The 259,867-nt window shown below is 44.3% G+C and overlaps 5 protein-coding genes across 10 annotated transcripts; 3 read left to right on the top strand and 2 right to left on the bottom strand.

The window, feature by feature from the left end:
• Positions 1–32,519: 32,519 nt before the first annotated feature.
• FAM20A (FAM20A golgi associated secretory pathway pseudokinase) lies at positions 32,520–68,936 on the top strand. Its single transcript, XM_033138911.1, has 11 exons — positions 32,520–32,891; positions 50,076–50,257; positions 51,414–51,464; positions 53,022–53,100; positions 54,627–54,719; positions 58,555–58,670; positions 59,453–59,633; positions 60,389–60,498; positions 62,624–62,705; positions 64,287–64,346; positions 68,361–68,936. The coding sequence occupies exons 1-11, from the start codon at positions 32,545–32,547 to the stop codon at positions 68,620–68,622; spliced, it is 1,563 nt and encodes a 520-aa protein (XP_032994802.1). The 5' UTR covers positions 32,520–32,544; the 3' UTR covers positions 68,623–68,936.
• A 3,196-nt stretch (positions 68,937–72,132) lies between these two features.
• On the bottom strand, positions 72,133–93,860 carry PRKAR1A (protein kinase cAMP-dependent type I regulatory subunit alpha). Of its 3 annotated transcripts, none has more exons than XM_033138908.1 (12): positions 93,746–93,856; positions 91,481–91,554; positions 90,861–91,043; positions 85,757–85,930; positions 84,688–84,779; positions 83,649–83,710; positions 81,753–81,799; positions 79,939–80,097; positions 77,785–77,845; positions 77,361–77,482; positions 76,315–76,396; positions 72,133–74,618 (listed from the first exon to the last, which is right to left on the bottom strand). In XM_033138908.1, the coding sequence occupies exons 3-12, from the start codon at positions 91,032–91,034 to the stop codon at positions 74,446–74,448; spliced, it is 1,146 nt and encodes a 381-aa protein (XP_032994799.1). In that variant the 5' UTR covers positions 91,035–91,043; positions 91,481–91,554; positions 93,746–93,856; the 3' UTR covers positions 72,133–74,445. The 3 variants fall into 3 exon arrangements, with proteins under 3 accessions (XP_032994799.1, XP_032994800.1, XP_032994801.1); XM_033138909.1 differs by lacking the exon at positions 93,746–93,856 and adding an exon at positions 93,582–93,604; XM_033138910.1 differs by lacking the exons at positions 72,133–74,618; positions 76,315–76,396 and adding an exon at positions 76,850–76,950 and having other exon boundaries at positions 77,327–77,482; positions 93,746–93,860.
• Positions 93,861–102,788: 8,928 nt separating this feature from the next.
• On the top strand, positions 102,789–147,541 carry WIPI1 (WD repeat domain, phosphoinositide interacting 1). 3 transcript variants are annotated; one of them, XM_033138904.1, is made up of 13 exons: positions 102,789–102,893; positions 113,740–113,822; positions 116,664–116,833; positions 121,118–121,214; positions 132,814–132,911; positions 135,040–135,132; positions 136,539–136,609; positions 137,417–137,524; positions 139,376–139,540; positions 140,387–140,494; positions 141,869–141,990; positions 143,133–143,233; positions 147,177–147,541. In XM_033138904.1, exons 1-13 carry the CDS (start codon positions 102,826–102,828, stop codon positions 147,222–147,224), a joined length of 1,332 nt encoding a protein of 443 aa, XP_032994795.1. In that variant the 5' UTR covers positions 102,789–102,825; the 3' UTR covers positions 147,225–147,541. The 3 variants fall into 3 exon arrangements, with proteins under 3 accessions (XP_032994795.1, XP_032994798.1, XP_032994796.1); XM_033138907.1 differs by having other exon boundaries at positions 102,789–102,897; XM_033138905.1 differs by lacking the exon at positions 113,740–113,822 and having other exon boundaries at positions 102,794–102,893.
• Positions 143,451–221,476, bottom strand: ARSG (arylsulfatase G). Of its 2 annotated transcripts, XM_033138901.1 has the most exons (13): positions 221,153–221,476; positions 218,257–218,444; positions 216,610–216,657; positions 215,818–215,929; positions 213,790–213,927; positions 192,439–192,635; positions 191,408–191,488; positions 184,340–184,448; positions 168,117–168,237; positions 152,349–152,439; positions 149,137–149,469; positions 147,669–147,912; positions 143,451–144,063 (listed from the first exon to the last, which is right to left on the bottom strand). In XM_033138901.1, the coding sequence occupies exons 1-11, from the start codon at positions 221,380–221,382 to the stop codon at positions 149,171–149,173; spliced, it is 1,614 nt and encodes a 537-aa protein (XP_032994792.1). In that variant the 5' UTR covers positions 221,383–221,476; the 3' UTR covers positions 143,451–144,063; positions 147,669–147,912; positions 149,137–149,170. The 2 variants fall into 2 exon arrangements, with proteins under 2 accessions (XP_032994792.1, XP_032994793.1); XM_033138902.1 differs by lacking the exons at positions 143,451–144,063; positions 152,349–152,439 and having other exon boundaries at positions 147,888–147,912.
• Positions 221,477–236,887: 15,411 nt separating this feature from the next.
• On the top strand, positions 236,888–248,284 carry SLC16A6 (solute carrier family 16 member 6). Its single transcript, XM_033138903.1, has 6 exons — positions 236,888–237,254; positions 240,646–240,887; positions 242,293–242,436; positions 243,219–243,347; positions 244,854–245,681; positions 247,311–248,284. The coding sequence occupies exons 2-6, from the start codon at positions 240,653–240,655 to the stop codon at positions 247,547–247,549; spliced, it is 1,575 nt and encodes a 524-aa protein (XP_032994794.1). The 5' UTR covers positions 236,888–237,254; positions 240,646–240,652; the 3' UTR covers positions 247,550–248,284.
• Positions 248,285–259,867: the final 11,583 nt, after the last annotated feature.

Below are 259,867 nucleotides of genomic sequence, written 5' to 3'. Positions count from 1 at the left end.
TACTGGGCACATGAGGGATAAAGTTGGGCCTTTTTTCCAGCCAGAACTTACTGGAACTCAGTTCTTTCACCTTTCAGGTGGGCACCATTGCCATTATAAGAGAAAAACAGAGGAGTTCATGGAGAGTTCTGGCACATCTTTTTCTAGAAAAAGAGAACTGGATAAAGTGATATTTCAAGCAACCTGGTCCTGAGCTGTGTAGGGCCTTCTGTGTTAACAAATACCAAAATCTTGAACTTGGCCCAGTAGTAGATGGGCAGCCAGCAAGTCAAGAGTCTCAGAAGGATCGCCGGCTCTGTCCACCGGGAAAATCCTTCATAGTGTTCAGGAATCCATCAGAACCCATAAGCCTCCAGGGGTGAATCATCCTAATCAGTTCCCCCATCCCTGCAGTGGGAAATTGGTGCCATTAGCCCAAGCTTCACCAGGAAGTGGCTTGACTATGACAATGCGGTCACTGAACCCCCAACCCTTTTCCAGGCCATCAGCCTCACCACCAGGAGCAAAGAAACACAAATCAGTGGTATGTCTTGCACTGTGTGTCAGGCTAAAGATGGCCATTTGAGACAGCTCATGGAGGCCATGAAGTCCCATACCAGACCAGTGAGAACAGCCTCAGTATGGACATTCAAGTCCCACAGGACAATAATCCTAGGTTCTCCACACCAGAGGTTGCTTCCACCAGCTCAATCAGGGAAGCAGATGGGTGGGCAGTACACCAGCAGCACCCCCAATCTGTCTTTTTGGCCCAACACCCTCAAGCCCTCGAGGCCAGTCCACAAATGGAGAGGTCTCGCGATGAGCAAGATAGACGTAGCTGTATTTTGAAGGCTTCCTATTCTTCTGAGTTAGCTTAAGTGCGTCCTGGTTTTGTTATAGTGAGATTTGGCCCAGCCTGACCTATTTCCTCTAGTCTAGAGATCCCCAAGAGCCTAATTAGCCATTGGGCTTGCCTCCAGGGCTCTGCTGTCTGATTAGTTCTTGGGCAGGTTGGAAGTGGAGAAGACTAGGCTGCTTTGGATGCAGGTGAGATCTGGAATTGTGGTTTCAAGAGGCACTTTGTTAATTCTACAGTGGTTTGCTTAATTATACCTCCCAATAAAGCAAAATGTTGCCATCTCAGTTAAAAAAACACCAAAACCCTTCAGTTGAAGCGACATTAATAGTGACTTATAGAGAAAAATCACAGTCTTGTGAGCAATAATTGCCCTGTAATCTTCACCTCATTACTATGTCTGTAATAGCAGTAATCACCCCAGGTATGGTTTTGTATTCCTGCTTTTTCAGCAAAGGTGGAAATTATGTTGCAAATACTTGGGTGTGTGTTAAATTGGAATTATAGTCTGGGAGTAGATCTAAATATTAGGAGATAGTACCTGATGTTGCTTAAATAGTTTGATTCCTAAGAGTGCTGTAGTTATACCAGACAGCACAGCATCATTGTTTCAGGACTAGCTTGCACATCATGGGATGAACTTCAGCAACTAATGTCTGACAACTCTCCTGTTTTTTCAGTGCCAAGCAAATAGCAATAAGTCTCGTGCCATGGGGATGGGGGGGTCACTGCCTTTCACAATTGGTGGGTTTTGTTCAGTGTGGTTGGTACAGATCTGTTTTAGGATTAGCAGTGCGGTTACCCCTTTCTAAACAGCCCTGGGTTCCTGTCTCCTTCAGAGTTTATTGGATGCAACTTCGAGATTATCCAGGTTCTCCATTGCAGAACCATAGTTCTTTGGTTCCCAGTAGGAAAAGAATGACTATTAAAGTAGTTTACGCCTGTATGGTGGATACACACTAACAGCTGAACTGCACGGGTGTGTCCCTCAGAGGGTCTCCTTTTCCTCCCTTGTTGCACTGCTTTGAGTACCTGTCCACTGCCACAACCATCTAATGTTTCCTGTGGAATGCAGATCCAGATCCCTGGTGAAGAGGAACACACACTATGGTGGACATACCAATGGAAGATGAAATGGGAAAGCTCTCCTTTTTTTCCAGAAAGAGTCTTGTAAGAGACAGGATTTAGCAGGATATAATCTCTTGCAGCCATGTTGCATGCCATTACAAAATTAGCTTTACAAGGTAAAGTCAAGGTCTGCTTCGCTCCCAGGCTGCTCTGCCTTGCAATGTAATTAGTTATAGTCATCTTTAGAACACACACACCGCTAATGGCTACCTGCCACCATGATGAGAATACCGCGCTGTCACATACTGAGACTTTTCCAGACAAGCACAACTCATTTATTTGTACACTGAGACAGCACTTGGCACTGGTGATAAAAGCTGTGCTCTGATTTAAGCCTTTATAAGGGCAGGAGTTAAATGGAAATGTCTTCTGAATCAAACTGACATTAGCAATGTCTAAACATTCCCCCCAGAGATGTTGCTCTTGATGACACTGTTGCAGTGCAAAGCTATGGAAGGAGCTCAAGTCCCTAAGCCAAGGAATGGCTGTAAAAAGAACACATCAAGGAGAATTTGCTTCAAAGGGCAGCAATCTGTTTCACAAAGCAAAGAGCGTGGCAATGTGGGCTAAAAAATGTGCCATCCGTGGAAGAAAGGACAGTATTGGGTTTTCGTATTTTATTTTAGACATATTTTTCATTCAAACATTATAGATCACCATGACAGGAACGCCACATTTCTTCTTTGAGATGCTTGTCCGATGTGTAATAATATAGTAGAACTTACCCAACCTGTCCTCCTGAGATGAAAGTTACAAAGCAAAATGTGCAGGTACTGTACTCTTTTAAGCAATTTCTGCGAGGTGAGCTGGTTGTTCCCATCTTTCAGTATTTTAGTGCAGCCAAAATTGTGATTGATGAGTGAGTTTGGACACCAAACTATAGGAATCTCTGAGGTCCTGAAGAGCTGGCATTTCCCCTTTCCTTTTGTGTGCTTTTCTTTCTTGCTTCTGCCTCAGTTTCTAATCCTTGGGATCTCTGTAGCTTACCCTTCCCAACTATCTAACAACCAGAATTCATCTTTCCTGTGGTGGGTTCATACAGGTACTCCGTATAAGTTGCTATCTTCCAAAATGCTGGAAAGGGGCTTTTCTCCTGCTGTGCAAGAAGCTACAGTCAAAGCCAGGCATCCCCAAACTCGGCCCTCCAAGTGTTTTGGGACTACAATTCCCATGATCCCTAGCTAACAGGACCAGTGGTCAGGGATTATGGGAGTTGTAGTCCCAAAATATCTGGAGGGCCAAGTTTGCCTATGCCTGGTCAAAGCACTCATTAAGAATTCACTGTATAATTAACTTAAAGTACAATGGTAGACATGTATACTCAGAAGTAAGTCTATGTGTGTTTCATGTGGCTTACTCCCAGGCAAATGGGTACACAATTGCAAAATCAAATAATTTCAACACCCATCATTAATAAAATTAACATAACATTTTAGATCCTGTTACTTATCTCACTGGTTTTTCCATTGGGACAGAACTTTGGAAAGTGGGAGCAGATTTTGTTTTTTTAACTGAGCAATTAGGAAAAAATAGTTACTCTCTGCTTTTCCTTACAATTTTACCTACAAAAGTAAGATAGTAAATCTTTTAAAAAATATAATTTAACTATCTCCCCGCATTGAGGCTACAGGCCTAAGGTATGTCTTCTTAGAAATTAGTCCTCTGTGCACAATAACCTGAGGGTAAGCACAACTGAACACAGATGACACGTATACACCTAAAACATGTAATATTCTGGCCAGATTAAGACTGGTTGTACTAATTTGTGATGGGTGGGAGCAGAAGAAGGTGGCCCTATAGTACAAAGATGGATCATCCTGGTTAAAGGAAACAAAATTTGATGCCTATGATACAAGCACTAAATCCCATTTTGCAGCCATTTTATATCTCCTTTTGTATCTTTGCAACAGCCAGGTGAAGAAGGCCAGCCCATTCATGAGGCAGACTGAGGCAGATGCCTCAGGCTACAGAATCCAAGGGGCACCTCTGTGGGCACAGGCCCACCGCCACCACCAGGGAAATGAGGAGAAGCAGAAACGCTTTCTGGGTTCCAGCGAGATCTTGCAAGAACCCTACAAAATCATGGAGGAGGCCTCACTCCGGGTGATCTCATGTCACTCTCATGAGATATCTCGGGTCTCTCTCTAGATCTTACTGAAACCCAGAAGCTGCAGCCTGGTAAGCGAGGCTTCAGAATGGGTGGCAAGGTGACACAAAACAGGATTCAAGCATTGAAGTGGGACAGGCTGCCCCTGCAAGTGAGGTAGGTTAGGTTGAGACTTGGTAACTGGCCCAAGGCAAGAAGTATTTTGTGTTTTTATCTTGTATTTTTTGTGTTGTGAACCGGCCTGAGATCTGCAGATGGAGGGCACTATATAAATTTAATAAATACATAACTGAAAAAGCATGATGAGTCGGTGAATTTAAAATGTGAAACGTTAAACTGTCATTTCGTTATCACGGTTGGCCAAATGTTTTTAGTTTTTGTTTTGCTGATACTTATGTGTGCATTGTATTTTTAGTACAGTGGTGCCCCGCTAGACAAATGCCTCGCAAGACGAAAAACTCGCTAGACGAAAGGCATTCGCTAGCTGAAGGCTGCCCTGCAAGACGAAAATGTCAATGGGGCTGCCTCGCAAGACGGGGGGGGGGGGGAATTTTTGGCGCGAAAACCTCCGCGCTCCATTGCCGCTTCGCTAGACGAAAAATTCGCTCTACGAAGACACTCGTAGAACGAATTATTTTCGTCTAGCGGGGCACCACTGTAGTCCGCTAACCTTATGCCATAATAAATTTATTAGTCCTCAAAATGCTGCAGGACTTATTCTGTGGTATTTTATTTCATGCATTCCCTGGGGGGGCACCTTTTCTCCCCCCCCCATCACATTAATCCAGTTTTAACAATAGGTAAAGGTAAAGGGACCCCTGACCATCAGGTCCAGTCGTGTCCGACTCTGGGGTTGCGGCGCTCATCTCGCTCTATAGGCCGAGGGAGCCGGCGTTTGTCTGCAGACAGCTTCCGGGTCATGTGGCCAGCATGACAAAGCCGCTTCTGGCGAACCAGAGCAGCGCACGGAAACGCCATTTACCTTCCCGCTGGAGCGGTCCCTATTTATCTACTTGCACTTTGACGTGCTTTCAAACTGCTGGGTGGGCAGGAGCTGGGACCGAGCAACGGGAGCTCATCCCATGGCAGGGATTCGAAATGCCGACCTTCTGATCAGCAAGCCCTAAACTCTGTGGTTTAACCCACAGCGCCACCTGGGTCCCTATAGTTTTAACAATAGGGTTTATCAAATGTTCCTCTCCGCTAAGAGTCCTGTGGAATTACACCAAACTAGAATGCCAGAAAGAACGGTCCTCTGTGCAGTCATTGCAACAACTAGATGGAGAATTTGTCTGTGTGTGGCCTGCCTAAAAGAAAAGTAGGACATTTCAAATATAGTCCCATTGTGCCAATTCTTTTGAAACTGTACATTTGTACCGCAGTGTGGTTCCTGTTTCTTATTATTGTAAAATTGACATTCTTCCCTTTCTGAAGTATTTCCCCCATAGATGCATGCAAATGGTAATATTTCATTAGAATGGGTCATCAATCATCTAGCCTTGCTCTGTTTCTCCTAAAAATCACGTGAGCCGAGTTTGATTTCCTGGTAGCCCTTGTTTATGGGACTGTGTAGGTGACCCATTACAGCAAAGAAGAAGAAAAGGTGAGATATAAGCTTTCTCAAGAATCATGCCCAGAGCTATTGAAGGAGCACAGAAAGAATCCTCAAATCTGAATTCATGCTCTTTTGAATCCAGCAATGGTGATTTTTGCTCATAGATGCAGGCCTTGCCAAAAACTTTCATATTTTCAGAGATTAGTTTATTCCAGCAAAACTATTTCTTTCATCAACATTTGTTTCTCAACATAAGCCAAATGCCTCTCATATTTTTCCATTTTATGGAAACAATTCTTGGCGGGATATAAAGTGCATGTGTGTTGGTTTAACAACTAGTCACATTCAGAGAAAGGCATTTCTTTCACTTCTAGTTTTTTTTAAAAAAAAAAACTTAAATCTTCATCTATGTTTACATTTCATTTTCAGCAATGAGGACTAGTTTTTACCCCCAGCTGACACAGGTCAGTTTGAATGACAGCAGACTCGCAAACACAATCATTTGTGTATCTATGTAGGAGTAAGTCCCATTGACTTCTGTGGGGCCCATTCTAGCCTCAGTGGGTCGGACATGGTTGTGGGGATTGTTGCAACCGACGCCTCACGTGTAGCCTCACACGGGGCACCGGTTGTGGGGCAGCCTGCGGATGGGACGGCTGGTAATCCTGGAGCCCGCTCCCACCGCGCCGTGAAGAAAGGGATCCGCTGGCTGCAATCTGAGGGTTGAGTTTTGTGAGTCCGTGAAGATTCTGCCTCGTGAATGGTTGCAAGCGTCTGTCTGGTCCAAAAAGGTTCCGAAGAGGAAAATAAAGCTAAAAGGCGGCCAAAACTAAACGGCCAAATAAAAGACTTTAAAATAAAAGTGAAAATAAAACAACTGAGACTGCAGTCTGGTGGAGGAGCCTACCGCTGCCCTGTGTGATTGGTTTCGCTTTCTGTTTGCAACTGGGCTTGTCACGCAACGATGTTCTCGCGCTTACTCCTCGGCTTTCTCCACACCACAAACAGGGAGAGGCAGCTATTTATTGAGTGAATAACCAACGTCATAATCAATACATCAACCAATTACAATTCTGTTGCTGCCCTAAATTGGGCGGGAAGATGATTAACTGACCGTTGCCTAATTCAAAGTTTGGAGCCACTTTTTCCCCATGGAGGGATCCCAGCAGTGAATCGCCTGCCGGATCCTACTGCTACCTTTCCTTCCAAGGCGGAAGGACACAGTAAAATTAAGCACAAATAATCACAAATAAACATAAATAACCACAGGTGCGAGCGCACCTGCAAGGTATATTCCCACACATGAAGGCCAAATGGAAATGATTCTCTGGAATTTCATAAAGCCAATTTCAGCTCTGTAAAGTCAATTATTTCATGAAGATGGGAGAAAACTGACAAGGGACAATCTATTTGCACTACAGGGGGGTCACCGATCTTTCGGGGTCAATGGGTATATTTGAAATTTTAAAAAGTATCATGAGTACCAGTTACAAAATGGCTGCCATGGGGGTGCATGACACAAAATGGCTGCCACATTTGAAGAGCAGAGAGAGCCACAAAAAGGTGCAGGTATTTTCCCCCTACACTGTCCCGCCATCAATCCCGCATCAATGGGAAAATGACATCTACTTCTGCTCCAAGAAAGAAGCTCTTTTTTCTTTTCTTTTTTGCTATGTCTCAAAAAGACTAAATTCAGCAAGGAAGCAAAGCCCATGCCTAATAATGGCATGTATTTATTTATTTATTTATTTATTTATTTATTTATTTATTTATTATTTAAACCAGAGTAAGTGGCAGCAAAAAGCAATGCACTCTAGAAAATTATCTGACCTGATTTTTCATTAACTAATCTCCCCCTATATTTGAAGGACACCTTGGCTGTCATTCAGGCTTTGCATGCCAAAAAGAAAAAAAGCTGAATCAGCAGGAGATTCTGAACAGAAAAATTAGTTCATTCGTGTTTTCAAAAACAAATACAAAAAAACCCCAAAAACCTGACAAACAGACAATTTACACAGTTTGCAGTAACAGCGGTTGCTTGCCTGGGTGGCAATTAAACTGGCTTGTTCAATTGGCATTTTTAAAAGGCAGACGACAATGTTCTGTATGTTGCAAACAAGATTGAACTTCACTGGGAAGGCTCTCAGAGACAGACAAAGATGGCCCTTTTGTGTTTCGAGCTTCCGGTAAATGCCATCAAAGGGCCAGTCACCACAGTGGGTCTCGGCATTCAGACCACTCTTCGGGACAAGCCACGTGTTACCTATCGCAGGCTTTCTCCAGCAGAGTGCTTTGAAGATTATTATTCATTACTTTTGTGTCCTAGGAGCTGAGTGTAGCTTACATGGCGGCGTATGACAAATAACCCATTTTCTCCTCTCAAAAGCCGCGCATGAGGTAACTTGGGATAAGAGATGCCAGCAACCAAAGCACATGCAGTTTAAAAAAAAAATCATGCCTGTATACCAATCTGAATGAACCATCTCCTGGCAATGGGAGACCTGGAAGTGGATGGTTTGAGTCTCCATTGCTGCAAGGAGCTTGGTGGGTGAACCTCAGGCCTCTCCCTTGGCCTAATTTACCTCATGACGTTGAAAGGAAAAAATGGGAAAGAGGAGAACTACTTCACGGAATGATCCCAGATTATAGCATTAGGAGATAAGAGGGAGAAAAACTCTCTGTCCGCACACCATGTGGATTTTTTCTGCCCCCTAAACTAAAAAGCCCTAATTTGGTGGCCGTCGCCACATCTTGTGATAGTGCATGCCATGGTTTAACTATGTGCTGAGCCTTTGTGGAGCGAAGTGAAATATAACTATACTAAAAGGATGAGGGGGGTGGGAAGCATAACTGTTCACCAACAATATGTAACCACATGTTTATGCTGATGATGTCATCTGTGAAAGTGTGTCCTTTTGACATCCATCAGACTTCAGCAAAAAAATAACATGCCTTGCATTATAGATAGAGTAATTCATTGCCTCATGACTTAAATGTAGGATACCCTGATCTAGACATCTGGGGTGATCCGCAGCCCTCTTTTTAAATGCAGCTCAAATTACTATAATTTTCTACCTGTCTCCTGACATGCTCCTAAATACACTGGAATTTTTCCACAGTACTTTAATGAGTAGCTTAATCAGAGAGGTATAATTTACTAAGATTCAGTGGAGCTCTCTGCATACACATGAAAAACTTTTTTTAGTGTTGCATTTACAGTATTTCTCTTCATGTTTACCTGTTGGCCTGGGTTTTTTTTTTGTATAAAAAAGGGCTTCGTTCCCCACCCATCATAATGCAGCCCATTACATTTCAGTGTAGTTGTATCAGCTTGCCCTCTAAACCACCATTCCTCATAATACTTGGATATTTTTAGGGAATAAACATCATTTAAGTGTTTGGCATTCCAGACTTACCCCTGCATTCCCCAAAAAAGGTTTTGAACTCAAAGTGCACTTGCCATTAAGATCCAAATATCCAGAAAAAACAGCTCTCTTCCAAAAATCTCTTGTATTCATGGGTTATTATTTTTTCTCAGAAGATGGGAACTGAGCTGTGTATTTTGTATGCATACATGGCTCCTAGTGTACAGAACATTGCTGAAGATAAGCAATTTTGGGTCTGGTTGGTACATCGATGGTGGATTGGCCAGGGAGTTACCTATATACTGCCTTGGGTTTCATGATGGAGAAAATGAAATATTTAGTTTTGTGTGCTTTTTCTTTAAAAGTCAATTTTAGGTTTCCCTGGTGTGTGGGTGTGGCTGTTTTAAAGACCTAGACCGAGGAAAAGGACTTTAAAGCCTTTCGAGGAATTGTAGTTCTGTGAGAGGAATAGGGGTCTCCTAAAAAAAAAACTAAGCACCCTTCATGAACTACACTTTCCAGGATTCCTTGGGGGAAGTCATAGCTGTTTAAAGTTGCATGATACTACTTTAAAAGTACAGTCCGGATGGGGCCTATGTTTCTGTTGGTGCTAGTTTTTGTTTGCGTTTGCATATTTTTTTTAAGATCCAGACTCAATGAAATTTTCAGTGCTCCCTTGACGTCCACATACACAGATTATGGGGATCCAGGGCTCACAAACTCTAAAAATATGGATAGAAATCTGAATATAAACTCTTCAGCATCTATAGAGTTCAAATACTTTTGCAGAAAGATAGAACCTAGGGGTGCTATTTTCATGCATTTCAAGCCCTCGAGTAGCCACATCCTGTTTGTGTGGAAGAGAAAACAAAAGTTAAACTTTCAGTAACCTTGGTGTGTCGGGGTGGGGGAATAAGAGTTTAACGTTTGGAATAATAGTCATCCCTTAAATTCATCCATGGCAACGGACCACAGGCTTATTCAGTGTTTTGGGAAGGTGTCTGCTTTACCAGCAAACATGCACATATATACCAACTCTTTACAGCAGATTTTGGGGAGGAAGAGGAGGGGAGGTTCCATTGGACAGTGACATACAGTACTTGGATTAACAGATAGGGAAGAAATTTGACTTGGTTAGGATTTTAAAGCAAAACTACCTAATCTGTACTTTCCCAAACAATATGCGAACCGGAGTACAGCAATCCTTTGAAATTTGCTCTTCTCTGAATTTTGTGATACAGTTGTCCGGCCAAATAATGTGTACACAATGAGTATATTAGGGGGAAGTGTGTATAAAAAATGTATATTGATGAAAATAGCATATAAAATGCATTATATTAGGGGACGTAGCTTGCAAAGATGCAAATAACAGATAAATTTGCATACCAAAATGAGTCTATTAGGAGAAATCTGCACTAAAATACGAATGAATTTTCATGAGGACTTTTACAAAACAAAAATTGCAAACTGATGCAGGAATGTGGGGGACTGGAGAAATGAGAAACTGAGAGAGAGAGAGAAGCTGACATTGAGAGATTTGTCCATCCTTGGTGGGATTCAAGCCTGAGTCACGAAGAAACTTCCCAGCATCCTCACAGAAAATGTCCAAAAAGAATGGTCTCCTGTGAGCCATATCATGTCCCCAGAAAATGCTGAGGAAAAATAAAAGCCACATCCTTTGTGTGTTTTGTGGGACTAAGTGGTAGGTAGTGGGGGCTCAATATGCATGAGTCTGGATTTTGACCTCTCTCTAGCCTCAGGAGGAACAATATATATCATTGGGGCAACAGCATTGAAACCTCTGCCTAGCAAAAAATTTCTTCCTCCGTCTTCTACACTGAAGGCTACACAACTTTGCTTTATTCCTTCTGAGGATGCAAAATTTTTATGTTTGACGCATCAATGTTTTTAAGAGAACATTCCAAACCACTTCTTCTTTGTTTTTACAACCACTGATAATGATCACCACTAAACTGGTCTCCAGAGAGGAGAAACCTTTATGTCGTAACTTTGCAAGAAAGGCTGACACTGCTCACAGTATTTAACCTTGCTGGGGCATATTTGTTTAGCCTGTTGTACAGTTGCGCTGCCTGTGACCCTTCCAGACTTTGGTTGGCCATTAACAACATGTCTATTAACCCGCTCCATCCTGTGTTGCTTTGATAATTAAACTACATTTCCTTATGCCTCCCCACTGTGGAGTCGTAGCTCAAAAACTGGAGTACCATAGACATCTATCTCTGTGGTAGAAACCTAAGCTAGGAACATAGGAACCTGCCTAGAACCATTGGTCCACCTAGCTCAGCATGGTCCTCGGTGACTGGCAGTGGTTCTCCAGGGCTGCAGACAGGGTTCTCTCCCAGCCCAAGGACTGACCTACCACTGAGCTATGTCTCTTCCCCCAAATTAATCTGCTTCAGTCCAGCTAAGGTCTGTCTAAGCTGCCAGTTGCCTATGACCTGAAACAGGACCCAAATAGTGCCTCCCCTGTCTGAAAGGGCTCTCCAATGGCAAATGCATTCCCCTAAGGCAGTGGTGAGGCAGTGGGTTACAGGCTTAACTAGGCCCACCACCAGGCATCCCCATGCGAGGCTGTTTCAGCCAAGCCTAAGGCCAACAAAATATTGCAGTGACTCCATGAAGCAGGTCTTATCACCTTGCTGCATGGCAGGTCTAGTCTTGCTAACTGTTGCAGGAATTTATAGGCGCAAACAGATGTGTGTGTGTGGGATTTCTCAATAAGAAAGTTCTTGAATATGTTCATGATAGGAGGCGGAACTAGCCACTGTGTATTGAGAGAACATTTGCTGCAGTCTTTTATATAAGAACTAGTTTATAGAGGAGGCTGTAGCACAGGGGTAGGCAACCTAAGGCCCGTGGGCCAGATGCGGCCCAATCGCCTTCTCAATCCGGCCCGCGGACGGTCCGGGAATCAGCGTGTTTTTTCATGAGTAGAATGTGTCCTTTTATTAAAAATGCATCTCTGGGTTATTTATGATTCGTTCTTTTTTTTTCTCCAAAATATAGTCCGGCCCACCACATGGTCTGAGGGATGGTGGACTGGCCCACAGCTGAAAAAGGTTTCTGACCCCTGCTGTAGCACCTGACGTTGCAGGTGAAAGATGCCATTTGCAAATGCCACCTTCTCTGAAAGCAGATCAAGGTGGTGGTGGGGGTGTTCTACCTTTTGTGGGAATTAAACTCTAGTTCCCATTTAGCAGAGTATGCAGAAGACAACCCTGGGTCACTTGAGCCTTTAATTAGTCCTCTTTTCCCCCTCCTATAAAAACGACCCAAGACACCCTCTTTTAAGGTTTAAAGAACATACAACTTTTGCTAAGTGCACTTGCATTTGCAGATTAAATATAGAGTTATTCAGCTCTCACAATTAACCCTTTACATATGCATTTTTGCTCTATGTTGGTTTTCTATTTTATTTCCCATCAACAGCCAGCATCTGTTCAGCGGAATGTGTAGGCACACAAGTCACGTGGTCACACTCCTCCACTATGGTGAGACATGTTGTGTTTCTGTTTTAATTATAGGAGCTATTTCCAAACATGTGTCTATATGTGTAAATTAGCATATGTAAATCTGTGTTCCTTTTTGTACTGATACACTTCCTCATTTTTTCGTGCTGCATCTCTTGCCACCCTACAGTCCATTATACCTCCATATTCCCACTTGTCTCTCAGCCTAACTTATAGCAAATGGTCAGTGTGATTAAAGAACCGCACAACCCCCATGCACACCAGCCTAAATTCCATAGAGGATTTAAGGCTGATTTGTGGCTAAGGAAGCAAACACAGATTTTTAGTGATATCAAATGAATAACTAGGTTTCCTTTCTATATCTCATCCCATGGGAGTTTCAGTGCCATACCCGAAACTATCAAAAATGCACCTTTCTATTTTGGAGCTCAGAAGTTATCACTAACCACGATGAAAGTTTTTTCCATGTGTGGAAAATCCTTTCTATCCCAAGCGGAAACACCAATATGAAAAAGGGAGCAGAATATTTGCCCTGATTCAAAAAGTTTTGTAGGACTCATTCACAGCATTTTTTAAAATGGGATTTTAAATGCCTCCTTAAAATGTTAACATGGGTCCACATGAAGCTGTTCTGAACAGTTCTTGCATCAAAAGGCGGTGCTGTTAAGCTATGTCATGGGTCAAGGAGTGGGCCATAGGTGTCAGCTAGATTAAAGGACTCTGGAATTTAGTTGATGCTCAGCTGAGAAAGAGCACAGATCAGACAAGAAGCATCTTATCAATAAAAAGCAAAAGAAAGCAACCAATAGGAGACAAATCATCATTGGCAGCTTTTTGTGTATAGACAGGAATCATTTTGTTGGCTTCCTCTACACATAAATTCTGGATCTGACCTTGTAAACGCTACACAGTTGGAGTAACATGTTCCATTGAAACTGCCTCCTCCTCCCTTTTGTCTCTTCATGAGCTCAGCAATGGAAGCTTCACTCCCAGAGCTAATGGCAACCAAGGGCCCCACAATTTTCTTCTGGAGTGTAACTGGGAAAGACACCAAGTGGCTATAGTCCAGATTCTTATCTGAGGCCCCATAAGCTATTATTAAGGGGGCGGAAATAGACACATGACCAGATTCACACATTTAGCAGCACAGCTAGTTTGGGAATAGGCTGCTGATTGTATCCCCCATGCAGGGAGTACAGTACATACTTCCTAGTTCCAGAAACCTAGGCACTCAACAAAGGGTCTGAGGACTCCAGCAGTAACATTCTTTCCAGACTGGATAATCTCAGCATGCAAGTAATAATAAAAGAACTTGAGTTAGAATGCTCCCCGGGATTGGGTGTGTGTGTGTAAAAGAACTAAGTCTGGGCAATGTTTCGAGAGAGAAATCTCTGGAGAATGGGATGTCAGGCTAAATGTGTGGAAAGAGTCGAAGGGAAGGGGAAAGGACAGTTGGGTCTGTAGTGGGAATTTTCTCAATTGACATTTGGAAGAGGGAGAGGGATGACGGCGAATAGCTAGGTGGAAATGGGTTAGGGAGGTGACTAGTTCTGGTTGCGTTCATCCGAAACTTCAATTTGCTGTGAATTTGGTTTCAATACTCTGCTTTGCTGTTAATCCTGGGAAATTCTTAGTGAAACATATGCTTAAAGGGTTTGAACACTTACCCATGGTTTGGTCCCAACAAGACTGTGACAAAAAAAACAACCATGCACAGTGGGCGGGGGGAGGGGGGAAGCAGGCCAGAAAGAAAGCCAGGCTGGCAATTTCATTCTTACTTGGGTTATTCTTTGAGCTTGGTCCTAAAACTCTCAATCAGTTAGTCAACACAGAGCCAACAAAGGAAGGACTGTAGCTGAGAAGCAGAGCATGCTGGTTGTAATACATTGCTGGACTTCATCCATACTTCCAGACCACAGGCTACAGCAAAGCTGATGGCCCAGACCAGAGTAATTCAAGAGCAATTTTCTTTATACGTTTGGGTGAATCACCCACCTACCCATCACACCTGACCTATTTGCGCATAGTATATAATTCTGCTAGCAGTTCCAGGACTGTGTCAGATCTCTTCGTGGAACATAGATTTTTGTTTTCTCTTTGGTGTACCCCAGTGCAGTAAAACTGCGGGATGAATTGGATTCTCTGTTGAGCACAAGATATGGCTTAAACATCCAGTTCAGTGTTTAAAGTGCTACGCTGGACTAGAGTACGCCATACTTGATCTAGATGGCATGCTCTCTTTGGCTTAGCCTCATCAAAGAGAACTGGGATCTTTTCTCATGAAGAGCAACATCTTCAGCTTTTTAAAATTAATTCCGTCTTAAATGAGTCCAAAGCAAAAGCACTTTAGGGCATGCTGACAAAAATAGTTGCCCTGAAACAACCTCAGAGAAATCAGTGTTCTTCAGAACTGATCTGAAGCCGCAAAGAATTGAGAGTCTTCCAATGAAACTCTTTTTTAATTCAACGGCGCCTATACTCTCTCAATCAGCTGATGTTTATCTAGTATGCTCAAAAGCTCTTTCCATTCCGATGATTATCTCTGCTAGGCATTCTGCTTGTATCCACTGCCATACATACGTCTGCGCAGTGTTATCTACTCTGGGAGCGAGGATGGCACAACTGGAGACAGTTAGGAGTTGTGCCCATGAGCATTCTTCATGCAATGCACATTTCTTCAAATGCATAACACTACTTGGGCTCGTATTCTTCCCATATCCATTTTGAGACCCCTAAGTTGGCATTAGTCATGACCAGGCTGACCACATCAGGATTCAGAAGCTATGTCGCTTCCAGGAAATGTGATCACGATTCCTTTGCAATTTAATAGGTCAAAGCATATCTGATTAGGTAGGTAGATAATCCTGACTCCACTACTGCTTGTATGAAAGGGATGGGAGGCATCATAGCAATTGTTTCTGGAAGGAGGCGGGGGCCAGCTCCCACCTTACACTTCCCAGAACATGTTTTTTCTCTGGGTGGGGTGTGTGTGTTTGTGCATGTGTTGCAGTTCAGACCCACAAAGGAGATCAACCGAAGGCTCACGATGAGTAAGGAGCATTCACCACCTCCAGGACAGGCAGATCCTCTGTCACCCTTGCCTACTTCTGTAACAGAAGTTGAAATTGCATTGATATGAATGATGAATGGTATATAAATACAGCAAGTGTTGCTGTTGTTTTTTCCAAAATGCTATCCACATAAATTCTTTAATACACTGTGAAGTTTGCATATTCAAGAACCTAGTTGCAAACTTTCTCAAATCTGCCAGTATGGATTGACAAAATTTACTGTGTTCCCAGCACTGCCTTTACAACCCAAGATTTCATAAATATGCATGCCCATCAGATAATCTGTGTCTTTTATGATGAAGTTCTTCCATTTTGGGGTTTGCAAAAGTCCTAGATCATGTGACTCATTCTGAAATGACATTAAAAAAAAAAGCTGGGGTGGAAATTTGTATGAGAAACGATTTACCCATTGTTATTCTTCTTTCCGTAGGCAGTGTTTTGGTGGGCTATATTTAACCTGTATTGCAAAAGATTGGACTTGTGGAATTAAAGGCTGTTCTTGCTATTCCAAATACAGTTGTTGCAGTTATAGCACTTATTGGTCCTCCAGAGGCAGCCATTATAGTAGCCTGCATATCCCTGGGTAGGACAAACATTTACTGCAATTTCTCCAACTGGCTTTCTGTGGTTAAAAGGTTTACTGAAGCCTACTCTGGCCATCCCTTGGTTTACACAAAAGATGGTGTTAATGAAGAGAGGAGAGCAAACAACAGTAGAATTGGGCAAAGTGAGTTGCAGAAGCCCATCGCTTTTCAAAAAAAATGGGTCTATGGCACTTGGCACTATGGCAGATTGTTTCAATGAACCCCTTAAAGGTAAAGGGACCCCTGACCATTAGATCCAGTTGCGGACGATTCTGGGGTTGCGGCGCTCATTTCACTTTACTGGCCGAGGGAGCCGGCATACAGCTTCCGGGCCATGTGGCCAGCATGACTAAGCTGCTTCTGACGAACCAGAGCAGTGCATGGAAACGCCGTTTACCTTCCCGCCAGAGCAGTACCTATTTATATACTTGCACTTTGACGTGCTTTCGAACTGCTAGGTTGGCAGGAGCAGGGACTGACCAACAGGAGCTCACCCCGTTGTGGGGATTCAAACCGCCAACCTTCTGATCAGCAAGCCCTAGGCTCTGTGTTTTAACCCACAGTGCCACCCACGTCCCTAATGAACCCCTTAGGTTGCAAATAAAAACAGCTCTGGGTTGCAGCCAAGGTGGTAAGCACAGCTCACTTTTCACATACTTCTGGGACTTTTAACTTTACCGCCATTTCCCACTGCATGAAACTGCTGCTATGTTTATGGCTAGGGATGGGTGAGTATGCCAATTTTAGTTTCTTTCAGTATCTGGTTTTTCCAATCTTAAATTCTGTTCTCCACATTTCCACAGCAGCAAGCGATTAAAAAAGAAGAAAAGGTCTGCTTAATATACACATTTTTGCAATTTCCCCTAATATAATGCATTTCTTTATGTTAGTTTCAGAAATATATGCATTTATATCAACACTTTGTCCTAGTATGTGCATTTTTGTACATGTGAGTTGGCTGGAGAATGGCACTTGAAGAATGAAGGACAGCTTTGTTTTAGTTCATACCTTGTTTCAGAAAGTGCAAATTATGTTAAGTTCACCTTGAAATGTGAACCAGATCAAATTTCTCCACTACCCCTATAAATGTCATAATGTCCTTGGCTTGCCTGCTGTATCCGATGATTGGCAGGAGCTGTCAGCTTGGTGATGAGCCACCAGGTCTACAGGCTGGAGCATCTCCATGAACAGGGAAGAAGTCCAAGTACTAGTTGTCTTTCCTGTCTCTGCCTTCTGCTGATTCCTGGCTTTATCTCCTGGCTCAGGCCCTTGGCATGATTCCTGGTTCCAAGTTGACAGCTACCTCTGACTCACTGATTTTGTGCATCGGTGGAAGCACTCTTAAGTTGAGGATTGTATGGTCTGCCGAGTCCTCTGGAGCTGACCCTGAGAGAAGCCCAACCAAAGAATTGGGTGATGGCATTAGGGCACTTGATGCTATCCCATTAGTACAATCCCTCTGTGTGTCTAATTAGCGGGTTGGGCAGAGCTCTCCTAAACAGCAGCTATGTTGAGCAGAGCATTCATAAAACTGGTAGGGGCCTTGTCCTTGTGAGCAGCGGACGTTAGCTGCTCATAATCTCATGGATCTTGCCACTTTATTTCATTTCTTATGAATACAATAATTTATGTCACAGTCCCAATTTCCAGAAATTGAAGCCCAGACCAAGAGGACTGAAAGACACACCAAGTAAGTGTTGGGAGGACAGACACACCGTCAAAAATCACTTCTTCCCAGTTTAGTAGGCAGAACATCTGCCACTCAATGTGGCTATGGGGGAAGATGGAATTGTCATTATCAATGTCATCTGGTGGTCGCTGTTAATATTTTGCACGACCCAATGCAAGTCACAAAGTGGTTGTTGAACTGCATGGCATTGATTCAGAGAGATCGTATCCCCCCTAATGCCCCAAGGGGTAGTTGTACTTTTAAGAAGCACCCAGGGAGAACAGCTTATTTTGAAGCAAGCAGTAGGCAAACATGCAACTTGTGATCTGCTCTCATAGGGACAAATGAGTGGGAAAGTGACTAGCCTTTCCCTGCAATTAAATTTTCTCATAACCTAATCATGATCACGACTCGACTGGTAACTAATGGGCTGCTGTTTCTCTGAACTGGGCTGTGCCCACAACTGAGCATTGCCACAGAGAAACTCTTGGAATAATGCTTACTCTAAGCATCTGGTTTTCTGAATAAAAGAGACCCTGTTGGCATTGTCTTGAGGTCATGACAAACTGGCACTGCATCGGTAAACAGATACTTTGTCCCTACCTCACCCCTTCCCTCCTCCACATTTCCTGAATGGATCACCCAGGGGGGGTTGGTAGCAGAGTCAGGAGGGGAAGTCTTTGCATTCTTATTGCTAAGCAGATTCTGTCAAATACGTTTCCAAAATCTTTAGAAACTTAAGCTTTCTGTACTGAAAACAACCTATACCAGAATAAGGTGTCTTTTTTATCAGTAAGAACAGAAGTTAGGGGTTTGTTTGTTTTTTAAGTAATTCAGGATGTGTACTACTTTTATAGATCTCCTGAGGATTTCAGCTGTTTGTTCAGATGACATAAAACACAAGAGGAAATAAATGCAAAAGGTTTGCAGCAACGGATCCTGAAAATGCCTAAATCTGTTGTGAGAGAGAGGGAGGGAAGCTGAGGGCTGGACCAAACCAGCACTGGCAATGCTCAGAAAATAGGGCCTTCTATTAGCTTTATACAAATAATAATAATAATAATAATAATAATAATAATAATAATAATAATAATAATATTCTCCAGTTATCATCAGAGATATTTTTAAGATGTTTGCTGAAAAGCGAGGGTCACTCAGAGGACAAAATCAATACATAAAATGTTTGAACGCATTTTGAAAATCTGTTGTTTAAAATGTTAAAAGCAGTTGCAGGGATGCAGTGGAAAACTGATCAAGACTGCAACACCAATGGGAGAGGTTTTTTTTTTTTTTACACTTTCTCCTTTGCCACAGACTCAGTGAACATCTCCCCACCCAAAAAGCTTCTATTGAGCCCAGACAGGAAGCTTTTATTCATTTTAATTTTATTATATGTAAGTTATTTCATTGTTTATTGGCTTTAAATTGTATAATGTTGTAGTAAATAAATTCCCTATCCTCCCTGTTAGTGGATACTGATACCACTATTGTGGCTAAAGGTATCGATCTTGAAAACTTTCTTTCAGTTCTGGAATAGATGCATTCCACATTTTCTCTCTCTCTCTCTCTCTCTCTCTTTCCATCAAATTAACTTAAGCAATACCAGAAGTGCCAACTTGGCCCCATGGCCATGGGTGCTGGGGCCATGGGTGCCATGCAATGTGCATGGCCCTAGCACCAAAATTTGTGGGTGCCTGGCCCCTTCATGGGGAATTTTGTGGGTGCTCTGACACCCAGAGCCCCAGGGAGTTGGCACCTATGAGCAATGCTGGGTCCACTGCATAATAATATTCATTCTCTCCCCATAATGATACATCTAAAACAAAAGGTGTCCACCAAGCAGACTCTAGCTGTTCTGCAACAAGCTGTAAACTCTTTCTAATGAAGCTTAAACTTCAAAGGGAAACAAAACCTATCAGCACATCAAGATGGCTATTTATAAAGAAAATAGCAATCCCTGTCCCATTTCCAAGGGACCTGACTGACATGTACACACTGCAATCTGAATGCTACTGAATCAAGGAGATTCCTAGTGGTACCTGCTGAAAGACGCAGGAGCCTGCTGCCATAAGAATATCGATCATAGTAGTGTCTGTCAGTCATCCTTTACTATTGAAATTATTATTGACCCAGAAACTTGCTAATTCGCATCCACACACCCCTGTGTATTCCTAATTGTGGTGAAAGTGCTCCTCGGCTGTCAGCAGAGATTTGATAAGGCAACAGGACACTTGTTTTCATGGAACGCTTTGCTGCAATTTTAATGAAATGAGATCTGTTAGAATGGTTCAGTATAGCCTCTTCTGCACAACTGGCACCAAATGTGACCAAGAACATCCCAAATAAGACGGGACAGGTGTCAGATATGCAAAGCAAGACTGTGCCTTTATGAGCTGTGCAGAAAAGGGAATCCCAGCAGGCGCAGCCTTTCTTACCCCTGTGTGGCAAAACCCACTCACTGACATTGAGTTTAGGACCCTTGTTGATCTTTCAATCTAGTCACTCTATGTGGGGGTGAGCTTTTCCTTGCCACAGGAATATGGTGATTCCCAATCCCATACACCCTAGGCTACAATCAAGCTGAAAGCTGCTATCTTTCACCAGACAGCCAAGCAGATACTTGGACTGTCAAGTGAGAGACAGGGGAGGCTCGGCGCATGGGATTGGGCCATTAGTCTGCGATGCTTTGCTAACCACTGTTTTGCAAAAGTAACACCACAGTTTCCAGAAGCCTTAAATCCAGACTCTGACTCATGAGGCCATCACAGCATTCAAGCAATAAATCATCTAGTAATTATGCCAATAACTGTTCCTGTTTGGTACACTAAGCAAAACAAATCCTTTGTTACATTTTCTCAGCACTGTGGTGCAAAAATAACATGCGGTCTATTCTTGACGTCTATTCCTTTTCACATGCAATTCTTTCCATCTTCTCTGAATGCTACAACTGAGGATCATTTCTAGAGGACTTTCTACTTGCCCCCACAACAACCTTCTGAGAACGGGTCACTATCTTTTCTCATTTTACAGATGGCAAACAGAAGTGGAAAGAGAAAATGACTTCATCACGGTAACTCAAGATGACAAAAGTAGCACTTGATCCAAGTCCCATATCCACCTCTGCCACTCCAGCTCCTGGAGCTTCCTGGATCTAAATGTGGGGAGCTTTTAAGAAAAAGCAAGGGGATGGTGGAAGCAAAGAGGGCTTTCATTCATTGCCCTCCTGGCTGCTGATTTGTCCCTCCAAGAATATCTGCACTGACTTCCTCTCCCTTATTTCCTTCTTCGGCATCCTAGTAGCAGGAAAGCCCACAAGAGGGCACATACAGAACCCATCCTATATAGGTTTCCTGAGTAGTAAACAGAATTCAAGGGGGCTGACTCCCGCATCAAGCTGCATAGGATCGCAGCGTATGAATGCATCCACATGGTAGTTTTGGAAGGGGTCGAATATGTGTTTGGAGGTACATATCCAACACGCTGAGCAAGATCAGTGTGGCACAACCTATACAGGTCATGTAGTCTGTATTAAAAAATATATGATCCCTTTACTTGTAATATGCAAGAAGAGCTCAAAGTGGCTTGCATGTTTCCTAAGCAATCACCCATTTAAGCAGCTTACAAGGCCAGACTTTCCATAGGAAGCACCATGGACACATTTACACGCAAATATGTCTGTTGTTCAAAAGCCAATTCTTTTATTTTACCATTAAAGTGGTAAGTACAGTACATGAGAAGCTACTGTGCTCCAAGTTTTGTTGCATCTTCCTCTGCAGATTTAAATTGCTTTGGGAACCCATCAAAAATGTGTTCACACAGTTTGCAGGTGGCTCTGTGACATCCACGGTTGATCAAGAGTCCATTATGATTCGTTGGTGAGGACATCAAATGGCATGAAGCCAAGCAACTGTAATATCCCACACTTCTCAGCGCACCTTCCTATTACTTTCCTTACTGCAAAAAGTGGGGGGTTGGGGGTTGGGAAGTAAAATCAAACAAGAGCACCAAATCCACTATAATTCTGCAAGCTGAATTTGCCTGTTTTGTGATTCAATGCCACCCACGAAATAGCAACAGTCTGGCAGCGGCCGTGATTTCTCCGAGACCAAATTTCCAGTTTGGAATATTGCAAGCTAGAAGGCTCCATGCAAGGGGTGGGAGGGAATTATCCACAACACAATCAAGAGGAACGGGTGTCACATCTGTACTAAATCTGATTTCTTCCTGTTGCTAAGCACCTTGGTTATAGATGCAGTTGTTTTTTGCTTCTAACGTCACATCTGGAGCCTGAGCCAGAGGTTTTGTTTCCTGAATTCTAATTACATACTTTTTAAAGGTCACCCAGAAGGAAGGATGGCAGAGGAGTCTTAACATAACGCCAGGGATGAATTAGGGCACCGTGAAACCCGAAAGATTGTCTCTCCAGTCCCAGACCAAAGAGGGGAGTTCTTCAAGGGTGCAGATTTTCAGCCAGACTCTCCGAAGGCATGTTGGGAATACGAAGGGAGTGGTAGGAAATATTATGACAGTGAACCTTGGCTGCACATGCATCTGAATGAGAAAAGCGATGAAACGAGCAGCCAAAAACTCTGCATCCCAGACTCAGAAAGAACAGTTCAGTGATTTAAAATCATTCAGTTGCATCTCAGGAATGCCTGCGAAAATGTATTCTGTTTCACAGTCCAGTACAAAGCTACCAACATCCACTTCTCCCCAGGATGAGAAGCAAATGGCTATCAAAATATCAGGGTCACCAGTTCCATGGATCAGGGTACAAGTGGGATGGTCGCTGTTGCAAGGCTGTCATGCTGCGCTGCCATTGTCATAATTACACCATGCCGGTGTCAATCATTGGGTGCAAATCCTTCACCAATGCCTTGGCAACTTAAAAAATAAACAAACAAACAAATCCCAGGGTTACTATCTGAGTTTCTCACAGTGTCCTGGAACAACCCTACATCAAGGGATTGTGGGAAAATAAAATGGCAGCCACCCAATAATGTTCAAAGCTCTGCTGCTGGGTAAACCAGCTAGAGCTCACCAACAAGGGGGAGCAGGCTGCCACAAGGCACTTCAATATGAAGCTGCACGGGGTCTGATTCCTCAGCAGCAGGTTTTAAGCATCTCTCTGCCCAAACCAAAGCCACTTCAGCAGTTCAACACCAGAGGCACTTTCTCCTTCTGTACTCAACTCACAAGGAAACAGCAGTATGTTCTGTGATGTAGGAGATGTTCAGAGATGGAGCGGCTTGCATATTTTTCAGACCACAGATTCTAGCTTTCCCAGCAGTTATTCTCCCAACCATACAGCAGACTAACAATGGCTTGGCATGGAAACATGTCTGACAGGATTCCCTGAGAACACGTACTGCTTCCTGCATTTTTAGTGATATCCAAAGTTAGTCATTATCAATTCAACTAACTGGTCTTGCTACCAGAAGCCCATGCATTGCAACTATGCTGAGTTCTTGGGCCAGCACTCTGTGCTTTTCATTGACTACCTGTTGTCAGCTACACTACCTACCAAAATTCACCTTCTGCATCCTTGCCAGGCAAGCCCAGCTACTAGCTGGCCAATAATTAACTTCTTCTTCTTCTTCTTGAGCAAACTTTGAGGGTGGCTGGGGGGCTACAGAAAAAAGGAGGGGAAAGTTCTGCTGCACAAGTGGAAGATTGTTGCACTAGCAAAATGGCTGCATTGGAGACAACCCAGTCTAAATACAGTAATACATAATAAATATATATATAATTTCACTACAACACACACACACACAATTAGCAGTTCATTTTGCATACATCAAAATTTAAGTGAAAATAAAGGTAACCAAAATAAAATAATTTCACACCTAAACTTAGCTCCAAAGCTGACAACATAAGTGAACAACAGGTAGAGTGTTAATTCAGGCCTCTTTCTGAAACATGATGAGCTCTGGCTCCAATTCAGCCTTGGTTTTACTCTTACCCATGAAAGTGCCAGGCAGGTAAGTATTCAAGATCAGGCATCAACCTGGTGCCTAAAAGTACACACTTACCTGTACATACTTACCTGGGCCTGGGAGTAAACTCCACTGCACTCACTGGGGTTTTCTTCTGAATTAACATGTGTAGGATTGCCCCATTAGACAAAGAATGCATTCATCAGTAACTAATTGAAGCCAATCTCTGGTACACGGACAACTTTTTTAAAATGACCTGTGATATATACTGGCACCTCAATCCTAAAAGTTCTAATAGTCTTGTTACACAAGCATAGAATTATGTTTTGCATATCCCATCATAAACTCCCCCACACCACCCGCCGCCAATCTTGCAGGATTTAGGACTGGGTGAAAATTCGGTTTTTATATAGTGAATTATTCAACTGCCTGACAGTATACATCTGCATGTGTTCTTACCTAGTGCAGATTGTACAATATAATTTACATTCCTTTCTCGTTATTCACAGGCAAAACACATTGTTGGAATGTAATCTGCTCCCCATGTAGTCTGCAAAGTGTATATTGCGGAATAATCAAAGGGTTTTAGGCTTGTCTTTTTCTAAGCCCACTAAACATCCCTCCAGCACCTTCTGACATGATCACAGTGGATACCTTATGAGATGTATAATCTGATGCCATCTGTAGTGTTGGCATTTCCTCACTTTAGCCAGAGAAATGAATACTGATCGGCACATGGAATGGAGCTAGTATTTCACCTCAACAGGGAAAACCATACTGATGAAAATGTATTTGTATATTTAGCTAGACTTTTGACATATTAGACATTACAGGCATGCCTGCAGAGATTTCTGAGCAACAAAATAAATAAAAATAATATTGCAATTCTTGTTTTATTACATAACAAGGAACACAATTCAATGGGGCACTTTCCAGCACAAGCCCCATTAAAATGAACAAGATTGGCATAAGAGTACCATGTTCTTGTGCAGCTCGCATTCAGTTCAATGGAACGTGCCCAGGAGACATTCCTACTTGAGTGTGTCCAGTGCTCAGGACCAGCCCTACCATTAGGCAGAAGGAGGCGGGTGCCTCAGGTGGCAGATGCTGGAGGGCAGCAGCCGATCAACCATTCCCCCTGATTGCTTTAAACTAGCCTAACCAAACTAATCTTTAAAGCTGGTGATTTATGAATAATAAAAGACTGGATATTTCCCCATGGAGTTAAAAAAGAAGGCAGTACTGTGCAAAGAAAAGGCTGAAGAGTAGTCCTAACCACAGACTGGGAATCAGAGAAAATGACAATTTAATACAGAGCTAACCTCACCCTTTGGGTGGAGAGCTTTTTTTGTAAAGTCTCTCATTTGCTGACAATGAGATAATAAATGCCTTTGATCCTAATGCTGTGGTTTCCTGCTATCGACTCATTTTACTGGGCTTCTACGGTAGTCTCTCAGCTATCCTATGATAACTTGCTAAAACCTGCTGGCTAATCCTTATTTCTGAATAACACCTCTTTGTGCCTGAATCCTAGGCAACTGCAACCAGTTTTCCATTGCAAAAATGCATCTAAAGGATGATAACTGAAAATAGACCAGATCCTCTGGATGACATGCTTAGGACACCAAAAGGGTGAGGTCCAATTACGCATTTCAAATCTGGATTAATCAGTAAATTGAGGATAAAAGTTCCAGACTGTCTTTCTTCCTGTGGTTTAACCAGAATTATCCCAGTGAATGAAAGGGGATCAATCCAGACACTTTGAACATTCATTGAGGTCACCACTAAGCAGATGTGGGGACAGTAGCAACATTTCCAGCTTCTAGGTAAATGAAATGTAGTAGCCTCTCCAGCTTTACAGCTGAAGCCCCTGATCAGCAGCATCAAATGGTTGCAGGAGGTGGACAATGTTTGCATGCTCCCCACCACCACATGAAACAAAACTCCCTGCACATTCAAAATTGGAGAGAAGGCTAGAAATTTCTCCTTAACATGCTAGCAATCTTTCCTCAGGACATACTTACACAGGGGAGTATGCAAACAAGTCAATCCCAAGGCAGCTGTCCAAAGTCATACACTCCAGTATGGTGCCCACTATGCTAGGTATGAGCTCAGCTCTCAGAACTACCAAGATTCTTCTTATCATTGTGGATTTCAATTATTGGGCCAAATCCTCTGTTTGGTTAGAACGCCACAGAGGCAAAATACTAACAGTACCATGAGATTCAGAACATTTGAATGCCTACAAGCACATTGCATCCTTCTGCTGACTTTTTGAAGAGAAGAAGAGTTTGGATTTGATATCCCGCTCTATCACTACCCGAAGGAGTCTCAAAGCGGCTAACATTCTCCTTTCCCTTCCTCCCCCACAACAAACACTCTGTGAGGTGAGTGGGGCTGAGAGACTTCAAAGAAGTGTGACTGGCCCAAGGTCACCCAGCAGCTGCATGTGGAGGAGCGGAGACACGAACCCGGTTCCCCAGATTACGAGACTACCGCTCTTAACCACTACACCACGCTGGCTCTTGATTTTGTGGCTGCTTCATTCTCAGCCCAAGCCCTTAAATCAGACCCTTCCTTTTGCTTGCGGTACAAAATACTTTTTAACATTCTACACGGCGCTCTCCAATGGCTAAGCCAAATAAAAAAAGAGAGCTTTGCTTCATTTTATAGACCGATGCCATCGCCTCAGCCATTCTAAATGCAGAGCTCGTGTCCGTCAGTCTTCTTCCAGATTTGATTTGGTTTCAACAGAGGAGTGACGTCTGGTCATCAGCATTAGTAGCCAGAGCATTTGTAATCTGGATGAATGCTTCCCGCCACCTCGGCCTCTCTTAATTCCTACGTTAACTTTTAGATTACGAATGCCACGTACATATGAATACACAGTATGTCCTCTCCTAGGCTGTGTACACATTGGCAGGTTAAAATGTAGCTAGGTTGTTCTTTTTCTCAATTCAGATCAAAGCTAGTTTGGGAGAAAACATATTGAAATACAGTTATGGATTGTGACTAAAATCACATAAAGTATATATCCAAACCTATGTTGGGAGCAGTGGCGTCGCTAGCCTCTGCGCTGCTGGGGGCGGCGGCAGCGCAGAGGCACCCCCTGGGGGAGGGGCACGACGCGCGCCGTGACGTCATCATGACGTCACGACGCACGTGTATACAGAAAGGGGGGATTTCCCCCTTTCCGAGGCTTTTTTTCGGCGGGGGGGGGGTGGTGACCAGCGAGGAGGGGGGTGACAAGGGTGACCCCCACCTCGCTGGTCGGCCCCCCCCCCCCGCCGAAAAAAAGCGGCGGAAAGCGGAAAAAGAAGCAGAGCGGCACTTAAACGCGCCTGCTCTGCTTCCTTTCCAGGCTTTCCCCGCCCCCCCCCCGCGGTTTTTTTCGGCGGGGGGGTGGTGACCAGCGAGGAGGGGGTGACAAGGGTGACCCCCACCTCGCTGGTCGGGCCCCCCCCCGCCGAAAAAAGCGGCGGAAAGCGGAAAAAGAAGCAGAGCGGCGCTTAAACGCGCCTGCTCTGCTTCCTTTCCAGGCTTTCCCCGCCCCCCCCCCCCGCGGTTTTTTTCGGCGGGGGGTGGTGACCAGCGAGGAGGGGGTGACAAGCGTGACAACCCCCCTCGCTGGTCGCCCCCCCCCGCCGAAAAAAAGCGGCAGAAGCACCCCATCCGTGTGCTGCTGCTCCCGGGGTGACGGAGGGAGCGGCGGCGCGTGGGAGTGGCGGGAGGGGCCGCCGCTTGACACCCCCACCCGCCGCTGCTCACCCTGTCACTGGGGGCGTACCGCCCCCACCGCCCCTCCCCAGCGACGCCCCTGGTTGGGAGATAGTATACACAGCCCAGGTAAGCCTGTAAACATTATTTCTTTAAGTCTCAATAGTATATCATACTATCTAGAGATTATTTTATAGTGAGAAGAAATTACAGTGTGGGAAAGACTTTGATTCCAGATTTTTTTCCAACATCCCATTTTAATTTGAAATCCATTCTTTCTCCTCTTGCCTTAACTACATCATAGGTTAATTCCGCCAACTACCTTTGAGAAGTTTAACTACATTAACTAAAACCATTTTAATTTCGCCACGTCCTCATAAGAGGAATTGGAACGGCTTTCGTTATTACTCTGAAGCATAACTCCGGTTGAAAATGTAAACATTAAAACTTCTTGTTGCTGCTTTTAGATGGGTCAAACAAAACCGTTGACTTGGGGGTTAGGAATTTTCTTTTAGCCAAGTAAGCTGTGAAAATTCATGAAAGGAGCAGCTTCCTATACGTTTGGAAGGGTCCCAAGCAGACCCAGTGTTTTCAATAGGGCTGGTTCCCTAGTCAGTATGTTTATGATTGCAGCCAAAAGTTTAGGATTACTGTAAAATGCTGATCCCAGCATATCTCCAAAAGAAAGCCAAAGTAAGGCTGTAAACAACAATCTCCAGGCAGGCATTCCCACTCATCTGATACTGCTGCTCTTGGCTGAACTGCTAAAATATTCTGTTACAGCCAGGTTGCCTAGAAATGCCAGAAGCTGAACATGTTCCTGGCAACTAGCAGGAGAGGAGGGAAAGGGAGGGTCACGCCACACCTTCTGCTGGTAATTTCAAGCATGCCCAAATTCTAGTTTATGGCGGATTTGGTATGCCTATAGGTATTTGTTTATGCAGAATTTTCAGTATGATCATTAATAATCAGTTATTAATATAAGAGTAAGGTAAAGGTAAAGGGACCCCTGACCATCAGGTCCAGTCGTGTCCGACTCTGGGGTTGCGGTGCTCATCTCGCTCTATAGGCCGAGGGAGCCGGCGTTTGTCCGCAGACAGCTTCCGGGTCATGTGGCCAGCATGACTAAGCCGCTTCTGGTGAACCAGGGCAGCGCACAGAAATGCCGTTTACCTTCCCGCTGGAGCGGTCCCTATTTATCTACTTGCACTTTGACATGCTTTCGAACTGCTAGGTGGGCAGGAGCAGGGACCGAGCAACGGGAGCTCACCACGTGGCAGGGATTCGAACCGCCGACCTTCTGATCAGCAAGCCCTAGGCTCTGTGGTTTAACCCACAGCACCACCTGGGTCCCTTTATAAGAGTATAATATAAAAGTATTTCCTCCTAATGGATTAATGTAATTAATATTGTTAGCATTTTAAGCTATGGTAGCTGGCTACCAGCAAAAGTAATTTAACTCCATAGCCTGAACTACTTTTCATAAATTGGTTGTAATGAAACTCATCACTGTTTAATTCCCATTACAGTCTCACTGATGTCTGACATGCTCCCTCTTAAGCTCCAATTTTCGTTTTTCCAATGATGTACTGTTTCTCGATTGATTGTTTCGACGTTTCATTAATATATAATGCCTCAAGTGAAGAAATTGAAAGAATGGTAATCTGTTCCCACTGCGCTCTAAAGACATTTCACTGCAGTTTAGCTGGTCGTTTATTTATTTATTTAGAAGAAAACATTAATATCTAAGTTTTGAAAATCCAATGCATTTAGGGGGATCACCCCCAAATAACATCTCAATTAAAATCTCTTTGGGGTGGGCCCACAAAACTGCAGGAGGCACAGAACAGCTAACTGTGAATGTATAGTAATGTTCGAACTTTTTAAAATGCCCCCAAAGACTAGGATTATATTTAACATTCTCTAATTTACATATTTTTTAAAAGTCTGTAATGCATATTTTAATGGAATTTCGAAATATCTCTCTTCAAACTGCTTCCATCGATCATCTCCTCCCGAGACCCACTGTGACAAAAGTGACTGACAAGAATGACAATACATTGTGATAGAACGAACCGAGAAATCCACCTCTATGGCAATCTTTTTCTTCTTCTTTTTCTTCCCTCCTTCAAATGGTGCATCTGGAAATTCTTGGATGCTTGGAAACAAATATCAAAAATTATTTGCTTGATGAAATAAAGGCTCTGGCCAAATCATCTCAGCCTTACAGTGCTAACCCCCCCCCCCCCCACACACACACAATAAGCAAAGATTTAAACAAGAACGTAGGGTGTGTTAAGATTCAGTGGTTTTGTTGCAATTACTCATGGCCGATTAGTATTCGTGTTAATTTTTAGTTGATGTTTTCATTTTTTGTACGCAATTATTTCACTGTCATTTGTTATGTAATTCCACCCTGGAATCATATTTGATGGAGGGTGAACAATGGTAAAGAAGACAGTGGTGATGATTATGTTAAACTGAATATATTTCAGCTAGTCAGGGTATTTTTTTATTTTTTATTTTAAATGGCAGCCTTTCCAAGCCCTCTTTGAATCCTTTCTTCAGGGGCAAAGAACTGACAGGCGGTTGGTTTGTTTTTTCACTCACAAAAATATTTTTGCTTGCACTTTAAATGTAATCTCTCCATCGATCCTTTGTCTTCCTGTGTTCTGATCTAGCTCCTGAAATCTCTCCATTAAAAAACAAAAAACAAAAACCCCAGATAAAACAATAAAATTGAGAAAAATTTCACAACCATACTTTTAAAACAGGCAAAAGTTTTAAATAGTAAAGCAGAGTACAATTTTGCTCTACCAACCACTCAACTCTAGCTTACTTTACTCTGGGTTAGGAAAGGGGGGGGGAGCAAATAGGCTTTGCCCATTGTTAGTAACATGGTTATATATACCTGACGACGCCCACATGTAGCTTCTGTTTGGTTACCTAAGAAAATGGAAATAGCTCGGAGATGGGGAAGGGTGTGTGAAACAGTCCTCCTGAGGAATGAAGACAGGAAATGAATTTTAAAGTGGTTTGTGCAAGTGCTGCTTCTGCAGGACAAAAAAGAAAAATCCAGAATCTGGAGCCAGAATATAGGCAGATGCCTTGTGCCATAGTGGACAGGCCAGTACAGTCTCCTCTGGCTGGCAGGGTCTTAGGAAGAGAGTAAATGTTGGCATCGTGTACTACAATGTGGCACATTTGGATTTCTGAGTGAGTGGTGTGGGCGTCATCTCATCTTGCCACTTCTATCTTCCCCCCGCCCGTTTATTTTATTTAATAAAAGATGCATTCTTTGCAGAAGTGTCTAAGTGGCTAGTATCCCCCCCCCCTCCCCCAAGAGGCAGAAAGAAAAAGGGTGTGCGCACACTTCAAAGGGATTTGAGCGATGTATCATATCTAGAAGTGTTATCTTGAGCCTTCTTGAAAAGCACATAGAACACAGTGTCACTCATTCGACTTCCTCCTTCAGTTTTATGCGCTGTCCTCTTCACTGCCTCATGACCAGGAGGGCAGGGAGCGAGTGGGCTCAGAAGCAGGCTCAGAAGCCAGAGGAAGACCTCAAGGACACTGTTCTGCCCGTGGGCACCCTGTTGGTAGCCCTTGTGCTATTTGGAGAGAGAGAGAGAGAGAAAGTGGAGATGCCAGAGACTGGACCTGGAGGCTTCCCCATGTTCTCTACCATCTGGCCTCCCCAAATAAGTGCTTAAACTCACGAATATTTGTTTACATGCAAGAGGGAGTATGCAAGGAAACATGCTGGTGAAAATAATGGGTTCTTCAACCCTATTTTTGGTGTTGTTTTAGCCAGTTGCAAAGACTGTCAGTGGTTCGGGTTAAGAAGGTGCTTCTCTCTGGTGGTTCCATCTTAACCTTCCTGAAGCTGTGAAGCAACTCAGCTGATTGGTGGCCTTTATAACCCAGATTTCCTCCAGGAAATTCAAAGTGGCATACACGCTTCTCTCCTTTTCCATATTTTCCTCACAACAACCCTGTGAGGAAGGTGAGGCTGACAGTCAGCTTCAGGGCCAAGTGAGGATTTGAACCCCCCCAGGTCCTAGTTTGACACTCTATACCCACTAGGCTGCACTATTGTCACCTAAGTTATCGGTAAGAGAATGCGGCTGCCCATCCCATGCCAATGGAAAGGCTTACAAAGCCGCAGCCCACAGGCAGCAGCTGACCCAAACTTCTAAGAGTAAAGAAATCTTGTGTGCCACCATGAGGACTAGAAACTCGCTTGCCTTTTGAAAAGAGCTATTGGGCATCATCAAACGTGCCAGCGTGAGGAGGTGGGCGGGGAGGCAGGACTACACCTTCCGCCAACCGTCGACGACGCTAGATCATTTCTGGCCACCCCGCGGGAATGTCCTCGCTCGTGGCTTCCTTCTCCGAAGGTGGATAAGCCTCTCTCTCCGCCGAGGGGCTGGGCGCTGCTGCTGCTGCTTCAGGAGGCGAGAGCTTTCCTTCCCCCCGATGGATGCCGTGCACGCCGCCGCCACTTCTGCTCTGTGCCCAGAAACTGTCTCAGTCTTGCCCAGGACATTTCGGCGGCGCTTCGGGGCTGGCGAAGAATGCAGGGAGGCAGCAGCGCAAGGCTGCGTCCGGATGGGGATCTTCTGGTCTCTCCGGAGCAGCTACTGCCACTGAGCTAACCTCTCCCTGGCAGGAGGAGGAGGAGGAAGAAGAAGAAGAGGGGTAGGTCAGGTTAGTGGTGCCTACTCCCCTCCCTCTCCTTCCCCACCCCGAGCAGATCCATCCTCCCCGAGGCTGCGCTGCCTGCCTGCCTGGGCAGGGCAGATCCGGAGAGGCGCTTTGGCGAAGGGGCAGCCTCGCCGCTTTCCTGGAGAAGAGGGACCCTTGTTCTCTCCCCACCGCATCACCTGCTCCTGCAGCTGCCGCGGGGCAGAGGCCTGGCTCCGGATCCAGGATCTTAGCGTCCCCTGAGGCCACACACACACACACACACCCCTCGGGACTCGTCTCCAGGAAAGCCCCTCGGCCCACCCGGAGAGGCGCCAAGGGGGTGCAAACACCCACGTCCCCGTAGCGCAGCGATCCCCGAGCGAGCGCCGGGCTGGCCATGCCGGGGCTCCGGCGCGACCGGCTGCTCATCCTGCTGCTGCTCGGAGCGCTGCTGAGCGCCGATCTCTACTTCCACCTCTGGCCCCAAGTGCGCCGCCGCCTGGCCCGCGCCGGAGCGCACGGGCCGGGCTGCTTTTGCCCCGCCGAAGAAGCCGCCGCCGAGCCCCCCAGCGCCGAGACCTCGACGCGGCTGCCGAAGCAGCGCAGCACCCAGGCCGCCGGCTCCAAGCTGCGGAGGCTCTTCGCGCACCCGCTCTACAGCGCCCACGAGGGGCCGGCCGAGAAGCTGCTCAGCGGGCAGGAGGCGCTGCGCTACTACCGCCGCAAAGTGGCCCGCTGGAACAGGTGCGTAAGCCGGGCTGGACGGGGAGCAGACCTCTGGGGGGAGAGTGGGGCGGGGTGGGGGGATTCCCCGGGCAGGGAGACCCCGCCGCAGCTGCCGCTCCTCCCCCCGTTAGTATCGCCTCTCTTTTCCTACCAGTGCCCCAAACTCCTAAGCAGTGCGTGTTAATCTCGACCATAAGGACTAGAAACTTGCTCGTGTTGTTCAGAAGGGAAATGGAAAGGCCCTTCTTTCAGCCAGGGTGGGTGAGGGGAATGAGAGTTCATTACAATGCCAGTTCCGGAAGATTGGATTTTGTGGGTGTTTTGTAACTTGGTTCTACTATTTGAGAGTAAAATGTGCAACTTCTGGCTTCAAAGAAGTGGCCTGCTTGAGGGCAGGACAGAAATTCCAATGGGCAAGAGTTGCTGCTTCTCCACTCGCTCTGTGTCTTCTAAATCCCACTGAATTGGCATTTATTTAGGCATGCATTGGATCCAAGTTTGTATGTTTCCATCCTTCCGCTTTAGCCCTTCGCCTCTTTATTCTGAGTGAAATTGCTTTATTGGCCTGCATAGCCGAACCCTGCTTTTTTTAAAAAAAGAAAAGAAAAGTTTCAGGCATAAAGGTCCACTATGTCAGTCTTGAAGCCTGATAACCTTTTCAGCTGATCCTGCTTATCTCCAGGCTGTGTAAATGCTTCACCTGCTGATTTCTGCAGACGGTTGCAGGTCGGCCTTTTTTTCTCATCAGTTGCCAACCCTACCACCCCACTAAAAAAAAAGACAGGGGGGGGGGAATGCTAAGATTTGCTCTCCTGAATGCAACCTAGGCTGTGTTAAACACCATACATTTAGAGCGTATTTCCCACCACTGTCGCTTAAGAATCCTGGGAGCTGTAGTTTGTGAAGGGTGCCGAGAATGATTCGTTTGGTGGCAAACTACAGTTCCCAAGAGTTCTTGAGGGATATGCTTTAAATGTATGGTGTGTACACAGCCTAGAGCTCAATGCAGAGATGCCAGGGTTCCCTGACCTTACAGCTGGACATTCTTGTATCTCATATTCTTGGTGGGATGAGACTGTAACTTGCTACATAGGACCCTCATACCTAAGGGACCGCCCGGGTAGGACCTTAAGGTCCTCAAAATAATTTTTGGAGGTCCCGAGCCACAAGGATACTAGGTTGGCTTCAACTAGGGCCAGGGCCTTCTCAGTACTGGCCCCGACTTGGTGGAACAGTCTGTCACAAGAGACCAGGGCCCTGCAGGATTTGGCATCTTTCCGCAGGGCCTGCTAAGACGGAGCTTTTCCACCTAGCCTTTGGGTTGGTTTCAGTTTAACCCTGATGTTTCATTCTTTTGGTGTGGTTGGTGGGCTACTTGAGGCTGCAGTCTAGATTAAATTTTAAATCGTATTTTAATCTGTAATTTAATGACTTGTTTTATGTTTTTGCTGTGATTTTTTTGGTGTTAGCTGCCCTGAGCCTGGTTTAAAGGGCGGGGTAAAAATAAAAATTTATTATTATTATTATTATTATTATTATTATTATTATTACTTACTGGAGTAAGCCCCACTGAACAACAACTGTGACTTTCTGAGCAGATATGTGCAAGAGGATTGCACATTGTGATTCTTGCCCGTCAGTTGGGAGGTGTCCTATCCTTCTCCCTGGCTGCTGGAAGAAATAATACTGTATGTGGCACAGAGCATGTTCACCAAACAGTCAAGACCCCTCCGTAAGTTAAGCAAGGCTCAATTCCTGAGGTTAAGAGGTCGTTTGTCTGGGTTGCGATGAGGATCTTAGTCACTACTGGAGTAGATCAAAACCAATAGCTCAGGGCCAAGGCCCCCCCTTGCTGGAATATTTTGGGGTGATCAGAATTGCAAGAGGAGAAAGCTGCTTTTAAAACTGGATAGCACAGGATGTTCCATGATTCTAAGCAGAACATCTGTCCTCCGGCGTAGAGCAAGTTTGGTAACACGATCTTTTAAAATGTGACAATTTCTGTGCTCCTTTAACTCGTTGCAAGAGGTTATGACAGAGCCAACGCGTTTAGCAACTACTTACATTGGTAGGATTGACAGAAAACTTGTAGTAAAAAAAAATTGAATTATGGATTGACGAAGGATTTATAAAAATAGAGTTATGATAGAGATGCAGAGGGGGGGGGAGTTATATTGAGATCCGCAATTGGGAGGGGGGAGGGAAGTCAGAACGGATTATACGTTTATGTATTTAATTCATTTGTTTATGCAAAAGAGAAAATGCAAAAATAAAAGAGCCGACATGTGTTCATTAGCATGAAGTGTAGTTAAGAAATAAACACTAAAGGGAGAGGGAAATGGGGGTGCGTTCCTATCTGAGGGAACCTGGGTCTTTGCTCATTGCAAATAATATGCACCACCGCTCGGCTATGGCTCTTCCCATCAAATTAATTCATCGAACGCCGCAGCTGTAATATTTGGTAGCTCTTTTTTATATTTGATTACAGCTGATTGTCGAGGGTAAGGCACAGTTTGAAGTTTGTTTTCTGTGAATTCTCCCTTCCTCAAATATTTCATGCAGTACTTGACCAGCAGGTCACAGTTCGTAAACCAAATGTCAGAAACTAATTGGAGCCCGCTCCATCTAGTCCAGCGTCCTGTTCCCAAAGTGGTCAACCAGAGAAGCCTGTGGGGAAACCCGCAAGCCGGACCTGGACGCAACAGAACTCTCTCCTCCTGCATTTTAGCAACTGATTTTCAGAAGCATTGCCACCACCTCCGACGGTGGAGGCAGAGTTTAACCACCATGCATGCCTAGTAGCCGTTGATAGCCACCCCCTCCGGGAATTTGTCCAGTCCTCTTTTAAAGGCATCCAAGTTGATGGCCATCCCTGCGAATTCCATAATTTAACTGTGCACTGTGTACCGGTAGTTCCTTCCAGAGAGCCAGTGTGGTGTAGTGGTTAAGAGCGGTAGACTCGTAATCTGGTGAACCGGGTTCGCTTCCCTGCTCCTCCACATGCAGCTGCTGGGTGACCTTGGGCTAGTCACACTTCCCTGAAGTCTCTCAGCCCCACTCACCTCACAGAGTGTTTGTTGTGGGGGAGGAAGGGAAAGGAGAATGTTAGCCGCTTTGAGACTCCTTCGGGTAGTGGAAAGTGGGGTATCAAATTCAAACTCTTCTTCTTCTTCTTCTTCTTCTTCTTCTTCTTCTTCCTTTTACTTCCTTTAATCTTTCCACATTCAGCTTCATTAGATGCTCTTGAGTTCTAGTGTTATTGCAAGAGGGAGAAAAACTTTTCCCTATCCATTCTCTCTCCCACGAATTCTTCCCTTATCCCAGATTTCATGCAGTATTTGATCACGGTTCATAAACATCTCTTATTCACTGTTACTGAGAAGTAAGGCATGCCGATTGCTTTGGAATGTACGGCCAGGTAAAGTTGCTGAAAACTGCAGCCTTAGTCTTTTAAAATGCACACGGTACAAAAAATAATAATTGGGGAGTGCGCTGAGCAACCATGCCCTTACTAAACGCTGCGTTTGAGCTTTGTTTAGTCTTTAAACTTATAACAAGGCCACTTCTATCCTGCAGGAAAAAGTCGAGCTGAAAGCCTTGGCGCCGGAGCCAAAAATCTTTATCACAAACCTGCCACCGTGTCTATTTTGTGCTTAGTCCTTAATCGGTACAGCTTACGTGTCACCAGAAAAGCAAAACAAAGTAATAATGTAAGAACAAGAACTGGTCTGAGCTCGAAGGAGCATAATAAGAGTGTGTGACCTTGCTTTGGTTCAATGGGACAACTGTACTTCTCTTTGAACCACTGAGACGTGACTATAGAGATAAATAAGCCTGTCGCCTTAGATCAAAAGTAAGCATGATGCAAGCACAGGTGTTTGGTCTCTTGAAACTTTTGCAAATAACAGCAGTAGTGATGGTGGGAGCGGAATATGTTTTTTTTTCCTAACGGTGCAAATAGCAGCTTGGGTGTGTGAGAGAGATTTTAATGTGGAGAATGGGGGGCGAAGACAGTACTTGGGGTGGTATTCAACTAGGGTTTACTCAGAGTAGACCCATTGCAATGACTGAACCTGACTTAGTCACTGAGTGGGTCTTCCCTGAGTAAAACATAATTCAGGATTGCCCCAGCCAGTTAGCAACACTATCCTCAATGCATGCATGCACCTGTTTTTCTCTGTTTGTACTACTGCCCTGAAAATTCCCCAGCAGGAACCACTGCTGTCGTCTGTGCTCAGTCACTCCCGTGCTGGGATGCCGTCAGGAATGCTTCTTACCGCATGTGTGCAAGAGGTTTCTGCCCGCTCAGCTCCCATCCCCACCTGCCACCCATTTGCCTCTCCTACCAGCAGGCAGGCCAGCCCCCTGGCCTGCTTCTCCCCATCTGCCCCACTGGAAATGGCACTGAAAGCACAGGAGGCAAGTTGGGAAAAGAGGGCAGTGCCCAGCTGGGGGAGAAATAGCTGCTTAGGGTGGGAAAGAGGGAGGCACCAACTTGCAGAAAATACAGGGGTGTGTGGATCCCCTGAATATTTTATTGGGGTGGGCTGAGGGAACCAGGGCCCCACAAAGTTGGCGCCTATGGCACTGAAACTGCCTTGCCCACTCTGGTTGACGGCATTTGTTGGGAGATTGATGTTGAGGGGGGGTGGGGAGTATATCTTTGCTTTTTCTCCTTGATCTCTCAGCGGCTTTCAATACCGTTGCCCATGGTATCCTTCTAGAGAGTCTCAGGCAAGTGGGGGGATTGGAGGCACTCTACGACCATGAATCTGCTCCTACTTCTGGGGCCATTTCCGGAAAGTAGTTATGGGTGGCCACTGCTTAGCACCACGGGAGTTGTCCTGGGACGTCCTGCATCTTATCCCCTGTACTGTTTAACATCTTAGGGTGAAGGGGGCAGGTAATTAATATTTTATTACTATTATTATTCTAATTTGTTTATTTGGTTTTTTTCAGATTAAAGTTTTACAATCATGTATCCAACATACAGGGGCGCAGGTGGTGCTGTGGTCTAAACCACTGAGCCTAGGGCTTGCCGATCAGAAGGTCGGCGGTTCGAATCCCCACGACGGGGTGAGCTCCCGTTGTTCGGTCCCAGCTCCTGCCCACCTAGCAGTTCGAAAGCACGTCAAAGTGCAAGTAGATAAATAAGTACCGCTCCGGCGGGAAGGTAAACGGCGTTTCCGTCCGCTGCTCTGGTTCGCCAGAAGCGGCTTAGTCATGCTGGCCACATGACCCGGAAGCTGTATGCCGGCTCCCTTGGCCAGTAAAGCGAGATGAGCACCACAACCCCAGAGTCGTCCGCGACTGGACCTAACGGTCAGGGGTCCCTTTCACCTTTACCTTTATCCAACATACAACATATAAACAAGATTCCAAAGAATCTCCTGGACTTCTCTCCTCCCCTTTGAGGGTCCTATTGTTAATCATTTCCTCCTGTATCTTTTATGATAATCCAAACCTTTTACATCTCCATTATGTCCAAAATTCACCATAAAGCTACAAGCGTTATTCCAATCCTACGAACAATTTTAGCTGTTTACAATGGTTTTTAAGATAAATTATAAATGTTCCCCATTCCTTATTAAAATTTTGGTCTTCCTGGTTTCTGATTCTTCCGGTCATTTTAGCCATTTCAGCACAATCAATCAACTTAATCTGCCATTCTTTTCTGGTAGGGACTTTATCTTCTTTCCATCTCTAGGCCAATAACATCCGCACAGCCATGATCACATACATCAATAGTATTTTCTGCTCCCTTGGGATTTCGGCACCTAGAATTCCTAAAAGAAAGGCAGGCGCAGGTAATTAATAAATCAACGGTGATTAATTTACCTAGTTGTTGAATTGAAATTTTATTTAAAATTAATTAATTGATTTAATCATCATCATAACTAAGAGTTAGTTTTGTGCAGCAAGCTACTTTCTGTACCTATCCACATACCCCTCTCAGTTGGCGTTCAGCTCCTGGGCCTAATATTCCCTACCCCTGCTCTATGGAGACCTTGTGAAGTACACTGGCTGCCCTTTGCCTACTTTGTTGATGCCACCAGCAAGCAAAAAAAAAAAAAAAAAAAGCCTTAAAAGACCACTGCTACAAATACCTCTGGGCAGGTTTTCAAAAGCAAAGGAACAGGGGGGGTCCAATTGGAAAGGGTTTGGCCTAGCTGAAGCCTGGAGCAGCTTGGACAGGTTTTTGCGGGAGAAGCAAAGGGGAGATTGCAAGCTGGGAGAGGTGATGCAAAACTGAAGGGAGAGCATGGGAAAGAAACGAATGCAGGAGGAGAGAATGTCCCAGAGAACTCTCTTCCCCACCCCACACACACACAATTGGCCAATTAGGTTGGTGTCGTGGAAACTCCGCTGGCTGCCTGTGAGCAGGAATTGCTTGCCGTTGATGGATTGCTTGTCCCCGTGTCAGAAAGTTACTGACATCTTGTTCTTTCCAAGCGAACCAGTGTTAACTGGAGCATGGAGGAGCTCACACTGTTTTGCAACGAAGAAGAAAAAAGGGGGCAGCAGTCTTTAGCCTCTAAACTCATGGACACACGCCCATAATAGAAAAGCTGGTACACTGGAAGAGGTTTTTTAGTGCCAGGGGAAACACTCACAAAACAGCGTTGTGTTTTTAGGCTAATGGAAGTCTCTTGGCTGCTTAGGTCTGAATTAGACCCGGGATTATTTCCAGAATCTGGATTTCTTCACCAGGCGTTGAAGTGTGTTCATTTCTAGAGAGTGTCTGTTTTATACTTAGCTCGTATGTGGTCAAAAGCCAAACATCCTCCTTTGGCAATGGTTGGCCTCACTTCAGAGACATATTAAATGCAGTCTGTTTTAGGATTGCCACCTTCCTCCTTGCTTTTTCCCCAGCAGACGCTTGTGCCTTTAATATTTGTGTGACAGGCACATGTTCACTTAGGTGCAGACTTCCATGCACTTACATAGGCGTCTGCCTGTAGAATTTCTGCCTGTCACATAGCAGTTAAATGCACAGAGGTTTTTGCCCCTACATATATTGTTGGACTCCAGTTCTCTGGCTGATGGTCAGGGAGGATGTAAGTTACCGTCCAACAATACCTGGCAGACTAAAGGTTCCCTATCCCTCAACTAAATAAAGGAACCAGGGAGATGTCAAGAATTCCAAAACGGTGGGTGTGGAATTGGCTCCATATCTAACATACTGTTATAGATTTTGGGGGGGGGGGTTGTCCCCCCTAAACTCTAGTAATTAATAAATGGTAGGATTTTGATTATTTGGGAGATGAAGGGAGAATACAAGCTGCAGAGGAATTCCTGGGCTAGCCTATGCAAAAGGACCTGGCCAAGCTAGGGCCATTAAGAAACAATTCAGGGCCATTGAGAGCCATTGGCAATGCAAGAGAACAGTCGTTTCCCCCCTTGCCTGAGACTGGGGGTTTGGGAGGTTGTCTGGGTAACTGGGTGTGGGGTGACAGGAAAAGAGAGGTTTTGGCAGGGTGTTCTGCAGGGTCCATGTTGGGCAGGCTGGCTGAAGGCAGGCTGGGAGAGATGCCTTGGACTCCATGGCTGCATTGCTGTGGGGGACAAGCCCCTATTGAAAAGACCGTGTTGTAAGCTCTGGACTCCCACCATGAAGGTGTAAATAGGTAAATAAACTGTATTTCTTAATACTGCGATGGTCTCTGCTGTTTCTCAACCCTGGGTGAGTGTCTGGAATTCCCCAGGATCTTGCTATTGCTCAGCAGAGTGGAGGGTGACACCCAACTTTTGTAACGGTACAAATGTTCTGAGGTTCAAACTACTGTATTTTCAGTACTTACCATCGTCTTTGATTTGCAAGGCTTTGGTATCTTTTCAGTCTGCGTGCAGCAGAAGCGTAGTTGGGAAAAGGAGCCTTGGAAAAGCTGATGCAGCTTGTCAGGTGAGGCTGAGAGAAGTTGCGCTGGCTGAAATTCTCCCCGCTGGACCGTTATTAAAGAGAGAGAAGCCTTGCCCTTCTTCTCCCTTTGCAATCCGGCAGTTCCAAATACTGCAAATTCAATATTTTGTCCTAAAATGCAGAGCGGCTTTTCCTTGATGATGTGGAAGCAAATGGCAATGATCAAATTGCCGTAAAATAAATGAAACTAATAGCCTATACCAGCGGAAGTGTTTCCATTTTCATGTCATTCTGGAGTTTGCACATGGTTCATCAGGCAAGGTGCTGAAAGCACGGACAATGCTGCACTTAATCACAGTAAGAGCCAGTGAAATATTCGAGGACAGCTAAGTAGCAAGTGTTTAAGCAGCGTGAGGTTATGCTGGAGTGCCTGCAAATGGATATTGATTTAGAATTTGCAGAAGAACTAATGTAAGCCAAGATGTTATGCTATTAAATGGCTGTACCAAAGATAGCTGCAGAGGCTAGTAGGTCAGGCTAACAGGTCTTTGAATGTGCAAGGGTCAGAATTAATAGAGAGCTGTGTGTGAATTGTATATAGAATCATAGAACTGTAGAGCTGGAAGGGACCCTGAGGATCATCTAGTCCAACTCCCTGCAATGTAGGAATATGCAGTTGTCCCATATGGGTATCGAACCTGCAACCTTGGCGTTATCAGTACCATGCTCCAACCAACTGAGGCAAAAGGCTATGGCACTCGGTATTCCCAGGCGGTCTCCCATCCAAGTACTAACCAGACCTGACCCTGCTTAGCTTCCGAGATCAGACGAGATTGGGCACATTCAGGTAGTATGTGTCCTGAACCATCTGCGAATCATGGTCTTCTTGGGTTTTAAATGCATTTTATTTTTTTTACAGGTAGGATATGTACAGTGGTGAGCTTCCCATCAGCACAAGCATTGCAGATGGAGCAATCCCCTCTCTCCTCCCTCCCAACGCTGCCCAGGCACCCCAAGAGTCATTGGATGGGAAGTGCGCAGGGGGAAGCCCAGTTGAACAACTGGAATCTCTTGCACAGAGATTCTGCTAACGGGACTCATTCGTTGAATCCTTCCCTGTGTTTCTTAATCAGGTGCTTTGTAGCGAGTCAGACTATTTGTCCATAACCCAATATCATCTGCTAACTAGGGGCTCCGTCAAAAATCTTCCCAGTCACCTGCTCCCTTATTCCCTTTCCTCCTGCTGCATCTGCTTCTGCTGATGAAATATACTCGGAGTCAAGTGTGAATTTCATGCTCTTTATTCAGCTCATAGTAGTGAGGAATGCAGTTCCCCCAAAACGTTTGCTTTATATACACTATTTACACAATGGGCCCCACATGATTGGCTAATTCCAGGATACTCCTGTATGCCAATCGGGTTGCGGATTCACTTCCACCTGGAGCTGGATTGGGTGGCTCCTGCGGACCAATCAGACTGCTGCAATCTCAATCCTATTGTTCTGGGACCAGTCAGACTGCTGCATTTTGGATCCTATTCAACTCAGTACATAACAGCTGAGATAACCGAGATTCAGCCCAGGACCTTCTTGATGCAAAGTGTGAGCTCTGCCACTGGGTTTTGGCCTCTTCCCGAAGGTGAATAGGCCTTTGTTCTTCCCATTCCTCATGGTGGGCCTTGATGCCCTCTATCTGCTGTTACCCAAGCCCATGCATTATGATGCACTGAGCTCGTGGAGGTTGCTGCTAGGCAAAGTCGTATCTTCACAGGGTAACCGCTAGCATAAACAGAAGACCAAAACCAGCAGCATAACGAACAGCTAAGTCAGGGAGCCAGTTCTCAAGGCTTCAGGTGTGTAGAGTCAATATACACAGTGAGAGGTGCGGGAATTAATATCTAGCTTGGGTGTACCTCTGATTATTGCACAATCCAACTCCTACACATGTATACGCTGCCTAGAGTGTATTAATTAATGTATTTTAATATTTGTTGGAAGCCGCCCAGAGTGGCCGGGGAGACCCAGCCAGATGGGCAGGGTGCAAATAATAAATTATTATGCCCACAGACTGCATCCACACATTTTTTTGGGAAAGGCTGGTGGATTACTTGAGTAGGATGCGCTCCCACAATTGATGTATACACAGGGCCATCTTAAGCATATCCTGCGCCGTGGTGCCAAGCTCCCTCCGGTGCCGGCACCCTCCCCCCCTTTCCTAGAGTTGTCTACCCTTTTTTTTAGGAAGGACTGCTGTGCTGGCAGGGCTGGAGGAGACGGGCAGCGGCTGGAGGGCGGCTCCTCCGGCGGGGAAGAGGCGGAGGCTGGACACAGCGCCTCCCAGCTCAGCTGGTCACTTCGTGGCAGATGGAGGCTCCGGGCATGGCGCTGCTTTGGCGCGGCATGGTGGAGGCGGGCGAGGGCGACGGGCTGATGCCGGGAGTCTCCGCGTCCAGCCTCCACCTCTTCCCTGGCACCCTTCAGAACTTGGCTCCCTGCGCCACTAGCCTCTATGAGTAAGACACCCTTGTGTATACACTAGGCTTTAGGTGAACACCTGATCTGGTCTGTGCAGTGGTAATTGGGGCACATAGGAACCCAAGGCTTGTGACTCCTCCCCAAAAGTAGAAGCTCCGGGCTTGGCCATTGTGTGGTGAACTGTGGCAGACACCAGCGACACTACAAGAGATGCTTGTGTGTTAGGTGGTGCTAGAGTTGTCTGAATTCCAGACCTTTCTCTGACCGTAATGTTTTGCTGTTCCAATGTTCTTCAAAATGCACTGCTTGGCAATCAGAGTTTACAGTTTTGGAAGTTGGGCTGCATATGGGCCACGCGTGGAAATTCCAAAACGAAAGCAGAAGTTGCTAAACCAAGTGGCACAGAGGGTCCCTTCAGTGGGATTGGATCACATGTGATAGTATCCCCAAAAGAGAGAGAGAGAGAGAGAACACTTTTAACAAAGCTAGTTCTTAGACGTGCAATGAAACTTTGTTGTTGACATCTATCTGTCTCAAGAGAGAATGGAGTGTGTCTCCAGGGGTGAAGTGAAACCACTGCATTAGCAGCACCGAAGTGACCTCCCCAGGGCACAAAGCAGACCCACTGAAATCAATTAACATGGCTAAGTTGGTTGAATGCCACCTTTGGAGTGAGATCTGCCTAACGAGTTCTGTCAGCTCAAGCCCTGTGCAAGGGCTTTTGATTGCACAATGGGGCCCCTGCGTGTCCCCCGAAATGGACTCTGTGGAGTTGGAAGGACCCCTAAAACAGTGTACAGGAAGGTGGAGGAACGGGGCGAGGAGAATCGTTCTGTCTGACAAGTTGGAATCCTTGTGCAGACAGAAAGATGGGAAGCATTGAATTCCACCCACAGTGTCTCTCATTCCATCCATCATGGGAAACAGAACCTTGTGGGATTTATTGTGTGACCATTCTCCACCCCTTCTCCTCTCTGTTCCAGCTTATCGGTTCCTTTGCTACTTGCTTTTTATTTCGTTACTTTGCTTATTTACTGCCTGGATCGTTCCTGTGCTGTCTGGGCAAGCCGTTTGCCCTTGCGTGACTTAGCATTTCCTCTCATTCTTTTGGGGAGAGGGTATTGATTATTCTCCAGCCACTTTGGAACGCAATATATGGCACACATAAACACAGGGACCATTCTGAGCACCTTCTCAGACTGTGCTAACACTAAATTTGTCTCTCCCTTAGTGCCCAAATGCAAATGAAACGGAGGGGAGCGAGGCCATTTTCCCGAATGTAGAATTCTTTGTGTGCTAAATTCTCTTCGCTTAATGATTCAGTAGGGTGAATAAGATGGCACGCTAGGTCCTGTAAATCCACGAGACAGGTAGAAAGTCAAAAGATGAGCCAGAACTTGGGGTGTTGCCTAATGAAAGTCCCATAGCTCAGTGTGAGAATATCTGCTTCGCATGCTGATGGTTCCAGGTTCGATACCTGAAATCCCCAGGAATAACGGGGAAAGAATTCTGCAGAGCTGCTGCTGGTTCAGTGCAAGCAACAGCGAGTTAGATGCAGTCGCAGCCAGTTTGGTGGCAAAGAGGCACCCTCTTGACATCAGTCTCGCTGCAACTTACTTGGACAGGGATAAGACAGGGTGGAAGCAAGGTTGAGGTTCTCCTGTGAGAACAGGAAGCTGGACTAGGTGGGCCATTGGCCTAATCCAGCAGGTTCTTCTCATGTTCCTATGATACCAGGCCACACCAGTGGGTCAGAGGAGATTGTAGATGGCTCTCCAGTGTAGTGGCTCCCTGGGTATTGGTGAGCGTTGGGGACAAGTTGCTGAATGCCAGTGTAGTGGCGTAGCGTGGTTTGCAGGTGCCCGGGATCATGCAGGCGCCGGGGGGACAGGGTGTGGAGGGTAACGGAGCCCAGCTCACCAGCCCAGCCCTCGCCGCCAATTTCACCGGAGCGACCACCACCACCACCACTGGAGCCAAGTGGAGCCGCACTGCGCTGCTTGCCCACCCATACAGGGGGAAGTTTATCTGGGCCCTTGGCCTCACAATAGCGTTGCCATACGTCTGGGTTTTCCTGGACATATTCAGAACACTGCAGTCAGCAGCAGTGTCTGGGCAGAAATCGAGGAAATGTCTGGGAAAATCCAGACGTATGGAAATCCACGCCAGCAGTGCTGTTTTGGCCGATTTTGCATAAAAAAGCTTTAACTTTACTCAGCATAGACCCATTGAAATGAATGGACCTAAGCCATGTTCATTAATTTCTCGTGCATGGTATCTGCTGACTCCGAGGCAGCAGCCCTATATTCTACTGAACTCGGTGGGATTTTCTTTTGAGTAGACATGTATAGGACATTCTGGTAAAACCTAGAAAGGTATTGGCATGCTTATTTACCCAATACCGAGGTCCATTGCCAGCTAGAGACAAAGGAGCTAAACTTATTGGGGATTCCATTCTTCCCATTCTTCCGTTTTCTTTGTTCTGCTATATCTGACCCACAGGCCAAATGTGACCCACCAGGCTGTTTTCTCCAAACCGCATCCGCCAGCCCCAGACTTGATGTTGTGTGTGATGTCATGTGTTGGGCAGGAAGAGACATGGCTGGATCCTGCAGCTGGAAAGCAGGATTGAACTCTCTGCACGTCAGCTGAAAAGCAGGGGGTTCAATCTTGCTTGGTTTGGGTGCCCATGCAAGTTCCTCATCAGGAACTCATTGATACACCTGGAACCTGCAGAAAGCAGAACTGAAATCAGCTGATGCACGGGGAGTTACATCTTGCTTGGTTGGGAGAATTTCAGGTAATGACATATGTAAGTTCATTGAAAGCTGCCCATTGGAACCCGGACTAGTTTTCTGTTTTCAAGTGGATGGCTGATTACCGTGCCTCAACTGATTTTGCCTGGCAAGGCTCAGAAGACTGTAAATGAAGCTGACGTGAAAAATTGTACCGTTGGTCTGATGGTTAAAGCAAACAAAAAGGGACCATGTAATTTAGGCTGTTTTAGTTTGCCGATACCGTAACTGCCTATTTGGCAAACAAGGCCCTGCATTAGCGCTTTGACAATGTATGGCCGTTATGCTTCCGAGGCTCTGACAGCTAAAGAATAATCAGGCCAAATCCACAATGTAAAAATAAAACATGCATCTCTGTTGGATTGCTAACAATGTGCCATGGAAGGCATGAGTTGGTTAGAACAACAGACATCAATGTATCACTAGCTATTGCTGGGAAAAGGACATAGATCTCCAATAATGAAGAGTGACAGAAAGGTGACACATGTCTCTTCCCCACTGACAGTACTGCGGGGCTTAATTTGAGCTAGAGCACAACAGAGCTTGACCCAGAATCTACTCCCCGTTCTTGGAATGAATCCTGAAAATTTCAAAATAATAATATACCCGAGTCCTTTTGAGCATGTGCAAAGTGTCTTTCTCTCGCTTCTTAGTGACCACAACCAGCTCACACATATTAGAGGCTGTTGTTGTTGTTGTTGTTCAGTTGTTCAGTCGTGTCCGACTCTTCGTGACCCCATGGACCAGAGCACGCCAGGCACCCCTATCCTCCACTGCCTCCCGCAGTTTGGCCAAACTCATGCCAGTCGCTTCAAGAACACTGTCCAACCATCTCGTCCTCTGTCGTCCCCTTCTCCTTGTGCCCTCCATCTTTCCCAACATCAGGGTCTTTTCCAGAGAGTCTTCTCTTCTCATAAGGTGGCCAAAGTACTGGAGCCTCAACTTCAGGATCTGTCCTTCTAGTGGGCTTCTCAGGGCTGATTTCTTTAAGAATGGATAGGTTTGATCTTCTTGCAGTCCATGGGACTCTCAAGAGTCTCCTCCAGCACCATAATTCATATTAGATGCTAGAACTTCAGTTTTAGCTCATCTTATGGATGCGTTTGGCCCCCTGCCCTTTTGCTTTCCCAGCAAAAGGACCACCCCTCTCACTTTGCCAATTGATAAGATAAGATTTCTTTATTGTCATTGTACAAGTACAACATTGTACAGGTGCAACGAAATTGGATGCCATCCCATAAAAACAAAACAAAAAAACAGCACACAAAAAACCCACATTGTCAGCCACACATGCACATACGTACACACTGAGCCCTGTTTCTTGTGCAAACGGAGAGACTTGTACAAACTGAGATCAGGTACATACAAACCCAGCATCCCTAAAACCAGAAGCTTTGCTTTGGGGGATTTTAGGGACAGAACCACCCAAACTGTATAGGAATTTATTCATGCATGTGACTACAGCAACGAGAATGTTACTTGCCCAAAAATGGAAAGAAGAAGAAGAAGTCCCAGCAAAAGAAGAATGGCTACAAAAACCTATGGAATATGCAGAAATGGCGAAACTTACCGGAAAAATAAGAAATCAAGATAACAATTTTTTAAATAATAAAAAATGGAAATGGTTTATGGAATATTTACAAACAAACTGTAAACAGATAAGAACACTGGCAGGATTATTGTAATGACCTGCGGTTTTATAAGAGCATATATTTAAAGTAGATGAATAAATGAGCAAATTAAGTTAATTTGGATGTGCAGAAAATATTAAAAATAAATTTAAGGAACCGCAGAAAGAGGGGGAAGGAAGTCAAGTTTTGGAATGTTAAAATGAGTGTAAAATAATTGAGATGTATAAAACTGAATTTTTTTTTTTTTTTTTTAAAGCAAATCCAGCATCCGTACCAATAGAAAGAGTGGGTGCCGCTAATCAGAGTCACTGATAATCATATGAGTAGGGATGAGTTAAGTAGGGTGGAGAACCTGAGGCTCTCGAGATGTTGCTGGACTGCAACGGCTGGAACAGATGGAAGTTGTGCGTCCCATTTGAGTGTCTCAGGTTCCCCATCTCTGCACTAAAGCACAGGCCCCCTCTGTGCTTGTTTTCATTGTAACACCTCTAATAACCTGTAGCTCTGAAATAATGGAGACATAACAATAGTTTTATGCTATTCTACAATTTATTATTGAAGCAAGCGTTCCTCACACCACATCTGAAGAGAGCACAATTAACACGGTGTTGTTAATTTTTTTAAAAAATGGTGCGTGTACTAACACAGATGGACATGAGTATGCAGTTACTAGATATATATATATCTGTAAGAGGTTGACAAGTCATTATGGTTTTGGGAAAAAACCCAGTGGCCCATGATTTCTCAGTGGTCTTTGAAACCACAATGTCTCCTTGCAGCATAACTTATGAAGAGGTTGAAGACTCAGCCTCTGATCTTGAGAGACTTGAGAGCATCTGCTTTGCCACACAAAGTAGTTTCCGGCTTTTCCTCGTGTAATTTCGCTCAGCATTTGTATATCCAGCAAATGTCGGATTTCCTCATCCTGTTGGTTTTATGGTCTGGCAAAAAAATATATGCTAGCAAGCATATAGAATGTGCATTTTTCTACAAGGGCCAAAGAGAGAGGCAGGCAGGGACAGTGAGTGTGGGATGTTTTGGAGATTAGCACAGTTTCGCTCTGTTGATCTTGAACAACTTCACCATGGTGGTGCAAGCTTCTGGGAGCTATTAATGGTGCCAGCAATTATCAGTCACAATTAAAATTGCATCCCAAATGTAGAAAACCCCATCTTGGGCCAGGCAACCAATGAGGGTTCTTGTTGAATAGCAGTAGCAACAGCAGCCCAGTCTATGGCCAATGCAGTTTTTGAACTGTCCCAGCTTGCTAACAGACCCAAGCCAAACCAACATAGGCTGGGATCCCGCCACCCAGGCACAATCCTGCTCCCCCACAAAACTGAGCAACAGCCTTCATTTGAACAGTTTTGTCAACACCTCACTTTCCAGATGATGGCTGCTGTACCCAAATCTGCTCCAGAGCAGTGTGGGAAACTCCAGATAAGACTTGAGGGTGCAGCGGGGGAGAGGAATGGACCATCACCTGGGTGGAAGTTGTTCTGCTCCTGCAATGGCTTCCAGACCCTCCAAGTGTCCCTATATTCCAGGGACAGTCCCAGATTTACAGAAGCCATCCCGGTTTCTGATTTGATCCCAGAATGCCCCGCTTTTCCTTAGGACGCCCCTGTTTTCATTGGAGAAATGCTGGAGTGCATGGAGTTATGCGACTCCCCTAACCAAGGAGACAACCTTTTGAAGAAATCTGAAGGCAGGCCTGTATAGGGAATGTTTTATTATGTTTTCATATATGTTGGAAGCCTCCCAGAGTGGCTGGGGCAACCCAGTCAGATGGGTGGGCCAATAATAATAATAATAATAATAATACCTTGGTTTTCAAACATCTCCGTTTTTGAACATGTTGGTTTTCGAAAGCCGTACACCTAGAAGTAAATGCTTCGGTTTTCAAACTTGCCTCAGAAGTTGAACATACCTTGTGGCTTTTGTATTGAATTTTCTGTTTTGAGGCTTCTGTACTGAGTTTTCAGTTTTCAAACATTTCGGAACTCGAACGGTCTTCCAGAACGGATTACGTTCGAAAACCGAGGTACCACTGTAATTGAATAGGATGCCCTTACTTTCATCAGAGAAATATTGGAGACTATGGGCTTCATTGTATACAAGAAGAAGAAGAAGAGTTTGGATTTGATACCCAGCTTTTCACTACCTGAAGGAGTCTGAAAGCGGCTAACATTCTCCTTTTCCCCTCCTCCCCCACAACAAACACTCTGTGAGGTGAGTGGGGGTGAGAGACTTCAAAGAAGTGTGACTAGCCCAAGGTCAACCAGCAGCTGCATGTGGAGGAGCGGAGACGCGAACCCGGTTCCCCAGATTACGAGTCTACCACTCTTCACCACTACACCACACTGGCTCTCTGAATGTGGGGGTGTGATTTATTTGAGGGGTTGGTTTTATGTGCACCTTCTTTTCCATGTGTGCATCAGGAGACACAAGATTTACAGAGAGGAGCGCAACCTCACCTCGGACTCAATGATGCAGCTCAGGCAGGAGGCAAGCTGGCTCCAATTCCACCTAGGAATCAATCGCTATGCCTTGTACCCGCGGTCTAGCCCTCCTATTGACCAGCTCCTCCAGGACACGCAAAACTTCGGAACCGTCAGCGCTGGTAAAGCTTCCTTTCTGAACTGCCCACCTCCACCAGATCATGAACTACAAGGGCAGACCAAGGTTGGGGGAGTGCATGTCCAATTAGTGGCAGGGTTTCTTTTTTCTTAATGAAATGCCATTGCAGCCAGCTAACCACTAATGTGGATAGGCAAATACTGGGCTTTAAGGGGCTCCCTTTGTCTTTAATTAAACACTTCCTGTTTGCAAATTCAGTCCATTTTATTGCTTTCCGATGAGCACAAGTATAGAGAGACAAAACAAAGGGGTAGTTTGTTAATTGCCATTGGAAAAGCTTCCCTTAATTATCACAATGTCCTCTACTGTCCCCATGAAAGGGAAGCACTTTGATTACTGGTTTCCTCCCATTATTATTGTTTCTCTCTCCATTTTTTGGTAGCTAATAATATCATTTTGCTATAAAATAGAGGAAATGAACACCTGCTTTCGAAAGCCCTCTTGATTGCAAAAGCAGTTTCCGCGCAGTGGCGTAGGAAGGGCGGGGCGTAGGGGGCGCTCCGCCCCGGGTTCCAGGGGAGGGGGGTGACACTCCCTGGCCCCTCCCCTGCCTCCTGGCATCCTGTCCGTTGCTCCTGCGGCGAGCCGGCGAGCAAGCGGCGGGTCGTGGGGCTGCCCAACCTGCCGCTTGCTCGCTGGCTCAGATGCACTACGCATGCCCAGAATTCCGCAGTGCATCCAATGCGTCGTGATGTCACGACGCATGCGCCGTGGTGCCGCGCACCCCGGGGGGTGCCTCCGTGCTACCACCCCGAGCAGCGCAGAGGCTTCCTCCATCACTGTTTCCGCCACGTGACATAGTGGGCTGCTCTTAAAAAATTCTGGTGTTTTTAGCAGTTAAACCTTGAATGCATCCAAGAGTGGGCCTCTAAACCTGGCCGCAAATTTTACCCTCTCCCCACCACTGAAATCTCCCCGCCCCTCTCCCTGCCAAAATTTCCTATAGTGCTGTTGTCATGACTAAAGGAGACTCAAGGTATTTCCCCTCCCCCAAAAAAGATCGTCATCATGCAGTGTGTCGGAAGACCTTAATACTCCCTGCTAGGCGATTACATGAGTTCTATCACACACCACATCTCCTAAAAACAACATTCCTATTGGGTGAGTCTGAAGCTCATTGCTTTTCGTTTTCATTCCAGATTACAGCCAGGACGAGAAAGCATTGCTGGGTGCCTGTGACTGCACACAAAGTAAGTCAAGTGCATCAGATTCTACTAGTCACAGGAATAATAAAACCATAGAATCTTAGAACTGGAAGCTACCCCAAGGGCCATTTACTCCAACCCCATACAATGCAGGAATCTCAGCTAAAGAATCCCTGACAGATGTCGATCCAACTTTGTTTTTAAAATCTCCAATGAAAAGAAGGAGAGGAAGATTGGAGGAATTTTAATAACAGTGTTCTCTATTCAAATGGTCATTCACAAAGCCATCCAATTGATTATTAGGTTTGTGTTTTGTGCCCTAAACTTAACTTTGATCTGCTGCTGCTTCCTTCCTTCCTTCTCTTATTCCATAGATATTATAGGTTTTGTTTTGCATTTTCTTATGTTCTGTAGGCGACCGCCTCTATATGCAAATATCTTAATTACGTTGCGAATATTACAAAAACCGAGCTGGGTCAGTAATCCAGAATTCTTTTAATCAGCTTGGCGTGCATGGAAACGAAGCCACTTAAATTGGATGGAGAGCCTTTGACCCAGAACACTTCAATCAAAGTTATGCCCCTAAATTGAAATTTTCATATTCATAGACCAGCAGCCTCCTCTGGCAAGGCACCCCTCATTTCCTAGTGGAGCAGTAGGGGAAGTCTAGATGCTATAATAGCAGATTGGAACAGAAACGCAGAGCAAAATGAGCTGCCGGTTTCAGTCCCTCTCACCCCCACCCATACCTGTAGTGTGTGTGGCTTGTCTCTTTAAGAAGCAGCCATAGCCTGTAAAAAGAAACTCCTTTCCCAACCTTGGGGGGTATTCCCCCCCCCCTTAGTTAACTGGGAACTAGTTGGAACCTCAGTCTGTCTGGGCTGTGTAGCAAGTCCCAGCTGTTAATACAAAGTGTTGTTCTCCTGAATTCAACACAGCACTAAGTGGGGTAGGCATTGCAGAACAAGGTCTGATCATGCAAAGGGACTTCCACACTCCTCTCTGTGCCCCCCCCCACACACATTAGGGGCGTCATTTTAGGGAATTGATTTGAGGAATTCAGATCTGCTATTATTTAGCTTGGTACATATACGTTCGATGAAGGGGCACATAAACTGCATTTGGAAAACCAAAGAATTTTAATTTCACCTTCTTAAAATGTCAGGTAATGCTAAATGATAATAGTAAAAAATTACACACACACACAAAAGTATTTGGCAATCATTTTTTAAGGATTTCTGTGCAATTTTACACACACTTTGCTTACCAAGCAAAGCTAAATAGTATTAATTTAACCAAAATATAATTTGAATTCCCATGTCACGTTACAAATTTTGAACAACTCCGATTTTTGGAATTTGAAAGTTGAAGAATTCAGTACACCCTACCTCCGCATGTCCCCCAAGCATGTTCTAGGGCAGATTTAGGGTGTGGGGGGGAGGAGTGGGGGGAGGAAAGTCCCATTGCATGAGTGGAGCTCATTCCAGGCAACAACCTAGCTCAATCCCACCTGAATAACTTGCCAAGTTAACACTAAAAAGTTTCCGTTTTCATAAAAGTCCCTTTGAACAATGAGCTGAGCATCTCGATTTCACTTTCCAGTTGTCAAGCCCAGTGGGGTGCACCTGAAACTTGTCCTGCGGTTCCAGGACTTTGGCAAAGCTATGTTCAAACCTATGAGGTAAGCTCAGTTCACCTGAAAACATTTGCCTAGCCCTTGCTGTTATTTATCTTGTTTGGTATGGTGTGCATTTTCATCATGACGACACCACCACGAACAGAGAGAAAAGTGCAATGGTAAATCCCGGGTGGTATTCAGTGGTGACTGTTTACAGAAGGGGAACCCCTTAGCAGGACTGGAAGGGAAGTCATTTTCACCCAGGACCCCCAGCAGCACCCTATACCCCCTCTAAATCTGCTTCAAAGGGTTGAGGACCTCCTAGAACAGATTTGGGGGGGGCGTACAAAGTGCTGCAAGGGGGGATTGCTAAAAATTGCCTGCCTCCCTCCTCGTTCTGCTAACGGATTCTCTTCTGTTGGGACCTTCACCAGTAGATGTCAACCATTCTTAATAAGGCGCAAAGTTAGGGAATAAGGTTGTGGCCGAGGAAATGCAAAAAGAAAGAAAGAAAGAAAGAAAGAAAGAAAGAAAGAAAGAAAGAAAGAAAGAAGTGAATTGGACCATTCTTGCTTTGAGTGAACAGGACATTAGCTTTCTCTTTCCACTCTGGCACGAGATGGCAATTGGAATCAGTTCTTCTACAACAAGGGTGAGGAAGATGTTCCTGGACCACAGCACCCTTCTTCACTGGCCATTGGCCGTGCTTGGAGGGGAGGCTGATGGGAGCTGGAGTCCAATAACATCTGGAAGGCCTTACTCAACAAAGAGAGAAAGAGGGAGGGAGGGAGGGAAAGCACACAGGAAGTCTGAGAATAAGGTATGTTTACTTAATTGAAATAAAAATGAGAGCTGCCACCTGATCAACTAAATCGTAACTGATTACAGTACTTGTATGAGGTTATTATTTTCAAATAAATAAATAAATAAATAAATAAATAAATAAATAAATAAATAAATAAATAAATAAATAAATAAATTGGATTTTCACCCTCTAGAGATTGAAAAAAAATGCTTCTCGTTTTTAGATAATGCAGCTTTATGTCACAGCAGGAACCATCTTAGAAGAGGCATTTCCTTCGTGTGAGAGAGTATAAAATGCCTCTTCTAAGATGGCACCTGCTACCCACCCACAGGTTTTGTAAGCACTTGCTTGGCAAATGATATTCACACACACACACACACACACACACACATTTGTCAATTCTATTGTGGAGGTGTTCCTGGTGAATCAGTTAGCAGAGATTACTAGTTATAAAATTTAAAACAACAATAACAACCCACCAACATTAATTGAACACAATTAACGTTAAGCTAAGGTTGAAGGAGGCCTTATTATTCTTATGCAGACTTGCCTCACCTTAAAAGGGGGGAGGGGAGAGGTACTATTTTTCTGTATTTTATAAGTAACTGTAAGCACAGAGACACGTTAACACAGAGACGATTTCACAATCGTCTGTTCTGACAATCATTTGTCCTGCTTCTCTAGTTGTACCATAAATAGGCCTACTCTCCTTGCACTCAGGAGGATGTCAACGGTTATGCAGAAGGAATCTCCTTTCTCTCAGTGACCCCTATCTTCCTTTCAGACAGAAACGAGATGAGGAGACTCCAGAAGACTTTTTCTACTTTGTGGACTTTCAAAGGCACAATGCAGAAATAGCTGCCTTCCACCTCGACAGGTAATTTGACGCTTTTGCTCACCCCTTCTTTGGATGTATAGTTGGGGCCTCCTAACCTTACTTCAGGGAGAAGAAAACAAGCGCTGCAATGCTCAAAAGCCCAATGAATGGTAGTGCTGTCATAAGAAGAGATTCCTTAGGAGAGGGGATTTAGGGATCTGCATTCAGATTTCAACCATATATGACGTCTGTTTCAAGCTGCCCATAGTATGCCTTTCCTGGTACAGTATATGCATTCTTGTTTTGGGAGCAAACCATTTCAATGGCCACAGGCATCTGGGATCGTCAGGAAAGGCTATGGCAGCTCAGTGGTGAACATCTGCATTGCATTCTGAAGGTGCCATGTTTAATCGGAACCATAACCAGGTAGGGCTGAGAAACACACATGTACACACACGCGTACACACACCTGTCTGAAACTCTGGCGAGCTGCCAGTTTGTATAGATAAGTGTTCCTCAAAGTGTTGCTTAAGCCAAAATCCTTGACCTGGTGGAACAAGTTAGCTGGATCCCACCTAGAAGAACAGAATGCTGGACTAGATGGGTCTTAGGTCTGATCTTATGTTCTTAAAACATGCGCAGGCCAGAGGAGCTTCCACCAGCACAGATGGGGAGCATGAAGCAAATTGTCTGAATTTTCCAGCACTGTCACAATATGTTCCTTATTTTCATATATCGCTCCCCACTCCGAACCGTTCCAGCTCCACAGGACATTACGTACATCTCTGGTTTTACACTCCTGAAGTGTGAATCTTTTCCATTTCCTAATAGGAAATGTAACCGGGCCATCCCAAAAGCTAGATCAGGCTTGCACAACATGTTTTGCACCACATCTTGAACACCAGCTTATGTATGTATGTGGCAGCCTATTATGGGCTCAATCCATCTCCCGCTTTAGTTGCCTGTCAAGATCCTTTGGCGGGCTGCAATAATATGGCTGCATTTGGCTCGGTGTGTCTCACCAAGTCCTCATTCAGATCCAAGCCAAGCTTTTGTTTTGTTTTTGTGTTGAGCAAGCAAGCAACAGGCTAAAAAGCAAGTTCTAGCCGACTTGGGGGCATTTTTAAGTGGCTTCTGTGCCAGTATTAGTCAGTCTGCCTGGTGGTTACTGACTCACCAGCCAATAATGTTTTGCTTTGCTGAGCAAACACTGCCGAGCCACACAGCACCATTTGCAATTTTCGTTGGTTTGAATCAGCCTAGGCAGTAGAAATATATGTCCCACTTCCAAGTGTTTGCAGGTTGTGAAAAGCTCCCGCATGCACGGCACATACAGAGCGTCTGTCAAGAGCCTTTTCTGAATTGCCTCTGCACCAAGGGCAACAATAGTGCAATGGCGCTGCAACATGTGAGACTGCAGCTGGTTTGCATATTTATAGACGATACACAATTGAGCATGAGCATGTGGGAGATGCGCCAAGACACAGAGAGAGGACGTGTTTTTGGATGGTGGACCACTAACGGGGACTGAAGAATGAAGAAAATCTTCATGGAGCTGCTTAGGTTGACTGGCTACACACACACACACACCAGTGACTCTCAAAATATAATGTGCAGTTTGGAGGCATAGGAAGTTGCCTTATACCAGTGTTTCCCAAACTTGGGTCTCCAGCTGTTTTTGGACTACAACTCCCATCATCCCTAGCTAGCATCCCATCAAAGATGATGGGAATTGTAGTCCGAAAACAGCTGGAGACCCAAGTTTGGGAAACGCTGCCCCTGTACTAAGTCAGATCATTGGTTCCTCTAGCTCAGCATTGTTCTACATTGACTGACAGAGGCTCTCCAATGTTTCAGGAAGGGCTATTTTCCCTCTGCCCTGCCTGATGATGCTGTAGATTGAACCCCGGGGGCTTTCTGCATTCAGAGCAGATGCTCTACCACTGACCAATGGACATTCCCCCTAAGACCTGTGATGATGATGATGATGATGATGATGATGATGATGAAGAAGAAGAAGAGTTTGGATTTGATATCCTGCTTTTCACTACCCGAAGGAATCTCAAAGTGGCTAACATTCTCCTTTCCCTTCCTCCCCCACAACAAACACTCTGTGAGGTGAGTGGGGCTGAGAAACTTCAAAGAAGTGTGACTAGCCCAAGGTCACCCAGCAGCTGCATGTGGAGGAGAGGAGACGCGAACCCAGTTCACCAGATTACGAGTCTACCGCTCTTAACCACTACACCACACCCTCATTTATGCAACTATTAAAGGCAGAGGGGTCTTCCCCCTCCTGAGCCTCCGGTTATCCCAGTCATGTTGCACCTATTCTCTGGTTACTTGGAATGTGGAAAGTGTCTTTATGCCAAGCCAATTGATCCAACTAACTCAGCCTTGTCTACAGCTTCTACAATGAAGGACAGCAGCCCTGCAAGCTTTCTTTCTTTCTTTCTTTCTTTCTTTCTTTCTTTCGCAATGATTTTCATACCTGTAGCTCTGCAAGGTTTCAAAAGGGGCTCCTTCCAATCCCTGCCCTGGTGCAGCCTGGGATTAAAAAACCAGGAGATCTTCCCCATGCAAGGCATGCTCTCTGCCATCAAGCTACAAATAAAAACCATGAGTTGCAAAGGAAACGGCTTAATTGGGGATATTTCACCTCAAGTCACATTTCTGCCCCCAACTGCTGTTGCAGAAATTCATCGTACAAAAGGGATGAAAGTTGAGGTCCGATTTAAGAAGAACTGAACCTAAGAATCATACATTTTTATCAGTCAGCTGAGTGCCTCTCTACCTACAAAGGAGGGCAAAGCTTCCTTCTTTTTCACCCTGAAATCTTGGCAGTGAAACGAGTGTTTCGGCCTTGCACCATCTGTCATTTATTTACTATGATTATTCTAAATTTTCCTGAGGCTGAAAACTGTTCCCTTATCTTGTAATAAAGGAAACAGTTGTCCTTTTCTTTATTGGCAGGAAAATTTAAGAAACCGGGTGTTGGGCGCAAAGCAGGCACAGCCTTTCCCTCGGTCAATCCCTCCAGTCATTAAACCAGATCGCATTCCAGTTTTGCTGGGGTTCTGTTATGTGGAGTACCTGGCACACAATTTAATTTTGCCTGGACTTAACAGACAATGCAGTGTACGCCTGCAATGTAAAATCTAGCTTCACTATTCTCAGCTGGCTGTCGTTATTCAAAATAATCTAGTTGGGAGAATAGCCAGTGCTTCACTAAATGCAATATAATATAATATAATATAATATAATATAATATAATATAATATAATATAATATAATATAATATAATATAATATAATATAATATAATATAATATAATATATACCATGTTGAGGAATGCAGGGAACTTTAAAAGAATGCTCTGCAGGAAACAGAATTGGCACATTCTTCTTCACACACAGTAAACTACAGATAATGCCATTGTAGCAGGCAGCCCCGTTTGGCTGGATTCCTACTCAAGAGCATACTAAATAAAATGGACCAGCTGGCCAGATCTGGTCTGGGGAAGTGTGCTCAGTTTTACAATGGGATGAACAACTCCCCCTGCTATGGATTAATGGGAAGGGTCTGCTACTTTTGTTTACTCTGAGAAATACAGTCGTACCTTGGTTTCCGAACAGTTTAGTTCTTGAACATTTTGGCTCCCAAACGCCGCAAACCCAGAAGTGACTGTTCCGGTCTGCGAACTATTTTTGGGTGCCGAACATCCAACGGGGCTTCCACAGCTTCCGATTGGCTGCAGGAGCTTCTTGCAGCCAATCGGAAGCCGCGCTTTGGTTTCCGAGTGTTTTGGAAGTCGAACGGACTTCTGGAACGGATTCCGTTTGACTTCCAAGGTACGACTGCACTTTCCTAGTTGACGCCTCCCTTCTCCCCACTGCAGAATCCTGGATTTCCGCCGCGTCCCTCCGGTGGTTGGGAGAATGATTAACGTCACAAAGGAAATCTTAGAGGTCACCAAAAATGAAATCCTGCAAAGTGTCTTTTTTGTTTCGCCAGGTAAGTTTCACCTGCGCTATCTGCAGAAGAGGAAAACGACAGCTTTCCAGAAGCTGCGGTTTCAAGAGCCGCTTCAAACATGACACAGATATCACTTCTATCTAGGAAAAAACACGCACGTTGCAAACCACAGAGTGTGTGTGACACGATGATTGCCCCTGCATCTCATGCTGTGGATACCATGTGCTAGGAAGCTCTGGCATATTTGTTTGTTTGGAAAAAAATGTATGAGCTGGCCGTAGCTTTCCAGAGAGCATGCATGCAGCAAAAACAGCACAAATAGGATCTGCATATGTGATAAATGCAATTTTTCTTTTAAAGACTAGTATTTGCCCAGGACATTTGTCACATTTGAAATGGCCATTGTACTTCTCCATCAGGAAGAGTGTGGCCTAGAGATGTTTGCTCTGCTTCCTTAATAAAAGGCGAACAATTTATACGATTTGAAAAGAAATGTTTGCTCTGTTTTGCTCTGCTTCCTGGCATCTAGCCTTGTCAGTGATAGGGGACCATGCTGCTACTGCCTATCCCAAATGTTCAAAAAATCACAAGCCACTCAACAAACCGTTGTGATTTATGAAGTGTATAAAAATAAATAAAGGTGGGTTCAAAATGATGCCTCGTATGTAACATAAGATGTTATTTCCCCTGTGATCTTAATGACATATCACTTTAATATGAGAAAATAACTGATCTCAAGTTTTCACCAAGGCTCCCCAGATTCTTAAAACTCTGCAGCGCTGCATTAGCCCTCTCACTCATAGATTCTGCTCTCTCTGCAGCCAGCAACGTCTGTTTCTTTGCCAAATGCCCTTATATGTGCAAGACAGAATATGCTGTGTGTGGGAATCCTCACCTGCTGGAAGGATCTCTCTCTGTTTTCCTACCATCCCTCAACCTTGCACCAAGAATCTCCATCCCAAACCCATGGATACGATCCTACACCTTTGCTGGAAAAGAGGAGTAAGTGGGTAAATGGATCTTTCTCTTGGCCTGCCCTTAACTAGTATTCTTATTTATATAGAACTTGAAACGTACTGCATATTTTGCAGCATTTCTTGGGCTCAGCAGTCAGAAGTCGGATGTATTTTCTATTTTACGAAGGTTAAGCTAAGGGTGCGTCCTAAGCATGTTCAGCTTGCTTCACCAAACTATTGTATTGCTCAGTTTCACTCAAGAACGTGCCTGAGAATGACTTTACTGAACGTTTAGAGAACCACTATTGTTCTTTGGTGCAAGAATCACAAGCTTTTCCCCATTGATAGAGCACTTGGGCCCTACCCATATCCCTAACTTTGGTTTGTGGGTATCATTTCAGAAAAGCGTGGGTATGTTGTTCCTTTCACCTACCATTGCCAGAACAAAACAGGCCGAGATTTGATACCACCAGAAGTATCACTGGCAAACTCATTCCCACACAGAAGAGATTGACAACTCTTCTAGAAAAGTAGCTACCTGCTCAAAACAGCATGGATCAGGTTTCCCCAATGGATGGTGTTTGGCCACAACTCTCATCAGCCCCAACTTGGTGCCCTCCAGAAATTGTTACACCGCAACATCTGGGGGACACCAGATTGGGGAAACCTGGTGTTGTATATCCTTACTAAAGAGCCAGTGTAATAAATGCAGGACCGGTTCCCAACTATTTCAGAAAATAGGGAGGAACTCCAAGAATAATAGTGCTAGCATTCAACCCGCTCCTTTGGCATTTCTCGCAGGTGGGAAGTGAATCCACTCTACTGCAACACAGTGAAGGAGATTTATCCTTACAGCAGCGGCAGTCGGCTACTCAATATCATCGACATGGCAATATTTGACTTCTTAATAGGTAAGTGGGAAACAGCAAAGTAATAATCTCATGGATCTGACACACCGGCGCGGATGTTGCAAATGTCGCTTGCTATGTTGAAACCAGATGGCTTGTAAATAGTTTGGCAGCACTGGTAGCATGGTTTCTGTTTTGAGATCAGCTTGTTTCTAGCCGTTATGCAAAAGTTATAAAACACCAATGACCTGTATGCATCTAGTTTGCTAAAGGCTTATAAAGCAGAAATGGAATAATAATCATAATCATAATCATAATATTTATACCCCACCCACTGTGGGCGGCTTACAACACATAAAAAAATTGTAAAACGTTAGACATTAAAAATTTCCCGATACAGGGTTGCCTTCAGGTGTCTTCTAAAAGTCAGATTTTTTTTTTCCTTGACATCTGATGGGAGGGTGTTCCACAGGGCGGGTGCCACCACTGAGAAGGCCCTCTGTCTGGTTCCCTGTAACCTCACTTCTCACAGTGAGGGAACCGCCAGAAGGCCCTCGGAGCTGGACCTCAGTGTCCAGGCTGAACGATGGGGGTGGAGACGCTCTTTCAGGTATACTGGGCCGAGGCCATTTAGGGCTTTAAAGGTCAGCACCAACACGTTGAATCGTGCTCGGAAATGTACTGGTTCAGGGCTGGTGTTATATAGTCTAGCTGCCACATTCTGGATTAGTTGTAGTTTCCGGGTTACCTTCAAAGGTAGCCCCACGTAGAGCACATTGCAGTAGTCCAAGCGGGAGATAACTAGAGCATGCACCACTCTGGCTAGACAGTCCGCGGGCAGGTAGGTTCTCAGCCTGCATACCAGATGGAGCTGGTAGGCAGCTGCCCTGGACACAGAATTGACCTGTGCCTCCATGGACAGCTGTGAGTCCAAAATGACAGGACTTCCCCTTGACACATCACATCCTTTTTCTACTGCTTCTGCCTCCTTCTCCTTGGCCCGATCTTTCCATTAGCTACAGGAACCAAACAAATAGGGACCTTCATAGAGAGCCAGTGTGGTGTAGTGGTTAAGAGCGGTAGACTCGTTATCTGGGGAACCGGGTTCGCGTCTCCACTCCTCCACATGCAGCTGCTGGGTGACCTTGGGCTAGTCACACTTCTCTGAAGTCTCTCAGCCCCACTCACCTCACAGAGTGTTTGTTGTGGGGGAGGAAGGGAAAAGGAGTAGTGAAAAGCGGGATATCAAATCCAAACTCTTCTTTGCAATGACAGTATCAGGCTTGAATCCCTCCTGTTCCAGTTTGGGGCCATGGCAGAAGCAAGAGGTTAAAAGCCCTCCTGGTTTAGGTCCTAGTGCAATGGTCCCACTGGAATGCCATGGCAAGCCACTGTTTTTCAGCCTTAGCTCCTAAAGGGATGACACGAGTAAGCTCCCCTTGCTTTTGAATCGCTGCGACAAATACTTTCCCTATAGCATTCCCCTTCAAAGTGGCCTGTCTCTCTGCAGATTTCTGGCTCAATGCAACCAAAGGTAAGCAGCACTCCTAAGCTCCATTGATTTCAGTGGGGGAGTTGGAGCGCATGCCGAACGCTCATCCATTGATCAAGAAGGTTTTACGGTGCTTAACAGCTGGATGCATCAAGCCTGCCCTCTGAGAGTTCTAGGTCAGTCCTAATAAAACGGAATGGTGATGGATCTGTTGGAAGAAAACAAGTCTAAAAAGGGGGAAACTCCAAGCGTGCCTAAGTGTCCATAACTAACATCAAGTGTTTCCTCTCCTCCTTTAGCCAATACAGTTACACTGTCATTCATTACTACCCCACCATCTGACATGGTGTAGGCATTTCCAAACCATGTTACTTATGTCTGTCTGCTCCTACAATATGTAAGCTCATATCAGGGCATCCCACTCCTTCAAAAGTAACTCTGCGGGGTTATTTTCCTGCCGTATCCCTTCATGCATCCTTGCAGCACTTTGGAACAAGTAGATATCACAAGCCTATCTCATAAGCAGCCATTTGATCCAGACAAAGGCCGTTTCGTGTCTTGCTCACTGTGTCTTGTTTCGTTTCAAAGCTGCTATTAACACATTGATATAATGTGCCTTGCATGAGAGATCTCAAGCAGTTGGATTGGGTTAGTACTCTGGAACTACCGAATGCTTTTCCTTCTCTGTTTTGAAAGGCAACATGGACCGTCATCATTACGAGATGTTCACGAAGTTTGGAGATGATGGCTTTTTGCTCCATTTGGACAATGCAAGAGGGTAAGGAAATCCTACAAATTGCCTCTGGGATCTAAAGGGGAAAGAGCTGGTGCTGTGAGGAAGGAATAGTCCGCCTTGGGTGTCAGAGGAACAAGACTCAAGAAGTTCCCCTGCGAGTCCTACAATGCTGCCTTGGGATACAAATTCTATGGAACCCCTCTTGGAAACCATGTGTCCAGGCAGAGTCTTGAACTAAGGCCTGTGTTGGCTTAAACACTGATGTAATAGTCATTGCCATCATCCCTGGATTCTGGGAATTGTAGGAGGGTGAGCAAGAGACTAGTATTGGAAGATGATCGGTGAATTCTGTTGAACAATCATAGCAGGTCCTTACTGAATCCCCAGCAGGAATTCTACCTCATTCATGAAGGTACACAGCACAATGGCACATGAGGACTACCTGGGCACACTTTTATGCCATTGTCATTAAATAACCTTGACAAAACACACAAATAACAATAAATAAACAGTAAAAGGGGCATATCTGCCTGTAGTCCACCAGCTTCCCCCAATCTGGTGCCCTCCAGATGAAGATGGGACTACAACTCCCATCAACCCCATAAGTAACTATGCTGACTGGAGAGCATGAGAGTTGTTCATCCAACAACATATGGAGGGCACCAGGTTGCAGAAATCTTCTGCAGAGCACTCTACTCTACAGCAAATGTTCTCATAGAGCATCTAACCCAGACTACATGAAAATTAGAGAGGTTCAGAAACCACAAAACTGACCGGCCGCTACAAACATTTATTTATTTAGCCCCGGAGGCAAATAAACTAATTTGAAAATAAATACTGTGCTGTTTATATTCCTAAGGCATTTGAAATGAAAATATTTGCATTGGCTTGTGGCCAAATGCAACAGGTAATGTCACAAGTCATGTGGTAAATCCTGTGTTATGAATTTTCCCATATATGAGGAGGATTCAGGTAAATATATCCATATATAAGTGCTTTCAATGTAAGTGTCTCAGTGCATATGGGGGCACTGGGTGAGGCACGGAAGATTTACAGTATGATTTCCCATTTCATATGACATCTGATGGCAGCCATGTTCAGGGAAGTTTTTAGTGTCTGTGGTGTGGCGTTTTTACGGTTTTTTTTGTTGGGAGCTGGGGCAACCCAGTCAGATGAGTGGCATGTAAATAATATACCATCATCATTATTATTTAATTTCTTTTGAAAGCAGGTACCAAACCCCACCCCCACCCCCAAACTGGCACTATTATTAACCCTCCTCCCCATCCCATTGCTATATCCCATCAACCTGATTTGCATCAAAAAGCTCAGGTTAAATTGGGAATCTTTCAGATGCCTTGGTGTGTGATTTAATTTAGCATGTTTATTTTTCTTGTATTTAGTAGACATTAAACACATTGCAACTGCTAAGTTTGCCTAATACCGTATTTGCAATTGGCATCCATTCCATGTTACTGACGAACTTGTGGATTTTTATCCATGGAAAAATAGCACTGGGAAATTTTCTGCCTCGTGTCACCAACCTCTGTACTTGAAGCATTCCAGTCTCTGAAGTCTTGGGTGGTTTGGGCACACCTTTTTTCATTTTGTTTGTTTCCATAGTTTTGGGAAGCATTCCCATGATGAGATCTCCATCCTGGCTCCGCTTGAACAGTGTTGCATGTAAGTGTCATCCCCAAGTTATTTTGGATTAAACTGAAAGGCTCAATTGCAGCTCCCTGGGCCGTAACAAGCAGGTGAACACTTTTCACCCGATGGCAATGGAGTGAGACATCACTGCACCCCTTCTCACGGGTCTGTTTCTGTGTCGGCCTGCAAAAGCTCCCTCAAATTGCCGGTTAGGAAAGAATGTGGATAGTACTCTTGGGAACTGGAAAAGGGAATGATGGAAGTCATGGGAATGGTGCTTTCCCATGGCTCCCAGTGTCCCTGGGCACTTCCACAAACAACGCTCATATAGCTAGGACCCAAAGCACTGCCATAGCATTTTCCAGCATCTCCACATTGCCCTGTGCCATATAAACTTGAGAAAATGGGGAGGGCTAGCCGAAAAGTCTACCAGGAGCTACTGTGGTAGGGACTAAGGGCTGGGAGATCACCCCATCTCCTGCTGGTTTTGGAGTTCAGGTCACCCCCCCCCCCAATATTTGACAACATAGTTAAAACAAAATAAAAATTAAAAAAAATCCTTCCAGTTGCACCTTAGAGACCAACTAAGTTTGTTCTTGGTATGAGCTTTCGTGTGCATGCACACTTCTTCAGATACCATAATTCACTTCCCCTGAATTATTTCTAAAGCAGACTAGGCCAAGTCTGTCCATCACTCAGAATGAAGTCCCAGTTGCATGCAGACTTCAGCATTTGGATGTGTAACTGGGTGCTCACACATTTCCCCATCAAACATGCCTTTTGTCATAGCTGAAGGAAATTGAGACATTTCTTTTGATCCCTGCCAAGAATGCTCGGATTTTATTGTCTTCTAAAGGGACTGAAAGGACCTGAACGCCATCAATTACATTTCTGTCCCCCTCCAGCGATTAGGGGGCTGCTCATAAATTTCACTGCCTGAATCCTCTTCAGGCTACTGCTTTATTAATTCATATAAATCAAAAGCTAGGCCTTTAAAAAACTGTGTCAAGGGTTATTCATCCTCCCGTGTTCCTCTGCCCCACCACATCTTAACTATTTTCACCATACTCCCTGTGCATTTCTGTGCCCCCCGGGTGTCAGTGGCATCATCCCTTGCCGTACAGCTATATTGAGCCTCCAGGTTGACTTTCAAAAGCCATTATTCACACCTTACAAGCCTCCTGGTTTATAATTATAGGGTTGCCAATAAATCCTTGCAGTGAACTCCAAGTCTGTGTGATTTAAATTGGCTCCTGCTCACACACCTTTCCTGAACTAATCTCGTCCTCTCAGCCACAAACTTCTGACTTTTAAATGCAGGCAGCCTGCAGCAACATCAAGCACAGGTATAGCAACCGCCATTTATTTTATCCCTGTTTGAACAGAATAGAGAATCAGCAATGCAAATTTCACTGATATGGAAGGGTTTTTGCCTTCCTCAGTTTTTGCATTACCAAAGAACAGCCCCACCCCCAGGTGTGCACAGATGTATTGACCTGCAAAGGTTGGTTGCAGGTATGGCTATTGCAGTGTTAGAACTACTCACCTTCCTCTAGCTCAGGGGTCAGCAAACTTTTTCAGCAGGGGGCCAGTCCACTGTCCCTCAGACCTTGTGGGGGGCCGGACTATATTTTTTTTGGGGGGGGGAATTAACGAATTCCTATGCCCCACAAATAACCCAGAGATGCATTTTAAATAAAAGGACACATTCTACTCATGTAAAAACACTCCGATTCCCAGACTGTCCGCAGGCCGCATTTAGAAGGCGATTGGGCCGCATCCGGCCCCGGGCCTTAGTTTGGGGACCCCTGGTCTAGCTATCAGTTCAGAACAGAAACCCTTCTTTCCTCAACCTGTGGGCAGGTGGTGGTGGTTGGTTTTTAAAGACACTTGTCTCGTTTAGCTATTTTTAAACGTTTGTTCAGTTCTTCTTTTAAAAAAACTTTTTTGAAAAAACTCATGTTAATTCAGATTGAAGAAGAGTGGCTTGTGATTCCCATACAGACCAACCAACTAGCACCATGGGCAGCCAGCTTCTGCTATGAACCAAAAGAAGTGGTTGCTCCTAAGTTTGATTCTTTGAATAAGGTGGTACGGCAAAAAAAGTAGTTTATGGCTCCACTGGGCTCACTCAAAGGGTGGAACCCAATGCAGTGCTGTAAATGGATTAATGCATGTGGGGAACCAGGTCCACTTGTACAACAGGACTTCTACCTGACATGCCCCCGAAACCTTTTATGGAGTTTTCTCAAAGCCTCCAGCGCAGATTTAGGGATGCAGGGGTACACAGGAGAGGGGGTGGGGAAGAGTCCCATGGCACAAACGGATCTCATTCTGCACACATGACAGCTTAGTAGAATCCCACCCAAACAACAGCTATCTGTATACACAGTCTAGTTTCTGGATTTCTGGCTGTAAGGTTTGGCAAATGTACATGCAGAATCTACTAAAAGCAAGGTTGGAAAACATCTCATCTGCAGTCCCACCAGGTGCCTCAATTTGGCTTGTGTGACTGTCTCCCCCAAACCACATCATGTCAGGAATGGAGCAGGGTACATAATGTGAGCTCCCTCACCAGCTCATGGCCTTGCTTCAAGAGGGGAAGTGCTACCTTTGAAATTGCAGTTAAAACAGGCTAGGAAGATGCCTGGGTTTTTGTTTTTTTCAGGCACCGGCTGAACAGGGAACTTCTTTTTGCAGTGCATACTTGCAAGAAGTTGGCTTATACCACCCCCGCCCCTTGGCATCAGCTGACGAGCAAGAGAAAGTAGCGCTTTGCCGGTTCTATGCTTGGCACTACCCACAGTGCTGAGCACCGAGCTGGCAATGCCCCTTGTGCTGTAGTTACCAAGTACAGTCATACCTCGGGTTACGGCCGCTTCAAGTTGTGCGATTTCGGGTTGCACACACCGCGCCGAACACGGAGGTAACGGAACGGGTTACTAACGGGTTTCGGCGCTTTGCGCATGCACAGAAGCACCAAATTGCAACACGTGCGTGCGCAGACACAGCAGCGCGGGTTGCAAACATGCCTTCCGCACGGATCACGTTTGCAACCCGAGCGTCGACTGTACAAGAGATTGTGGCAGCCACCTGATTGACAGCTGGCTTATCTTTTTTTTTTTTTTAATAAAAATTTATTAAGTTTTAACAATTGAAAAAAGACACACAAAATACAACAAACACTACAAAAAAACTACCAAAAATACAAAATTCATACAAACACTTATTTAACTATCCTTATCCTATTTATAAGCATTATTTTGGGACCTCCTCACATCCTCTCTTCTGCGTTCATTTCTAATCTTCTTTAGTAACTTTATAACATTGTAGAATCTTCTTTCTCACCTAATCTTAATCATTATAAACTTTAATCAACATTTAACCCTATTTTTAATCCTAGTAAAAATCAACATAACATAATTCTAACTACTTCTTATATCCTATCTTAATCTAACTTCTGGCATTACTGTAGCCTTAAATGTCCTGATTTTAATTTCAAATGTCTATCTTTTCACGTCGTTTCAAATAATCTTTAAATTTCTTCCAATCTTCCTGCACCGTTTCTTCCCTGGCTTATCTTTTGCAGCCCTACTACTTGACATCGTTTTAAGTGGAGGATGTGGGGAAGCGAATCTGAAACTTTCTCCAGTCCAGCCACCTCTGCTTGTGTAACTTGGCATCCACACTATGTAAACTGCTTAGAAGCCTATTTTGGCATTAAGTGGTGTATGAAATGAACAGTAATAATAAAAGCATGTGCTTCGCAACAGAGCCACAGCCCTTCCCCATATCCCAAAGCACATTTTACCCTTGCAACTTCACTGCTGAGTGTCCACAACCAGCTTCCAAACATCTGGAGATGGGAGGAAAGACTTCTCAGAAAGCTTAAGCCACCGCATTGCTATTACTTATAACTGAGCACAGGTTGCAGCAATGCATATTTAAGTCCATCCAACTTTCAGGAGTATCTGAGACAGGGAGGTAGAATTTTGCTTTTACATAATGAGCATAATGAACCTTGGTTTTTCCTCCATCCTCCTTCAGAATAAAAAAAACTACGTTATTACGGCTACAGCTCTTGGCGCAACCAGCCTACAAACTCAGTGACATCATGCGGGAATCCTTGCTTGAGGACCACCTAGCACCTGTACTTACAGAACCCCACCTTTTGGCACTGGACAGGAGGCTACAGATCACCCTGAAGGCGGTGGAGGAATGCATAGAGGCTAATGGAGAAGACAATGTTGTGGTTGACGCTAAGCCCCTGGAAACAGCTGCCTTTGACAGAATGACACAGCCGAGCTAGAGACCATGGGGATAAACCAGAACCTGAGCTTTTTAATTGGTGGCTGTTTGCCCCTACCCCTGGACAACTGTGATTGACAAGAGGGATGGTCTCTTGTCATACCGAAATCTAAACATGCTGCTGGGCAGGTGATAAAGACTGCACCACGGGTCTGAGTCTCCTTTGCATATGCATAGAAATCTTATCCCATTGTCACCAGTGACCTTTGTGCATCTTCTCCAGGAGACCTGAATAAATGGGGCACTCTGTAGCTGCAAACCAGACATATTTTGGGTGATGGTGTGGTTTCACAGGATCTGCCCATGCCCTTGTTACTTCAGGTTGTTGAGATTTTGGGGGGGGGGGAACGGGGGTCCAAAATAAAAGGGGGGCGATGAAAGGGAAGCATGCCTAAAAACGTATCTGTGTACACCCACATCACAATTTAAGGCTATGACACCAAGGTAGCACTCAGGGACGTTCAACAAGTGGATAACCACAACAGAAAGACCAGCAATCCTGGACAAAAGGCATAGGGGAAAATGCTGGCATGGTGGAGTTGTGGAACTGATGCTTCTCCTGATTATAAATGTGGCAACTTACAGGGAGTAGTACTGGAACGCTATGCCCTTTACCCAGAAAAATACTATTATTTAAAATAAAAAAACCTACAACTTAACATGCATCCAGGCAGCTGAACAGAAAGTTCTCTTTTCCATCTACAAAGTAATTCATAAATTGTGATGCAGGGATGGAATTCAATGTTATGCTAAGGCAGGCATGGCCAAATTTGGCCCTCCAGATGTTTTGGGACTACAATTCCCATCATCCCTGACCACTGGTCCTATTAGGGATGATGGGAGTTGTAGTCCCAAAACATCTAGAGGGCCAAGTTTGGCCATGCCTGTGCTAAGGCGACTGTTCTATTAGCGTAAGCATTTCTCATTGCCATAAAGAACAACCTCCCCTCACACACTTCTCTAGGGGTCCTCCCAAACAGATTTGGGGTTGGCACAGGGGAGAGAATGGAGGGGACGAAGTCCTGTTGTGCTAGTGGGACTTTGTAGCATTACCTTCTGCTAGAGCAGGGGTCAGCAACTTTTATCAGCCGTGGGCCAGTCCATCATCCCTCAGACTATGTGGTGGGCCAGACTATATTTTGAAGGAAAAAATGAACAAATTCCTATGCCCCACAAATAACCCAGAGATGCATTTTAAATAACAACACACTTTCTACTCATGTAAAAACACCAGGCAGACCCCACAAATAACCCAGAGATGCATTTTAAATAAAAGGACACATTCTACTCATGTAAAAACACGCTGATTTCCGGACCGTCCGCGGGCCAGATTGAGAAGGCAATTGGGCCGTATCCGGCCCACGGGCTTTAGGTTGCCTACCCCTGTGCTAGAGCAACAGTTTAGTTGAATCCGGCTACAGGCCTTAAGATAATCCTCAAGATCACAGCATGCAGGAGGACAGTGGTAGTACTGACATGCTAGATATAACGGCAAAATGCACATTACAGCAGCCACATGAAGGAGCCACTACACAAGCATCTTTCAGCCACCAGCTGGGCAGGTACAGTCTAAGAACTGAGCAGATAAATTGAAAAGTATCTCAACAGCAACCCCTAGCCATGCTAACTTCTTCTCCTTCACACACCCCAACTGTATCAGAGCAGGGAAAGTACCTACATTTTAAAGTGGGATCCTTCTAAGCAGCTATAAAACAATAGTGGCTTCCAAAACAAGTATAAAGATAGTCAAGATGCAGTGAACTCAACCTACAGCATTTTGAAATACAAATGGCACAAGTGAGACCTGCAATCGGAATTCTTACTAGCCACCGGGGGAATATGTGGTGCTCCTCGTGTTGATGGGCTCCAATTCCCATCAGCCTCAGTCAGCATGGTCATGGATAATGGGAGTTGTAGTCCAGCAAATACGTGGCTGGTCAGTTTTCCCACCCTTGCTCTATTGCCTCGCTCCCCAATCCACTCGTCATGCTCAGTTCTTATTGGGCTATTGAGTTAAAAAAAAAAACCCTTACCCACCCCACCTCCAGAGATTTCAGGGCAGAGTGAAGGCGCATGTAGGGAGAGGACGACCCGTTGCACAGGCACTACAAGGACAGCTTCACTGGGTACAACACAATAGCTACTACATTCAGGATTTCCAAAGTTCAGCTGCTAACTGATTTCCAACATCATGGATGCTAATGCACTGGAGTAAGCCATATCTGTGCATTATGTAACTCCCAAAGTTACAGGGCAACACTTGCAGTCTGAACAGGTGCCTGTCTTAAGTATTTATACCTGGGTGAAAGGGAACAATTCAGCCCTATCAGCTGCTTTGGCCAAGTCGCAGGAAGACCTTTTATCAGCCACCTTGGAAAACAGCCCAACACAATTGTTAATCCTTCATCTGAATTTTGCCTGGTCAGTGTTTTCCATTAAACATGTGATCTTATTTTCCATTTCCATTTGACCTTTAGAATTGGAATGCCTTTTCTCTTACATTGACTATGAAGCGGCAGTAAATGGGTTATATTTTGTTACTTCGAAAATCTTGTTGTCGAGCTCCCTCTGCTGATAGCTTCCATGTATTAACAGTTTACGGCAAAGATTTCCCCATTCCTGAGGATCCAAGGAAGAAGGCCACTAATGCAGTCACTTTGTGGCTGATACAGTAGAAAAGACTGGTTTAATCAATGTCCCTGATGTAGTCTCTATATCTTAACTAGGCTGGCGTTTGGTCAGCCGTCCTACTTTTCAGTTTTGGCCCCAAACAAAGCCCAGATTTAATGGTTGCTTTCCAGCTGATCAGCGAGTTGTGTGCATATTTTTCATACACTAAGAGAAACTGCAACACAAACTTAGTGTTAGAAATTCCACTAACATGGATTCTATGTTGACATGGCTGCCATTTACAACAGGAGGTGACACTATTATTATTTATATCATACCCTGCCCTTACATTGGGCTCCTATTTAACTCAAGAGCCAGATCAGCGTGGGCTGAGCCTCAGTAACACTGTGACACCAGGTACTCCCAGACCATTCTCACCTGGGCCTAAAGTACACTGTTAGCTGAACAAGTTGGAAAGATGTTGAGTACAAGGAAATTCTGGAATAAAGTACAATAGAACTATTAAGAGTAAACTGCTGCATTTCTCTTTTGTCATGTACACATGGAGATACCTGCCAACACTGGCTAGTTGAGTAGAAAAGTAGAAACACAACCTAAGAGGTGATGCTGCTCACAGCAAACAATTCTGCATAAACACCCACAAGTCTGGCACTTCGGAAACAGCTCACACCTGCAGCCACCCATTAAGAAGACTGCATCCCATATCACATCTATTTAACCCACAAGTCATTCACATGAAAGGAAGGCATCTCATGTGGGAAGCAGTCTATGAAACTCACTTTCTGCCAAAGAAAGGCCAAGAGCTATTATGCAACCCGTCCCTGCCTAGTCTGCACCAGCCTAGAAACTGCAGACCAGTATAATAAAAACGCTGATTACATTTAAGAATTTAAATCATTTTATTGCTTTACCTGCCATTAGGACAATCTATAACAAAAGGAATATATTAGCACATACAGTAAGTCAGACAAATAGTCAGGTAACGATACAAAAATGGTCCTCTGGTTGACTATAGCACTCTAGGGCAGTAGATTTTTTTATTTGCTAAGGAGTCCTAGCAAAAAAGATTACCTCTAAAGCCCTGAATGTTAGCTAAGGCAAACTATACCAACTGTGGATTCAAACATGTTTAAATTGCACACAAAGGTAAAGCTTTAACTGTGATTAATATTTAACTCAGACGTAGCTGGTTCATCTTAAAATCTTGTTGGTAAAACTACAAAAGGGAGTAAACAGCAAGCTAAAAAGACGCAGTAGTGAAACTTGATTAGAAAGCCTTATATAAAAAAATGTGCATTTTTGTGGCGCTCTAACTAGCTTACGTAAGATTTAAAATCTTTTTGGTGCTTTAACAAGGATCAAATCAAGCTTCAAAAATAAGAAAGGTATGGGGGGGGGGAAATCCCTGGATAGATTCAAACTGAATGAAGTTTTGGAGGAAAATAGCATTAATGGACTCCCAAAGAGAGCACAGGTGGAAATTCCCAAAGGCATATCCTCATCAAAGTCTTCAGCACGGACAGAAAGAATTCACAATGTAGATTTTACATTTTATATGAATCTAGAAATGAGGACATGTCAATACCCCCTTCCCCCCTTTTTATATATACTAAGGCTCCTATTCCCCAGACATTGCTAATCATATTTAATTAAGCATTCTTTCCAGCAGCCAACAAGTCAGAATGGTACATACCAGGTCCAGTTTCTGGGGGGAAAGTAAGGAGGGAATGGCAGGGAGCTGGACTGGTAAGAAATAGTTGCACAACTAATGCAAAATACTTGCTGTCACTCCCAAATAAAACCCTAAACTAGTTTTAGATAATTTACATGTTATAAGGAAACCAAATTGCCTACATTATCCACCTGCAACATTCCATATAGTAGGCAGCACAGGGTGCACACAAAATATTGTAACACAAACCTGGTAAATACTGAAACACATTTCAGACTTGACAACAGGGTCAACTTTCCCAAAAGCTATTCTGTCAGATCGGTATGAGAATCTGGGACAAACCAAAGAGAACAAGATTCGAGACTGAACATCTGCTCAGACTGAATATCTGAGAAAGGTTAGAAGTTACTAAAACTTCTGATTGGATAAAAGAGATTCAGTTACAAGAGTTTAACAGGATACAGGACACTGATTTTCTGTTTCCAGTCTTCCACATGAGCCAGATTCTTGTCGTATAACAAGGAGTGTGTAGTCTGGTCCTGCATTGAATGCCAACAGAACCATTCAATATCTGGTGCTGAAGTTAACAGGGTAGGCAAAGCTTGAAAGGGTCAGACAGAAGACTGAACGCACAGGATGCACCCTTCAGTTTCCTGGTCTACATACACTGCATTGGGTATACTATTTGGCACTAGCTAAGGAGCAGTGCAATTATTTTGGCAACACCACCACCAATATATAGGTGTCTAATCCATTGGCTGGGTATTGAGAAATTGCACAGGGGAAAAAATAGAAGGGGCAAATATGAATATTCACAACTGAGAACAGGCAAAGGGGAAGGGTAGCTGTGGCAAGAATATCAGCAACACTGGCAGCAGGTGCCAGAAGAAAAGCTTGTACACAAAAACCTGACCAACGATAACCAAGCCCGTCATGAACCAACTGAAATGGATACTGATGCATCAAACTATCAAAACTTCTAACTGTGGTTTTACTAAGGAGGTGATCTCAGTAAACCAAACCAAAGATAACCATATCCAGAACATTTATGCCAAGAAGTTGAGCTTAGAGGGTACGTTCCTCTGCTAAGAGAAGTACTTACAGCAGAAAGTGACCACGCCCTGAAATAAATGTAGGAACTCACCAGTTGAGAAATGTGTGCCTCTTAATAATTTTCCACTGTTACATCCTTAACTCTATGGCAATAACCTTGGTACTAGGAAATTTTCCCAGCGAAAGGAATGGCAGTCACTGCCCGAGTTGGACACTGTACATTGCACAGAGAGAAGCAGTAACAGCAAAAAGTCTCCATATAATTTTCTATTTATTTTAAATGGTACTGGGAGCACCAAAATAAATGCTCTAAAATTTAAAATGGTGCCATGAAAAGCAATTGATTTCTTCCCCCCCCCTCCCTCAGACAGACAGGAAGCTGCAATAGCCAGTGGCCATGTGGCTCTGCACAAGAGTAATGAAGCAGTCTGCATTTGTGAAGCATGTATTTGAAGAAGGAGGGAGACTTCAGACAGACAGAGAAACAAAGCTGTTGTACTGCTGGATGTTCCGCTTGAGAATATCTGAGCATGGACCCAAGACACGCTCAAATCGGGGCCGGTCGAGCTTTACACATTTCAATGGGCCACGAGCAACAACCGTGGCAGCACGAGGACGGTTCATCAACAGAGCTATTTCACCTAAAAAACAAAATATTCATTTCAAAGAGAACAGGGTAAGGGGGGAGGCGATTTGAAACAGATCAACAGACTTTCCCAAAATAGAGGACTGTTCTAAAATTATCCCAAAACATTGCATAGTGTAAGAGTGTTAAGAATTATAGACAGAGATGTGAAGGGCGAGAAAGATTGTGGGAGAAGCGTGCTTAGCGGGCTTATCCACACTTACCTTTTGTTCTGCTCTTTCCAGGCATAGGTCTGCCCTTTAAAGCTCCGTATCTGAGCGTGGTTGTTTTTTTTACCCTGGGGCTTTCCCTGAGAAAAACTGCTCTTCAGTACTCAATTGGGGCAAACATCAATTTGGGGTTCTGTGGATTGTTGTTTGCTTCGACTGAGTGCTAAAGGGCGGTTTTCGTGGGGAAACTCTGGAATAAAAAAGGGGGGTGCTTGGACACAGAGCTTTAAAGCACGGAGTGTACTTGGAAAGAGCAGAGGAAAAGGAAGTGTCAAAGTCATTTGCACAGTGCTTCCCAAACAATCAGTAGCCAGTTGGTTGTCAGGGATTGGCTTTGCAATCGGATTCCAGTTCTAACACTAGGTATCCTTGCAATTAATTATTGTTTAAATAATACTTAGGCATTTATACTTCTAATATTTCAAATACAGTGGTACCTCACAAGACGAATGCCTCGCACAACGAAAATCTCGCTAGACGAAAGGCATTCGCTAACGAAAGGGTGACTCACAAGACGAATTTTTCTATGGTCATGCTTCGCAAGACGAAAATTTCAATGCATTCCTATGGGAATTAAATTCCTATGCATTCCTATGTATTCCTATGGTCGTGCTTCGCAAGACGAATTTTTTGCAATACGAAACAACTCGCAGAACGAATTAATTTTGTCTTGCGAGGCACCACTGTAGTACAATTCTATGTGCTGAGTTATCCCTCATGTACTGCATCATCTTCAAGAAGGAAGTAACATTTCCATAAAAGTTACACTTAAAAGTATCTTCATAATTTGATATAAAATTCATGACAAGGTTCAAGGTTCCTATTTCTGGTCTTTGGTAGTATTTTCTGTTCAGAGTAGTACTATACTAAATCTTACAGCAAGCAATAAAAATAAATCCCCAGCTTATTTAGTTAATAAACTGCAATAATGTTTCTATTGTCCCAAACTCAAGTTTTCCATTGCAGAAGTTGAATCCAAAGTTTTAGAAGCGTGTTAAAGATGCAAACCTACTAAATGGCCCAATTCATATGATCATATCCTGGACTGATGAGACAAGTTTTGCATGAGCTTAATATACCCACGTGCAGCCTCTCTTCATGCAAATGGAGAAAGAAACCAGGAAGCTGTCATAAACCACAGCTTCTGGTACATACAAACCTGGAGCTAATTCATGATCTCCAAACAAGCTAGAATGCTTTTGTAGCTTCCCATGGGTTAAAATCATATCAATCTGATTTCAATGTTTTCTTACTGTACAATATGATCTTGTGGCTTATTCTCCATTCCAGGAAGGGTAGTATTATAGGTGTCAACGAGTTTTTGTGAGCCTCATGAGATGGAAAGGAGCAAAGGGGAGAGAAGCCAAGTCTCAGGGGACCAGAAAGGGGGTGACTTTAAAAATATATACTATTATGTCATTTGCATTGGTCTTATGCCTTAAGTATTTAAACGACATTGTCAACTTAAACAAGAAAACTCACCAAAATAATCAGATGGTGCAAGCCTGCCCACTTCAACAAATTCTTCATGTTCTGACCTGCGCTGTAACACAGCAGCTGTACCCTTTAAATGAATTAAAGAGTTAATGACCAGATTTGTTTTAGCAATCCTATGCAAAAGGCAACAACTTCATGACTTAAGAAAGCAGAAACATCCCCATTAAATTACTTGTCTTAACCTATCCCATTTAATCCTAATTCCTCAAAAGGGGAGAGTATGATAAAATACCATTCAGAAGCACAATTCACAATTGAACTAAGCATTCCTACATGTATAATTCTGCCACCACAGCATTTGTTAAAGGGATTTATTGTCATCTATGATCAAATCTGTTATCACAGAAAATAATTTGCAACTACGTTTTATGTCCAGAGAACCAGTATTGATGCAAGCAGTCTACAAATGACTTTTTAAAAACACAGAACCACCTTTCATCATATCCAGAAGCATTCCCCAAACAGGTGTTCTCCAGATGTTGAACCACAACCCTAGCCAGCATAGCCAACGGTCAGAGATGGTAAGAGCTGTCGCTCAAAACATCTGGAAAGCGCCCAGTTGGAGAAGGTTGATATAACCCAAGTAACTGAAATGTATGAGACAAATACAGCTGCTAGTAAAGGTAAAGGTACCCCTGACCGTTAGGTCCAGTCGTAGATGACTCTGCGGTTGCGGCACTCATCTCACTCTATAGGCCGAGAGAGCCAGTGTTTGTCCGCAGACAGCTTCTGCGTCATGTGGCCAGCATGACTAAACCGCTTCTGGCGAACCAGAGCAGCACACGGAAACGCCGTTTACCTTCCCGCCAGAGCGGTACCTATTTATCTACTTGCACTTTGATGTACTTTCAAACTGCTAGGCGGGCAGGAGCTGGGACCGAGCAACGGGAGCTCACCCTGTCGCGGGGATTCGAACCACCAATGTTCTGATCAGCAAGCCCAAGAGGCTCAGTGGTTTCGACCACAGTGCCGCCCATGTCCCTACAGCTGCTAGTATCTAATTCCAAAACAACATTGTTATAAATACTCACCTCCAAAATAATGAAGAACTCGTCTCCTGGTTCTCCCTGCACCACAATCTTTTGTCCATCCTCAAACTGTACGGGCTCTAAAGCATCAGCTACTGTGAGACGCTCCCATTTGTCAAGGGATTCTAAATAAAAATAAAACAAGTTGGTTTATTTTGCTGTATCCCAAAGATTTAGAATTAGATCCCCAGTTCATCTCACATAAGGATACACTTCTCCAGTTTTCCTACAGCAAACCCTTGTACCACACTTCTTCCCAACTTCTTCCCACTGCCATGAACAAATTAATCACCCATTCACATTTCGTGATTTAGCAGTTGTAGCTTCAAGCACAGCACCTCAACAATATATGCTCCCTCTGTGAAGTTCACAGTAGGGCAAGACTCAAATATTCTAATAGCGATGCTAAGAAATTCTTCACACTCACCCAATATTGACACTTTACTAAGAAATTCTTCATACATCTTTCTCTTTCTCAATGTGCTACCCTGGAGGAGAAAAACATACACAAATGGATCTGAAAAATACTCTTCTGTTTAACAATTTAGAATACTAAGAAAAATGGAACAGATCATAGAAATGTTTACAATGCATTCCTATTCATTTCTTGTAAGTAAGTCCTCCTCAGTTAAATGAAACATACTACCAGATAAGTGCATATAGGAGAGGTTTTCAACTTTTTTGAGTCCATGGCTTCCATGACCAACTACATTCTTTCTGCAGTACTCAGGAGCCCAGTTATGTCACTCCTTTTTTGAACACCATCCCTTGTGGAGTGTTCCTTCAGCTTCCTCTCCTCTCCTTGAGTGTCCTCTGGGCAGCTGCTGCCCCTGGTCTCTGAGCTGACCCCCGCATCCCAAACAGAAGTGCCTCCTCACACTGACCCACAGGGGTCTGGGAAACACCCCCTGGCCGGCCCCAGAGGCACCATTCATCTGGGGAGGTTGTAGTCAGGGCTGCTGCAACTAACAGCAATGCAAGCCTTTGGGAGGTAGAGACACAAGAAGGCATCAGAGGAGGGAGGGAGGGAGAGAAGGAAAGAGGGAAAGAGGCCAGTGTTGCCTGTGACATTCCTAACTATCATTCAAGGCACCCCAGGGTGCCACAGCACACTGGTTGAAAACAACTGGATATACGACGGCAAACTTAAATGGTTCAAGTCTTGTGTACACCATTCTAATATAAGCCCTAAGCTGCCTGTAAACCCTGTTTTCCACCATAATTTTATTAGCTAATGATCATGAACAGCATATCCCCTTAAAATTTATGCTAAGGCTGGGTGGCTGGAGCAACCCAGTCAGGTGGGCGGGGTATAACTTCTTCTTCTTCTTCTTCTTCTTCTTCATTTTCATTATACACTCACTCATCTGAAAGCAAGCCTCTTCTGAAGTCACTGAACTTAGTTCAAAGAATGGACCTATAGGCTTGCACTATAAATAGTCAAATGGTGGACTGTATCCAATACTGTCAATGCACAAAGACAGGCACAGGCAAACTTGGCCCTCCAGTTGTTTTAGGACTACAATTCCCATCATCCCTGACCACTGGTCCTGTTAGCTAGGGATGATGGGAATTGTAGTCCCAAAACACCTGGAGGGCCGAGTTTGCCTATGCCTGCACAAAGAATGAACTTTGACTCAAGCAATGGGATTTCACATTCCTTTCATGGTAGCAGCTTCTATGCTGTCCCAGTATCTCAGACAGTCCATAAATCCCACTCAGGTCTCTTTTGGCCTTTACAACAGAGTAAGCAGGAATATTCACTCTTACTGAAGTGTCAGTTTACTCAACTTAATAGGCAAGACCTTTTGTCCATTAAGTTATTTAGTTTAAAAAAAAAAAGTCTTGGCTGGGATATAGCAAACTAGAAACCCACAGGTCCCATTATCAGTGTGTGAAGAAAAGATTTGTGTCTCACCTTCCCATATTTATTATTCAATACACACTCTGTGGCAGTAGTCTTCAGGAATCTAAGACTTGGCTATAAATAGTGGTTCTCTTGTGCTAATTTTAAATTCCAACACCCTTTCTCTGTCCTGAGTGTGTAAAAACCTCTTAGTAATCCCAGCAGAAGACTGGCTTTGTCTGGAAAAACAGCACGTGTGCGTGTGTTTAAAAAAGAATGCAAATAAGCTCAGCGGAAAGCCCAGACTTACTGCTACTGAAAGTCTCAAACTTCAAAATGCAATTGCATCCTGAAAATTGCATGCATGTAATTGCAAAATGCATAACTACTTTTTGCTTAATTGCAAACACAAGTCTGCTGAGACATTCTCTCCTCTGCATGCAAATCAAAGCAGAGGAAGGAAATACAACTGTACACTTTGCATGAAAAGCCCCAAGCAGATCAGATGAGTGGGTGCAGCTAGAATCATCAAATTGGGATCGAACCCACGACCCTGAGATTACTAAATCTCATGCGCTACTGATTGAGCTATATTCAAGAGTTCTCCAACGCTGCCGTACAACTTTCCTATATGCTCATGTTGATTTGTACAAACTCAAGTCACAATACCTCAACACCAAAAAAAACCACACTCTCTTTCAAATTCATTTATTTAAAAACATAAAAATTGCTTACCATAAGGATTCTTCTATAGCTGTCTCTATCAATACCCCACAGTTTCACATTAGTTTTTGCTTTGACAGTTGCTGCTCGGGGTGTTCCATAGATCAGTGCAAGTTCACCAAAGCTGCCCCCTTCTCCAACACTGGTGGCCCATTCATTGTTAACATATACCTAAGGATGCAACAGACAAAGTTGGAGGACAGGCATTTTGCTGCAAATGCATCCCCTGAAACAATATGGTTCAAAAAATATGATGCGGAACATTTCAAAACTGGTTAAATGTTCCAATTTGGATAATATTCTATTTCCTTTTCACAGTAATATTCCACAAAACACATGTGCCAAGAGGTTTTCTGATTTTGTTTTGAGAAAAGCTTATCACTGGGTACCATTTCTTTGGCCTTTGCATAATAATCAAATAATAAGTGATTTCATTCTGGGAAGGAGTATTAGCTCAAATAAGTAATATTACAAATCACAACGTACTGTGTAATCCAAGTTTGGGATTATTAACAATTTTTTATGGTAGATCAACGTGCTTTATTACATAAGGATCTGAGTAGTTTCTTCTGTTAATGCTGTGATTACTTACTTATAGCACAGAATTGGAAAGGGCTTGAACATTTGCATATGATGGAGACAGAATGCATGGACTACTGCCCTATCTGAAAAACTAGCCCAAAGGGTTCATGTATTGAAGAATATATCTGATGCAGACTATTCTATTGAAGTTTGGTACCCATTTGCAAACTACTCAAATGAATATCCTGATGATTGGCATCCACCAACCTTGCACATGGACTTATGGCAAAATTTTATACATTAATCTTCTGTTCCAGGGGTGGGGGAAATTTCTTGTATTATTATTACATTGTTGAAAAGTACATTATTATTTTTTTAAAGAGAATAAGTGATTTATTTAACAGGATGTTCTACGTAATGTGCCAGCTGCTTACAGCTTGATTTGATATCGTAAGGCATAAATTTTGTACCCATTTACCTGGGAGTAAGCTTGACTGAACTCTGAATAAACATGTATAGGCTTACAATGTTTTTAATTGCTTCTCCACCACTTTGAGAATTAGAAAAGCAGGTTAAAAACTGTAAATAAAAATGCAACCTAAAAACAAAGGCTTTACAGTTTAGTAGTTCTGAGACATTACATTTCAGAGTCTCAGTTTAGCATGATTACTAGAACATTTTTGTTATTGAATGTTATTGTAATTGACTTGTTTTAAAATGGCTGTTGCATTATGATTTATACTGTATGTTTTTTCTGTTTGTTTTAACAAAATTGTGTCTCTGTTTTTAATATAAGCCATCTTGGGAAGACTAAAGTCTTGAAAGGCAGAACAGAAATATATGACATATCATGGGCTGCCACTCCTGCTCACCAACCCCTCCTCCCGTTGCACCTAACCAAGCTGCTCTCTGAAGTGCTTCCACCTGCTCCTTTAAATGCCCCCTCTGGTGGTATTTAATTGGGGAGGAGCTTCAGAAAGCAGCTCTCTGCCTCCTTTAAATAGCTAGCCTGGGCTGCTGCCACCCATGCTGCTTGCTTGCTGGTCTGCCTGCTGTTCTGTCATCACACTGGAGTTGCCGTGGCCACCTATAGCTGACCACACAAACGGCAGTAAGGATTAAGCTTCAGAGAAGGCTAGAGGAAAGGGAAACTGGTGAGGGGAAGATGGAGGTCCCTGATATTTATTTGTCTGAAATGCAAAAGCACAGACACAGACCACGTTCCCATTATTGCCCATGTGAAGCATTGTATGTGCTTAAAATATTCTGGAGCACTGCAGTAATATAGTTTAGAAAAGACTTACATCCATTTCTCCTTGATCAACAACATAGAAGTTATCCCCTTCATCACCTACAGAAAAAAATTGAAATACAAGTTTGAGAAACAATTATAGGTTTAGAAGATGCAGTTATCAACCTCTTCCATTCTAGAACCATCCAGCACAAAATGACATCCATACAAATGCTCACATATGCTTTTTTGCATTTGGAACAGCCATGCTTTCCTTTAGGCTTTATAGTCAAATATATTCATTATATTTATAATTCCCACTTCACCCCTACATGTAATTAAAATGAAGGATGCTATTTACCCAGCTATCAGTATGACTGGTAGACTAGTAACTAGTCTAGGTAAAGTGTTCTTGATCAAAGCCCTATTGCAAAAGCCATTGCTGGCAAAGGATTTTCACCTGCCCACAAAACTCAAATAGAACACTGTAATGGTTACAATGTGGGGAAAACTAGTCTAAGCTCAGTGACGGGGAACCTCATTCCCTGCTGACCCTCCTCAGGCTATTCCCCCTCCTCACAGGTATCTCCCTTATTAACCTGGGTGGGGAGATTTTAACCTCACCACCCAACACTATGATGGAGATGGAAACTGGCCGTCCCTGGCTTCTCAACTGATTTGTTGGGAGGATGTGGCTTTCATCCCCATTACAGTGTGCAGGGTTGTTCTTGCTTTGTTGTCATCCGTCTGTCTTGAGAGACAATGGAATGCGTGTCTGATGGCGAAGTCAAACTGCTCCGTTAGCAGCACTGAAGTGACCTTCCTGGGGTGCAAGCCTGGGCAGTGTGCATGTAGGTCCTGGGGCGCACAGACGATAAAACCTGCCTGCCCGCCCCCACTCCTCTCATGGCCTTGTTGATGTGGTCCAGCTTGGCTGCCAGCCAGAGTTGCCAGAAGGAGGTGTACATGATGTCATCCAACTGTCAAAGGGATTGCATTCCGGATTTGTGCAGGGTTTACTCCTTAGTCTTTTCTTCCAAAGATACCCCACAAGGCAGCAGAGATGTAGGATCAGTTTTCCTTCTCATAGATGGGCTACCTTCCCAGGTTGACAAGCCCCACCTGCCCCTCCACTCCCTCAACAGCACGTGCAGAAACCACCTTCTAGACCATTTAACCCACTATTGGTCTCATCCGCTCAATTTGCTGGAGCCTGTCTTTGCATACAAAGGAAGTCCCCAACTCACTGAGGGTTTTGACCCATTGGTTGCCCTCACCTGGTTTAGTGAGCCAGTAAAAGTCGTTTTCTGGGGTGTGGCTGCTGTTGCATGCTGATGGCTTCTAGGAGCCACAGGTGAGAGTTGAATGCAGGGTGGGGACCAAAGGTGAACAAACTACCCCAGAACGAACTTAACATGTCCCCCAGCAGAGGTACTACCCCTCTCCTAACATCCCATAGAGATGTTTAATTCTCCCCAAAGTGCATGCTACAGTGGGAATGAAAATGCCCCCTTCTCAGCTGATCTACATAGTTCATATGAGATGGGGAGTTGAGAAAGTGAAGAATAGGTGCATGCCTGTGTTAAGAAGTGTGTGACTGAGTGCAAATATGGCCCAGCCCACCACTGGGGCCAGAACATAGGAAGCTGCCTGATAACGAGTTGGACCATTGGTGCATCTAGTTCAGTACTGTTGACACTGACTGGCACCAGCTCTCAAGTGTTTCAGGGGACACTTCCAGCTCCACCTAGAATTGAAAACACATGCCCTACCGTTAAGCCTTGGTCCCTTCTAAAAGGCAAGTGACCAAAAAATGTTTGCCCACCCACCTCTGCAAAACTAGCTGCAATTCTCTACTTGGGATCTTTTTAGCAAACCTTGTGAAGGAGATGAATAGAAAGCAACTGCACATCTTCAATGCTTCAAAGGCTAAGTAATTTTTCCACCAACATCACAAGCAATCACTTGCCTTGCTGTATCACAGTCTCGCCAGCAATATAGGTGACAGGGAACATGGCATCAAAAATATCACTGAAAAAGATTTCAGAATTACTCAACAAAAGATGTAACATATTGCATGTGCATGCTAATACAGACAAGCTTAGCATGCAGTTATTAGGGAGGCTGCATCTCTCAAAAGTCTAGACTAGAGTAGCTCAACATGTTCTGGAGAGAGGACAAAACAGCAGTGCTCACACAAGCTTTAGTTAGTATACCGCCCTATACCCATAGATCTCAGGGCGGTTCACAGCATAAACTTCAGGTCATTCTTATCTCTTCCCATATTGACAGACACAGGGGCAACATAAATAGGCTAACATCAGCATGAACATTCCGCTCTTCTCCTTGCCCCAAACTAATCCAAATAATTGCATGAATGTAGAGCCCATTATATGGCATTTTGGCAATCTAAGCCACAACAATGTCTGAAGTGGGGGCCCAAAAACCATTCAGTACAACTTAACTGGCCTGGCTAGGCAACTTATACTGCATTATTTTTATTTGTTAGCTTTTTTGCCACAGTTCAAAGCAATTTACAATATTTTAAGCAAACACACACACAAACATGTTAAAACCAGTATTTAAAAAAAAAATCCAAAAGACAATACTATTTTAAAAAAAAAGATTAAAACAACCCTCCTATGCAAAAAGGACATAAGGCATTTAAAAGCCAAAGGTCTGACCGGAAACAAAAAAAGAATAGCTTTGCCTAGTGTCTAAAGATATGTAGTGATGACGCCAGGCAAACCTCACTGGAGAGAGCATTGCAGAAGCAGGGAGCCAACACTGAAATGGACCTCCCGTGGAGGGGGCACACAAAGAAGGGCCTCGGATGGCAAGTGGAGGATCTGGTGCAGTTCATATGGGGAGAGGTGGTCCTTGAGGTATTGTATATATAGTTAACATTATGCATGGTTCCAAAACTTGGGTCACAGCCAGCCTATTTATTTTTTCTACATGTTGCTGAATTCTATGTATTTAACTATCCGGGTTCACAGATTTCTTACCTTCTTTCATTGTCATCAAGATGAGCAAAAAGCACATTCTTCTCTATGGCTTTTGCCAAAGCAGCCATAGTCTTGTAATCTTTTGGAATAACCTATGGAATGGAAACACCCAAACAATACCGATTAAAGACCTAAGAGGCAAATGTTCTTCAAGCAAACCCATTACCAACAATATTTGAGAGGAGTTCCTTTCTTGGAAGGGAGCTCTGTGCAGGAGTTTTATCCTATGTGAAGAATTCATTCAAGTGGTAAGGAAAGCTTCTCAAGACTTCTTTAAGAAGCGTGTTCATGAAATTATGCCTACATTCTAGATGCCCAGAAACGGGAAAGTGTCTAGAATGAGATGTATCTTTCCTGGGTAAGTGCTGATTCAATGGCCAATCTACAAGTATCTTTTCAGGTAGGACACAACTATCAGGAGCCTTGATATGTAGAAAAATTATTTTTACACTGCCTCTGATAAGTCTATAGACCAAATTGCTAGACAGACCAGTACCTCAAATGGTCATTCAGAACTCAAAATAATCTTACTTGAAACTGATGCAGGTGTTAGGAGCCACATAACCTAATGGTGCTCTTACACAATGATTGGGAATATTGAATAACTACCACCCTAGGATACTTACTAACATCTGAGGAGCTGTAATTGTGCTTACAGGTCCCCCAAGGGTCAACTCCCTAGTATCAGGCTTCCTGGAAACTACACAGAAGTCACAAGGATCACAAGGATGTCCTAGGAGACCTGGTTGCTCCTCTGGGAAAGTTATAGTCGATATTAATTGAGCAGACATTGCAGAGTCAGGGAGAAATGGCTTGTTTCCACCAGCCAAGATTTTTCTAATGATTATTTCCTCCATATCTTTCAACTCCTCAACTTATGTCAACCCAGCCAAGCAGAAATCCAGGTTTCTGTGAGAAATATAAAGGCAACCCACTAGCAAGTTAGGAAGGCATTAGCACAACTTATCTATGGAAAGGCCTGATACTTTATTGGGGATAGGCAAAGGAGGAAATTGTGCATACAAGAAATAAAATATGTCTTGCAGGAAGTAAGAACTGGATGCAGCACCTTTCTGACATAAGAGGCAGCATCCTCTTCTGTGTAAACCTCTGCACTGATGGCACCACGCCTTCTGCGGCCCTTTACCACTGGATTCATGGGTGGAGGGGGAGAAATCTCATCTTCACGCGAGTCTGCACGGGAGCTGGCTTTCTGCTGGCACATGAGCTGTTTTGTTTCTTCCTGAAGTGAAATAAAACAGTTCTATGTTAATAATCCACAAGGGTAGAAAGTTCACATCCATGCATATGCTCCTGGGAGAACTTGTTTCCTCCCTTGCAGTTATCCTCATTTAAACACTGGGCATCAAGTTGCACTGTGCAATTTCAGATTATAACTTCCATACTAAAAAGTTTGTGCCCTCCATAAGCTTGTGAAAGTTAACACGGGGTAAGGAAAGGGGAGAAAGCCCCACTGTGCAAGCAGAAGCCTGAAAGGGGTTTATTAGGTGACCTCTTTTGGGCTAAGGTTCCAATGGCCTTTGAGCAAATTTCAGAAATGGGAGAGGCCAGATCATCACACAAAGCTGTTTTCCACAGCAACAGATCAATATATTTAATTCTTAGCAACTCCACTCAAGCTAAAGGTCTCAAACACCCTTTATCTGTCCTGACTGTGCAGAAAGCAAAGAGAACTCAGTAATCCCAGAAGAATGCAAATAATGTCAATGCAGAACTGAATGGCAAGTCCTGCCTTAAAGCTTTGCATAGTTTTAAACTTCAAAATACAATGGGAATTTCATGTATACAATTGCAAAAATGCATGGATTTTGCAAGGGACACACGTCTCCCTCTTTGCTGAGAGATTTTCACCTCTGCTGTGGTGTTGCAGAGAAAGGAACTGCAATTATACACTTTGCACAACAGAACCCCTTTCTCCCCCAGCTGCTCCTCACTGAACAGCTGATGGATGAGGGGACGCAGGGAGCTAGGTGAAATCTGCATGTGGGCATCTGGCCCACAAACCAGGGATTCCCCATCCCTGTCCTAAAGAGTTATAAGCAAGGAAGCAGAAAATATAAGATTTATTCTTTTAACATTTCACAAATTTTAATCCCATCTGGCTGGCCTTGTGTAGAGGAAGAGGAATTTAACATATTTCAAACATTTGTATTTAACAGAATATACTTTTAAAATTGGCACACTTAACAGCTACTTAAAATGTGGATGAGTTTCTAAATGCTTTTGATGCTTTAGCATCAAACATGTATCATACTAGTGTTGAGTCCAATACATGAAATTGAGGCCATTTGCTGGATATTTTGAATGTTAAATTATTGCATTAAAAGAAATGCACAAGGCATGCAACATATGCAACATATTTTTGGTGATTCAGATGTTGCTCTGGCATATGGCTCTGCGGAGTGGTCTGTTATCATGAAGACGTTTATAAAATTTGAGTCTTCAATGATACTCAAATAAAAATCCTATACCTCTACTCTCTCTCTCTCTCTCTCTCTCTCTCTCTCTCTCTCACACACACACACATATATATATATAGTTCTTTACCATGTGAACTTTTGAATTTAATAGTTCATCTTTGTAATACAGCTCAGATACTATTTACATACAGGGTAATGACATTACAGCTGCTCTTCGAAGATCATACAGTTCCTTTATCATAGCAACAGAATCCACAGAAAGCTTCATTATCTAAATGAATTATTCCAAATGCATAATGGATTTAAAATCAACTGATTCTATTTTCTTGAATTTCCAAAGGATACCAACAGAAACCGACAGGTCTCTAAGTATTCATGAAACAATGTTACACAAAATCTGACTCTGAATTAAACCGTCATAATTGAGAGATTCTTGTTTAACAATCCTAATATGTCTGTCTCATACATAGGTGAAATCTGTTGATAAATGAGCACAATCCAATTATTTACAATTTTCAATTAAAGTGATGTGAAGGGGACGACGACACATTGAACATTAACACAAAGTCCAATTTATTGTTCATCTGATAGCCTGATTACCCACACACTTCCTCTTGGATAAGATTAATATGAACTCCTCTATAAACTACTTTTCAATTCCTGTATTTATCAGCTTAATGTTGCTTAACCAAAAGGGCTCCTTGCTCAGTGCCACATAGGACACTCCTTGCTGGAAAAATGGTTTTTCATGGCACATTTCTAAACTTCCAAGTAGGAATAAACATGGCGATGTACTCATGCCAATTTTGCCTGCTCCAATGAACTCCCAAGCCCTCTTCCATAAACCAAATTAAAAAACAGTGAGTTCCTTTACTCATAATGCCCTTGTATTTCATTCATTAATAAAAGGCATGAACATATTTAAATTATAGTTTTATTATATTATATTATATTGTATTGTATTGTATTGTATTATTATAAACTACACACTTTTTACCCGCAATTCTACAACACATTCTTTTCTCAAGGTAACAAAATAAAATATAAAACACATATTATTCTTTTTTTAAAGCCAGGCAGTGCCCACGGGTTTCAAACTGCTGTGGGCAATTGCAGGATCTAAGCTACACCTTGGTTGATGGAACCGCTGGGCTGAGCTGGCTCTATAAAACACATTTTGTCAAAAACCTGGTGTGTGAACAGTGGAGTCTTTTTTCATATGCCAGAATGCAGACACAAAACAGTTAATAAAACTATATCCAGGAGAAAAATGTGAACTATTTTCAGCAGTCTAAAAACAAAAGGCAGTATGGATCCTGCCCCTTTCCTTCCTGCCCATGCCCTCTGCTATCCCAGATCTGTTCTCGATGGTTGGGGGAACTGCCAGAACAGATTTAGGGGGTATGGTGGTGTGTTCCAGTGAGCAAGAAGAAACCCTTGCACTAACAGAACATTCACCTTAGCACTACACTGCATACAATCCAATTATATTTTCCCCCAGATTAACACAGCAGAACATTGTACTGTATTATTTATCCCTTCATACAGGTTTACCTTACAGCTCCACAGTGAAATTGTGCAATATAAATTATCTTAAATAAAGCTCTTAAGCTTTGTGAGCCAACTTTCAATTAAATCAATAAAAGCTACCACTCATTATTCAATATATAATATTTAATATATTTAATATACATACGCAATAAAAGATGACCAAAATAATCTTAAAAGTTACCATGCATGACCCTAACCTTTCTGCCTCTATTATTCAATAGACCTGCACTGGTCAACTAAAGCAAAACTAGACTAAACCTGTAGAATTCCATCTAAAAGTGCAGTGGCTTAGATCCAGAGAAGTGAGCTTTCCTTGCTCCTCTTCCCACTGCAGTTCCCTACACCTTCCCTCCCCCCCCCCGAAAAAAAACCACCCCTAAGTGTCAAGGGACCCTCTAAATGGTGTGGGACTGGGCATGGGCAATTGCAGCAGTGGAATTGTCAGAATACATGGAAGCTTCCTTTCTGATGGTGAAAAACACTTTTGGATCCAAGTTTTATACATATAAACTCAGAAAAATCACTTACCTAGTTTTAGGGATCTGCATAACTTGGCATTTAGATCAAGCCAAAATGCAAGTTGGACAGATTACTTAATTCATAAGAATGCACAGAGATTCAAAAGTACTAGTGCATAATATACAAAAACTGAGGAGTTGAACAAAATGACTCTTGTATACAAAACAAAGTATGTTATTATCCCAACATTGTGCCTTAGGGAAAATGTATGAATTAATTTGTAACAATTAGCAGTGACTGCAGGAATCACTAAATATTGGTCTTATGATTTGCCTTTAAGTCGTCAGCTGCTATGGGATGAATGCTGCTGACCTTCTCTCTTTCCACAGAATGTTGACACAGTGATGGGAGAAGCTGTTAGTGACACAGCAGTCAAAGAACAAGAGGGGGAAATTGTTGGGTAGCTTTGCTGCACAGCCATCTAAATTTACTGGGTAGTCACATAGCTTGTAAAAAGTGCAAGACAATTAGTGGGCTATTCAGCTAAGGACTGGTTTGTGATAAGAGTTTTATACAAAGTGTACTGAAAGCAAAATCAGATCTGGGATGATCCAAGTATGGGCACAATCCAAACCTTCTGCCATTGCAGCTCAAATCGGGGGAGTCCTGCGCCCTGTGTCAGCTCCAGGCTGGCACGGCATTCAGATTCAGATCAGGCCTGATGGCAGCTGGCAGTAATTAGGAATCTGACTCTGGATCCAGTCCCATCACTTCCCTCAGAACAGAGTTTCACCTCTTTCTGCTGAACTCCACCACTGGGGAGCCTACCAGTAGGCTATCTACCCACCAACAAGTAACATCTATGTTGCTCCACTGGCAGCAGCCCAGCAAGCAAAGTGGAGGGACATAATTGCTCCATCAACCTCCACTCCCAGCTATGGTCTAGTGTAAAGGCAGGTTGCATTGCTCTGCCAGTCACCGCAAAAGCAGAGTGAGTTCTGCTCACACAACAAAGCCACCTTTCCCTGCCATCTCTTAACCCTCCTGAGTAAATCTGGGGTCAGTGCAGGGAGAGGAGATGGAGAAGACCCATTCACTATGTGACTGGAAGTTCTTCTGCTTGTGCAATTACTTATATGGGATGCTATGGGTTGAATCCAGCTAAGAAGAAGACCACCATATGGTAAAGTTTCATAAGACTGCCCTAGAGTTTATTTCTTGCGAAACATGTTCTACTCTAAAAACCATTTTTTTTCTTCCTAAAAGCAGAATTTCTTCCTAAAAGCAGAATCTGTCTAGCTTCTGGATTTGCTGCTGCTTCCACTTAGACCAGAGAACTTTTGATGCCCAATTTGCATAACAGTAGCATTGTTTATCAGAGGGTTGTCCCATTTTATTGATATGAAATTCTACTTTGATTATATGTAAATCCTCTCCAAGATGCCCAAGGGCAAAATTTGGCCATGCATGAGTCAAGAGTCCAGTATCTCACAAAGCAACACCATCTGACCTTGTACCCCTCATGAGACCTATTTATTTTTCAATTAATTTTATGAAAACATTGCACAGACGCTTTTCTAGCAATCACATGGCAATAAACTAAAAAACACTGCTGCACTTTCCCCTTGGAACATTTAAACTGTTGATGTACTCTCAGCCAATATTCTAGAGAAGTTGCAAATGGTTTTCCTACTCGCACCCATTCCTGAAGCATATTTTTACCTTCTCCAGTCTTTCAAAATATTCCCGGAGGAATGCCATGGGTCTCTCAGGTCGCACTGTACATAGCTGGACGATGCAATCCTTCAGGAGTTGTTGGATATTGTGTTTTTGGACATAGTGTTCACATTCACGGAGGCTGCGCTCCTCTTCACTGTTAGTGCTGCCAGTGGCCATTGCTGCTATCTGAAATTAAAACATATTTTAAAACCCCCAAGAGATAGGTGCCCTGCTATCACCATATTACATTAATGATATTCAACGATCACAGCTGCCAGCCACTCTTAATTGCAGAGATAGCTAATTAGCAGAAATCAAAACATTATATGCTTCTAAACTGAAATGGTGCTCAGTGTATTTGTCTGCATTCTGGATGAACAGAATGTTAACAACAGAAATAAACAGAGGTCTATGCTACCTCAGGAGTTATGTAAAGCTAAGTTGCTCCCAATAAAGCAAAAATAAAATACTGCAATTAATGCCAGCTCCCAGGCACAATCTTACTGGATGCAGGATTTCCACAACTGGCAAACAAACATATCCAGAACTGTGTTTGTAATAGCATGTAAAAATAAAGTTTTATGGAAATAAAATACATTATTTCCCAACTGCCCAACACTTACTTGAGATGCAGCTAGCTGCAACCACTACAGGTATGCACAGAATTTACAGGAAGGGGTGCTGATCCCAGTATAGCCTTTCAAAAAGGAAGGAAGAAGAAAGTGAGTAACTCCCAAGCGTTACTGTTCTATAAATACATACTTTTCTAGGTGAGATATTTAGATACATGACACAGATGGCAATATACTTGAGATAAACATATATAACCCTTCCCAACAGGAAACAGAGGCATGACAACAAAATATAATGCTGTGAAGTGCCCACACTACAAATACATGGCATCCTTGTCATCTGCAATGCTTGTAAAGAATCTAAAGATTACAATACACCTGTTCCATTTAAAAAAGCATACACATACATATCTGGCATTTACATTAAGCTGCCTTGAAGTTCTACAGTTACTTCTTTTGTTTTGACAACTTGCATAATGAAGGTCAGTAATAAATGCCTTAATTAACTGTCCAAGAGTTAATGCCATGGCTCTGTGACAGCCTGCAAATAAGTCTGGAAAAAGCATTCACACTGCTGATAGACAGCATCAGACACAAGTGCTCAAACATAACTGCAAAAGAAGTAGCAGACAAGAAGCTTCTATTTCAAATAAATATTCTTGTCTGAAGCATGTTACTTAGAAAAATTAAAGTCTTCATCATACAGAGCTTTGAAGAGTGTTCATTTTAATAGAAACAAAGCCAAACTATTTCTGTAGCTAGATACTCTCACCAACTGGCAATTAACAGCTGATAAAGGACTTTCATTTTCTAAAGGTATTTGCAAAGTAGAGATGTAGTAGCTTCCAGTAGCTTCCAGGTAAAATGCTAGGAATTTTAAGATCACTGCAGTAATTTTAAGGGGCTCCTTTTCTGGCAGAGAAAACTCACAAAGTGTTTGGAATTCATCATGTAACTATTTAACTGTCATATTTAAACAGTGAATAATGAAAAACAGCAACCTGATGGTGGTAACCCAGGACATCAAAATTCTTGTCAAAATTCTAAGTGGGGGTAGGGGTCTTCACATTTTATTGAAATATCAGGTGCATTTGATAGAACACATTTTCTAATCACAAAGAAGAGCTTCTCTATCACAAAAGGGCATTTGTAATTTATAGCAGCCTTGAATAACTTACCCTGATCATCTTTCAAGTTATCTCCCTGTGGCTTCCATAAATAAAAGCAACAGGAAAGCCCTAAGATGTTTCCTTCCTGTGAGAAGGGAGCACAGTTCATTGGAAGCTCATCTCCCCAGGATAGGAATACCCAGATATTCAAGTACTGTACAAAGCAATTATGGGCTACTTCAAAGGCAGCACTTGCTTGTTTTGTTCCTTGACTATGGGGAAAATTACTCTCTCCCTATCCTGCAGAAGATTATTCACTACACTGTAATGACTACAAAGCCAAGAGAATGACACGGGTCCCTTTCCTCCCTCCCCTCCATACATAATGTGAAACATTCTGGAGGGCCCTAAGAAACTGCTTGTAAGATAAGCAGACCCAGCTAAACTCTGGCTTAGGCAGGTTTCAGCAGTAACCTTTCCACTTCTTTAACACAGATGAAGATCGGGTACCCCCCCACACCCCAGACCTATTATTCCCCCTTTAATCCTAACCTCTCCCCAACTCTAAAAGTTCTCCCCCAGGTTGACAAATCGGGTTTCTTTGTAAAAGGATCCTCCATCCAAAAACCTATAGGCCTCTCTTTTAAATCGTCTATCAGAAGTGGCATCTCCTTAAACAATAATAAAAAAAAACATAGGCGGCTTCATTCTACGCTCCTTCTCTGTCTACATGGCGTCATCTTCCGCGGTGCACTTTCCTCCTAATCTTAGCCCCTCTACTTGCGTCTGGTCCGCTGGACCCTCTTCTTCCCCACCCCGGGAAACAAACCTTGCAGCGTAAGCGCCCCCTTCCTCCCCAACACTGAAAAAAATAAAATAAAGCCACGCATGTGCTCTCCCTCCAAGCTGTGCCCGTGGGCCCCGTCCAAGACCCCTTCGGGCAACCCGTTTTCCCCCGCCGGACTAGGGCTCTTCTCAGCAGGGCCGCCCTCACAACTCGGCTGAGGTTTATCCTCCTCCTCCTCTCCCATCCTCCGCCTCACCTGAGGAGAAGGAAGAGGCCTCCGCCGCCGCCTCCCGCAGCGCGCCTCAGGTAAGCGCGCCGCCCCTCGCTCTCCCGCCTCGCCGCCCCCGCGTCACTCCGCCGCAGCTCCCGCTCTCGCCCCACCCGCCGGCGAGCGCCTTAGGCCCACCGGCTCCGACTTACCACAGGGTCCTCCTCCTCCTCCCTGCCTGGGCCTCTCCTCGCGGGCGGGCCCCCCTCCTCCGCCTCCTCCCGCTGTCCCGAGTGGCGACGGCCTCCTCCACCTCCCTTCTCCTCCTCCTCCTCTTTCGCCTCAGCGATCGCTCCCACCGGAAACCCAACTCCCTCCGCCAATCGCCGCCTGGCGTGACGTCAATGAGCCTCGCTCTCACTCGCCGAGCCGTCACCCGGGCAACCTTAAAGGGGACGACGCGCTTGCTTTCCGTCGACGCCCTCGCCTCCGAGGGAGAGAACGCGCGCGCGGGTGAGGGAGAAAGACAAGAAGGGAGGGGGAGGGGGGAGAAGAGCAGGCGCGCGCCAATGCGGAGCCTTCCCTCTACTTAAAACGTCCGCTGACGTCAGGGCGCTCGTTGACGTGCCCTCCTCCCGCCCCCCAAATGCGCTCGCTCTCGCTCTCTCCCCTATGCGCTAAGTCGGATGGAGGGAGAGAGTGTAATAGATGAAACAGAGAAAGAGAGAAGGAGGAAGAAGAGGTAGAGGTGCATACCCTCCAATGTTTCCCCGATGAAAATCGGGACATCCTATCCCACAATCATCATCATCATCATCATCATAGAATCTTATAGAGTTGGAAGGGACCCGAGGGTCATCTAGTCGAACCCCCTGCAATGCAGGAATCTCAACTAAAGCATACCTGACAGAGGGCCATCCAACCTCTGCTTAAAAACCTCCAAGGAAGAGAGAGTCGACTGCCTCTTGTGGGAGTCTCTTACTGTCAGAAAGTTCTTCCAGATATTTTGTCAGAATCTCCTTCCTTACTTTTTCCCTTGTAACTTGAAGCCTTTGCCTCAAGTCCTACCTTCAAGAGCAGGTAGTCCTACCTTCTTGAGTCCTACCTTCAAGAGCAGGAGAAACAGAGGCGTAGCTAGGGGGAGGGTGGGGTGCACTGGGCAACACAGTGGGGGGGGGGGAAGCACTTACCTACCACAGGGCCTGCAGTACACTTGAGCCACACGTCTCTCCTGGTAGTCATGGGGTGGCTCGGGCACCTGCAGGCTCCACATTGCCTGAAAGGGCAGTGTGGGGCTTGCGTCTCCCTGCCGCCTGCCCCTCAGCTGCCCTTGGATGCTCCGCTGTGCACCCTGCGATGGCTCGCCCCACCACCGGGCACAGGGCACCCGCGCTGCTCTGGGCACCTGAGTGGCTACCTACACCACTGAGGAGACATCAAGCATGCTCCCTCTTCCATGTGACAGCCCCTGAGATATTTGAAGGAGACTCTTGAGAGTCCCATGGACTGCAAGAAGATCAAACCTATCCATTCTTAAAGAAATCAGCCCTGAGTGCTCACTAGAAGGACAGATCCTGAAGTTGAGGCTGCAGTACTTTGGCCACCTCATGAGAAGGGAAGACTCCCTGGAAAAGACCCTGATGTTGGGAAAGATGGAGGGCACAAGGAGAAGGGGACGACAGAGGATGAGATGGTTGGACAGTGTTCTTGAAGCTACTAACTTGAGTTTGGCCAAACTGCGAGAGGCAGTGAAGGATAGGTGTGTCTGGCGTGCTCTGGTCCATGGGGTCACGAAGAGTCAGACACGACTGAACAACAACAACAAAATCATATCTCCTCTCAGACGCCTGGCTAAACGTAGCCAGCTACTTCAAGCACGCCTCATAAGGCTTGGTTTCCAGACCAATTGATTATCTTGGTCGACCTCCTTTGCACACGTTCCAGCTTGTCAACATCTTTCTTAAATTGTGGTGCCCAGAACTGGACACAGTATTCCAGGTGTGGTCTGGCCAAGGCAGAACAGAGTGGTACTATTACTTCCCATGATTTGGATGCTATACTACCGTTGATGCAGCCAGGGCCAGATTTAGATGAAGAGAGGCCCTAGGCTACTCCACTTGTGAGGCCCCTCCCCTTCCCCCACCCTCACAACTAGAAGGAAATGGAAGAGTGTTATAAACAAAATTGAGTGAAGCCAAGGATGATGATGGGTATTTAAAATTCTGCAATTCATGATTTCTCCTCTAAAGGACATAAGATATTATTGTTAAATACCATGGTGATTTTAAAAAATGCATAAAAATTAACACTGAAAAGCTTTTGCAATAACTGACTTTGTAAACTTTTTGTGGGCAGGCCACAGGCGGGGACTTCCTGTTATATACCTGCTGGGATTGACAAGGCATCTGACCCTCACCTGACTCTCATAGCTCTCCTGAAGAGTGCTTTGGTCTGCCCACCAGATACTAAACAGGTACTCTACTATTCAAATTAGGCCCCATTGTTTTTGTTACAAACCCCTTCTCAATTAAGTAATCAATTTTAATCTAGAATTTAAATTTTCAAAACTTTCTTATTTGTTAATTCGAGCAAGTAAACTACTGCTCTCACTTTATTATAAACTAGTTACAGGTGGGTAGCCGTGTTGGTCTGCCATAGTCAAAACAAAATCGAAAATTCTTTCTAGTAGCACCTTAGAGACCAACTGAGTTTGTTCCTGGTATGAACTCAGTTGGTCTCTAAGGTGCTACTAGAAAGAATTTTCGATTTTGTTTTTATTATAAACTGTATTTCTACCTGCAACACACTTGAGCAAACCTATTCCTCTTCCTTTAACAGATATTTTGTTGCCATTTGCAACTGTAGCTGCCTCTGATTAGTTATTTAACTCTTTGGGGAAATAATTAGCATCGCACATCATGTGCATGGAAGTTGCCGAACCAATTAACCAACTAGGATTACTGTTAATAGCACCAGTTTTCCTATAATTTGATATTGCTGGATAGTTTTGATGAACTGCAAAAGCATTTTTAGTTTGCTTTCTGTTTCCATCCTGGAACTTTTCTTTATTAGTGCCACTTTGTTTTGTATGATTCTTTGCAAATGAAGGAAAACAACTTTTCTGCTTGTGTATGTTGATAATATAATTTTGGTTACTGAGGACAAACAAGATTGTACAAAAACAAGATTGGCCAGGACATAGGCAGCCTATAATAGCTTTTTTTTGCTGCTGCTGCTGCTGCATCACCCTGTTGACTCACGTTAAGCTTGTGGTCCACCACAATTGTATTATTTATACCCGGCCTAGCTGTCTGGGTTGCCCCAGCCACTCTGGGCACCTTCCAACATATTAAGAAATATAATTAAACATTACAAAAAACTTTCCTAGACAGGGCTGCCTTCAGATGTCTTATCTCCTTGGCTCAAGGGCCGCATAACTCCATACCCTCCAACATTTCTCTGATGAAAATAGGGACATCCTAAGGAAATGCATTCCGGGATCAACTCAGAAACTGGGATGGCTTCTATAGATCTGGGATCACCCCTGGAAAATAGGGACACTAGGAGGGTCTGGAGGTAGAGGTAGAAGGTGTGGCTCTCTCCGTAGCATTTAATTTGGAATCACAATTATTCTGGGTTAATTACTGCAGAATAGATACACACACACAAAAGGGGAGGGGGTTTGTTTTTGTAGCCTGCTGCTACAGGACAACAGAAGAGTTTTGTGCATCTCGTCAGATGTTGGAAGCCTTACCCAGAGGTGGTGGGAACAGGCAACTACAACTCCCACCAGCCCCAGCAAGCATGATCAATGGCTAGGGTTGATGGGAGTTGTAGTTCAGCAACCGCTGGTAGGCCACAAGTTCCCCTCACCTGCTGTATGGCATGCCTAGACATTGAAAGAAGGGCTGTCTGCACCTTTCTAAAGCCTTTATTTGTGGATGGAAGACTAAACTATGGATAGTGTTGGTAATCAATTTTGAAGAGTAACTGTCTGTGTGCTGCAGACATGAACTGCACAGAAGTGATGCATGGTAAATTTGGGGTGAGGAGGGAAGCAAGCATTAATACAGAATTTATGACTATTACTGCTTAAGCAATGACTTGTACCTTTCTGTTTTGTGTTTCTTTTTATGTTGTTTCCATTACAGTGGTACCTCGGGTTAAGAACTTAATTCGTTCTGGAGGTCCGTTCTTAACCTGGAACTGTTCTTAACCTGAAGCACCACTTTAGCTAATGGGACCTCCCGCTGCCACTGCGCCACCAGAGCACAATTTCTGTTCTTATCCTGAAGCAAAGTTATTAACCTGAAGCGTTATTTCTGGGTTAGCGGAGTATGTAACCTGAAGCGTATGTAACCTGAAGCGTATGTAACCTGAGGTACCACTGTACTTCATGATACTGAAAAAGGGAGGGGGGGAGAGACAAAAAAAAAAAGTGGCATATTAAAACTGTTTTTGGATTGTGCTATAAGTAGAAAGCGTGGGAACTGCGAGGAAAATACCACAGTGATTCCCAGGAGGGATAGCTAGGAGGTATTTAAAGAACTCAGGATCTTTAAATTCTTCTTACTTCCACCGTGCCTATCTTTGCTACTGAAACATCCAGCGTAGCAGGTGTTTGTTTCTCTCCACAAAGCCCTTCTTTTCTGTGAAGCCTTAAGCTCTTACCTAGATACAGGGTTGGCCCAATACATTTTGTCACCTGAGGTGAATCCCGAAATTATGACCCCTCTCTCTGCTAGGGAAGAAGGGGTGAGTGAAGATCTACATCAGGAACGGGGGGGGGGGGGGAGAGAGAGAGAGAGAGAGAGAGAGAGAGAGAGAGAGAGAGAAAGAAAGATCGACATCATGATCTGCTGCCCCTGGGGATCCTAACTGGACAACATGGCTGGGCTGGCCCTGCCTAGACTGATCCTAAACATGTTTACTGCATTCTTAGGCCTTTAGGCAACATTCAGTTCTAAGCACACTTCGGTATACATGCTTAGGATTGCACTGCAAATATCTTTCAAACAAATGTTTTATCTCAAATAGACAATATATATCAGACATACTTAAGCACACTATGTAATAGGGCACAGTTTCACAGCACCCCATGGAATGGCTTTCTCATTTCATTTGCCCAGTATAAAATGACTGAAACAAATGACAACTATAAAGGGCTGTGGTAACCTTATGTATGGATCATTTTCCTAATTCTCAGTTTGTCCTAGTATGTCTCATATGATTTGAGTGAATATTACGAATCCTGCCCTCTCTCTCTATAGCTTTGATCTATCCCAAACGATCATGAGAGCTGAAGTTTCTCCGTGACAGAGCTATATACGGTAATTCTCAGCACCCTTAATAAACTGCAGTTCCCAAGATTCTTTGGGAGAAGCCACGTTGGTTTAAACGTGCGTGATCTTCATTTTCAGAGACGATGGTTGTGAGGCCACGTTGTCACTAGATGGCAGCATTAATTACTTGGTGTTTTTTTTAAATATAGCAACAGCTCTTTTTGATGGATCCACTGACAATTTATGATGCAAACTCAGATTAAACTTTCCACATTACACGTCTTTAGGTGTACCCCTAAGATTTTTAAGTATACAATGATAAATATGAAGTGAGAATGTTACAAATGTGGGGAGCAGAGGTTTTCAACCTTTTTGGGTCCATGGTTCCCTTGACCAACTACAGTACATTCTTTCTGTGGCACCAGTTACGTCACCCCTTGCCTGCAGAGCTGGCACCCTCTCACCCTTTTTTGAACACCATCCCTTGTGGCGTGTTCTTCAGTCTCCTCTCCTCTCCCCTCCCCTCCCCTCTCCTTGGAAGTCCTCCAGGCAGCCACTGAGTTGCCCACCCTGCCCCTCAGAAAGGTGCCTCCTCACACTGCCCTCAAGGGCCTGGGAAGTACTCCCTGGCCAGCCCCAGAGGCACCATTCGCCTGGGGAGCTTGTAGCCAGGACAGCTGCAACAAACAGCAGTGCAAGCCTTTGGGAGGCAGAGATGGGAGAGGACATCAGAGGAAGGGAGAGAAGAAAAGAAGGAAAGAGGTCAGTGTTGAACCCCGGACTACCGGTATCATTCAAGGCACCCCAGGGTGCCATGTCACACTAGTTGAAACCCACTGGTGCAGAGGAAAAAAACATGTATTTGCTAGCATCGGGATTGGTTGTGGCTCTCTAAGAAGTATATGATTGGTGGAAAATGTGGATTTCTTGCCATTTTGGGTGGTATTCAGGACCGGTGCTAGGGTTTCTTGCGCCCTAGGCAAACCACCTTCTGGCGCCTCCCGCCAAATCCTGCTTTAGCGGGAGGTGGGGGTGGTGGAGAGGCAAGCAGCAGTTTCTCCACTGTAGCGAAGAAGCTGCTGCTAGCCCGCCCCGCCCCCCCCCCCGCCCAAGCCTGGCCAGCGCCCCCTCCATTTTGGCACCCTAGGCAATTGCCTAGTTCGCCTTAATGGACGCGCAGGCCCTGGTGGTATTCAACCAAGGTTTACCCATTTCAATCCATGAACACAACTAAGTTAAGGCCATTCACTTTGGTAGGTCTATTTATTCTGAGTCAAACTTAGTTCAATACCACCTCTGATATACCAGAGCAGCCTTTCTCAACCTTGGGTCCCCAGATGTTTTTGGCCTACAACTCCCATCATCCCTGACCACTGGTCCTGCTACTTAGGGATGATGGGAGTTGTAGGCCAAAAACATCTGAGGACCCAAGGTTGAGAAAGGCTGTACCAGAGGATCATATCACAGAATGGACGTTGTGCTGGATCTTCGGTCAGAGGTTCCATAAATTAAACACAAAGATACTGCGTTTGGGAATCCAGAATCTTGCTTCAACAGTGGGTAGTTGTGTGAATCTGGGGTCACTCCGTAGTAGCCCCTCAAACCTGGTTGCAACAAGAATGAGGCTTGACATTTCTTATGTCTGTTCAGGACTATACTACACCCCCGTGTGGAAGCTGAGCAAATAAAATAAAACAACAACAACTCCTGTTTATTTTAAAAATTCATGCTGCAGGAAGCTGAAATCAGGAGCAGGAGAGTGGGAGTGGTGGTCAAGGTCTGCTAAAAAAAAAAAATCCTGCCCAAAAAACCCAGCCTCCAAAACTGCTCCTCCACTGCAGAAGTTGAGAGCAGAAGCTGTTTTCATCATACAAAAAGCTGGGAGCAAAGGGGTTAAGAGCAGCCCCTTCTTCTTTGCCAGTTCTCTGCTCCTGATTTCAGCCCTACTGGCTGCTTTCAGTTAAATTTAAAATATATGGAGGAGTGATGGAATACAGTATAACGAATTGGCAATCTTAACCATGAAAATTAGAGGTCAAGGAGAGGCAGTTTTTAAGCAGGACTCGAAACCGTTTGTAGAATATCTTAAGAGTTATTGTAAAACATGTTAAAATTCAAGTAGGATATGAATGAAGAACAGCAGCAAAGCATGTATCTGGGAACAAGCGGAAAAGATAGGGTATACAGTACTTATAATATGCAGCAATACTAGAAAATATGGGGAAACTACGGGGTGTGTGTGGAAGTCAAATGATAAATGAATCACAATTGGAAAATATATATTGTGTATTAAATTTGTAAACTTTTGAAATTTATTAATAACAACAGTGGTGCCCCGCTAGACGAATGCCTCGCTAGACGAAAAACGGCATTCGTCTAGCGGAAGCTGCCCCGCAAGACGAACGGCATTCGTCTAGCGGAAGCTGCCCCGCAAGACGAAAAAGTCTATGGGGCTGCTTCGCAAGACGAACAAAATGTTGTTGTTTTTTAGCGCGAAAACCTCTGCACTCCATTGCCGCTTCGCTAGACGAATAATTCGCTCTACGAAAAAACTCGTAGAACGAATTATTTTCGTCTAGCGGGGCACCACTGTAACAACATAACATAACATAACATAACATAAATGTAGTGTTACCTCTGGTTATGAACTTAATTCGTTCTGGAGGTCTGTTCTTAACCTGAACCTGTTATTAACCTGGGGTACCACTTTAGCTAATGGGACCTCCTGCTGCCACTACGCCACCAGAGCACAATTTCTGTTCTCATCCTGAGGTAAAGTTCTTAACCTGAGGTACTACATCCAGGTGAGCGGAGTCTGTAACCCGAAGCGTTTGTAGCGGGAGTGTTTGTAACCCAAGGTGTTTGTAACCCGGGGTACTACTGTATATGGGGAGGAAAGCCACAATTACCCTTGGAGTGTGCACAAGATGATGTCCTCTGTCACTGCTTGCCAGCTCAGAGATGGCAAATGAACCATTTTCAACCGCAAGGCAGAGGAGGAGCAGAGCCCAGAGCCTGGTGGGGGGTAAGCAGGTTGGCCTTAGCAGGTGCCCAAGAAGTGTGCATGCACACGAAAGCTCATACCAAGAACAAACACAGTTGGTCTCTAAGGTGCTACTGAAAAGAATTTTCTATTTTGTTTCGACTATGGCAGACCAACACGGCTACCCACCTGTAACTGGAACTATGGAAGGTTCCACATTGAGCTGCATGAAACAGAATAACCCTGTTAGAGGGTTGGCATATAAATAAATTATTTTTATTAATCATAAAAGTGCAAACGAAAGGAAGAGGGGGGAGAACAATAGAAAATGTAAGGAAGAGAGAGAGAAAAGTAGAAACACTAAAGCATAAAGCGTCGTTAGGTCGTAATGGTTAAATGGTTTACTCTACAGGAGCCATTCCGCCCAAATCAAGGAGGTAAGGGGCTGCCCGTTTACAAAAACCCAGAGCCGTAATTAGAAATAATCCGTTTAAAGCAGAAACAAAAGAATTCAGCGTGGAAGGCGGAAGCGGGCCCTGGGAAAAGGGCGGCGCCCCAGGGAGCCTACAGCTGCAGCTGCCGCCAGCTCATCGCTCGGCGGCCCACCGGCCGCCCACTTCTGACACCCTTCCAGGCTGATGCAACCACCACAACACAACCACGTGGCTACCGTCAGCTGTTTCCACCTCGCCAGCCAATCGCTGCCGGCCCTGTTGGCGTCATGGGCGCGGCCTGAGAGCTCCGGATCCCCGGCTAGCGACCGAGGGCTTCCTAACCCGTCCGCCGCGGGGGGCGGGGCTAAAGGCGGCCCTTCCGAACCTTCGCTGCCCAATAGGAAAGCTCGGCCGGGAAGATGGCGCCGCCCTCAGGCCGGCGGTGACTGCGAGGCTTGTTGTTGTTGCTGCTGCTGCTGCTGCCGCTGCCGTGGAGCTGTGACTGCGGAGTGGGGGGTGGGAAGACTTAAGTCCGGCGGGGGGAATAGACGGGGCCAGAAATCGAGGCCGGGGCTTCGGCTCGACCGCCGTCCATGGAGGCCGCCGGCGGAGAAGGGGAGCCGGAGGCGCTCAGCTGCTTCTCCTACAACCAGGACTGCACGTACGTGAGTGGGGAGAGGGCAGAGCGGGTCAGGCTCCCCTTCCCTGCCCGTCCTCTCGCTTCCGCCCCGGGGAAAGAGGGAGCCCAGCCCAGGGAGCGAAGCCATCCTCTCCTCCAGGCTGCCCAAGGAGGGGAAGGGACGACGGCCTTTGGGGAATGGGGGGACGCGGATAATAATAAAAACAACAACAGAAGAAAGGAAGGGAAGAAGGGGCGGGGTCGTGGAAACGGTACATACAGAATTAATGGATACCCGGTTTAGTTTGGAGATCTTGTTAACAGCATCTTTGGATTATTCCCGTTCTCTGAGGTGCGCTAAAATTAGGGTAACGTGGGCAAAAAAGTTAAGTCTGGTGTGTGATGGATAAGCTTTTCCCTATCGCCACACTTCCCCACAGGCTGTGTGAATCCCGACCTTTTTTAAAAGTCCCAATAAGTCGAAATTTACTAAGCATAGTCACCAGTTGATTCATTACTGCATAAATTTTGGACTTTAGGTCTTAAGCAGCCATCATTTTCATACATGTTTAACTGCACGTTTGCCTGTGTTATAACTTGACTTGAGGCAACAAGCAAAAATTAATGTGGAGTTTGTGTGTGAGAGATACACACACACACACACAAAATACATATATGTATATGTATATATGTATATATATTTATCCCACATTTTCTATTATTTACAAAGTTATTAAGGTTTTTTTTAATGGAGATGTAAGAACACCAATCATCTGATTGCAGGATATTGCTTCATAAGCTATTGCAAATTATTCTAAGAACATAGGGTTACACAAACAGTGTTTAGATATAATCAGCTGTGAATTGCTTGAATCGTTTTGTTCATGTTATAGTGCAGGGGTCAGCAAACCTTTTCAGCAGGGGGCCGGTCCACTGTCCCTCAGACCTTGTGGGGGGCCAGACTATATTTTGGAAAAATAAATAAATGAACGAATTCCTATGCCCCACAAATAACCCAGAGATGCATTTTAAATAAAAGCACACATTCTACTCATGTAAAAACACCAGGCAGGCCCCACAAATAACCCAGAGATGCATTTTAAATAAAAGGGCACATTTTACTCATGTAAAAACACGCTGATTCCTGGACCGTCCGCAGGCCGGATTTAGAAGGTGATTGGGCCGAATCCGGCCCCCGTGCCTTAGTTTGCCTACCCATGTTATAGTGTACAGTATCAGTATAGAGTATCAGTGGGATGGCTGAGCTTGCAGGTCATTGTGGAGTTTGATGGCTGTCAAATATGGTCTCAGGTCACTATTGATCTGATACTGTATTTCATTTTCATAGGCATAATTGCTGAAAAGCCTGTCTCGCTAAATTATGTACCATCAAATGGCATCAGCACTTGTATTGCTTCACCAGCAAGCTCGGATACTTGGTAATAACAGAGTAATTTTGGTAGCATGAATCCAAAATTCAGATAACCTCACTTCCAAATATTTTTCCTTTGAGGTTCCTATTGCATGATAATTCAGTGACAACTTTGCGATATGAGCTGCAAATGGGTTCCATACCCACTCAAACTTTTGTATTTCTTCAGCAGAAAAGTAGCGGGAAAAGTTTGACTAAGCAAACTTAGTTATCCTTGGCTAAACGATTAAGTTTGGTGACAGAGTCAGTGACAGCTCACCACAAGTGCCTGTGCATCAGAACTGAGCTGTAACACTCAGAATAACTCCCTGTATAAGCATCTCTTGGCAAACTGTCACTGAATTTGCCACCAGAGTGTGGTTACCAAGTGCTAAAACGTAAGGATTGAGCCTTTCTGACATTCGGTTACAAATGTAAACACAGCATTAAAAGAAAAAGTTGTAATAGGTATCATCATACCAGTTTACAGGATTAAAAGCAACAATTATATTGGGTTTAGGTTTAAATCCACTTGCACAAGCTTTGTGACCCACTTGCAAGTCACAGCCTACAGGTTAGGAAACACTGCTCTGGGGTATGAAGTTGAATGTGGTTAGACTTTGGGCTGCTCAGCCTTATGATTCTATATAAGCTAGCTTTCCACCAGCTCAAGAATAGGTTAGTAATTCCAAAAGAACTGAAGCCAAGCCCCAAAGCCTGGCTTTCTCCTTTTATCACTCTCCAGCTCTTTGTGCAGTGGCTGTGATGATGGCTTTTCATTTTCTCCTCTTCTGTCCTGTACTTGCCTTTTGTAGCTTATCCCGTGGACCAAATGTAAAGGAAAGGCAATCTTGTTTAGCAGGAAGGGCAACAGGAAATGCCACAATGGTGTATTCACAGTTTAAATCCCAAGTATGGTTTCAGTTGTCCCACTTCTTAAAAATCTTAACTGAAATGATGTGCACAGATGACAGACAGTAACGGACTCCTCCTTGATGAAGGATGCTTTAAACTGGAGATGGGGAAGCTGTGGCCCTCCCATAACTTCCTGAACTACAACTACCATTATCCCTGACCATTGATGATACCGGCTGGGGCTGTTCGGCCCTATTGCAGTCTAAATCCGGCCTGCGGTAGGTCCAGGAATCAGCATGTTTTTACATGAGTAGAATGTGCCCTTTTATTTAAAATGGATCTCTGGGTTATTTGTGGGGTCTGCCTGGTGTTTTTACATGAGTAGAATGTGTACTTTTATTTAAAACGCATCTCTGGGTTATTTGTGGGGCATAGGAATTCGTTCAGTCCGCCCTCCTACAAAGTCTGAGGGACAGTGGACCGACCCTCTGCTGAAAAAGTTTGCTGACCCCTGATACAGAGAGCCACAGGTCCCGTCCCCCCCCCGTTTTAAAGGAAAACTATGATCCCTTTGCCAGGGCTCAAACTCTTGTGCCTGTTACTATTAGGGCATATAATCCTGTAGGACCACATAATGCAATGCACTACACATTAAACATTTAGCATATCTTTCTTTTTACTCTAGAATGTGTGAGGCACTTGTCCATCTTTTTACTGCTTGTATGCTTTGGAAACGAGATGTAGGGAGCCATGGTTGGCCCTGATTTTTGAAGTATGCATGCAGTGTAAAAGAAATGTAGCTACATTTGTACGTTTTCAGGTTAGAAAGTGGTACACGCCGAAGTACTAAGGCAGGGGTCCCCAAACTAAGGCCTGAGGGCCAGATGTGGCCCAATCGCCTTTTAAATCCGGCCCGCGAACGGTCCGGGAATCAGCATGTTTTTACATGAGTAGAATGTGTCCTTTTATTTAAAATGCATCTCTGGGGTATTTGAGGGGCCTGCCTGGTGTTTTTACATGAGTAGAATGCGTCCTTTTATTTAAAATGCATCTCTGGGGTATTTGTGGGGCATAGGAATTCGTTCATATATATTTTTCAAAATATAGTCCAGTCCCCCACAAGGTCTGAGGGAAGGTGGACTGGCCCCCTGCTGAAAAAGTTTGCTGACCCCTGTACTAAGGTATGCCTGCATCTATTGTAATATATGAAGCAGTTCTTGGTGTTGTTGAAATGGGAATTGGCACAGATTGGTGTTTGTTTTCATACATTCCTCTGATGCAGGGTTTGGCATGGTACTCACAGCAGTGTAGCTAGCCACTCGGGCACCCAGGGCTGTGCACCTGGGACAGAGCTAGCTGCCCATGGGGGCGGGGCAAGCCACCCATTGGGTGGGGCAAGCTGGGGCAGGTGCCAGTCACCTCCTCTCAGCTGGAGGATGGCTGCGGTTGGGAGAGATGTGGCAGCTGGGGCGCCCCTGCAAGCCGTGTACCACACATATTTCATGTCGCATCCCACTGGAGGGCTCCCTGCAGCCCTAGTGCTGCCCGTGGACCCCCACCCACATCCCTCCACTACTGGGTATTCCCCTTGTGGTCCCAACAACCCCTGTGGTTCTTTGAAAACCAGTTTCTGGTCCTCATGGTTGCAGAGAGAAGTTTGATTCTTGGATGTCAAATACTGCTCAAGAATGCAAATGAATGTGAACAAAATATCCTCTTATTCCCTCGCCCAGTCTCATCCATCCATCCATCTATCTATCTGTCTATCTATCTATCTATCTTTATATATAAAAAATTCTCTCTCTCCAGAGTCTTTCAAGTGTTGTAGCAGTTTCCAAGTTGTTGAACAGGCTCCAGCAACTGCAGTATTGCATTAAACAAGCTACAATGTGATTTTCCGGTCACATTAATCATGTGCAATTAAGGTGCAGGATGAGTCCCCTGTCTTCACTGTGCTTCCATTGTGGTTGTTAGTGCTGTGCAATAAATCATGAGGAACTGGTCATTGCCTTAAACAGGATGTGGAGAAAGGTGAACTTGAGGTCTGACATCTTATCACTTTATAATTTTTTTTTTGGGGGGGGGGGAGCAACCACTGAGCCAGAAATCTATTACTGTGAACAGGAAATATCTTTGCTCTGCGCCAAAATGCAAGAAACAAAGGACACTGAAGGAAGTAATCGGGGAGCATGTTTCAAACAAACAAAAGGCAGAAGGCTTTCATACTGGTTGCTGTCAAATTGGTCTATGAAACACTTTGCCATAGGGTACAGTGAATGAAAGTCAGATTAGTTTAACACATGATGTGACAAATTCTGGGTTCAGATGTTAGGGGTGTTAGGTGGATCAGGAGGTGTTTCCTGCTGTTTTGGGGATCAGGAAATGAACACCAGTGGAGGGATTGTTTCCATACTTTTGTCACTTCCTCGGATCCCCTGTCAAAGGCAGAATGCTAGAGATGGATTGACTATTAGTGTGAGCTGCTGTTGCAGTTATTTAGTTTTGATATTAAAACCATACTGAAAAGAATATAAACTGTGGGCAAATTAAAGGAAGCACGGATGGATTAGATTCTTAAACTGAGGAAGGGAACTCTAAGGAAAGGCATTGCCTTGTTGGATCAGATTAAAGGTCCATTAATTCAGCAGTCTGTCTCCAATACTGCCCAGATCAGTGTCTCTGGAAGTTCAAACTATGTCATAGACAAGCTAGCTAGCCCCTGTTTGTCTCCAGGCATTTGGTAATTAGAAGTTTATTTCCTGTGGTCATGGAGGGTCAGAATAGCCAGTCATGTGACATGGTATGTAAACCCTTTCTACAAACAAATCATAGATTAAATAATTTTCGGGCAAAATGTGTAAAATCTTAGTGGGAAAGACTCCTTCTCTTTGGCATAGGGTCACCACAAATTAAAAGTCTCTTGTGTCTGCCCATCTGGCTTCCAGATGCGTCTGCTTCAGGACAAATTAAGGTTTCCAAGGTGAATTAGAGCCCAATAAACTAGGCTGGGCTTCTGCATCTTCAGAGTACGCACATTGTTAGATGGAGCATCCCTGTGGGACATCTGCCACATTCGGACATCGTGCTAAGCTTTCAGTCCTTCATGAGTCCGAATATGTGCAAGTGGCTTTCACCTGCATGCAGCCCCTTTTTGCCACTTCACTCTTCCCCTTTGTGCGAGTAGCAAGAAAAACCCCACCAGGATTCCAAACATAATAATAGATTATTGTTCAGTCTAAACCTGGAATTTATGATTAAGACCTTCCTAATGAGCCAACTTCAAAGCCCTAGTTTAAATCTTGCTTTTAATCCTGGTTTGTATGGAAGCACTTAACCAGTCTAGCTCCCAGTCTAGACAAATCAACAAACTATGGTTAAGAGTCGAATCCTGACGTGTTTTGCAAAGCAGCAGGAGAGGGGCCGCATGAAGGTGTACACTGTGCATATCTTGAGCTATGATTGAAAGCTTAGTGTGATATCCAGGCATGACCAACCTTTATCTTCCTTTTGATTCAGTTTTCTGGGCTCACTATTAGAAGAGACAGCCTTAGTCCTTCATCATAGATGTGGGAAATTGTGTGCATGTGTGTAGTATAAATCCCATCTTGATTTCCATAGTGCTTGCTGTCTTAGCAGTAATATAACTTGGCTCACTTTCGTTCCCATTTTATAGATGGAGAACTGACTCTGACTTGACCAAAACCACCAGTAAAGGAATAGCAAATGGGAGACTTAGAACCTAGACTTAACACACTCCAAAGCTATGCCACAGCATCAATGTTACTACTGCAGTTTGACTCTTACTTTGCATCTGCTGAGTGCTAGGTGCCATATAGTCATCGTCGTCTTCTTCTTCTTCTTTGGCGATCACTCCTAGTCGAGTAAGATTGTCTTCCATAAACATGGTTTTAACAGTGAGTCTGTAAGTGACAGTGGAGACCAATTCTGGATCCACACGTCCTTCCACAGTGGGGACATAGGTTTCCGGGTGGGAGTTGATCATAGTGAGGGTTTGCCAAATGAGCCTTCCTCTTAGCACGTTTCTTCCTTTTGTCTTGGGTTCGAGTGTCTTCAAAGCCCATGACACTTTTGGTAAAGTCTGTTCTCCAATTGGAGTGCTCGCAGGCCAGTGTTTCCCAGTTGTCGGTGTTTAGACTACATTTTTTTAGATTTGCCTTAAGAGAGTCTTTAAACCTCTTTCGTTGACCACCAGCATTACGCTTTTCATTTTTAAGTTCGGAATAGAATAGTTGCTTTGGAAGACGATAATCAGGCATCCGTATAGTATTGAGGGGAGCAACACAACCCCGGGCCCTAACTAAAAGCTTTAAAGTCTACATTGGATGGAGAACAGGCATAGGCAACCTTCGGCTCTCCAGATGTTTTGGACTACAATTCCCATCATCCCTGACCACTGGTCCTGTTAGCTAGGGATCATGGGAGTTGTAGTCCAAAACATCTGGAGAGCCGAAGGTTGCCTATGCCTGATGGAGAAGATAAAAGTTGAGGAAGAAGAGGTCAGGACAGTTTACATTTTAGATGTGGGTGGGAAAGGAGAATCCGGTAACTGAAAAAGTGCATGTGAGGTATGCCTAGAAGCAAGTAAAAAAAAAAAAAAGGCTTTGCTGAAGAAGTGGATTGTGAGGAGGAAATTAAAAGAAAGGAAGCAAGTGCTTCAAAAATGTGAAGAGATTGTTCCAGGCATGAAGTACCAGGGCAGAAGGTAAGAAGTTGGAAAATGAGACGGGGAGTGTCATCAGTAGCAGATGAACCTTGCTCTTGTCTAAACGCTGATGGTCCTGCTCCCATATTTGGAGCGTCAATAAATAAACGTGAGACATAGCTAGTCCCTATCTCCCACATAACTTTTTAAAACTAAGGATCCTTCTGTTACTGATTCCATTCTGCGCAGTACCTAAGATCTACAGCTTCTAGTAATAGAAGTAAAGCTACCTCTGCAGCCCTTCATGTGAGCCGACGTTTCAGTGGAAATTTACATACGATAGAAGTATCTCATGGTATAATTCATCCTGGGCTGTGCCATTTTAGACTGCAAGACAAAGGCTGTATGTTTGACTGGTCCCTAACACAAAACTTTCTGCACTTAAGGGCAGTACAGTGGTACCTCTGATTACCAATGGTATCCGTTCCGGAGCCCCGTTCGTAACCTGCAACGTCCGTATCGTGAAGTGCTGTGTCTGCGCATGTGCGTGATGCGATTTGGTGCTTCTGCGCATGCGTGACGCGGCGAACCCGGAAGTACCGGTAACCCGTTCCGTTACTTCCGGGTCGCCGTGGTGCGTATCCCGAATGTACGCATCCCGCAGCGCACGTAACACGAGGTATGACTGTAGTATTTTGAAGGGGATGGCTAGGCTGGGTAGTTTAGTGGTCAGGTTTTCCCCTGGCAGCTGGTTTCCATGTGATATTGGGGAAACATTCAGAAAAACAGCCCTCTACCTGCATAGTGGAATGATTGTATTAAATGAGATTTCTGTAGGTTGTGTCTAATCTTAGTAACAAATGCTAAATAACAGAATGGGGCTAATAAAGACCTGAATTCAGAATATGCTCTGCCTTTCTGGGAAACAGAATGGTGGAGCAACACCCCTTCCCCTCCCGCTCAGATAATTCTGAGTGACAGCTTTCACAATATACCCAATGTCATCAGTATCTGGCAGCCTCCCTTGTTATGGCATTCTAGAACTGTGTTTCTCTAGACCTACTTAAAGGCCATTGCAGTGTTTTAATTCTCTCGTGTCACATTTCCTGCTTTACAGGTTTACTTCTCTTATTTATATCTGATTCATGCAACCTGTCAGGTTGCAAATTGCTATATAAGGGTGCCATTCAGATCCCAATGGAATTGTTTGTCCGAGGTTTGGGTTGCTGGTGTGCTAAAGATCCAGTGGATGCTGGATCCAGTGCACATTTATTCTGAGAAGCAAAGTTGCATTTATTTTTGTGCCTACCTTTCACCCCATTGTGAGTGCAAAAAGGCTGGGGTCTAGCATAGGTCAGTGGCAAGCCTCGAGTGGGGGCTTTGGGATTTGAATCTATGGCAAAGTGGGGAATTGAGGATTATGGAAAAGATCAGCAGTACCTGCATGTCACTTTATATGCATGCACACAAAATCTCTATGTTTAGAAATGTAAAGCCTGGTAGATGAAGAAGTATCAGATAAATTATATTGGAAGTTAAATGTGGATTATTTGGAAAGAGACAGGAAGACGTCTCTTAACAAATATATAAATGTAATGCCTGTGTCTTATAGTTTGGGGTAGGGGAAGTAACAAGGAAGTGAGCTGCCAAATATTAGAGGACAGCATTTTGCCTATTTTGCTTTCATTACTTACCTGGTTGGGTTGACTCTGAAGCCCAAATCTCGCCTTATACCAGTAAGTATCTCTATCAGTTAAGGGAGCAATCTGACTCACACTGGCTAGCCAGCTGAGGGGCTCAGGAAGGTAAGTCCTGCTCTGCTAGCAGATATAGAAGTATGCTAGCAGGTCAACATCCCACTAGACGTCCTCTGGCCCACATGTGGAAAGCTCTGCTGGAATAGTTCCCATTGGTGGAGCAGAGAGAAACAGGATGCGTCTGAGGTGGGAACAGAGATGTCACATCCTAAGCCTCTTTGTTCCCTTGATATACCTCTGGAACTAAGGCATAGCTGTCAACTTTTCCCTTTTCTTGCGAGGAATCCTATTCGGAATAAGGGAATTTCCCTTTAAAAAAGGGAAAAGTTGACAGCTATGAACTAAGGTGCTAGGGTAGTTAATTCCCTGCCCACAGTGAGGTTGGGGGAGAGAATGTGGCAGTTACTCTGCCAGCAGATCTTCTCCTTTCAACTTAGTTGATGTAAGGTAGGATTTCTCTGTTCATTGGATCCCATTGCTATCACCACTGTGTATGACATCTTCAGCCCAGGGATGGGGAAAATCTTGGTGGAATTGTAACTGTGACTACTAAAAAGTAGGTCCTACTGAGTTCAGTGGGGCTTACTCCTAGTTAGGCATGCTTAGGATTGCAGTCATAAACTCTCTGTTGACAGATTAACAGTGTAATCCTATGCCTGTTTAGTTGGAAGTAAATCCCACTGTATTCATTTGGGTTTAGGATTGCACCTTCTTATTTTGTTATGCCTCTCTTCTTCAGTCTCCTAATTGCCTACTCATTCACAACTTCAACCACTAGTCAGGAAAGGTAGGAAGATTAGCTTGCATATGCCAATATATCTGACAGGTGTGGGAGGCAAAGTAGAAAGCGTGTTAGTTAGCAAGTGTGTATATGTGTGAAAATTTGCTTGTTGAGCATTTGAACAAAGAGCGTTGGTAGAAAACTGAAAGGGGTGCTTGTATGTTGTTATACGCAAATGTGTCATCTACATTTTAGGATATTTTAAGGTAATCACAAATAGAAACATTGACATGCACAACTGCTTAGATCATGCAAATCAGCATGACAGCAGTTAAATGTAGCCTAATGCTTTGTACCTGCTGTGTGTACATTTGGCACGGCAAGCCAAATGTTGCAGAACTGTTGTCTGATAGCTTCCTTGGTCACCTAAATACATAACGTACAGGCACAGGGTTGTTACGCTCTGATGGCACATGGTTCTGCAAACTTTCTGAAGTTGGGCAGGCCACTGCCTGTTCAATTTCTGGATGGGATGCTGCCTATGAACTTAATATACTTAAGAGCTCTGTGTACACTGCCTTGAGCTCTGTGGAAGAAAGGTGGGATATAAATAGAATGAATATGTATATGTTGAGCAAACTAGCCTTCATCTCCTGGCACGCGCACAGGGGCTCACCACCTGTGGTCCTCTAGTTGATGCTGCACTACATTACTGATTATTGGCCATGCTGTCTGGAACTTATGGGACCTATAACCCTACAGGTGCCACAGCTGTGCTTCAGGGTTTTAATCCACAGCTGAAGCAAAGTCTTAAGTACCGTTTGCTGCATCTGGTTGCATTCAGTCTCATTATCATTATCTCTTCCAGCCACCCACCTGCAGTTTTAATTTAGATTTTATGCTCCTTGGAGCAGGGACTTTTCGCTCCACTCTTTACTGCTTTTTAAATTATGTATAGATGACTTACAAATCTATACAAATAATAATGACTGTGAGGTTTGTAATATTTGCACATCTGCTTGCTACCCTGTATCATCTTAAGTACTGATGTGCTGCTGCTTCCTCTCCCTAATACAAGCCCTTATTATCCTAGGTAGACTAACAAAGTTTCTTAATTTTCATCCTTCCAGTTGGTTCTGCATGCTCATGGGTTAGTCTCTTGTCATAGTATCCCCCCCCCCCCTGTTCTCAGTACTTCCACATCTGGGTCCCTGTTGGTTTCTTAGGGCTTGGGCAATGCTGTTCCTTTCTCTAAGCCCTCCTTGTTTTTTGTGAGTGGCTTGTAACCTTCTAGCTGAGAGGTAAGATTTTCAGACATGTAACTGTAGGCACCTTTCTGAGTGAGTTCCTTAACCCATAGGTCTCTTCCATAATCTTGCCGTCAAACCCATCAGATCCAATTTTCCTATTGCCAAACAATCATTCTGGTTCAGAATGTGCCAAGCTTTGCATGTAATCAATGCTTATGTTATCTTTTGCAGGTCCCTGGCTATTGGAACCAGAACTGGGTACAGGCTTTTTTCCTTGAGTTCTGTGGAGCAGCTGGATCAGGTCCATGAAAGCAGTAAGTCTATTATGTTTTGATACAACAAAATATTGGCTGATGACAGGCATTATCCTGCATTACAGCACTTTAATCTGCCTCAATGGAGCAATTCCGTTTTATCATTCCTGCTAGAAAACAGATGGCATATCTTGGCTGCAGCCTTGCTTGTGTTCAAACTGCACTAGATGCAGCTGCGTTAAAGGGACAGTTGCCCACAAAGACAGCATAAAACAGTGGTGGAGATTCTTCCTTGTTTTGGACACCAGTATGAATCTAAAGCAATCTTGAGCCTATTTGCATTAGTAGTTCAGTCCCAATCATTCCGCTGTGAGTTGGAGCAAATTAAATGCACAGCTGTGCAATCTTCACTGACTTGTGGGGATCGAGCCAACGTTTTCAAATATCCAGAGCTGTACAGTATCTCCAAAGTAAATAGGTGTGATCACTACTGGGAAAATGCAGTTGTGCATTGCAGTAGAGAGCCTGAGAATTTAGGGGGGGAAGCTTCGATGTGAAACAATGACCTTTTTATTCCTAAAGGCAGCCCAGCTGGTCCACAGTAACCCATGTGAAGTCTGGATAGCTCAGTTGGTTAGACCATGGTGCTGATAATGCCAAGGTTGTGAGTTTGGTCCCCATATGGGACACCTGCATATTCTTGCTATTGCAGGGGGTTAGAATAGATGATCCTCAAGGTCCCTTCCAACTCTACAATTCTATGATTCTATGTTACGTGCAGGGCCAGAACTTGATCTCAGTGGGTCCCTTGAAATGCTTCCCTAGCCATGTGGGAGCTCTTCCATAAGTGATGCTGTTAAGCTGCTTTTTTTTTTTTTAATGATCAGCTGTATGTGTGATTTGAACTAATCTTTCATTGACCCAATGAAAAGTGCAGGGATCAATCACAGGGATATCCCACATGGAACCTCCCCTGCTGCCGCCCCACAAGTAGAGTGCCATGGTCAGGATATTCAGGATTGACCTGTCCCTTCACCCCGTTTGGCTCATCATAGGCGACAGCAGAGAAATGGCTGCAAAACATGCCATTGAAGCTCAAGACCAGCCTTTTGTCAAGCACCCTCTCCTTGAAAGTCTTCAAATAAGAGACTCTTGTGGTCACCTCAACTCTGCCTCCGCCCACCCAATGTTGAGCGATATAGATGGGACAGTTTCCTTCTTTTTAACCCAAGCCTATCATTCTGTAGTTCAAACCCGTTGCCTTTTCTTCTGTCCTTTGGTGTATGGCTGGTCCCCCTACTGCTGATGGTAGGCATGATCAAGCGGCTTTATCACTTTAATATCAATGAAAATTACATAGACATTACTGAAATTAATGACTTTAAAATGTTTACCCTTGGCTGGATCAGGTGTTTTCCTCCATGTATTTCAAAATTGCCCACACGTTTTTGCTTAACCTCGCTGCCACACACCCCTGCCCCCCGCAACCTTCAAGCCTCCTTTGCTCAAGGTTCAGTATTTCCATGAGGTCATCATAGAGAAGAGTAAAGCTGTGTTTTCAGGCACTTGGAATATTATGTTTCCATTAACAGCCTAAAGTGGCCTTTGCTTTGTATGCCACAGAACCACATTCTTTTTGAAGAGCTCGTAGTCTCGGGCATGGTTCGGGTTGCAAACGCGGTGGGGAAATGATTTTATAAAGCGTACTTAGAAGTGCTTAAACAAGATTAGGAATTCGAAACAAAGGGGCAAGGATCAGCTTTCCATTTAAATGAAATACACATCCTGCGCTGTGGTTGCTGTCTGTAGCGTTTCCCTTTAAATACCTCTTTTAAAAAAGGCTTCCATTTGGCTGCATGCTCTCATGCAACTTAGCAACACAAAGATATACATTTGTCAGCCAAGGTCTGCCCAGTTATTCCAGGTCAGTTTAAAACTATGCTGAACTGTGTCCTTGGGTAAGCACTCTGTGACCAGATTGTGACAATGTACTTGAGGGCAACCTGACCTGCTAGTTTTTTTGTTTGTTTTTGAGCCACAAGTAAACCATACTGCTGCACCTTCCACAGCACTGCTGAAATTCCACCTCTCCTGTCCTTTCCTGCAGTCCCAATTACGGTTGATGATAATTTTTCTCTTCAGCTGTTTTCTTTTTTAACTTTGCATATAAAGGTAAAGGTAAAGCGACCCCGACTGTTGAGTCCAGTCGCGGACGACTCTGGGGTTGTGGCACTCATCTTGCTTTACTGGCCGAGGGAGCTGGTGTTTGTCCACAGACAGCTTCCAGGTCATGTGGCCAGCATGACCAAGCTGCTTCTGGCATACCAGAGCAGCGCACGGAAACGCCGTTTACCTTCCCACTGGAGCGGTACCTATTTATCTACTTGCACTTTGACATGCTTTCAAACTGCTAGGTTGGCAGGAGCTGGACAGAGCAACGGGAGCTCACCCCGTCACGGGGATTCAAACCGCTGACCTTCTGATTGGCAAGCCCTAGGCTCAGTAGTTTAGACCACAGCGTGACCCGTATCTCAACTTTGCATGTAGGAAGATCCATATTTCTACCACTTTCAATTATAGCCTGATCCTATGCATACTTACTCAGATAGTGAGTAAATCTCACTATCTTCAGTGGATCCTGCTCCCAATTACATTATTTAGATAATTAAATGAGTATAGATTGCATGCATATGACTGGATTGTATGTCTCCATAATGGCTGCCTTTGGATGCCAAAGTAAACCATGGTTTAATGTGACCTATGCAAAGTTCTGACAGCGGAGGCTAATCTTTGGAAAACAGTTGATGACTCAGCATTTTGCCCTTTTGCTCAGCACAATGCATATATGATTCTCCTCCCCTTAGCAAGAGCTTTTCCATCTCTTTTCATTTCACCCCACAGATGAAATCCCGGATGTTTACATTGTAGAGCGCCTCTTCTCCAGTAGCCTGGTGGTGGTGGTGAGTCGCACAAAGCCTCGGCAGATGAATGTCTACCATTTCAAGAAAGGGACCGAAATCTGTAACTACAGTTACTCTAGCAATATCCTCTCTGTCCGGCTCAATCGGCAGGTAAGAGGGTAGGGACTTTGCTCACTCTCAAGTCAATAAAGATGTGTGATCTGAATTTTATTCCTTATACTCTTTGTGCCTTAGTCTTTGTTACATCCCTTTCAGAAGAACAATTCCTCTTGGATTGCAAGTAGTTATCCATCTCCACCCCCCCCCAAAAAAATAAAGTACTCTTTTTAACTCAGGGTCGGGGAACATTGCTGGACTCCAAGCCTCACCATCCCTTGCCATTTGCAGTCTACCCATCTTCTGTACATTGCAGCATCATTGCATGATTTAGGAAGCAGGAACTGCCTTAGCCCAGCCTGGCTCTTACTTTACAAAATCTTCATAAGAGCAAAATTTGTTTCTCTGTGTGTGTGCTGTTATTTTTCTTGATTGGACTCCTTAGTGGAAAACCTTAGTTTTGAAAATGGAAGAATCGTTTTCAATGGAGCTGCTGGGTTCCAGCACAGTTATTAGTTACACATGTTGGCAAAACTATCCTTTGGTTTCCAAGTGGTGAGAGGTTTCGACTGGTGGGAAGAACTAACCGCCCCACCCCCACCCCCGAAATGTGAATACTGTATTGCAGATTCCTTTAGAGTAGAGGTTCTGCTACTAATCCTTGCTGGGTTGCATCTTGGCCACTGGTTGTCAACAGTGTGGCTCCTGGCTTTTAACAAAGTGTCTCGGGGTTCATACGTTTGAGGGATTGAGGCTTCTCTTGCCTTGGCTAGAAGAGCAGGGTGATTCAACTTAACCCATATGTGCTGACATTGCATTCAGTGGTGGTTGTGCTATGGAACATCAAGGAACTATCTTGTTGTAACAGACCCCAAAGGCCTACTTAAAACCATTGTTTCAAACAGTGGCCAACCAGAAGCATCCAGGAAGTTCAAAAGCAGGGCAGTAAAGATGGTGGTCTTTCACTGTTTGTCCTGAACATCTGGTAACCTCAGGTATACTTTGAACATGGAGGTTCCATTTATCAATCAAGCTATTGATGGATCCAGCTTCAATGAGCTTTATCCTTTCTAAATCTAGCTTGTAGCCATCACCAAATTGGGTGGTGGTGTATTCCACAGGTTAATAATATGTTGCATGTACTTCTGTCTGAATCTCCTGCCAAAGATGCTCATTCTGTGACTGTAAGAGGAAAATGTCTCTATTCACTCTCTCCATGCTACGTTGAATTTTAAGAATCTCTATTATGCCTTGCTCCCTCGGTTGTCTTCTTACCCACCCTGTCTGCCCTAAATTGAAAAGCCTCAAATTCCTGATGGGGAAGGTGCTCCACTCCGTTGATTTCCATTGTCCAAAACAAACATTCTTACTTAAACATGCATATGTATGTGCAGGTCACAGTTCTGAAGTAATGACTGGTTTCTTGTGAAATTGAATCAGAGCCTTATTTGAACCTGTTAATTAGCATGCAGGTGTAAGAGCACCGGGAATCAGGGCCTCCTTCCACATCAGTGGTGTTGTGTCACCAGTAAAATAGTTCCTGGCCTGGGTGTCCACACAGGTTATTTGTTTTGAACTCTTTGTGCTGTTCACAGTCCTGGCTTGTCACTGCACACTCTGTGCTATGTACACTTGCGTGTACATATTTGCTCAGCCCCCGCCCCCTTTAAAGAAAGGTACACTGCAATTGCGACAGGTGTATGGAGGGTTCATGGCAGAGACAAAAAGAAAGGTTAAAGTGCTCATCCTGAAAAGGAAATGGATGTGTAATGAAGATTTGTTTTTAGGAGTTAACGGCAGGCTTTAAAAGACAAAACAGGTAGTTGAGGACTTTGCTTTTATGGGAAGTTGTGAAAGCTATGTAATTATAATTCTAAGTTAGAAAATTCAAAGCTGGCAGCTATCATTAAAGACTGCAGAGGAGGAAACTTTCCAAAAATGAAGGAGTTGGTGCAAAGGAAGCTGAAAGGGGAAAGTCAAGAGTCAAATTTCTCCAAAATGCTTGGGAGTTGTTTAAAAGCACAATGCTAGAAGCTCGGCTACCATATATGTCAAAGTCCATGAAAGTTGCCACCAGGTTTTCAGCTTCCATGGTCAGTAACAGTTGTTGTTGTTCAGTCGTTCAGTCATGTCCGACTCTTCGTGACCCCATGGACCAGAGCACGCCAGGCACGCCTATCCTTCACTGCCTCTCGCAGTTTGGCCAAACTCATGTTAGTAGCTTCGAGAACACTGTCCAACCATCTCATCCTCTGTCGTCCCCTTCTCCTTGTGCCCTCCATCTTTCCCAACATCAGGGTCTTTTCTAGGCAGTCTTCTCTTCTCATGAGGTGGCCAAAGTACTGGAGCCTCAACTTCAGGATCTGTCCTTCTAGTGAGCACTCAGGGCTGATTTCTTTGAGAATGGATAGGTTTGATCTTCTTGCAGTCCATGGGACTCTCAAGAGTCTCCTCCAGCACCAGTATGTGCCTCTAAATAGCAGTTGTGCTCAGTTTCCATTTGCGAGCTTTCCATGGGTATCTGGTTGGTCACTGTGAGAACAGAGTGCTGGACCAGATGGGCTTGATCCTACAGGGCTCATCTTACGATTGCCAGGGAATATCTTCAACTATAGGCATGATGCAAACTCTTCTCTTTTCCTAGCTTTAAGTATGAGGTGCATGGAAATGCCAGGGGTTTTCTATCTGGAAGGCATTACCGAAATGACTCAGTATGACCACTTGGCAATGCTGTGCTTGGGATTCTGTAGCTAGAAAGAGCAGAGCAGATTCTATATTCTCAAAAATCAGAGAAGCCTTGGCTTCAAGTAGCAAAGGCTATTCCTCAAGTTAAAAAAAGAAAGAAATCAAGGTAAGTTTTAAATTCTAAAATCCTGGTTTCAAATAAATGATCAACACCTGTGATGAAGTTCTTATTAGAAATATCTCTTTTTCAGTGTCTGGGGCCTTGGAGCTTCTGGTCATACACTGGCATTATTTTGGGTGCTCAGTTTACCCATTTTAAAAATACCTGCTACATAAATAACCCCTTCAGAGCACGGGCACAGTTTTCATTGGCAAAATCTGATTGGCCAACAACAGTCTAGACTCCATCTTTAATCTTGGTTGATGCCAGATACAGGAGCAACTTGTCAGAGGTGAGGTCTTGCTGCTGTTTCCAAGGTCCAAGGCTGTTTCCTCAAAGAAACAAGACCTTTTTGTTTGCACTCTGGGAATATGTTATCGTTGGCTTCTTCCCTCCTGTTCAGTGGCTGTATGCTGCAATCTTATGCGTGGCCCATCAGATGTAGCTGCCATTGAATTCCCAAGTAGGTGTAGCATTTCAAACTTAGTGTTGGTGGTCACTGCTGCAAGAGGTGTGGATGGGAGCAAAACTTTCCAGCCAGTCAGATAATGGTTAATGCTGCGCACATTATCTTGACATCTGGAAGAATATGACAGCTAAAGCACTTTGTGTCTCTACAGAAGTAAGCCCCATTGACTTACTCTCCAGTAAGTGAGCATAGGATTGCAGCCTGAATCATCATCATCATCGATAAATGCTAGGTGCTGTATCTGGGTTATCTCACGCTCATGTTTTGAAATACCAAATGCTATCTTTTAGCTTGTAGGACACACACTAAAAATGTAACGTTTAAATAAGCTCTGGTACTCTTACTGAAGTTTTTCTATTCCCACCTTTTTGAGTGGATGGGATTTTAGAGGAATGGTGTTTATTCCAGAGATGACTCCCTAGAAAAGACCCTGATGTTGGGAAAGATGGAGGGCACAAAGAGAAGGGGACGACAGAGGATGAGATGGTTGGACAGTGTTCTCGAAGCGACTAGCATGAGTTTGGCCAAACAGCGGGAGGCAGTGGAGGATAGGGGTGCCTGGCGTGCTCTGGTCCATGGGGTCACAAAGAGTCAGACACGATTGAACGACTGAACAACAACAACAGTTTATTCCAGGTAGAGGCCATTCAGGCAGATGTAATAGAGAGTTGTACCTTAGCTTCTGGAATACGCTACTGTTTTATTGCTGGAAGATTTGAGTAAAAGAGGTGAAATGTAATCTGTTTTAAGCTGACAGATCTCCCTCTACTACTTCGCTTCTATATCTTCCTATAGTGCAAACAGTAGTTTATCTTAGTGATTAAGATAATTTCTCTTGACCAAACCAAGTTCAGCATAGATCACATCTCTTTCTGTTTGATGTGAACACCTGATGCCTTTTCTCCCAAGTAGATAGTCCGAGCCAGTCTGTGAACCTTCCCAGTGCAACTGGCATGTGCTGATGGAATGTTTTGAGCCCTATCTTATTCCTAAGCAACAACTTGTGCCTTTTTTGTATTTGCAGAGACTAATTGTTTGCTTGGAGGAATCTATTTATGTCCATAACATTAAGGACATGAAGCTTCTGAAAACGATCTTGGACACCCCTCCAAACACAACAGGTAACGGAATAAGCCTGGCTTTCTGTGTAAAAAAAGGGGGTGGACTTAGTGCAGCGAATCTGGAAGCTCATTGCAGGTATCCCTATGTCACTGCTCTGCTGTGTCAAAAAGCCCCTTGGGATGCATTCATTCAATGGAAAGGCTTTCTCTCACCTTTCTAACACCCTAAGGAAAGTGCGTTTGTAGCTCTCTGCTTCTTTGGGGTAGCTTTGTTGCTTCATTCAGCATCAATAACTGATAACCAGTTTAAATTGGGGCAAAAGGACCTGTGGTTTTCCTTGTGCTGTGATGGTTGCAGGGTTAATAAAAAAAATAAGTACATGTTTTTGGGCGATCGTGAAATTATCCTTTCAAGTGAATATGCCCTTCTTTAAGCAGCCAAGTGGAGAGTGACACCTCCTTCGCTTCTCTGGGATTATGTTGGAAGGTTGTAAGAGAATGCTCAATTGGACTAAAAGAGCCCTGGGGCCAGAACAGTGCCTGCCAGGTGATTTAGACTGCAGCTGCCGTTGGTGCTGGAGTTGTAGTCCAGACCTGGGCTGTGATTTTGTTGCAGCATCTGAAAGAGACTCTTGTTTACAGCATCTGGAGTTGCTGTGCATCAGGCTGCTTGGTTGACCTTGGGAAAGGAATATTTTGATAGTGTTTGGTTCTCAGTTGGAGGCATTAGTTAGATTTGCATTGATCTAAAAACATCAGGAGAGGGAGCTGGATGGGTTTAAGCGAACGAAATGTTTAGTTTGGTTTAGTCCATGCAATGGTAAGAAGAGTGAATTACCTCTGGTGGATGAGGTTAATAGGATTTTTCCTACTCGTCTACTTGGGTGTCTTGTTTTGGAGATGCGTGACTGTTAAAAAAGAAGTGTCAGAGGTTGTACATACACTGTGCCTAAAAATAAAATCCAACTCCCCCCCCAATACATTAATTTTGTGCTTAAAAAATCCAGCTACTACAACTGGAATAAATGAAAAACAATTTGCATGGCATACCTTTGCTTACCTTGTTATATCTTGTTCTACTTTCAAAGAACTTGAATTGTGTGTTTAGCAAGGGAGGGAGCTATGGAGAAGACTTGGGAAAACAGAGGACTGTTGGAGCAAGGGTAAAGTAACCAGTGGTAGAGAAGAAACGGCCTGATACCAGGCAGGCTAATTGTCCCACAAGACCAGTATTGTCTACTCTGACTGGCAGCCCTGTGATTGCAAGCGGATATCTTTCTCATCATCTGATAGGTGTGGAGCAAAGAGCTCTTGGGGACACTCTGTGTGTTTCTCCATGCTCTTTGTTTCCCCACCCTCCTTGCACTGGGTAACAGAGCAAGAAACTTTGAATACTTAATTGAATACTTAATTTGGGGGACATAATGCTGGTTCACACACTTGCCTAGCAGTAGACTACGCGAGACTCCATACAGAAAAGCCTCCTCCCCTGAGGCAATGTGTAATGCGTGCACAGTGCATATACAGCCATATGGTACATTCCTAATTTTTTGTGAAGTCCTGTATGAATTGGACACTGCGTGTTGTGTTGTCTCACACCTATGGTGGGTGGGTGGATGATGCGTGCCTGCTTTTCCAGCATGTGCACTGTATTTTCAGCTACCGGGCTGTGTGTGTGAACCAGACCACAGGAAGCTGAGTTTTGCAGTATAACTGACGGCTGCCAAAGTCACTGCTGGCCATTCTGTATTCTGTTGCGATGGCTGTAGTCATCAAGAAGCTCCTGGGCCTTCCAAGGCTTTGCAGCCCTCAAATTGCTGCAAAGCCTTAGAGTTAGGAAACCTGCCATTTTGCTTCATCGCTTTAAGCAGCAGCCTTAGCCAGAACATTTCTGGAGAGGACTGACCACAATTTGAGCTGCAGCTGACTTAGGCAAAAAGCCACAAGGGAGAGGAAATGGCAACAGCACCGTCTCCTCCCCTCAACCTGCCACCGTGCCTTTTCGTTCCTGCTCATCTGCTTTGCTTTTGGCAGGAAGCAGCTATCGGGCAAGTTTGGCACTTGATCCCAGCGGATGACAATCTGTTTGACACCTTCCACACTTAAAGAACAAAAGAAGACTCCCATGGGAACTGTTGAGGGGGCATAGAATAGAAGATGGGTTATGCCCCTGTATCAATTGCCAGAAAACTAGATATATTTTTTTAGTTATCTTTTCTCCCCCACCCCCGCAAGGAATTCCATGGGTGGTTCTCTTCTGCCCCCCTCAGAATGAAGTTAGAATGAAGAAGAGCCCTGCTAGATCAAACTAAACCCTGAGACCCCTTTCCTGGTCTGTCCCTGCCAACTCTGACCCCATCAGTGTACAGGCGAGGTTGGGATTTTGTGCCCCAGAATAGATCCTTTTGCTTCCTACGAACCCCGTTTTCCATTTTAATGTCCATTTCCCCAGTTTGGAGGAATCCTTTTTGAGCTCTTTGCTGTTCCTTTTTTTTTTTTGCTCCCCTAAATGTTTCATCAGCAAAGTTGACCAACTTGCTGCTCACCCCTAAACTCTGCATCATTTATGAACAAGTTATAAAGCACTGAAGTTGGTTAGGCTGAGGTACAGAGGCGGGTCCAAGGTTACCCAGGGGAACGTCGTGGCTGAGAGGGGATTTGAAGTCCTATTGAAGAAACCTGCGAGGAGAACTGTAGAAGCAGGGAGTGTGCTTCCCCATTGGGCACATTAGTAGAGGAAGTTCACGTTCTGGGTAACCCAGAATGAAGATGGTGTGTTTTGGACAGCCAGGTCAGTTTGTTGGGCATCTGAGATGAGCTAGATAAAGTGGTACCTTCCCCAATGCTTCCAGTGGGTTTTCCCACTATTTTAGGGTAGGATTCAGTTGCAAACTGGCAAATTCAGGTTGCATAATTAATTTTGATTTGGTGCTCTTGCGCAGCAAGCCTGTGTCTCCAGACAGATTGGACTTCTGGTGATGATGGGGAATTGTGGGGTAACAATTTATTGATGGAGTGTCATATAACTTCCCTGCAATCAAAGGAGAATGAATGTTCAGTGAATAACTGATGTTGCTGGACCTCCATGCATACATTGTGCAAACAAATCGGGATGAATGCTCAAGTGAACAGGTCCTCAGGAAGCAGCGGATGATGCAGTTCACATGTAGCCAATAAATGCCTGGTTGGTTCCTTGGGAAGTCACTCTTGGACTCCAGATTGACCTCATTCCTGCTCTTAACAGATGGCCTCTCATGGAGATTAAACCCATTGAAAGCTTTGGATGTGATTATATTTTTAAAATCCTCCGCTGCAGCTCCCAAAGGCATAAACATCCACTGGCCTGGGGCTTTCAAACAAGACAGCAGTTCATTTAAGGTTTAAAATTATTGAAAGAAGTTAATTATGCTTGCCAAAGAGGCTCCAGCATGATCATGTTTGTTCTCGTTGCTTTTTTTCTTTTACTGAAGTCTCTAACTATAATCTGTAGGCCTTACTCCCAAATACCTCTGTATTAGTTTCTGCTGAAAGGCTCTGCAGACAAGGAGACAGCTCTATTCTTTTTATCACTGATGGTGTTATGACTTTAAACCCATGGACTGGCATTGTGGGTTTTTTTTTACACCGTTGTATATATACGGAAGGGTGCTAAATTCAATTCATGTGGGTGGAAGAATTGAAAGAGCAAAAGCGTGGGCTCCCGGAGACGAGATCATGGCTGCTTTGCTACACCCTGGTGTTCTGTTGCTGCACTAAGCCAAGCCGTGGTTTGCTTTAGGATCTCTTCCAAGCCTAGCCTTGTGGTTAAATAATTTTAACAATAATTTAATAATAATAATTTTATTATTTTATTATTTTGCTCCCTCTAGACAAATCACAAGCTGTAAACTGTAGGACAAACCTTGGTTCTAGTTTATGGTTTGTTTGGAGAAAGCTAAACCACAAGCCTGGGTTTTGATTACACACTAAGCATAACCGCACTTTTGCTCAGCATAGCACAGCAGCAAAATGATTGGGGCATAAATAGCAAAGTGGCTGTGGTTTCTCCAGCCACATTGGCTTGTTCATGCCAGTCCTTGGTTTGACTTTGTTTCTTGCAAACCAGACCTCTATATGAGTTTTAGAAACACAATGAGGAAATTTGTTTACAGGATCTCTAACCTGTTTTTTTTTTTTTTTTTGAGAGCCAAGCTGAAGGTTTTGAGATATGTGGAGGTTCACATTTGTTGTCTTTGCTCTGGAGCAATTTTTTTTTGATAAATTCTAAGTTTCCCATCTCTTCCTGTGAGTAACTTTAATGGTGGGAAGGTTGAATGTTTGATTCTGTTGTGCTTGTGCCCTGTTGACACACTAGCAAGCCAACTCTGCTCTTGCAAAGAAGGCTCTTCCAGTTTTTTGGAGTACATTCCGGTCGCTTCCAGGTGACCTGCTTAATGAGCAGAGAGATTAGCCAAGGTTGCGTCAAGCAAGTGTTACCCTAGTCTTATCCGCACATTTTCTCATCACTTCCCTTTTCAGAAAAAAAGTCCGATATTTTTGGGGAAGCGTGTTTGTTTTTGCCAGAGCTCTAAATCAGCTTACATGGTGCAGCCTGAATCTGCAGAGATGTGATTGAATTCCACTCCTAAATAGTGACCATCTGGAAGCATCTCCATGTCTTGCTGTTAGGACTTCTTTAGTTTCCTCTAACTGCACACCTCATAAGAGCACCCTCTGGCGGTGTAGCTACTCTTTCTTGTTCTGTACAAGGCTCCATACGACAAATAATTTGCTTTCAAGCCTCCCGCTAATGCCCTTTTTCAGTTTGCTACTCCTAGGCCAGACATAGGCAACCTTCGGCTCTCCAGATGTTTTGGACTACAATTCCCATCATCCTTGACCACTGGTCCTGTTAGATAGGGATTGTGGGAGTTGTAGGCCAAAACATGGAGAGCCGAAGGTTGCCCATGCCTGTCCTAGGCCAACTGGGTTTGGTCCTGAAGCCTGTATCTCCCAGGCTTTGGGGGCAGATTTGCAATCATAATCTTCTGATATCCTGCTGTTACATGTTTGGCTGCTGCTTATAGAGGGGAGAACATTCTGTATTTGTCTAAGTACATCCTTCCCACTCACACATGGGGACAGGACCACTGTGACATTTATAAACATCGGCGAGGGTATGTTTGCCAATAGACCTGAAGCTGTGTTCCAGGAAGGTAAAGAATTGTGTTCTCCTTTTTTAGTGGAGAAATTGTGCAGTGTTGGACTAAACAAGATCCCTTTGGAAAGCCCCCAGAGTAGTTTTAAGACAGTGTCTTTAGTGAGGAAGGACCATGGTTCAGTGGTAGCATATTTACTTTGCATGCTGGAAGTTCCGGGTTCAATCCTCAGCATCTCCAGATAGGACTGGGGAAAAGTTCATGTCTGAAACCCCGGAAAGCTTCTGCCAGTCCGTATAGACAATACTGTGTGACATGATACAAGGCAGCTTCCTATGTTCCTGTGTTCTATTAATCCCCCCGCTTTTGTCTACACAAAGTACAGCCCCTCCTCTGAGATCTCGTGTACTTAAACTTTGTCTTAAACTGGGCTTGTTTTGCCTGGTGCAAAATCCCGCCACCCTCCATCCCTAACCTAAATTAAGTTGAAAGTTTGAGGGTTATAGTCAGTGGTTGTGTGAGTGGAGAACAGCGCACACAACCACACAATCGCTTCCCTCCTCTCGCTCCCCACCAAGAAAGTATCCAGAGGTTATGGGGTCCTTCTGAACAGCTGGGCTGTTTTGCAAGGGTGAAGTGGGTGTGGGTGTTCCTTGACACCAGGCAGAGGAATTCTTCTTCTCTACTGCTCTTTATCTGTTTCACATTACTGTGCATATATATATATATATATAATCTCCCCTTGTTTCCTCTAACTGAATTTTCCATCAGCACTCAGTTATGTGGCAGTTTTCAGATGATGATGATGATGATGATAATAATAATAATAATAATAATAATAATAATAATAATAATAATTATTATTATTATTATTATTATTTATTTATACCCCGCCCATCTGGCTGGGTTACCCCAGCCACTCTGGGCGGCTTCCAACAGAACATTAAAATGCAATAATCTATTAAACATTAAAAGCCTCCCTAAACAGGGCTGCCTTCAGATGTCTTCTAAAGGTCTGGTAGTTGGTTGTTGTTTTTTACATCTGGTGGGAGGGCGTTCCACAGGGCGGGTGCCACTACCGAGAAGGCCCTCTGCCTGGTTCTCTGTAACTTGGCTTCTGATAGTGAGGGAACCGCCAGAAGGCCCTTGGCACTGGACCTCAGTGTCTGGGCAGAATGATGGGGATGGGGAAAAAATAATCAGTTGACTATTGTAAGAATGACCCCCCCCCACTACCTTGCTAAGCCAATAGCCTACCATTCCTGGGGCTCGAAAGCTTGCTTTCTTCTCAGCCTCGGTATATATCAAACCGTGGTGGTGCGAAGGACAGGTTAAGCAGGAAACAAGCAGAGCCCAGGCATGTCCGAAGTCCATTTCAGGGGCTTAGGGAGCTGAGTATGTTTAGCCTGGAGAAGAGAAGGTTAAGGGGTGACATGATAGCCATGTTCAGATATATAAAAGGATGTCATATAGAGGAGGGAGAAAGGTTGTTTTCTGCCGCTCCAGAGAAGAAGACACGGAGCAATGGATTCAAACTACAAGAAAGAAGATTCCACCTAAACATTAGGAAGAACTTCCTGACAGTAAGAGCTGTTTGACAGTGGAATTTGCTGCCAAGGAGTGTGGTGGAGTCTCCTTCTTTGGAGGTCTTTAAGCAGAGGCTTGACAGCCATCTGTCAGGAATGCTTTGATGGTGTTTCCTGCATGGCAGGGGGTTGGACTGGATGGCCCTTGTGGTCTCTTCCAACTCTATGATTCTGTGAAATACAGACTTCACATTTGGGGCTTTCTGGCCTTTCAAGTGCTCATGGCCCTGCCAGGTGGAGGAGATGGGCAGGGGAGGGCATTGTTTCTTATAGTGTTGGGGTGCAAGCTCATGGCCTCTTTAGGGCTGCACATGCAGTTGGTGCTCCCTCTCTAGAACAGAACATCTGGCTTAGCCCTGGTTCGGGAGAAGGATGCTCATATGAACTCATCTCTCCTGTACTTATTCTGTGCCTTTGGAATCTTTTGCAAGGAAAGTCTGGAGTATTTTGTTTGTGCCTCTTGTGGAAACTAGTTCTTAGGACATCCTGGGAATAATAAAGAGGGTAGCCATTCAACTTTGAGAGAGCTTTCTTTTTTGCAGCCTTGCACTTAGTGCCTTCACGAAGTCAACTCTGTAGACCTGAGTTCTTTCCCAGGCCCTTCACAGCTAGTTTTGCTGCTCCGCTGTCCCGAACAAAACTTCTAGCTGGGCCTGCTGACTCACAGCGCTGCTGACTGAGTTTGTTTAGCTTCAGAATTCTCTCGATCCTCAGTCATCCCCAAAGGGCTTCAGGAAATAGGCTTCACTGAATGTTCTTTCTACAGACCACAAGCTCAGAGACTTCCTTTTCAAGATTTTCCCTGGCTCTTTCGTTGCAGTGGTCTGGTTTGCCTGCTACAAAAGCCAGTTTCTTTGTGATGTGGCGCATCCAGCTCCCTTTAAATGCATGCCTTGCAAATGTGGCACTTATCTCAGACGTTCCTTGTTTGGTGTTAGAGTTGTTCTTTGTGATCTTAGTCATATATACCGACCGATGCATCCATGACTCCTTAAGCTGCTGCAGTGTTGCAGTAGTATAGCTGGACAGGGATCGCCTACCTAGTGTTACCTACTCCTTGGAAACCTCTAGATTGGATTACTGCAGTGTGTTGTACATGGGGTTGCCCTTGAAAACTTGTTTGGAAAATGCAACTGATGCAGAAATCCCACGCTACACTGTTGCATATAGCACCAATTTTGGCACAGCTGCAATGGCTACCAGTTTCTGGGATAAATTTAAAGTGCTGGTTTGGAACCTAGGAAGCCTAACATGGCTCAGGGCCCCAATACCTGTGTCTTTCTACGTGAACCAACCCAGACCCTGCATTTGTCATTGGAGGCTTTTCTCCATGTGCCCCTGCAAGGGAGGAGTAGAGGTTGGCGGTTTGAGAACAGGCCTTTTGCATGGTGGCTCCCCACTTGTGAAACACTGTCCCCTGGGAGACACACCTGGCATTGTCTGCTTTTAAGCACCAGACAAAAACATTTTTGGAGAGTAATTAGGTGAGTTTTGAGCTTCCATAGTTCTAGTTACAGGTAGGTAGCCGTGTTGGTCTGCCGTAGTCGAAACAAAATAAAAAATAAAAAAAATTCCTTCCAGTAGCACCTTAGAGACCAACTAAGTTTGTAACTAGAACTATGGAAGGCACCACATTGAGCCGCATGAAATGGAAGTCCATCAACCTCACCAAGATATGTAAGGGTCTGGTGACTTCTGTTTCAGTGTATCTGAAGAAGTGTGCATGAACATGAAAGCTCATACAAATAGCAAACTTAGTTGGTCTCTAAGGTGCTACTGGATTGGAAGGAATTTTTTTATTTTTTTATTTTGTTTCAACTATGGCAGACCAACACGGCTACCTACCTGTAACTAGTCTGATGCAGCTGTTACGCTTCTGCTTGCTGTTCCTCCGTCTGGGGAAAACATGGCAACTCTTAAGTAATTCCTCAACGTCAGGTAACAGCTCGGCTGCTCAATGATGCCTCCATTCCCCACTCTGATGAAACTCAAAACCAGGGCGGGTTAACCTTTGGCCCTCCAGATGTTTTCGGACCACAGCTTCCATCATTCCTGATCACTGGCCATTCAGCCTGGGGCATGATGGGAGTTGGAGTCTGAAAAGCCCTGGGTTCCCAGTCCCTCTTCAAGATAGTTGGAATTTGTGATTTCCTCCTTCACCATTTCTTTTCTGCCTTGCATTCTTTTTCTTTCTTTCTTTCTTTTTTTGCAGTAGAAGAGAATCAGGTGGTTGGTTGATGACAAGGGCCAGATAAATATCGCTGTTATGAGATGCAGCCAGAGCTCTCGGTCATGATGTCAGACAATAGCTGGGCCGAGCAGAGGCTTTGCTGCTCTTGGGGTCTTGCCAAGGCAGCATAGCCTGGCACCAGTGTTTGTCTGAAAAACACATGTGGTCCTATTTCCTGTCCAAGAGTTGTACACACCATCTCTTTGGGATGCCTACAGCCTTTTTAATAACTCTGAAAAGGCCATCAAAGAGGTTCCTGGCATTTCTTGTGTGTACCTGCTTACAGATCGTCTCTTCTTGTTGCTGTGATATGTCAACAGTGGCTGCAGCAGGCTTAAAAAGGGGCTTCTTGGACCCAGTGATTCTCAAGTGTTTTCATTACCACTTAGAAACCTATTTTGGCATTGAGCTGTTTTGAATTAATAGATAATATTAGACTTCACATAAAATTCATTTTTTTTAAAGGAATATTGTTCTGTGAAATGAAGAGCTGGTCGTAAGCCTACTCATGTCTCCTGACCTCATCTTTCCTTCGTTATTCCCAAAGTTCTTAAAGCACTTCAAAGTCTCTGTGATGCAACAAGCAGTACTTAATGTCATTTGGGCCTTGTTCTGACTGTGGTATTAAATTGCACATGGCCTGTACCATAGACTGCAGGACGAACTGTTTAATAATAATAATAACAACAATAATTTATTTTATTTATAGGCCACCCATCTGACTGGGTTGCCCCAGCCACTTTGGGAAGCTCCCAGCAAAATATTAAAAACACAAGAAAGCATCAACCTTTAGAAACTTCGCTGAACAGGGCTGCCTTCAGATGTCTTCTAAAAGTCAAATGGTTGTTTGTCTGCTCTCTGTGGGGAGGAAAAGAGACTCCTAAGAATAGCCAGCCTGAAGCACTACTCACAGACACCCTAGTTAGTTAGATCTGTCTGCTGGGAAATTATTTTCTGTGATAGATCTTTCTATCCTGTGACACACACACACACATATAAAACAGTTTGAAGTGGGACATTCATTCCAGATGTGGGCTTATTCACTTAATGAGAGCCCGGCCTTTTGTCACTTGCCCTTTCCGAGGGGCTGCCCTTTCCGAATATCATGACGTGGTGCCTGCCAAAGGGAGGAAGCGGGCTGTGCCACAAGAAAGAGGGCCAGTATTCCAAGGGGTCGCTTTCCTGACTTCCAGCTTTACATGTCGAGTTCACTTGAGGACTCCGGGAAGCAATGTCTGTGGGCTTTTTCTCTCATCATTGCAGAGGAAATGTTTTATGCTGCGTATGCTTCTTTCTGCCCTTCTCTGAACCCATGGTTTCCCAAAGTGGAATCCCTGGCACCACCATGGGTGTGTGTGTGTGTGTGTGTCTGGTTTGGGATCCCTGCCCATTCCTTACAGGAATTTAAGACCGCAACTTTGTGCTGTTGGCTTTCCTCTACCAGCATAAAGTGATTTGGGTGAAAGAAAATCAGGGTTGCCAATGCACATGCATGTGCCTGCGGAGGATGCATTTCCTGGTACCCACAAAGTCACCTCCCCCACAAAAAGAAGCATTCTATTGCAGACTGTTGAATAGGGGGGTGTGTGTGTGTGTGTGTGTGTGATGCCCGCAACAGTTTATCAACCAATTTATGAAGGCACATTTGTCAACCACTGAAGTCTAATGTCTCCAGCTGGCCATTAGCGGTCAGTTTGTCCCCCCCTCTGGTTTTTCAGGGAGGGAAACCCCCGGGTATGCATTATGTCATCCCTAATCTGAACCCACTTTGGGTGGAAGAGAGCCAGTTTGTTTATTTGCAACCTTTTCAAAAATAAATAACTAAATAATAAATAAATAAAATGACTTGGCAGATTAAAAAATGCAGTGAAGACGCAATGATGATAGGAAAGACATTTTCTATTCTTCTTCACAAGAAAATGGCACCCCCTTGGAAAAGCTTGCTGGGGGGTAGCCAAGGCTGTATAGAGAAGTGTCTGCCTGTCATCGCCGATGATGGGAGAGGTTCCGCATTGCTAGCCCCCCGTTCAGAAATCTGTGGAGCCAGGGGCAATAATGGCAAGGCTGTTCTCACTGTGTGTTAGCGGCAAGTTCTTCATGTCATTCCAGGTGCATGCAAGATGCTTAGAAACGGCTGCCTTAGGGGTCTTGGTTATCCGTTTCCACCTGCAAGAGTCAAATGAAAACCACTTGCGTCTTCCCTGCACAGCAACAAACGCTCTCCCTGTCCCCCACATCCAAAGGAACTCATTGTTTTCCCATTTTGCACACCACAGCATGAAAATCGCCCTTGCCAGCAGCTTTCCGAAGGATTCCGGGGCTATCTCTCTGGTGATATCCAAAATAGAAAGGCTGTGCCGTTTTTAAGGGCATAATATGAAGCAAGGGGCTGGTTTGTGTAAAAAAAAGGGGGGAGACGGGGAGCGATTGAGAATGGGGTATTTTGTTGACAAAATAAGTCTCTTTGTATTGTGCATGGAGCTGTGCCCTCGCTTGCCTGCAGGTGTCGCCAGAGTCGGAGAGATTTCCTGTTGTAGGTGAGGAGTCACCTCAGCCTGCATCTAGAAGTGCCAGCAATGGGACCAGATGCATTTTTTCCCAGCAGGAAGCTCTCTTCTTCTGCCGCTGTCCATAAAACACCCTGCCCATACCGTGAGCTCAGCTTCTCTGCCTGATGATGCCATTTGTTTTCCCCTCACCTCTAGGTTTATGTGCACTTTCTATCAACCATTCCAATTCCTACTTGGCATACCCCGGCAGCACGACCGTCGGCGAGATTGTGCTGTACGACGGAAACAATTTGGTAGGTAAAAAGGAATCTCGCAATCTGAGCTCTGAGGCCCATGTTCTCTGGAACTATTTGTTCCACTTCATCAGGCCCCCAATATTCTTTTAAATCAGGAGCATGGGAAACCTGCCTTATACCAAGTCAGACCAAGGGTTTGTGTAGCTCAGGCTTGTCTGCAATAGCTGGCAGTGCCTTCCCTTTTTTGCCATTTCCCCCCCAGTTTAAATTAACATCAAATTAATTCAGATTTAAAAGTTGACTTCCCTAGATTTACTCTAATCCTGCTAAAGTTTTAATTTGTTTACAGCGATTCTTCAAATATTCTACAAATAATTTCCAATCTTCCTTAAATTCTCTTTCTCCCCGATCTCTTTTTCTGCTGGTTAGGCTTGCCATTTCTACATATTCCATCAATTATGTATGCCATTCCTCCTTCATTGGTATCCTTCCCTCCCTCCATTTCCAAAAAAATAACATATTGTAGCATTCCCCTCCCTTCATTACCGTTTGGGTGTTCTTTTTTCACTTTCTGCTAGACTTTTCCTTAACTATGGCATATTCCCAAATACCAATAAGAATTAATCTTCACTTTGTCAGCCCTCATAAATCCTTAGTTATCAACCAATAATCCATACATACAATCCACCATGCCCACTGTTTTTCATGCACAAACATCTGACTGGTTCCAAGGCAGTGCCTTCCTAGCATTTCAGACGGGGCCCTTGGCCAGTTTTTCTTGGTGATTCTGGTGGTCGAAAAATGCCCATGGTTGAACCTGCGACCTTCTGCATGCAGAGTAGATGTTCTGGTACTGAGCTCCTCCGAGCTGCATGTATGTGCATAATTGAAGTAAAAATAAAACAAGGGGGACTGGCGTCTCGGAGGGTGCTGCCAGACTGATGCTATTCTCAGGTGGGGTTGAGTCTTATCCCAGCAAATCTGGGTCACATGGTTGTAGTCGAGTGGGAGGTCTTGCGCAACGAACCCACTTCTGCCAAAGTCTGGACGTTTTGCAGTAAGGAAAGTGACGAGGAGATAGGGGTGGCGCTTGCTTTGATGCAACGTCATCTGACCTCCTTGCAAACACATAAGTAGTAGTAGTAGTAGTAGTAGTAATTTTATTACGGCCATTGGTCCATATCAAAACAACAATAACAACAATACATCATGTAACATTTAAACCAATACAATTTAAACAGTTTTCCAATTTAAAACAGCCTCTCTATATATACAAAATTTCCAGTTGGATAAGACAGTTGTATTCAATAAAATTCATTTGTCTATCTAAAACTTAATTTAGACTCTATCAAATAAAATATAATTTTACAGCTAAGTTCTGGTTCCCATTAATGGTTATTTGGTTTAGCTGAGCTATCAAAATCATAAAGTGATCCATTTCTCTTCTTTTGAAATAAAACATTAATCAGAAATCTAGCGACCATAAGAGATCTGTTTGACTCTTCATCGTTCAGTAAGTATATTAATTGGGCTTCCTTAGTTTCACCCGGTTTGCAATAAAAATGGAGACAGAAACCTGGTCCGAGCAGCCAGATGTAATGGACAACAAAAGATTATATGATTCAAGGATTCTATAGAACCACTATCACAGTCGCATAGAAGTGAAATCTGGCCGTTGGAGAGTCTGTTACCCATGACGTTTGACGGGAAGGCATTGAATCTGGCCTTTATGAAGGCATACCTGTATGAAACACATAAGGATGAATGCTCAATAAGCAGCTTGTCAGGGAGGACCCTGATTCTCTGTGCCTTGACTATTCAACTGCTATCATTGGGGGCATTCTGCGCCCTTAACCGATGAAGCCTTGATTTTGCCATAGCTAAGGAAGGAGCGTGGAGCTGATGCTAATTGGGAAACTTTTGGTGAATCACTGGCTGTTAGGCTAGCCTACCTCATAAGGCTGTTGTAGGGATGAATTGAGGAGGGGGGAGAACCATATATGCAACATTGAGCCCCTTGGGAGGGAAGGTGGGGGTGTAAATGCAATAAATTATGCAATTAATGCAGTTAATAAAATGCTTTTGCTTACAACACTACTAATCTGTCTACACATTTTGAAGAAAAGCTTGAAATCCTACCCTTCTTATGGCTCACACTTAAAACTGTTTCCCCTCCCATTAACAGAGAGATGTCTGTTCAATTTCTGCCCACGATGGGCCCCTCGCTGCCCTGGCCTTCAACTCCACAGGGTCAAAACTAGCAAGTGCTTCTGAAAAGGTAAGCGAGCAAAATGTCTCCCGCTGGAGAGAATTACAGTTGGTGCTTGTGTTTTCCCCGAGGAGCAAGGTTTCCAAAAACTAGTGTTGTGTTCACCATTTGAATCCTCTGACAAATTAGTTACTCGCCCTAGGCAAATGTTTCTGGTATTTCACTTAGGTTATTCTCCCCCCCCCCCCAATTTTAAGCTTATGCCCTCTTGCCTTGTCCTCAGCACAGAGAAATGTATTCAAAAGTTTGCATGTTTTCTAAGTCCGTTTTGAGGAGGAGCCATTGGAGTTAAAATATTAATTTAAAGAGAAAGCTGGCAAAGGAGTAACCATCTAGCTACAGGTACCAGACAAACTTGCATTGAGTACTATCCCTAGAAACCAGGGGGGATAAAAATCATTGATTTTTATTAAAAATAAAATAAAATTGGATATTTTAAATTTTAAATCAGATTTTTAAAATAACATGCTTTTGGAGGAAAAATCTTTCTAAAGATAATTTTCTATTTAAGTTACATTGTAGTCCAAAGGCTATTCATCAGGAAATAAGGATTTTTTAAAGTTTTTCATGTGTGCTAAAACTCAGTTTTTTTTTGTTAATTGTTTAAGCACATCAGTTAACAAACATGGATAAATATGCTATAATGTTATTGTTTTAGTTAAAAAAATTGTTTAAATAATTATTAAGGAAATGATTATTTTTCTCCTTCCAATAAAGTACAGCAGAAAAGTTGTCCAAATATAAACAGTTAACTTATTAAACCTCACAATAATTTCATAATAATCTATAAATAGTATAACCAAATCAGTAATTTTTGATAGAACTGTAAAAAAATGAAACCTTCATATGTAAAAAATGAAACCTTGCTGATTATACCAGCAAGAATGAGTCTTTCTGTAAAAAATAATAATTAAATCAAGTCTTACTGACTAGTGATTTAAATCGATTTGATTTAAATCAACCCACCCTGTTAGAAACGGCTGCAGACTAAGCCTGCTTGCTTTCAAGTAAGTTCCACCGAAATCAGTGGGGCTCGCTTCTAAGTCATAATTGAGGTGTAAGCCCCCAAATTTAAGCAAACTTGTAAATTAATCCAAAGTATGTTTACTTGGATGTAAATCCTGCTGAGGTCAGTAGCACTTGCTGCCAAGTCATTGTGCTTAGAACTTCAGCCTTAGTTGTGAGTAAGTTCCAATGAAAGTGGTGGCTTCTATGTAGTCCTGCTTAGGGTCACAGTACCTATCCTAATACTGTTTGTGAGTGCTGGGAAATACTTAATTTATTCTTGTGTGTGTGTGTGTGTACACGTACTGAATGCCCACGCCGGAATAATTGTAGCATCTTTTCTGTGAAGGCAGCTGGTCCTTGCAACCTGATGGCTATGTGACTTTCATGCCTTACCTGTTTTCCTTCAGGGAACTGTCATTCGGGTGTTTTCCATCCCTGAGGGGCAAAAGGTCTATGAATTCAGAAGAGGAATGAAGAGGTCAGTGCTACACTCTAGCCAGTGGCTCCTTTTTTCTTCTTATTTTTTGACCCCATATGAAATGCACGTCCTGCCACCTAGGAGGGCCCTTACCTAGGAAATGTTTCGGGAACACTGCATTCCTTCCGGATATGAGATCCCTGCAAAGCACATGGGGGGCCTGTTGCCTTTCCTTGCTTTCACGGCCATTGAACGCAACACATTTGAGAAACGGTATGATTGGTGTGGGAGTTTCTGGTATCACGCCTGGCTGGTCCAGTACCATTGAGGTTTTCACTGGTACACAGCGAGTGCCTTCATTGGGCGTGACTGTGGGGAAATTGCTGCTTACGAATGCAAGTGCAGGAGAGGTATAAAATAGGGTGAAGTACTTTAGGGATCTTCCCCCCCCCCCTGTGCTTTTATTTAAAACACCTGTCCATTCTTGCAAGGTGTGCCGATTGTCAGAGGCTATTTGAAAACCTAGTACGGGAGCCAGAATAATATGCAGTATTATCCCCATGTAACAAGTTTGCAGGGGCTGAGGCATCGTGGCTTGAAGGTAATGAATTAATGGCTGAGCTGAGATTTTGAAATGAGGGCTACAGCCCATTCTCTTTTCCAGTGCTCATTGTTGGATCCCTAGCTGTAGGACACACAGACCAGCAGCAGGATATGATTTGATCATATTGGATTCATTTCCTCCACCACCGCCACCCTGCAGATCTCTCAGATCTGCTTATTTTGGCCACGGCCTTGCACGGCCTGACCTCCTTTTCGTTTTTTTGTGTCAGCTGCAGCAATCCTCTTTCCTTCCCTTGGGCTTAGGTACGTGAACATCAGCTCCCTGGTGTTCAGCATGGACTCGCAATTCTTATGTGCATCAAGCAACACCGAGACCGTGCACATCTTTAAGCTGGAACATCTCACAGACAGGTGGGTATCCAAACAGTGCCTCATGGGCTGTGGGGAGTCCTAGCTGCAGTGAGATTCAGCACTGGCCCAGCAAAGCTATGGGAAGAATGGGGAAATGTGGCTCATACATATCCAAGCCATCACTGTCAGTTGGCCCCAGGGTATGCGATTTGGGCATGTGCTTCTTGCTGTTGTCTTTTCTTTTTTTTAATGGGCCCATGTTGTTTAGACAAAGCTGTGATGCCACACAGTGGGATGAACCTGTGACTGAGGAATGTGATTGTTAGGACAGGAGACAGGGATCAAAAGCATGCCTGGTTGTGGCAGCACTTCAGGAAGAGCAGAACTGAAGGAGCCTGGGACAGGAGTTGAGGCTGAAGATGGATCTGGGGACCCAGGAAACTGCTCCAAGGTCCAGCTTCCAGGCCACAGTATTTATCCCAGACATTTGCTGGAGAGATGGCAGTGTCGTTGCAGCACAGGTCTGCAAAGGGCACATGCCTGTTTCTGCCTTCAGTTGTTTCTGGGTCAAGTGTCTTTTTTGCAAAACCAGTAACTTCAGTTGAAGAATTGCTGTTTGTAGCAGGGGCAGCTATCTTTGGCCGTATATGTACATCATCCAGTGGTAGCCTGTGTGCAGTTTTGGTATCTGTGTGAAAAAGATAGCTGCCATTTTTGCCTCTGGAGAACTTTGTCTGCTTTGAAGCAGTGACTACTAGAGCAGCCGTCCACAGCGCTAGTGTCCTCCACACCCTGCAGCTCCCATAATTCCTGACCATTGGCCATGCTGACCAAGGCTGATGGGAATGGAGTGCAGGGTCATCAGAGGGCGCTAGGTTGGGGAAGGCTAGGCCAAAGATCACTAGGGAGGAAAACTGGAATTGGCTTGGGTGGAACTGAGCCTCCCTTTAACATAATGCACATTATGCAGGATAAATGTTGAAAATAGATAACGTACGCAGAAGCCCTGAGAAATGATCGGCTCACTGATAACTGCTTCCTGTGGTAGATTTAAAGTTGTAACACAACCCTTTGCTTAGTACAGACTTGTTTTTAGCTATTCATTAGTGTCTGGGTAAGAAGGTACAGTACATTCATAATGGCTTCCTGTGAAATGGGTTTTCATTGTACAGGCTGTATCTTAACAGATCACTGCATTTGCTTCCCAGCATAGGAGTGTTTTGCCCAGTTATCATAGGAATACACAGTGGCTTATAGCATTGTTGCATAAATATACTCGTTCTTGTTGGAGCAGGCAAGTTAGCTCAAGCAAGCACAACTGTGCCGGCATTGTATATGAAGAAACTTCACACACAGTTGGACAGCTGATACAATTTTAATTTGCATGTAGATTTCAGGTTTGACTTTATTGGCAATTATATTGTGCCATCCAATCACATTGCACTTTAATAAGTTTTAGATTCGTGTATGACCCAAGATTCTTATACAGTGGACTCTTGGGTTGCGAACGCGATCTGTGCGGGAGGCGCGTTCGCAACCCGTGCTGCTGCATCTGTGCACACACGTGACGCAATTTGGCGCTTCTACGCATGTGGAAAGCGCAATTTAGCACTTCTGTATGATTGCCGAAACCCAGAAGTAACCCGTTCCGGTACTTCTGGGTTCGGCGCGTTTGTATCCTGAAAACGTGCTACCCGCAGTGAGCACAACCCGAGGTATGACTGTACTCTTAAAATGCTGACACTGAGGGAAACTCCCAAGGGAGAAAAGAATTAACAAAGGATGAATAGGAGCCAGGAAAGTTGCATGTATGTAGCCTTGAGGAGTTGAGGACCATGCTGTTGCATTGATGCTGCCTAGTTTAGATAACTAGACTAAGAATCTCAGTGCCTGCTGCTTTGTTTCTCTTAGCCGGCCGGAAGAACCCCCGTCCTGGAGCGGTTACATGGGCAAGATGTTCATGGCCGCCACCAACTACCTCCCTTCTCAAGTGTCAGGCATGATGAGCCAGGACCGGGCCTTTGCCACAGTGCGCTTGAACTTCTCTGGACAAAGGAACATCTGTGTGCTCTCCACGTACGTAAGCTGTGGCTATAGCAACCGAGCGGCTGCTCCTTCTGTGTATATATACATAGGCACCTCTCGGAGCAATATATATATATGCACCCTGAGTTGAGGCAATCTGGAAGTTTGTTAGAAATGTCTTGACTGCATGGCAAGATGCGACGTGTGGAAATGTTCTGTATCTTGCTTCTTTTCCACTGGACCACTGCCATCTGTATCTGCTCCAGGGAAGCTGCTGGATGCAGAATACAGGCAGTTCAGAATTTTAATCTGTTTTGTGCCCCAGGTCTGAAAGAGAGTAGATTGCAATGGTTTCTTTAGGGGCTTTCTGCCTACCGGAAGATAGGCTGAGGATGTCTTTGGCCCAGGAGTAGTAAATGTTATGTTCTGTGGACTACAACTCCCATTAGTCCTGACTGTTGGCCATGCTGGCTGGGGCTGATGGGACTTGTAGTCCAGCATTACCTGGAGAGCATCATGTTGACTACCTCTGCTTGGCAGGTATTGGATGGAAGGGGGAAAAATTAGCCCTATTCCAAGTTGTGGTGGTGGTGCTCATAGTGACTGCATTTGGGAAGGTCTCGTGTAGGAGAAGGTTATCTCTACTGATGTGTTAAGCAGAACAAGGCCAATATCTGTACATTTGTACCATCAGGGTGTAGTGTGTGTATCCACTTTTCCTTTGCTTAATGAGAAAATAGCATAGTTATTGCACAACAGGAGAACTTGCTCATCCAGGAACAGGTAAAATTCACTGCTAAATACCACCTGATGTCCTGGCCAACCTAGGGCAGGCAAATGGATGAAAAGACCTTTTGTGAGTTCCTTTCAACTCTCCTCTCGCGCGTTTCTTGTTAGAATCCAGAAGTTGCCTCGGCTCTTGGTTACGACGTCTGACGGACACCTTTACCTCTACAACCTGGACCCTCAAGATGGAGGAGAGTGTGTTCTAATCAAGAAACACAGGTAAATGATACAGCTCAGCTGTTTGAGCACTGCAAGGGAAAATGTCTGGAGGTGGGTTTTTAGCATATACAAAAGGAAGCCACAGGCTATAATAAAATCATGCCCTGTAGTGCTTTAATTCATTGGTGGTTAAAATTACAGTGGTACCTCGCAAGACGAATGCCTCGCTAGACGAAAGGCATTCGCTAACGAAAGGGTGACTCGCAAGACGAATTTCCCTATGGGCGCGACTTGCAAGACGAAAAATTATCGATTTCCCCCCCGTCAAACCGCGCTTCCCCCGTCCGTGCTTCGCAATACGAAATTTTCGCTAGACAGCACTCGCAGAACGAATTAATTTTGTCTTGTGAGGCACCACTGTATATACCCGACTTCCTGAACTATGCGAGGTATTCGAAAGTTGCCCCACCTTCTAGCAGAAATTCCAAATGTCTCCTGATTGATGATTCAGGGCAGGCACCCACACTCTGGCTGTATATACTAGTTTTCTGTAGGTAGGCATCTTCTCCCACCCCCACCCCCACGGGGAGCATCTCACAAAATTACACCAGATGGACAAGGATCTCTTGGGTGAAAACCATCAGACGGTTGGGCCTGAAGCACAAAATCTGAAGGCTATTTTATCTTGGAAAGACAGAATTGATCTATACACAAAAGCACCTACCAGATTGTGCACACCTGGGGAGTAGGATGGATCCAGGGAGCACAACAACAAAGATTTGGAGGGCAAGTAACACAACCCAAGTCATTGAGGCACAAGGGAAGCATGTAGGTTTTATTCCTTGTTTGAGGTGCTTATATTTGCATTGGAAATAGCTGAAGATGACAGTGAAGGTGTTTCCCTTGTCAGTGTGTAGATAATGCCAGGCCTTTGTAGTCGGATCTAAACACCCACCTAGGTTTTAATTTGGCTGTCAGCTTGTTAAGCGCTTTTCGGCTCACACACCAGCATGCTTCAGATGCAGAGGCTGTGACCAAAAGGCCCGCTACTCAGGGCCACTCATCTTATTCAGGCATCGCCAACACACTCGTGTCATGGCCTGGAGCCTGTGTGTGTTCTGGGCACCCGTAAAACTTAAAAAACCTCGCTGGAGGTGACCTCTGTTGGGTGTTGCCTGTGGCTCAGAATCATGGCTGTGTCCTCCTCATCTCTGGACAGCCGCAGGGGAATTTCTTTATGCAGGGAAACCAATGCAACATATGGGTCAGAGATGGATGAGAGCATGGCACAAGGCCCACATGCACCAGCCATCCAGCTTATTCTCTGCTACCCATCACAGTGAAATATGGACACACATTGTTGATGTTACTGGGTAGCCTGGGAGGCGGCGACTAATTTTATCTTCCTTTTTTCCTGCCTCAACATACCACCAGCTTGCTTGACCTGGGAAAGGCAGAAGAGAACAAAGAAAACGATCTCCGTCCCCCAGTACCTCAGACTTACGCTGCAACTGTAGCCCGGCAGAGTTCGGTGCCTTCACCTTCGATGGTGCCAGGTGAGTGTCAGGTTGGCTTGCTCTGATTGTCATTCGAGGTCTTCAGGTTCCTGGTTTTAGCCAGACCAGAATTATTCACGGCTAAGTATCCCCAGGTAATGAAGTGTCTATACATCCCCCTTGATGTTCTTAGGGAAACAGGGTTCTTTTTCTTACCTTTCATCTCTTCAGATGCCGTGTACCTGGGCTGTGGTGGAGGGGGAAGGGGTCTGGCCATAGGCAGAAGGCCAGGTGTTTCCCCACACTTTTAATTTCACATTGCCTCAGAACCAAACGAAAGAAACTGAAGCAGCTTGGCACCCTTTGCTCTTTCTCACAACATAACATCTGTATGGGTTCTCAGAGTTGCTAGGCCAAGCCACACGTGTTGTATGATATAAAACCATCAAGGCTGGGTGCATTATGCAGAAGTTTAGAAGAAGCATAAAGTCTGATAATGAGCACAGAATTCAACTTCCCAAGAATCTCAGCAACAATAGAGCAGAAAGAAAGAATAGATCACCCTGATGCAAATCTTTATCTCTTTTTTATTTTTGTAATGCAGAGAATGCAGTGCCCTGAAAACAGCCACAAATGTCTTGTTTTGCTCTGTGTTGCTTATAACTGCAAAGTAAATGTAATTATAGGAAACATACCCATTGTGTTGTCTAATAGACAATGCAGACTCCCTTGCTTGCATGTTCGTGATGCACTTTACTCATATCATCCCAAGTAAAGCCACTAGAAATCTGAACCGACTCGCTTGGCTACTCTCCTCTCCCCTAAGTAAGGCTCTTTCCTGTATCCTGTCTGTGTAAACAAGTTAGAATGTGTTTCTGTCTGTCCTTTATGAAAAGCCTTGGGTGCCACTAATGCTTATTGAGGATCCCACATGAATCAAAACTCTGCATGTCTGATTCACAGTGGAAAGCTGGAGTCTTTCATTAGAATGGAAGTTTCTCTCCCCCTCCCCCCCCACAGTCTGGCGATTTCAGTATTGGTGCAGCTCTCACAAGTCGCTTCATTTCTCTGTTTTGCCAAACGTTTGCAGGAGGAGGGGGGGAAAGCACTCAGTAAAAAGTCACCAAATGCCGCCCCTGTCTGCCCAGCCTCTGGGCTTTTCACTTGTACTTATCTCCAGTATTTTGTTCCCTATTAAATAGGTTACTCAGAAGATGGAGGAGCCCTTCGAGGAGAGGTTATACCAGAGCACGAATTCGCCACTGGGCCAGTGTGTCTGGATGATGAAAATGAATTTCCACCTGTGAGCATTAGGAGTACTTAAGAGAAAACTATGGGCCTCATGCTGCGAAGAAAGTGTTAACCTCTTCTTCCATAAGGGCTGTCCCTTTCTGTAGCCCGCGACAACTAAATCAGTTATGCTCTTACAAATGGGTAGATAAACTCCCACTGTGCTGGGAGAGGGGCTTGGGAACAAAAAAATCTATTTATAATCCTGATACCCTACTCTTGCATTGGTGTCCCAGGCCCAGGGAATTGACTGAGCAGGTCCATTCCTGCGGAGGTTCAGCAGTGCTACAGCTGCAGATGCTTCCAGACCATTTAATTGATTCCCACCCAAACCCCCTTGTCTTCCCAAGAGGAGGGCACGCTCAGAATTCAAGTCTGGATTTCTGCTTTCACAGCTTCAGCAATGCCTTCAAGATGGAAGTGGTGGGAGGAATCCTTTGAATGTCAGAAAGAAGCATGTTTAAGGGCATCCGTTAGGTCCTTTGAATGTGTGTTTGGATTAAGTGACCAAAACGAAAATGATAAAACTGACTCGTTGGCTTTGGCTTTTTGTGGGTTCTGGGCAACTGCAGCCCGTGCCCCCATTCCTCCCCAACCCGGTCCTATTGCTGGTAGCTTTACCATACCAGCAAGATGTTTAGCCCCCCAGCTTTGCTATTTGCATGTTGGGCCAGGTGGGGCGGAAAAGACCTGCAGGGCAGGCAGCAGTATAAAATGGTGGTGCAGGTAGAAGCATTACCTAAGGGGAAATGGGCAGGTGCAGTGAGCAAGTGCTGGCTGGGCAACAGTCGTGCTAGTGATGGAGCTGCTCTTCCATCAATGGGTTCTTGAGGTAGATCCAGCCTGTGGCAGGGGAGAAAAAAAGAGAGTGTTCAGCAGCCCAAGCCTACTGACTCTGCTGCATACACTGACCAAACTTGTCTTTAGTGAGGAAGGTTGGAAACGAGATCTAAGGACATTTATTTGTGTCAGATAGCTTTCTCCCCTCTCTATAATAGAAGTCTGCTACCTTCCAGTGTCTCTTTAATCAATGCTATTTATTTTCTAAGAAGTAACAAGCAATGTATTACGTTCCTTCTAAAGGGTCCCATCGCTCTTGCATGGTCTTGCATTCAAAAGGAGTCATGGGGAAGTGACTTCCATGCCGTGTGTAACAGCGTCAAGTGATCCATGCTTACAGCAGAGCTAAGCATCTACCTGCCCAACCGCTTGCCTGCCTTGTTCCTGTTGCCACTTCTCACGCCTGCTGCTTCCCTTTTCCTGCCACTGCCAAAACTCTTTTTGAGTTGCTTGCCCTGGGCTGTTAAAGGTGAGAAGAACCGTCCCAGATAGCCTTACGCTGTTGTTTAGAGGGTGGAAGAGGACCGGCTTGGTCTAGGGCTGGGGAAGCCTTCCAGATGTTGAGGAATTACAACTCCCACAATTCCCGACTTCTGACCATGTTGCCTGGGGCTGATGGGAGTCCATAGACAGCCAGGCAAGTGGCACATTGCACCTCTGACTGAGGATATAACGGGCTTAGTTTTGGCATTTGTTACTACAGTAGTTGTGTGGGCTGGTGAAAAAGCCAAGGCTGAGCAATCGCGATGATCCCTGCTTGCTAGGCTGCCGTAGGAGCTTTTGGGTTTGTTTGTTTTTGCAATAATTAGACTGTTTCATCTACATATGGCCATGAACACTTGCTTAGGCAGTATCCAACCCACAAAGAATAGCGTTCTATTTTAAAAGTGTGAAGTGTTGGCAATTTGGATTAATGGTTGTGTTAGTTGTGCATGCATATGTACGATTGAGTTTCTAGGGTTTGGTCACAGCTCGGGTGTGCTCAGCATCCTGCTTGAGAAGCTACTGCACTTAAGAGTTGTTTCTTTTTACCCTTGGCTGCCTTATTAGAGGAGGGTGGATGGCGATCTCTTCGTATTTTGTCATCTCTCTAGAATCAGAAACTTGGGATTATTTTTCTCTCCTTTGCACCAACCTCCCAGGTTGTTATGTGGGTTTCCATTTGCCATATTACTTTATGAATCCTCCTCAGTGCTCTGTGAAACTCTTGGTGTGATGATGTGCCTTATTCATAGGGAAATCTCCTCTCCATGGATATTGTATGGTTTAACAGTGCAGGCTGGGATGGGGGTAGTTTGACTGCTGGGCTCAAGGTGGCAGGGCAGAAGTGAGGATGGAGGTTCTATGTCATTTTTCCAGGGGGTCTGTGTGTAATGGAGATACATATCCAGCTGTTTTCTCCTCCCATTAGAAACAATGGGAGGGAAAGGGGAGGTAGAGATTTAGTGATCTCTGTTTCAGGAGCTTGACTGAATATTTTCCTAGTATGGGGGATGTCCAAGCCACTTCCCAGCATACCTTCAGTTTGACCAGCCCTTTTTGGAGCTAGAAGAGGTGGGAAGGGAAGCTCCAACACTGGATCTCCCTTTCTGATTTTGGAGCTCTATCTCTGACATGGAGGGTAGATCCATTCCAGTCCATGGCTTGTAAGGGTGCCCTCCTTGGCAGGGACAGTACCTTGAATAGCTAATATACTGGCATAAAAAGAGGTTTTTCAAAGGGTATGTCTACACTGTTCTGCACAGGAGGAAGCATCAACATACACCAGACCCAAGTGCTAAAAGTTTTCTGGGATGTCTGGGTCGTATTGCAACCTTCACAAGCACTAAATTGGGCATTCCACTACCGTTCCTCCACGTCATATTACTTACAAGGAGGTGGAGGGGAGAGTTAGGAGATCTAATTTACAGCACCAAGACTACAAGCTCTCCTGTCTAGGGAAGCATAAAAATGTATTTGGCACAATCCACTGGTGCACCATGCATCTGTCACTATGTGAAATGAGCATTCTGCATGCGTTGCAGGTGACGATGGTGTGCATACTTTCTCCTACTTTGTGATGCTCTTCATGTGGAAAGCATTGTATGTGAAGCTGTGGATGCCTGTGGATCAAGTGCCACTAAAATCATGATTGCCGTGTGGCAGGTGCATCACTTACGCTCATGGAAGAGCAATTTCCATACAGGAGCAGAAGGAACTGCAGCTATTGTTAGGGTTGGGTGATAACTGATTTTCAACACTGCAATATCAATGTCTGAAATGTGTATCAGCTGCTGCTTCCTCCCCTAAGGGGGGGAGGAAGAAGTAGTTGAGATACATCGCGCAGCCCCATACCGCTCTGGCTTCTGCAAGCAAAAGGCGTATGAGGACTTGATCAGCTATGGGGTGGGCAGCTTCCCACCCACCCTGCAGCTGATCAAACCTCTACCTTCCAGCTCACATGAGCAAGGGCTTGCTCAAAGGCGCCTGCCTGCCTTTGCCTGAGTGGGCAAGCTGTGTCTTTCCTCTTGGGGTGGTTGGTCGCTTTGGGATGAAAGACACAGCCCACCTTCCTTGGTGAAGGCAGGCAGGCAGCAACCAAGCACACAGAGCCTGAGAAACATGTTCAGGCTCTGTGCATCTGTCTGCCTTTGTCCAGTTGGGCAGCCTGACTCTCTCCTCCCAGAGTGACCAAGAACCCCAAGAGGAAAGACGCAGCCCGCCCAGACGATTTGAGCTGCTGATACACTGTGGTTGCCACTAGCACAGCGCAGGGAGACAGGAGGTGCGCTGTGCTGGTGGTGGCAGGGGAGCCGCGATGTATCAGGTGACCCAGCACATGCTGTGTTTACAACCAAGACAAGGGTTCATTGTTTAAAGCAGAAAACACAATTCTCAGTCTTCAGTTTCCCCCTAAGATGGACATTGGGGTCCGTTCCTAGCCCAGATGATTCCTTTGAATTAAGGACACAAAAAAACTAAGTGACCCACAGATTTTGCAGAAAGCAAAACAGCTGCATGGCAACCTGCCTCCCTGCTGCTTCCTCTGCATGTGCGTAAAGTCTGGCTACAGCACACTCCCTGCTCAACGGCACGCTGCTGGGAAAAGTAAGGCCCTTCTGTTTTGATTTTGGTAGATAAACTTGTGCCGTGGAAGCCAGACGAACAAAGGCAAGAGGTCATGAGGAGTGGCAAACAGCAGAGCACGGAGCGACGGATGGGAGGTAGTTTGGAGAAACAAAAAAATGGGAAAGTGGAAGACCCCACAAGTGAGAGGGGAAGCCAGAGGTGCTCCAGTGCTTTTAACACAGTATGTTTCTTCTTAGCCAACCCTTTGTGTGTATTCTCTTTAAAGTGCTGCGTGGGTTTGGTATCAGTGTACTGTATATGCACATTGCTCTATACTCGAGTGTAAATGTTACCCCCCTCCCAAAGAACCTGAATTTTATACACATGCCTGCCCTTTTCTAATTTATGTCATGTATAAATGTACTTAACAGAAGTCTATTGATCTATGTCCTTTGTACAGTATATATACATAATACTTTACCCAGGCAGAATATTTTTGCAGTGACCTATTCGGGGAAAAATAGAGAAGTCCAACTTACTGTGTTGGCGCTCTGTTGTACCTGTTAATAAAGTCACCATCGTGTCAGCAGCAGCAGCTGTCGTCCTGCATTCTGTCTTGTTGTTTTGAACGGAGCCCTAAAGATGTCAGCCTTGATTAAGTTTTACCAACGGAACTGCCGCATCTGCTTGCAAATAGAATCCCTTTTTCTTTCTACTGTACACCATGCCTCAGTTGCTATTTTCAGAGAATCGTGTCTGGAGATCCACAATGAGAATTGCTTCCCATGTTGTGGACCCTCCTGCCTGCGGAGAGAAAGATATAATCATGTCTATAACATAGTAAGAAGAAACAACAAGAACCCGAGAGTCATTTATGTTTTTTTAAAATAGGAATTGTTTAGATTTCCAGATCCTTGTAGCTGGCTCTACCTGATCTTGCAGCGACTCCATATGCCTAAGATCTACTTTAAAGACCCCCTCAAATGTCTTGGGCCATGGCTCCTGCTTAAAATAAAAATGACAACCTTGCGGCTGGTTCTCGTCTCCCCGTTTGTATACCTTACGCAACTAACTTGTCTCATCCTGATGTCAAGATGCAGCGATGGAGACAGGGAAATGCATAATCATGTCACAGGTAAGTGATGCCAGACATGATGGAGGGGGCGAACCAGAGGTGTTGCCATTTTGAGAGGCCACCACTTAAGTGTGACTGCTTCCAGCACTGGATTGAGGTGACTTTTGCAGAGAGCAGTAATTGCCTATGGAGTTAAACGCCACTGATGTGGATATGAAATGTCCCCATTTACCAAAGAAAAGCAATACGGCTACAATCTTATAGGTGGGAGGGTCCCCTAGAAAGTTGCATATACACTGCTCTTCTAACAGGATACCATGTGCATCCCCAGAGGAGCTCCAAGTAAACCTGAAGAGACACATGTTGGGGTTGGCCTGGGATCAAGGAGCCCCTTTTTTCTTCAAAGCACTAAGAACTACACCAGCCTTCAAGGTGGCCTATAGTTCATTTCCCCTCAAGTCTTACGCATTAAATCAGCAGGGCTGAGGATGTGGCAATAGTTCTCTACCATGAATGCTTCTGTGTCCCACCTACTCCACCACCAATAGGATTGCTCTGGTTTAAACAAAATATGGTTATTTACTTGATCGTTTCCTTGCAATAAGAACAAATTCTCTGGGCACTTTACAGTCAAAGTCGAAAGTAAAAAAAAACAAAAAAACAACAGCATACAAATAAATGTGCAACAGAACAAAACCAAAGTATAAACAAGGGCTAACAATAGTGCAAAAGTTGTAAAAAGCAGATCTAAAATTAGGGATCCTGGCTTGTGTGCATAAAGACTTAGAGCCATGTTAGAAATCTAGTTTATTATAAAAGGAACAGCGGATGGAAGCTGCCCCAAACAGCACCAATTCAAAATATTTACATACCAACTTTCAACCCAAAATTATCAGAATGGTTTGGAATGTAACAAAGCATCTTAGTTCTAAAGTTTCCCCTGATATTCTAACCTTGAGTCTTGCAGGCTTCACTTTCCGTATCAGCTCAGCATCTCTGGGATGAGTTGGAATAAGCCAACTGGCATCGGCAGACCAAATGCTGTGGGTTGCAGCAGGGTGTCACAGCTGGGTCATGAGAGTAGTCCGCTGTAGAGACATTGTCTGCTGCAATATTCCAAAGAATGTCCAGGAGAGCCTTGTTTGCCACTGGCAGGACAGTACGGTACTCGGCTGTCTCAGTGTCCAGTGGTGCCTCCTCTTGGATGTCATACTGTAAGTTAAAAATGAGAGGTGGCTGATGGCGCCGTTCTTTCCCAATGCTCCCATCACAGGCCTTGGCACCACCTGGAAACAGATGAGGCATGCAAGATGTTAGGACTGCCATCTTTTAACAGGTATTCCTGTTGCAGAAGCCATGCAGTTAAAAGGAAAAACACCCAAAGTTCATTAGTGTAGGTTAAGCATGATACAATCTAGCCAACGGTAAGCACTTTTACCACTTGGAGATAAAAGGCACCCAGATTTTAACTGGAGGGCAGGGTGGAGAAAGAAGGGAATAACTAACTGCAGTGGTACCTTGGGTTGCGGATACGATCCGTTCCAGGGTGCCGTTCGCACCCCGAAAAGTCTGCAACCCAATCGGCGATATCGCACATGCGCGGAAGCGCGGTCTGCGCAGAACACTTCTGTGCATGTGCAGACCGTGCAGAGTGCTTCTGCACGTGCAGTAAAACCCAGAAGCAAACACTACCAGGTTTGCCGCGTTCGTAACCCGTGCCGTTCACAACCCACAGCGAACGCAACACAAGGTACAATTGTACTGATCTGATAAAAGGGCTCTTCCCATCTTTCACAACTGGGCAATCACATCAGTGGAAGCTAAGACACACTCTGTGTGTGTGTGTGTGTGTGTGTGTGTTTGTGTATAAAAACTTGCAGGAGGACTAAATCAGGCAAGGAGTCTCTGGGGAGAACCATAAAGGAGGAAGGGAGGAGAGGGACACACATTACGTGCCGTGACAGCCCATACTGCTTGCCAGAGGCGATAAGAAGACAGCCCGTTGGTAATTTATAGCTCAAGAAGCCTGAGTCGCAGCTGCCTCTGCAGGTTTCTATAGGTCTGGCCCATGCTTGACCCCATTCCAGAATGCCGGTTTGAAGGCCCAGGAAGGGTTAGCATTAGCAAGGCATCACACCAGTGTCTATTTTCATTTTGCTAGAAAAAGATACCAAGGAACGCACAGATATAAAAATAGCTGCAAGGTCACACAGTGTGGCATGAAAGCTGAAAAGGTAGATCTTGAAGAGGAATGCAAACGGGTGCCAGCATCTTGAGGGCAGTGCTCCTCTCTTACTGGTGACAGGCACACTTTTCTTTTCTGATTAGGAAAGGGGGGGAAAGAAGTGCCTTAACACTGGGCCCTTCTCTCCGCTACTTGTGGGGAGGAAGAATGCAAGCGAGAAGGCTTTTGAAAGCAGCAAGACCGGTCTGTAAACTATTAAAGTCAAGGCTGGGGGTAGGAGGGAAGAAGTGGGGGGAGCGGGAAATGGGTACCCCACAAAACTGCCTGGTGGCTTCATCCGCACTGCAGTGAGAAGTGCATTCAGGTATAGCAGAATGCAGGTGAGGTTAAGATTTGGTCTCTAGCTGCCTTGTTTCATTTCCTCCCCCCCCCTTTTAAAGTGCTCCGTCTTAGCTATCATACCTGCGCAAATGCACAATGTATTTTGGCAAAGTGGGAAACTAAGGCAATTGCCTCAGGTGGTGGATGCAAGATGGTGGCCAATGGACGACTCTCCTGTGCCTCCTGCCTGCCTTCCACTGGTCCTGCTGCTACTACCACATTCTGCTTGGCCAGGCTCTCCACCTCCTCCTTTTTCTTCCTCCCTAATTCCACATCCTCAGAAGGGCTGAGAAATTATGGGCAGGGTGTGTAGTTGCTGCCGCCGCTAAATAATTTTAAAGTTTAGGCAGCATTTTTAGTCGCTGCTGCAAACTATAGGGATATGCCCAGAGCTTTGCTCTGCTAGTCGGATGCAGATGCAGAGAAGCACCAGCCTGGAAAGATAAACAGAGAGTCTGGGGACTCAACCAACTGCAGGGGCTCTTAAAAGGTAAAGGTAAAGGGACCCCTGACCATTAGGTCCAGTCGAGGACGACTCTGGGGTTGCGGTGCTCGATCTCGCTTTACTGGCTGAGGGAGCTGGCGTACAGCTTTCGGGTCATGTGGCCAGCATGACTAAGCCACTTCTGGCGAACCAGAGCAGCGCACGGAAATGTGGTTTACCTTCCCACTGGAGCGGTACCTATTTATCTACTTGTACTTTGACGTGCTTTCAAACTGCTAGGTTGGCAGAAGCAGGGACCGAGCAACGAGAGCTCACCCTGTCGCAGGGATTCGAACCACTAACCTGATCGGCAAGCCCTAGGCTCAGTGGTTTAGACCACAGCGCCACCTGCGTCCCAGCAGGGGCTCTTAAGCCCCTTCAAAATCTGCTTCGATCTCCTGGTGCTCCTATACAAACCTAGGGGATACAACAGCCACCATCTGCACGCTAGAAGATCTGAGTGGATTTTGGGTGGCTAGCTGTTATGTTCGCCCAGCCAGATTCCACTCAGATGTCACGCAGTACCACAGCAGACCACGAAACCCCCATCCGCCAAGACATCTCTGCTCATTTGGCAGAGGACTGTTCCACCTGTGGGCCTAAATTCTCTCTCTGTGTGTGTGTGTCTATCTATATAAAACTAGGGCTGCCATATGCCCGGATTTTCCCAGACACACCTGGGAATCAGGCAGCATTTTGGCATCCAGGCAGATTTCCCTGAAATTAGTAAAATGCCTGGGGAAATCTGGACATATGGCAAGGGGGGTAATTTTATTTTTAAAAATCCCCCCAAAATTGGAAAAGCCCCCAACTGTTTTTTTTTGGGGGGGGGAGATGTTCCCCCAAAAGCTGAACAGATTTTTAGTTTTGGGGGAACCCTAACAAAACAGAATTATTAAAACTTTTTTAAAAAAAAAAATCTATTCAGCTTGGGGGTGAGTTTTGTTTTTGGTGGACTGAAGGGGGATGGATAACTGTCTTAGAGATACAGCCAAATATTTGATTTGGTTCTGGGGAAAGATGACTGGTTTTATTCAGAAATGCGTCAGAAGGGGAAAGGGAACATCCCACAGGGTTGTTGTGTTTTTAAAAAAACCACCTAACAAGCAACATACCTGTGAGATAAAATGCCTTGTACTGGTCCACCCGAAGAGCTTGTATCTCTCCATATTTTCCAGCTGCCCCACTGTTGGGATGGAACAACGTCTAGGGGAAAGAAAGTGCCAGAAGCTTAGAAAGTCGGCCCTTTTTAATGGACTACTGAATGGTTTAGTTTATATAAAAATATGCAGGGGTTTGTGCTGTGCAAAATGAACCATGGAAAGAGAAGAAGGGAAGTCATTGGTATTTTAAGGTTGTATAAATGAATATTCAAAATTGTAGAACAGAAAATTTAATAAAAATTATAAAAAAGAAAGTTGGCTCTTTTCACTTGGTAAAGCTTAGGAAGGAAATGCATGAATTCAACAGCATGAAGGAAAAGGCACATTTGTTGCTCAAAATAGCAGCTATGCATATAGCACACTTCTGTATCTCCTGATAACACTGAGGACGAAACTGGATGTGCTGTTTAAATGCATACAGTCATAGCTCGTGTTACGAACGCTGCGTGTTGCATTCGTCTCGGGTTGGGAACGCGCCGAACCTGGAAGTACCGGAACGGTTACTTCCGGGTTCGGCAATTCATACATGTGTAGACGTGCAAAATGACATCACGCGCATGCGCCAAAGTGCATCATGCACATGCTTCAGGTTGCAGACCTTTCAGATTACGAACGGGGCTCCGGAACAGATCCCGTTCGTAACCAGAGGTACCACTGTATTTCCATTTAACTTTAGTTTTTAAGTGTGAATAGCATCTGCTGAGCAGGTGGGCCTAACTGAAAATGTGCTTTGAAAGAGGGATAGTTGTGTTTAGTCTACGCTCTGGTAATCAGGTTTCGTAGGTAAGTGCATTGTGTTTAAATAAAACCTGCAAAACCTTGTTTCGCCAGAGCAGCAGTGAGACAATGGAAAGCCATGCGTCTGTCAAATATATCTAGCTCGCTTAAGTTGTTTTCCTGTACTCATCTATCAGAGAAGGCGCACGCACCACACAGGAATTAGTTCTGGGCGGCTGTGTCCAAGGATCATGCTGTTAAATATTACTGTTGGTCTCAGTGTCTCTATTCTGGATCAGTGCAAACCTTAAAGTGCCACTTATGGAAATCAGGCAGGTTTACTCTGACTGTCATTCTGGGCTACTGAAATCAAACTCTCCCCCCCCCCCCAGTCTCTCTTGATGAAAGCCGACCAAGCAGGATCCGGTTCTTAACATCTATCTTATTTGAGCGACAGCTTTGTAGTGCTCACATACATGAGTCAATATGTACAAGACAGCCATGAATCTGTCTCTGCAGAATACAAATCCTCGATTCTCAATGACCTAATCAACAACAACAACAAGGTTCTCATTTTCCCTTTCGCAGAGGTGTGACCCAAATCATTCATACATTTCTCCTCCCATGCGAAAACCAGTTTGGTGACTACACTTAAGGCAAGTTTCTCTTTTGATCCCTCCTGGGCACTTAATCCCTCTGGGTCTAAATTTCCCACATGTACAATGACCGTAACAGCATTCCTAGTGCTCCACAAGACTTTAGTATGGAAAATAAATACATTCACATGGCCATTTCATACACTAATGAATGGGAGCCATGTGCTACATTCAAAGCATGGGGGGGGGGGGGAGAGAATCTTGGGCAATAAGTAAGAACTGCAGAAATAAATTTATCCATATGTCTAAGTCCATGGTTCTCCTTACCCAAGACAGGCTGGGAATAAGTTTGCGATTATGTATTTTTTTTTTGGTCATGTTGTAAGCCACCTTTAGCATGGTTTGAACTATGGAAAGGCAGCATACAAATAAAAGTATGTATGTATGTATTGTTACACGACACCCGTCCCAAGGTACCAGGCATGCGTTGTAACCTTGTGTTTCACTTTGGACAATTAGGCACAGCAGAGACTGTGGTGTCTTTATGATCTATGGTTTGCACAACCTGAAGCCTCCTATGGAGGAAGTTCACACCAATATTCCAAGAGGTTTCTATCCCTTTCCTACACACAGCACTGCTTGCAAGAACAGACATAAGCATCTCTCTCTAGTACAGGTGCTTAGTCCCAGCCAGCCTACTTCCCATGGTCATCCTAAAACTCTAAACTGCAGCCCACATTGCTTCTTAACTAAGTGCTATTCTAAACTCTGCCCTCTAAGCACTGGCATTGCCAGACGGAGGGAGGAAACCTGCACCTTTGCAAATGAGAGTTGCCCTTTTCATCCCTTTGTTGTTGCCTCAGTGGCTCATCCTACAGCCTCTCAAGGAAATTATTTAAGTTCATCAGCTTTTGCACTTGTCTTAATTAGAGGATAAACAAAGTCTGGCAGAGGCTTAAATAAACACTGACACTGGCTTGAATACACATGTGAGTCTAGCTCAGGGCGTTTCAACACATAGCCTGGGGGTTGCAGGTGCTTGAAGCCCCCCACAACAGCCCTCACGAGCTTGGCAAGTGAGGTGCTGGGCTTTGGGAAAGGGGCGTAAGGCAAGTGAGGTGCTGGGCTTTGGGAAAGGGGCGTAAGGGCTGGGGGCCATCAAATTGTAGCCTCAAGCTCTCTGCCCTCCATGCAACAAGGCAGTGCATGGCCCATGGGTTCCGGGTCAAAGTACCCTTGTGGCACAGTTATGAAAAGTTGGGCCATCCTGATTTCCCGGTTCCAACACCCAAGCCTTAATTAAATTAAATTAGGATTGCATCCTAAATGATGCATGGCTATAATCCAACAGCACAGATGCACAAGGCTTTTTTTCAGCAGGAACTCACCAGAACTTAGTGAAAGAACAAAGGAGGCACCTCTCCCCCCACAAGAAAAACAACACTGCTGATGCATGTGGTGTAGAAGCTCTGTTAACATCTGTGAACAGGGGGGAGAGTGCCATTTTGAAGGAGGGATGTGGTTAACGCTTCACACCACACTCCCTAATTTGTCCCATCTGTGTCCTGTGGTACCACAAGGATAACAACAAGACAAGCTGCTGCAACGCCACTCTGTCTAGCGGCGCCAACATCAGAGAGCCTAGGCTGGGTCAGCTGCCGAAGCAGAGGGGCTTGCACAATGGCTGTGCCTGTGAAGCATAAACAGGCTTTCTGCTCCGTTTCCCGGAACAGCAGCGCACCTCTCCTCTGCTGACTCAGTGTGGCACATTCAGCATCCTCTCCAGAGCTGGGATTCCCAGATTACAGCAACAAGGGATGGGAGCAGAGAGTTGGCAGCTCATGTACGAAGTCCAAACTTCTCAGTTTCCTGGCTACACACCAGAGATACTCCTCTCCAGGTAAAAAGAAAATATAAAGGCTCGTTGTCAAATATCCATTTGGAACAGCAACCTCACCACAGGGGGAAGGTAAAAAGGAAATTTACCATGAATTCCTGTTCTCCAGGCTTCTCAGAGGGTACTGTGATTTATTCATCTTTGGGATGCATCAGAGCACTGCCACCCCCTGGCATGGGTGGTCCAAATGGGTGCCCAACATCCTCAAGACCCACCCCCACCCCAGATACCTTGTGCTACTTTTGCACCAGGAAAAAGAAGAAGAAGAAGAAGAAGGTGGATTTGATATCCTGCTTTATCACTACCCGAAGGAGTCTCAAAGCAGCTAACATTCTCCTTTCCCTTCCTCCCCCACAACAAACACTCTGTGAGGTGAGTGAGGCAGAGAGGCTTCGAAGAAGTGTGACTAGCCCAAGGTCACCCAGCAGCTGCATGTGGAAGAGCGGAGACGCAAACCCGGTTCACCAGATTACGAGTCTACCGCTCTTAACCACTACACCACACTGGCTCTCTCTGTCTGGTGTGCTGGGGCAGTGTTGTGGAGGCACTCTCCTGGCCCTGCTTACCAAGGACAGGGTAGGAGCAAGATTGGGGTGTGTGGGCAGCCACGCGGCACTCCCAAGTGCGCCCGCACAGCCCCACCGTCACCACTGCCCTGTCTTCATAAGTGGCACTGATGTCAGAGTTCTAGGAGAGCAGCATAGCCCCACCAGGTCAGCTGCTTCTGCCAGATGCAGCACCTATAGAGGAGCGTCTGTCAGCCGAACAATCCCTGGTGCACAAATGTGGCAGACGCCCGTGTGGTTTTTTGCTCAGCAAACCACTTCCAAAAGAGACCCGTTCCACAGTGCTGCTGAAGCACAGGGGTGGGGCAAGAAGTCATGCCAGGTGTAGCAAGGCTGCTCCTTCCAGCTGATCAGCAACACAACAACTTTGCAGGTATCTCAGCAGCCACTGGCAGCCAAACTAGAAGTAGCTGGCTACACTTTTAACCTCCAAAAGGCTGTTGTCTATTTAAAGTGGTGCCTAGGTATTTTCTGCCAATTGATTCTCCAGTTCTCCATAAAGATTAAAGTGGAAACTCTGGAAATACCAAGTCAAACAGGAAGCAGAGGCACAGGGTGGGGGGGGGGAGAAGGTGGCATACGGTATATGACCCCTCTTCCCCTTTCTCAGGAGCACTGATGGGAGGAATATTTTTGTGAAATATAAAGATAAGCATAATGAATGTATCTGAAGAAGTGTGCATGCACACGAAAGCTCATACCAAGAACAAACTCAGTTGGTCTCTAAGGTGCTACTGGAAAGAATTTTCTATTTTGTTTCCATAATGAATGTGTTCAAAACACACACCACACACTCCTGCTTAAATCTGAATCCAGTAGGCTCTCGGCACTGGTTTGGGAAGTGGTGTGCACACGTTGGCCACAATCCATACTTCCCCTATCCTGATGTTTCTTACAAAATACCATGTTTTCTCCCAAACCAGCTTCAATCCAAATATAAAAAGGGATGACCTAGCTGTGTTTCAAGCTGGTAATGTGTACACAGCCTTACTGGAACTGCTGTGTGTTGTGCTGTATTTCCTTTGTTTCATCCTGCCTTCTACCCGCTCAGAGCGGCTTTTCACAATGTAAATGAGTTGGTTGCCCAACAGCTGTCATTATTCATTCCTTACCCAGCTTTAACTGGCCACGGAACTGGAGGCAGGAAATTGTTACCAAGGCATGTTGGTTTAGGGTTTAGAGAAACGAGCTGGGACTTCTGGCTTTCCCTTTTTGTGCTCATCCAGCTTCAGACATGCTTAGGGCTGAAGACATGTGGCTTGGCTGGTGTCGCACCAAGTCAGAAGTAGCCTAGAAGTTTGGGGATAGGTTCCACTTTGGATTCTTTGAAATCGCCTCTGATCCAAACAGGTAAGCAAGTCTTGCACGCCACTCAGGGTTGTCAACCAAGCTGAGCGATAAAGAAATTTGTCACAGAGAAGAGGTAACTTTACTTAACAAGAGTTATTTCTAAGAGTATCATTTTGCATGCATGCTTTTAAGAAGCCTGCCTTGGCTGCTGGCAACTGACTTTCCCCGAAAGGGTTCTGTGCCTGGATAAGCAAATAGACTAAGCTGCACTTAAGAACACTCCTTTCCCAGGGCTGGTCTTTGTTTGGGCCATCCAGAGTTCTGCAATTCTCTGTGGGTAGCAATTTTTAAGGAAGCACCCTTCCAACATGACAGGAGGCTCTTAGGCTATATTTAACATCTGAAACATGTCAAGGAAAAGGATAACAAGAAGCACAGCTAGATTTGGTTTTGCTAAATACATTTATCCCCAGTAGCGATGTATGGGAAGTGAGAGCTGGACCGTAAAGAAGGCTGATCGCCGAAGAATTGATGCTTTTGAATTATGGTTCTGGAGGAGACTCTTGAGAGTCCCATGGACTGCAAGAAGATCAAACCTATCCATTCTGAAGGAAATCAGCCCTGAGTGCTCACTGGAAGGACAGATCCTGAAGCTGAGGCTCCAATACTTTGGCCACCTCATGAGAAGAGAAGACTCCCTGGAAAAGACCCTGATGTTGGGAAAGATTGAGGGCACAAGGATAAAGGGACAACAGAAGACGAGATGGTTGGACAGTGTTCTCGTAGCTACCAACATGAGTCTGACCAAACAGCGGAAGGCAGTGGAAGACAGGAGTGCCTGGCGTGCTCTGGTCCATGGGGTCACGAAGAGTTGGACACAACTAAACAACAACAACAAATACAGGTCTGCATCTAATACTGTACAGAAGGGAGAAAATCACAATTATCACACACACACACACCCTGCCCAGCCATGTAGAGGTACAGCTAAGCTCAAATCATCCATCAGTGGGAGACTCCCTTGCGAGAAACTGTCAGCTCTCCTAAATTGTTCTGGAATTAGCTGATATTTTATTGGTCTTTGGTTTTGAAGGTTTGGGGTTTCTATCATAGCAGTCCTCAACAGCTAGGGAGAACTGCTTGTTTTCAGGTCTGCTGTGAAACTGCTGCTCCAAATCCCCAGCTGGCACATGTAGCTAAAAAACAAACGCCTCCTTGTAACTGTGGGAAGTTAGGAAAAGTGCCCTGGAATTTGGAGAACCAAAGCTAACAAGCAGGTTTTTCTGCTCAGCACAGAATCTAAGTGGAAAGCTTCCTTCGTTTCATCAGGTCATCCATTGGCTTCTCTCTTCTTAGCCAGAGACCTGATGGGTAAAAGATGCTGAATATTTCTTACTGAATGCGGGGACTGCGCATCTGTTACTCTCAATGAGCATCAAGGGATATCAACCATCATGACCATCTTCAACAACAATGCAAACAGCTGTCTTTCTGTAGTCTCCTCGCTCGCATAGCAACAAAAAGCTACTGAAGCACTAGATAGGAAGAGAAATGGACATTAGACCCCTATCTGAGCAGCCCCAGGGCAACTGAGTAGTCCCAGGAAGATGAAGAATACCATCTTTCCCCAGTTGCTCAAAAGGCTTCATATCCATGTTGTTAAGGAGGATACATACCACACTTTTCTGTGTATATGACTAGGTTTTTTTAATTAGAAAACAATATTTAAAATTGGGGGTCGTCTTATACATGGTTATATCCTCCCCCCATTTTCTTAATTTGGAGTCCCCCCAAACAGGGGACGTCTTATTCACGGGGGCATCTTATACACGGAAAAATACGCTACATGCAACAACGAAAGAGAAGTCATTGTGAGTTTTTCCCACAGAGGTCCAGTTCGGATGTAGCAGGAAACCACTGAGTTTGATATACCACTATAATAATGGATGGTTATATCATTTTTGCCATTGAAGTGTTCACTCTTGAACCTCTACCATCTCACTCTATCCCTGGGTAGCTACTGGAGGCTGGAATATCTGAATTGTTGGGTTAGAACAAAAACAGACCAATGCTTTCAAGTCTCTCAAGTGGTCATTGACTGCCCTAATGTGAAACCATTGTAATGAATGAGACCCCAAACTGGACATACTGCACTTAGGATAATTATCCAGAATTTATGCATGGCTGAAAATATATCTTTGGGGGGCGAACACTGATATTATAATCCAAGTGAAAGTAAATCCGAAAAGCTCCTAAGTATGATCATGACATTGCAGTGAAGGGATATTCTGCCATTTTGATGTAAGGGAAGAAGGAAGAAGAAGAAGAAGAAGAAGAAGAAGAAGAAGAAGAAGAAAATAAAAGCAAGCATTTTCTCTCAGATATTCATATTGTCCAAGCAACTTCAAGACCCAGTGTTTACATGGCCTATTTCTTCCCTCTCCTGCTCTGGCTGATGCCATTGTGGTCTCCAGCCCTGGGAAGGAACCCTCCAGAAATCTTTTCAAGTAGAAATACTTGGAACAAATTCTGACAGATGCTTACATTCATAGGGGCCTGGAACTAGGCTCCCTCCACTTGTGCTAATCACCCCCTGGGAATGTTGTTGCCAAGAGCATTTTAGGATTCAGATCTAGGAATGCAAATTTGTCCCGGGCCTTTTAACAGGCCACAACTTGTCTGGAAAATAAGAGTTCTGGGGAAGGGAAGGGAAGGGAAGGGACGGGGGGGGGGGGGCAAAGGTGGAATTTAAAATAAAATCAATGCAGCTTTTAACAGTCTGGTTTTTTAAAAAAATAATATGTATATTTTATCCTGCAATGAAAAAGTAATAAATAATCTAATTTCCAAGAAAGGCTCCAAGTCAGATGTTGTTCCTCAAGGAAAGGAGGTTCACTGAAATAAACATCTTGTTTTCCATCTAAGTTGTCTTGTTTTCCTAAAAAGCCTGTACTCCTCTTCTGTACTCCAACCATCTCTGCCACTGTGGGGAGGTACGGCGGGACCCTCTGCCACCATGGGGAGGCGCGGCAAGGTCCTTCACCGCTGTGGGGAGGTACAGTGGAACCCCTGCCACAACAAGGAGGCCTGACAAGGCCCTCTGCCACTGTAGATATATCTCATGATATATCAAGATATCATATTTAGCTGGTGATATATCACGATATTGAAAAATCAGTTACCGCCCAGCCCAAGTGGCAACAAGTCTCACTGTGTTCTGTGGGGCTTGTTCCTTAGTCTTTAGGAGAGCAGCCTTAGAAGAGGAGAATCACTTTGTGTATCACAGAGTGTCCTGCATCATCAGGTGCAGAGTTGCCACTGCCAGCTCTCAAATGCAATACAGAAATATGCCCACTTTACTACGTCACCAGCCTGGTGGAACACCACCACATGTCACCATCTCCATGGAACGGGTGCATCAAGAAAGTGCTACCAAAAAGAACGAGACGGACTGGAATAGAGTACATTGGGTAAGAGGTGTAGCTCATGGGAGTTGTAGGCCAAAAACATCTGGAGGGCCGAGGCTGAGGAAGCCTGAGTTAAAATAACAGATGTTTTGCCTGTGTCAGGGGACTGGATTATAGAGGACCTTCAACTCTAATCATTCCATGGAATGGCAACTTCAGTTGCATATGGAGGAATTCAGTGTTGCGCTCTTCCAATTGTTCTGTCAGCTTGCCCGAGGGAATGCTCCTCTCTCCGTGCAAGGTTCTGGGGGGTTCACCAGACCTCCCAGAGCCAATTTGGTGGGGGGTGGGGGGTCATGAGAAGGCGGGGGCGTGCCATTGGAAATCTCAATCAGACTTTTTTGAGGACACATGCAGAGGATTGTACTACAGTATGACTGGTTTCAATAAATAGGTCACGTTTTCAAATAATCATAGCATCTATGGCAAACAAAAGAGATCACTGTGCAACGGACCAGGTAGTAGCAATAATAGCACACCAGATGGGTGAACAGCACATGTTGATTACCTGCATAAACAGAATAAAACCAGCAAGCTTGATACAGAATGATCTGGCCAATTGTGCACATGTGGCTCGACACGTACTGGTGCTTTTGAAGTAAACATCAGCCAGCTTAATTCTAACCAAGGAACTCAATCATGTTGCATCGATCTCATTAACAGCATGTATCATATGCAAGGTTTGAGAGGTAAAAAACGTAAAAGGTAAAGGACCCCTGGACGGTTAAATCCAGTCAAAGGCGACTAGGAGGCTGCGGTGCACATCTTGCTTTCAGGTTGAGGGAGCCGGCGTTTGTCCAGACAGCTTTCCGGGTCATGTGGCCAGCATGACTAAATGGCTTCTGGTGCAATGGGACACCGTGAAGGAAACCAGAGCGCCTGGAAACGCCGTTTACCTTCCCGCTGCAGCGGTACCTATTTATCTACTTGCCCTGGTGTGCTTTCAAACTGCTAGGTTGGCAGCAGCTGGGACAGAGCAACGGGAGCTCACACTGTCACAGGGATTTGAACCACTGACCTTCTGATCGGCAAGCCAAAGAGGCTCAGTAGTTTAGACACAGAGCCACCCGTTAGGGCACAGAACCAACATGTTCTGCAAGCCGCGTTAAAACTAGAAAAACAATTGTCTCTACTGCAAATGAACAAGCGGGCTTTCCCTGTCTTATCTGTGACAGAAATGGGAAGGGGAAACTGACAAAGGCGCTGATGTTAAGTATCAAGAGAAAATGAAATTTCAACAGTGGAGACTGTCGACTTAGCGAAAATGGCGCCCTTCAGGTGTTCTTGGACTTTTGCCCCAGCCAATATGGCCAATGCTGAGGGGTGATGGGAGTTGTAGTTAGGCAGTATGTGGAGCATATACCTTTGGTTACCCCTGGAGTAGTGGGACACAAAAGTTCACACTAAACTGTAATCAGCAAGTGATTTACAGCACAATCCTATGCATATCTTCCCATTGAATTGTTGTTGTTGTTCAGTCATGTCCGACTCTTCGTGACCCCATGGACCAGAGCACGCCAGGCACGCCTATCCTCCACTGCCTCTCGCAGTTTGGCCAAACTCATGTTAGTAGCTTTGAGAACACTGTCCAACCATCTCATCCTCTGTCGTCCCCTTCTCCTTGTGCCCTCCATCTTTCCCAACATCAGGGTCTTTTCCAGGGAGTCTTCTCTTCTCATGAGGTGGCCAAAGTACTGGAGCCTCAACTTCAGGATCTGTCCTTCTAGTGAGCACTCAGGGCTGATTTCTTTGAGAATGGATAGGTTTGATCTTCTTGCAGTCCATGGGACTCTCAAGAGTCTCCTCCAGCACCATAATTCAAAAGCATCAATTCTTCGGCGATCAGCCTTCTTTATGGTCCAGCTCTCACTTCCGTACATCACTACTAAACCATAGCTTTAACTATACGGACCTTTGTCGGCAAGGTGATGTCTTTGCTTTTTAATTAAACCACTCTAATTGCCACTATCATTTGCACCAATATACAGAGTGTGGCCATTGGAGGTGTGGCTGGCATTGGCACTGCAACGCTTTGGGCAACAGGTTATGCTAATAAAAGGTTAAAATTGCTAAATATGTTAAAAAAATATGCTTTTAAAAAATAGTCAAGCATAATATTATAATCATTATGCTGTCAGTCTGCTCTGGTTTTTTAAACTGGTCCAAACCTGTTTATTTTTTTACAGTGTGATTGTATTTTATCTTGATACGATTGGTTTAGTTGTCCATAGGGATGAGGGGCAGTTTAAAATTATTTCAATTAATACATGCAAATAATGATCCCAGATGCCTTAAAAATTCCTGCTGTAATGCAGACGCCAAAGTCTACTTTCAAAAAGAAAAAGGAAAGGAAAGAAACCCAGTGATAGTTTGTTAAGGTGGTGTTGCCTTTGTTCGATTCGTGGCATATTTACAGAACACAAATGGGAAAGATTACAATAATGCACCTGTTTTCAAGTTGGCTCGCCTTGGCAAATCTGTGCAGCTCACTGCGTCACGGTCACAATGAGCAAATCAAACGCTACGCATCTCAAAGGGAAACTAGCTGTGGGCATTCCTCACCTCAGGGCCTAATCTCAAGGACAGCGTGTGCTCCCGATGTTCAAAAGCAACACTGCGCAAGTCATCAAAAAAGATTGTTAACAGAACTTAGGCACCAAAGCACTTCATCTTGTTGACGCTGCTACAATAATGAGTCATGACATGCTGCTTATGAAGAATCATACTTCTAAGTGAATTAAACTACAACCCGCCCTATGAACCAACGATTGTTCCACATTCCCCTTTCAGCCACTGGACACACAATTTTGCAAACAAACAAACAAACCACATGTGCCATAAGAACATGATGTCCCTTGCCATTCAACACGGAGCGTTTCATAACTTACTTTATGCAACAGCTTGAATAACAAAAAAAGCACCGAGACACATAGCAACCAAAGGGTGCTCATCATAGCAGAGTTGGAAAGATACTAGCAGCAATAAAGCTAACCGTGAAAACAAACTTCACAAGTAGAATTATGAACTGATTCACTCAATGTATCTTCTTGGTCTCCTGTACTATGTTATGACCACGTGTTAATCCATCACCATGTTGGCAGATCTCACTAAAATGCCGCCTCTTTACATCACCAACACACAAGGTGCAGTTCACCTGTTTACAAAAAGGGCTTTTAACAATCACAGCTGAGGTCATTTCATTTATTCATTCCTACGCAAAATGTTGACTAAAAAATAGTCCCAGGGTGACATTACAATGGCTTTAACACAAGTTAAGCAGCAGAACAGATAAACAAACCATTGACGAAAAACTTCAGCGGCAGCTAGAATGGTGACTGGGAGTGGCTGCCGAGACCATATAACACCGGTCTTGAAAGACCTACATTGGCTCCCAGTACGTTTCCGGGCACAATTCGAAGTGTTGGTGCTGACCCTTTAAATCCTTAAACAGCATCGGCCCAGTATACCTGAAGGAGCCCCTCCAACCCATTGTTCAGCCCGGATACTAAGGTCCAGCGCCAAGGGCCTTCTGGCGGTTCCCTCACTGCGAGAAGTAAAGCTACAGGGAACCAGGCAGAGGGCCTTCTCGGTAGTGGCGCCCACCCTGTGGAATGCCCTCCCATGAGATGTCAAGGAAATAAACACTTGACTTTTAGAAGACATCTGAAGGCAGCCCTGTTTAGGGAAGTTTTTAATGTTTGAAGTTTTGTTCTGTTTTTGATATTGTGTTGGCAGCCGCCCAGGGTGGCTAGGGAAACCCAGCCAGATGGGTGGGGGTATGTATGTATGTATAAATAAATAAATCAATAAATATTTTTCTTCAGCAGCGAGCATATAACAGCGGACACAGCAGTATCAACAGGGAAAACCCGCTGTATTTGCAGGACTTTGTAAGCAACTGAACGAAAGACTTGGCTGCAGACTTTAACACAGCAAGCACTTTGAAGCAAAGGACCCTCTCAGTGCTCAAAAAGAGATAAGACCACTTGTAACATCTGTAAATAGTGTGTGCATGCACAGTGGTGTTTGTTGTTGCTGGTCTAGTAAAGAAAACTCTCCTAAATTGCTGTTTCCTGTGGTGAGCTTAACTGCTTGGTTGAGCTTCGGAGGCGCTACACTCCAACAGTTATTAGGAGACAAAAATCAGAAAATGTGGATGCATCTGGGCCAATTACTGCCAAAGACACCCCAGCTTTCCATCAGGGCTCAGCACTCCTGTTGGGAGAACCAAGACCTTGCACACGCCCTCATCAAGGCAATTTTTTACCTTCTCTTTGAACTTGTCTCAAAACATTCATTCGGTGCCATGAAGATGCCTCTTAAAATGCTTCATCTGAGTCTTGCTGCCTACATATGGCACAACCTTTGCCAATCCAATCATTTCACCGTGAACCCTTCACGTCATGCCCTGTCTTTACCATCATAATTGGACCATTGCGAAAGAGAACATTCTTGGTCTTATGGGGAGGCCTCTTCTCCTTCTTAACTGCTTGCCCGCAGGGTGAAGCTACAGCACCCACAAATTTTTATTTTTATTTTTAAATTGAATACACAAAAACTACAGTGAAGTCTGAAATGCCCAGTGGGAGCTAGTGTACAGGAGCTTGCAGTAGGGGCAAGCTTTCAAAACAACATACAGGATTTCATCTTTAGGTTTCTAGTTTGTGGCTGGGAGAGGCAAGCAAGAGGGCAGAGTTTAGAAAATGTGCCCTCCAATAACTGCCCTGAAAGCTGCTGTTCTCATGCTTACGCTTGCACCTCTTGCATTATCATGTGAACAGAAAATGACAGGGTGCAGACCGGGGGGGGGGGGTTGGGGTTGGGTTGCCCTACTTACAAATTGATAATGGACAGAGTTGCCGGAGCCAGGACTCCCGGCTGAATGAGAACTTAATGATGCCCCTGTTTGTTCAGGCGAAGACTAGCACTAAGCACCCTGGGAGTTGTTGTTGTTTTTTCTCTTGTTTGGTTTAAGAACCCCAAAGCAATTAAGAAAAGAAATCTGTTGTGATGTGAGGGAAACAAAACCCAGTTTTGCCTTGAAAAGCAAAGGAAATGGGAGTCACCTGGCCATCAACGAGAGAGAAAGAAAATGACAGCAGGCAGGCAAAGCTAAAGTGGGAAAAGGAGATTGCAGCAGCCTACTGGCTCCAACAAGACTTGAGGCAAAGACCTCCTATGCGCACCAATTTTAGTACTGGTACATTCATACCTTGGAAGTCGAATGCCTTGGGAGTCGAACGTTTTGGCTCCCAGACGCCGCAAACCCGGAAGTGAGTGTTCCAGTTTGCAAACATTCTTTGGAACCCGAACGTCTGACGCGGCTTCCGATTGGCTGCAGGAGCTTCCTGCAGCCAATCGGAAGCCATGCCTTGGTTTCCAAATGTTTGGGAAGTCGAACGGACTTCCAGAATGGATTCCACTCAACTTTTGAGGTACCACTGTAATAATATTATTGGTCCATCATAGCTTTTGGAAGCACATATGCTCCACACTCTTTAGGTGTGTTATTTCACTAGTAGTGAAAGAATAACACCACACGCAGCTCCAAATATTTCTGGAATTATACCACCTGTCAGGGAACTGCCTTCAGCCCCACGTAAGGTCTCGCCGATGTACAGAGAGCCCCGATACCTCCCCAGAAGCGATACCTCACCCAGCGGGCAAAGCGACTCCTCCTCTGGTGGGGAAGGGCAGGGAACTAGCCGTCTGGAGAGGCAGCAGCTTAAGGATGTTGCTGAGAGCCCCAGCGCCTTCCGCGACATTTGTTTAGAGGGGAGCACGCCACTTCCGTCGCCCCAGTTGCGCAGGGGGATCAAAAGGAGACAGGGGAGGAGGCGCCTGAGGATGCCGAAATTCCTTTGTTGGGGTCACAGCCAGAAACTGGCACTCCTGGATTCTGCTAGCGACTGATACAGTCATGTTTTTCAGCGGTCTTGTTTGTAAATAGCTTAGCACAATAAAACTGTTAAAAGACAGTTCAGACTCATGCCTGCTTACTCGTGAGCAACCTAAGCCAAACCTGACACCACCGTTTCTACTAAATCTTTAAAGAAAAATGTATTAAGCCAGTGCTGCAACCTTTAATAATAATAATAATATCGTTAATTAGATGGCATTCTAATTTCTCTAATTTACAGCTCTGGCTGTACACAGTAAAGAATTCCCTACGTGCATAGGACAGCCTGAATTCCCTGAATGCTCTCCCACTCCTCACTAGGTCTTATTATGCAGTTGTCGCAAGTGGCTAATATTATATATGGCTTCTCATGCACGTAGAGAAACATCGTCACCCGACCCCAGCATCTCCCCCCACCTCTTTCCCCCTTTTCTTCCCAAGGTCTCAACAAATGAAACTGATTTGTAAAAATGTTACATGGAAAAAATACGAGAGAGACATTGCACATATTTTTGTAAGTCAATAAAATCTTTAATAAAAAGTACATTTAAAAAAAGCATGCACGTAGAGCAAGTTCTACCTCTTGGTAGAACATAAATTTCACTTGGTGCATGTGTTAAGTTCTGAGAAGCCACACATGATGTCAAACTGATGCCTTGCTCAGGTTTTGGAGATTTCCCTCAGCAGAACAGCATCTTGTTCATGGGGGGGGGGGAGTATTTTTCAAATTTTGAGTTTGAGGCTCGTTCCAAGCTCCAAGGGCCAAATTAAGAAAACTTTGGAGTGCACCGAGAGTTCAGAACTCCTCACTTCTTCCTCAACACAGTCTCATGAAATTATATGACCAAGGACTGTGCCCCACCCTTAATTAAAGTAACGCTTTAAATAATAACACCATGGAGAGTGCTGCTTAGATTTTTCACTTCAGGCAACGAAATATCTCAGGCCATTCCATCTGGAATGTCGATAAATTAGGATGCAGAAAGCTGATTTGGACTATGGACTGCATCCTGTTGTTGCCACCAAAGGCAAAAAGAAACACAAAAATAGAATTTTTTCTATTTCAGTGTATCTATTTCAGTGTATCTGAAGAAGTGTGCATGCACACGAAAGCTCATACCGAGAACAAACTTAGTTGGTCTCTAAGGTGCTACTGGAAGGAATTTTTTATTTTTTATTATTTTGTTTTGACTATGGCAGACCAACACGGCTACCTACCTGTAACTGTAATAAAGGCCACACTATTTCCATACAGAAATTCAGCTAAATATTAAGGGTAATTCCATACCTGGTGTCCTTTGTTCGACCGCCCGAAGAGGACCTCAGACACATCCATACCATCAAACTGTCTGTTGGGAGGGAGGCTTGCATTTGCCAGAGACACCAAGGTAGGGAATATATCTAAAGTGCTGCAGGAGAGAAGAGACTGTGATCAGAAGAACACAGGACAGGAACAGTGTTCAAGAAGCAAGAGCTACTTCCCCATGAAGGAGAGCTTTGGAGCAAATAAAATTAACACTCCCCCCCCCCATAACACATTCTACACCAAAAGTACAGAATTCAGATGAGTACCTCACGTACGCAAAAAAGCAACAACCCTATATCGATCAGACTGGGCCTCCTCTTTTTCAGGTTGGTTACGTGTGGGTTTTAAGAAACAAAGAAATTCAATTCCCAAACACAAATCAAAACTACAAAATATAGCATTTGCACATACTGACTATTTTGCCTTAAGGGTTGGATTCATTGTCAGGACATTTCCTCAAGGAATAGATTTGGAGAAAGATGTGGGGGTGGGGGAAGGTCGCAAAAATGGTGGGGAGAAGGAAGATATATCGATTTGAGATTGAGGGCAGCAACTGTACAGAAAAAGGAGCTTTGTGCAGGACACTCAAACCCAATTTTCAAATCACCGAGATGCCTTGTTCAACACCCTTCTTTTGGTTTCGGAAATCACAAAATACCATTGGCGCATTTCAATGCCCCCCCCAGCCGTGAAAGCTGGAAAGCTAATGCTTACATACTGAAATCAACAGAATTCTGCAAAAGACACCAGATTTTATATATCTGCCTAGTTCGTGTTCTGATTGTAGCTGCAGTACTTACATTTTAAGTGTCCAGTCACACTGAATACCTACAATAAGGTGGCACAAATTGTCTTCTCAAATGCTAATCTGCCAAGTAACATGCTCTCAGGAACTTGAGCAAAAGCCTCGCATTAGACTGAAATTATTTACATCCATATTAATTAGCACATTTTAATGAGTGTGCACCCCCTTTTACAAATGTTAATTTGCTAGGAGGAAGAGCAGCTGGCTATATCGCTGAGTCACTCAAGAGAAGGGCGGTCCAGTGCCTGCAGTTCTTGACGGAAAAATAATGAATGCCTAGTGGACATGAATACCATGTGGAAAATTTCTAATGCCTCAAGTGCAGAATGGGTTCTCAAATTACGGAGCAGAATTATGTTGTCATTTCCACTTATCGTCTCCAGCTCTCGATCATGAAGACAGTGGCCTCACTAAGGTTTGTTCTGAGGTAAACATGATGGGTGGGATGCTAGCATATAATGAACAAGGCTCAATTATGCTGCGTCAGACAGATGCCCAGCAGGGTTGTGTTGTATCTGGGGAAGAACTGGGCCTAGGTGTTTGATGATGAGTGACATCCTTGTTCTGCTGGCTCCTCTCCTCTCTTTCCAAGGCCAGATGCCCAGAAAAAGAGACACACCCCTTATATTTGCACCTGCTTCCCTCTTACCCACTGGGCCTTCCTTTCCTGCTGCCCCCATGCCTTTGGAGTGCCAGAGGGCAGCTCAGTAAGAATAAGAAAAAGAAGAGTTTGGATTTGATATCCCGCTTTACCACTACCCGAAGGAGTCTCAAAGGGGCTAACATTCTCCTTTCCCTTCCTCCCTCACAACACTCTATGAGGTGAGTGGGGCTGAGAGACTTCAAAGAAGTGTGACTAGCCCAAGGTCACCCAGCAGCTGCATGTGGAGGAGTGGAGACGCAAACCCGGTTCACCAGATTACGAGACTACTGCTCTTAACCACTACACCACACTGGCTCTCAAGGCCAGAGGGAGCTAGCAACTCCTTCAGAAAACACAGAAAGGTGGGCTCAGTTGTGACGGCACATGGTCTTGATGCACATGAGTTCCAGAAGAGACCCAAGCAACAACCCAGACGTGTATGGAACCATACAAAGCATCCACAGAAATACCAAGATTCGAGCTCCAAGTTCCATAAAGCCCCAAGGCCACATAGCTTCCTGTCAAGACTTGCATACTGGTGGGGAGCTAGGGTGGGTCAACATAAACTTCTATTGTGCGCTGCCGGATCCAGCTGCACAGAAACACTACAATGTCCTTGGCGATAAAACCACAGTGGCAGGATTAAATAAGCAGGGCAAATACATCAGAATGATGCCATGCTAAGCACATCAATTCACTTTCTAGGAAAATGTGGTTTCACTTATGTACAGCACAGCAGCTTCTATAGGAAGCCAGGATGGAAAATGAGAGTGGCATTGGGTTCTGCAGTTGCCACCAACAGCCCTGTCAACATTTCCACTGCAGTCTTCTTATTTCAGGGACTTAAACCTGAGCCGCAAAACACATTATTCCATAATCATATACTTGATAATATAGCACATGGAGTGTGATACTGAAATGACACACACACAAACACAGTCAGTTGGGTGATCTGACATCCAGCAACCAGCACAATATGGGAAATGGATTACTGAAGCAGCTCAACAGAAGATGGTCAAGCTTGTAATTGGTCCAAATTACCTAGAGATTGAACCAATTCAGCTGGTTTCTTCAAATTAGTATACAAGTAGGCTAAATGCTTGATGCTTCTTGTGTATCACAGACACAAGAGATGTCTTCAAGCAAGGGATTTCCCCTGGATTCCTGGGAGAGGAAGAGCTAACACACCTCACATCTTCAACACCAGTCATTGTTTTATTAATATCATTTTCTTTTCTTATGGCTGTCTTTTTAAATAAGCCAGGCAGTATTAGGGATGCTCGAGGAATTCATTCTTTGACCATTTTAATACAAAGGGGCCGGATTAATGTTTAGATCATAATGCAGTCCAGATTTCACATCTCTTGAATGCTATGGTGTTGTGCTTGGCTCAAACAAACAAACAAACAAGGAAAATACCCATACAAATAGCTTTTTTTTTTTTTTATAAAACAAGTTTAGAAATGCTTACCCTGAGGCAAAACACATTGAGAAATTCATATTTTGTGCAAAAATACGTATTTAAATATATTACTTATTTATATCTTAAAATTAATATACTGCTGTTGTTGTTCAGTCGTTCAGTCGTGTCCGACTCTTCGTGACCCCATGGACCAGAGCACGCCAGGCACACCTATCCTTCACTGCCTCTCGCAGCCTGGGCAAACTCATGCCAGTAGCCTCGAGAACACTGTCCAACCATCTTTTCCTTGTGCCCTCCATCTTTCCCAACATCAGGGTCTTTTCTAGGGAGTCTTCTCTTCTCATGAGGTGGCCAAAGTATTGTAGCCTCATCTTCAGGATCTGCCTTTCCAGTGAGCACTCAGGGCTGATTTCTTTAAGAATGGATAGGTTTGATCTTCTTGCAGTCCATGGGACTCTCAAGAGTCTCCACCAGCACCATAATTCAAAAGCATCAATTCTTTGGCGATCAGCCTTCTTGATGGTCCAGCTCTCACTTCCGTACATTATACTACAATACAATACAATTCCGTACAATATACTACTCGACTGTAAATAAAACCTTCAGAGCAGTTTGTGTTCTTGTGCTGCAATGTAATGCATTTTTAAAATCTTTGAATGTTAGTTAACATTGTTTCGATGGAACACAATTTGGGAGAGTTCCCCTAAAAGGCAGATAATGTCCATTATTAGGAATCATAGACAAGTTTGCAGAGTGAATATGGAATCTTGAGGTTCCAGGCACTTCCGCTTTGCTGGCTGTGCTGCACAAACTAGCAAACCCATTTTCATCCCCCCCCCCCTTTTTTATTAATTTTGTCATAACACAAACAAACATAATCAAAACACAAACACAAAAACTACAAACAATAAAAAAGAACACCATACCCCACTACCACCCCCCCAAAAATACTTATCTAAACCTGACTATTCTTCTATATATCATTGTAGGTTGACTTCCTCACATCCTCTCCGACTGCTTTCTTTGTAATTCATCTTTAGTAATTTCCTTACCTTTTTCTAATCTTATATTAAAATACTATTCAACTTATCTTAATTTTAATAACCTTAAACATTACTTCCTATATTGCTAAACCTTATGTATCTTCTACCTCTGTAGCCTAACTATTTCTACCTGTCTGCTTTAAATAATAATTTTAGCATATTTCTTCAAATAAGCTTTAAATTTAATCCAATCTTTCTCCACCGCGTCATCTCTCTGGTCTCGGAGTTTCCCGGTCAGTTCAGCGAGCTCCATATAGTCTATCATTTTCATCTGCCATTCTTCAATCGTTGGTATTTCTTCTGTCTTCCAATTCTTTGCGAGTAATATTCTTGCTGCTGTTGTGGCATATATAAAGACTATTCTATCTTCTCTGGGAATCTCATGGTTTACAATACCCAATAAAAAGGCTTCTGGTTTTTTACTAAATGTGTTTTTCAACACTTTTTTCAATTCATTATAAATCTTCTCCCAGAAGTCTTTTACTTTTGGGCACGTCCACCATATATGAAAGAACGTCCCTTCTATTTGTTTACATTTCCAGCATTTGTTACACTGTCCATGATACATCTTTGCCAACTTAACTGGAGTTAAATACCATCATTTTCATAACATTTTCTCTCAGGCTATTACATGCTGAAAATTTTATACCAGTCTTCCACAATTTCCCCCAATCTTCCAACATGATATTGTGCCCTATATCCTTTGCCCAATCAATCATAACCGATTCAACCATCTCATCTTTCGTGTTCCACTCCAGCAGCAAATGATACATTCTAGACAAATTTTTAATCTTAGGTTCTATCAATTCCGTTTCCAACTTGGATAGCAAACCCATTTTCAAAAACAATTTTCAGGCTTGGAAAATTTGCCACAACACACCTAACTTCTCGGATACCACCACTCCATTCCATTCCTGGAACACACAGATTTTGCTGCTGGAAGCATGAATATGCAGGTTATAACAGGCCATTTTGAGAATGGCATGCCAATTAGCAGAGAAAACATTGTCACAATAATGCAGCGGTACAGAAGAAATTGGTTGCATGCGGTCCAAGTACAAAGCTTTTCTAGCACACTGGAGAAAATACCGTGAATTCACAAAAGTTTGAAAGTGTTTGCAAGTATGTGCCTCCAGCAAGCTGACCAGGAAAAAAAGAGAACAGTTTCACTAATTAATAACCTGTTTGTTGAGGGGTTTTTCTTTGTTTTTGTTTTTCCAAACTAGGTGATTAAAAATTGTGTGGGAGACAGACCAGGGTCAGTTATTTGAGACTCAGCTTGGGAGGTTGTATAGAGAGGAACACCACCCTTCAAAACAGCTTCACCGTTAACAAGGAAGTTCTTAATTACCAGTAAACTGATGCATCGGTGACACCTTACCTTGGTTAAATTAATGCATTATTTTGCACAATCAACCAAGTGAAAGGGCAAGTGAAAGCAAGTATCTTGGATGACGCCATGATAGTTAAAGCCTGCTTCTGCTTTCCCTTCTAGCTACAGTACGTTTCCGAGCACAAAGTGTTGGTGCTGACCTTTAAAGCCCTAAATGGCCTCGGTCCAGTATATCCAAAGGAGCATCTCCAACCCCATCGATCTACCCGGACGCTGAGGTCCAGCGCCAAGGGTCTTCTGGCGGTTCCCTCACTGCGAGAAGCCAAGTTACAGGGAACCAGGCAGAGGGCCTTCTCGGAGGTGGCACCCGCCCTGTGGAACACCCTCCCACCAGACGTCAAAGAGAACAACTACTAACAGACTTTTAGAAGACATCTGAAGGCAGCCCTGTTTAGGGAAGCTTTTAATGTTTGATGGATTATTGTATTTTAATATTTTGTTGGAAGCTGCCCAGAGTGGCTGGGGAAGCCCAGCCAGATGGGCGGGGTATAAATAATAAAAAATTATTATTATTATTATTATTATTATTATTATTATTATTATTATTATTATTATTTAACCTGATGGTGCACCTTCCCTAAAAGTCACATGCAGCAAACCAGAACTCTTAGATAATGCACCCACGCACACAACAAACAGCCACTGCTCAATCTGTAGAGCTCTGCCAAGGCACGTCGCCGCAAAACGATGGGACAATTTCTTGCTTATTCATTTGGGCGACCTACTTTACTGACCTACTTTTTAATGAGCGGGAAAATCATAAAGGCATCGCGGGCATTTGTCATCAAATGCCTTTAAGCGAAGCAGTTTGGCACGGCAGATTTTGGTGGAAAGGCACCAACCAGCTCCACCCCTTGAGCATGGGAAATTGATAAGCATGAGTGCCTGCTCCATAGCTAGAGGTCTAGGAAAAAGAGTTGGCCTTGCACAGGTTGAGAACCCAGGTGTGTAAATGCAGTGGAACCACAGGCAGAAAAAGAAGGAAGAGTTTTAAGATTTGCAGTGACACAGAGAAGGAAAAGCATAGCAGCGAATGCTGGGAACATCAGCTGCTTTCTCTATGGCTCTGTACTTGCCATATATATATATGTAGAGAGAGAGAGAGAGAGAGAAGTAGAGACAAAAAGAAATAAAACACCAATTAGGAAATTGAAAATGCCTTAGAAAATACAAGAGACAACAAATGGACAGCTAAAAGCACCAGGTGAGCCTCGCTGGGTGGGGAAGGGATTCCAAAGGAACAGTCCCCTGCAACTCAACCCTCCATATGTAATCCTGAAAGCGGCTTTGAACCCTCAGTTGTGGGGGCAACCTTTGTTCACAGAGCAGCTTCTGAGCTAAGTCCATATATCCTGATTTCCACCTGTTCATTATTCACCACTTCTAGTGGGTCCCAGATTCTCAAAGGCCGTGCGTGCAAAACTTATGACGTCAACTATTCATGCACGGCAGTTCGTCATTTATCAATATCCTTCCTTCCTTCCTTCCTTCCTTCCTTCCAGTGTGGTGTAGTGGTTAAGAGCGGTAGACTCGTAATCTGGGGGACTGGGTTCGCGTCTCCACTCCTCCACATGCAGCTGCTGGGTAACCTTGGGCTAGTCACACTTCTTTGAAGTCTCTCAGCCCCACTCACCTCACAGAGTGTTTGTTGTGGGGGAGGAAGGGAAAGGAGAATGTTAGCCGCTTTGAGACTCCTTCGGATAGTGATAAAACAGGATATCAAATCCAAACTCCTCCTCTTCCTCCCTCCTCCTCTTCTTCAAGAAGGATACTGACAAGCTGGAACGTGTCCAGAGGAGGGCAACCAAAATGATGAAAGGCCTGGAAATGATGCCTTATGAGGAACGCCTTAGGGAGCTGGGTATGTTTAGCCTGGAAAAGAGAAGGTTAAGGGGTGATATGATAGCCATGTTCAAATATATAAAAGGATGTCATATAGAGGAGGGAGAAAGGTTGTTTTCTGCTGCTCCAGAGAAGTGGACACGGAGCAATGGATTCAAACTACAAGAAAGAAGATTTCACCTAAACATTAGGAAGAACTTTCTGACAGTAAGAGCTGTTCGACAGTGGAATTTGCTGCCAAGGAGTGCAGTGGAGTCTCCTTCTTTGGAGGTCTTTAAGCAGAGGCTTGACAGCCATCTGTCAGGAATGCTTTGATGGTGTTTCCTGCTGGCAGGGGGTTGGACTGGATGGCCCTTGTGCTCTCTTCCAACTCCATGATTCTTCTTCTTCTTCTTCTTCTTCTTCTTCTTCTTCTTCTTCTTCTTCTTCTTCTTCTTCTTCCTCTTCTTCTTCTTCTTCTTCTTCTTCTTCTTCTTCTGTCATCCAGGTGTACACTTCATGCATAGACTGAAGGAGGCTCCCGCCTACAAACGTTCGTGCCACAATGATTTTGCTAGCCGCTAGAGAGCCAAAGGATTCACCTCTCCTTCCTCCCCACCCTACCCAACCCTGCAGTTGTTGCTGGTCTTTAAAAGTACCAATTTCCCACGATTGAAAGAAACAATTGGTCTCGTAGTGTTAAATATGCACAGTTGAGATAAAGTCTTTCCCAACAGATGCTTAGCGACTGTTCCATGAAAATGCTGGAGCCCAAGCCAGCAATGCCACACTTTTCACAATACAGCCAGCTGGGTTCTCCTCCTTTCCCCCAGGGCAATTAGCTTCGTGTGGGAGGTACATGCTGTCAGCCGAGACGATGGGAGCAAAAGATAGAATCTCTCCCACCCACCACCCCCATAAGTCCTCTATCTTTGCACTGGAATAATCATATATGTAACCAAGAGCTGCTACAAAGAGCACTGAAATTTAGCATCACCTCAGTGCAGTAAAGAAATATTCATCTTGCATGGAATATGGGTCAGGAAAACCATTGGGGTTAGTGGCAGGGAGGCAGTTGCTGCTAACCTAAGTTTAATGTAAATAATAATAATAATAATAATAATAATAATAATAATAATAATAATAATGAATACCCTGTCCATCTGGCTGCGTTTCCCCAACCACTCCGGGTGGCTCGCAACAGAGGACATGGAGGTGAGTCTCTGCCTGTTTGTTTGTTTTTTTAAGTTTTAACAGGAAAAAGGGGAGATAAATTAATAAAAATAGCAATAAAGCAAAATTAATTCAAAAACAAACAAAACCCATTACCTGCAATAAGATTATTCCATCAATCCTACTTATACATATAAATTAATATAGGCAGTCTAAACAGGTATCTAAATGAAACTGATGATTCTATGCTGTGCGTTCAAATGTAGACTTGGCAAAGAGAACTTCAAACTACTGGGTGGGTATAGGTTTGGCCATCCAACCAAGGGTCACCTAGTACAACCCCCTGCAATGCAGGAATCTCAAAACGTGGTCCCCCATCCCATTTGAAACCATTCCAGACCCTCCTTAGCTCTGCACACATGCTAGCAGTTTTATTACTGTGCCACTTGTTTTAAGATTCTTCGCCACTGCAAACACTCACAGAAAACCTACTTTTGTTGTCCATCCATTAGTCCCCCATACTACAGGAGTGCTCCAAAATCCACAAATAACAAGTATTTCTCAGAAACAAAGTAGATATAAACAAACATTTCTGAGCAGAAAGAAAATACCACAGGACTTGCCCCCACATTAGATGCAAACATCACGTGTAACTTGGCCCCAAGTTTCCAACACACTGTATGTACTAGGATTTCAGCAGCACCAATTTGACAATCTCCGAGTTTCACAGTATGACTTAAAACGCATCCTAGAATTGCACCAAACGCTTAGAGAGGAAGGCATTTCATTTCTAGGGAAAGGCACCAGATTCCACTGGATAGTTCACCGGAACAATCCATTCCCAGAGCACCACGCTCTTGTCTGCATACTTGTTGATGCACAAAATATTCAAGAATGCTTTGTTCCAGTGAAATACTAGGCATGAGCTTTTGCCACACAAATAGCCTGGTTGCCGTTTTACCTTTTGGCTCTACCTCTCAATAGCTATCTTCCTAGCTATCAAAGACCTGTTATGATCACTAGATCATAACATGCCACCCATTATCATCTGCTTCATTGAGGCTCCGATTCTGTCATTATCAGGGCCGTCTCATCATAGGGGTTGGGTGGCGCGGTGCACCAGGGCGCCAGGCCCCCCAGGGGCGCCCCCACGAGCCCGTCGGCATACCAGGCGCCCCCTCCCCAATCCGTGCCCGCCCCCAAGGGCGGCCGGCAAGCTGCAAGCCGGCTGCCCTTCGGAGCCCCAGCTGGAGCGCTGGGAAGGGCGCGCAAAGCCCTGCACCGCTCCAGCGCCACGCCCCTCATCCCCCGCTCGCCCACCTCCCTCCCGCGCTGGCTGCCCCTCGGGGGATGAGGGGCGTGGCGCTGGAGTGGCACGGGGCTTTGCGTGCCCTTCCCAGCGCTCCAACTGGGGCTCCGGAGGGCGGCCGGCTTGCAGCACCACGCCCCTCATCCCCCGCTCCCCCCCCTCCCGAGGGGTGGCCAGTGCGGGAGGGAGGTGGGCGGAGAGGCGGCCCACGGGGGGCGCCGAGGGATCGTTGCACCAGGGCAGCCGATCCCTTTAAGACGGCCCTGGCCATTATGGCTGGCTGATTGTAATAGATTTACTACTGCTGCTAAGTAAGCAACAACAGCTGCCAATCTTTCTGTTGAATAAATATATAGCTTACGAATACCATACAGTATCTGTGACACGCTGGCACCACCGATGCACCTTTTCTAAACTTCAGCATAAGGAGGCAGCGGAGAATGAAAGCGCTTAGCCTCAAGGCTTCACACAAGCGGTCAGATTGTGACAGCATTCAGGGCCAACTCCTTGCAAACAGCCTGCAGAAGACTGAAATGTCACAGCAATTAATGGCATCAGTAATAATTTTTGTGGTGCACAGAAAGACATTTCCGTGGCCAAAGGGGCTTACATAATGCCAGTTAATAAGGAAATCACACCTAAGGAACTCATTTACAACTACTAATAAACCCCAATTATCACTGCTATTATTCCAGTGGATTTACCCTTGCAATCCCAAAGAGATTTATGTCCACTGTTGAAATCAACAACAAGGAGGATCTAGTGGTTCTTATTTACTCTAAGTATTGTTATTACAGTGTTATTTGGGGACTTGGGGTCCAAAAAGCTGGGATCGGGGATAGCAGGTCCTAAAATAGGAAAAGCCAGCTCCCAATGGCAATAGCCAGAGGCATCATCACAAAAAGTCTAAGCCAGGAAAACAGTGGATGGTAAGCAAAGGTGATATGCAGGCAGGGGCAGAGAGCAGACAAGTACCGTAGATAAGATGCATGCAACATAAAGAGGTCGGCGGCAGCTTGGTCCTGCCCAGATGACTTAATATTCAGAGCAGAAGGAGGTGAAATCGTATTGGTTCCCTAGGCTCCTGGGTTCAAATTCCTTCACAGCCAGGAAATGCACACCAGTTGGCCTTGGGCAAATAATGGTCTCAGTTCACAGAGTTGTTTTGAGGATTCTGTCCTGAGCCCGTGAGATAAGCCAAGGAAAGAGCATAAATAACACGAATTGATGTGAGCGTGTTTCTACCAGCAGGTCAAAGCCAGATTACAATCCCAAAGCAAAAGATCCTGGGGTTTCTCTTTCATTTCGCTTTCAGAGCATTCTGCAGTGTGCTATCGAGAAACACGCAGGAGGGCATACCCAGTCATTTCTAGGGAACAGCAAGAGGGAGCACACTACACCAGATGCTTAGAATTGCTCCCAAAACTACATTCCCACACGCTCCAACATTTCTCTGATGAAACTAGGGACATCATGTTATGTTATGTTGTTATGTTACGTGTTGTTATTTGCTGTTATTTTTATCGTGCCCATCTGACTGGGTCGCCCCGGCCACTCTGCGTGGCTTCCAACATATATAAAAACCATAATAAAACATTCAACATTTAAAAAGCTTCCCCATACAGTGGTGCCTTCAGATGTTGTCTAAAGGTTTTAGACAAGGTTTCTCCTTGGCAGGGTGTGGGTGCCAACATTTCTCCAATGAAAATAGGGAAATCCTAAGGAAAAGTGGGAACAAATCAGAAACCTTCTGTAAATCCAGGACTGTCCTGGAAAACAGGGACACTTGGAGGATCCGTATTCCAAATCCAAGAGTAAAAATTCTGAAGCATCTGAGATGCATCACCTCAGTCTAAACTCCTGATCTGCATTTAAAACAACAATGGAAGAATTTCTAAAGGATATGGGTACATACTGCTAAAAGATTGTGGTTCTGCTGAAATAGGGTAGAACTGCATTTTTAATACAGTGGTACCTTGGTTCCCAAACAGCTTAGATGTCAAACAAACTGGCTCCCGAATGCTGCAAACCCGGAAGTAAGTGTTCCGGTTTGCGAACGTTTTTTGGAAGCCGAACATCCGACGCACCTTCTGCTTGAGTGCAGGAAGCTCCTGCAGCCAGTCGGAAGCTGCGCCTTGGTTTTCGAACAGTTTTGGGAGTCGAGCCAACTCCCGGAATGGATTAAGTCCAAGAACCAAGGTTCCACTGTACACACTGTCCTGACGGCCGAATTTGCCTTGGTCCTTGCCTTGCTAGACTCTTTCCACCTGTCTGGGCAGTGGGGGGGGGCAGCTGGCCATAACCCTTCTACTGAATTTGTGGGTGAGATTAAACATGGCACAATTCACCTCTTTTTGCCCTTGCATGACTGATTCCCCCCCCCCAAAAAAAGAAATCACTGGTGCTGTTGGAGAGGCCAACGTTGGGGCAAGGCAACCCCTGACTGTCACCTGCTGGAACCTGTGACACAAGCAGAACGGTTTTTAAACACCCAAACTCACACCTACTTCAGGCTGTGCTTTATCTTTTGGTTCTCAGGCAAGTGTTAGCTGCGACATCGCTTCCTGAGATCATGTTTCCCAGGAGTGGTGCCAAGGAGATGACGTCCCAGGGAGCATCTCACATTGTTGCTATCTGGGCCTTGGAAGCACCTGGTTCCCAAGCATAGACAGGGACAGCCTTGATTGCTCCATGGGTTGCTTTCGCCTCCTCATGGGAGATGCAGACCTATGCACTCCGGGCTGATGGTGACTTGGAGGAGAGCAACCACCAGGGGCTATTTAGGGGAAGGGATAGTGGCCACAATCCCTTTCAAACACCTCACAAGATGCAACTGCGCTAGGGTTGCTACCCATCCATTTAAAAAACAGGATCAGCTCATTTTGAAAAGCAGTGTCTCCTGTCCCGTCTGGGACGCCTTTTGTCCCATGTTCAAAGTCATGGGAAAAATAAAATGGGCATTAAAACTTTCCTCCTTTGTGCACTCACCCCAACTTGCTTGTCTCATGCAGCCCAGCTTGCTACATACCTCGGATGTTAAGCCTGCCCTCCAAAGCTGGCTGATTGATGCTCCAGGCTAGCCAATAGAGCTCAGCAGCCTGCAGCAGGCTCTTCTGGATTGGGCCGAGCTCTTGCCGGCGGCTCTAAGAGGGACGAGCGAAACGTTCCCTGGAGCAGCAGCCTCAGCCCCTTCAAAGCTAAGAATTTGTCATTATCTCTCACCCTCGTTCTTTTTTTGGCTGGGTTTCTACATCTCTCATCTTTCTGGCAGGCAGCAATTCAGCAGGTGGGAAAGATTTCGTTTCCATATTGTCCTTGGATGGTTTGCAGTGACCGATAGATTCACTCATTTCTGCACTAGGTAAAAGTAAATTTTATGCCCACAAATTCCCCCCCCCTGTTTTGTCCTTTATTTTGAATGACCTGTCCCGTATTTTGCCCAAACAAAAGTGGCCACCCAAACCTGCACCCTCCCCTCCTTTGCTGCCAAGCGCAATGCCCCTCTTTGCCCCATCTCCTTCTCCTCTCTCCTGAAGGCACTTTGCAAAGCATCGCCACCAACAGCAGGAAGCAAGACCGATCCCACAGCTCCTGTCACCACTTGTGGCTGCTTAGATGTTTGCCTATGAAAACAAAGCTCTATACCACTTTAGGAAAACAACTCTCCGCATCTATACTTAAGATCCAGTAATGAAGGTTTTCAGTGCTGAGGACCACATGCCAGGCTGTGGGTCAGAGGAAAAAGGAGTAGGAGCAATAGACAGCATTTCTACCTCTGTACAGTGAGATAGTTTTACACTCACACAGCCAGGCAAACAAACACACTCAGTGATTGTGTAAATAATAATAATAATAATAATAATAATAATAATAATAATAATGCATTTTGTGTATTTTATATTTTATCTTGAGACCTGCAAGTATAGAGTGGTATATAAATTTCAACAACAACATTATTGTTGTTGCTATTGTCGTTATTATTATTGTTGTTGAAATTTATATACCACCCTATAGCTGCAGGTCTCAAAATAACATCACAATATAAAAACACAAAATACAAAATAAAAACAAAAACAAAAGCAACCCAATCACCACCTCCCAACACATTTTTAAGACATTGGTGTGGCGATCACACAGGGTCCCCGGTCGTTTAACGGACTATTGATCCCTGTGCCACCACGCACTTCGCTGCCACCAACCAGGATCCCCTCCCTGGTAATCACTGTCACAGTCAGGGTGTGATTTTAAACAAAATAATAAGTGTTTATTTAAAAACTTCAACAACTTAAAATATTGGTTACAACCCTGTCCTAATCCTACGCTCACCACTCTACCTCACCACCAACCCTCACAATCAACAACCACCCACCAACCAACTCCTTCGATCAACTGCTCTTAACCCACACTCTAACTGACTCTGTTCAGCTGCCCCTAGCTCCTCCTCCCTCTGTTTATTGGTCTGCCTAGGGTCAGCCACTTAACCCCTTACTTACTCCTGCTCATATATGTATTCCCTAGGAAGGGCAAACGCCACATTTGGATTATTTAATGTATTTTTAATTTTTTGTTGGAAGCCGCCCAGAGTGGCTGGGGAAACCCAGCCAGATGGGCGGGGTATAAATAAGAAAGTGTTGTTGATGTTAGATGTTAATCAGTCAAAGGCCTGGATAAAGAGGAACGTTTTTTGCCTGGTGCCTAAAGATGTATAATGAAGGCGCCAGGCAAAACTCTCTGAGGAGAGCATTCCAGAGAAGGGGAGCCACTGAAGAGAAGGCCCGTTCTCGTGTTGCCACCCTCCGCACCTCTCATGGAGGGAGTGGGGCACACAAAGAAGGGCCTCAGAAGGTGATCTCATGGTCCGGGTACTATCTTCCAGGACTATCTCAGACCCCATATTAAGAATCCTATCTTATGTATGGGGGAAACTGAGGATGAGAGGCTGCAGTTTGCCAAAAGTTAATGACAGAGGTGAGATTTGAACCGTCAGCTTCCCACTCACAGCTTGTTAACACGTTTTGGCCAAGACAACAGAAAGCTCATCCATGGAAATACCATGCAGGGTAACAATACAGAAGCAAAATAAAAAATTCTTTCCAGTAGCACCTTAGAGACCAACTGAGTTTGTTCTTGGTATGAGCTTTCGTGTGCATGCACACTTCTTCAGATACACTGAAACAGAAGTCACCAGATCCTTAAATACAGTGAGGGAGTGGGGAGGGGTATTACTCAGAAGGGTGGTGGGAATGCACCCTTGACTCCTTCAAAGTAGTGTCCCCAGCAGGCCATCTGGATTAATGTGGGCGCTCTCTCTATGTTTTTGTCTGTGTGCAGTAGTTGTTTCTGATTCATGATACCAATGCAACTACCAATTACAACAAAAAGCATTGCATCGCTTTAGAGCAGCCTTTCTCTGCCTTGAGTCCCTAAGATGTTGTTGGACTACAATTCCCATCATTCCTAGCCAGCATGGCCAGTGGAAAAGGATGAAAGGAGTTGTAGTTCTAAGATCATGGCCACTGGTCCCATCACCTCCTGGCAAATAGAAGGGGAAGAAATGGAGGCAGTGAGGGATTTCACTTTCTTGGGTTCCATGATCACTGCAGATGGTGACAGCAGTCACGAAATTAGAAGACGCCTGCTTCTTGGGAGAAAAGCAATGACAAACCTAGACAGCATCTTAAAAAGCAAAGACATCACCTTGCCGACAAAGGTCCGTATAGTTAAAGCTATGGTTTTCCCAGTAGTAATGTACGGAAGTGAGAGCTGGACCATAAAGAAGGCTGATCGCCGAAGAATTGATGCTTTTGAATTATTGTGCTGGAGGAGACTCTTGAGAGTCCCATGACTGAACAACAACAACAACAAGCATCTGAGGACCCAAGTTTGAGAAAGGCTGCCTTAGGGACAAACACATTTATTACGGCACAAACTTTCACGAACCAGTCAAGTTGATCAGAAGCATGAAGTACTAGAGAGTTGGAAGCAATGAGGTCAGAAGGAAGTGAAGTTACGTAAGGTTATTAGTGGGGAATAATTTCTACTGCTGTTTTCATGAGACAGGGATTTCGAAATCTTTATCTGAGTAAACATCTCAAAAGTTAACTTTTGGCCACTTTCAAACCCAGCGTTCTCCAGGAGGAAAACAAACCCCTTGGAAGAACTCAGCTGTTGACTCAGTGGCCAGCATCTCTGAACCCCTTCAACCTAAACAGCCACATGGGGTTTTTTGTGTCTCCCCCCCCCAAAAGCCTTCTTCTTAATCCTTATTTTCTGACACTGCCACACAGGTCTGAGAAAGGGGCTAAAGGGTGCAGAGGGTTGCATAAATCTGCGGGCGCTTAACAGAGTTTATTACTGGTTAACTCAGGACAACACCTCCATTTTTGTTGTTCTGTTTATCCCTCTGGAAGTAGCAGGTTCCTCCAGTTCCCAGGAATGTATGTTCTCAGCAGTTCCGGTTCGTGCCAGAGCAGTTCAGCTGTTCCCCACATGAAGCCTGCACCAGTTTGGGGTTTGGCCATCAACGCCCCTCTCCAGGCGGATCTTAAAAAAAAAGGGTCCCAGAAGAACAGCAGGCACTGTTACGTTCTCTTACCTCAACATCACAGGGCTCGTGGCATTTGCCGGGATCTTCCCTGCCCAGTAGGCAAGCGTGGGAACACGGTGACCCCCTTCCCAGGTCGTTTGCTTTGCTGAGCTCCCATCTGCAAAATTTAAACAGAGAAAATGTATTTGCAGAGGCCGGCCTGCCAGGAGAGTTCCCAAAGAGCCAAGATTGCAAAACAAAAGCTAAATAGTTAAGAGACAGGGGGACAAGTTCTCTCCTTTTTAAAAAAAACAAGACAAGCAATCCATTAACGGGGATATGAAATTGTGCTAGCCCAAAACAGTGCATAACATAAATGACACAGCAATCCTAATGATCTCATCAATTCCTTCCTCTACGCTGCTTCAGTTTATTCAGCACTGGCAACAGCAGAATGCAAGGCCTATTCAAGGTTTCATCTGGTATATTTTTAGCTTTTTTAACATGCACAGGGTGGGGATGGAGGAGACACTCCTGAAGATTATAAATGTTTACAAAGTACTGGAGTTGCACATAGCATGCTAAGCTTGAGCTCCATCCCAGCTGGATTGGCCGAATTTGGGTTAAGTCATCATGGTCTCGCAGCCACAGTAACCTTCTTCCTTCAGGACTAGCTGTGAATGCGCACGAGGCAAAGACTTGGCATGGAGACAAAGTGTGATGTCAAATCATCTACATAAAAGCCCAGTACAGTCGTACCTTGGAAGTCGAACGAAATCTGTTCCGTAAGTCCGTTCTGACTTCCAAAATGTTTGGAACCCAAAGCGCAGCTTCTGATTGGCTGCAGGAAGCCGCAGAAGCCCTGTTGGATGTTCAGCTTCCAAAAATAGTTTGCAAACCGGAACACTCATTTCTGGGTTTGTGGCATTTTTCTTTCTAATTTAACACTAATGTCTCAACAAATGAAACTGATCTGTAGAAAATGTAACTTGAAAAAAAAACATTGCACATACTTCTGTAAACCAAGAAATCTTTAATAAAAAAAATACGTTTGGGGGGGGGGGGAAATGAATGGTGGAAGTAGGTAGAGCTGCCCCAAATGCAATCATGGTTGAGGCCCTGATCTCCACCTCACACAACTGATAAGCTCTGGGGAAGGGAGGGAGCAGGTCAAACAGGATTAGAGCACTTTGAACTCAATTTTTCTCCTGGCCCCACTGTCTAACATAGTGTTTTCCAAATTTGGGTCTCCGGCAGTTGTTGGACTACAACTCCCATCATCCCTGGCTAGCAGGACCAGTGGTCAGGGATCATGGGAACTGTAGTCCAGAAACAGCAGGAGACTCAAATTTGGGAAACACTGGCAACACCCAGCCTCTATGTACAAGCTGGAAAACTACACCTTCCCGGCCTAGGTTTGGATACGGCTGCCTAAAACCCCGGCAACACTCCTCACATTCAAGCTGAAGACAGAGAAATGAGATGTTTGCTGCTTTCTGTTGCGGCTGCATTGGCTAATTAAAAAGAAAAAGAAAGAAAGGCTCTGCTTTGCAAGCAGGCTAAATGAAACAAACTCAATTCAAGTGACTTCCTCCCCCTACCCTTCCAAAATCAAAAATGATGCGTGCTTGTTGACAAGCTCATTCACCTCCCTTCTCCAAAGCACAATGTCCGTAAACACAAAGGGTACAAATTGCACCAGCCCTAATAAGGGGCTTTTCCTGGACCAACTGTTCTGAAGTGCACATCCATGCAAAATAACACAGGCTTGTGGCATTTATTTCGATAATCAAATGTTATGCAAGCATCCTGTTGCATTAAATTACAAAGGCCAAGGCTTCTGGGGGAAATCTGACAGAGGAGGGAAAACAGAATGTAAGGAAGAGGGGGTGGGGTTGGACAAACTCAAATACACCCCCTGGAAAGGCCAAAAATGGAAAATTACCAAGGCATGGGACGTCACTTGATTTATTGCATGCATAACTTTTTGCCAGGGAACATATTGAGATGCTCTCTGGAGGACTTTAGGGCTTGTCTATAGCTCATGCAGGGACGCGGGTGGCGCTGTGGGTTAAACCACAGAGCCTAGGGTTTGCTGATCAGAAGGTCGGCGGTTCAAATCCCCGTGACGGGGTGAGCTCCCGTTGCTCGGTCCCAGCTCCTGCCCACCTAGCAGTTCGAAAGCACATCAAAGTGCAAGTAGATAAACAGGTACCGCTCCGGCGGGAAGGTAAACGGTGTTTCCGTGTGCTGCTCTGGTTTGCCGGAAGCGGCTTTGTCATGCTGACCACATGACCTGGAAGCTGTATGCCGGCTCCCTTGGCCAGTAATGCGAGATGAGCGCCGCAACCCCAGAGTCGGACGCGACTGGACCTAAAGGTCAGGGGTCCCTTTACCTTTATAGCTCATGCAAACATTGTTAAGACTCCCCCCAAAGCTCAAGTTCAGTCCTGCTTTTGGTGAGTTTGCCGTTTTAGAGGGGTGGTTTTCAACCAATTCCAGACAGGGCTGCACTACTTCTGAAGGGTGAGGTTCACAGGCTAGAGAAGGAGCCCTGGTGGTTTGAAGCAGAGCTTAGTGCACCTGCTGTGGCCACTTATGGATAGAGATCACCTGGCTGTGTCTCATATTCTGGCAGCCTTCAGATTACACCACTGCAACATGCTGTACATGCTGCTTCCTTTGAAGTCTGCCGTTAGTTCAAAATGCAGGTGCAGAAGACCAGGCCTCGGGATTATATTTATATTGCTGGTGTTGAAAACACTGGCTCCTAATCTGTTTCCAAGATCAATTCAAAGTGGCTGGTCCACCACTTTGGCACCAGAGTACTAGCTGACCATCTTCGCCCGTACCTAATCACCATAGCTGTCCTCAGACACTTTCTCCCCTGCTTCGGAGGTAAGGCAGGTGATTATAACTCCCACCATCCCTGGCCATTTGCCACACTGGCTGGGGCTGATGGGATTTGCAGCCCAAAACAGCTTTCCTTCGCTCTCCAGAATTTCAGCTTTTCCCAATCTTACCTGGAGGTGCTGGGGATTGAACCTGGGACCTTGGGCATAGTCCTCAGCCATAGTCCTTCCCATGGTACTGGGAAGCAGGACAGGAAGACTACAGCCCTCTCCTGTTGTTGGTTCCAGACTTTCAACACCAGGCTTTCAGTAGTATGCTTCCTTTGAATCTGGAGCTTCCATCTAGCCATTATGACTAACAACCATTAATAGCATAATCCGCCGTGAATTTATTTAATCTACAGTGGACGCTCGGGTTGCGAATGCGATCCGTGCGGGAGGTGCGTTCGCAACCCGTGCTGCTGCGTCTGCGCGCGCGATGCAGTTCGGTGTTTCTGCGCATGCGTGAGCGCCAAAACCTGGAAGTAACCCGTTCCGTTACTTCTGGGTTCGGCATGATGCGCAACCCAAAATCGCGCAACGCAAAGTGGCCGTAACCCGAGGTATGACTGTACTTTAAAGCCCTCTGAGCTGTTGGCCGTCACATCTTGTGGCAGCACATGTTACTGTCATGATATTACAAGCTGAGCTGCAAAAGCTGCAGCAGCGAGGCTCACGTGACTATGTGTCTGTTTTCATCCTGTGAGAAAGCCACCAGTTCTATTAGCTTTCCCACACATGTGTTGTTTTGTACCTTTTACTATCGTTTCTGGCTTAGAGATGCCGGACACGCTAATGCACAGCTCTGACTTAATGAGCTGCGCATGCAGAGACATATTCTGCATCTTATCTACAATAAAGTAGTTTAGCCTTAATGGCTTGTGTGTGTTGTTCTTCATGCTGGGGAACAATTGCATATCAATGTGCCTCTGGACTCGAGTAGCCAGGAGGGCACGCAGGCTTTGTCCCTACCTGGGGGTCAGTCTCACAACTTGCCCCCGCGGGACGTTTGCTAACAGTTACGCCCAATTTGAAGACGTGATTTATTTTATACTGTATAAACAAGGAATAACTAATTTTGCCGGACTACAACTCCCATCATTCCTTGGCCACTAGACAGCATGATATGGGAACTGGGATCCAATAACACGCAGAGGACCACAGGTTCTTTACCCTTGTGATATTGTGAGATGCCGGGCTGAAATATGGCTCTTAGAGATGCGAACTGGTTAACTAATTTCAGGAAATAAATGAGAAGTTAAGTCGTATGGCCAGAGAGGAAATTTTAGAAGTAGGGAAGGGATTTCAAATGAAGACAGCAAAGCCCTGGGACTGTGAGTTCTGAGGCAGCTTTTTATTGTAAATGTCAGACCATTCCTTTCTATATTTGGAAACGGACAGGAAACATGTGTGGAAATAGCTGCTGCTGCTGCTCCCAAAGAGCTATTGGGGAAATATGACTACACACACACACACACACACACACACTCTTCACGGTGTGGCCTCCTGCCTACCTCAACATAAATAACCCCACCAACGCAAAAGAGACACTCGGGTGCAGATCTGATCAGAGTGATCTTTACAATGAGAGAGATGTTTTCAAAGGCATGAAAAACAAAGGGAGCCTCATGGGGAACTTGGCACCTCTTAGAAAATAAACTAACATTTCAGTGAAACCAAATACAGATAAATGGAACAAACAGGCAGAGTTACGCCAAAGTGAACACCTTGGGAGTCTCTGTATTCTGTCAGAGGGCATAAATTCCACCGATCCGACTCGGGCAGCTCTGCAGACTGCTAGTTTGTTTTGGGACATTTTTTGATGGGCTTACAGCACACTTGTAATGATCCCAGTAAAATGATCCCAGTTTCCCAAAGCTGCTGTCGGAGGGAAATCACTTGTTGTTGTTGTTGTTGTTCAGTCGTTCAGTCGTGTCCGACTCTTCGTGACCCCATGGACCAGAGCACGCCAGGCACGCCTATCCTTCACTGCCTCCCGCAGTTTGGCCAAACTCATGTTAGTAGCTTCGAGAACACTGTCCAACCATCTCATCCTTTGTCGTCCCCTTCTCCTTGTGCCCTCCATCTTTCCCAACATCAGGGTCTTTTCTAGGGAGTCTTCTCTTCTCATGAGGTGGCCAAAGTACTGGAGCCTCAACTTCAGGATCTGTCCTTCTAGTGAGCACTCAGGGCTGATTTCTTTGAGAATGGATAGGTTTGATCTTCTTGCAGTCCATGGGACTCTCAAGAGTCTCCTCCAGCACCATAATTCAAAAGCATCAATTCTTCGGCGATCAGCCTTCTTTATGGTCCAGCTCTCACTTCCGTACATTACTACTGGGAAAAAGGTTAGCAACTTCTCAAAAGAGATTTTTGGCCTATTAAGCAACACATAAAAGCTTTTAAACAAATAAAGAAGGGCCAGGTTCAACCAAGTTGTTGCACTTGTGAGAGCCAGCACAAAAAGACCCGCTAGGACGGCAAGACTTTCCTCCTCCTCTCATTCCCCCACCCCTGTGCACCCTGCGTTCCTCTCTAGCCTTTTTTGGGAAGGGCAGGAGAAACACCAGAACAGTGCATGGGGAAAGGAGAGGGGGCATCACTCCAGTAAACAAGCAGAAGTGCTTATGCTGATGGAGTGATCTACTCAGCATGACGCTGAAGTCTAATTTGTAGGAATCCAATTTGTGTGTGCTCTCCTCTTCCAACCGGTCTCATAATTTCCTGAATAGAAGAACATGCCTAATGCCAATTCCCAGATGTTTACAATATGGGTGACATAGTACAGAGGTATCTTGCATGTGCCTCATTCAGCAATGACTCATCGAAACCTCCTCCCTAGCGGAAAAGGCCATGGCACTGCATGGCTGTCATTTCAGGACAAAGCAAGACTTGGATCCTATTCTCCTGATGAAATAAAAAATGATGGCAGGAGATCGCTTTCATCAGCGTTTCTTACATATAACAACGGGGTCCCAATATCTGCCTACTACATGGCATCATAAGGGTAAAGGAGAAAAGGAAGGAAACCAAGCTCCACAATGCATTAACAAACTTTGAGCCCATGAGAAAAATCAGGCCACTTCAAAATAATCCAGATCACAACTCCAGTGCTGCTTTGCAGAGAATGAGAGACAGTCTGTCGGTATCTCTCCTAGTGATTTACAAACTGATAATAAACATCTTTGGGTATTTATCTCTCTGTAAACATGTGATGCTATTTTTAAGATGATCCCCACTAAGAGGGCACTGTCCATCAAAATTTGAACTTCGGCTAGTACATCAAGGTTAAAACTGGGAACACTGAAATTATTATCGAGTCCAAGGACTCCTCTCAAGTGGGAACTATCCCTAGTAACTGCAGCGACAGTGAGAATACAAGAAAATTTCCTCTTCTATGAATCCACTGGCATGCCCTTGAAAAACTGTGTTCAATGCTGTATGAGCAAACCTGAAAGTCCAAGACAGCTCAAACAGGGACTTTCTGGTGTTCCAGTTGGTTGTTTGGCTTTGGGTGCGTACATTTTGCTACTTGAGCACCACCAGCAGACCCTCCAAGTGTCCCTATTTTCCAGAGACAGTCCTGAATTTACAGACGCCATCCCAGTTTCCGATATGATCCCGGAATGTCCTGCTTTTCCTGAGGATGTCTCTATTTTCATTGGGGAAATGTTGGGAGGGTATAGAGTTATGCGGCCCTAGAGTCAAGGAGATAAATAACTATACAACCTTCAGAAGACATCTGAAGGCAGTCCTGTAAAGGGAAGTTTATAAATGTTTAATGTTTTATTATGTTTTCATATATGTTGGAAGCCTCCCAGAGTGGCTGGGGCAGCCCAGTCAGATGGGTGGGGTATAAATAACAACAACAACAACAACATTACTACTAACACTACTACTACTACTACTTATTATTATTATTATTATTATTATTATTATTATTATTATTATTGAGTAGGACGTCCCTATTTTCATCAGATAAATGTCAGAGGGCATGCACTAGTTTGTATTCTGTGAAATGGGTACTTTATGGTGCCTGTAACAATTTCTTCAACTTCCATACCTGCTGCAACCCAAAAATGTTGGGGCACCCTGATCTAAGTCTTCTATGGCAAAGGTGCTACAGCCAGTGAAGGAGGAAAAGGTCAGTGCTATCAGACTGAAACAGAGGATACAGCCTGATTTCTGCACACGTGCTGCAAAAGAGCCGAACAAGCCTTAGAAACAAACGAGTGCCAGCAGTTACCTCTTCTTGTTTGCCATCTCCCCGTGTAGGGGCCGACACTGCCCGCATACTCGCACTTCTCAGCCCAAGGCCCGTTATCTCCTAGGAGGGAAAGAAAACCCCTTGTTGAAAAACAGAACAGGGAAGCCTTTTCAATTCAAAACAAGGGAGAGCTAGCAAGAAAGTTAATAGAGCATGCTTCTGTTCCCCATCCCACCCCTTCAAATGAACCTTAATACGTTAATAAAGCTACTTCCAAAGAATGATTATGGACAGTACAAAAAGCTTCCTTTTAATATTGTTACCAATATAATGGCTTATACCAATCAAAAAAATAAAAAAGAAAAGAAAAAGGCAAGAGTCACAAAAACATTCAGAAAACGCTAGAGCTCAAGGGAGGCTTTAATTGCAGGCAAATGACTTGTTTGTTTGCTTCTAAATGGGCTGGTACCCTGTCCTTTCTTTCAGCCAGAGCGCATTTCTGGCACCTCTCAGGTGGGTGCCACTGTGGGCCGGTGCTCCCCCCATCCACTGTGTGCCTTTATATACTTCCAAGAAGCCCAAAACAAACATTTAAGTCAAAACAGAAGCTGGCCTGCTTGTACGAGTCTGCATTTTTTTGAGATCAATGACTCCACCTAGCTCCTAGCCTGAAGTTCTTTTCCTGGGTTGCGAGAACTGCCCTGGCATCCTTACTGAAATCTGCCCTATCCAAATGTTCCTTTTCTTCTTTTTTTGTCAGATTCTCCCCCTCTCCCTCCCCCTAGTTTTCCGTAAGACTACTGTGTGAGGTAAATAAGGCTTGGGGATAATAACTAGCTCAAGGTCTCCTCTGAGCTTAATGGCTGAGAGAGGATTTGAATCCAAGGCCAACACGCCACAACTAAGCCATTTAACATTCTGCTGGAACAAGGCACAGTGTTGTACATCCCCATTTATTAAGTTATTCAGGCTGCTTTGTGTTAGCGCAGCTGAAGCCAAAGAAAGCCTCATAACATTCCCCCCTAAAACCAGCCACCTTTGTTACAGTGACTGGGGTTGTATCGCTTCACCTGTGAACCAGAGGAGTGTGTTTTCCTTTGCGGTGCTGTCAACTTCGTCTTTTATTCGTCCCACCAGGGCATCCATCTGCCTCAGGTTTGCTCCGTATGGATCTTGTCCAGGCAGGTCCCATGTTGGCTCAGCCAACGTCAAAGGAACATGCATATGAGCCAGGGCGATATATAGGAAGAACGGGAATCCAATCCGGCTAGAGAGAAAACACAGAAATGTACACTGGTTAATTAAATGGAGGAAGGCGTGACTGGGTCAGAATGGAGGCCGCATGGCTGCCCAGCAGTCTATTACTACGGCCATCATAATATAACATCTTTCCACTCAGCTGGCCTGAAATTGTAAGAGGTTCTTTCTCCAAAATTGCAGTGGTTCTGCTTATTGAAGTCTGTGTTTTTCAAACCAAACAGGGGACCTCGTCATGTCCACCACAGATGTCCCCAGACTGCTTGCTGCAGAGGAAGCTAAGCCACGTTCATGCAGAACGCTAGCTGGGCCTGTTGAGCCTCACCATTGTCCCCAAGTAAACTAAGAGTGCTGTTCAGAACGTAACCAATACTTTTCTGTAACTGTGCATTGCAAGGGAAGTGCTGGTCAGGAAAACTTGTCAGCCACTACCGATATTCTCACCGAGGCTTACTCCTGAGGAACCCAAACCACGAGTTTGAAAATCACCGATTCAGGCCACACCTGCACTGATGTCAGGCAACAGAAGGGGAGCAGTGGGCAGTGCATCCCTTGATTCAGGAATCACACAACACCAGAGATTCATGCAACAACGCAGCTTCAGTAACAACACAAACATCGATTCAGGTGATGTCAGTACAGTGATACCTTGGGTTTACGAACTTAATCCGTTCCGGAAGTCCATTCTTAAACCAAGGCGTGCTTTCCCATAGCAGCGAGGGACTCAATTTACAAATGGAGCACACTCAACAGGAAGCGGAACATGTTCTGCTTCCAAGGCAAAGTTCACAAACCAAAACACCTACTTCAGGGTTTGCAGCGTTTTTAATCCTAGTTGTTCATAAACTAAGCTGTTCTTAAACCAAGGTACCATTGTATAATGAAGACGACTGCAACATACATAGTGCAAATTCTTGGGTGTACATTCAGTATACAGCTGCAAATCTGGAGATGAAAAGTATTCCTTCCTTCATATTTCCCATATGGAGATTTTTTTTGGGGGGGGGGGTATTTTTTTTCTAAATCAGATTTAACAGGAAGATGCCTTAAGGACAGGTCCCATAGCTGTCAACCCTCCCTGCTATTTCCCAATGCTATAATAAGGGAATTTCCCGCAAAAAAGGGAAAGGTTGACAGCTATGGGTCTGACATCAACACATGGTGCTCTCAGGCAAATGATGCAGGCATCCTTTTCATTAAAAGAAGAAGAAATAGAGGCATGGCGCCGTGTGGACACAGGCAATGGGTTGGAAAACTTATACTCTCAGTGTCAGGATGCAGTGAAAGAAGCATTGGGTGCCTCCAAAGTGCCTGGGAAGAGGTTCATCCAGAGACCGGGGCTCCCTTAAACCGGCATAGGTTGGTGTTGCCAAAAAGCCTGGCCACTGAAGCACCCTATCCACTAACCACCCCCTCCCCTTGAATTAAAACAGGATGCACAATTCACTCTCACACCACAAAGCTCTGGAAGTAGGCACACTCAGAGCAGGGACTTGGGCAGGGATGCAATGGGTGACCTCCTTTAAGGACAGGTTGTTTTGGCATCACGTACGATGCAGTCAATCACTCCCAGTGCCAAGGAACAGAAGAACTGCCTAGCTGCAGAGATTAAATGAAAGGAGGCACTCCCAGAGCCTCATGAGATCCTTTGTTCCATTAGGTAATTTTGCATTACACTGTGGTAATTCTCTCTCTCTCTCTCTCTCTCTCTCTCTCTCTCTCTCTCTCTCTCTCTCCCACCCACCCCTGGCAAGTGTACTCAGTTTGGGAATGACAGTTGCAGATGGCTCCATGACTGAGAATAACAATGTGGCTTCACCCACAGAAACAGTTGCTGAGCGCCCCTTTATCAAGCACAGCACGGCATATATCTTTAGCAAGGAAAGAAGGGATAGTAGTTATTCCTAGCAAGAAGTACAGGAGGAATGAGATTAAGGAGAAATTACACGAGGAACTGGAGTCTGCTGTGTTCCACCACTGGAAATAAACTGATGGACCTGGGAGTGGGGGAGATAAAGAGAAGACACACCCCACAACCAGGAAATTAGCCTGGAAAGATCAATGTGCAAGGAGTAAGCCTGGAGCAGAAGGATAGTACTGTAATTCCATAAGAGGACAAATCATGCCGTATTAAGACTTGACTTTGTGCGACTTTGGTTTAAATGCTTACTTTGTGGATGAAAGGGCAACATGGGGAAGTGATTGTTTGCAGACCGACCCACGTCCTCCCCCTCATGCTGCAAAGAAACCAAACTGCACTAAACAGTCATAGATACTACAGGCAAAAGAGGTTTCCCTGTGTTTCACAGATGCAACCAAGGCTCATGCCTAGGACTGGGTGATATATCAATATATCGTCCAAAACCGATTTGAAGTTCATATCGGTTTCATAGCTTCTGACCTGGCAATATATTGCAAATCATGATGTGTGTGTGTGTGTGTGTGCTATGCAAAAATCACAATGTGGGAAGAAAAGTGAAGCCAGCCGATGACTCTACATAGCTTATTTCAGACATTGTGATATATCAGTCTATCGTGATGTTTAGCTGGTGATATATCACAATGTTGAAAACCAGATAGTGCCCAGCCCTACTCATGCCAGGTAGCAACTTCTTTCTGTAGCTACCTTGAGTATATTTCTAGGTAGAAAGGTGAGATATGTATCACAGGTTAAACAAGCAAACAAAAATTTGAGTTGCATGACACACAAGCCCTCTCCAGGTGTTCTGCAAGCATGCTAAAAAATACGTCACACTTATCGCCCTCGCCAAGTTGGGAGGTGACCGTCAGAAGTAGGGAGCCTCCAAACTCATGTGGCTCCCTGCACATTTTAGAACCTTGACAAAAGTTCTAGAACCCTGAAAAGGTTCTAGCTCCACCGCCTTCATTGTTCTTCAGGAGCTCAGAAGGCTCCCCATTTCAGAAAGTCGACCTCCAACTTAACAGAGGGTGATGAGAACAAAGACCAGATCATGGATGTTGAGTTAACACACTTACGGAACATCTGAAGAGGGTTACATATCCTTGGCTTCTCCCTTTCCCTCTGGTCCAGGAGCCATTCTTTAAGGCAGTGTTTTTCAACCACTGTTCCGCGGCACACTAGTGTGCCGTGAGATGTTGCCTGGTGTGCCGTGGGAAAAATTTTGTTTATTTGATTCCTATTCAAGAGAATTACTTTATATATAGTCAATATAGGCACAGAGTTAATTTTTTTAACATTTTCTAATGGTGGTGTGCCTCGTGATTTTTTTCATGAAACAAGTGTGCCTTTGCCCAAAAAAGGTTGAAAAACACTGCTTTAAGGCACGTTTTATAAATCACAGGAGATGTTCGATCCCTTTAGTTCAGCAGCCTCATAAACACGCCCAGGGCAGCTAATCAGAGCAAGTTTAAACATCAATAAAGATGCAAGTCGGTTGAAATTATGTGATAAGGATAAGGTGGAATGGGTTCAAAGAGAGGGTTCAAAAAGTCCAAATCAAGACTCAGTGAGCAGTAGATGCGTCCAAAGGAGCAAAAATCTAAGTGCACCAGCTCTCGGCTCCTAAGAAAAGGTACTTAACTGCAACGTAATCTCCTCTAGAGGAATCGCTGTACCTGCCTCAAGTACTGACCTTTGGAGCTGTCTGTACAAGCAAAACAAAATATAATAAAATATTCCTTCCAGTAGCACCTTAGAGACCAACTAAATTTGTTCTTGGTATGAGCTTTCGTGTGCATGCTACTGGAAGGAATTTTTATTATTATTTTGTTTGGACTATGGCAGGCCAACACGGCTACCTACCTGTAACTGGAACTGTATAAGCAAAGCTGTCTTCCACTTTAGTACCTTAAGAATGGTTCTGTGGCGTATTAGTGCAGCCCACGAGGCAGGTCCCCCTGGATGTGAACCAGGAAAACAACTGGCCTGCACATTCTGTGCTGCAAACCATTTTTGCAACGCATCAATTTAGGATAGAAAAATATGGTTCCTTTTCAGAACCATGCTCTTATTAGTGCAGGCGACACCCCTGCGAGGAAGTCTTAATGGTTTAAAATGGCCTGTATTTGGGTAATGGAGATGGCGGAGGGAGGGAGGTATAAATGCCTCAATCTAAGCCAGTCAAATGAGCAAAGAAACATTTGAACTCAGTGATTCCCAAGCACCACATCAATGTGACCAAACTCCCACTCCAATCTCTCACCCAATTGTCCATTCTCAAAACCCACAGTTTCTTTAAACAGCAGCCTCATCCACCATTTCAGTACAAATTTCTGAAGAGCGGAACGAATGTATTGTTGGCTTCTGCATTTGCAGGCTAAAGATATGGGATGCAAAGCAGCCAGTGAATTTACTCAAAAGGTTGAATTGGGGGAGGGGGAAGAACCCCAATCTTTGGTAGCGGTGTTGATCTTTCCTATTATGAGCAGATAATCAAATTTTCTGTTGACACGTCCTAGGTTTCTTCTGTTTACTTTTTTCTCCCCTGTTGCTAAGTGCCTCTTTGGAGATTTGAGGCCTATGTGCAGAGCACAAGGCTCCACCCTGAGTGACTGGCTCAAAAAAAAGCTGACAGCAGTCATTTCCTCTCCCACAACCTAGTTCCTAATTGCATTAGCTTTTTATTTCCCTGAAGTGATATGCAGACAACAGCTTCTCTCGACACCGCCAACTGTTTTGTCTCTTGTTGCAACTGGATGAAGCAGAACTTGGGCGCTGTCCGCCTTCCGTTGCCATTTCCTTCTCAAAAGGCCTTGACCCCAATACTGCATTGCTAACTAACTTCTTCGCACATTACTTCTCAACAAACCTGTTCATACCATTTAAAGTATAGCCATTATTTTTAAATCCAAACATGCATCTTCGCAGGTGCCAATCTCTCTCTTTTTCAAATGTGTTAAGTGGGCTCTTCCAAATACGGTAATTGAAGTGTGTTTAGTGTGGGTTTGTTTGTTTGTTTTTGGCAATTATTGTGTAGGAGTAAACAACAGATGAGTTCAAACTTATGTCTTGTGGTATGGCTTCCCCCCCCTAAGTTAAGAGGTATGAAGTCAATCTTGTCTGGAAACAGGGTGGATAAAAATCAATGATTTATTTTTAAAAATAATAAAATCAGATTTTTAAATTTTAAATCAGATTTTTTAAATTTAAGTAAGTTTTTTTAAAAAAATAAAACGCTTTTGGAGGAAAAATCTTTCTAAAGATGGTTTTCTATTTAAGTTACATTATAGTCCAAAAGCTATTCATCAGGAAATAAGGATTTAAGTTTTTCATGTGTGCTAAAACTCAGTCTAAGGTGTTGGTTTTTTTTAAGTTTAACCACATCAGTTAACAAACATGGATACATATGCTATAATGTTATTGCTTTAGTTAAATAATTTTTTTAATTGTTATTAAGGAAATGATTATTTTTCTCCTTCCAATAAAGTACAGCAGAAATGTTGTCCAAATATAAACATTTAACTCATTAAACCTCACAATAATTTCATAATAATCTGTCTATGTATTTCTAATAGTATAACCAAATCAGTAATTTTTGATATAACTGTAAAAACTGCTCTGAAAATTTATTATTCCAAAAACAAAACCTTCCTCTGGTTGTAAATATTAAGATTATACCAGCAACAATGAGTCTTTCTGTGAAATAAATAAATAAATAAATAAATGTTGAATTCCAGGTGGCTTCAACATTCCCACGCAGAAATTGGGGGAAGCCTGGGCAATTATAACCTAGGCTATGTTATTTTTAAATTGCCAGAGAACATGTCCTGTTTTCTTGTTTACAGCTATATTTGTCTCCTCTAACAAGGCCTGCTCTTCCTCAGGGCCCTCCGAAGGGAAAAGGGCGGGATGACAAATGGTGAAGAGGAACAAGATTACAGCAAGTGCGTGTGCATTTGCGTATTTGTGCGTGTTTAAACTCTTGGACGTTAAGAACAAACAAACTCACAGTTCCCAAACGGACTCGCGGTGCCCTGCATGAAATAGATCTTTACCATCATTCCCACCTTGCATCGTATCAAGTCTTCCACCGCATATATGACAAATGCATGCCATGAATATTTACAAGTCATGGCACATATTACAATTTAAAACAAAAAAACTAAACACTGGCCATTTCCAAGCAGAGTCGTTTACACCCTGTAGCCTGAATTTCCTTCCATTTCCTATACATGAATTCAAAACTTGGTTGTTCCTAGCACTTCCTACATTATTTCCCTGATTTCATGAATGAGGGAAGACAGGCTGCCAGCCAGCTAGCCATGAGAGATCCACAGACTTCGCTTTGTTGCCATATTCCCCCAACACGTAACTTAAAAAGAAATCCTAATATTACCCCTAAACAGTCAACGTTCATAAACAGCCTATCACCCCTTCCTTCGTTTTTCATTTAAAGGCACCCCATTTTAAAAAGAACAATAAACAAACAAACAAACTGCAAGTTCCTCTCTACAACCACAATGACCTGAAAAATGAAGGGGAAAGAATATTTATGTATGTGAGCACGGCTGCGCGGATGTTATTGACCCAGAGATGGAAAGAAGATAAAGTCCCTACCAGAGAAGAATGGCAGATTAAGTTGATGGAATATGCCGAAATGGCTAAAATGACCGGAAGAATCAGAAATCAGGAAGACCAGAATTTCAATAAGGAACGGGGGGAGTTTATAATTTACCTTAAAAACCATTGTTAACGGTTAAAACTGTTAGTAGGATTGGAATGGCACTTGTAGTTTAATGGTGAATTGTGGACATGATGGAGATGTAAAAGATTTGGATTATCATAAAAGATGCAGGAGGAAATGATTAACAATAGGACCCGATAAAAAGAAGCGGCGCCCATGTAGTCAGGCACTTGGGGAAGCACCGGGTGTGGCTGTGGGTGTGTTTAGTGGCGGGGTGACTGGATTTAAAACCCACGAAAGAAAAATGACCCCTTTTTAGGATGACGTTCTGTTGTTGTGAGTTAAATCTCTGCACCATTGATCTTCCGGAACGGCGCGCTTGGAGTCGGGTGGAGATCCGCGCTCCTGCTGTCTCGAGGCGGATTGGTGTTGTTTGAGGCGAAAAAACGGGCGACGAAGCGTGAGTCAACCGACCCCAGGGGGGGATCCTGGGGGCTGAAGCCCACGGCAGCACGATATGGGGTCTCCCATGCAATGGGGAAAACTCTGAAGTGATTAAAAACCCAATTCAGGGAGGACCTCCGTGCAAACGGGCGCAAACCCCTCTTCAACACAAACGCTCCAATTCTCGACAAAGCAGCGCCGAACTACCCCATTAAAAACTCAACTGTAATCGGACAAACTCCTCCAATAACAGGAGAAAATACAGTACTATCTCTCACTTCCCTGGAGTACAGGGGGTGGCAAAGGAGGAGGGAGAAAAGAAATTAAGTTTTTTTTACGGACAGAAACGGACAGAAATATCGCGGGGGCTGTGGCACAACGCAGAATACCTGTCAAATTAAAAGCTGAATGCGGTGGAAGTAGCTTTAATTCCCCCGAGGAGTGCTAAAACGTTTCGAAATTAGAGGCGTACTTAGAAAAGCACGAACAAAATAATAAAGAGGAGAAACCGCTAAAGGGGAAGCGGGCGGGAAGAACGTGCACACAGATAGACCTCGACCTTTTCTCTCCCAAGAAAAAAGAAAGAGAGAAGTAAAATCAACCCTACCAGCTCGTGAGAAGGGCCGGTGGTAAAGTGCTGAGTCAGGGCCGCCATTGGGAGCGGTGGGTGAGAGGAGAGAAGGCGGAAGTGGAAAACAAAGAAGGAGCTGGAAAGCAGACCATAAAAAGGAAAGAGAGAAGGCTAAGAGAGAGAAAGATAAGAGAGAAACAGCACGACCTCGTGTGGCCACATGCAGTACTACAGAAAATAGCGAGAAAAAGAGGGAACGCGTTTTCTGTCACCCAGTGGAAGACTTGAGAACTACAGGAGAAATACAAAGACATTTTTAAAAGGTTGTATGGGGGAAATGGACTGTTGCTAAATAATAACCCCTAGGGGAACTCCCAGTAAAAAGAAAGACGTGGTGAGGGACAGTAAAGCAAGGGAAAAAGTTACAAATACACAATTTGAAGGGAAACTCTGATGGGATCCAAAAAATTTACAACCTCCAGCAGCCACGCAGCAGCTTTAAACCATCAACGTAGGACCTCAATAATCGAAACTGATACCAATATGGATTTGAAAGAGTTAATGGCGGCAATGGAGAGAATGGAAAAGAATATAGGCGATAAGATAACAACGCTGGATGGAAATATTAAGATTTTGGATGGAAAGATGGAGACGATGGGGAACAGGATGGAGACAATGGGGAATAAAATTGAGAAAAACTCAAGTTTAATAATGGAATTGTCAAGTCAAGTAAATCAAATGACTGCAAAACAGACAGAACTAGATACAACAACACAAGAGGTAAAAGAAAAGTTGCAGAAACAAGAGGAGAGTATTAAAAAGACGCAGCAAGAACAAAAAGAAATGAAAAGATATCAGGAAAAAGACAAGATGGAATTAGAAGAACTAAAGAGGATTCAAGAGGACACCTTTGATGCTCTTGCTGTTCTAGAGATGAGGCAGAAGGAGATGATTCTCCGTTTGAGGGGGATCAAAGAAAATCGAGATGAGGATATCTCAGAAATTATTACGAAATCCTTGGCGGACTGGCTGAAAGTGTCAGCGGAGGAGTTGGGACTGGATATAGAAAAGATATTTAGAATAAGAGTAAATAAGAATAAGACCAGAAAAGGCCCAGGAGACTGCCTTATATTCCTCAATTCAAGGCTGCTGAGAGATAAACTCTTGCTAAAGGGGAGAGTGGAACCGCTCCAAATTGATGGAAATGTAATAGAAATAATGAAAGAAATCCCGACCCGTCTGCTTAAAAAGAGGGAGAATTATAAATTTTTGACGTCGGCATTGAGGAAAAATAAAATTTTGTTCAAGTGGGAGTTTCCCGAAGGGCTCTCGTTTACCTTTAAGGACAGGAGAAGACTTTTTAAATCAGTTGAGGATACTGAAATTTTTTGGAGAAAGTACTGGGAAGAGCTGGGAGGTGAAAAACGTCCCGAAAGAAGTATCCAAAGTGACTGAGATAAACGAGTGCCGTGGCTGAACAATAGAGAAACAACAGAGAACCAAACTTTTTTAGGCTCTCTGTTGGTATCTATTTCCATCTTTTGGCTCGGCAGACGATAAACCGAATCAAGGGAAAGACATTTTTAAAATAAGAAACCGGCGGTGGATCTCATTTCTTTATTTTTTGGTTTTATTTTTGCTTTTGTCCTTTGTTTTTTGTTTCTTTTCTCAGTTTTTTTTTCTGAGTTTTCTACTTCTTACTTGGTAACCCTACAAAGGGAAATAAAGGTAGCTACACAGTGATGAATCTGAAATGTATATCATGGAATATAAACGGTTTGAACAGTAAGTTGAAGAGGAACAGGGTAGAATGTATCTTGAAAAAAAGGAAATGGGACATCATCTGTTTGCAAGAAACTCATATATCTAAAATTCATATAAGAGTTCTGAAGAATGTAAGATTGGGGAAAGAATTTATATCAGCGGGAGGGGAGAAAAAAAGGGGTGTAGTGATGTATATCAATCCTATGCTAAAACCACGACTACTATTCGAAGATGAGGAAGGGAGAATATTAGTGGTGGAGATTCAAACAGAAGGGGGTAAAATTGTTCTGGTAGGTTTCTATGCTCCTAATAACAGAAAGGATGAATTTTATAGAAACTTAGAGGACAGACTGTGGGAGTATATAGGGGAAGAGATGATCTTTATGGGAGATCAAAATGGGGTGGTCTCTATTGACTTGGATAGAACAGACAGGGGGAAAGAGTCTAAATCTGGTAAACTCCCTTTATCCTTTTTCAATCTGGTCACAAACTTAAATTTATATGACATTTGGAGGACCAAAAACCCAAATACGAAAGATATCACCCACTACTCTGAAGTGCACAAATCCGGAGGAAGGATTGATGCTATATGGGCCTCAAAAAAATTAATGTTGAGTGTAGATAAAACAGAAATACAAAACAAATCCATCTCTGACCATAACCCTGTGACAGTACATATGAAATTTAAGAAATGTACAAGAGGAAGATGGAGGATGAATGAAGATCTATGGAAGGAGGAGGAAAGAGTAAATAAAGCAAAAGAGGCACTTAATGAATTTTTCGTATTAAACGAAAATCAAGCAATGGACAATATGGTGATTTGGGACACCAGCAAAGCTTACATGAGGGGGTATGGCATCCAACAAATGAAGGAAATTAGGAAAAAAAATAATAACAATTTCATGGAAATGAGCAAACAAATAAGAGATAAGGAAACGGAGTTGGTCAAAAACCCAAAAAATGAAGAATTAAGATCAAGTATAAAAAATTTACAATCTCACCTATCAAATATGATAAACAAAGAAGTAGAAAAGAAGATCTTATGGACTAAACAGAGGTATTTTGAGCAGGCAAATAAGCCAGGCAGAATGCTGGCATGGCTGACTAAAGAAAGACAAGTAGACAGAGTGATAAATAAAATAGTGGAAGGGGAAACGGAATTAACAGACTCTGAACAAATTAAAATGAGCTTTTGGAGATACTACAAAAACTTATATGAGGATAAAGGAGAGAAGGAAAGTGAAATACATGACTACTTAAATGGGAAAAAATTGCCAGAGATTAGAGAGGAAGAGCATAATATGTTAAATGCAAAAATTAGGACAGAAGAGCTTGAGGAGGTAATAAATAATTTAAAAACTGGAAAATCCCCAGGCCCGGACGGGATACCGGTAATATATTACAAAAAATTCAAGGAGATAGTGATACCCAAATTAAAGGTCATCCTTGACGAGATCTTGGAAAAAGGAAAAACTCCCAAATCGTGGCAGGAGGCTTTGATAACATTACTCCCCAAGCAAGGTGCAGATTTGAACTTAACAAAGAACTATAGACCAATATCGCTTTTAAATATTGATTATAAAATATTTACAGGAATATTGGCTAACAGGTTAAAGAGAGTACTAATGAGAGTTATAGGGCAAGACCAGGCGGGCTTTCTTCCTGAAAGACAAATTAAAGATAATACAAGAGCAATAATTGACATATGGGAATATGCCGAACTAAACCCCAGCAAAAAAGTTGCAATGCTACTGGTGGATGCAGAGAAAGCCTTCGACAGTGTTTCCTGGAAATTTATGCTGAGAAATCTGGAAAAGTGGGAAATAGGAGAAAAAATTATGAATGGAATTAAAGCTATATATAATAAACAGAGTACAAGATTGATCATAAATAATGACCTCACGGAAGGTTTTGACATCAAAAGAGGAGTCAGGCAAGGTTGTCCTTTATCTCCATTGTTATTTATTATAACTTTGGAAATCCTTCTAGTTACATTAAGAGAAAACAGAGAAATCAAAGGGATAACTATTGGGAACTATAATTATAAAGCGAAAGCCTTTGCGGATGATGTGATCATTACAGTAGAATCTCCATTAGAGAGCCTACAGAAAACACTGGAGGAAATTAATGAATATGGGAAGAGTTCAGGCTTTAAATTAAATAAAGAAAAATCTAAATTACTAACCAAAAATATGGGGGATAAGGAAAAAAAAAGATTGGAAGATATAACAGGATTAAAAATTGAATCCAAAGCAAAATATCTAGGATTGTGGATATCCAATAAGAACACCAATTTATTTAAAGATAACTATGTCAAATTATGGAAGGAAGTTAAAGAATTATTGAAAAAATGGGAGAAACTGAATCTATCCCTGCTTGGTCGAATATCTATGATAAAAATGGTGATACTCCCAAAAATTCTGTTTCTTTTTCAAACGGCACCTATAATTATCGGAACTAAATATTTAAAGAACTGTCAAAAAGTTCTCGCAAACTTTATCTGGTTGGGGAGAAAAGCGAGGATAAAGCAAGAAATTATGATCAGTGATAAGGAAGTAGGCGGCTTCGGGGTTCCAGATTTGACAACATACTATGATGCAGCGGGCTGGATGTGGCTTAAGGACTGGATAACATTAGAAAATAAAAAATTGTTAGAGCTGGAAGGATGGGACAAGTTATATGGATGGCATGGGTACCTATTCTATGAAAAACTAAAGATGCATAAAAGGTTTAATAACCACTTGGTAAGGAAAGCTTTGTTGGAAATATGGGAAAGAACTAAAGGGAGAATGATGCAAAAAACCTCATGGTGGACATCACCGGTGGAAGCCACGTCAACATTTAAAAATATGACAAAAAGGAAATGGCCGACATACAAAGAATTAGTAGAAGAAATAAAAGAAATTCCAAAACTAAAAAAATATGAAGATTTAAGAACCATCGGGGTAAGTTGGCTAGAATATATTCAGTTAAGAGCAGTATTTGAAAAAGACCTAAAGAACAGAGGTTTTGGAAATAAGGAAACCAAATTGGATGAGGTTATAGCCTGTAAACAGAAAATGCTTTCCAAAGTATATAGATTATTAAGTACAGGACAAATGGAGTCAGAATGTAAAAACAGAAATATGATAAAGTGGGAACAAGATTTAGGCCATGAAATTGAGTATGGAAAGTGGAAACAATTTTGGACAAAAAATATTAAATTTACGGCCTCCTATCAAATTAAAGAAAATTTTATGAAAGTACACCACAGATGGTACCTGCCACCAGTAAGAATAGCTAAGATAAATAAATCTAGAAATAATAAATGTTGGAGATGTGAAGATCAAACTGGTACGCTATTCCATATGTGGTGGACCTGTCCTGAAATTAAAACTTTCTGGAATATGATCCATGAAGAAGTTAAAAAGCTGATTAAAATATCATTTAGTAAAAAAGCTGAACTATATTTATTAGGAATATTGAATAATGAAATTCCAAAAGATAGAATAAACATCCTGCTTTATGCGACAACAGCTGCAAGAACCCTTATAGCTAAATATTGGAAAGGAAATCAAATACCATCAAAGGGAGAGTGGCTGAGTAAAATGACTGAATATCTGGAACTAGCGAAGCTAACTGATATTATCAGAGGGAAATCAAGAGATATGGTAAAAAATCAATGGAAGTACTTCAATGACTATTTGAAGAAACAAGATGTAAGTGGTAGAATCTGGTTGTGTTTAGAATAACAGAATGAAATACGGTTTAACAAAATTGAGCCTTATTTGTATTTGTATTTAATTTGTACTTGTTTATAAAGTGGTAAATATGTAAAAAATGACAGATATAATAAGTATTATATAAGATGTAGGAATCGTTGTAAAAGCAGCGGAAGTATATGTAGAAAGTACTTGTGAAGGTTTTGTCTTTTGGATGACTTTATTTTGTCTTGATCTTCTTCTTTGAAGATCCCTTTCTTTTCCTTTCTGCTTTTCTTTCTTCCTCCCTTTATCTTTCTTTCTCTTCTTTTCTTTGCCTTTTTTTTTTCTCTTCCTTTTCTTTTTCTTTCTTTCTTTCTTTCTATTTTCTTTTCCTTTCGGCTTACCTTTAGTTAGCTAAGATATGAGAGATCTATTTCTTTATTCTTAGGTATAAGGGAGTATGCATTGTATATGCATATGTTTGTATGTAATTATATTTTAATTGAACAATAAAGGATTTTTAACCAAAAAAAAAAAAAAAAAAAAAAAAAAAAGGACCCACAAAGGGGAGGAGGGAAGTCCAGGAGATTCTTCGGAATCTTGTTTTTATGTTGTATATTGGATATGTGATTGCAAAACTTTGATCTGAAAACCAAATAAATTAATTTTTAAAAAGGAAAGAAGGGAATAGGAAGGCTGGACTGTTTTGTTGTACAAGTTCCCAACCTTGGGGGTGATACGGACACATTTTCAAACTAGGGAAACTGTTGTGGTTACCACACACTAACTCTAACCCATTCTACTGCGACAACAGAATGCTTATTTCCTGCCCAATTACAATGGAGAGAGAGGGAGAAGGGGATCCTTTGCAATACTTCGAACAAAATAATGATTGCAAAAACCAAGACTAAGCAGCTGCCTGATGTGGTATAGAATTCAACGGGCTCAGCTGTTGTTAGGATCTGAAGAAACTAGCCCCTTCTTGTATTGCTGGACCGTTATAGCCTGGAATTGTTTAACAATCAATCCCTCTTCGCTGGGAATTCTGGGAATTTAGAGCTCTGTGAGGCCTCCTAATACTGGGTAGCTCTCAGCACCTTTTAACAAACTACAGCTCCCAGAATTCCTTGGGGGAAGCCATGACAGTTTGAAGTGGCATCATAGCACTTTAAATGTACTTCAGCTGCTCACAGAACAATGTCTCTGACACAGCCAAGGTCGCTTTCCCCAAACAGTTGTGCTCCTGATGTTATTGGACTCCACCTCCCATCAGCCCAAGCAAGACCGGTGGTCAAGGCCAATGGGAGCTGTAGTCCAAAAACATCTGGAAGGCCAACAGGTTGGGAGGAGACTTCGCTGGGGCAACAATTACAGAGCTCTACACAATGAAGCCCGTGATCATACTGGCTCACCGCTAGAAGATAAACTAAACCATAGAGTAGCTATGGGCAGGACTTCAGCATTTAGACAACAGGAGACTTGTGCCTTCTCTTTTCACCAGAACAAAGGCTGGGCTCAGAATCTACTCAAGGGAATAAGCTAATTGGGTCAGAAAACTAGCTACTATAATCGCCAAGTTCATGCACAAACATGGGCAATATTAGCAACTGGTGACTGCCAAATATCCCGAGGGCTGTATCCAACGCTAATCCTACTCCAAGTAAACCCACTGAAATTAAAGACTAGGATCAACTAAAGCAGGCATAGGCAAACTCCGGCCCTCCAGATGTTTGGGACTACAATTCCCATCATCCCTAGCTAACAGGACCAATGGTCAGGGATGATGGGAATTGTAGTCCCAAACATCTGGAGGGCTGGAGTTTGCCTATGCCTGAACTAAAGACTCTTAATTTAAATGGTTCTATTCTGAGCAGGGCTAACATCCTGAGGTTCCAGAGACATATTCAAGAACCAGCAAGCAGTTTGAGACATATTAATTCGGTTTTAATTTTCTTCAGAGTTTAAGAACTTAAGAAGAGCTTGCTGAATCAGGCCAGTGGTCCATCTACTGCAGCATTTTTTTTTCTCACAGTGGCCAACCACATGCCTGTTAGAGACCCTCAAACAGGACATGAGAGCAAGGGAAGAGCAGTTTTTTTTTTTTTGAAATATTTGTGGAAGGACAGTCATTACTACTGGGTTTTCCCAGTAGTAATGTATGGAAGTGAGAGCTGGACCATAAAGAAGACTGATCACCGAAGAATTGATGCTTTTGAATTATGGTGCTGGAGGAGACTCTTCAGAGTCCCATGGACTGCAAAAAGATCAAACTTATCCATCCTTAAAGAAATCAGTCCTGAGTGCTCACTGGAAGGGCAGTTCCTGAAGCTAAGGTTCCAGTACTTTGGCCACCTCATGAGAAGAGAACTCCCTGGAAAAGACACTGATGTTGGGAAAGATGGAGGGCACAAGGAGAAGGGGACGACAGAGGATGAGATGGTTGGATAGTGTTCTCGAAGCAACTGGCATGAGTTTGGCCAAACTGTGGGAGGCAGTGGAGAATAGGGGTGCCTGGCGTGCTCTGGTCCATGGGGTCACGAAGAGTCGGACACGACTGAACGACTGAACAACACAACAACAACAACAAGGACAAAGCTTCTCCTAGGTGGAGAGAAACCCTGACAGGATTTGTTTCAGTTCCATCCAGCCCTGAGCCCTCCCTGTTCCTTGAAGGAACAGCACACAGGGGGAAAGGAGGCAGGCAAATCCATTAATTTTGAAGATTTAGTAAATAATTCCAGCGTGGGGCACTTATGATAGCTGGCTTCACCTTCTTGCCGTCTCCACCCCAGAACTGTCCGTTCTCCTGAGGATTAGGCTCACTATCTATCATGAGGTAGTCATCAACTTATTTAATTATAAAGCACACGGGGGCAATTAACCCAGTTTTTACTTGGGAGTTTTAAGAACAAAACCAGATCAGGCAAGTTGAAAATTAATATTTAATAATATTAATTATTATTAACTGCTCAAGACAGCAAAAGGCCCAAGAGAACTGTTTCCCGGATCAGCTTCACTGACTTATGCAAGCGATTAACCAGATCAATCCGGTTCTTGATACCCAATTAAAGAGAATCCCTGCAATTAGTTAAAAAGCTTTTTCATTAACCCAACACCCAGTAGCCTGTACCTTGATCTAACTTGGGTACAAGTAGTTCTGAAATAGTAACAGTAAAATCAGCTATATCACTTCAGGTCACAAACATTTATCCCGGTGCTCAAAACCATGTAACAATGTTTTGATTAAAAAAAAAAACTAGTTAGATCCAGTCCAAGCATAAGTTTGCATGTGTGGCTTGACTTTTGCTTCTTGTGACAATTCAGATGCAGAACTTTGTCAATCACATCAGCAACCCACCCAGCCCCAGCCCCACAGGTACGAGTTTTACAAGACTACTGTGAAATCTCAGTGTGCCTACTCAGAAGTAAACCAAAATGAACTCAGTGGGAATTGTTCCCAAGTAACTGAGTCTTAAGCATATTCACAGCCCAGAATTTCACACTCCAAAAACCAAATATCTGATTCCATACAATGAGGGGAGGAACATCTAAAGAAGACAACAGAGTGCGCTAAGTATACTTTTTTTAAAAAATCTAATTAAACATTTATCAAGCTTAGGGCAAAATCAAAGCAATCGCTGCCCCTTTAGAAGTCACTGTGAAATCTTTTACAGCTTGCCAAATAAAATTTGCAACTGATTCAGTTACGTAAGGTTACAGCTAAACCTTATAATTTGCCTGTCCCAGTATCACACACCTTCTTTTCTACAAAGTAACAGAGCAAAGTCGGTGAAAAAACCTGCTGATTTGATCGTGATGGCATGGATATAGGAAGGATCAATGCCACCAACATTGGTTCAGCCATTCATTGGTTCTGTTTACATAGTACACCCAGGGAACTGCAAGAGGCCGCACTTTGTTCATGCTACTCTTTCCACAAACGCAAAATCATAAAGGATTACATCAGAATGAGGGTGAGCTATGCTTGCATCTGAAGAAGGCGATATACAATACACTATTAAGAGATAAGGACTGGGCTATTTGCCCAAAGTGATGATTAACAGAAGTCAATAATCAGAGGTGCTTAATTCTACAGAATTAAAGGAATAGTGAAAAAATAAGCAGAAACTAGCATTCAACATGCACATTAAGGCAATTATAACAGTCCTCCTTTACTGTCCCAGCTGATTGTTCAATTGGTGAATTATGGGTTAGTGCTTACAGAGGGACGCAGGTGGCGATCGGAAGGTCGGCGGTTCGAATCCCCATGACGGGGTGAGCTCCCGTTGCTCTGTCCCAGCTCCTGCTAACCTAGCAGTTTGAAAGCATGCCAGCACGAGTAGATAAATAGGTACCACTGCGGTGGGAAGGTAAACAGTGTTTCTGTGCGCTCTAGCTTCCGTCAAAGTGTTCCATTGCGCCAGAAGCGGTTTAGTCGGGCTGGCCACATGACCCGGGAAAACTGTCTGTGGACAAACTCTGGTTCCCTTGGCCTAAAAGCGAGATGAGCCCCAGAACCCCATAGTTGCCTTTGACTGGACTTAACCATCGAGGGGTCCTTTCCCTTTCCCTAGTGCTTATAGATTATTGTGCAATGCTTGGCCATACTCAGTGGATACAAGGGCTTTGATCTATTGTTCTGGTCAACAATGAACTTTAAAAAGCCCATCTATTAGTGTTTTATATACACTATATTGTTCTTGACTTATCTCACATTACCATACTGTAATTAATTGTGGAACATATCCTGTAATGTTGGATATGTACTTCTTGCATGGTTTATTTCTATGGATCATGGCATCACTGCGGCTGCCATAAGGTTAATATAAAATATTGTGAATTATCTGTGAGCCTGGTACAAGCTCCTATCTCAGATGTGATCTGGTAGGAATAATTAACATCCTGATCCTAATTGTTGCAGAAAAAAATAGGCAAACTAACCCTTGTGCTTCTCAGTAAAGCTTAATTATCACCCTCCTGTAAGCAGGAACCAGACTTCACAGACAGCTGAATCTCTTTTAAGGTAAATTTATTATTCAGGAACTAAAGATAGAAAGATACAGTGTTCCCAAAATTAAGATCCTGTCCACTTCAAAACACAACAGTAAGCTAGGAGGAACAAACACTTCTAGACTTTTGCTGCTTTGCGGGTGGGATTCAATTATCTACTGGCAAATTCAGGTTGCACAATTAAAGTAGATTTGGCACTCATGTGCAACCAACCTGCTGGTGGTGGAGCGGGGCAGGACACGTCTTTTTGTAGTAAGGAAAGTATCCAGAAGAAGCACTAGAAACTGTGGGACAGTAACACAACATTATAGAACCTCCTTGCAAACAAGTAATAATGCATGATCAATTTCACAAACTTCGTGAAATCATGATGAATGCACAACAGAGAGATCTGGAAGAGCCCACAGGTAATCCCAAACCTCACCTAAGAAATTTTTGAGTGTCCAGGGCTCAAAGCAATTTAGAAGACTTCTAAAGACTTCTAGGCACTTCTTATATCCCAGCATTCTAACTTTCTCTTCCCATGAGGATTTGCAATTTACTAAGCTACTTTGATTAATAAAATTATTCAGGTCCATTTTGTTGTTCCCTATTGCATCCTGCACACTACTACATAGATACAGCTTCCTGGGTGTTTCTGGGCACCTTAAGTATTAGGTACAGTGGTACCTCTGGTTACGTACTTAATTCGTTCCAGAGGTCCGTTCTTAACCTGAAGCACCACTTTAGCTAATGGGACCTCCCGCTGCTGCTGTGCTGCCAGAGCAAGATTTCTGTTCTAATCCTGAAGCAAAGTTCTTAACCTGAAGCGTTATTTCTGGGTTAGCGGAGTATGTAACCTGAAGCGTATGTAACCCGGGGTACCACTGTATTGTTTTTTAATTTCTTTCTTTCTTTCTTTCTTTTTAAATCAGTGAACTGCCCACAGGACTTGGGTGAGGGGAAGAATAGAAATGTCATAGATAAATAAAATAGCTGTGCTGGTTTCCTTAAAAACCAACAAACCAACAAAAAAAACCCAACAAAACGCTGAAGCACTCTTTTCTTGAGAAACACAGCTAAATAACTTTATTGAAGTAAGACCACAAAATTACAGAACCACAACAGAACCATTGGCTTCTCCCTGCCCCCCAACCACACACACACACACATTTTCAGACTCTGATTAATTCAGAGACTCATTTCATTTCAGTTATCATCCTTTCCCTTTGGTGCAGGAAGGCTTTTCTTTCCTGCAACGCCTTTTGTTTTCCTGTTACGCTACGGTGCACCTGCACTCAAAATGCTATGCACAGTTTGAGCCACCTCGCCTCAAAAAGGATACTGTAGAGATGAAGAACGATCAGAAAAGTAGAACTCTTTTTACACAACACTTGGGGCTTTTTGGTATAGAAAAAAACAAGAGGAAGAAGGAAACGATTGTGTGTGTGTGTGTGTGTGTGTGTGTGCGCGCACACACACACACACACACACACACACACACATGCATGGGGTGGAAAAAGTCGATACAGAGACGGAAGCTGTATCTAATGAAGGTGAATGTTCTGGACAGCCAAAGGAGGTCCTCCTTCACAAAGTGCAGAATTAAACTATAGAATTTGCTCCCACAGGATGTAGTGAGGGTCACAAGCTTGGATGGCTTGAAAATGGGATTGGACCAATTCATGGAGGATAAGGCTGTCAATAACTATTATCCATGATGGTGATTTTATATGGTTTCAGAGGCAGTATGCTTCTGAACACCAGTTGCTGGGGAATCACCAATAAGGAGGAACCTGTTACTGTGGTACCTTGGGTTAAGAATGTAATTCGTTCCAGAGGTCCGTTCTTAACCTGAAACTGTTCTTAACCTGAGGTACCACTTTAGCTAATGGGGCCTCCCGCTGCCGCCGTGCGATTTCTGTTCTCATCCTGAAGCAAAGTTCTCAACCCGAGCTATTTCTGGGTTAGCAGAGTCTGTAACCTGAAGCGTCTGTAACCCGAGGTACCACTGTACTGTATATTCAGGTTCCGCTTACAGGATTTCCAGAGGCATCTGGTTAGCCATGGTAAGAACAAGACAATGTCTGCTGCCTCATTTTAATACTCCTCACCTGAAAAGTCTCCAGCTGCTCAGTCATCTATTATTTAATAATAATAATAATAATAATAATAATAATAATAATAATAATAATAATAGAATTTATATACAGTCCTATATCCGGAGGTCTCAGTTCAGAGAGGAGATTTTTATAGCACAAGATGACAACGCTGAGCTGTTAAGATGTTCAACTCTGAGCAACGTTACTTAGAACAAACCTGGCTGTACTAACAAAGCAGTGGGGGACCATGGCACCTCAAATTTCAGTAGTGCCCTGTGTTGGTGTATTGCCAACATAAACTTGGAGCAAGTCTTGAAGCACTTCCTTGAAGCACGCCTAAAACACCTGCTTAGCAACGAGAATTTCCCCCAGCAACAGGTGTCTTTTTCAGGGCATGTCTGGAGAGATGCAACTTCTTCAGGTCGGCTGATAAGCCTTTTCAAAAAAAGAGCAACGTGTCGTTCTAAGGTTGGAGCTGATTTATTTAGTGGAGCACTGAACGAGCAGAGCAGAAGAAGATTCACGAAACAGAGACTGAAATCTGCATACCTTGTTGTCAGAGCTCTGTTGGGACTGCACCAGCACAAGTACACAAATAGAAAGCTGTTCTCATGGACTTATTTCAGGAATATTTGGCCTGTTTGGCTTTGAGTTGCGTATGTCATTATTATTTTCGCACTGTATATATTAATTAAGATTTCGTGAATTAGAAATTGTTGAAATGTTGTACATTACTGTTAATTGGTTTTTTTGGGGTAAACTACAGAGTTGTTAAGTTAGTGAAATTAGACAGCGTGTCTGTAAGGCTTGTTTCAGTCAGTCATAATGAGGCACAATGCAAAACTGCAGTTAGCAAAAACTCCCGATCTCTTCCTCACTGCTGTACTGGACAAGGAGAAGAAAGTATGCAAGCCTTAGGGTTAGGCAGGCCCATTCATGTAATGCAGCTAAGTCACAGTTTAGTGTTACATCCAAATAAGATAACTGACTACTGAGATGTCCTCACCTTGCATACTGAATGAACTGAATCGCCTTCTCTGTGTATTTTGCAGCCAGGCTGGTTAGGTTCACAGGCTGTTGGACAATTGTGAGGTTTTCAAAAAGAGGTAGTGCTATTTCAGGATAACAGTCTTTCTGGTGTTTCCTGGGTGGGGAAAGATTTTTTTTAATTATTATTTTTGGAAAGGTGTGGTTAAGCAACGATAGGCTACAAGAGAATCTATTTTTAAAATCTAGTTAGTTTTTCTTTCATTGATATCTATTATGAAACAGAGGTTTATAAAATTATGAACAGTGGGGGAAGAGTAAATAAAGAGAATTCTCTCTCTCAACCCACCCACCGATACTACTAGAACTCAGGGTCGTTCAACAAAGCTTAATGTCAGTAAATTCAGGGCAGGAAAAAGGAAGTACTTGTTCACTCAGCAAACAATTAATATATGAAAATCACGGTCACATGATGTGGTGAAGGTTGCTGCCTTAAAGATGGTGCTCTGCAAACGTCGTTGGACTACAACTCCCATCAGCCCCACCCATCATGGCCAATGGTCAGGGATGATGGGAGTTGTAGACTATCAAAACATGTGGAGGTCACCTGCTTGGGGAAAGCTGCTTACAAACAGCAAACTTGTTCTTCCAACGTGGTTTCTTACATGTCAGTTTGCATTTCTTAGTACAGATGCACATAGATCTGATGTGTGTAGAGGTATTTCCTATTCTAATTAATTCAAGAAGGCTCTGGAAGCTTCTCTGTATGAAAGCAACAGGCAGAAGGCTCCTGATGTTTGGGTTATTCCTTCAGAGAAGCTGAGAACAGCTGGTTTTAAACTGGTTCTGTTATCTCTTTCTGTCAAGGACATGTTGTCTATAATAATAGGCCAGAAGGAGCATGGGTTTCACTTTCACTTTCTTTCTGCCTTCTGGTGTGGTACCTTGGTTCTCAAACTTAATCCGTTCTGGAAATCCGTTCCAAAACCAAGGCATGCTTTTCCATAGAAAGTAATGCAAAATGGATTAATCCGTGCCAGACTTTTTAAAACAACCCCTAAAACAGCAATTTAACATGAATTTTACTATCTAACGAGACTATGGATCCATAAAATGAAAGCAATAAACAATGTACTGCAGTCACAGAATCAATGACACAGTAGATGAACAGGGTTCCACAGTCACAGTCACAAAAACAAAAAAACAAAAGAGCCACAAAAACAAAAATGCAAAATAAATAGCAAAAACAGACTTCAGCGTAACACTCAAAGCGGAATTGTGGCACTCAAATCAGAAGCGTAACACTCAAAACGGAGCACGTCCGGCTTCCGAAAACAGTTCATAAACCGGAACACTTACTTCTGGGTTTGCAGTGTTCGGATTCCAAGTTGTTTGAGTACCAAGGTGTTTGAGAACCAAGGTACCACTGTATAGTGTTAAGGTTTAGTCTTATTATAAGTTATTGAAAGTTTAAGTTAAGTCTGCTGCAACTGGATGTCTTATGGACAGAGCCAGTCCTAAATGTATTGGATTTGTGACCATTATGCTCATTTGCCTTCAGCAGCAGTAAAGCTCTGCTGGATGAACTACAATTGCCTCTGGGAACCCCGAATTTGTGTTTTAGTTTTTACTCTGCTAACTATACGTTGGAGGTCTGCTCCGGATCAATATTGAGTAGAATTTCATGACATGATTTGGCCAAAATGACCTGTCCATATACAAAAGGCAGATTCACAGAAGCCTTTGGAGGAGGAGAGGGGAATGCTGAGTGTCTGCTGAAAGAGAACAGAAAATTGGGGTGGGGTGGGGGGGTGGAATGGAGTATCCTGAAAGGAAGCATGCCTGGCTAGCTGTAACCTCGAACAAGAACGCTCCACACTCCAACATTTTGTTGCAGGCACCTCTGATTACCTAACATGGGGGACAAACAAGAGGGGATGGCTCTCTCTATCATGCCCAGTTGTGAATTTCCCAGCAGAATCTGGCTGCTACTGAGCTCCGGAAGCCTGTCTGCAAGGACACCAGTATTCATCACCAGGAATCATACCTTATTGCTGCAGAGTGCCGGGGGCAAGCTGGGCAAGGAGGGAGGTTATAGCCCAGTGTGTCAGTGCAGCCCATATCATGGCTATAGGGTATCCCCAGGTAGTAATCAAAACCTGGAATTAAAGCCGCAGTATTAGAATATGCAAGGCCACTACCAGGCAGAACAGTTGTCCCAAGTTCCACTGCTGACAATTCAATCCATGCAGCAAACACCTGGACTTTCCCCACAAAAAATCCTATCTTTAAAGCTGAATCGGAACAAACATCAATTCGGGTTTTCCATGGATTGACATTTGCTCTGAATGAGCTTTAAAGAGCAGGTTTTCACAGGGAAAGCTCTGGAGCTAAAAAAGAAAGAAAAGAAAAAGGAATTTAAAAAGAAGGAAGGGACCTATTAAGCCTTAACTCCAGATAGCATCAGTACTGAGAAGGGAGTTTGCTCCAGGAAGCGATCATGCAAACTAGTCTTGACTGAGAGATTGGACCCCAAGGCTTGTTCTTACTGAGGCAGTAAATCTGAGTCATGATTTAAGGGCAGGGACTCACCTTATCAAATGCTTCTCTATACAAAACCTTGCCCTAGCCATAGAAAACTAGCATTTCAGGAAGAGTTTTCATCTTGACACATTAGGAGGCCACTTCTATGCTGAGGGCATGCACTGGTACAAAGAAACACCCAGGCATGCAAGCTCACATCTAAGGTTTCAAGTCTTGAGCAAGAACCAGGCCTAAATCTGCAGTGGATGTTTGGATTTCAAGACGGGGTGGGGGGAACATAGCATGGTATCCTTACCACGAAAGTTGGGGTGATAAGGGCCGTTGTGTCCCAAGTGCCATTTCCCTGCAAGGAAGCAATTGCCGGAAGAAAAATATTAGCAACTCATATATATATATACCAGTAACTTTGAGAGAGTACTTAATGCTTTCGGGTGTGGTGAACACGGCTTTGCAAGGAGGTGACCAGTGGGATTAGGTCATCAAACTCGGGGAGCCTTCTGGTAGCAGCTTCTATGAACACTAAGATCTTAAAAGATGCAAAACAACCCATCCTTAGCAGACACAGCGAGCTCTTAAAAGTTATTTCTTTCTGGCCAAGTGACAGCATCCCTCAAGGGAGAGGACAGAAGGACCTAGTCAGGAAATTCCCAGCCATCATTCTTGCATGCCAAAGAAGTAGAGGCGAATTTCCTGTACGTTCAGTTGCCAGTGTATGACCCAGATCTGCGATTATTATGCCTCCCTTTCACTGTAGTGTGGAAAGCAAAATGTATGTTTCTCTTCCACCAGTGATGCATGATTCATATGATAGCAGCAGCATCCCAGATGCTCCCCCACAGTGTCACGCAAGCGGTGCCTGAAATTTACATGACATTATTTGTTTGTGGAGTTTATATATTTCACTTTCTCTTGCAAAGGGTCTCGCTGCAGCGTACCATAATCATCAAAACAAATGCAACATTATAGAAGTAAAACAACAACAACAACAACCCTCAAACCAGCAATAAAACATGAAGATTAAAAGCAGGGGTGGGGAACACCATTGTGTGGTATTCAATTAAATAAATGTGTGAGCCAAATGTCTTTTGCATGGGCAACAGGACTTCCCCATTTCTTTCCCCCATGTGTGCCCACCCCACCCCCAAATCTGCTCTGAAGAACTGGGGGGGGGGGACATACCCAGATTCAGGGTGTGGGGAGTCCGGTTGTGCAAGTCAAAGTTGTTCCACCCACACAAGAAACTACTTTGCGCTACTTTAAATAAAACCCATTATGTGGCTTTAAAAATACCCATTAAAACAGAGAACAGATGGGCTTTGGCTGACACGCTCAAAAGGTAATAGAGATTTAACAGGCAAACATTTTTAACAAGCAAACATTTTTAGATAGTTCCATGGGTTGGATGTCCCCGCAGAAAAGGCCCTCTTTCTGGCAAAAGGTGGGGGAACCCAAAGAACAGTCTCTGAAGACCACAATTTCGCCCACGGTGAACCCTAACAACGTAACCAGAAATGCTGCTTTTATTGACAATGCAAGATACTATGCCAATGGTGTTTAATATCAGCCTAACGTGGAATTGATGCGGGCAACAGACTGTGAGCAAGGAAATCCCTGGTTCACATCTCACCGCTGCCATGAACTTCAGAGGTAGCTTTGGACAACTTTCTTTCTCTCTCTCTCTCTCTCTCTCTGCCTGAGTCTCACATCTACATTATGGATGTACTTCTGCTAATCTCTTTACAGGATTTCTGTACAGAGATGATTTGTGGGAAGGACTTTGAACACTCAAAAAGCATGGGGAAATATGCAGAGTTGTGCTGTTTATAATATAAATTATCAGAAATGTAAATTATAGATATACAGATTATGTAGATACGTATAAAAACCAACAACCCTTTAAACGAAACCAGGTTAATTTTCTATTGGAGGTCGGCTGAATTACCTATCGCAGCAGTGAGGTAGCCAGCTTCCTTCAGAACATCTCCCAAGGTTGTCTCGTTCAACGGGAGGCCAGCCACCGAGGTGACAGCAAAATTGTGCGTCACTCCATTGCGAAGGCCAAGGCGCCCTGTAAGCAGAGAGGCTCGTGATGGGGAACAGGTGGATGCCGCTGAATGGAAATCGAGAAATCTAGAGGAAGCAAAAAAAAGAAAAGAGATTCCAACCATTATTTGCCATTTATTGTGCTTCCTTTTTCTTGAAAGAATTCATTCTGATCAAGTCATGTTTAATGCAGGCTTTATTAATGGTAGCCTCAACGACATTGCAATCCTACCGTATTTTCCGGCGTATAAGATGACTGGGCGTATAAGACAACCCCCAACTTTTCCAGTTAAAATATAGAGTTTGAGATATACTCAACCACAGATTCTCCACCTGGCGTATAAGACGACCCCCAACTTTTGAGAAGATTTTCCTGGATTAAAAAGTAGTCTTATAGCCAGAATATACAGTAATCTCTGTGTCCCCCCCCCCCTCCTTGCAGTGGCAGAGCTTCATGCTCTGGCATGGGGGTGGGGGGTGGAGAGCAGGCAGGGGTGGGGCTGGCGCACATCCTGGGGACGTGGCATGCCTCCTGTGGGGGTGTGGTGCCCAGCACGGGTGGGGGGGACACCCACAATGGCATAGCTGTCAACTTTCCCTTTTTTGTGGGAAATTCCCTTATTCCAGTGCCGTTTCCCATTGCAAAAAAAGGGAAAGTTGACAGCTATGGCCGTTTCCCAATGCAAAAAAAGGAAGGTTGACAGCTATGCAATGGCACCCCACCGGGATCGCACTGCCAGGGGCGGTGTGCTTCCCCGCACTCCTCTTCCTCTGCTACTGCCTCCTTGGTCCTCCTTCCTCTTTATAAAACACTTTGAACTCTCAGATCCATTTGTGACACAGCAAATTCTAGTTAAAGTGTTATTTCTGGTGGAAGCAATGCCTCTCTCCCTGGCTACTTTGGTTAAGGGGCTCAGGTCTCTGCCCCTCCAAGTCCACTGCTAAGAGGTATGGTCTTTATCCCCACATCCTTTGCCACAGTTACATTCTGGGGGAAATAAATCCCTTTCTGACTGCCTAGAAGCAATAAGCTCCGCTCCCAAGCCCATCATGGGTGTCCTCTATAGGTGGGTAAGGAAAAAGGCCCCGCAGTTGTTACGCACACACAAAATTATTTGGGACCACAGAATTAGCAAAACTACTAACTTGGCAGGGGAGGACACCAGAGAGCAAACAGGATTAGTTGATGATGTGAATGCTGATGCTGTCACAAAAGGAGAGTTCTATAAAAATTGTCCCAACGCTCCGACATCTCCAGCCAGGCTGGAGTTATCTAATCTCTCCCAGGAACATCATTCCCTAAGCAGGCTGGATCAAAATGTAGTCGCTTTTCTTTCAGAGCATCATGCTCTTAACTATGGACTGAGGTGCGCACTGTCCAAAATCCAGCATACATGTCATGGGGGTTTAGGATTGGAGATGTGGCTTTTAATCCATTTTAGGTAATTGAAACCAATAAGAGCTTTTGAACAACTTGACAGTGAGGAGTCTAAAAGGACCAAAACATAGGCCTGATGTTCCTGGAGGCCAGAATCGGGTGGGCAAGTCATTGGCAACACCTGAAGATTTTGTGTTGTGTTCACGTCCAGCTCTGAGGCAAATATTTATCAGCTGGTGTGGCGTTTTAAAAACCCAAACAGAACAAGAGTGGTATGAACCCACCACCTCCAAGACGGACGCTGCGGTACAAAAACGAAACAGCAAGCGAACAGATGTTCTAATCACTGTTGCTATCTTAGCTCCCTGGACTGACAATTTGCCTGGGCAGGTTTTATAAGTCAGTGCTGACGTCTATTGAGGAAGTTTTTATGAACTTTGCCCATCCTGAAGAAGATGCAACCTTTCATTATCAGGGAGAATCTTTGTACTAATCTTTGTTTTACAGGCCCTGTGGTTAGAGGAACATTTTGAAAACGTGGCAGGGAAAGGTAGAAATGAAAGTGGTTTCTCTGGATTTTAAAAAGCTAGCGTTAATATCACAAGAACATTCCTCCAAGGAGCTCAAGGAGGTATACATGGTTCTTCCCCCTTGTCATTTAATCCCAACAACCCTGTGAGGTAGGTTAGGCTGAGAGGCAGTGACTGGGCCCAAGGTCACTCGCTGAGCTTCAGGGCTGACTGGGGATTTGAACTCTGGTCTCCCAAATCCTAGCCTGACACTCAAACCACGATGCCATACAGACTCTGCGAATTTACGTAGACAACAGCGTTGATAACAGAGGGTTTTGGGGGACTTGGGAAGCTAATACAATGTTGAAAGTCATCCACCGTACAGATGGACTGGAAAATGACAGCGATTATGTTGGCTGGCCCCACGGAAATAAACAGAAATGTTAATAGTGAATAGCACAACCTGCCCCACCAAAACTGGTTGCTCTGTTCTACTTTATGTACTGGTACCGTATTTTCCCATGATGTTTTTTGCAAAAAAAAAAAAAAAAGTGTCAAAAATTTGGAGTCGTCTTATACATAGATGGTGAATGCACAGGGGTTGGGGCTCTGGTATGGGTAGCACGGGCTTGGGGTTGGGCTCTGGCTGGATTTCTTAATTTTGGGTTCAAAAAAATAGGAGTCATCTTATACAGGGAAAAATATGGTAATTTCAGCATGTTGATATCTGAATTGGCTTGTTGTCCTCTTCCCTCACCATCCCTTTTTTTGTCACATTTTAAAAACTGCAGGTCTGAGGACAGGGTCTGCGTGACTTTTTAATCTTTGTGCAGTGCCTAGGGTAGCTTCCACACTTTTTACAAACAGCAACAATAGTGGAAGCTAAACGTTGGTTTGAACCTTACCTCATGCCTTCCGTTGCTATCTTATCCAGGTGAGGTGTGTCTTTTCTCAAGTTCCAGTTGGCCCCAAGATCTCCCCATCCAATATCATCTGCTAAAATTATTATGAAATTGGGTTTTTTGTAGCCTGATCTTTTCCCACTCACGGAGACAAGTGGGTGTTGATAGCAGAAGAGGCCTATGAAGCAGCTGGCCAGCACCAAGAATAGTCCCTTCAGAAGCAGAATCTCCATCGTATCAGAAATGTTCCACTAGAAAACATCTCATGGATGCTAGCAGTTAGCTGAAAATATGCTCTTATAACTCTGTTCGTGTTTTCTGCACCATCTGCAGAAAAAGAGGAAATTATAAATAAAGATAAGAGGGAGGAAAACCCAGAGGCAATAGCAGCAAATGTAATATTTCTACGGAGTGGGCCTCGGCCTATACGGCCTATACCAAGCCTCTAGGTGATGGCCTGACTTGATGACGGTGGAAATCTCTGACAGCATGGAGGGGATGTTGCTGGAACCCACCAGAATTTTGCTAAAGCTTCCAGGAAAGTCCAGCCCCACATCTATGGGAAGCAGAATCCCAAAATCATTAACAGACTCCAGTTTTTCAGACAATTCTACAGCAAGCCTGCTTCAACCGTCTTTGCAAGGTAGAGAAAAGTGTGAGGACTCTTTGGACACTGAAGTCCAACCCCAGAAAAAAAGTTAAGACATGCTGTATTTTTCCGTGTGTAAGACTATACTCCCCCCCCCCCCAAAAAAATTTAAGTTTAAAATTGGGGGTCGTCTTATACACAGAATGTTTAAAATATTTATTTTTTTAATTTTGGGCTTTAAAAATTAGGGGTCGTCTTATATATGGTGGCGTCTTATACACGGAAAAATGCGGTACTTAAGCCATATTGAAATCAATGGGTAGTTTGGTCACACAACTAACAAGTTCACTCCTTCTATGAATGCCTCCTTGAAGAAAAGACTCACTGTGTTCAAGGGGCATGTTCAGAAGCAAGTGTTCAGGATAGCACTCTGAAGGTCCCTAGATTCCACACAACTGAAGTACAACTGTCTCTAGATCGGACCCAGCTGCCAAAACATTATTCACCTACTTATTTCCCCCCCTGATAGTCTCAGTAGATGAGGGTTCTGGTTTGGGTGAGGCGAGGGGGTATCATTGGCACTCTTGACAGCTCCAAGCAGAGCTCAAGCTGAAGGAACCACAAGAGCAGATCTCAAATTTTGCTTCAGCCACAATCATCCTCACACTGAGCCTTAACCAGAAGTTGCACCTCCATCTGAATAGCTAGCTCGGCTTTCCATGAGCTAAGCCTCCTTGTTTAAAAGGGGCACAGCTTGCTATATCAGTCGTCAATTCTGAAGGAGATGGGGGGGGCGAGAAATGCTAGGGCTTCTCAGTTGGTCTTTGGTCAACAGAGAGCTAGGTGATCTACTCATCTCAGGGAGATGTTGGCACGATTGGGTCCTTTAAACCAGGTACATTTGGTTTAGTATAAATACCCTGCTGGTTATTCTTTCCGTCACTCCAAACCTCCAGTGATATCCCTCTAAATCAGGCATAGGCAAACTCAGCTCTCCAGACGTTTTGAGACTACAATTCCCATCATCCCTGACCACTGGTCCCAAAACATCTGGAGGGCCGAGTTTGCCTATGCCTGTTTTAAATCCACAAAATTCTCACCTTAGCATCTTAAACTGATGTCTGATTTTCTTCTTCTGGTATCTCAACCCACATTAGATGACTTCTGAATTTGATCTGGAGAAGGGAGAACTTCTGACATACATAGTTTTGCCTGTACCAGAAGACAAAAATAAATAAAAATAAAATTTTAATTGGAGCAGGGGTGGGGTGTGGAGGACACATTTTACTTTGGCAGGAATCGGAATTGCCATTTTTAAATGCACAGCTGAGTTAATTTTATGAGTGTTTTCACACATATGTAAGGCAAGGTTAAAAGACGACAACAGTATGTTTGCACACAGAAACACAAACACAAGAGCAGCATCTGTTCTTTCTAACCACCACCATGCATAGATCTTATATATATATGTTTTATTAATTTCCAATATACAGACAAGCCCCCCCCCTTTATGCATTCAGTACGTACGCAACCGTGTATATGTGCATTGTGCCGAACCTGGAAGTGAATGTAAGAATCGCTAAAACAGCCTGGAAGAGGTGTGAAGCTGCCAGAAAAGGCACAAAAACAGAACCTTGCAATCCCACGGGCCTTCACAATTGCAATCCCAAGAGCACTTGCACCAACCATTGAGGCCTGTGGAGAGTTGGAGTCTGAAGGAGGAGGTTGAGAGAGAGGAATTGTGCTGGAGTCTCGAGGTGTTTTTTGAGTTGTTCTCTGAGATGGCACCTAAATGCACAGCCTCGTCACCTTCCTCAGGTGATGACAAACCCAAGAGGCAGCGAGTGGTGCCCACGCAGGAGGAGAAATCGGAAGTGCTAGACTGCTGACGGGATAGCTTGAGCGTGTGTGCTGTGGCACACAAGTTTGGCAGGGATGAGTCCAGCATACATGCCGTTCTGAGCCAGTTCTGGCTGGCTGACCCGCTTCAAACAATGCTTCGGTTTGAAGAACATCGGCACCTGTGTTGAAGCTGCATCCATGGACCATGAGGCTGCCCAAAAATGTCCTGACCAGTTGAGGAGACAAAAGCACCTGTTCCATCCGCCCCACCGAGTGATGCTGACCCACAGCCAAGCACTTCAGGGTACTAGCCTACCCTGCTTGTCGTTGTTTGCAAATCATCCTCCAGGGATGGGGAAGACTGAGTGCCCCCATTGCCACCCTTCCTGCCCGTCTGGTAGGGCTGCTGGTTTTTAAAAAGGGTCCCCCCCCCCCGGGGTTCCCAGAGGTTTAGAGGTTTTAGTCTGCAGGCTTTGCCAATGGGCGCCTCAATTATATGCAATTTCACCTATGCGCACTGCACCTGGGAACGTAACCCCCACGTACATGGGTGGGTGTTGCTGTAGAAGAGGAAAAGATACAAAAACAAAATTCCTAATTTGCCACCCACAGGTAGAAATCCTTACTGTAAAAAACACATTCGTGCCTGAACTCTCACTTATACTTACTAGGATCTGAAGACGTGTGCATGGACACGAAAGCTCATACCAAGAACAAACTTAGTTGGTCTCTAAGGTGCTACTGGAAAGAATTTTTTGTTTTGTTTTGACTATGGCAGACCAACACAGCTACCCACCTGTAACTAGGATTTGAAGGTTACCAGAAAAAGAAATTTCATCTAGATCTGCAATATGATCAAGATAGGACATGCAAAGAACAGGTCATAAAGGAGTCAGTGTTCTCTGTGCAGACAAGCGCAGAAGGCGGCAAGCGCAAGGATTTACGATTATTAAACATACAAGGACATAGGAAGGGTCTTCGCTGCAAGGAGTAGCTTGCTCCTGCTTGCTTATGGGGTCCCAACATAACCACTGCTCAATTTTGGCAGGCTCTGAAGTGAGCTGCAGTATATTACTGGTGCCATAAGGTGTGGCAGCTCGCCTTTGCAGAGGAGGTCAACTACAAAATGAAAGGCACACAAGTGCAATCGAAAAAGATTACTTTATTGGGGAGCATTATGATTATACTATATGTGTTAATAAACAAAAACCTAACCTATCCTCTCGTTCCCACTATGTAAGACTTTGTAACTCTTGATAATTCTATGCTGCTGTTCGTTGTTCGGGCTACTTTCTTCTAATGTTGCTAACTTCAAAAAAAATTATGAATGACCTCAAAGGAATTTTTTTTGTCATGATCTTGTTTCCTCTTGTCCTGTCATAGCTCAGCAAATGATGTTCAGATTTTGTTTGTCACATAAATGTATTGTGAAACTCAGGGATTGTTGTTTGCATATGGATGGTGGAGGGTCTTTCTTTTTCTCCTCTATGCCTTTTTTGTTGTAATGTCTGTTTCATGTGTGTGTGTGTGTGTGTGTGTACTGCAGTGAAAAAAAAGAGTGTTAGAAATCGGGACACAAGTGCTTGGATTGCAACCTGTAAAACTCGTTCAATAAACCCAGCATCTGAATGCAGCTTCTGTGCAGTATGGGCTGAAAAAGAGCTCGCAGATTGTTATAACCATTTTAAGGTCTCAAGTGTAGAATAAATATTCATAAATGCACAAATATCTAAATATATGAACCACGTTTCTGAAATAGTATGGGAGAGCAATCCTGAAGCCATTTTGACTCTCCCAATGAACTGCTGTAGACTGCCTTCTTTTGTGATGTATGTATGATGTTTTGGGGTGGTGGTCATGGGCTACAGGGTAGGCAATTTCAAAAGCCTATATAAGGGCTTGCGCACCATTGTTCAGGGTTCTGCCTCCTGTGTGTGGTGAGTGGGGACCCTGTTGCAACGGTTCCTTTAATAAAGATCAGGCTTACTAGTTGCTTTGCTTCTCAATATACTCTGGTTGGCCTCTGTTATTTTCTCCTACCTATAGGACTCTATACGGGCTCCGGAATACCCCATAAGGAAAAGGGAGCAGTTTTTCTTATAACACAGATCAAAAACGGTACCCACAGTTGGAACTGCCAAGACGTATGTTACTTGTACCCCTGGCCATTTTGGCTTTTGTCACAAAAGGGTTCTGCCATCCTATCAAAACCCTGGAACAGTTAATTGTATCCCCGGGATGCAATCATAGAATTGTAGAGATGGAAGGGTCCCCAAGGGTCATTCAGTCCAACCCCCTGCAGTGTGGGAAGTTACATTGGGACCAGCAGATCAGACAGTTTTATAACTAATGAGCATACACATGGGCATGAAAAAGCTGACGACTACAAAGTCAGAGCTGAAATTTTTACAAGGTGCCAACCTTCTGATCTTCTGAGAACTGGACAAAACTGCCTCGATTTCCGGGGTAAAAGCTAGCTGTTCGCAGTCGCCAGCGCCAGCCTAATCTGAAATGGCAGAATGAATGTTATCAGGGGAGGGCACTTGAAAAGTAGAAAGAACCAGCTTGAATAGCAAGGAGTAGGAGACGGTGTCAGTATAAGCAGTCACTAGAGGTGGGTGGAATGGGCTGGTTGAATCCTGCTAAGAACAGTATTATGACAGATGTTTCCAGTTGTGTATCAATGACCTTGGGGAAAGAATGTGCAGCTGAAGATACAAAATTGGTAGGTCATTCCATGCAACCAAGGGGTGGGGGGGGCAGAAAAAGAGTGACCTAGTTAAATGAGGGGCATGAGTAAATGCTTGAATAAACAAAACAAGACAGAGCCCTGTAACAGCGGGGGGGGGGGGAGGAAGAATACCCAAGAAGGATCCGCTGCATGCCAAGAATTCAGAGGCGAACTGTTCTCAAACCTCCCAGAGTAAGGCCAAACTTAATGAATGAATGAATGTGTGTGTGACGACTGGAGATAACAACTGTGGTTAATTAAAAGACAGAAAGGGCATCTGTACATGAGATTCCCCCTGCCATTCAATATTTTAGTAAAACGCAAGAAATTGTTATTTAATTTTATAATGTATAATGTATTAAACATATCTCCAAGCAGTGTTCAGAAAAAATGAAGCAACAACAAACAACTTTAACAAAATATTACAAAAAAAAAGTTGCATATAAAAATGCTACATTAATACTAAGTTACGCACACACATATATATAATCAAGCAATATCAGTTCATTTTCCTTCTGACAAATCCTCAGTGTTATCAAACCCCCCCCCCCCCCCCGGAAACAGATTGCTTGGCAGGTTCTCCCCTTTTTGACTGATGAGCCTAAGTCAGTCTGAACTTCTGGCAAAGGGCTCTGCTTACTCTTAGAAAGCAAGCATTTCTCATGTGGTTTGCGAAACAGCAAAAGCTTCTCTCTCTTTTTGAAGGGGACACTGTGCTCTACCTATTTTAAAGGGCAAGAGAGACGCCTGGCCTGAACTTCTGGTTTAATGTTTGAGTAAACTAAAACAAATGTTGTGAAGTCATGGGAAGTACCCTTGGAACAGGTAGCCTAAGAGCCCTATCTGCGTCAGAAACCATTACTTTAAAGCAGGGGCCAGCAAACTTTTTCAGCTGGGGGCCAGTCCACTGTCCCTCAGACCTTGTGGGGGGCTGGGCTGTATTTTGAAAAAAGGAGAACGAATTCCTATGCCCCACAAGTAACCCAGAGATGCATTTTAAATAAAAGTACACATTATACTCATGTAAAAACACATTGATTCCTGGACTGTCCGCGGGCCGGATTGAGAACGCGATTGGGCCGGATCTGGCCCCCGGGCCTTAGTTTGCCTACCCATGCCTCTTCTCCCATCCTGTCCAGGAATCATTGAATTGTAGAGTTGGAAGGGACCAATCTAGTCCGACTCCCTGCAATGCAGGAATCTTGGCTAAAGCATCCATGACAGGTGGCCACCCAAAAACTTCCAATGAAGGAGAGACCACCATCTTCCAAGGGAGTATTGGTACATTCCGCTGTCAACTGAACAGCTTGACCCCCTTTTCACCAATCCTTCCTCTTCCTCTATTTTCCTTCACGTCTTTGACTTAAAAAAATAAAACAAAAACATGCTGCGCATTACCAATTTAGAAATTGTAGTTGGGGGGGGGGGAAATCCAGTGTCCGGCCTACAATGGTATCCCAATCATTGCTGCCCCTTAGTGGGGCAATACTGACAGCAATACCTGGTTATAACCAAGATTAGACTTGGTGTAATTTTTTTCTATATTATTCTTGTTTATAAAACCTAATTTTTAAAAAAATAACCAGGATTAGAATACTGCTACGTTAAGAGAAGTATGCTTATGGCATTACCTTCAAAGGAAGACTGGCTGATGGAAATCATGGTAGACGCAGAGGTGGCCAAACTGACGGTGCTGATAAGAGACACAAGTTTAGAATCTTTCCAGGAGGACTGGAAAACTCTTCTGGTAACTTTTCACAGGCTAAGTTCACAGCAGGGTTTGAAGTCTAAGAAGAAGAAAAATAGCAGAGCATAGTAAATGCTTAAAAAGAATGAAACCGGGTAGGATGGAATTCTTAAAATGCAACTGCGATTATAAACGTTGAGTGTGGGTGAGTCATTAGTGTTGCAGAATAGGATTATAACCGTTGAGTGGCATGGTGTAACTTTGAATATTGAAATAAAATAAAGTAATAAATGCTTGGTAAAATATCAAATGCTCAGTAGTTTGGGGTGGTGGGGGGGTGGGGAGCGAGGAACATGAGCAGTTTCCTCCTGTAATCAGGGAAAGGGCTTCAGCGGAAGCAGAGAACAGTAGCAGAGTGTTTACAGGTCACAGAATTCCACTATCCAGGGCAATTTGTGTTTCTTTTGTGTAGGAGTTTGCTTTCCAGCCTTGACACAGTATATATGGTGCTGTCCGCAGCACTGGCAAGTGTCCCTCTTGAGAGTGTATGAACGGGTGGGTTGATTCATTAGGAAGTTGTGAATCAGTTGCAACAAGGAAAGGAAATAGTTTAAAAGTAAAGAATGGAAATTAGCTCAGCGCTGTATAGAAAGAAGGTGGCGATAAGTTTATCATCTTCTCTTCCATCAGATTCCGTGGGTGAAAGCTACTTTCATGACTCATGAAGGGGGCGGATGCTCTCTCTTCCAAACTACCGGTAGTTCCCAGGCATGGATGCAAACCTTAACTTGCCGAGTAAGCGCTGAGTCATCATGTAATCCAATTTGCTTGATATAGCTACGTGTATGAGTCACCGACCAGCCAAAACTGGGATTTCTTGGAACCGCAACACTAAAACACACATGTAACACTGCTACGTTATCTTCCGATAGACTTGATTTGTGCCTCTTACAGAGACACCCTCCCACCATCTGAAAGGCTTAAGAACCATGTGCCTCAGGTCTCCATTATAATTGTTTTAAGGAGGGTGTAGAGACAAGACCTGCCAACTGCCACCAATGGTCCTAAGTTCAGCTTATCATAGTAAAAAAGGTCTCCCTCGAGTTCTCTGCAATTCACGGAGAACTCACGAGGACTTGCACATAAACTTAAAACTCCTAGCCAACTGTATCAATGGCGAGTCTTACACGGCGCCGCCTCTTAGGAAATTCTAGCACAGCAAGACTGGAAATGTCTACTGTAAATCAACCACATATTGGAAATGTTGCAACATCACTCACGCTGTTGCTTTCTGCAGAACTGAACTGCAAGGAGATAATGCTGGAACTGCCCTCTTGTCTAGAAGAAAGTGGTGATAAATGGACTTGCTGAACATTAACCAGCAGGGAACATCTTTAGTTAAACAAAACAAATAAATAAAATAAAATTCAATTTCCTAACCTTTAATCCATTACAAGGGCAAACTGAACACTAGAAAACAGACACGAAGGGTAATAAAATGGCTTTTTATAGAATTGTGCTTTTTTTAATGTTACTATTTATAGGGGAGGATAACAGCCTTGTGAAAGTTGACAGCCAGCTGCAGAGATACCATATTTCTCCATGTATAAGACAACCCCTAAATTTAGAAATCGTTATTGCTGTTGAGCTTTATGGGGGCGATCCCCTGCTTGATCCCCCACATCTCAGCACAGCCTTGCCTTGCCAGCCATCTCCCGGCCCTGAGTACCTTGCCAACTCACCCAATACTTACCATATAAATCTGTGTATAAGATGACCTCCAGTCTTTGACTAAAAATTTTTTTTGGGGGGGGAATTCATTGTCTTGTACACGGAAAGAATACGGTATTTAAAATCTTTGACGCTCATTTAAATATCCAAGACGGCACTAGCGCCAACTTCAATTGAACATAAAATTGGAAGAAGTCTGGATTACGATGACTTGGTTGAGGACTTTACTTCCAAAAAGGAAGTTGATTTCATTGAATAGGATGGACTCTTGCCTATACTGTTGTTGTTGTTCAGTCGTATCCGACTCTTCGTGACCCCATGGACCAGAGCACGCCAGGCACGCCTATCCTTCACTGCCTCCTCTGCAGTTTGGCCAAACTCATGCCAGTCGCTTCGAGAACACTGTCCAACCATCTCATCCTCTGTCATCCCCTTCTCCTTGTGCCCTCCATCTTTCCCAACATCAGGGTCTTTTCTAGGGACTCTTCTCTTCTCATGAGGTGGCCAAAGTACTGGAGTATAGGTGGCCTATACTGTTATTTATCAGTAAACTGAGTGTCACCAATTTACCATACGTCATACAATATGCTTTTTAAGGAGGGTTCTTCTTTTCTGTTTACATATGAAGACAATGCCTTTTTCCCTTCTGCTATGTATTCATGTATTTACAGTGTGATGTTGATAATGTGTATTAAGTAATATTCTCCGCTCCAGTTGTAATAAACACTGACCGCAATGATGCATTTATTCACACATTCATTGCAGCTTTACGTACACAATTAAGCGAAATTGTATGTGCTTCCATACATTTAAGGAGCCCCAAATGACTCTTTTGCCCAAGAGCCCCCAAACCCAAATCCCCCCTCCCCCTAAAAAAACCTCTGCCTGGGCTATAAGGCAGGTCTTAGTCTGGATCCTCCTTTTCTGGAAGCAGATGCAAAGATAATAGCCAAGAGAAAATTTATCATTATATGGATGCCCTGCTATGACAATTTAAAAAAAAAAAATACTTTAAAATATAAATAGTTAAAGGCCTGATTACAAGAACAGCAAAGAAATGTGCCGGTTTCTGAAATCCTAACAGCTTCTCTTGTTTTACAATTACTTCCTAATTATTTTCCCCCTGTGTATCATCAGAAAGAAGGCACGCTATGCTTAAGCAGTACTTCTCATCCCGTACAATTATTGTATTTTTACATTTTTATTCCATGGGATAAAGGTTGAGAAAGATATGCCGCCCAAGGAAAACTGAAATTTTCTGCTGCACTCCACTCCCAGTTTCTCACCCTGCCCTGAACTATACAACAAATGCACATTAAACATTCGCAACTGCCTGGAATATTTCCTTCCGCCTGTTTGTTCCGATATTATTTTCATCCTGCACTTTGCAACTGTGCCTATGCCCTGGGTGGGCAGCCAATGGGAGACCAAGGGCCCCACATTATACATAGCTGTCAACTTTTCCGTTTTCTTGCGAGGACTCCTATTTGGAATAAGGGAATTTCCCTTTTAAAAAAGGGGGAAAGTTGACAGCTATGCACATTATCTCCCCAGGAATGTAAGGGGTATCTATCACCCAATGAACTGCCAAGCTGCTTCTGGGCTTCCCCTCCAAGAATGTGGGCAGCAGCTGCTTCACCAAGACATTTTTACATAGCTTGAAGGAAGCAGCCCGGATCCTTTTGGAAACCAGAGCGTTTCCCTACTTAGCCTCAATGGCCGGTGAAATCTAAGGTTATATACTCCAGCTTGGCAAAGTTAGCTATTAGCTTATGCTGGAAAAAAGAGAAGACAGCACCTTAGCAGGGGGGATGAGCAACATCTCCAGAGTTATTCCTTTTTTGGGAGGGGTTTAAGCCCTTATAAATATCCAAGCTTATTTGCTTAAAAAGAGTTTGGTATAGAGGCACCTCCCTTGTTCTCCCCTCATCACCCTCCTTGAAACTGTGGAGCCGAGGAGCCATCCACTGTCATTGTCTCTGTAGAGGCATTGAGCTGGTCCTCCAGCCCCGAGGACAGCCGTTTCTACAACACTGGCAACGGGGTAAGTCTACTATCATTTTGCTTTTCATTTTAAAGCCAAGGGAGAAATCTGGTTTGTACAGATTATTTCAAGGAGGACGTGTCTCCCAGAGTGAAGTTCTGCATGGTGCTCCTTGGATTCTGGTCGAATCTGTTTAAAAACCAGAGACCCAAGATGCTCGGCTTCCATTAGAAGAACAGCAGCAGCAGCAGATACCTATATGGGTGCAGAGAAATATATGGAGATAAGGTGGCAATTTTAGGATTCCTATCTACAAAAGGTAGTTATAGCACTGGGAGAATTCAACTGCTGTTCCAGTTCCTCTTTGGGGACATTTCAGTGGCAAACAATGCACTTTTGGTCTCGCCAGAGTGGTGCATGCTCTAGTTATCTCCCGCTTGGATTACTGCAATGCGCTCTACATGGGGCTACCTTTGAAGGTGACTCAGAAACTACAACTAATCCAAAATGCGGCAGCTAGACTGGGAGCCGCCGCCAAGACCATATAACACCAGTCCTAAAGGCTCTTCACTGGCTCCCAGTACATTTCCGAGCACAATTCAAAGTGTTGGTACTGACCTTTAAAGCTCTCCAGATATGGTTCGACTTCAACTCTGACCGCTAGCCATGTTGGCTGGGGGCTGATGGGAGTTGGGATTGTGATAACGTTTGGTGGGTCAAGGAGCAAGGAAAGGAGGAATGGCTGCATTCTGTCTCCCTGCTCCTCTCTCCACTTTGGTGCTGGGAACCCCTGCGAGCAGCTGGATCAAATAACAGAACTAAGCTGAGTTGAAAGGGAGTGAGGACCAAGGAACACTCCAAGCTCCCTACACCAGCCTTCCTGTTGAAGAGCTGAAATAAACAGTGAAGTGCTATCCTTCCCAACAAAAATGAACCAGGAAGTCTCACCTACATTGCTACGAGAAGGGATTACTTGGGCCATTTTGAAGCCATTTTTGGGTCCTCCCTGATGCCCATGTAACTCTTAAAAGTTCTCTATAGCTGGGGTGGGGAACCCCAGGCCCTTGGGTCAGGCTACCAACCACAAGTCAAATGGAGTTTGTTGCAAGGTGAAATTAGTAGTAGGCTTATCTCATGTCCTGTGAAATCATAATTCCTACACCTCTGTAGGGCTTCAGAAAATATCTTAAAGTACAGACAGATTAGTAAGGATGCAGGCAGTTCTTCAAGTAACATAGCAGAATCATAGACTTGTAGAGTTAGAGGGGACCATGAGGATCATCTAGTCCACAGTATTACTTGTGTGATATTTTCAGAATTTATTCTGCTCTTAGCAAACTTGGGGAGAATGAAATTTTCTGGGCTGTAGAAGTTTCCTCATCAAAGGTGTCCTTAATTTTTTTTTAAATTTTTTTAGTTCTCCCTTGGTTAAGCAAAGCAAAAGTTTGCTTTGCAGTGTGTCTGATCAGCATGGCAGCGTGTCAAGTTTCCTCCAAGTTTCCACAAATAGGGTTTAATTTTACCATTCAAGGATGAATGAAGTTATTATCACTTACTACAGGAGGGCACAAAGTCAAGAGTTCAAATACAAAAAGCAGCAATGAGATTATGTTCACGCATATGAGCATGTACATTTGCGTGTGTTTGTGTAAGGGGAGAGCAGAAACTGATAAAATGAAAACAAGCCTGACCAGAGCTTGCTCTTCAAGCAGGCCCGCTGCACATGCTTCACAGAAAGACGTTAAGAAATTCAGTGAACGCACGAACAAAAAAACATATACAGCGTCATCCTTTTTGTTTGAAATGTAAATAACTTATCAGGCCAAAAGGTGTTCTCTTCCAGAGGCTGAATAAACACCAGAAATCAGCCTTTCAAATGTTTTTTATTTATTTTATGTAGCCCCGAGAGAGCCAGGAGTTGAAGAAGTGAAATCAATTTTCTGTTCAGCCAGAGTCTCCATTGTGACAGATCACAGCCTTTCAAAAGCTGGCATCTTGCAGACACAGATTACACACAACACTATTTCTCAGTGAGGCTGCAGGCAAGCACCAATATCAGCATTTCTCAGGAGCCAGGTCAAAACATCCCCCCCCACACACACACACTAGGATTTTTAATTTAACTGATTAATTGTGCACTAGTGGGACTTGTGCTGGCTCCCGCTAGTGCAACGATTTAGTTGAATCAAGCTCCAAGTTCACCATCTTCAGAGGTCTCTTCTCTATATTGTCCTCTACATCTGAGTAGTAGACAGGCAAGCAGCGACCAAAGAAAGCCTTTTTAGTAATTGTGGCACACCCACTAGAAGACAAAAAAAAAAAAACACCTCCCACAACCATGGAGGCTTGCCTGAAGAAGCCACGTTTGTTGGCATTTTATAACTTTTAATCACTTTGTTTTTATGGTAACTGCTGCTGCCCTGCTGTGTTTTTACTGTATATTATACTGATTGTTGTATTCTTTTAGCATTGTTTGCATAGATTGTTGTGTTCTTTAAGCTACTATGGAAGGGCAATGCCTATTTATTGTTAAGTTTTGGTATTGGTAAAGTTTTCAGCTGTGCGAGAACAGTGCAATAGATATTCTGGTTGACCTTCTTGCTTTTTTAAGCAAAGGATGGTCCAGAATGGTATTAGTTCCTTTCTATTACTTAATAGTTAAAAGGCATTTGTAAAAACTGGAAATATAGTTTTAAAACCAAAAACAAGCTAATTCTCCAGAGCTGTGACCCCTACCCCCATCCTATTGCAAGCCCCACTGAGTTACTCCAGAGTCTGTGGAAATATAACTGCAGCCTTATACAGGTGAAACACGAAAAATTAGAACATTGTGGGAAAGTCCATTTATGTAAGCAATTGTTTTCATTAGCTACTGGAGTTTAATATATGAGATAGACTCATGACATGCAAAGCGAGATATTACAATTATAACAAGCAAAAGACCTCACAGGGGTCATTCATGAGCAGAGATGGCAAACGTTTCTGAAAACCCCGCTAAAGCTTTATTTGTTCCACAGCCATAAAAGAAAATGCATTAAAAAAAAAACATTCCCACATTCAAAAGACTTTGCTGGCAGAATCGAAGGTTCAAAGTGAAGACTGAAAACTGCTGACTCCAAGGGGGTAGGCACGCACGCAAAGGACTCTGTGCCAGGAAGGATGCCCCCTGGCTTTGCGCAGAGCGCTTTGCAAAGCAGCCCAACTGAGTCACCAGCATTCCCCAATGCAACGAGGAGAGCTCAGCTTCCGGGAGATTACGAGTCTCTAGTGTGCACACACAGCAACAGCCAGACACACACCCAAACTGGCAGAAACCTGTTCTGCCCGGATCGGCTCGAGCAGCAGCGGCTGCAGCGGCACGAGCTCAAACCTGGGAAAGTGGAACGCGCTCGCGCCGCCGCCGCCGCCAAGCAGGGCGCCCGCGCTCGTGCCCGACACAGCGCCGCCGGGCAATGCAGCCGCTAGGAGGCGCTCTCCGGGTCCCGCGCGTAATACAATTGTCATTGATCGGGACAAAAAAAAAATTAAAAAACAAAAAAAAATTGCTGGGAGAAAAAGGGGGGCGCGCGCGCAAAAAGTTCATTATATACTTATGCACTACATACGTGCTGGAGCCCCTTAGGGTAGCAATTTAGCACTTGGGTTTCCTCTGAAGGAAGCTGTGGGTTTGCAACTAGTCGGAAACATCTTGCGGAGCTGCAAGAAAGCCCACTATGAAATTCTCCCGATAGATTTGAAACTGCGGGGGATCAGAACTGCGCTTTGTTGTCACTTAAGCAGCAAGCGACTCCGCATTAACTCCTTAGGAAAGCGCTCACGTCGGGGCTCCGGCACGGGCAGCATCCGTCGAGGATGCTTGGCGGATCTCTCATGGAGGGCTTGCTCTCAATAGGGAAGCATGGGAATGAACATGAAGCCCACCCTTCCTCTCCCTAGTGCCGATAAGGAGCGCACGGAGCGGCTCCCAAGTCCCGACCCTCCACATACAAGATGTACACGCGCGCACATTTTGCAGCTATCCTTGGGGGAAATGTAGAACACGCGGTGGGGGGGGGAGAGAGAGAGAGCAAGAAATCCGTGCAGATAACGGGGAAGACGACGATTCCAGGCGGTTTGCAGCGAGCAGAAAGCTGCTTGCCTTGCCAGCCTGCGGCGCAGTTCACCTAAGGGACCTTACAGCGCAGACTTGGCAACCGGGCGCGCTCCTCTTGGCTGAAGGAGTGGCTCTCCTCCTGCCTTACGCACACCGATCCCTGCAATACTCGAAATGGACACCTCACTCCAGAGACCCAGCAGGGCCAAGTTAGAGAGCAGAATCCTATATTTCCCCCCAAAGGCTCCAAGAAAGGAGGAAAAATCAACGTTAACAGGGAAGCATCCTTTACAGAGCACAGCAAAGGGGGCGGATGTTAGTGCGTATTATGGGCGAGAGAGGAGGCGACACATGGCGATGTCCATTCTCCTGAGGGTAGCAGAGATGCCCAGTCTCACGAACTTCGAGAAAGGACATAAAGGTGGCTCTAATGAGGGACTCTGGCTAGGCGAGCTTTCCAGCCGTTGCCCCCAACCTTCTCCAGGATACTCGGCTTAAGAGGGGGTCGAATATCATGTCTCCGCTTTTGGGGGAGGAAGGGGGAATAATAGAGGCGGTGGCAGGAAAAGCCTTCCTTCAGGCAGCGGCATTGCCTCGTGGACAGGGGATACTTGGAAGATGAGCCACAAACATCCGCGGCGCAAATTAAAAAATTATTCCGCCGGGTCTGAGGGAAAGCGGCCGACATAAAAGCAGACGTGGCAGAGCCCCGCGCGCTATCTGAAGCGCCTCTCGCCCTCGCCCTCGCCCCATGCCGCCGCCCGGCGCGCACCCGGCGTGCCCCTGCCTCTGCGCAGCCCCGCCTTCCCCTCGGAGCACGCGGGAGCAGCCCGCCCCTCCTCCGCTGCAATTGCAGCGCCGGGCCCGGCGCGCACATGGCGCTGCTGAGCTGCTGCCGCGCGCGCCGGGTCCGCCGGCAGAGACCGGCTCGAGCCGGTATAAAAAGCTTGAGCTCGAGCACAGCGGCAGCACTGCCGCAGTTGCAAAAGGGACCGAGCGGAGGAGAGTCAGGCGGGGAGGGTGCGAAGAGGGAGCCCGCTTGGCTAGCTGGTAGGCAGGCAGGCGAGGAGCGGCGGCGGCGCCCCAGAGGGACCCCCCTTCTCGAAAAGCTAGGCGCGAACGGTGCACCCCGCTGGGCATGGGGCAACCTTGGCACCGGCGGAGAGAGCCTTGTGTCGGGTAACGGGGGTTGGGGAGCAGCGACCTGCTCCTCTCTTCCCCGCCGAAGCGAAGAGGGTCTGTCTGAGGCACAGGCTCCACCCTATCCAAAAGGGGTCTCGAAACTGAGGCGGCAGAAGGGTTGCGTGTTCCTCCCAGGCCACCTCAGCATGTTACTGACCGGGTCATAGGCCAAAGCTGCACTTCTCTGCAGCTCGGGGAGGAATTTTTTTTTTCCTTCCTCGGTTTCCTCTGCCCAAGTAACTGCAGCTGCAGCATCTACCGACTCGGTAAGTGGCTTTTCTTCTGGACACTGAAGTTTGGTTGTCTTGCTGCTGTAGCTTTTTTCTTTTCTTTTTAAACGTTATTTGCTACCACATACTCTTATAAAAGGGTGGGGGGGGAGAGACTATATGGCCCATTCTGAAGGAGCCGGCTAAATTGTGATGTGCACTTATGCAGACATCTGGCTTTCCCCATCCTGCATCACAAGGAAAGTAGATGGGCTCTTTCCTCATCAATATCCGTTCAGGTTGGAGGGGGCTGGGGTTTTTTCCCCCTTCGGAAGAAAGCATTTCCCCTCTCCCAGAGGAACCTCTTTGCACACAATACAGTAGTATGGTCTCTTGTCATTGGCCACCCCTCCTTAAAGAAACTTAACTTGGGATTGTTTATGCTACGCTACAGATCTGGACATCTCTGCATTCCAACAAGGTATCAAGGCGCTTTAAACCGGATTAAGGATAACCGCATGGCCCAAAGTGGGCGCCAAAAGTGTCTCCCTCGCTTCTCTCTCTGACTGCAAATTCTGCAGGCATCATCCTATCCTGATTCAGCCTGACATGCTGCTTAAGTTCCGTTACCCAAGCTGTAGTTGGGTCTTTGCTTGAGCAGCAGCAGGAGGCTGGAATGCCCTCAATGGGACCCACAGTACAGTACTCATCAGAAGAGGATCAAACTGGTATCTAAGCCTGTCCTGCATGGCCGAGATGAGAGAGGGTATTTTCTCAAAACCAGACCTGCCTTGCAGATGCACAGGAGTGTGTATTGCCTGCAACTTCTGTATAGCCAAGTACATTACACAGTCACAGCGAAAATGCAGTCCATGAATTTATTTTTCCTTCTGCCCCACGTGATGAAAAATTCATCTGCAAGTCCGTATTTCAGAGGATTTGTTGCAATGCTAACATTACTTGATATGGTTTATTGGACAGATATTTTTAGCCAGTTTGCATCAAGATTGCAATTTGAAAAGAGTTCTTGCTCTTATTTTACACAGAGTGGTTGAAAAAATAGGCTTCAGATTCCTTCAAACATGAGATCACTGGGGCATAGACTGTCCTGTCCTGTGATTTCATAAGCACCTGCGCACTGCAGGCATTACTAGAGATAGCAACTGCTGTTCCTAGCTAGTTAATTCTTTGCATATTACTAAGCATTCTGTACCTTTATTGGCCTTGCATCTAATGATGTACTACAGGGTGGCATTGAAATAAATTTAGATTTGATGAATGGATAAAATATAATCTTCCTTTAATTTGGTTCTAGCAAACTCAAGTTCAAAAACTGCCTCCAATCTACAGCCCAATTATAGTCTCCAGGTAACAGAAGTACAACGCCACTGGGATTCATTTAAAGGCTAATATTATTCATTCTTAGTTACTAGAAGATAACCTCTTAGATAGTTGCTGACCATGTTTTAATGCATTTAAAATTCTCTCCATAAGCAATTCTGAAAATAACCTACTAAATATTTCAGTACTACCACTAAAAGAATCAACAGAGCCCAATCCTAGGCAAATGAAGGCATGTCTAACTAAACCCACTGAAGATACTCTCAATGGTTTAGACACACCGTACTCTGCATACATTACAACTAGACTAACTAGAAAATAAAATATATATTATATATAAACAATTACATATTAAATGCATTTCTTCAGATATCTATTAACTGCATATTATATGCAATTAAACCTGAAACAGTTATAATTGTGTAGCAGAACTTGCCATACAATGGGAGCATTTGGATATTGTTTTCCAAACTCATGTACAGACATTTCTAAGTAATTAAAAAGAGTAAAACTGATAAGAACAAAAATGTTGAGGTGAGGCAAGATGAAGGTTTGCTGAAGGACATCTTCCACCACCACCCCTCCCCAATATTTCATAACACAAACCAGTCCTTGCCTCTATGAAACTACAGCTTAAGGACATTCGGAGGAAAGGTAAATTACTGAAGAATCCCAAATCAGTGAACCACCCCCCCCCCCACCGCCTTTCAATTATGACTACCTGGCCAGATACAGAAAGTTAATTGTAGGGTTGTTTGTTCTATGGCAAGTGTCTCTGCAGAGTATTCTGAAAATATATTTACTACCCTGAAAACAATTTTGGTTGCATGGTATACTGGGAGCAAGATGATCACATAATGGGTTACATTTGTCCACAAAACTGGCCCAGATACACCCACTGAGCTTCATGACTTGAGTGGGGATTTGAAAACTGATCTCCCAGGTCGTAGTCGGACGCTCTAACCACTATAGCACACTGGCTTCCTAGAGTACTTCTGCTATGGGGGCAGCTATATAAATTAAGAAGGTAAATAAATACGGGGGAAAGCAAAGTGTCACTTAAGACTCTTCTCTTAACTGCTTTGAGATTATTTCTTTAAAATATAAATTTGTATAGAAATGATATTATTATTAATAATAAAGAACCCCACTGGAGGAAAATGGCGCCTAGACATTCTGTTGTGGTGACCGCAACCTAGGTTTAAGGTGCCATTTGGAGATTTACTTGTATATCTGACTTTCTAACACTAGAACTAAGGAGATTTGGCAAGTGTGTCTGAATTCCCTAGCTTATGGGTGCATGTGATGCACAATAGTGGCATAGTTATTTTTGTTTTTAAAAAAAATAAAGTTACCTCAAAGGTTTTAGCAATAGGTAGAAAACGTAGATGGCAATGAGGAAGTCCCTAGCTGGATCCAAATAAACCTGAGTTATATAAAGCAGCAGCACAAGAAACAAGTTGGCTTGATTTTGTTGTGTTGGAGTCAACACGAAGCAGCTCAATGTAGGTCCTTTATCAACATCATCCAGAAACCTTAGCATGTGCAACTGCTGACCAGAATCATAGATAGGCTTGGGCTGCGACAGAACTCAAGTCTGGAAGGAAGGAAGGAAAAGTCCCTTCTAGGGGTTGCCATCTCTGTGCTTATGCAATGCAAAACTGCAAGTTTGGGAGAACCCTTTCACAGCATTTGTGAAATTTCACAGGGCCTTTGGGTCTGTCATGGGTTTTTCACTAAATTACCTCCTTTCCACTGTATTTAAGTCAGATGACTGCCTCTTAATTGCTTGTTCTTAAATGGAACCAGCTGGTCCTTATGATGAAACAGATTTTTCTGATTCTTGATTCAACTAGTCCGATCTGATCCTAAAAGGGAAATGCTTCCATTAGGATACGGTCCCGAAGCAGCAGAAAATCTCTTGTGTGATGGGAAAGACAAGTTACCTTTTGTAACAAGGTCTGTGATCCCAAGCATGCTTAGGAGGAAGTAAGCCCCACTGAACTGAGTAGGCCTACTTCCAAGCAGACATATTCAGAGCAGGGGCTGATGAGATATTCTTAGAAAATGTGCTGATCTCGCTCTGTCTCTGTCTCTGTCATTCCAGGTTAAAAATGACTGTCAAAGCAACAAGAATGTCATGCCTTGCTCCCAATGTTTATACTAAAGTGCCTGATGGAGGATGGGGCTGGATTGTGGCTTTTGCTTTCTTCTTTGTGGAAGCCCTGACATACGGCATCATCAAGTCTTTTGGAGTCTTCTTTATAGACCTAATGGAATGTTTTGATGAAAGCAACAGCAGGATATCGTGGATTATCTCAATATGCGTTTTTGTACTAACATTTACAGGTGAGCATGCAGCACATCTTGTGTTTAAACTGAGAGCCTGGTCCCTATGCAAAGAGAAGCATGCCTGCCCATTATTTCATAGAAGCACAGAATTGTAGAGCTAGAAGGCACCATGAGGGTCATCTAGTCCAGTCTCCTGCAATGCAGGAATCTTTCACCCAACCTGGGGCTCACAACCCCGATATTAAGAATCTCATGCTCTACCGACTGAGCTATCCCTTTTCACTCTGTGGAAGTCCGGGCTCTTAGGATCGTGTGGTTGTAGGGCCGTAATTTTGCACATATATCGCAGTCCTACATAAGTACCAAGAACCTGTATGTATGGTACCCATGTATGTATGGTACCCATGTACTATGTTGGCAAACACTGACAAGCAAAACGCACACAGAGGTTCACTGGACACCCTGTTTACATACACAGATTGAGAGTACCGGTACTTTTAAAAGCCTCCGTTTCTCAGACTCCTCTCATTTATAGGGCTGGCTTAAGCTGATGCACAAGAACACAATTTTGCTTAAGTTACAAGGTCAGTTGTGACACTTCCAAGGATTTAGAAGTGCTTCTGTAAGAGCAGAAAAGAAAAGAAACCGTTAAGACAGTGAGGGGACCAAGAGGGCAAGATAATAGGAGAGAAGATGTAGAAGGTAGTGTTAAGAGTTGGGCACAATCTACTTTTGCTCCACCTCCACCATTGTAGTGCATGGAGAGTTAAAGTGAAGGACAAAGCTGGTTTCAGTGTGGCTAGAACAGAGGAAGCTCCTCCCAGCACACACTGCTCCTTACTGTTTGATCCCAAGGAGGCAACTCAATCAAACCAGTTCTTTGGTTAAGGGAAGATAAGTCTGAAAAAAAGGGGACCAGAACAATGAAGGCTTGTTTCTGACATTAACAGTTGTTTTTTCGAGTTAATTAAATCACATTAGTTAACCTTCTGGGAAACAGTCTCCCTTCAATTTATCTACGTTAGCATCTGCTCTGTATGGTAGTTTAATTCAAGTTTACTGACAGAAAGCAAATTTCACCCGAGCCCTTGTCTACTGGTCCTCTGGAAAAGATAAGAAGCAAATATGGAACTGGAACTGAATCACTGGAACATTGACCTACATGGTGTCAGCTATTTCATATTTAATACAATGGTGTGCCGGGGTGGGGGCTGTTAAATGGGGCTCTGCCAACCTGTAATTTGCCTAAAACTAAAGCATTTTTTACAAAGGAAAGAGCAGCTAGGCCCTTTGTTTTTAAATTAACACCAACCCATCATTTATGCGAGAGAAATACTACAGTGTGACTTGTAATATAATGAAAAGCCACAAAGCTTATTATTGCATCCTATGATGAGAGTCGCTATTGTATTCTGAAAGAGATACATGTTGGTTGGAAAAAAATCATTTCCCTTTTTTGCAGCTCCTCTTTCTACAGTACTGACAAATCGTTTTGGTCATCGCCTGGTGGTGGTGATTGGAGGTTTACTGATCAGTACTGGGATGGTCACAGGCTCCTTTGCACGCACAGTTGTTGAAATGTACATCTCCATTGGCATAGTCTCAGGTAAGTTACATGGTCCATCGTCTAGTGAAATTGCCAGTTATCCTCCCCCCCCCCCCCCAAGATAAATGTTTTATATTCAGGGCTGGAAGTTCTCCGGGTTCATAATGGCCAAGAGATCTTGCAAAAACAACCACTGCCTAATACTAATTCTTGGTGGGTCTTGGGTTTGTGGAGTTACTGGACTTTATGGAACCTACCCTGGGTTGTTATTAAGAGCATCATGGATGGGTAGAACTAAACAGATAACCTCACTCAGAAGCCTGGTATGATGCATTCAAATACCTAGAAAAATTATGCTTGCTGTTAATAAGAAATGGCCAACTTCGCAAATATTTAGCAAGCAACATCACTAATTGTGGGTGGTACGTCTATATCAGGGGTCGGCAAGGTTTACCTCGCCTGGGCCGGTTCACTCCAGCAGAGATCCCTCCATGGGCTGGATCACGTGCGTGCCCATGATTTCCAGCGTCTGCGCAGATGTAATTTCCGGCATCTGCGCAGACGCGATTTCCAGCACCACGGAAGTGAGTCCCTGCACCGTGCTGTGCCGCTTTAGCACAGCGTGTGGAGACTCGCCAAGTGGGTGGCTGGGTTCGGGGCAGCTTGTTGGCCGGTTAAACGACCCCTGTGGGCTGCTTGTGGCCCATGGGCCCTAGGTTGCTGACCCCTGGTCTAGAGTGAGGGTTTTAAAAAAACCACACACTAATGAAATGGTTTCATCCAATATCTGCAATTCCGCTATTGTCGTGCACTAATGGTATTCATTTGGCTTTCATTTATAGGCTTAGGATACTGCCTTGCTTTTCTGCCTACAGTCACCATTCTGTCACAGTACTTTGACAAGAAGCGTTCACTAGTCACAGCGGTAGCTTCCACAGGAGAATGCTTTGCGGTCTTCTCTTTTGCACCAGGTACTGAAACACCCTTCTGAGATTTTCCCATGATCACAATGTTAACTTGAATCTTAAATACATGTTAAAACAGCTCATTGGGCATAATGGTGTAGCCTTACTCCCACCAAATGTTTGATTAAGGGCCATCTAATTAATCCCAGGGATTGGGCACGGTGGTGTAGAGGAAATTGGACCCCCTTCAGCTAGTTCCAACACACAAATTCTGAGCTGGTTGTGGAGGCTCCCCAAAGTTCAGATTATAATGGTTCAGTGGGTCATTTTGCTCCTTGCCAGGAATCCAGAATACTCTTATCTGAAGCCAAAGTGTCTTCTGCACACAGTCTCAGAATGTCAGTCACCAAAGAACAGATCATTAATATTATTGTACCTCCATTAAAGAACTGTTACATCTTTGGGAGGAAATCGATCAAGAGAATATGTATGTCAGGCCTTCAGAATGCATGGTCTTTTGCTAGAGCCAAATCATCTTTCCACTTTTATGTGGACTCCCAGGAACAGTCAGTTGGAAAGTCACAGGTGTGGAGGTGCAAAAATACATTGTTGGGAGCAGAGAATGGTGGATAAATATAACCACAGCACCTTTATATCTTGAAAGCATGCAGAAGAGAAAATGCAAAGGTGAATGAGTTCCCAACTTTGTAATTATGTTCTATCCTGCTGATTGTTAGATTTGAATTCACTATTCCCACCACCACCACCGGCAAACCCACGCCCCCACTCTCAGCCTAGCACTATTTTTACAAGCTTTAAAGGGCACAGCAACCCGACGACATACGATCTAGTGGGTTCCCAGTGCAATTTTTTTCCAAGCTAAAAACAGCTCTAAGCGCCAACCCCAGCTACCTTGGAATAATGCATAGCATATATGAAAGGTTATTTGATATGGAGACCAGAGGGGTTCTCAGTGGAGAAATCCCAAACCTGAGATCTCAAAAATCAAGCCTTCTCAAATATGCTAAGATAAGTTGTGCTTTCTCCTATTCCTTTTGCCATTTTAAAAGCTCCCTTTTGCCTTTAAACTGCATCATCTCCAGCTGTGTTGCAGAACAAGGGAGAGCCTGCCTTCTATGTCGATGTGGTTGAGAAAGATACCTTCCCCATCTCTCTTTCTCCAGAGGGTGCAGGTTAACATACCTGGGAAAGTAAGACCTCTGCCCTAGATTTCCCCCCAACAAGCAGGCAGTGTCTGTGCGTAGTTTGTGCTGATATGTACTGTCGCCACCCCTGCTTTCCTGCATAGCATATATGAGAAATGGCTTGTTGTACAGAGGCCAGGCGATGCATGAAACCTCGTTCCATGTTAACATCTTCTTATATCTTAGATCCTGCTTCATATACTGCCAAACCTTGTCCCAAATATTTGAGTCAAGTGTGTAGGGCACACCATGAACAAGTTTGGGCATAACTTGACCCTAAAAAACTTGAGCCTCAGTGTTAACCTTTGTAAATCAGAGCTTCCTGTTCCATCAGTGAAAGATGTGTTTTACTTCTTCTTATCTGTAGCTATCACTGCTTTGAAGGAGCACATTGGCTGGAGGCACAGCCTCCTGTTGGTTGGCCTAATGCAGCTTGGAATTGCGGCCTGTGGATTCTTGCTGCGGCCCATCATAATCAAAGCGCAGGAAGAAGCGAGTGTGTTGGCAGCCGAAGAGCACGGACAGACCAAATACATGCTTGAAAATGAACAGACACGCACCTCCATAGATTCCATTGACTCAGGTGTAGAAGTAACTACCTCACCTCGCAACACGCCTAGAGATGCCAAATCGGAACTGAAGAGCGAGGGGCCACCAAAGGAAATCACAGAGGTGCTCATAGAAGCTAGTAGCATCCCTGCCAAGGAACCAAAACCTCAACTCCTAGACTTCTCTGTGATGAAAGACCATGGCTTTATTTGCTACGCACTTTTTGGTTTATTTGCTACTCTGGGATTCTTTGCTCCTTCCCTATACATCATTCCACTTAGCAGGAGCCTTGGAATAGACAAGGACCACTCCGCATACATACTCTCAGCGATGGCAATCGCCGAGGTCTTTGGCAGAATCAGCGCCGGCTGGGTCCTCAACAAAAAGCCTATCCGAAAAATTTACATTGAACTCATCTGTGTCGTTCTGCTGGATATCGCCCTCTTTGCCTTCCCTTTTGCGTACAATTTTTGGGGACTAATGATATGTAGCATTTACTTCGGGTTCATGCTTGGGACAGTGGCAGGTACACACATCCCTATGTTGGCTGAAGATGACGTCGCCGGCATAGAGAAGATGTCCTCCGCTGCGGGAGTTTACGTATTTATTCAAAGTTTATCAGGGTTGGCTGGACCACCTCTTGCAGGTAAATATGAGATGTACTCAACTGTTCTTAACTTCTGTTCTAGCTAGGTAACGACTGGGAAAGGGTGAGCTAAGGGCGAGATCAGTTAGAGAGATGTGGGAGCATTCAGGGAAAACGGTGACTAGCAGGTGAGCAGTCGGAAAGGAAACGCCTGCATCTTGGAAGAAGACACTACACAAAAACAGCACATGCACATTTTCCAGAAAACCCAAGTTAAACATCAGCACCCTTGAATAAATTAGCCGGATTACTGCCATCCAGGTTATCTTTCGCTGGAGGCGAAGTAGCTCACACTTAAACATTTCAGCCATCTCCAAGGATAGGAGAAAAGAAAAGACGACTGCTGGCACTGTTGCTGTTAGTCTAGCATTTTTAATTTACAAAGTGCTTCAGAATCTCCATTGTGCGTTACTTCTCAGAAGAATTATGGTGAAACAGGTCGTTTCCCCCTATTTTACACCCGGGGAACTGACATCAGGGGAGAAGGTGACTTAGCCCAAGGCCATTGTTTTCAGTTCACGTGCAAGTAAGCAAAGAACAAAGAGGGGATAGGTCTTGGGGGGGGGGGGCTTCAATCTCCTTGAAGGGGAAAGGTCTAAATGATGCAAAAGGCTTATGAGAAGGGAATCAGCTAATACATTTGACTGAAAGACACAGATGCTACCAACAACACAAAGACATGAAGGGGTACTTTTACTTATTCCAAGTAGACATTAAGTTGGGGAGGGGGGTGTCTCTTCCTTTAGTAGTTGCTTCTTCCTTAAGAAAACCTGTCTACCCTAGACAGCCATGGTTCTATGTGGTTGTTAATAGCTACCACAACATGCATGGAAAGCCTTGCACTGGGGTGGGGGGTGGGTGGGGGAAAATACTCTTTTTAAGAATGACTTTTAAGGACACTGGTCGCAAAAGGCTCGCTTGACAAACTGCAGTTCAGGAACTGCGACAACATTCCGAATACTGTTTACAAGCATGAGTTCATAGGAAACCATGGGCAAAAATCCAGAGTACACTTACTGGGAAGTACTTTAGTCAAAAGGGTCATTCTTTCCAGTGATTTTTTTTTTTTTTTGCAAGCCCCATCTTCTAAGTAATTTGGGGAAAGCAGTGGCTGCAATATACATCTTTTTTATAGCTTCAGAAATTACTCCCACAGAACCACCCCCTCCCCAGCAACTCTAACCCTGCAAATGAAGGGATGTGGCATGAGAGAAGTGTAAGATGTTTTTGGATATGTTGGGTGGTGCCCAGAGTCAGATGGGCGGGGTACAATTATTTATTATTATCCTTATCATTAATGATATGTGCAAAGGGGGGGGGGGAGATATTGTTTATGCACAAGTGGCACTTCTCCCTCAGTGTTTTCCTCTAGTTATCTTCCTTTAAAATATCTAGTATATTAAATATATATATATATATATATATATCTAGTATCTTCCTTTAAATTACTCTTGCATCAAACCCTCAAACTTCATTTGGGCATTCCATAGCTACAGGTCTGGACTATTTTGCAAAACGTTTAAATGAACTTGTGCAAAGATTTTTATAGGCTTGTACAAAATGAAGCTTTTGACATGATGTTGCAATATATATATATTTATATATATTTCCCCCCTCTCACCCTTACAGGTATGTTAGTGGATACCACAAAGAACTATAGCTCTGCATTTTATTCCTGTGCTGCTGGGATGCTGCTGGCTGCCGTCTTCCTTTCTTTGGTGAGGCCTTGCAGGAAGGTACGTCAAAGGAAGAAGGACTCAGTAGAAGAGAACGTGTCAAGGCCTTTGCAGGAAGTACCTGAAGACTTTATAGAGCCTGATCTTGGAAAAAACGAGGATTCTTCAAGAAGCAGTGATAGCGTGGCCTGAGTATTTTTTTTACACACATACAGAGAGTTTAGATTGGGGGGCGCAAAGCCATAGCTGTGAACTTTTCCCTTTTCTTGCGAGGAATCCTATTTGAAATAAGGGAATTTCCCTTTAAAAAAGGGGAAAGGTTGACAGCTAAGCACGTCAGCCCTGATCCACACCTTCTCAAATCTACACTTTAAAGGGAATGCAAAATCATAAATGTGAACAGATGCTATCAACCCTTTCAGAAAGATTTATTGTTAGATAGGGTTTTTTTTTGTATAAACACCTCAAATTCTGATGCCCCCTCCCCCATTGACCTCCATTAAGCGCACTCCTATCTAGCATGAAGTTGTGGTTCAAGTTATCATATTCCCGATTCCAAAATCACGGGGAAGAAACCAACTATTGCATTAGACAAAGAGCAAAGATGTGTCTTGTAACAAAACCAAGTTATTTTGAACTTTTTAGTTGTTTTAAAATCAGGTTAAAGAGTAGATACTAATTTCAGAGAATGGGGGGGGGGTAAAGGGGGGTTGAGCTAAATGATATATCGAAGAGAATTAACGGTTTTGTTTTTAAAACTTGTTTGAACTTCATATAGGTTGGGAAGTTGGAGGTTACTGTTCTATTTTTACGGCCAGTTATTGTGGATATTTCATGGGACCATTATCTTTCCAGATTTAACACTTCCTACAGTCCAACCCTATCTTATGTTTATTCAGAACTTTTCAGTGCTTTCAACAGGGCATTTTTTTTAAGTGAGCATACAAACTGCAACCTTAGGGCTGCAATCCTGTGCTCACTTATAGTTTGGACAGGGTCCCTATGGGGTAGAACTGGGCCAGGCATGGATCTACTGGATTCTAAATTGGCCTGTTTTGCGCACAGGGGCTTGAGCTGGACCTCTCTGGAGTTGGCATACCCAAAAAGACTCCCACCCCCAAACTGGCAGGGCAAAAGAGTACTGCTCCTGTTCCCTCATTAAGATTTCCCATCTCATTGAAATTCAGTGGGGATTCCCTCTGAGCACTGCTGGTCATGTTCTCTTTTGGTAGTTAGATTACCTATTTATTTTAAGACTATTAGACAGCGTCTGTATGGGCAAGTGGGGGGGTAGGGGGTTAACACTTTTCACAGGTATTTTAAATGCATTGATATTTTGTAAAACCTATTGATATATTTTTTTTAAGGTGTAGGTAGCAGTGTTATCTGTTCTGTTCGAGACAAACTATTTTAAAAAAACAAAAACACAAGGCACGCAAAACATGCTGTTCTTGAATTCAGTCCTGAACAGGAATCGCAGTTCCAGCTGTTAAGTAAAACTGAACCCAGTGGTTAAACGATTTGCTGAATCTAGTGTGAGAATTTTCAAGACAATACCTTCTTTTTACTGTATGGGTGTTGTTTTTCCTTTCCTTTCCTTTCCTTTTTTTTGGGGGGGGGTATGTTGTGAAGCAGACCTTCAGCTTTCACAATCAATCTCCCTACGCCTGTAGGCTTGAGCCAGGCTTGCACCAAAGTATATAGGCTTCAAATTCTCAGGTGGTGCAAGACATGCTCAAGCCTACAGACACTGCCTTGTATGGGGCCTTGAACTGCATGGAAGCACTGACTGTGTGTGTGTGTCATACAGCCCAAAGTGCTGCCATTTGCAAGACTGAAAACTGTCCCTATATTGAGCAGTCATGATCACACACATGGCAATCATCAACTCCATGCAACTCACACTGGGCTGTGAGCCCCTAATCAGGCAAACCGGGGAACATGTGGAGCCAAACATTATGAACTGGGCCTTGGCGTCTCATGTGTTTGTGAATGTTCACAACAGCTAAATTCTGCACACGGATCACTACGGAGAACCTAAGGCAAAAAAGAAACTTGCAGCAGTGTAATTCTTATTTTAAATTGATCAAGGCAGCAGTGTAATTCTTATTTTAAATTGATCAAGTGTACTCACAACAGCTGCCACAGGCATCAAATAACTGGTCCTAAAAATGATTATGCCACCACTACCCTGGATGCTCAATTGGCCGCAGAGTTGGGTTTGCTTCCCATTAACAGTCAATTATGTGTAAAAGGAAGGGAATGATAAAAAGGCAACCTGTCAGCTATTCACTTACACTCAATAGATCACTATCAGTGGCAACACAAGCTTGCTTGTCCCACTTTTATGCATATTTTTTTGTCAATGAGACAACTCAGGGGGACAAAATGAGAAAATAAAAATGTTTATTTTGGTCCTGGGTACACACAGTACAGATTCAAATGCGTCTCAGTATTTCAGCAGGAGTGAAATTGCATGCTGACTGCTCTGCTAAGATGCTTATGCATCGTCAGCCATAGAAATGAGGGACAATCTGATTTTAAAAGAGCAACCACTGGCACCCGAATACAAATTTTTTTACGTCCTTGCAATTTCAATGTGGTTAAGGTTCAAACCAATTTACAAAGATGCTGGTTGATCTATAGAGTGGAACATACTTGCAAGCTAAGTGTCCTTAACACTGAAATACAGCCGTACCTCCCTTTACGTAACCCTCTGGTTACGTAAACTTCGGGGTGCGCATGCGGCAAACCCGTAAGTATTTTACCGGGTTTCGCCGCATGCGCAGAAGTGGTCCTCAGGTTGTGGAAACCTTGGGATCCGACCGGACTTCCGGAACGGATCCCGTCCGCAACCGGAGGTACCACTGTACTAGTCTGAAACCTAAGCATACTTATTTGGAAGTATGTTCCACTTGAGTCATTTCAATTCAGGGTGTTAAGTTGCCCCCCCCCAAACACGGGAAAGGGTGCTCTGTCATTAGGAGTGGCTTTTGCAATCCACCCTCCTCACTGCATGAAAACAACTGCAGTTTAGTGTGCTTTGAATAACTTCAGCACTTTATAATGTACAGCAGAACCTTGATAAATTGCAGCCGCAAGTGGGAGACATGCACCATCCCCAATGGGGAGGTGGGTCACTTTTTCTGTTTTGGAACTAGCAAGTAAATGAACATGAACATGAAACTTAAGTTTGCAAAATGTGTTATTTATTTATTTAGCAAGCTTACCTTATGAATTATTTGTCACTATACCTCTAGAAAAGCAGTTAACATTCTAAATTAACTGGCTGAATTAATGACATCTCCGTAATAAAAGACCTCTGTACAATACTTTTTGCTGTTACAACTTTGCTGAAGAATAAAACGGTTAAGGAGCACATTCTGTGTTTGTGGGGGAAACCTAGCTGTCCTGCAGTTTAACAAGGTTCTACTGTATCTTTCTTTTTTATACAAGGATTTCCATTACTAAATAATATGTGTATAACTGACCGCATCGTAAGTTACTGTTACAAGTACACACTATATTAGCATGACTAAGAGCATATTTGTCTGTGTGCACAAAAGATCCAAAACCAGGATAAAACATGGGTTGCTGGTTTGTTCTGTACTGTAATTAGTGAACTCTGGAAGTGCTACCAAACACTGAATTTTGCAATAAACTTTTTTTTTATTTAAGAAATCAACCTTCATGTTTCAGTTTAATAATTCCTCTTTACTTCTCAGTCTTCCCACTTGCCTTTCAGCCAAGCAAGTTTTATTCATTAAAAACCTACAACAATATCACAAACACTAAAACACATCACAAATGGCCCCGGCTCTGGTAGCTCTGGAAATCTGAACACAACATGGTATCTAAACTGAGGGAGACCAAGATGATAAATGGTGGAAACCAAGATTTACAAGGAATGGCTGAGGAAGTTGGGTATGTTTAGCCTGGATAAGAGGGGACTGAGAGGAGATATGATAGCCATCTTCAAGTATCTCAAGGGTTGTCACATGGCGCAATCTTGCTTTCTCCTCCAGAGGCTAGGAGCCAAACGAATGGATTCAAGTTACAAGAAAGGAGATTGCATCTAAACATCAGGAAGAACTTTCTGTCCAGTAAGAGCTGTTCAACAGTGGAACAGACTCCCATGAGAGGTGGTGGACTCTTCTTCCTTGGAGGTTTTTAAGCAGAGGTTAGATGGCCATCTGTCATGTATCATCCAGTCAAAAATTACTGTACTGGAAGAAATAGATATCTCTACATGAGATATCTCTTCCACTGTACTGGAAGAAATAGATATCTCTCACGTGGAAAAGGATCCATGTACACTGTAACACATGCAGAACTGCCTCTGACACACTCTGAACATGCAGGCAGTGGGGGCGTGGTTGTTAGACTTGACTCCAGCAGGGTGTGCAGCTGGAGAACACCCACCCACCCCCACACATTCCTTCAACATGTGTATGTTGGCGGGGGGAAGTTACCTAAAACCGCCTCATCTAACAAAGTTAAGCTGAAGTTTCTACCACAATGAGACGACTTCTATTCTCCTCACTGTCCCACACCTTGGTCGTCTCCACGTATCAGCCAGCCATCAGGCTCAGCCGTCACAACCACCTTTCACAGGAGGGGTCACTCCAAGCAACTCTCCACAGGGGAACAGCTCGGCTACTTTTTCTGGCCAAAAGTGAAACCAATGGCCCCACCAGCGTACAGAACTTCTAGCAGACGCACACTTTTATTTAAAATGCATCTCTGGGTTATTTGTGGGGCATAGGAATTCGTTCATTTTTTTTCCGAAATATAGTCCGGCCCTCCACAAGGTCTGAGGGACAGTGGACCGGCCCTCTGCTGAAAAAGTTCGCTGACCCCTGGCCTAACTAGCTGATCTCCAGCAAGTTTCTTATCTTTATAGTAAGAATGATTGCTGTCTCCATTATTGATAACATTTCTATCCTACCCTTCCATCCAAAGGATTGAATTGTGATGATGAAGAGGATTCCTGCTCCATGGCTTCTGTTAGAAGCACTACATAATCAAGTGTGATGGCCCTTATTAATACAGAGAACTGCCTGCATTATTATTAGTTACAACAGACCAATTCACAGTCCCCATATGCTCAAAGGTATCGTGGAGATGTGGAGGTCTGAAAATAAGGGGGGGCATTTTTCCAGGCATTGAGGGGCTTTCACACACACACATGGATTGGAGGATGTTCTCATTCATTCAAAAAGGAGGGGACAAATCTATATTAAAGGGGGGGGGGACAGATGTACAAACTTGGTTGATGGGAAGCTTTATCTGTGTAATGGCGCTCCCATCCAAAGAGCAAATTGCTGCATTTACATAACTGTAAGGAACGTTCAATGCTTATTCACATCTCTAAAAAAAGAAAAAGAAAAATGTATCCTGTCCAATTCTTTGATTCCATAAAATGTTGTTCCTTTAAAGCCATAACAAAATATTCATTTCACTTGAAGCACTATTTTTAAAATTTTAAATGTGCAGATTTTAGTATGCAGGTGTGAGTTTCAGGAAGGAAGGGGGGAAAGGACACATTTCATTTTGATTACAAAAAGATCTTCGAACGTATTTGCTTTGCAGAAATTCTCATTAAATACACATAGGGTGTAAGGCTAGAGAGAGCAGTCTTTGCTTTAAAGAGGCTAGAGAGTTCCCTCTAGTGTGCTGTTGTAGAAAATATTTACTTATATTAAGACATGTTGCCGGCACCACAAATACAAACAATTTTCTTTAGGGCTGTAAGAAGTTACACGCACACCCTTGGTGGAATTTAACTAACTTTTACTGAGAGTTTGGTCCATTGATTTAAACAGGTCTACTCTGAGTAAAACTTGCTTGACTATCACATCTAAGTTCATCTATCCCATCAAGCTTTCAGAGTTTTCCTTGGGGGACTGGCTGTCATTTCACTCCAAACTTAAGCAGGATTTTACTGACTTCACTAGCCCCTCCAGAGACTCCTCCCCACATTTAGCAGATTAAGACCGGTAGACCCAAGAGCTATGGCTGGCCTCCAAAAGCCACACTCCGTAATCAGAGGGTTCAATATAACACACCTTCACATTTCATACTGCCTTGTAGCAGACCAGGCTATTTGTCCCATTAGCCCAGCAGTGGCAGGCTTTCGGCTCTCAAATTGCAGCAGCGAAGCTAAAATTTGGTAAACACCCCCCCCCCGACTTGCTCCATTCTACTGCATTGTTGTGGCACCCCTGCAGTGCGGGTTAACCTAAAACCACCTCTGAGCCCAGACTGACAGGGCCTCTGGCAAGGGTATTTTTGTACCATCTGCTACCTGGTCCTTTTAAACTAGAGATGCCACTGATCTGCATGCAACATACGTGCTCTGCCACTGAGATACAGAATCTCACCCCAATGCCACTAGTGTGCACAAGCAAGCCCACCAAGACGAATACAGAATCGAAGCCTAAACCCTGCTGGGTTACTTTAAAACAACTTGCTTTTTTTGTTTGTTTGTTTCGTGGGGCTCCCCAGGATCTGGCCATATTGGCAGGTCTCAATAAAATCCAATGTTGCCAGGTTTTTGCGGGAAAACACTTCGTCCAATTCAGCAACAAGTGAGCCCATACTGTAGGCTAATAATGACAATACAATACATTGTGGAGGGCCATAATGAGCAGTGCATACTAGCTCATGCCAGGAATTAGGCAGGAAAAGCCTAAATTTCATGGGTCCCTCAAACAAAACAGCCCTGGGCAGGGTTAAATATACAGATGAATGCTTTCTTTGTGCAAACCAATTAAACTGACCCTGTCAGCTGTCACTTCCACTTCCTAGTTGCAATATAGAAAAAAAGTTACCAAATACTGATCTCAAACAGAGACCAGTTACACCATAGTACTTTACCATTTTAGTATGCTCATATGTATATATCCTAGCCCAGAACCTGAATATTAGGGAGTGAGGTTTCAAGTGGGAGGACACCAGCAGCATCTTCTATTCTCCAAGAGGTCACTGTAGAGGCATTTGGAGGGGGGGTTGTAGAGGAGGAGGCGGCAGATCTGTCTTCCGAGGTGTGCGCCACAGCTGCAGAAGCAGGTGATGCATTCCTTGGAGGCTGGGTCCTTATGGATCTTGCTATCAGAGGTGGTCCTTTGCATCACGGGTGGGCCGGCCCTGTTCCTAGGAGCAGATTTAGGGGGACGCAACCAGTTCGGTCGCACCGGGCGTGTAGCCTCGTGGGGCGCCGCAGGGTGCGCTACAGCTATGGCGCAGAATGGAAGGCGAGTGGCACTAGATTGTGGCTTCCACACGACTGAAACTTTGACCTGCTGCTCCCAAAGCAGTTGCTCTGTCACTGACCTACAGCCCTGTAAGATGCTACTGTTTCTTTTTATTTTTAGTTACAGGTGGGTAGCCGTGTTGGTCTGCCATAGTCAAAACAAAATCGAAAATTCTTTCTAGTAGCACCTTAGAGACCAACTGAGTTTGTTCCTGGTATGAGCTTTCGTGTGCATGCACACTAGTATCTGAAGAAGTGTGCATGCACACGAAAGCTCATACCAGGAACAAACTCAGTTGGTCTCTAAGGTGCTACTAGAAAGAATTTTCGATTTTGTTTTTTTTATTTTTAGTGATTGTAGTTTTAAAGTTGCTTTTAATGCTGTATTTTAAATGGCTGCAACCCAGCACAGGTCTTTAGAGCAAAGGGTGGTTAACGAAGAAGAAGAAGAAGAAGAAGAAGAAGAAGAAGAAGAAGAAGAAGAAGAAGAAATGGAGACAGGGTAAACTTGGTGCTTGGGTTTCTGAAAGAAACGTATTGTAAGTATCCTCAAGCAACTTCCAATGTGCCCAGCCTCCTCATCTAGGGATTAGCCCTGAATCCCAACGTGCCAGGACTGGCTGCAGTTACTGAAGAAAAAGTGCTGTTTGCACGTGCTTAGGAGCGCTCTCGCTTGCAATATTTTCATGAGTCCAAGGTGAAGCTGGGCAGGGGGAGAGGGAAATCATGCAAAGAGGGACGGCCCTTTATTTTATTTTTTTACTTTTTTACATATATACGCCACCTCCTGCAACGTCACAGTGGCCTGTATGGTTCTCCCTGCCCACTCACAACCTTGCAAGGTTGACAGAGAGAGAGAGAGAGACTGGCCCAAGGTCACCCAGGCAGCTTTATGGCCGAGTGGGGATTCAAACCCTGGTTCTCCCAGTTCCTAGCCTGACTTCTAATTCCTCTTCCCCTTCCCTCTCTCCTCTGAGGAGTCCCAGAAAGAGGCCAGCATCCTGTTTTCTTGCTTCTGGGGAGCCCACAGAGCAGGGGGAGGGGGGTGATGCAGGTGCCCCCACTGGACTTTGCCCTCCACCCCAAAACAGCTCTCAAAACCTTTCCTTTTGCCCCCTCCCCAGCTCAGCTCCCATCAGACCTGGAACCCTCAGTTTTGGCTAGGAAGTTGCAAGCCGTTTAAAGACCCTTTTTAAAAAAATAAGGGAAAACAAAAAAGTCACATAAACGGGCCGTACTTTCAAGTTCTCCACAAATTATCTGGGAAATTCTAACGCTTCCCCCTTTTGTGGCTTCTGAGGTTGACCCTCATAAAGGTTATTACCCAACTGTGGAGCTTGGGATATCCTTCTTATTAGACACAGCTATGGTTTGCTTTTTATAATATGCAGGAATATTTATTTTTGGTTGGTTGGTTTAAGAGGGGACACTGGGGTGCTGTTTCTCTTTTTTTAAAAGTATTTTTTATTAAAGATTTTCTTGATTTACAAAGGTGTGTGCAATGTCTCTCTCGTATTTTTTCCATGTAACATTTTTAAAAATCAGTTTTGGTTGTTGAGACATTAGGAAGAAAAGAGGGAAAGAGGTGGGTGGGATGGAGAGATGGGTGGGGTGGGGTGGGTTACGATGTTTTTATTTTCCTTAATATACGTAGGGTTTGGTGTCAGCGTTCTTTGTGTAGGTTCTCTGTCGTTCGCTTGTGCCCCTTTGGCGGCAAGAGAGGTCGGGGTTGGCGTAGGGTGTGATTGTTCATTTGTGATTGGCTGTGGTGATCTTTGGTTTCCTGCGTGAGTGGGGTGGGTGGGTGTTTCTGATCAGGTTAGCCAAATGTTATAAAGATCCGGTTCCACAAAGCCATCACAAGGCACTAACCAAAAGCAGGTTTACTAACGGGACAGGCACTTGTACCTTTAACAGCAGCAGCACAATACAAAATTTAGGTGAAGCACTTACAGGCTGGGGAACCTCCGCCTCCACCTGGTTTTTTTTGGTGGTTGTTATTATGCACTTGGTAAAGGTGCATTAAGTTACACGGCTTTAAAGCAGAAAGCTTTCATCTTTGAAGTGGAAAGCTTCCAGGGGCGAATAAGCTCAAGAATAGTGTTTGGGGAAGAATGACTGAGCATCCCCCGCACCATGAGCTGCTAATGGTACGGTTTCCCAGCAGACCCTATAGCTGGGCAAGGCCACCTCACTCACTCACCCCATGGGGAGTCGAGGGGGGGCGCGCGAATGTGACCCCCCCTTTCAGGATGATGGAGGGTGACATTCGCGCGCGCGCCCTCCCTCACTCCCAAGTCTATAGCGAGCCGGGGAAGGGGAGAGCGGAAGCAGCTGCTCTGCAGCTTTGCCGTTCGCTGGGTTTGGAGGAGGCGCGGGCGGGGGCGGGGGGGCGTGCCAAATGGTACCACCCTGTCGCCGGGAACGCACCGCCCCACCTCCCACCGCCACGCCCCTGGGCTAAGCAGCGGCGGAAAATTCCATTGCCCTGCACCGGAAGCGCCGCACTCCACCTTCCATTGGCTCCCATCCCCAGCGACGATTTTGAAGCGATTGCGGACACGAAGCCACCACGCCCCCCCCTCCCCAGTTGAAGTTGGCGAAGCTTACTTACGAGTAAGCAGGAGATCTGGCTGCACACAGTGCCACCCCAATCCTATTGAACCCCCCACCCTAGAACATCATGCTCCCCTGGATTGCCACAAAGACCTACACGAGCTTGTTTGTTTGGGGGGTAGATATCTCGATGCACCCCTTCCTCAGGCTGCCCCATACTAAAGAGGCCAGGGCACCTACTCCTTCAACAGCTGCGTGCAGAAGAGGCAATAGGAGTAGGAGTAGCCCGCAGCACACAGCAACGCTAGCTGAAATTCCCTTCCCCTGCCTGCACCCAAGGAAAGGTGCGGAAGCTCCCGGCCTCTTTTTGCACCAGGTGACCGGACCCTTCTGTCTGCATCCCTCCCCGCCTGTTTACGAGACACCCCTTGGAAAGGGGTGGCGGCTGCTAAGTTGCTCGTGCCACTCAGGATTGGTCCCACCCATCACCAGGCTTGCCCCCTGCAAAATATGCAAGTCCCCGTTCGCACCCCCGCCAAATACACCCTGCCCTAAAGGGGCAATTCACTCACATGTCTGCGCCGCTGAGTTACCCCTCCGCCGCTGTTGCTGCTGCTACTGCAGCCGCCGCTCGCTCCCACGTTGCACGGTTCGCGGACCGTGTGAGCGCGGGCTTTGCACCGCCCCTTTCCCCGATCCTGAACCAATGGGGACCGACCTTCCGTCTAAACTCCGAGCTCGGCGAATGCGCATCGCTCCGCCGTAACGCAACGCCTTTGGCAAGGCGAGTTGCAAGTGGTCATGTCTGCCTGCGCTGCAGGCAAGATTTTTCGAGGCCGGCGATGCAGCGAGCAGCAGGGACGCCCGTGGGCGCTTTGCAGGAGAGTAATATGCGAAAGCCGTGGCCTGCGCAACCCCGCTGCCCTCATGCTCCAGGAGCTTGCTTCCGGCACAAAAGCTGAGCCGGGGCACTTCGACCGGCTGTCCGCGAACCTGTTTGTCGCGCCAGGCTGCAGCCGGGACGAGATCCGAGTTCCTCAGCGCACGTGCAACCTGCACTTCTTGGATCAGCCACTTGCGGCGCAATGCAGAGAAGGCAGCCACGCCCACCCTCACATTAATACGCACCACCTGCTTCCAGAGCGCCTGTTTGTTTTACAAACTGGCACGATCCTGTGCACGTTTACCCAGGAGTAAGTCATCGACAGGAGTTTACATCTGTACACAGGCATGCATACGATTGGGCTGTACACTGTTACTAAATAACCAGTGCGTCCTAGGATAGCATAAGTGCAACGTCTGATATCCTCTATTGATCATTGATCAAAGTAGTGCAGCCTGAGGCACTTTGATATCTTATAGCTGAACCCTATCTGAAGAGGGACTGCCTTGCCCATAAATCCCTGCTGGGTGCTGCTCAGATATGCCACTGCAGAGAGCACCACATGCCCCAGAAGTGCGCTTTGTACAGTACTATAAATAGGGCTTTTAGTGTTGCTGCTCCAGCCCTTTGGAATTGGTTACTAGCTGAGATCAGACAGATGCAGTGTCTTGATACTTACGCAGCTGTTGATGTTTTTGTTCAAGAAGGCTTTCCCTGATTTGTGACCCAATATAGTTATGGAATACTATTTGTAAAATTATAGAAATGGTTTAATGCTTTTTTTAAAAAGAATTTTTATGGCTTTTAGAGTTTGTATTATAGAGCACAAATCAAACAGGGAACCAGGCAAAGGGCCTTCTTGGTAGTGGTGCCCACCCTGTGGAACGCCATCCCGTCAGATGTCAAAGAAATAACTATCTGACGTTTAGAAGACATCTGAAGGCAACCCTGTTTAGGGAAGTTTTTAATGACTGATGTTTTAATGTATTTTTAATCTTTTGTTGGAAGCCGCCCAGAGTGGCTTGGAAAACCAGCCAGATGGGCAGGGTATTAATAATAATAATAATAATAATAATAATAATAATAATAATAATAAACAATGAAGGGTAGAGTATGAATCTTTCATATAAGGAAAAATAATCCATAATAAAACAAATTGCAATACATATAGCCAATTACATTCCCCCCTTTTATTCCCTCCCCTCCCTCTCTCCCCCACCCTCCAAGGAATTCCCTCAGCTCCCCTCTCTGGTTTGTTTACACATATTATATAAGTGTACATATCATTACATTATCTGTCATCATGTTCTACTAGTAAATTTGTGGATGTTTATTCAAATCCTGCCAATGAGTCCAAATGCTTTTGTTGCTTTTGTAAATAAATTGTAAAAAGTTCCCATTCTTCCTTAGTCACGATTGTCCTCGTGTAGTTTATATGTTAGCTTTGCCAGCTCCGCATAGTTCATCAATTTTTCTTGCCATTATTCTTTTGTTGGGATTTCTTCATTCTTCCATCCTTGTGCTAACAAAATTCTTGCCACTGTTGTTGCATACATAAATAAATTCTTTGTTTTCCTTGGCAAGTCTTGTCCTAAAATCCCTAACAAAAATGCTTCTGGTTTTTTTTACAAATATCATTTTGAACATTTTTTTCAATTCATTATATAACATCTCCCAATTTTTTAAACTTCTCTGCATTCCCACCACATATGATAAAATGTACCTTCCTTCTCTTTACATTTCCAACATACATTTGATCCAGTTTTGTACATTTTTACCATTTTTACTGGTGTAATGTACCATCTGTACATCATTT

This window comes from Lacerta agilis, chromosome 2 (assembly GCF_009819535.1).
Source record: "Lacerta agilis isolate rLacAgi1 chromosome 2, rLacAgi1.pri, whole genome shotgun sequence".
In the NCBI taxonomy this organism is placed as follows: Eukaryota; Metazoa; Chordata; class Lepidosauria; order Squamata; family Lacertidae; genus Lacerta; species Lacerta agilis.
This window is presented reverse-complemented; position numbering and strand designations above follow the sequence as displayed.

Excerpts from the sequence above, each read along its gene's own strand:
- FAM20A (XM_033138911.1), top strand. The coding sequence starts at position 32,545 with ATGCCGGGGCTCCGGCGCGACCGGCTGCTCATCCTGCTGCTGCTCGGA. Across the intron at positions 50,258-51,413 it reads CTTCGGAACCGTCAGCGCTG|ATTACAGCCAGGACGAGAAA; the intron begins GTAAAGCTTCCT and ends TTTTCATTCCAG. Across the intron at positions 62,706-64,286 it reads CATTTGGACAATGCAAGAGG|TTTTGGGAAGCATTCCCATG; the intron begins GTAAGGAAATCC and ends TTGTTTCCATAG.
- PRKAR1A (XM_033138908.1), bottom strand. The coding sequence starts at position 91,034 with ATGGCCACTGGCAGCACTAACAGTGAAGAGGAGCGCAGCCTCCGTGAA. Across the intron at positions 84,780-85,756 it reads CTGCCTCTTATGTCAGAAAG|GTTATTCCAAAAGATTACAA; the intron begins GTGCTGCATCCA and ends TCCATTCCATAG. Across the intron at positions 77,483-77,784 it reads TAGTAAAGTGTCAATATTGG|AATCCCTTGACAAATGGGAG; the intron begins GTGAGTGTGAAG and ends ATTTTTATTTAG.
- WIPI1 (XM_033138904.1), top strand. The coding sequence starts at position 102,826 with ATGGAGGCCGCCGGCGGAGAAGGGGAGCCGGAGGCGCTCAGCTGCTTC. Across the intron at positions 102,894-113,739 it reads TCCTACAACCAGGACTGCAC|GTCCCTGGCTATTGGAACCA; the intron begins GTACGTGAGTGG and ends TATCTTTTGCAG. Across the intron at positions 140,495-141,868 it reads GTTCTAATCAAGAAACACAG|CTTGCTTGACCTGGGAAAGG; the intron begins GTAAATGATACA and ends ACATACCACCAG.
- ARSG (XM_033138901.1), bottom strand. The coding sequence starts at position 221,382 with ATGGAGATTCTGCTTCTGAAGGGACTATTCTTGGTGCTGGCCAGCTGC. Across the intron at positions 216,658-218,256 it reads CTACCTCACTGCTGCGATAG|GGAAATGGCACTTGGGACAC; the intron begins GTAATTCAGCCG and ends GCTTCCTTGCAG. Across the intron at positions 192,636-213,789 it reads CAGTTCATTCAGTATGCAAG|CCGGATTGGATTCCCGTTCT; the intron begins GTGAGGACATCT and ends TTTTCTCTCTAG.
- SLC16A6 (XM_033138903.1), top strand. The coding sequence starts at position 240,653 with ATGACTGTCAAAGCAACAAGAATGTCATGCCTTGCTCCCAATGTTTAT. Across the intron at positions 243,348-244,853 it reads GGTCTTCTCTTTTGCACCAG|CTATCACTGCTTTGAAGGAG; the intron begins GTACTGAAACAC and ends TCTTATCTGTAG. Across the intron at positions 245,682-247,310 it reads GGCTGGACCACCTCTTGCAG|GTATGTTAGTGGATACCACA; the intron begins GTAAATATGAGA and ends TCACCCTTACAG.